The sequence below is a fragment of the Oncorhynchus mykiss genome, chromosome 19 (assembly GCF_057628025.1).
Source record: "Oncorhynchus mykiss isolate SJ-2025 chromosome 19, ASM5762802v1, whole genome shotgun sequence".
Classification (NCBI taxonomy): domain Eukaryota; kingdom Metazoa; phylum Chordata; class Actinopteri; order Salmoniformes; family Salmonidae; genus Oncorhynchus; species Oncorhynchus mykiss.
Window position 1 is genome coordinate 30,305,731 of NC_143040.1, and position 288,358 is coordinate 30,594,088.

At 42.3% G+C, this 288,358-nt stretch overlaps 8 protein-coding genes and 1 pseudogene across 39 annotated transcripts; 5 read left to right on the forward strand and 4 right to left on the reverse strand.

Moving 5' to 3' along the window:
• Nucleotides 1-887: 887 nt before the first annotated feature.
• On the reverse strand, nucleotides 888-34,355 carry LOC110497506 (meiotic nuclear division protein 1 homolog). 16 transcript variants are annotated; one of them, XR_005037679.2, is made up of 8 exons: nucleotides 34,221-34,320; nucleotides 33,374-33,439; nucleotides 29,705-29,762; nucleotides 25,108-25,256; nucleotides 22,759-22,833; nucleotides 20,726-20,840; nucleotides 2,843-3,874; nucleotides 888-2,741 (listed from the first exon to the last, which is right to left on the reverse strand). XR_005037679.2 is itself a non-coding variant. In XM_036954453.2 (8 exons), the coding sequence occupies exons 1-8, from the start codon at nucleotides 34,221-34,223 to the stop codon at nucleotides 2,690-2,692; spliced, it is 543 nt and encodes a 180-aa protein (XP_036810348.2). In that variant the 5' UTR covers nucleotides 34,224-34,355; the 3' UTR covers nucleotides 888-2,689. The 16 variants fall into 16 exon arrangements, 12 of the variants coding, with proteins under 12 accessions (XP_036810348.2, XP_021429317.3, XP_036810347.2 ...); XR_016488872.1 differs by lacking the exon at nucleotides 34,221-34,320 and adding an exon at nucleotides 33,729-33,811; XM_036954453.2 differs by having other exon boundaries at nucleotides 888-2,721; nucleotides 3,830-3,874; nucleotides 34,221-34,355.
• A 1,353-nt stretch (nucleotides 34,356-35,708) lies between these two features.
• On the reverse strand, nucleotides 35,709-63,235 carry LOC110498675 (tripartite motif-containing protein 2-like; annotated as a pseudogene). Its single transcript, XR_016488875.1, has 10 exons — nucleotides 62,763-63,235; nucleotides 59,037-59,218; nucleotides 58,346-58,577; nucleotides 57,178-57,890; nucleotides 55,458-55,572; nucleotides 48,566-48,717; nucleotides 47,886-48,054; nucleotides 38,766-38,836; nucleotides 36,162-36,302; nucleotides 35,709-35,949 (listed from the first exon to the last, which is right to left on the reverse strand). The product of XR_016488875.1 is annotated as a tripartite motif-containing protein 2-like (transcript).
• Nucleotides 63,236-68,614: 5,379 nt separating this feature from the next.
• Nucleotides 68,615-89,744, forward strand: LOC110497505 (dnaJ homolog subfamily A member 1). 7 transcript variants are annotated; one of them, XR_016488879.1, is made up of 10 exons: nucleotides 68,615-68,866; nucleotides 71,332-71,479; nucleotides 72,022-72,199; nucleotides 72,345-72,449; nucleotides 72,875-73,096; nucleotides 73,188-73,313; nucleotides 76,675-76,789; nucleotides 77,588-77,703; nucleotides 86,135-86,235; nucleotides 88,768-89,744. XR_016488879.1 is itself a non-coding variant. In XM_036954456.2 (9 exons), the coding sequence occupies exons 2-9, from the start codon at nucleotides 71,348-71,350 to the stop codon at nucleotides 88,993-88,995; spliced, it is 1,197 nt and encodes a 398-aa protein (XP_036810351.2). In that variant the 5' UTR covers nucleotides 68,615-68,866; nucleotides 71,332-71,347; the 3' UTR covers nucleotides 88,996-89,744. The 7 variants fall into 7 exon arrangements, 4 of the variants coding, with proteins under 4 accessions (XP_036810351.2, XP_021429315.2, XP_036810350.2 ...); XR_016488877.1 differs by having other exon boundaries at nucleotides 68,615-68,713; XR_016488878.1 differs by having other exon boundaries at nucleotides 68,615-68,665.
• A 5,989-nt stretch (nucleotides 89,745-95,733) lies between these two features.
• Nucleotides 95,734-99,155, reverse strand: LOC100135859 (S6 ribosomal protein). The gene is given in 6 exon segments (NM_001124244.1): nucleotides 95,734-95,864; nucleotides 96,135-96,292; nucleotides 96,893-97,039; nucleotides 97,579-97,789; nucleotides 98,250-98,381; nucleotides 99,147-99,155. Coding segments are annotated over 6 exon segments (750 nt in total). The 5' UTR covers nucleotides 99,153-99,155; the 3' UTR covers nucleotides 95,734-95,768.
• Nucleotides 99,156-103,068: 3,913 nt separating this feature from the next.
• On the forward strand, nucleotides 103,069-139,406 carry LOC110497504 (tetraspanin-5). Of its 8 annotated transcripts, none has more exons than XR_016488880.1 (11): nucleotides 103,091-103,696; nucleotides 112,675-112,725; nucleotides 117,434-117,580; nucleotides 121,041-121,211; nucleotides 125,356-125,481; nucleotides 126,355-126,402; nucleotides 132,610-132,640; nucleotides 132,837-134,836; nucleotides 137,765-137,826; nucleotides 138,264-138,309; nucleotides 138,599-139,406. XR_016488880.1 is itself a non-coding variant. In XM_021573638.3 (10 exons), exons 1-9 carry the CDS (start codon nucleotides 103,613-103,615, stop codon nucleotides 138,274-138,276), a joined length of 819 nt encoding a protein of 272 aa, XP_021429313.1. In that variant the 5' UTR covers nucleotides 103,069-103,612; the 3' UTR covers nucleotides 138,277-138,309; nucleotides 138,599-139,406. The 8 variants fall into 8 exon arrangements, 5 of the variants coding, with proteins under 5 accessions (XP_021429313.1, XP_090066893.1, XP_021429314.1 ...); XR_016488883.1 differs by lacking the exon at nucleotides 103,091-103,696 and adding an exon at nucleotides 104,175-105,380; XM_021573638.3 differs by lacking the exon at nucleotides 132,610-132,640 and having other exon boundaries at nucleotides 103,069-103,696; nucleotides 134,720-134,836.
• Nucleotides 139,407-167,232: 27,826 nt separating this feature from the next.
• mttp (microsomal triglyceride transfer protein) lies at nucleotides 167,233-203,378 on the forward strand. 3 transcript variants are annotated; one of them, XM_036954457.2, is made up of 18 exons: nucleotides 167,290-167,401; nucleotides 167,580-168,020; nucleotides 169,836-170,026; nucleotides 171,179-171,322; nucleotides 173,846-173,953; nucleotides 176,216-176,472; nucleotides 176,795-176,945; nucleotides 177,372-177,529; nucleotides 177,911-178,079; nucleotides 179,595-179,702; nucleotides 180,475-180,687; nucleotides 184,185-184,396; nucleotides 193,294-193,391; nucleotides 194,682-194,803; nucleotides 198,803-199,030; nucleotides 199,369-199,493; nucleotides 201,697-201,867; nucleotides 202,011-203,378. In XM_036954457.2, the coding sequence occupies exons 2-18, from the start codon at nucleotides 167,960-167,962 to the stop codon at nucleotides 202,156-202,158; spliced, it is 2,664 nt and encodes an 887-aa protein (XP_036810352.2). In that variant the 5' UTR covers nucleotides 167,290-167,401; nucleotides 167,580-167,959; the 3' UTR covers nucleotides 202,159-203,378. The 3 variants fall into 3 exon arrangements, with proteins under 3 accessions (XP_021429310.3, XP_090066896.1, XP_036810352.2); XM_021573635.3 differs by having other exon boundaries at nucleotides 167,233-168,020; XM_090210770.1 differs by lacking the exon at nucleotides 167,580-168,020 and having other exon boundaries at nucleotides 167,280-167,401.
• Nucleotides 203,379-212,087: 8,709 nt separating this feature from the next.
• On the reverse strand, nucleotides 212,088-237,916 carry LOC110497500 (uncharacterized protein C4orf54-like). The gene is made up of 2 exons (XM_021573632.3): nucleotides 232,864-237,916; nucleotides 212,088-212,225 (listed from the first exon to the last, which is right to left on the reverse strand). Exon 1 carries the CDS (start codon nucleotides 237,510-237,512, stop codon nucleotides 232,884-232,886), a length of 4,629 nt encoding a protein of 1,542 aa, XP_021429307.3. The 5' UTR covers nucleotides 237,513-237,916; the 3' UTR covers nucleotides 212,088-212,225; nucleotides 232,864-232,883.
• A 7,327-nt stretch (nucleotides 237,917-245,243) lies between these two features.
• On the forward strand, nucleotides 245,244-261,191 carry LOC110497502 (ATP-dependent RNA helicase DHX15). Its single transcript, XM_021573633.3, has 14 exons — nucleotides 245,244-245,482; nucleotides 246,745-247,081; nucleotides 247,782-247,975; nucleotides 248,580-248,739; nucleotides 249,874-250,092; nucleotides 250,337-250,504; nucleotides 250,797-250,883; nucleotides 256,856-257,005; nucleotides 257,280-257,388; nucleotides 257,617-257,808; nucleotides 259,489-259,611; nucleotides 259,970-260,160; nucleotides 260,318-260,487; nucleotides 260,692-261,191. The coding sequence occupies exons 1-14, from the start codon at nucleotides 245,421-245,423 to the stop codon at nucleotides 260,807-260,809; spliced, it is 2,280 nt and encodes a 759-aa protein (XP_021429308.1). The 5' UTR covers nucleotides 245,244-245,420; the 3' UTR covers nucleotides 260,810-261,191.
• A 12,558-nt stretch (nucleotides 261,192-273,749) lies between these two features.
• LOC110497499 (storkhead-box protein 1) lies at nucleotides 273,750-280,104 on the forward strand. The gene is made up of 2 exons (XM_021573631.3): nucleotides 273,750-275,132; nucleotides 279,080-280,104. The coding sequence occupies exons 1-2, from the start codon at nucleotides 274,811-274,813 to the stop codon at nucleotides 279,085-279,087; spliced, it is 330 nt and encodes a 109-aa protein (XP_021429306.2). The 5' UTR covers nucleotides 273,750-274,810; the 3' UTR covers nucleotides 279,088-280,104.
• Nucleotides 280,105-288,358: the final 8,254 nt, after the last annotated feature.

Sequence of the window (288,358 nt, forward strand, 5' to 3'; positions counted from 1 at the left end):
CACAACTGCTCCAAGGGTGAACAGTTTTTTTTGGTGCAGACTTCAAAGTTGGCACATTCAGGTCAACCTCATGAATCAGAATGGACAGGCTAAGCAGGTTCACACACAAATATCACACATACTCTCCGTGGTGGGTGTCATTGTTCAAACGTTTAGGCTTAACATGTTTAGACTAGGTATGTTATGCTTGAAATATTATCTGCCCACTGGGTTCAGGTAAAGTATACTGAACAAAAGTAAATGGAACATGCAATAATTTTCCTGAGTTAGTTCATTTAAGGAAACAGTCAATTGAAATAGTCACAAGGCACCTAATCTATGGATTTCACATGACTTGGGCAGGTGTGCAGCAATGGGTGAGCGTAGGCGCGCATAGGCCCACCCAATCTAAATTATTTTTTCTCCACAAAAGGGCTTTATTACATACAGAAATACTCCTGTTTCATCAGTTGTCCGGTTGGCTGGTCTCAGACGATCCCCCGGGTGGAGGTCCTGGGCTGGCGTGGTTCCACATGGTCTGCGGTTGTGAGGTCGGTTGGACGTACTGCCAAATTATCTAATGCGACATTGGAGGCAGCTTATGGTAGAGATATGAACATTAAATTCACTGGCAACAGCTCTGGTGGACATTCTCGCAGTCAGCATTGCCAATTGCACGCTCCCTCAAAACACGAGACATCTGTGGCATTGTGTTGTGTGACAAAACTACACATTTTAGAGTGCCATTTTATTGTCCCCAGCACAAGGTGTACTTTTGCAATGATCATGCTGTTTAATCAGCTTCTTGATATGCCACACCTGTCAGGTGGATGGATTATCTTATCAAAGGAGAAATGTACACAGAGGGATGTAAACAAATGTATGCACAAAATTGGAGGGAAATAAGCTTTTTATGTGTATGGAACATTTCTGGGATCTTTTATTTCAGCTCATGTAAGTAACACTTTACATGTTGCGTTTATATTTTTGTTCATTAAAGTATTAGTATATTTGTAGCAGCAGGTCCTACTGGGCGGCAGGAGCCTGGCTGGTAATCGAAAGGTTGCTGGATCAAATCTCAAGAGCCGCCATGGTAACAATCTACCGTTCTGCCCCTGAGCACGGCAATTAACCTCCCACAACAACTGCTCCCCAGGCACTGATTACATGGATGTCAATAAAGCCATCCCCTACACGCCGCTGATTCAGAGGTATTTGGTTAAATGCGGAAGACAGTTTTCAGAAGAATGTATTCAGTTTTACAACTGACTAGATGGCCCCCTTTCCCTATGTACAATAATGCTGAATCTGCTGTAATGGGAGCATGGAATTAGGAATACATTGAACATTTTGAAGATGTACAAGGTTACAGCAGTAAATAATTGCAGTGACAATCCATGTACAGTTTGAACAACGTGAAGAGGTGGGTAGGATCTGTGTGGATACTTTAATCTTGAACAAATGGGTTGACATTTCACCCCTAATAGTATAATGGCATCTGGAGTCAACGCCATGAGCACAGCAATTCTACCCATTGTTTGTGCAGTTTGACAAAAACAGTCAAAACTTCAAGTCAGCAAAAGCACAAAAATAATTCTGAACCGATCACAACTACAATACCCCTTCTGCTCTTAACACGTTGGAATAAATCCCGGAGTACAATAGAAAAGTGCTGCCCTTTATGTTTGAGAGGTTTTTGCCACATTCCAGTTGACAGAAAATGAAAGGTGATGCATTCACCCTGTTGCTTGGAAATTCAAGGCATATGAAATCAATTAAGGTACATGTAGGCCTGTGGAAAGACAACAGTTATGAAAATATAACACAAAGACTTTGAAATGTTACTGTTCATTCACCTCTCCATTCAAACAAATCATCCATCATGTTTTCAACAACAAAACCTGAAATCCTGTCGAGTCTACAGAGCCACAAAACTATAAAGCACATTTACAGGGAATTATAATTTATGGCTCTTCTAAATGGTGAATTCTAAACATATCTCCACTGTAAAGCCTCCTCAACGATATTTCAGTGGCACTCCTATTTGTGTTTCGGTGCTCCTTGCTTTCCACTGCATTGTCAATCACCAAGCACGTTATGTCCACAATGACCCTCTCCCTCTTTTGATTTAAAACAGGAGATAAGGAAAATCCAGTCAGTCCTGGTGCCACAGTGGCAGATGCTTATTTTGTCAAAGTAAACTACAAAAAGAGAGATGGGGAGAGCAAAAACAACATGAGTTTTTGATGGAAATGACTGTTTTAATTTCCATCTGTTTAAATCAGGTAAGATCAGATTTTTAACATCGATGGGAGTTCGATGTGCCGCTTCTTTTTCTGTGTGTGGTGGGGGGGTGCTGGACAAAACAAATTTCCGTCAACGACTCTGGGCTCTTGATTTTCATGCAAAAAGGTGGCCAAAAGGTTAGCACAGCGCCTTCTCAAGTGCCACAGAAGCAGCATTTGCACCTGCGAGGGCCATGAGCGAGCGTCAAAATGGCAGCTGCTCCAAGTCAACTACGAAAAGCACAAGGCTGTTTTTTTTGAGGGGCTTGCCTGAGTGGATTTAAGTAACATGTCTGACTTGCGTTGCAATGTGTGCAATGGCTGTCACTCAATTAACAAAAACAATTAATAGAAATTACAGATCATGCAGTCAGTCCATGTAATCGAAGTCTTCAGGTATCCCGAAGGCTTTATCGATGCGTCCATCATCGAAACCAAACTTCCTCTTGGCCCACGACTTGATGGCAAAGACGTTATCTGGAGATTAAATGATTAGAAAACTACTTTATTAAACAACTCATGTTTCTTACTGATCTCATTCGTTCAAAACTGACTGAAATTAAATTAATTTGACTCACATGTCAAATTAGAACAATTGGATCACCGCATATTGTTGTGTTCTCACTCCGATGCGTCTCATTATTCATCAAACAGAACAAAAAATAATTTAAGTCACATTTAAACAATTCTGACGTCAATGTTGCCAAATAGAGATTTGTTGTGAGTAAAAGTTGATCCTTTATGAGAAGGTTAGCAGAGCACTTTCACTCCATGGGATCAATGGATAGGTCTAATTGCACCTTTAAGTGACTTGTCAGGCTTAACAATAAACCCAGGCCGGATAACATTCACTCGCTAACGTCATGCAATGACACTATTTACAGAGTGGGTGGTGGTGTGATCCCTGGGGTGTGTGTGTGTGCATGAAAGGCTGTGTGTGATAGTGAGAGGGAAAGCCTGTGTGTTCACCCAGTGTGAAAGGCCGTAAATTAAAGGTGAGTTATCCACTGCAACACGATAATTGGTATGTAAATAATAACCCTGCTCCTCACTAAACTCCACCTAGTAGCCCCTAACTCCCTGTAGTCCCTCCACATGACCATAATCACCCTGAGGTCACTGGTCACCCCAGGTTACTGCCAGGGGTCACGTAGTGCACAGGGAGCCTGTGCAGGGTATGCTGGGAGTTTACACGGGCCACAATGGGGAGTGCTTAGGGCTGCAGTTAGTTAGTTAGTTAGTTAGTTAGTTAGTTAGTTAGTAGGTACTGCGTTTTCAGTGAAGGCAAAAAAAAAAAAGCTTTGTCATCACAGAATGGGATTCCCAGAGAAATACCACTTTGTAATGGATGTGCCTTTTCCTACACGACTCAAAAAAAATGGTCAGGGGAAGAAAACGTGTGTGTGTGTGTGTGTGTGTGTGTGTGTGTGAAAATGGCCAGTAATGGTGAATGTGTGGGGCCTTTGCTTACACCATGTTGAATCACCCAACCCAGTGTAATGTCCACACAGTCTGGTGGCCTGTTCGTGTGTGTGTTAGTCAGGTTTGTCTTTCAGTTGACTTACCTGTCCATCTGGACACTGCCTCTTTAGCTGTGACATTGAACTTTCCTGCAAGACACAAACCTACCATCAACACATAGTTACTGTACTTATGCAACTGTCTGCAAATGTTAGACAAAGACCAAAAACAAAATCAGACATTGATGGCCCGTATCCCTGACCCAGTGCCTAGTCCTGGCCTTAATGGCAAATGTATCTGGAAAGGGCTTTGAGCATGCATTTTAGTCCTGGAGTAATCTGGGTCTGAGAACCAGCCTCAGTCTTTCATCAGAAATAGTTGATGCATTTAGTAGAACATTTGTACATATCACTTGACTACAGGAAACAAAAAAGGTACGTTTATACACTACTACATAACCACTACAGTGCCAGGTTTACATCGAGTCCTTTACCTCGACAGTACATTATGCTTTGGAGTGCGTTTCTTTTTCAATGCTCTGACCAGAGAAATCACAGTCCGACACCCCAGCCCCGACGCCGCTTTACAAGCCCAAACCATCACGTTGAGCGCACACCAACCACTTTCAATTCCAAAGTGAGAGTTACCCTGTGTGCGCCATCCGTTACAGCCTTTTGTGAATAGCCGCGGCGGAGATGGCAGGTCAATCTGCTATGTCAGTGTAACATGCTACCTAGCGTTGAGGAGAGAGTGCAGCGCTGGGGCCCTAATTTCTTGGCAGAGGGGCACGGGAGCACCAGCCAAGGGGGAGGTGGGCCGCATAAGCTTGGCCAAAGCCGCATTCGTCGCTGGAAGCCAAGTAACACCTCCGTCTCCAGGGAAAAGATGCCCTCAAAGGAGCGGTTCCTGGAGCAGATTTTCGACACCGGTGATGATACACAGTGGTTATTAGATGAAAGGAAATCTTGCTTCGGATCAGCAAGTAGAGGCAGAGGGTAACTTGATTTGTAGCTATTGCTGTAGAAACAAAACGCAAAAGAGTCATCTGAATTAAATAAAATGTCATTTGTGGCCTTTTTTGTTTTGTCACGCACAGGCCTATGTCCACAAAGAAGAACTCAATACAGCTCAATCAGGAAAAATTATAGAGCTATACCGTTTGACTCTCTTAAAACTACAACTAATTAACCAAACCCATTGAGACCAAAGAATACATAACAGTAACTATGTCCAAGTCAACGTACTTACACAGATTTAATCACAAAGGCTGTGTGGGAAATGGTAAAATGAGTAACAATAAGTGATTCTCGTGTAAGAGAGAGAGGATACAAAAATAAAAACTGGTTTTGGGGAACAAACTTGACATTTCAGAGGCCGCACTTTGAATTGCAAATTCCACTTCCCCTCTTGCTTGCTCAGCTGGATTTCACTGGCAACTCATGTACAAGAAAAAGTTGTGTAAAGAAATAAAAGCTTGAAATGATCAAGTGTTTAAGTAAGCAAGCATAAGTCAAGGTTTATGTCCACACAGTTTTGATGCTGGTCTAGGATTTTTGTTTAAACATTTTACATAAGAAATCCGATTGAAGCTGAAAGACAAGGGCCAACTTTAACTGAACTCTATTCTTTACAAAGCACCACGCTATCATAGCTCTTAGACACCAAACAAAGCACTCATGTCAGTCTTAACACTAAACCCTGAATTTATAACCAAGATTAAACATCCATTGCGGACTTACAGTATATCCATAGCGCCTGTGTGTAAATGTTGTCCCTGGCAATAACGACAAGAGTTGCTGTGCTTTAGAAGGGAGTTGTTTACCGATCCTTGATGTCTCCGATGCTGCTAAAAGGATGGCAAGTTAAGACAAGCAGCAGTGTAGATCAATTTAAAACTGCTGAAGCTAGTTGAGCTTAAAAAAAACTGAAATTCAGGTTAAAAATGGACAAGTGTTGACTGACAGGCTTTTAAAAGTAAATCTGCTCGGAGTTTCACCTACACTGAACAAAACGATAAAACGCAACAATCAAAGATATTACAGACTTACAATTCATATCAGACAATTTAAATAAATGGTCTCTAACCTATGGATTTCACATGCCTGGGAATACAGATATGCATCTGTTGGTCACAGATACCTAAAAAAAAAAAAACTGACTGAAATATAGGGGTGTGGATCAGAAAACCAGTCAGTATCTGGTGTGACCACCATTTGCCTCATGCAGCACGACATCTCCTTCGCATAGAGTTGAGCAGGCTGTTGATTGTGGTCTGTGGAATGTTGTGCCACTGCTCCTCAATGACGGTGCGAAGTTGCTGGATATTGGCGGGAACTGGAACACGCTGTCGTACACTGCAATCCAGAGCATCCCAAACATGCTCACATGGGTGACATGTCTGGTGAGTATGCAGGCCATGGAAGTACTGGGACATTTTCAGCTTCCAGGAACTGTGTACAGATCTTTTCAAAATGGGGCATTATCATGCTGAAACATGCGGTGATGGTGGCGGATGAATAGCACAACAATGAGCCTCAGGATCTTGGTCTGCCCGGTAAAGTTGAAACGCTGAAGAGAACACTTCTTCAGCATGCCAGTGAGCATTTGCCCACACATACACACAGTGAGCATTTGCCCACTCAAGTTTGTTACTACGCCAAATTGCAGTCAGGTCAAGACTCTGGTGAGGACGACAAGCACGCAGGTGAGCTTCCCAAGACGATTTCTGACACTTTATTCCAGAAATGATTTGGTTGTGCAAACCCATAGCTTCATCAGCTGTCTGGGTGGCTGGTCTCGGACAATCCCCCAGGTGAAGAAGCCGCATGTGAAGGTCCTGGGCTGGCGTGGTTACATGTGGTCTGCGGCTGTGAGGCTGGTTGGACGTACTGCCAAATTCTCTAAAACAATGTTGGAGGAGGCTTAAGGTAGAGAAATTAACAAAATTCTGGCAACAGCTCTGGTGGACATTCCTGCAGTCAGCCTGCCAATTGCACGCTCCCTCAACTTGAAGTATCTGTGGCATTGTATTGTGTGACAAAGATGCACATTTTAGAGTGGCCTTTTATTGCCCCCAGCACAATGTGTAGTGAACATGCTGTTGTGGATGGAATATCTTGGCATAGGAGAAATGCTCACTAACAGGGATGTAAAACAAATTTGTGCACAAAAGGAGAGAAATCAGCTTTTTGTGCTTATGGAAAATGTCTGGACCAACACTTTACATGTTGCGTTTATCTTTTTGTTTATTATAATACAATAAAACTCAGTGCTTTTCTGAGTCATGTTGCCTTTGACAGCAAAGGGTCCATTTTTGGGTCAATTGAAGAACCACATGCAGGACATAAGTTTTGGACTCCCGTGTGGTGCAGCGGTCTAAGGCACTGCATCTCAGTGCTAGAGGCATCACTACAGACCCTGGTTCGATCCCGGGCTGTATCACAACCGGCCGTGATTGGGAATCCCAAAGGGTGGCGCACAATTGGCCCAGCATCGTCTGGGTTAGGGGAGGGTTTGGCCGTCATTGTAAAATAAGAATTTGTTCTTAACTTACTTGCCTAGTTAAGTAAAAGGTTAAATAAAACATTTTAATAAAATAAGTTAGTCTCACTCTGGAAGTTACACTGTGTGTACTCAACTAGTATATTTTTTGCCATAATTTTCAATGACGAATATGCTAGGCCCACTCCTCAACCAAAGGGACACGCCTCATGCTTTTTTGGCGGAGCAATCTGTCCGCCTGAACTTAAAATAACCGCACTGCAGCCATTCACATATAGAAGCCTTTATCTTCCTGGTTTGACAGGAAGTCCCTAACTAAACAGAACTGTCACAGACAAAGAGACATGTATTAGGACAGCAGTAAAGACATTCTGGTTGAATCGGAAGGCCATAGGTAGTACATGGAGATGGCAAGGTCTGAGAGTATCTATGACAACAAAGACAGCATTGACAGGGGTGAAGCAGAGAAGAGTAAATATGAATACATACAGAAGCATCTTGTCAATGTCTACAACAGTGCAGGCACCCTCAGGTGTCATGATCCCAGCAATGAGACAAAAGGGCAACACCCCAAAGAGCCGAGCAGAAGATCAGCAGTCCAGACCGTACGAAGTTGCTGCAGTGTGTCTGGGGCTGTTGTCCTGCTGGCTGAGATCATAGGCCTGAGTGTACACTATAATAAAGTGATTGTCAGTCTACAAGAAAAGCTCTCTGGGCTAGAGAAACTGGGATGGAGACATTTTAGCTCCAGTTTGTACTTCATCTCTACGGAGACTAAATCCTGGCAGGAAAGCAGACCTGGTGATCATAAACATGGGCGGATGACACACCTCTGTCTACAGGGAGGAGAGAGGAGGAGAACCTGAGTTCTCATGGCAGACTGCAGAGTGATGGACCCATTTTTCTACCCGAGAGGAGAATGCAGTGAACTGCACTTTTGGATCTGTGAGATGGTAGCCAACCCATACACAAAAGTTCCAGGTTGGCTTCTCAAAATATGAGGGCATCCATGCTAGTGGCTAACTCAAAGCAGACTTACCTGTAGGAACCATGCCAGCAATGTCTGGCTCAGCTGCACTTCTTAACTGTTGAGTGCCGTTAATGAGAGCAAACCTCTCAAAAGGGATGGAGATATTTAAGCTCCAGTTTCTACTACCTCTCATGACAGTGAGTGTAGTGTTTATACTAAATCCTGGGAGGAATGCAAACAGGACCATTAAGAAGAGGAACAGACCTGGTGATCACAAAACAGCAGAGAGGAATAGGTCCATCCATTAATACGTCGACAGGGGATTCTGGATTGGTCTAACTGACCGAGATGAAGAAGGAACCCCTCAATGGGTGGACGGCACCCCATTGACCACAGGGTACTGGGTGCAAGGGGAGCCTAACAGTCTCCCAGTCCCTTCCGCTGAAAAGCATCCCCATAGCATGATGCTGCCACCACCATGCTTCACAGTAGGGATGGTGTTAGATGGGTGATGAGCTGTGCCTGGTTTTCTCCAGACATAGCGCTTTTCATTCAGGCCAAAGAGCTAAATTTGTGTCTCAGACCACAGAATCTTTTACCTTATGATCAATATCTTTCTCTTGCCATTTTGCAAACTCCAAGCATGCCGTCGTGCCTTCCGTTTGGCCACTCTCCCAGAAAGCCCAGATTGGTGAAGTGCTGTAGAGACTGTTGTCCTTCTGGCAGGTTCTCCCATCTCAGCCAAGGAACTCTGTAGTTCTGTCAGAGTGGTCATTGGGTTCTTCACCTCCATGACCAAGATCCTTCTTACCCAGTTGCTCAGTTTGGTCAGAGGGCCAGCCGTAGGTAGAGTCTGGGTAGTTCCATATTTCCCAATGATGGAGACTAGTGTGCTCTTGGAAACTTTGAACACTATAAAAATAGTTGTCTACCCTTCCTCAGATATGCCTCATTACAATTCTGTTGGAGACTTACAGACAATTCCTTGGACTTCATGGTACGGTTTCTGTTCTGACATGCTTGGTCAACTGTGGGACTTTCTATAGACAGGTGTGTTTTCTTTCTAAATCATGTCCAACAAATTAATTGGCCACAGGTGTAATCCAATCAAGTTGTAGTGACATCTCAAAGATGATCAAAGGAAATTGGATGCACCTGAGCTCAATTTGGAGTGTCATAGCAAAGGGGTGTGAATACTTATTTATGCATTTCATTCTCAATACTTTTAACATTTCTAAAAACTGGAAACTGTTACTTTCCATTACATTACTGGTTTCTCAATCAATGTCAGCAGTCAAGTTAGTCAGCTAGCAAGCTACACTCCCAAGTTGCCTCACCACTTAAAGGTAAAACTACTTTAATTCAATCATTTAGGCACATGTGTGAGTAAAATGATCGCACTGTACAGCCCTGAAAGTGAGCTCACATTCTATTAGGAAGTCACAGGCATATTGGAATATGATTGAATAGAATGAGCTTTTAAGAATGAGTTTGTTATTTTGATCAATGTGGAAAAACTTTAAAAAACTCTGCTCAAGCCCGAGTTTGTATCGAAAGTCAAAATGCCATTGCAGAGAAGTGTTTCACTTAGCCGACGACACACTGATGACCTTTTTCAAAAGAGCTAGTTCTTTTTTGCCATTGTTTTCAAAGGTCAAAGCTCTTTTTTGCAAGTCTGTCTTCCTATCATAGCATCCTGTTTACTGAGGGAGATAGGTAATACAGCATGTAACTGGCCAGTATTGTCACAGAACTTCTGTATTCTAAGGTATTACTGCACTGTTGGAGATAAGAACGTAAGCATTTTGGTACACCCATGATAACATCTGCAAAATGTGTACGCGAGCAATAAAATTCTATTTGATTTGAGCAGAGACCCATGCAAGAGTATAGTGCAGACATGTGTTTTTTGGGGGTAACTGACATAAGTAGTGGAGAAGTCTGAGTATCTATGGACACCACTGACAGTGGTGAGGCAGAGGAAAAGATCATGGAGCTCTATGTTAATACAGACACCCTCAGGGGTCATGGTCCTAGCATCAAGAATGAGGGCCAACACCCCAAGGAGCCAACCAGGAGATCTGATGCAAGATGAGATGATCTTCAGCTCTCTGTTAAAGAGCAATATTCTAGATGGAACCATTTCAGCTCCAGTGTGTACTACATCTCTACTGAGACTAAATCCTGTGGGCAAAGCCGACAAAACTGTCTAAGGAGAGGCGCATACCTAGCGATCATAAACAGCAGAGGCCTGGCCTATCCATAACTCAAACTCAAAGCAAGCTTCTCCAACTACGAGGATATCATTGCTACTGGCTAATTGTTAACTCAAAGCAGACTCACCTGTAGGCGCCAACACAGCAAAGTATAGCTCAGCTGCATAATATTTACAGTAATAATGTTCATCCCCCCCCCCCCCCCGTGATGGTTTTGTATTATTTGTTATACAAATGCCCTTTGAGGTTTGAAGTCTATTTGCTTTTAATTATTTAATTGTTTCCCTTGACTGAGTCCTTCAATGGGGCGGCAGGGTAGCCTAGTGGTTAGAGTGAGTTGGACTAGTAACCGGAAGGTTGCAAGTTCAAGCCCCCGTGCTGACAAGGTGTTATTATCTGTCGTTCTGCCCCTGAACAGGCAGTTAACCCACTGTTCCTAGGCCGTCATTGAAAATAAGAATTTGTTCTTAACTGACTTGCCTAGTTAAATAAAGGTAAAACATTTGATTAATTCAGTCCTACTCAGTTTTATCAAGTGTCAAAATCTCTTGATAGTAAGTCTAATAGTAGGTTCTTAATGAACCTACTTCTGCTAGACCAGAACCAGACTCTAGGGATGCTTGGCCTTAGCACACTCTGCAGGCTGAATCCACACCTCATTTGAACCTAGAACACGGTGTCCTATAACCTCACAAGAATCACAAGCAGCTTTGGAAATACAATTAGCGCTTCACGGGGGTAACATGGAGACGATTATGTGAAAATGTGTGCAGGACTGAACGTCCAGCCTTGCGGAGCCCCTCCGGCAACGAGACAGCTGCGGGGGACAGATACAGGGAGGGGGAAAAAAGTATTTGATCCCCTGCTGATTTTGTACGTTTGCCCACTGACAAAGAAATGTTCATTCATTTTAATGGTAGGTTTATTTGAACAGTGAGAGACAGAATAACAACAACAAAAAATCCAGAAAAACGCATGTCAAAAATGTTATAAATTGATTTGCATTTTAATGAGGGAAATAAGTATTTGACCCCCTCTCAATCAGAAAGATTTCTGGCTCCCAGGTGTCTTTTATGCAGGTAACGAGCTGAGATTAGGAGCACACTCTTAAAGGGAGTGCTCCTAATCTTAGCTTGTTACCTGTATAAAAGACACCTGTCCACAGAAGCAATCAATCAATCAGATTCCAAACTCTCCACCATGGCCAAGACCAAAGAGCTCTCCAAGGATGTCAGGGACAAGATTGTAGACCTACACAAGGCTGGAATGGGCTACAAGACCATCGCCAAGCAGCTTGATGAGGAGGTGACAACAGTTGGTGCGATTATTCACAAATGGAAGAAACACAAAATAACTGTCAATCTCCCTCGGCCTGGGGCTCCATGCAAGATCTCACCTCGTGGAGTTGCAATGATCATGAGAACGGTGAGGAATCAGCCCAGAACTACACGGGAGGATCTTGTCAATGATATCAAGGCAGCTGGGACCATAGTCACCAAGAAAACAATTGGTAACACACTACGCCGTGAAGGACTGAAATCCTGCAGTGCCCGCAAGGTCCCCCTGCCCGTCTGAAGTTTGCCAATGAACATCTGAATGATTCAGAGGACAACTGGGTGAAAGTATTGTGGCCAGATGAGACCAAAATGGAGCTCTTTGGCATCAACTCAACTCGCCGTGTTTGGAGGAGGAGGAATCCTGCCTATGACCCCAAGAACACCATCAAACATGGAGGTGGAAACATTATGCTTTGGGGATGTTTTTCTGCTAAGGGGACAGGACAACTTCACCGCATCAAAGGGACGATGGACGGGGCCATGTACCGTCAAGTCTTGGGTGAGAACCTCCTTCCCTCAGCCAGGGCATTAAATGGGTCGTGGATGGGTATTCCATCATGACAATGACCCAAAACACATGGCCAAGGCAACAAAGGATTGGCTCAAGAAGAAGCACATTAAGGTCCTGGAGTGGCCTAGCCAGTCTACAGACCTTAATCCCATAGAAAATCTGTGGAGGGAGCTGAAGGTACAAGTTACCAAACGTCAGCCTCGAAACCTTAATGACTTGGAGAAGATCTGCAAAGAGGAGTGGGACAAAATCCCTTCTGAGATGTGTGCAAACCTGGTGGCCAACTACAAGAAATGTCTGACCTCTGTGATTGCCAACAAGGGTTTTGCCACCAAGTACTGTTTTGCAGAGGGTCAAATACTTATTTCCCTCATTAAAATGCAAATCAATTTATAACATTTTTGACATGTTTTTCTGGATTTTTTTGTTGTTATTCTGTCTCTCACTGTTCAAATAAACCTACCATTAAAATTCTAGACTGATCATTTCTTTGTCAGTCGGCAACGTACAAAATCAGCAGGGGATCAAATACTTTTTTCCCTCACTGTAGATGGTGGTGAAAAAGAGAGAAGGGCGAAGCGGTAGGGGCGGAGACCTCCTTGGCATCCGCCTGCGCCAGGGTATTCGGTTCACACTGCCGACAACGGTGTCACCAGAATCAATCAGTTCCTGAAGGATATGTGGGTAAACCCACTAGCAGGGTGAACCAGAATAGGGGAGGTCCCTCCCCCTCCCTCCCTCCAGCCTTCCATCTGGGAGTGCCATGCATCTGTAGGATATGGATCACGTTATTCGACTTTCACTCCTCATCATTCAGGCTTAAGCAGAATACACACACGGGGTGAGGGTTTGACAGTTTGCCGTGTCCTCGTCTTTCAGAGCTCAGGGGACGGGCTGTAGGGGCTAGGGTGAGGAGGAGCGGTGGGCATCCACTTTCACCAGGGATCCACAGTAGATGGGCCACAATTAGAAAACGTCTTTTTTTGGGGTGGGGGGTTCAGATACCAGTCAAGACAAATGAGTGATGGGGGATGCCTTCAGTGGTTGCAATGCACACGAACGTGCACTTGCTCACACATACATTCATGCCACACACACACACACACACACACTATGATTGCGAAATACTGCACAATTTTAACAGTTCCCCAATCCCCCCTTACCCAAAACAAGTGTAAATATTAAATTGTGCCTTCCTGTATTACAATGCCTTCAGAAAGTATTCACACCCCTGGACTTTTTACACATTGTGTTGTGTTGCAGCCCAAATTTAAAATTGATAAAATTGAGATTTTGGGGTACTGGTCTACACACAATACTCCATGTCAAAGTGGAATTATGTTTTGACATTTTTACAAATTAATTAAAAATGAAAAGCTGAAATATCTTGAGTCAATAAGTATTCAACCCCTTTGTTATAGAGCCCCATAGTGGAGGTGTCATAATACCCATAAAACCTAGTGGTCAAAACAGGGAAATGGTTCCAATAGTTTCTCCACCTTTCATTTTTCCCATAGGGGATTTTAGGAACACTTAAAACAAGTGCTGTGTTTCGTGTAGGTTTAACCTGTCGTGATGTTTTGATAACCATGTAAATCTCTCGGACAAAGTGACTTAATATATTCAGCTCTATTCACTCTGATTCAACAATGCTAATTAGCCTGAATGTAGACATCATGCAAGACTACAAAGCCCTGCAAGCAGGTCACCTTTAGCTGACACCTTTGTTAACAGGTATTGTGTCAGTGGAGGCTGCTGAGGGAAGGACGGCTCATAAGAAAAGCTGAAATGTGGAACCAGATGGTTGATACCATTCCATTGACTCCATTCGAGACATTATTATGAGCCATCCTCCCCTCATCAACTCCACAGAATTGTCATGTGCAGACCAGCTGGCTGTTGTGTTCTCTGACATTTTCAATCTCTACCTAGCTCAGGCCTCTATACCCACCTGCTTCAAGATTTCTACCATCATCCCTGTTGCCCATGAAAGTGAAAGTAACTGAACTGAAAGACTAAAGACCAGTAGCACTCACTTCCGTCATCATGAAATGCTTCAAGGCTAGTCAAAGACCATATCACCTCCTCCCTCCCCAACTCTCTCCAATTCGCCTACCGCCCTGACAGATCCATGGACGACGCATTCGCCTTTGCACTGCCCTTACCCACCTGGACAAAAGGAATATATGTGTGATGTATATAGAAGGATGCTGTTCATCGACGACAAAGCTCACAGCTCTGGGTCTGAACTCCTCCCTATGCAACGTAGTCCTGGACTTCCTGACATGCCGAGCCCAGGTGGTGAAGGGAGGCAACATTACCTCGACACTGATCCTCAACACGAGGGCCCCACAAGGGTGCATCCTCAGTCCCCTCCTGCATTCTCTGCATACCCACGACTGCATGGGTAGTTCCAACTCCATCATCAAGTTCGCTGAAGACAACAACGAAGATCAACATCACCAACAACGAAGAGCCAGCCTACAGGGAGGAGGTAGGCACTCGGACGGCATGGTGCCAGGTAAACGTCTCCCTCAACGTTAGCAAAACAAAGGAGCTGATTGTGGACTTCAAGAAGAACCATGTTGGACACGCTCCCATCCTCATGAACGGGGCCATCGTTGAGGTGGTCAATAATTTCAAATTCCTCTGCGTACACATGTCAGATAAGCTGAAATGGTCTAACCCCACAGACACCGTAGTGAAGGCACGACAGCAACTCTTCAACCTCAGGATGCTGAAGAAATTGGTCCTGTCCCCGAGGGCCCTCAGTGTTCAACAGGAGCACCATCTAGAGCATACGGTCAGGCTGCATCACAGCCTGGTACAGCAACTCCACCACGGACCGCAAGGCTCTTCAGAGGGTGATACGTGCAGCTGAATGCACCATTGGGTGTACACTGCCTGCCCTACAGGACACAGACAACACCAGGTGTCACAGGAAGGCCAAGAGGATCATCATACCCCAGCCACGCCATGTTCTCCCCGCATCATTCACTCAGACGAAAGCAGCGCAGGAGCATCATGGCAAAAACTGAAAGACTGGCCAATAGTTTCTACCCTCAGACCATCAGGCTGCTGAATAGCCACCACTAGTCAGTTGTCCCCCCTCTTACTGCCCCTATGGACATTCCCGCCCACATTGAATATCCCTTTCAGCATGGGGCTGTTCTTAATTACACTTTGGATGGTGTATCAATACACCCAGTCACTACAAAGATACAGGTGTCCTTCCTAACTCAGTTGCCGAGAGGAAGGATACCACTCAGGGATTTCACCGTGAGGCCAATGGTGACTTTAAAACAGTTAGAGTTTAATGGCTGTGATAAGGAACTTAGGATGGATCAACATTGTAGTTACTCCACAATACTAACCTGATTGACAGAGTGAAAAGGAGGAAGACTTTACAGAATAAAAAATATATCCTGTTTGCAACAAGTAATAATGCAAAAAATGTGGCAAAGAAATTATGAATACAAAGTGTTATCTTTGGGGCGTTGAGTTCACCTTTCAGCAGGACTATAACCTAAAACACAAGGCCAAATCTACACTGGAGTTACTTACCAAGAAGATGGTGACTGTTCCCGAGTGGCCAAGTTAGATTTTCAAGCAGATTTAAGTGAAAATCTATGGCAAAACCTGAAAATGGTTGAATAAATAAATGGGCATATGGTGCACAATCCAGGTATGGAAAGCTCTTAGAGACTTACCCAGAAAGACTCATAGCTGTAATCGCTGCCAAAAGGTGATTCTAACATGTATTGACTCAGGGGTTTAAATACTTATCTAAAATCAAGACATTATGCATTTTATTTTTCATATTTCTTTTTACAAATGTTAATAGTTGAGTTGTGTGTAGATCATTGACAAAACATTACAACACAACCATTTGAATCCCACTTTGTAACAAAATGTGGGGGAAAAATCAAGGGGTCAATCAAATGTATTTATAAAGCCCTTTTTACATCAGATGTCACAAAGTGCTTATACAGAAACCCAGCCTAAAACCCCAAAGAGCAAACAAGCAATCCAGATGTAGAAGCAAGGTGGCTAGGAAAAACTCCCTAGAAAGGGAACCTAGGAACACAGCCATTAAGGCCAGATCGTTAAAGGGGGTGAATACTTTCAGAAGGCACTCATGCTAAAATGTTTATTCTATTCTAGTGAGCCTTTTACCTTGTCCGTATTCTTTGTTATTGTTGTTGCATTGTCAAAAAGGAACCTGCATGTAAGCATTTCGTTGGACAGTATATGTCCCGTATCCCGTACATACCACTAATAGAAACTTAAACACACACCTGCAAGGGCCTTCACTGGTGCGCTTGAGCCTATTATTTTGATGTGCAGAGCAATTGCACAGGCAAAATGGATTGAACCCGTTCAACCCATAAAAGAACAGACTAAAAGTGTTCCCTGTCGCGGGAGCCACACAGCTGTTGTAGTGGTTTAGCCGTGTGAGTACAGCATTGGGAAATGGGCTGTTTTTTCAAGGGGACTTCGTAATGGACATGAGGCCAGATGTTTCCCCAACATTCTGAGCACAGTCCGTGTTTTAAGTCACTCTGGACTGTAATGGCTTCTTCAGTGACACTAGCGGAGCCGTGGAGTGCAGTGTTGGGGCTATAAAAATGACAGGCCTCGCTATTGACAACTCAATAGCGAGGCCTCATAGCATTGAGGGAGAGAGGATGACAAGATGAATCAAGTCACAAATTAGAGTCACATGGGTACGCAAAGTCGCTTGGACTAAAAACGGGCACTCTGCTTGTCCATGCATTGGGCCGACGGAGATAAACACCTCTCTAGGAAAAGGAAGGGCGGGAATGTATGCTTTAGGATTAACGACTCATGATGTAATCATAACATACAGGAACTCAAGTCCTTCTGCTCACCCGATCTAGAACTACTTACAATCAAGTGCTGGCCATTTTACCTACCAAGACAATTCTCGTCAGTTATAGTCACAGCTGTGTACATTCCCCCTCAAGCAGACACCAAGACAGCCATCAAGGAACTTCACTCGACTATATGCAAACTGGAAACCATATATCCTGAGGCTGCATTTACTGTAGCTGGGGATTTTAGCAAAGTAAATTTGAGAACATGTCTACCCTAAATTCTTCCAGCACATTGATTGAGCTACGCGCATGCGCAATACCCTCGACCACTGCTACTCCAACTTCCGCGATGCATACAAAGCCCTCCCCCGCCCTCCCGTCGACAAATCCGACCACGACGCCATCTTGCTCCTTCCGTCTTATTGGCAGAAACTCAAACAGGATGAACCAGTGACGAGAGCCATTCAACGCTGGTCCGACCAATCGGAAGCCACGCTTCAAGATTGTTTTGATCACGCGGACGGAAATATGTTCCGGTCAACATCAACCTACATGCTGACTTGGAGACGTTGTACCCACTGACTATTAAAACGGGAAGCGGGAACCACCACATTTACCATGGAAAGAGGTCTGGGAATATAAACAGCGCAGCTATTCCCGCCACAAGGCAAACAAGCAAAATGCCTTCTTTGACTGCTTTGAGGATAATACAGTGCCACCGTCACGGCCCGCTAACTAGGACTCTCTCCTTCTCCTTGGCTGACATGAGTAAAACATTTAAACGTGTTAACCCTCGCAAGACTGCTGGCCCAGACGGCATCCCTAGCCGAATCCTCCAAGCGTGCGCACCCCAGCTGGCTGGTGTGTTTACGGACAGATTCAATCGCTCCCTATCCCAATCTGTTGTCCTCACATGCGTCAAGAAGGCAAAGATAACTGAACTGAGTACCTCCCCGTAGCACTCACTTCTATCATCATGAAGTGCTTCGAGAGACTAGTCAAGGAACATATCACCTCCACCTTTAACGTCCACCCAAGACCCACTTCAGTTCACATACCACCACAACAGGTCCACAATCGCCGTCACACGACACAATCCCATCTGGACAAAAGGAATACCTATGTAAAAATGCTGTTCATTGAATACAACTCAGCATTCAACACCATAGTACCCTCCAAGCTCATCATCAAATTGGAGGCCCTGGGTCTCAACCCCACCCTGTGACAACGTCACGGCCCGCTAACAAGGACTTGCGCCCCCCCCCCCCCCCCCCTCTCTCCCCTTCTCCGAGTTAACCCTCGCAAGGGTTAAGGGTGGGGCTACAGCTCAATCATCAAGTTTGCAGACGACTCGACAGTGGTGGGCTTGATTACCAACAACAACAACGAGACAGCCTACAGGGAGGTGGTGAGGGCACTCGGAGTGTGGTGTCAAGAAAACAACCTCTCACTCAATGGCAACAAAACAAAGGAGATGATCATGGACTTCAGGAAACAGCAGAGGGAGCACCACCCTATCCACGTCAAAGGGACAGCAGTGGAGAAGGTGAAAAGTTAAGTTCCTCGGCGTACACATCAGACAAACTGAAATGGTCCACCCACAGAAACAGTGTAGTGAAGAAGGCGCAACAGCGCCTCTTCAACCTCAGGAGGCTGAAGAAATGTGGCTTGTCACGTAAAACCCTAACAAACTTTTACAGATGCACAATCGAGAGCATCCTGTCAGGCTGTATCACAGCCTGGTATGGCAACTGCACCACCCTCAACCGCAAGGCCCTCCAGAGGGTGGTGCGGTCTGCACAACGCATCACCGGGGGCAAACTACCTGCCCTCCATGACACCTACAGCACCCAATGTCACAGGAAGGCTAAAAAGATCATCAAGGACAACAACCACCCGAGCCACTGCCTGTTCACACAGCTACCACCCAGAACCCGAGGTCAGTACAGGTGCATCAAAGCTGGGACCGAGAGACTGAAAAACAGCTTCTATCTCAAGGCCATCAGACTGTTAACAGCAATCATTAACTCTGAGAGGCTGCTGCCTACATTGAGACCAAATTACAGGCCACTAATAAATGGATCACTAGTCATTTTATGCAATGCACTCTAAATAATGCCACATATGTTTACATTATTCATATCACATGTACTGTATATACTGTATTTTATACCATCTATTGCACCTTCGCTCATCCATATATTTACATGTACATATTCTCATTCACCCCTTTAGATTTGTGTGTATTAGGTAGTTGTTTGGGAATTGTTAGATATATCACTGTCAGAACTAGAAGCACAAGCATTTCGCTACACTCGCATTAACATCTGCTAACCATGTGTATGTGACAAATAAAATTTGATTGGACACACACACACACACACACACACACACACAAAGCCACTACAACGATTCCTTTTTAGGCTCCAAATAGCCAATCGCTTGTCGTGCCTATACCAGTTGAGAGGTGTGTAAAAATAAACTGTCTATAAAATCAGGACACGGGCAGACCGTTAAAAGCTGTCAATCCCGACCGGTTAAGTTTTGTGCAGGCCCAAGAGGTCAGCCATGTTGTGTATGCAATAACAACTATGGGCTTAGTTGGAGTTCCTGATTTAAGAGATGGGTTAAACTGAGCAAGTTGTGAAACCAGAGAAGTCCCTCGACTTCTCTGGTTTCACAACTTGCTCAGTTTAACCCATCTCTTAGGGGAAGGCACTGAACTAGAACAGCTGGGAAGCTTAGATTTAGAGAGGGATAGAACGGGCATTCCGATTTAAAGCCATGTTCAGTAGCGGTGGACCGACAGTTGTTTAAATTTGCTATATTTGGAATGCTCGATGACTAGATTCTCAGTGCATCATTTCTTTGCCTTTTTTACGTGCTTCACGCAACTGCAAGGTGCACAAATCTGATGGCGTCACCATTTTGGATGAGCCATAACTAATCATGAGGAGTGTCTGTTCTATGGATCCTATTTCATTGTGATAGACTGGGTCCATGTCCAATCTATCCATTCTATTTCTACCCACTGGAGCTTTTATGAGGCTGCTTGATTGCTTTCTCTCTTGGATGCTGTCCAGGCTTCCACCTGCCTGATGGACAGCTGTGGATTGAGCCATCTGTCCAGACTAGGCACCTGATGTTTCATTGGATTCCCTCCTTTTATTAATTAGATCCAAACTGAATTTGAATGGGGAGGCTTCAACAATGGCAAAAGTTTGAAGATAGACAAAATGAGGGCAAGGTTCAAAATTCAGTCAAATTATCTTGTGGTTGAAGCAGGACTCATTGTTGATATGACATATCAAATACTAAATAGCCTCTTTCTCGAGAACCAGAAGGAGTACGGATAAAAAAAAGTTTTGGAGGGACATCTGGGTGTATTTCCAGGTGTATCCCAATGATTCCCCTAATCCTTGTTCCTGAAGTGTGCACTTGTTCACTTCCCTTCATGGAATTGACTGGTAGAAGAAAATGGTGTTAACTCCCTCTGGCTCATTCCTACACCAATCCAATGCTTGTAAATTTGTGGTGAGTAGTGAACGAGTGCACACTTCAGGAAAAAGGTCAGATTATTGAGACGCAGCCTCCATGTTTTTCAGAGGCTGGTTACAGGGTACTCACTCATCTCCTCGATCACTTCCGGGTCACACTCCCTGTACTTCTCCAGCTTTGCCTTCAGATGACTCCTCTTCTCCCTCAGAGCCTGCAGTTTCTTTAGAAGAGTGGCCCGCTCCTCCTTTATAGGTGGACACACACACACAGAGGTGAAAACCCAAAAGACAGACACACACACTAAGTGTGCAAACACATTAGGGCAGGGAATTGCCAGGGATCTCCCGATACGATATTATCACCATACTTAGATGCCGATATGATACAGATTGCAATTCGATACTGATTTTATTGCGATTTGATGTTCCAAACATACTGCTCACCATGTCTGCTACAGAGAGACAAAATAAAAGTATATTTGATCAGTCAGGGAAATGTGTTGAAAACAAAATTGGCTCCCCATTTAAAAAGATTGAGAACAAGCTATGAAGGAAGGAGTTTGTGCAGGTACAGCCAACTACCGCAAAAATAATATTGCGATAGTCAAAACAATACATTGTCAAAAATAATATCCCAAAATGTAACTATTGATCCCCCCTCATCACTAATACCCTGCCTACACCGCTCGCGTTGGGTGCGCTCGCGTCGTAAAATAAATTCGGAAATCTATATTATTCATTTATTGCACCCACACTGCTCGTGCGTGTCAACAAGCGTCTGCGTTGTCAAGGACAAAAAAATAATCTGACAAAGATCGCGGTGCGTCTTGCCTCTCCCATCTCCTCGTTGGTTTATAGAAGCATGTACCCACGTGCCATCTCCTCATTGGTTATACCCACGTGGGTGATTGTAAGACGAACTGTGTTGTCAATCACCATATAAGTTCAAAGAAGAAAATGCCTGGAAGGAGGAGAGATTACTTTTTCGTAGAGCTCCGAGACAGGATTGTGTCTAGGCACAGATCTGGGGAAGGGTACCAAAACATTTCTACAGCATTGAAGGTTCCGAAGAACACAGTGGCCTCCATCATTCTTAAATGGAAGAAGTTTAGAACCACCAAGACTCTTCCTAGAGCTGGCCGCCCGGCCAAACTGAGCAATCGGGGGAGAAGGGTCTTGGTCAGGGAGGTGACCAAGAACCCGATGGTCACTGACAGAGCTCCAGAGTTCCTCTGTGGAGATGGGAGAACCTTCCAGAAGGACAACCGTCTCTGCAGCACTCCACCAGTAAAAAAAGGCACATGACAGCCCGCTTGGAGTTTTCCAAAAGGCACCTAAAGACTCTCAGAGCATGAGAAACAAGATTCTCTGGTCTGATGAAACAAAGAATGAACTCTTTGTTCTGAATGCCAAGCGTCACGTCTGGAGGAAACCGGAAACCATCCCTACTGTGAAACCTGGTGGTGTCAGCATCATGCTGTGGGGATGTTTTTCAGCGGCTGGGACTGGGAGACTAGTCAGGATCGAGGGAAAGATGAACGGAGCAAAGTACAGAGAGATCCTTGATGAAAACCTGCTCCAGTCGCTCAGGACCTCATACTGGGGCGAAGGTTCACCTTCCAACAGGACAACGACCCTAAGCACACAGCCAAGACAACGCAGGAGTGGCTTCGGGACAAGTCTCAGAATGTCCTTCAGTGGCCCAGCCAGAGCACGGGCTTGAACATCTCTGGAGAGACCTGAAAATAGCTGTGCAGCAACGCTCCCTATCCATTTTTTATTCTTAATAAATTAGCAAACATTTCTAAAAACCTGTTTTTGCTTTGTCCTTTTATTGGTATTGAATGTAGATTTATGAGGGGGGACAACATTTTAATAAATTTTAGAATAAGGCTGCCATGTAAATGTGGAAAAAGTCAAGGGGTCTGAATACTTTCCAAATGCACTGTATATGCAACAAAATACACACCCCAACCCCCCTTAGAGGTGTGTATTCTAGTCCTTATATCTTACAATAGAAAAACAATTTCTCGAAATTATTGCAGATAAACAAATCACTCATCATTAAGTCTTGCTGTGAGACAGTGATAAATTCAGTGATAAAATGAAGGACAATAAAATGGCCTGCCTTTAAGGCTGGCATGTGTGCGTAAATGTACTTACGGTTTCTTCACGTCCTACTTTTGATTTGTCGACAGCCTGCTGCAGAGACATCTTCCTTTGTTTCTCCACGGTATGCTATGGTGAGAAAATACATTTCGAATTAACACATTTCATTTTCACATCAATGTTGTGGGCTTGAACTTCAATTTCACACATGTAACTATGCATGACACACACATAAATATGAACGAAATAATCATGCACCTATAACTAAATCATACACAGCACATTATCAAATTCTTAAATCGTGTGTGCATGAAACAGCTGCCATTAGGCGGTATACCGTTTATAATGTATATCAAAGTATTTTGAAATACCAACGGTATGATTTTCAATAACTGCGGGGGTGCGTACTACTCAGTTAAGTAGAACTATAAGAAACCTAAGATATGTCAAATAAATGATATCGAGCTCAGTGCTCCAGCTTGCATTTGGTTTGTTAACTAAGAGGCTAGATGTCAAGATCAAGCTTCTTGGTTACAGCAGCGACATTCAATCCCATCCTGGATCAAAATACCTGTTGCCAAGAATTGTTTTGTGCAGTCAAAATAAATAGTGCCCTGTGTGTGCACTTCCGGTAATACCGTAGACACCGGTATGAAAATGGTCATCCCCATGGTAACAGAAGGCAAGAGGCAGGCAGCTATAATATTTCTCACTCAATCAAGTCATGGAACTATGAGCCAAAATTATTCTGCACTGGTTAGTATTCTTACACATTGGCTCTGTCCCCCTATGGGTCCTGGTCAAAAATAGTGCACTACACAGGGAATAGGGTGTCATTTAATTTACATCTCTCTATACATCATAACTCGCATTAAACGGTTTGTATTCAAAAGTTCAGACAGTGACAAACCAATAACTCAAATACAATTTTAATAAAACTTTGACTGTAAAACAAAGAAACACTCCCCTTCCTTGTACACTGTTTATAGAATGAGAACGGGAGGGTTCCCATATAAATATGTCACCGATAACAGACCACATATTCACGCCACTGTGTTTAATATCCAACTAGGCGAACGCCGCATTAGTTGCACCACTGGCGACTAGAAGCAGTTTATTCACCGCCCAGTACACGCCTTCATACTGTCTGGTCTGTGGCGTGGGGAACTTGGTAATCACGAGGATGAAATGCTAACGAGAGGTCCACCAACTGTTTAAGTGACACCGCCACCACCTTCAGTGCTGCTACTGATAACGAGTCCCTACCCACAACTCTGCAATGAGATTATTAGGTCTTAGACGTAGGCTACTTTGGTTCTGAACCTAGAGCTTCCTCGTGATCATGATCAAATGAGACACTGAGTTGACAATGTACTCCTTACGTATGTTATTTTTGTTGGGGATAGAGATAGTGAGAGAAAGACAGGGAAGATGGGAGATAAGATTGTGCCAGTAGGGTGTGGGCTGGATTTCCAACACATGCCGACATGGTAGGCTGTGTGTGCTATGAAGACAGCGGTCTTAACCGCTCCCCTCAAACTCAACTCTGGACCTCAAAGCCAGTCTAGGTACATTTTAATTTTGTCTTCAGTCATTATTTTGAAGATATGTAAAGTGCCATTTGATTAACAAAATTAAATACTGATCACACAACATGAACAGTTCGAGTTTTGTGCAAACATTAAATTATTTTTCGTAAGTCATCACGTTTGAGTGTTGTAGTAATTCCTTTACCTCCCACTTACAGTGAAAGCATATGCTTTACTGCAAACAAGTGTGCCTGCTTGGTGTGCTAGCTACAGAAATCAGAGTACAGTTAAGAACAGATAACGCATTTGGGACAGGAAATGTGCTGGTCTGTCTGTGGGCTTGAGACTATGCAGATAAGGGCAGCATCCCAAATGCCCCCCCCCCATTCTCTATGTAGTGCAATACTTACCATACGTGCCCTGGTAAAAAGTATTGCACTACATAGAGAATCGGGGGCCATTTGGGACAACCTAGGTGGTGAGGTCTATAGGCCTGCGATGTTCTGTAATAAGAACCACGTGAATCGCCAGCGTGAACTCAATAAAGAACCTAGCAAGCTGTTAAAACTTTAGGAGCGGAGAGGCCAGTAGACCCCCAGCATTAGCTTAAGGTTAGAGGTCAGATGGGGGGGATGACAGTGTACTTTGCCCTATTGAAAACCAAAATATCCCCCCCCTGCAGTGTCAGAGAAGCTCACACAATTGAGGGGGATGTCCCAAACACATATTTTGTGTTTATTGGATAGGATAAATAGACGACAGGGGATAGAGAATTTCTGTAGCATTGGGTCAGATTCTAACCCCTGCTGCAGCGGTATGCTTTGGAGGCATTGGCTTAGACCGCCATAGGCTACAATACACCTGTTAAAATCACCTGCTTGTCCAGCTCCTCCAACCTGCGCTTGCGGGCATGCAGGGCCTTGCTGGGGAAGGCCCAATAGTAGTTTGAGGTGCCCACTCTCTCACAGTCCACCATGTTGTCATCCACCAGACTCTGGAGAACCTCCTTCACTGACATGGGTGCTGCAGACAGGAGAGAGGCAAGGGCTCATTCTCAGTTAACCTTTCCTGGGTTTGTCGCATCCCCTCTCCTCACCTTCTCAAAACCCATTACAAAAAAGGTCAGAGTGGAGGGACCTTGGACTATCGCCTCCAATATGATTGAAAAGGATGTGAGGAATCACGTAAAAGGTGAATTGATGTAAAGCCTCCTAGAGATGAATGTACTTTGGTGCGAAAAGTGCAAATCAATCCCAGAACAACAGCAAAGGACCTTGTGAAGATGCTGAAGGAAACATGTACAAAGTATCTATATCCACAGTAAAACGAGTCCTATGTCGACATAACCCGAAAGGCCGCTCAGCAAGGAAGAAGCCACTGCTCAAAAACCGCCATAAAAAAGCCAGACTACAGTTTGCAACTGCACATGGGGACAAAGATCGTACTTTTTGGAGAAAAGTCCTCTGGTCTGATTAAATAAAAATAGAACTGTTTGGCCATTATGTTTGGAGGAAAAGGGGGGAAGTTTGCAATCTGAAGAACACCATACCAACCGTGAATCACGGGGGTGGCAGCATCATGTTGTGGGGGTACTTTGCTGCAGGAGGGTCTGGGCCACTTCACAAAATAGATGGCATCATGAGGAGGAAATATTGTGTATATATTGAAGCAACATTTCAAGACATCAGTCAGTCAAAGCTTGGTCGCAAATGGGTCTTCCAAATGGACCCCAAGCATACTTCCAAACTTGTGGCAAAATGGCTTAAGGCCATTCCAGTACCTTGACTTTGTTGTCCATCACAAAGCCCTGACCGCAATCCTATAGAAAATGTATGGGCAGAACTGAAAAGGCGTGTGCGAGCAAGGAGGCCTACAAACCTGACTCAGTTACACCAGCTCTGTCAGGAGGAATGGCCCAAATTCACCCAACTTATTGTGGGAAGCTTGTGGAAGGCTACCTGACATGTTAGACATAAGTTAAACAATTTAAAGGCATCACTACCAAATACTAATTGAGTGTATGTAAACGTCTGACCTACGGACTGTGATGAAAGAAATAAAAGCTGAAATAAATCACTCTATTATTCTGACATTTCACATTCTTAAATAAGGTAGTGATTCTAACTGACCTAAGATGTCAGGAATTGTGAAAAACTGAGTTTAAATGTATTTGGCTAAGGTGTATGTGAACTTCCGACTTAAACTGTATACACCTGTTCTGAAAGGCCAAAGTGTCTGCAACACCACTGAGTAAGGGGCACCATGAAGATCAAGGAGCTCTCCAAACAGGTGAGGGATAAAGTTGTGGAAAAGTACAGATCAGGGTTGGGTTATAAAAAAATATCAGAAACTTTGAACATCCCACGGAGCACCATTAAATCCATTATTAAAATGTTTTAAGAATATGACACCACAAACCTGCCAAAAGAGGGCCGCCCACCAAAACTGACAGATCAGGCAAGGAGGGCATTAATCAGAGAGGCAACAAAGAGACCAAAAATAACCCTGAAGGAGCTGCAAAGCTCCACAGCGGAGATTGGAGTATCTGCCCATAGGACCACACTCCACAGAGCTGTGCTTTATGGAAGAGTGGCCAGAAAAAGCCATTGCTTAAAAGAAAAAAAATAAGCAAACCCGTTTGGTGTTCGCCAAAGGGCATGTGGGAGACTCCCCAAACATATGGAAGAAGGTACTCGGGTCAGATGAGACTAAAATTGAGCGTTTTGCCTATCAAGGAAAACACTGTCTGGCGCAAACCCAAAACCTCCCCTCACCCCGAAAACACCATCCCCACAGTGAAGCATGGTGGTGGCAGCATCATGCTCTGGGGATGTTTTTCCACCGGCAGGGACTGGGACACTGGTCAAAATTTAAGGAATGATGGATGGGGTAAATACAGGGAAAGTCTTGAGGGAAACTTGTTACAGTCTTCCAGAAATTTGAGACTGGGACAGAGGTTCACCTTCCAGCAGGACAATAATCCGAAGTATACTGCTAAAGCAACACTCAAGTGGTTGAAGGGGAAACATTTAAATGTCTTGGAATGGCCTAGTCAAAGCCCAGACCTCAATTCAATTGATCATCTGTGGTATGACTTAAAGATTTCTGTACACCAGCGGAACCCATCCAACTTGAAGGAGTTGGAGCAGTTTTGGGCAAAAATCCCAGTGGCTAGACGTGCCAAGCTTATAGAGACATACCCCAAGAGACTTGCAGCTGTAATTGCTGCAAAAGGTGGCTCTACAAAGTATTGACTTTGGGGTGGTGAATAGTTATGCACGCTCAAGTTCTGTTTTTTTGTCTTATTGGTTTGTTTCACAAAAAATATATTTTGCATCTTGAAAGTGGTAGGCATGTTGTGTAAATCAAATGATACAAACCCCCCCAAAATATATTTAATTCCAGGTTGTAAGGCAACAAAATAGGAAAAATGCCAAGGGGGTGAATACTTTCGCAAGCCACTGTACATTCACATAGCAAAACAACTGGATTTGTTTCAAATCATCATATTACCGAGTAAAGCCCATTATACTATCCAGGCTCATATAGCTTCAATCTTCCAACTCTGTGGTCCAGATGTACCGAGAGCAGAATCAATTTGCATCCCATTTGGCATCCTATTCCCTATATAGTGCACTACTTTAGACCAAAGTGCTAAATGGGCCCTGGTTAAAAGTAGTACACTATATAAGGAACAGGGTGCCATTTAGGAAGCAGCCCTAGCCCACTCATCTGCCACGTAATCGCTTTACATTTATTACAGTGATTAGGGAAAACGTTGATTTAAATTTGCAGAGTCCAGGGCTCTCCTGTGTATTCCTCCCCTCTCTTAATTGATCCCAAATCAGCTGAGAATAATAGAGGGCTTACGAAGTTACCCCTAGAAACTGATTCTGTGTCAGTTTAGCATTTTTCCCACAATGGTTAAGGATAGATTGGGGAAGGCAAGCTGGTCCTAGATCTCTACCTAGGGGAAACTTTACCACCAAGCGTAATAGAATGTTCTAACATCTGGAACGAGGACGGCTGGTGAAATGTGATAGTCCCACATCATGCACTGTTCTGTTCCTCTGCCGTAGCACTAATAAAGTTGATCTGGTGTGTTTTGGAACGAGCTGCGTTATAGAGAAAATTCAGTATTTTACAACTTAAAATGTAGATGGCACCACATACTGAAAGTAGTATATGGCCAGGAGAAACTGTAATCCATTGTTTTGTTTTCTCTAAACAGCCACTACAAACTTTAGCAATATACTGTGTACAGTATATGTAAAACACTGAACTTCCCCTTTAAGTACTGGGAGGATGTTGGGCAGCAGGGAGAATCAAGCTAATGGGCCCTGTTTAAGCAAACTCTGGAACAAGTATTTCAGGGGCCTCATTTATCAAACATGCTTAAATTTCTCGATAGTCTGGCACATCTGGACTTGCTAGTTTCTAGTCTTGGTCTTGCTCGTTTGCCTCACCGCCTTTCTCTCTTCCATCGCTCACTCACTATTTCTCTCCTGAGACCTTTTGAAAATCACTGATATAACATAGCTGGATTGGTGGAAAGCGATGTAGTTGAATCATTGGTTTTGCTTATCCAATGATTTGAAATCAGTGATCAGGCTACATCAAGGAAAAGAATGGATGCATATTCAAAGTATTCAAAGAGGGCTCCTGATCTCACTCTGTCCCCCTCTCATTCTCTCCCTCCTTCCCTCTCTGCTGTGTGTGATAAGTGACTGTTATACACAGCAGTTTACAGACCCCCTCTCCCCTCCAGCCCCCGTAACTACATCACGATGCCAGAGCATGGCCTTTAAAAAACATGTGATTCTAATAATTTGCGGGCAGCCCGATCAAGTTTCCCCAAATGAATATAACGTCCACTGTAAAAAGAGAAAAGGAAAATAAAGTCCCGTTTGGGTACGTACCAAAACAGTACAGCTCTGTTTCTCTATGGGGCCAGCACTTAAAACATGTGCTTTTCCCTATTGTTTTTCTCCCTGTACACACACACACACGTTAGTGTCTTTATGCAGTAGTGTCGTCCCACTCCATACTACAGGCTAAATATGGGATGAATCAAAGTGGTTTGGGCTAGACTCGGTTTCCAAGACGATGATGTTGGGACTATTTTACCATTATGTTGTTATGGGTGCATGAGGGCAACTTTCAGTGTTGACACAGACCGCACATTTATGGGAAGAAAATGACACGGAACTACTTCAGGCATACGCAAAGTGCTCGCCCCAAAAACATGGACACACTTAACTTCACGAGGTGAAATTAAGACCTCTGGAAATTTTAGTACGCTGGTCTTAGATTTGGGATCCATATGCCTTCACTGAATAGAAAATGCACCTTGGCACCGCAGGGCCATTTTTTAATTTAATGCTGAGTTTTATTTTATATAGAAAATAAATCGTGAGTCCCAGGTTTCACTTGTAAAACGATCCATCTGGTTCATCTCAATCATTACTCACTTATTCCTTTAGTCTTGGGGGCGATTTTCTCTATGTCCTTCAGCTGAAACACTTCTTTCTGGTGAGAGAGACAAAAAAACAACTCCATAGTAATATATATATATATATATATATTTTTTTTTTTTTAAATGTATGAGCAAAGTAATTACAATTTAGCAATTAACACTGGAGTGATAGATGTGCAGATGAGGATGTGCAAGTAGAAATACTGGTGTGCAAAAGAGTAGGAAAAAAACGAAAACAAATATGGGGATGAGGTAGGTAATTGGTTGGATGGGCTATTTACAGATGGGCTGTATACAGCTGCAGCGATCGGTAAGCTGCTCTGACAGCCGATGCTTGAAGATAGTGAGGCAGATATAAGTCTCCAACTTCAGTGATTTTTGCAATTCGTTCCAGTCATTGGCAGCAGAGAACTGGAAGGAAATGCGGCCAAAGGAGGTGTTGACTTTGGGGATGACCAGTGAAATATACCTGCTGAAGCACGTGCTACGGGTGGGTGCTCCTATGGTGACCAGTGTGCTGAGATAAGGTGGGGCTTTACCTAGCAAAGACTTATAGATGACCTGGAGCCAGTGGGTTTGGCAACGAAAATGTAGCGAGGACCAGCCAACAATAGCATACAGGTCGCAATGGTGGGTAGTATATGGGGCTTTGGTGACAAAACAGATGGCACTGTGATAGACTGCATCCAATTTGCTGAGTAGAGTGTTGGAGGCTACTTTGTAAATGACATCGCCAAAGTTGAGGATCGGTAGGATAGTCAGTTTTACAAGGGTATGTTTAGCAGCATGAGTGAAGGAGGCTTTGTTCCGAAATAGGAAGGCGACTCTAGTTTTAACTTTGGATTGGAGATGCTTAATATGAGTCTGGAAGGAGGGTTTACAGTCTAGCCAGACACCTAGGTATTTGTAGTTGTTCACATATTCTAAGTCAGAACCGTCCAGAGCAGTGATGCTAGGCGGGTGGGTGGGTACGGGTAGCGTTCGGTTGAAGAGCATGCATTTAGTTTTCCTAGTGCTTAAGAGCAGTTGGAGGCCACAAAAGGAGTGTTGTATGGCATTGAAGCTCGTTTGGAGGTTTGTTAACCCAGTGTCCAAAGAAAGGCCAGATGTATACAGAATGGTGTCGTCTGCGTAGAGGTGGATTAAAGAATCACCCGCAGCAAGAGCGACAGCATTGATATATACAGAGAAAAGAGTCGGCCCGAGAATTGAACCCTGTGGCACCCCCATAGAGACTGTCAGATGTCCGTACAACAGGCAATCCGATTTGACACACTGGACTCTGTCAGGGAAGTAGTTAGTGAACCAGGCGAGGCATTCATTAGAGAAACCATGGCTGTTGAGTGTGTCGATAAGAATACGGTGATTTACAGAGTTGAAAGCCTTGGCCAGGTCGATGAAGAAGGCTTCACAGTACTGTTTTTATTTTTTTAATCGATGGTGGTTATGATATCGTTTAGGACCTTGAGCGTGGCTGAGGTGCACCCGTGACCAGCTCAGAAACCGGAGAAGGTTTGGTGGGATTCGAAATGGTCGGTGATCTATTTGTTCACTTGGCTTTCGAAGACTTTAGAAAGGCAGGGCAGGATGGATATAGGTCTAACAGTTTGAGTCTAGAATGTCTCCCCATTTGAAGATGGGGTTGACCGCGGCCGCTTTCCAATCTTTAGGAATCTCAGACGATACGAGAGGTTGAACAGACTAGTAATAGGGGTTGCGACAATGGTGGTGGATAATTTTAGGAAGAGAAGGTCCAGATTGTCTAGCCCAACTGATTTGTAGGATCCAGATTTTGAAGCTCTTTCAGAACATCAGCTGTCTGGATTTGGGTGAAGGAGAAGCAGGGGAAGGGCTTGGGCCAGTTGCTGCGGGGGGTGCAGAGCTGTTGGCTGGGTTTGGGGTAGCCAGGTGGAAAGCATGGCCAGCCGTGGAGATGCACTTATTGAAATTCTCGATTATAGTGGATTTATCGGTGGTGACAGTGTTTCCTAGCCTCAGTGCAGTGGGCAGCTGAGAGGAGGTGCTCTTATTCGCCATGGACTTTAGTGTCCCAAAACGTTTTGGAATTAGTGCTGCAGGATGCAAATTTCTTTTAGGAAAGCAAAGGCTAGCTTTTTCAAACTGACTGTGTATATTTATTCCTGACTTCCCTGAAAAGTTTCATATCGCGGGGACTATTCGAAGCTAGTAGAGTGCCACAGTATGTTTTGTGCTGGTCAGGGTAGTCAGGTCTGGAGTGAACCAAGGCCTGTATCTGTTCTTAGTTCAAAATTTTTTGAAAAGGGGCATGCTTATTTAAGATGGTGAGGAAGGCACTTTTAAAGAACAACCAGGCATCCTCTACTGACGGGATGAGGTCAATATCCTTCCAGGATACCTGGGCCAAGTCGATTAGGAAGGCCTGGTCGCTGAAGTGTTTTAGGGAGCGTTTGACAGGTCGTTTGACAGCGGACCCATAACGGACGCAGGCAATGATCCTGAGAGATCCTGGTTGAAAACAGCAGAGGTGTATTTAGAGGGCAATTTGGTCAGGATGATATCTATCAGGGTGCCCATGTTTACGGATTTGGGGTTGTACCTGGTAGGTTCCTTGATCATTTGTGTGAGATTGAGGGCATCTAGCTTAGATTGTTGTTTGTGGTTTCTTGGAAAGACAATGAAAACTGACATTTATTGGTTTTGCTTCAAATCAAAGAGGGCATGGAAAACGTTAAAGGATATCAAAAACCGGTATAGGCCTATAACTCATGATCAAACGTGATTAAGTATGCTTTACACCTAGAAATTGATTGTATTTCTATGGTTTTAAACCTTTAAGCGAGCAGTAAGAGTGCGACTTGTCAAACTGCAGACTTCCGGTTTCTAGCAGTTATTTATCCAGGGAAAAAGGAGTTGGTTTGGGTGGGAAATCGCAGTAACCCAGGTCCCGCTATGCAAACCCCCAACTTAAGTCTGAATCAGCAATACAGCATGCATCACCCTGAAAACCTCTTCTACTGGTTAACCCCAGCTTAGAAACCAAGTTCCCTGCCCCAACATGTCTGAGGTTGTTTCACACTAGAGGGAGAGCCAGTGTGTGTGTGTGTGTGTGTGTGTGTGTGTGTGTGAGAGAGAGAGAGAGATGGAAGCACGCTCAAGGTGCTATGTTTGGTCTGTTTACTTTAGCTCAGGTGTCATAGCCAATCCTGGCATCCGCGGCAGCTTTCTAACTGCGACACGGACACGGAACCAGTCCTCGTTTTCAACAACTGACTCAAAACTCCCACAATCTTGCTACTCTTCATGGACACTCTTGGACCTCCATACACAGCTTGAAGTGAAACGGCATTTGTGTTATGAAATACACTTAAGTGTCAAATTATTAAAGGGAGAGTTCACCAAAGTTACATTGGTTTCCTTACCCTGCAAGCCAGCAATTTTGCCGTAACACTACACAACTAATTCAAATGATCAAAGATTGATGATTGGTTGATTATTTTAATCAGCTATGTAGCGCTAGGGCAAAACAGAAACGTTTTAGCAATTCATGCTTTGGTTTAGTTTCCCTGGTACTGTTTCCACATGCTAACATTTAAGAATTTGTGGCACAAATCCCATTCACATTATGGAACCGATTAGCAAAGACACCAATATGTCATTTTGGTGAACTACCCTTTTAACTCACTGTCTCGAAGAAAATCTCCATCATGCGAGTCCTCTTCTCCTCAAGACTGAGACCTTTTTTTTTGGACTGCAAGACAAAAATACAGAAGAAACAAAATAAGTCAATTATAATGTGGCAATCTGTAATTGGTACATACATTGACTTTCAAAATTCATACATTGATTCTTGAAGAATTTAACTTGTAAAATGCCTCTTGATCTAAGTTCAACTGTCATACCCCATCATAACCACAAATATAACTGTACAAATAATATGTCTAGCCTTTAAACATGGATAAAACTATGTTTATCTCATGAATGGTCAGTCCTTGCATCCGACGTCTGAAGCGGCAATTCAGCATTTAGTGAGATGCTACCTATGCAGACTTCAGGATTTTCATTCTTCTTGCGCTTAGCGGAGCCGAGCTATTGCACAGGAAGTTGTTAAGGAAGTGAGTTTGGTTTATACTGGACCTCCGGTCCCCACCTACAGTTAACCAATCATGTCAATTCGGAGCCCTACACAGTATAACAACATTTTAGAGGTACACGGCGATGTGGTACAGAGCTTGATTTGCCCTCTTCAAGCCTCCACAAATTGCGTCATACCTTCCATACGAAGCATCCGACCACAATTTCGGATCAAACATAAATAATCTCTCCATCTCCATCCCTCAGCTATTTACCAAAACAGAGATGGGGTTGACATTGACATATGTGCTAGTTCGAGTTAGGTAAGTGTGCTAGCAAGTTATACTTAGCTAGAGTTCAACCAAAGCTTCTTCAACGGGCTATCTAGCTATGCCATTTAGCCAGTAAGCAAGACTGGGAGCAAGGGTGTTGACTGTAAAAAGGTCTAACTAACTTACCATTTTGCAATGTAAATAACTTTCACGGACTGAGTTTCTCCGGCTTCAGTGATACAGTGCAAGCAATGAGTTTCCCGCGGTAGTTCAAGGGTTGTCAACAAGGGAAGGGGGAACGGGATATTAAACTCACCTCTCATACCCTGGCACCATCTGTTGTCAGTTTAGGAGAGCTACACGCACTATTTTGCATTGAGCAACAATACCTAGCCTGTTATTATTGTGGAAGAGAAGAAGTGTAAAAACCACTGGACTAGAGGAGATAAGATACTATATCATACATTGAGCAGTATGTGAATTCCTTATTGTTAATATATGTAAATATCAAGTGGTGGTGTGTAGATTGAAAAAAGCACTCCCACGAAGAACTATCTCCTAAGCAGAATGTAACAATTGAGCAGTGTCACAAAATGTGTCATCTGATACCAAACTTAGATAGCTTCCTGCAGATGTCTGCAATCTTTGACAAACAGATGTTGGTGAATGATTTACAAATGTTTGTGGAAAGGTTTTTGGATAGCGTTGCATGCACTTGTTATAAATACCATGCTTTAAAAATACCCTGATATATTTTAGGTCCTATATGTATGAAATTGAACAGGTGAGGTGGGTAGAGAACTCATTTTCACTGAGAACATTTGACTAGAAGCTACTTTAGCCGGAGATTACTTTGTGGTGATCATTGATGCCAAATAATAATCATGGGATGCCAAGAAAGTGAAACAATCTAATTCATTAAAATTGGGGAATGATTGGGGATATTTTTGTCCGGGCACTTTATTTTATATTTTTACTTCCTTTCAATCTCACTTCCATACACATTGACTGTCGACTAATATTAGCAACAACCTCCATACTTGCATGATAAACCTTCATTTCCAGTTTTATATCAAGTGCCACGTCACAACAATAAATAACGAAAGGAAGAATTGGTCCAACCTAACCATGATACGCAGTTATCATTTCTCATCGTCCCAACAAGGGACATTTTAACAAAAGGGATGTGTATATCAGCTCTAGGGTGAAGTTTCCCCTAAGTTCATATCTAGGATCAGCTTCCACTCCACCAATCCTAAACTAAACTATTGGTGGGCAAAATGCTAAACTGACCCAAGACCAGCATCTAGGGGCAACTTCACCTTACTACTTCTGTATATCACATTAGGGGCAGGGACAGAAACTAGTCAAATAAATCTCCATCCTCCAATCCACGGAGATCTCAATCATAGTCCCTCCCTCCCACCTACATCACATCACCAATTCTCCTTCTCTTCTTCCTCTTCCCCATGGCCTACAGTCGAAAAGGTTTCTGAGGAAATACAGGGTTGCTCTTGTGAACTCCAGCGTGTCAGTGGAGGAAAAGCTTAAAGGTCAGAGGTCACGAAGGAGGCTACAGAGGCACACATCAGGGTGAAAGGTTAGAGAGAGTGCCATTCTGTATGGCACGGTGATGGATGGCGGGATTGAATTAGTGGGGGAAGTGGATGAGTGCAAATCTACCCATTTACTCCGTACTGAGGATGGTGTGTGTGTGCAAGTCTTTGTGTGTGTGTGTGTGTGTACACTAAGTGTGCGAGGGCTACTGCAGGTAACGCTAGACTTTGAAGCAGTGGTTCCCAGAGTCAGCCACCACCACGTAGCCATTGGAGGTGAGGGCCAGGCCCTGGGGACCGTAGAGAGGGTCTGCCGATGTGTTGATGTAGGAGAGGAATGAACCACTGCCATCAAACACCTGAGAGAGAGAGATTAGTGGTATTCCAAATTTAACTGACTACTCTAGATGCAAATATAATACATCTAATCAAAATATTTGATAATAAAATTATACTTTAAAGTGCATTCTAGAGGACAGTATTTTTTTTCTTATTTACAGTTTAGTTAACACCTAAACAACGTCTCCCACTTCCCTGACCTTGGTCTCACTTCCATGCTATTTGGCCTCACCTGTATCCTGCTATTGCCCCAGTCTGCCACGATGATGTTGCCATTGACGTCTACCTCTACCCCCGTAGGGGCGTTGAACTGGCCGTTCCCCTCCCCGTTGGAACCAAACTTCAGAAGAAACTCCCCCTCAGGGTTGAACACCTGCAGAAAGGTACACATCCTTTTTTCAGAAGGGTACACAATCCCTTTTTATATAAAGAAAAGGTACATATCATCATTTGGTTCGGTGAGTGACAATTTGCTGTGAGGTCGCCTAGGCAGAGAGCTCCTGCACATTTTGTAAATATTTAATTCATACATGTTTTTTTGTTGGAATATTTTTTCATTATTTTTGGTTTTGAATAGCCAAATGTTTAGATTATATCTGTATTAAGTCTATTTGTTTCCTGCCCATGAATTCATTGCAAATCAGCGGTCTCATGATAGCTAACAATGTTACCAGGCTAGCTAGCTAACATTAGTGTATTTAGATTTGAAAACTCCCAACCAATTTTTGTTGTTGTTATTTCTACGGTCTTTTGACCCAATGAGGAAGACTAATGCATGACGAACTAGCAGTGACGTCATCTCGGGAGGTTTCCTCCTAAGTTATGAGCGGCCTGTCATCATAATATCTTTAGTGAATGGAGACTGGAGAGCTCAAAAACAAACTTCTTCTCTTTCTACACTACAAGACCAGAGAGTCAACAGCTACGGAGAGGGGGGGGGGGGGGGGGGGGGACAAGGCGCCAGTGAGATGCCTTCAATGGAGAGTGAACTGTGCTGTCAGGACCTGCTCATCTCCCCCCATTGACCTCCTTTCTCTGTTCAAGCCATGTGGTTCCATCTTGATTGTCACTCCACCTGTTGGAGGCTTGAAACACTCAACTTTCAACGCTGTCTGAAAATTATTGTTCCATATCTACTCTATCCTATAGCTGTTTTATTTTATTTTTTTGTAGCCTTGTCGGTTGAATTTGATATGTTGAACAATGCATAAAACAATGTTGAATTGAGCTTAACCAACTTTAGATTTTCTCCCCCCAAGACAATGGGTCGTACAAATGGCTCGACATCTAGGGGTGATACCATGTGACCTAGCAGGACTATAAAAGTTCTGCTCCCCTATCTCTTACCCTCTTCTCTTTGGACCTCCATCACCAGCAGGCTGACCATAGCTCCTGGACCTTTGCCTTTAATGGCCAGAACTGGTAACTGATCATTTAGGGGAAAAGTATATTTTAGAGAATAATACCTGTAATCCAGTACAGACATTGGGAAGGAAGTGCCCACACACTAAATAGGCTTAGAAGAAGAGTTAGTCTCGGAAGAAAACACAAGACTTAAAAGAGCTAGCGTAGCCTAAACGGTACACGTAAGCTAACAGTAAGCAACCCCTCTGAATCGGAGAGGTGCGTGGGGCTGCCATAATCAACATCCACGTCTTCGACACCCGGGGAACAGTGGGTTAACTGCCTTGCTCAAGGGCAGAACGCCAGATTTGAAGGAGAAGACAATTAGAGCACAGTGTCTGCAACTCAAGCAAGGAGCCAACAGAGAAGAGCAACAAGCATAAGGACACCAACTCAGGACCAAAGGAGCAACCTGGTGGAGGAACCCCAATTCAGCAAGACTGGACACACAGCCATCTTCTTTCTTTGTTCTCCTCCATGCAGCCTGAACCATCAAGAAGCCACAACAGAATTTGATCACTGACAGAGTACAACATCATTTAATGTTCAGGATCTCAATGTCTTCACTTGTTGTCTTAAAAATCTATTTCCTACCTTTTCATGATCATTCTCATTATGTTTAAATATTTTGATTAGTATTATTAAATGTTGATTGTATAAAGAAATTGTGTTTGTCTTGGTTTTCTGGTAAAGAACTGTTGTGACGTGACTACCATTAATGTGATGATTATTTTATCAAATCAATTAACTATGTTTAATTATTACGATGAATAAATTAATCATGTAACAATTAACTCATTAGCAGTCTTGGGGCACCACGGAAAAAGTTTAATGACTTTTCGTTTCCCGAATTAACTCAAGAATATCAGAATATATCATTATCATCTTAGTCACCCATTCATAATTTTTACCTCATATCAGTCTCATTTTGAACGTTGCATAATCCGTTAAATTTGCACGAACCCTGGTCTACATGATGACTCAGTGATACACAAATTGGCTTAATTATTTATTTAATAACTAACTAAATAATCACACAGAATTACATACACACAGGATAGATTATACATTGACTATTACTCTTTCTGGTAGAGTCTAACCGTTTTACACGTGTAGCCACAGCCCCACGCTTTCTGGCCTAGTAGTTTTAAACCATTTGTGACGTCCGGCTTACTGTCTGTATACTGGTCCAATGTAAATTTCATTAAGAGTTTTTTTTAAAGTGTTCCTTCCATTCTTTTTGCCTGACGGTAAAACTTTACATGAAAACAATCCTCATTTAGAATGCTAAAATCACATTTCAGCTTCACACAGATAGGATCATATTTAATCATATAAGTTTTTCAGAAAGGTACACAAACATTTTATGGGAAAATATACATACTTTTTTCACAAGGGTACAAATAATTTGTAATTGATGAGATGGTCTTACCTTCACAGAATGATTATGGAAGTCTGTAACAATTATCTCATTGTTATGGTTGACTGCTGCAAAGTGAGGATCTGGATCAAACAGAGAGATAGGAGCACGGTTAAATGCATGTACTATGGCAATGTAAACAACAAAACAGAGGAAAGTAGAGATGGCTTGAGGTGATGGCAGAGACATGAGCATTGTCATAGCCCACTCGGTACTATTGATGAGTAGTCAGCTTTTTGGCACCAGGGATTCACCCAAGTGGGTGCTACTTGTTTGTATGGAGGAATGGCTACAAAAGTAAAGCGGCTACGCTACGGACATCGGGGACGTCGCGGTGCGCTGCTAAACTGCTCCGGACCTGTCTGGGCCTGACCCACATCCCTGTGATGCTGCCTCCCACCACTCAAGATACAATCAAGACCAACTGCTTCAGCTCCCATCCTGACTTCCTGATTTACTGTTTTTGTTTCCTTGTTTAATTACATTTGTGCTGTATACATAATTCAGCTTTAAGCTGGCATACCACAGCCTACATGTAAATGTAATAAAACTACTACTAAAGACACTGCTGACAAAGTTGAAAATGGCTTGCTTTAAAACAATGTATCATTTGATGTGATATGTTTATGAAAGACATGCCAAAACACATGTAGAAACTGATTCCACTGTTTGTATTTTATTATGTTAAACTAAACAAATATCATAATAAACTACAATCATTAACACAATTTTAAATGAAAAGACATGTATTTAACTGAAATGGAAAGCTATAGGAAAGAGTGGGGTAAATTGAGCAAAAGGGGTAAGTTGAGCCACCCTTGTTTCTAGGAAACCATAAACAACATTCATAATTTGACCAAATATTTAAGAAGGATTATCATTTCATGGAGTCTGTAAAGGAAGAAACCATATGGAAAAAGTGGTCACATTTTTTATTTGTGTAACGCTCCGGGTGTCGTGGGTGTGGAGTCAGACGCAGGAAACAGAGAGTTCACTACTGTGCTATTTAATGCACTCACGAAACACTTGGTGCTCAAAAACAAATGCCCCAAACACGGGGGACGAAAACAGTACAGCAGAATACACGACCAGGAACAAACACGTTTGTCTACTACATACACGAACGTTACAATAATTAATCCCGCACAAAGAAACAGGCGGGCCGGCTGTCTAATAACGCCCAACTAATTACTAACATACAGGTGCTAACAATAAACATACAAGGAGGGGGAGGAAAAGAAAATCAGTGGCAGCTAATAGGCCGGCGACGACGACCACCGAGCGCCACCTGAACGGGAAGGGGAGCCACCCTCGGTCGAACTCGTGACAATTTGTATTAATTATTTTACAAAAAAGCGATCGTAGTTGTGTTGAATTGTGTTTGGGAAATAAAGAGACATGGTTTTAAAAAGGTAATTGTAATATGTGACCCATTTCAGGAAACTAGGCCTATGTTGCGAGTCACTGCTGCACACGGGAGCCATTTGAATGGATTTTTAAAAACTTTTATCTAAATGCAGGTTTTTTTGCCTTCTGGGACATGTGAACTTTCATGTGCCTTAATAACAAACTTGTATGCCATCTGTAAATACAAATAAAATTGTTAAAATGACGAGTCTAGTTGGTTTAGCCACAGAAAAAGCTAGCAACCTTCCTGCTAGCCATGATTGGCTAAGATAATGAGTGGGCTGGACATGCCGAGAGATTCGTTTGGATTGGTCTGCCATATATAGCAAGCTTCTGTCTATTTGATCTGGTTAGAATGTGTAGGTATGTGGCTTTTAAAAATCGTTTTATTTTTTATTTTACTAGGCAAGTCAGTTAAGAACAAATTCTTATTTTCAATGATGGCCCAGGATCAGTGGGTTAACTGCCTTGTTCAGGGGCAGAACAACAGATTTGTACCTTGTCAGCCCATGCGATTCGTTCTTGCAACATTTCGGTTACTAGTCCAACGCTCTAACCACTAGACTACGCTGCCGCCCCAATATATTATATTGTTTAGAACTGCATAAGTGTTGATCTCCACTTTATGGAGGACTGAGTTTTGAAATCAGTGGAATTAGAGTATGATAGCTAAGGAGATGGAGAAAACACCTGTCTCCGGATTACATCTTCAAACTATGAGCAACCATGGCATCCGTGACGGAAAAGTGTCCAACCATGATGTAAAATAGGTAAAATAGTCTAGCTAGCTAAATTTTCATATATTACATGTTACTAATTTTAACAAAGTCGTTTTCATTTCAAGTTAGTGTACTGTTAAATTGTTGAAAAAAGCCTAACCAGCTCTCCTAAGGCGAGTAAAATGGTCAGAGTAGGGTGTTCTCATTTGTGTCTGGAAGTAGCTAGCAAGCTTGACAATGTTAGCCAGTTAGCTTGGATGCTTGACTGCCGTTGTGAGGTCCGAACACTCAGATCAACCCTTCTCATCGGCCAGTGTGCGCTCTGAATGCTCCGAGAGCCAAACGCTCTGAATTTAAGAATGAACAATCTGACAGAACAGTTGCAGTCACCAACTCTCTGGATAACATAAAAACAGCTTTAACCAGCTCTGCTAGGGCGAGTAATGTTCAGTGAGCTGTTCTCTCATTTTGAAGTAGCTAGCAAGTTAGCCAGTTAGCTTGGGTGCTTGACTGCTGTTGTTAGTACAGAACGCTCGGTTCAACCCTTAAAGAGATGGGTCGGGCTATAGCTTAAGAGGGTATGAACGATGCTGAATGGGTGTAGACAAAGGGTGTACCAAAACATTCAAAGGCAATCAACATTAAAAGCAGAATTACTTTCCAATTGTTCCTCAAATGTAGTGTATGATATACCATTTTTTAGCTCTGTCTCTGCTTTTATCCAATGTAAAAATGAAAATAAAACATTTAAATTTTGCTACATGAGACTGAATGAATCAAGGCGGTCCGTCACATATTTCATTCAGTAGAGAAAATGTGTAGGCGTCTTAACTTACCCTGTCCCGCGGCTCAACAAGTGCCAAGAGACTACTTTTCAAAACTGTAATGTTTACTTTAATTCTGATTATTTCCAGGGATACACAACATCCTGAAATATATGTTGGTATGATGATAAATATAAAAAACCTAATCAAATCAAATTGTATTTGTCACATGCGCCGAATAATTCACCTTAAAGTGAAATGCTGACTTACAAGCCCTTAAGCAACAATGCAGTTTTAAGAAAAATACTAAAAAATAAAAAAATTAAGTAACAATTAAAGAGGATCAGTAAAATAACAATAGCGAGGCTATATACAGGGGGTACCGGCTCAATTTACCCCACTCTCCCCTATTGGATGTTTTGACAGGTTATTTGCTATTTACGTGTATGCTTAGGCCCACAGTGCTTTTTGTTTGTTTGTTTTTTTTATTCATTTGTTTTTTATTTAATTTACATTTTATTATGTAAATCATGAATTCTGATTTTGATGCAATAAAGAAAGTATTGTATAGATTATATTTGATAGTCCCAGTTGGTACTAGAACATCAAGGCCTCCAGCGGGGAAAACAACCTGTGGTTACCCCCATTGGCTCACAGCTCACACCTTTTTCAAACGCAATGTTCTTGTTGTCTGCTTGTTTTAGCAATTACAAAACTACATGGAAGAAAAGTACAACACGCCTAAAGATTACTTTTCAACACTGCCAGCTCCTGAATGTTCTGTCTACTTACAAAAACGTAATGTTGTAGGGCTTCCCTCATGATGGTGCAAGCTAGCTACCGACAAGAACATGAATAAATCCTGTTAAAGAGGCTGCGAATTTTTGCAGATTTTTGTTAAAAATCGTGCAACATTTCAACGTCCTGCTACTCATGCCAGGAATATAGTATATGCATATGATTAGTATGTGTGGATAGAAAACACTCTGAAGTTTATAAAACTTGTTAAATCTTGTCTGTGACTATAACAGAACGTGTTTAGCAGGAAAAATCCCAAGGAAAACTGTTCACAAAAACCCCCCCAAAATAGATAGGGCCCAGTTTACAATGCCTACAGCTTCCACACGATGTCGCCAGTACTGTCAATTGATTTTAAATTTATCCTTGGTAAAATGAGGAATAGGCACTTCCTGTCGTCAAGTACACCAGAGGAAGTTATGAAAGAGAGAATGTGGACCATGATTTCAAAACGTGCTGCTATTGAATACAGATCGCCCCGTGATCAATTTGATCGATTATTAATGTTTACTAATACCTAAAGTTGGATTACAAAAGTAGTTTGAAGTGTTTTGTCAAAGTTTATAGGTAACTTTTTAAATTTTAAAAAATGACGGTGCGTTTTGGAACGGTGCTTTTTCATGGATCAGACGGGCTTCATAAATTGACATTTTGGGTATACATGGATGGATTTAATCGAAAAGAAAAGACCCAATTGTGATGTTTATGGGACATATAGGAGTGCCAACAAAGAAGCTCGTCAAAGGTAATGAATGTTTTATATTTTATTTCTGCGTTTTGTGTAGCGCCGGCTACGCAAATTATTTTGTTTTACGTCCCTTTTGGGTATTTCGGGGGTTGCATGCTATCAGATAATAGCTTCTCATGCTTTCGCCGAAAAGCATTTTAAAAATCTGACATGTTGGCTAGATTCACAACGAGTGTAGCTTTAATTGAGTACCCTGCATGTGTGTTTTAATGAAAGTTTGAGTTGTATCGAGTACTATTAGTTGTCACTCTGAAATTTCCGCTGATGTTGATCCCTGTACAGGGACAGCAGCCGTAAAAGGTTTGCTAGCCAAGACCAACAACACAAACAAACGGACTACACTGCTACATGTAGTGAGTGGAGTTACTAACGGACTAAATAAGTTTAATGTCATACCTGTGATTAAATGTTTTCTACACACAACTACGTGTAGCCTACTTGGACACTGGGATACCACATTTTTCACTCTCCCACGCTGAATAGCCTGAAGCCACAGGGCTCTTCTCGCAGGTTCTATTCCCCTACGTTAGGTTGGGATTTTTTTAAACCGCTTTTTCTCCCAAATTTCGTGATATCCAATTGGTAGTTACAATCTTGTCCCATCACCACAACTCCCGTACGGACTCGGGAGAGGCGAAGGTCGAGAGCCATGCGTTCTCCAAAACGAGACTCTGCCAAGCCATATTGCTTCTTAACACACTGTTCGCTTAACCCGGAAGCCAGACGCACCACTGTGTCAGGGGAAATGCAGTACAACTGGTGACCGAATTCAAGGTGCATGCACCCAGCCCGCGACAAGGAATCGCTAGAGCGCGATGGGATAAGGATATCCCCGGCCGGCCAAACCCTCTCGTAACCCAGACGACGATGGGCAGAATGTGCGCCCCCTCAGGGCCTGCTGCGACAGCCTGGGATGGAACCCGGGACGGGAGTGATTACTCTGCGATGCAGTGCCTTAGACTGCTGCGTGACTCAGGAAGCCGTGGGTTGGGATTTTTTACCTGGGTACATTGAAAAACATTGCAGCTTTTCGGCATGTTTTGTTATTTCAGTACAACAAAAAAAATCTATGAAGTTGGCTCTTTTACAATGGGTGTCAATGGGAAATCATTTTTATTTTCTCCAATTTGTGGGCGTGGTTGAGGGGAATTCCTTATGGCGCGAATATCGACTTGGAGTATCAAACATGACTTACGTTATGACATAACAAACGAGGACATTCCGGGGTTTCCAGAACCTGAGATTCTTTCATTTTCCAGTCACTGTTATCTTGAGCAACGATCAGTCAACAGCCAAAGCATAAACTTTTCAATATCTTTTTTTTTCTCCAAGCTTTACATCATCAGCAGCAGCAGGATTTGCCAGCAAACCAATGTGGACAACACAAGAATGTATGCCCTGTCATACATGGCTCCCAATGGGCCCAGAAACCCCAGTGCCTCCCCTTTCCATTGGTGATCTTCATTTTGAGGTTACTGACGCTGTTTTGTATTGCAAGTTTAGGCCTTTCAGGGTATACACTCTATCCAGGTCATTAGGGACCAAATCACCCATTATTCAATGACAAGCACATAGGTCAACTTTCTTAGCCCAGCCAATACAGAGCGTGCCCTGGACACGAGCAACTTTGAAAGCATCCATGTAAAACTTATGCGGATCATGTGGTCTCAGCGTGACCCATCCTTGAGAAAGAGCAGAGAGGGAATACTTTTGTGAAGAACCTGGACAAGACCATCTGCCTTCAGACATTGTGTCCAGTAAGCTGGTTTGTGACGAGAATAGGCAGTCTAAAGGCTATGCCTTCGTCCAAGGAGACTTCTGAAAGAGCTATAACAAAATTAAACGGAATGCTGCTAGTGTAGCACAGTGTAGCGCTTACTCTTCAGCCTAAAGTGTCCCCACTTGCGCCACAGAATAGTTCGCTTTTTGCATGGGACAGACTGGTAAGATGCTGCAGTAGGGTGGCCATGTGTGCTAGCAAGGCAGAGGTCATTTGTGGACACCAAGCCAATATATGTGGCCCCAGCACAAGGCTCAGCGTGTCAAGTTCCTCACGAACCAAAACAAGGAGAGGATGGACCGCTACAAGGAGAAGACCAACCCTAACCTGGTGATCATCTCCAACCAGCCTGCTGCTCCAACTGGGTATTTCATGGCTGCCACTAAGGTAAATCCAAATGATTGGATTTCATGTGGACAATATTTCGACATTTACATTTTTGTCGTGTGAATTAAGAATAGTACATTATATAGGACAATTACATCAGGAGAAGAAAACAAATGAAGCAACATCAATAAAGCATTTCTTTAAAAAAAAAAACATCAAATCACATTTTATTTGTCACATACACATGGTTAGCAGATGGTAATGTGTAGCGAAATGCTTGAGCTTCTAATATCTAACAAGTAATCTAACAATTCCCCAACAACTACCTAATACATACAAATCTAAAGGGGTGAATCAGAATATGTACATGTAAGTAGGGTTGCAAAGGGTTGTAAACTTTCTGGTAAACTTTTGGGAATTTTGCTTACATTTTTTTTTTCATTTTTTTAAGTTAGCTTTTTTTGTGGAATACACAAGGCAGGCAATTCTAGGTCTTGTGACATATTTTGGTTAAACTATTCAATGGAATTGCAACCCTCTGCATGCACAGTACACATGTACAGCTGATTCTTAAGATCTTGCACACTAATGAGATGCTATTGAACTCACACTACTACACTGTATGAGCCAAGGACTACATGCTTTCTGGTAAGTTTTGATTACAATACTGGGCGGGGTGAATATATTTTATGACATACATTATTTTTTGTTAACTAGTAAATAGTAGCCTACAGCAAAGTGTGTTTAAATAATTTCCAATTTAACAATTTCTGCATGTTAGTTTTTGCTACCATGTGGGTTTTAGCTTGCTTGAGCCTGCTAACTGAGGACTGTTAATTCACCTGTTTCCATACATGTTTAATTTGAAAACATTTACCTTACAAAGGAGTTGTTTATTCTAACTGCTTAACTATTTATCTGTACATGGAATTGTATTTTGTTATTTTTTTACTCAGTTGTTTCTAATCTTTACAGGAAAATGCCACAGGCACCATCTGATGTGTAGAGACAAGTCCCTGCAGCTAATGTAGAAGTAAAAGCTGTGTACATTTGCAAATACTGTGCCAAATCATATGTAAAGAATGCAACAATGATACACCCCTCCAACCAGACATGCTTTATCTACTCATTTGCTGGATGCAGAGTTCATCAGAGTTCAAGTGAAGGTCAAGCAAATCATAGAGAAAGCAGACTGTATTGCAATCATCTCTGATGGGTGGTCAAATATTCGTGGACTAGGAATAAATAACTACATAATCTCTACCCCTCAACCAGTATTCTTGAAGAGCACAGGCACAGTCATCAATGACCTCGGACCACAGAAGGTATTTGCACTGGTGACAGACAATGCTGCAAACATGAAGGCTGCTTGGTCTCAAGTGGAGTAGTCCTACCCTCACATCACACCAATTGGCTGTGCTGCACATGCATTGAATCTGAAAAATTGACGGCCATCCGGGCAAATTTGAGCCTGACAACGAGCCATCATCCACAAGGTTGGACAGTGAAGATGAGGCCTCAGAGTCTGATGTTCAGAAGTGGCCATTGAGGAGGTCCAGGGCGAAGACATGGAAGCCTGAGAGGAAGACAACCAAAGCTAGACTATCATTTTACAGATGTATGTTGAAAACGTTTTTGGGAGATGCGGTGGATCATTTGGGATCATTCAATATTCCCTTTCGGTTTCTCCATATGATATGGTAAATATATCCAATGCAAAAACATCTATATTTAAATGGTATTTATATTCATTTGCATATATTTCCGTTAATTCACATATATTCCCGTTAATTCCCATGGAAAGATTACACCTCTGAATATTCCCCAAAATGTGCAACCCTACATAGGCAATGTGCAAGAGATGGTATAAAATACAGTATATTCATGTGATATGAGTAATGTAAGATAGGTAAACATTATGAAAGTGGCATTATTTAGAGTGCATTGTATAAAGTGACAAGTGATCCAGTGGACACTTTCACGTCTAGGTAAGGTTAACCCATACCTTTTAAAGCAGCAATCAGCAGTTGAAACAATGACAAAGCGTACTCCCCACCACTGTTTCTGTAAAAAGAGGGGGGATGCAGCAGAAGAAAAGTAACCACTCAAATTCAACATGTATAGATTTAATCATGTTTTGAGGCTATACAGTGTTTGTTTACATTTACTGTGGTTACAAACATTGGAGTTAAACAAGCTATATTTTGGGTTCTGATTGGGTATATCTGTTGAAGTAAGCTGATGAGGCAAAAGTTACATTCTTCAGGAATCAATGGGTACATATCATTAAGTACAAAAATGGATGTCACAACTGCTGATTGCCCCTTTAAGATAAGGTTGGGTTAATTTAAAATTGAAACATTGAATTGAAACACACACACACAAACACACATGACTGACAAAAGCAATTGGCTTCGAGACAGTAGGAAGAGCATAAGGGAAGTCCCCCTTGATCAAATAAAAGGTCAAAGGTCACGGTCACGTTCTAAAGGTCACTCACCTGGGGGAGTCCTCATTCCGCATGCAGTTGGTGAGAGCATAAGAGAGGGAGCTCAGAGGGGAGTGCAACACCATTACCATTGAGTGTACCTGCAAACTGCAGGTCGCCGTTTCCACGGTTACCAAACTTGGTGACCAGCTTTCCGTTGGGCTGGAAGATGAAGGCGCAACACGCCTTGTTGTCCATGATGATGACGTGGCCGTTCCTGTCCACCGACACGCCTTTGGGGCCCATCAGCTTGCCCAAGCCAATCTTATTCTGAGATAGAGGGACAGTAGATAATACCCCAGTATTGCTGTTGGTTATTTTATATAAAGAAATAACAAACAGGTTATCGCAAGTTAATGTTTCAGGCTAACGTCAAAGTCTCATAGTGGCATGGGAACATATTTTTCAGGTGCTGCTGGGTAGAAAAAGACTAATCAAGTCAGAAAGCATACCCACATTGAGCTATCCATTATCAGTAAGCATCAGCCATCCAAAGCATCACTTAGGATAAAGCAATTCTGACAGCAGCTATTAGTTGATATGACGGAAAAGACTGGAATCCAAACTGAATAGCCCTCCATTTCAATATATTTTCACGTCAATGATGAAGTCTGGACCTGCTCCAACAGAGAGGCACTCGGACCGACAATTGGGGCAGCTAGAAAGCAGCATAACGGATTTCAATGAAGGCAGGTCCAGACTGAATCAGTACGGTGGAACAGAGTGATATCTAGTGTCGATTCCAGGATAAATGACAGCATTGTATAAACTTTGAACTCACCTTGAACTTCCCATCACTGGAGAAGATGCTAACCCACTTGTTGTTGTAGTCGGCTGGGGTGGACCGCCACTCCTGTGGGCCGCTGCAGTTGCCCTGGAGACCGTCCACGCACCCCAAAGCGGCTCATGAACAGACCGTTGTTAGAGAAAAATCTGCGAAAGAAACACGGGGCCGAATCTCATGACTGAAGATGATCTGATTGTCAAAATGCTTTGAAATATAACACTTAAATCAATGGATAGTCAGGGCTCTTTTTTATTCAAATCAAATTGTATTTGTCACATACACATGGTTAGCAAATGTTAATGCGAGTGTAGTGAAATGCTTGTGCTTCTTGTTCCGACAGTGCAGTAATAGCTAACAAGTAATCTAACAATTCCTCAACAACTACCTAATACACACAAATATAAAAGGGTGAATGAGAATATGTACATGTAAGCATATGGATGAGCGATGGCCGAGCGGCATAGGCAAGGTGCAATAGATGGTATAAAATACAGTATATGCACCTGATATGAATAATGTAAGATATGTAAACATTACGAAAGTGGCATTATTTAGAGTGCATTGTATAAAGTGACTAGTGATCCATTTATTCAAGCGGCAGTGATTGAGACCCAATGTAGGCTGCGGACTCTCTGAGTTAGTGGTTGCTGTTTAGCAGTCTGATGGCCTTGAGATATAAGCTGTTTTTCAGCATCTCAGTCCCAGCTTTGATGCACCTGTACTGACCTCGCCTTCTGGATGGTAGCGTTGTGAACAGGCAGTGGCTCAGGTGGTTGATGTCCTTGATGATCTTTTTGGCCTTCCGCAGTCCTTGTTAGCGGGCCGCAACGGTGGCACTGTATTATCCTCAAAGCGGGCAAAGAAGGTGTTTGTCTGGAAGCGTGACGTTGGTGTCCGTGATGTGGCTGGATTTCATTTTGTAGTCCGTGATTTCCTGTAGACCCTGCCACATACGTCTCGTGTCTGAGCCGTTGAATTGCGGCTCCACCTTGTCCCTATAGTAGCATTTCGCTTGTTTGATTGCTTTGCATAGGGAATAACTACACTGTTTATATTCAGTCATATTCCCAGACCTTTTTCCATGGTTAAATGCGGTGGATCGCGCTTTCAGTTTTGGCAAATGCCGCCATCCATCCACGGTTTCTGGTTAGAGTAGGTTTTAATAGTCACAGTGGGTACAACATCTCCAATGCACTTATTTATAAACACACTTACAGAGTCAGCATATAGGTCGATGTTGTTCTCTGAGGCTGTCCGGAACATATTCCAGTCCGTGTGATCAAAACAATCTTGAAGCGTGGCTTCCGATTGGTCGGACCAGCTTTGGATGTTTCTCGTCACTGGTACATCCTGTTTGAGTTTCTGCCTATAAGACGGTAGGAGCAAGATGGCGTCGTGGTCGGATTTTCCAAAGGGAGGGCGGGGGAGGGCTTTGTATGCATCGTGGAAGTTAGAGTAGCAGTGGTCGAGGGTATTGCGCATGTGTGTAGCACAATCAATATGCTGGTAGAATTTAATTTGCTTTGTTAAAATCCCCAGCTACAATAAATGCAGCCTCAGGATATATGATTTCCAGTTTGCATATTGTCGAGTGAAGTTCCTTGATGGCCATCTTAGTGTCTGCTTGAGGGGGAATGTACACAGCTGTGACTATAACTGACGAGAATTCTCTTGGTAGGTAAAATGGCCGGAATTTGATTGTACGGAATTCTAGGTCGGTGAGCAGAAGGAGTTGAGTTCCTGTATGTTGTTAAGATTACACCATGAGTCGTTAATCATGAAGCATACACCCCCGCCCTTCCTCTTCCCAGAGAGGTGTTTATCTCTGTCGGCGCAATGCATGGAGAAGCCCGGTAGCTGAACCGATTCCCGCCATCATATCCCGAGAGAGACATATTTCCGGGAAACAGAGAATGTTACAATCTCAGATGTCTCTCTGGAAGGCAACCCTTGCTCAAATTTTGTCTACCTTGTTGTCAAGACTGGACATTGGCTAGTAGTATACTCAGGAGAGTTGGGCGATGTGCACGTCTACGGAGCCTGACCAGGTGGTCGCTTCGTCTGCCCCTTCCTCTGTTTTGGGTCGACTACTGGAATTAGATCCATTGTCCTGGGTGGTGGTCCAAACAGAGGGTCCGCTTCGGGAAAGTCGTATTCCTGGTCATAATGTTGGTAAGTTGACGTTGCTTTTAAATCCAATAGTTCTTCCCAGCTGTATGTAATAAGACTTAATATGTCCTGGGGTAACAATGAAATAAACAATACATACAAAAACAAAATACTGCATAGTTTCCTAAGAACTCCAAGCGAGATGACCATCTCGGTCAGTGCCATCATGCTGAATGGTCCTTTAAGGAAATAATTAGAAAATCCTCTTTGATATGATAAATTACACTTTTCAATTATTATGAACTGGAATTGTTATTGCCCTAATACCAATTTAGAGTTGGTATGTTTGCCATACTTGCAAATTTGCAAAAGTACCATGATATACAGCAAATCAATACAAACCATCTGAGCAGTCAGAGCTCCTAACCAAGTCTTGTTATCACCCAGTCTACATCAGAAGACTATTCTTCAGACACACCTCAAAGAGCTCTGGTGAGAACTCACAGTCAAAAGATAACACGGTGACTAAGTCAAGGCAGAACGACTTCAAAGAGATGAGCTAGATGCAGGGCTGTTCAATTCCATTCCTGGAGGGCCAAAACACTTATGTTTTTCATCCTCTCATTTGGGACTAATTCAAACCTGGGACACCAGGTGAGTGCAATTAACTACCAGGTAGAAAAAAACAACAAATGTTTTGGCCCTCCTCCAGGTCTGGAATTGAACAGCCCTGAGCTAGATTCTAACTACCACTCATAGGTTGTGATGGCGCCGAAGGGGATGGCTGACGTTTTATTGGCTCTTGACCAACCAAGCTATTGTGTTTGTTTTTTCGCATTGTTTGTAACCTATTTTGTACATAATGTTGCTCTCTTATGCCCAAAAAGAGCTTCTGGACATCAGAACAGCGATTACTCAGCTCGAATTGAACGAATAATTTTTCTTTAATTAATCGGACGGGAAGGATATACTCAACACCCGTACAGGCCCTCATCCCCGTCATTCGCTGGAGAAAGAAACTGAGATTTCTGGGAAATAGGATCAGGCGACGATTGGCTAATCTGCCTTTGCCATCCGTACTGTTAGCTAACGTTCAATCGCTGGAAAATAAACGGTACAAACTGAAAGCACGTATATCCTACCAACGGGACATTAAAAACGAATATCTTAGGTTTCACCGAGTCGTGGCTGAACGACGATATTAATAAAATACAGCTGGTGGGTTATACACTGTATCGGTAGGATAGAACAGCAGCCTCTGTTAAGACAAGGGGCAGGGGCCTATGCATATTTGTAAACAACAGCCGGTGATAAGGAAGTCTCTAGGTTTGCTCGCCTGAGGTAGAGTATCTCATGATAAGTTGTAGACCACACTATCTACCAAGAGTTTTTATCTGTATTCTTCATAGCTGTCTACATACCACCACAGACCGATGCTGGCACTAAAACTGCACTCAATGAGCTGTATACCGCCATAAGCAAAAAGGAAAACGCTCATCCAGAGATGGCGCTCCTAGTAGCCGGAGACTTTAATGCAGGGAAACTTAAATCAGTTTTACCTCGTTTCTATCAGCATGTTAAATGTGCAACCAGAGGAGGAAAAAACTTGAGACCACCTTTACTCCACACACAGAGATGCGTACAAAGCTCACCCTCCATTTGGCAAATCTGACCATAATTCTATCCTCTCGATTCCTGCTGACAAGCAAAAATTAAAACCGGAAGCTCCAGCGACTCGGTCTATAGAAAAAAAGAGGTCAGATGAAGCAGATGCTAAACTACAGGACTGTTTTGCCAGCACAGATTAGAATATGTTCCGGGATTCTTCCATTGGCATTGAGGAGTACACCACATCAGTCACTGGCTTCATCAATAGGTCCATCAATGACGTCGTCCCCACAGTGACTGTACGTACATACCCCAACCAGAAGCCATGGATTACAGGAAACATTTGCACTGGGCTAATGAGTAGAGCTGCCGCTTTCAAGGAGCGGGACTCTAAGCCGGAAGCTTATAGGAAATCCCACTATGCCCTCCGACGAACCATCAAACAGGCAAAGTGTCAATACAGGACTACATCGAATTGTACTATACCGGCTCCGACGCTCGTCGGATGTGGCAGGGCTTGCAAACTATTACAGACTACAAAGGGAAGCACAGCCGAGAGCTGCCCAGTGACACGAGCCTACCAGACAAGCTAAATAACTTCTATGCTCGCTTTGAGGCAAGTAACACTGAAACATGTATGAGAGCATCAGCTGTTCCGGGCGACTGTGTGATAACGCTCTCCGCAGCCAATGTGAGTAAGACCTTTAAACAGGTCAACATTCACAAGGCCGCAGGGTCAGACGGATTACCAGGACGTGTACTCCGAGCATGCGCTGACCAACTGGAAAGTGTCTTCACTGACATTTTCAACCTATCCCTGTCTGAGTCTGTAATACCAACATGTTTCAAGCAGACCACCATAGTCCCTGTGCCCAAGAACACTAAGGTAACCTGCCTAAATGACTAACACTGACGTGAGTAACACTGACGTCTGTAGCCATGAAATGCTTTGAAAGGCTGGTCATGGCTCACACCATTAACACAGAAACCTTAGACCCACTCCAATTTGAAAACCGCCCCAACAGATCCACAGATGATGCCCTTTCACACCTGAGCTAAGGACCCTGGGACTAAACACCTCCCTATGCAACTGAATCCTGGACTTTCTGACAGGCCACCCCCAGGTGGTAAGGGTAGGTAACAGCACATCCGCCACGCTGATCCTCAACACGGGCTCCCCTCAGGGGTGCGTGCTCAGCCCCTTCCCGTACTCCCTGTTCACTCATGACTGCACAGCCAGGCATGACTCCAATACCATCATTAAGTCTGCCGATGACACAACAGTGATAGGCCTGATCACCGACAGCATATAGGGAGGAGGTCAGACCCCTGACCGTGTGGTGCAAGGACATCAACCTCTCCCTCAACATGATCAAGACAAAGGAGATGATTGTGGACTGCAGGAAAAAGAGGACCGAGCATGCCCCCATTCTCATCGACGGGGCTGTAGTAGAGCAGGTTGAGAGCATCAAGTTCCTTGGTGTCCACATCACCAACAAACTAACATGGTCCGAGCACACCAAGACAGTCGCGAAGAGGGCAAGATAACACCTATTCCCCCTCAGGAGACTGAAAAGACTTGGCATGGGTCCTCAGATCCTCAAAAGGTTTTACAGGTGCACCTTCAGATCCTCAAAAGGTTTTACAGCTGCACCATCAAGAGCATCCTGATGCGGTTCATCACTGTCTGGTATAGCAACTGCTCGGCCTCCGACTGCAAGGCACTACAGAGGGTAGTGCGTACGGCCCAGTACATCACCGGGCCAAGCTTCCTGCCAGCAGAAGTAACTCTGGGTCTTCCTTTCCTGTGGCGGTCCTCATGAGAGCCAGTTTCATCATAGCGCTTAATGGTTTTTGTGACTGCACTTGAAGAAACTTTCAAAGTTCTTGACATTTTACGCATTGACTGACCTTCATGTCTTAAAGTAATGACGGACTGTCGTTTCTCTTTGCTTATTTGAGCTGTTCTTGCCATAATATGGACTTGGTCTTTTACCAAATAGGGCTATCTTCTGTATACCATCCGTACAACAAAACTGATTGGCTCAAACGCATTAAGAAGGAAAGAAATTTCACAAATTAACTTTAACAAGGCACACCTTTTAATTGAAATGATTTCCAGGTGACTACTTCAAGAAGCTGGTTGAGAGAATGCCAAGTGTGTGCAAAGCTGTCATTAAGGCAAAGGGTGGCTACTTTGAAGAATCTCAAATATATTTTGATTTGTTTAACATTGTTTTTGGTTACTACATGATTCCATGTGTTATTTCATAGTTTTGATGTCTTCACTATTATTCTACAATGTTTAAAATAGTAAAAAATAAAGAAAAACCCTGCAATGAGAAGGTGTGTCTCAACTTTTAACTGGTACTGTAAATGGGATAAAATATTAGAATGAAAGAGTAACTACAGTAGAAAAGTATTTTACCATGCCTAACTTGTATTACATGAAATAAGAAATGATGTGCTCACTCAAAATGAATGTGTGCTGTAGTAAATTAATTAATTAAAACCTTTGTCAATTTCTATTATTCATCTGGTATTCAAGCCATGCAAATCCACATATCAACATCGCAAATCTACAAAAGAAAATCAAGACACAAGTGCCTGTATGTTCATTTGATGGAACATATTCTCAGCCCTTTTCAACTCAAATGCATTAAAGGGAGGACGGACAGCTGATGTTTGGTCTCCATGATGATGACAAAGTTCAATAGCGATGATGAGTCATTGTCCTCAGCCTACCAGCATCCCACAATTCCTTCAGATATTTCCCTCAGGCCAAGAGAAGAAGCGTAATGTGTTTGTTGATCCTACCCTGAACAACTGGTATCATCCGAATATAAGACATTCTACTGTACATTGTTAACCACTTTGAGATGTAAACTCAATCTATTATTGCAATCCATTATATGACCGCTAGTTATCTTTTGAAGCCAAATTATTTTAGTGAGGTAGGTGGCTGAACTACATTTGTGTGACAAGTAACCTTGCCTTGAGACCTCTGTTAGCTCTAACAGTAAAGCATTAGCTTAACAGGCCTTGGTCAAAAGCAGTGCACTAAGGAATAGGGTGCTATTTGGGATTCAGACATGGTCTTGAGTCGCGTCAATAACATGGGTTTAATTAATGATCTGTGAAATGAAGCTAGAGATGGCATTCTCCAGACAGTTCCCTTACCTGAACACACTGGTTATTGCTGTCTGCTATCAACACCTTGCCTACTGAGGAGGCAGCCACACCCTATAGATTGGTAAATTCCCCTTTGTTTCTTTGCTTTGTACCTGGAAGGCATGAAATTAACAAGTGTCAAATTCCCCCGTAATGCTTATTCATCATATGAGTGTAGATTAAGTTTCCAAAGTGAAAACATTTTGACATGTGATTTTTTTTAAGGTGAACTGTATTATTCTTACATTGGTCAGTACCCGGAGAAACTTTTTTCCAATTCCACCCATGTATAACTTTGACAAGTAACTCATAACATATTAGTGTTGTCATGATACTAGAATTTTGACTTCGATACCAATACCAGGTTTAGTATCATGATACCCAATACCATCACAATAATCTACACCAAAATCATACCACAGCAAAAAAAAAGGTATATTAGCCAAAGTCACTGAATGGCACTTGATCCAGACAGAGAAACTCAGCTACTGCTCTGTTCAATCATTTGGCATCTTTTGAGGTTTTTTTTTATATCAAAATGTTTGAATCAATTATACAGTCATGAAATCAATTTGACTTTGTTTTTACCAATCTAAACTACATAACACAAATGGTAATAATTCATTTAAATGGTAAATCTCTATTGATAAAATTAGGCCCCGTGTACCTCAGTTGGTAGAGCATGGCGCTTACAATGCCAGGGTTGTGGGTTTGGTTCCAAAACGTATGTACTCACTCTGTAAGTCGCTCTGGATAAGAGCATCTGCTAAATTACTCAAATGTAATTGTAGCCTAGGCCTATTCACAATACAGGTGAATGCATAATAAATAGGAGACCAATAAAGTGAATGAATATAGTTTTGGTGGCAATCCGTTTTGAAATCAGTACATTTTGCATTATAGTTTCCATATTCAATCACAAACAAAGTACTATGGTAGTAAATTGATGTTTGCTTCCATTGTAAACTAGCAAAGTTAGCCTACAAAGCTTGATGCTACCTGTATCTTCTTGCATTTTAAAGTGTTCAGCCTGTATGGACATTGTTTTGAGAACAGTAATTAACAGTTTCAACATTTCAACATGCCGTTTCGCATTATTCAAGTGTGTTAACTTCTGTGCAGAGTGGGGAGCTAACATGATGCAGTCCAGATTCCCAATGCAGGCTAGCAATGAGTAAGTGTAGCACCTCACACTATAACGGGACATCGCTGAGCTGATAGAGTTGATCCGTGAGATACATTTTGACAGAAGTACTGAACATCACGAAAATTCAAGTACCAAACCAATTTTCATGTTCTAGTATCGAAAAAGTACTGATGTTTTGGTATACCGCAGTGGTGGAAAAAGTACCCAATAGTCATACTTGAGTAAAAGTGACGATATCTTCATAGAAAGTTACTCAAGTCAAAGTGTTAGTCACCCAGTAAAATACTACCTGAGTAAAAGTTTAAAAGTATTAAAAGTTACTAAAATATGCTTAAGTATCGAAAGTAGAAGTAAAAGTATAAATAATTTCGAATTCCTTATAATAAGCAAAGCAGACGGCACCATTTTCTTGTTTTAAAAATGTACGGATAGGCAGGGGCACACTCCAACACTCACACATTATTTACAAAAGATGCATTTGTGTTTAGTGAGTCCGCCAGACCATAAGTGAACTATCCTTTTAAATGTTTTAGGTGAACTGTTCCTTTTAAATGTGTTAAACACCAATTACCGATCCTGAAAATTTGGTCATCTTCGATGGGGTTCTCTTTCCTCTTCCCCGTGCTGTACATACTGGCTGGCCTCTTGATGGCCTTCTGCTTGATGTGGCTACTCCCGGGCGACTTCAGCCTCTTCTTAGCGCTCTCCGTACTGGGCGACACATCCGCCGACTTTGTCGCTTCAATCTTAAATGGACTCCCCTTAATATGCTGGTCGTACAGACGCAGCAACAGCGTCAAACTACCCTCTTTCGGCACCTTGTACAGATACTCGTACGTCCCGTTCTTGTTGTCCAGTATCTCGCCGTTGCCCACGCTACCGTCCGGCGTGGCGATCTCCGCCGTGATGTTGGCTTTCCCCATCTTACACAGCTCACCGTCCTTGTCCTTGGTCGTGATGGTGACAGAGGTGGGCAGGCCCGCTACGCACTGCCTCAGGCCCTCGCCTGTGGCCACCGTCTCGGACGCCACGGCATTTGTGGTAACTATAGCACCCAGGTTGTGGATGGACTTCTTGAGGCCCTCTGACTCCACCAGGAAGTACAGCTGGTCATTCTCCCTAGAGGGGGAGCCCTTGGCTGGCCAGCTCACTGAGCCGCTCGCTCATCTGCTTCTTGACGAGCAGGACCTCGGCGCCGTGGCTCATGGCCTGCTCGGTGAAGTTGCAGCTGCTGTTGATGCCATCCTGGCCCTGGAATAACGAGTCCAACTGGGCTTGGAGCACCTGAGAGAAACACGATGTAGAGAGAGGGGTGGGATAGTAGAGAGGGTGAGGGTGTATAAGGGTGTCAGGTGGGTGTGAATGGAGATGCACATGTGGACATGCAAGCTTTGAAGCATGTCATTATCACCACTTAAGAGTTCAGTGCCAATGTGGTAGTGCCCCGTGCCAGTATCCCATAAAAATAAACCTGTTGCTATGGTGACGAGCTAAAGCGATAAGCAAGAAAGTTGAATGTCATGGAATCTCCTGCTGAGGTGCCACAGACATGTCTAGACTGTTAAATGCCATCGATCACCCTCCCCCCGACCATCACTGTAATTTCAATAAGGTGACCGATCGGTAGAATAATTTACTCCTGCAATAACGTTATATGGACACTGATGGATGGACATTATTAGGTGTGTGTGTGTGTGTGTGAGAGCGAGAGAGAGAGTCTGTCTGTCGTTATATCCTACGTGGTTGGGGCAAGAGAGCGGTTGTCCCGTGGCCATAGAGTTGATGGTCTCCAACACTGCGCTCTCCTGGCTGCAGCTGTCGCTGGGGGGCCGGTGCAGCACATCCATCAGGTTGGTTATGAAGAAGTTGCTCTGCAGCGCCGCCATGCCTTTCTCCGGCAGGATAGATGTCTGACGGCACACGGGGCACGACAGCGTCAGGCTGTGGGCGGGGATGTAGTTCTGCAGGCACCTGGATAGGGGAGAGGGAGGGTAGAAGGGTGGAGTCAAATGTCTGAGATGTGGATATACTTACTAGTGTTTCTAGACTATTTTTATACCGCCACAGCCCTAATACATGTCATGACAGAAAATACAGGCTACATGCCTGCATCCCAACTGGCACCAATTGGAACTGGTCACTGTTCCCTGTGGAATTCAACTGACAAGGTGTCCCCCTTTCCTTAAATATGACCTAACCGAAATGTGACTTTCACATTTAATTTCACATTTAATTTAATCACATTTAATCTCAAAGACAATCAAGCTCACGCACTCTCCCAAACTGGACATAAAGAACAAAATGAGACAGGCAGGGAGCACGCACACACACGCACACACGCACGCACGCACGCACGCACACACACACACACACACACACACACACACACACACACACACACACACACACACACACACACACACAACTCACCTCTCACAGAGGGTATGGAGGCAGGGCAACACTTTGGGGTTGTTGTAGCGGTCCAGGCATAAGCTGCAGATCAGGAACTGCTGGTCGATCTGTCGCACCACAGGGCTGGAGATGCTACTGGAGCCTTCACTGGCCATCCTAATATTCTGTCATAAAGTTCTCTCTTCCTCTCACCCTGTGCCCTACAGAGAGAGACAGAGAGAGGGGGTTTAGAGGGGTTCACACACACATATAAAAGGCAGTACCTGAACTGATCACTGTAACTTTTTTGCAGTTACTGCAAACATGACCCCCCCCCCCCCCCATTTCCTCCATAACACTATACAATGGAGGCATGATATTTGTCCACATGATAAAGCATGTACTTAACAGGATCGGTGTCCCTAAACCGGGATGGTTGTTGCTCAATATGCGATAATGTGACTAGAAAACATTTCCAGGACATAGACATGTCATATATGGGCAGAAAGCTTTAAAATTCTTGTTAATCTAACTGCAGTGTCCAATTTACAGTAGCTATTACATAAAAAAAAATACCATGCTATTGTTTGAGGATAGTGCACAACAACAAAACACCATCACGGCAACTGGTTTGATACATTCACCTCTAAAGGTAACTAATGTATAACATTCAGTAATCTTGCTCTAATTTGTCGTCCTGAGGGTCCCAGAGATAAAATGTAGTGTAGTTTTGTTTGAAAAAATAATTCAAATGTAGGAACTGGGTTCTACAGTTTGACCCCACTGCTGTCTCTGGCTCCACACCCATCCCACTCTGCCATCTAGATGTGTCTTTTCTGTAGGGAAGCTAATGATCCATCATGTATGACATTCCTGGGAGTGTGTAAACTTAAATTTGTATTACCATAGCATTTTTGAATGTTCTCTATAGTTATGGTGCAAAATGTTGTGTAGTGAGGTAATTCTTACTGGATCAGTCTGAAACTTTGCACACACACTGCTGCCAACTTGCAGACAAAATCGAGATGACATCAAGGCTCCTATGTTAATGTATCGCTGTTCTCTTGCCTTTCAAAAAAATATATATAGAAAACGCATGTATTGTGTCTGTATTATCTTTTACCAGATCTAATGTGTTATATTCTCCAACATTAATTTCACATTTCCACAAACTCCAAAGTGTTTCCTTTCAAATGGTATCAAGAATATGCATATCCTTGCTTCAGGTCCTGAGCTACAGGGAGTTAGATTTGGGTATGTAATTTTAGACGAACATTTTAGAAAGGGTCAGATCCTTAAAAATATTTATTAATGGATAGAAGATGTCAACCTATTTTTTGACCAAATGTGGAGTTACTGCTATTTTGCTTGTTATGGCAGTATTATAGACTCATTGACCAGTTTATTAGGCGTACCCCCCCGTTAACAAAAATGGTTCGCTCCTACAGACAGTGAGTCACATGCCCGTGGCTTTCTCTATAAAGCAAGCAGGCAGGCATTGAGACATTCAGTTACTGTTCGACAACATAAGAATGGGCAAAACGAGTGACCGTAGCAACCTTGAACGTGGTATGATCATCGATTTGGTGTAAGCAGCATGAGTCCATGGCCCCGTCCTGCCTGGTGTCAACGGTACAGGTTGGTGGCGTAATGGAGTGGGAAATGTTTTCCTGGCACACATTATGTCTCTTAATAGCATTTGAGCAACGTTCTCATGCCCCGAAGAATCCAGGATGTTCTGGAGGCAAAGGGGGGTCTGACCTAGTACTAGATAAACTGGCCACTGAGTGTATGCATGCTTTAATTTGACATGCTCCTATGAACTTCACATGTTGGTGTTCATGGGTCCTTTTCGAAGGAAATACCCTACTGTATTATATGCATGTATATGTTGTTGCTGTTTTTTGAAGAATCCAATTTCTTCCTTTATGAATAAAGTTTATTAAATTAAATTAAATGAATGTAATGCAGCTACCACCACCATAGGACTTTACATTTTTAACGTGCAGTTTGTCATTTTCTCTTAGACTGTCATCATGAATCATCAGATTCATATGTGCCAGTCATAAGGATAGTAGTTTCTTACCACAGTCAGTAAAAGCATAATTTTTCTGACATGTTGCAAGGCTGGCTAGAGGATAGGGGACACTTGTCAGACAAGACTGTGTGAGCAGAGTAAGCAAAGCATGTGTGTCAGCTAGCTAGCGGTCTCAGGATGTATTTAAGACAGGCAAAGAAACAGGATGCCTCTGCCCGCTTGTAGAAAAAGGCCCTGAGGGACTCTCCTTCCCTTGCAGATGTCTCGTATAGTATGTGCCAGAAAATAGCTTGACAGGAAAAATACCATTGCCATAGCTACCAGGATGGAGACCCTTGGTTTAACCATTTACGTATAGTTTGTTTAAATCTTAAATGCTAACTACTCGACAGTACACAGCAGGGGTCAAGTCATTCATAGTGTCTGTCGCTAGTTTATCTAACTTACAATATTTACATAACTTTGGTTGTGCGGCCCTTGAAGCTTAGTGGGTTTCAGCCAAATTGGTGGATTGATGTAAAAAATATTTTTTAAATTTACAAAAAAAAAAGATTTGCGGTCAAATCAAGCTAGATTTATCTGGAAAGACATCATTACACAATCCTTTTCACTTCCTGGGTCAACTAAGGGTTAACGCTCCACATGTGGGCACTGGGGACCTTTCAGAGAATGACAATCTGGTTCATGGTGTATTGAGATACCACCGAATATTTATGACACCATAACACTCAAACATAAAGAAAGAAAGTTGCACACTCTTATATGCTCCCAACAATTGAATGGGTAAACCTAATAACCAATGTTTTGGCAACGCAGTGCCTTCTTCAGGGTTGCATAATGAATGCTTGAACCAGGTTATGAAGGAATATTTTTGGGTGTGCGTCAGCTTATGCTTTTTATCATAACACTCAATATCTCTCGAAAGCCTCGTCAATCAAATAGATGATTTGATTAATCAAAATCCAGCTCCTTCACTGATTTATCAATTCCCATGAAATGTAGCTGCATATCTAGGTGGATTTGCAGCGCATGAATGTGTCTATGAAACTATTCCACAAATCCTTCTCTCAGACACAGACACAGCACAGCCATAACAGACACACACAGACACAACAAGGGCACAATAAGTCAGACACAACAGTCAAAGGACACAACGAAAACAACACCAAACAACATACAGAACACATACAAAACTCCTGTCGTCTCAGAAAGGGAGGTCTCGCTGTTACATAATCTTTATGTAAGGCAGCTTGAAATGCAACTAAATAAATCTTGCTTGATTAATCCATCAACATACCACGAGCAGAGTCTCATGGGCAAAAGATGACTGATGACAGATGACAAAGGTACATTACTGTTGAAGATGTCAAATTATCTTGACCAATCAGAGAAGCCGAGTGCAACTTACATGAACAAACATATTTGTTAAAAGTCCTTAAGTTCTGTAGATATCAGCATTAACAATGACCCTATTTGAAAATGCCCAATATTAATCAATCAAGTCAATAAACAAAACCACAAATCCATTACTCAAACATATACAGTGCATCCCCCCGACTATATGACGATATTGCAAAGACACTATATGAATCACTCTAAAATCCCTATCCCAAACACAGTCACAGCATCTGTGAAACAATCAACAAGCTGATATAGTCAGTGACACTGTCACCCACCCAGTGCTACCCTTGCCAACATAAGACTGTGCCACCATGCCATTTACCCACCACGTTCTGTAGGAGCCCTACCATCGCTGAGTCATCCTCTGAGTAAAACGCAGCGCATGCTTCTGCCCCCTAAAGACGCTCCTGTCCAGGTAGCAGAGAAATTATGAGCTGCTTAAGAGCTGCTAAACTTGAAAAGAGATGACGGCACATATCAAGAGGAGAGAGAGTGAGAGAGCAGGATTAATTGCAAGAGCCAACAGTGTGGACCTATGTCTGGACTCGTAGCCAATCAATTTCTTACATCTCTTCCCCTCTTCCTCCCTCCTTCTGTTGCTTTCCTCCCTCCCTCTTACTGTCGCTTTTCCTTTTTCCCCTCACCCTCTTTCTGTCTCCCTCCCCTGTTTCCCACTCACCCTCTACCCCTCTTTTCCCCCTCACACTCCCCCTCTCCTCATCCATCCCTCCCTCTCTCTCTCTCTCTCTCTCTCTCTCTCTCTCTCTCTCTCTCTCTCTCAAGTTAATGCTGGCTCACTGCAGAAGAGCTAGCAAGGGATCCTGGGAAAGGGATGCAGCAGCGTCAGTAAGCCGCAGGGTGCGGATTGGCTGGCATCTTGAAGAGCGACCAATGAGACAGGGAGTAGCTGGCGTGGGTCAGCTCGGCAACCAATGAGGCAGAAACTAACATGATCAAAGGGAGCAGCAGTGTGCGTGTGTATACACATATTGCTGACTAATGAGAGTAATGCTAGGGCAAAAAACAAAACTTTCACCCCTTGGGGTCCTGAGGACCGAGTTTGGGAAATACTGGACAAGAGAGAGAGAGACGGAGAAGAAGTGTGCTGCCAGTCGGCCTAGATCAAAAAGGCAGCCTCAATGGCACAATGCATGCACATACAAATAGACACACACACATAGATAAACACGCACACAGACTGTGACTCGCAGACACAGCTGGACACACACACACACACACACATGCATGCAAATGTCAACATTAAACAGCGACAGAAGGGAATTAAGGTCAACGGCAACTCGCTACGTAGTACGATCATTAGAAGACATCACAAGACACTTCATCTGATCACAAAAAAACTAAGATATGTCAAAGCTGATGGCTTCTGCCTAGATAACATAGCCTATAACTACAGTGAAGAGCTATAAAATATTGAAAGGGCATCCAGAAAAATGACAGTATGCACGTGACAATTCAAGCCTTCTGCATAGACTTGGGCTGCATCCCATTCTCTATTATAGTCCCTGGTTCCTGTTCAAAAGGAGTGCACTACTGTATGTAGAGAATAGGATGCCATTTGGGACAAACCACCCTCTTTGCTCTTGCGTAATGAAATACCAGGTTTCATCCCACTCTCCACTTAATTCATTATTAGGGTGACACTGTCACCTCATTGAGCAGGTCCTTAAGTACTATGATTAAAAAGGAAAGTGGAATTCCTTGTCATGCCAAGGAGTGGCATGATGGAACAAACAGACTGGTACTCAGGCAAGAATTTCCCTCTTATCTTTAGTATGTTTAGATAGCATGAAACCGATAGGGAGATTAAAAAAAGGAGACACAGGAGGAAGAGTGTAGATCGAGATTGAAGCCTGGTCTCCAGTGAGGAGGCATGTACTGGCCAGGAGTGTTACTCACTTGACCACGGCTCTGGACAGTACTGCATGACTACCAGGATGCTTGGGAGGCTAGTAGACATCTAGAGGAATTAGAATCAGGTCATGTGTGATGGATGGATGGACAGACTGGGAAGGCTTTTATAGAAGTTAATTGCGTGAGCTGTACCAATAAGGGCAATTGTACAAGCGTAGATTGAATTCATTGCCCGCAAATTTCAAGTTGAGATGCCTCACACCAAGAAACACAGTCTTCTTTTCAAAAAGTGCAGATACCGTGGGGCAAAAAATTATTTAGTCAGCCACCAATTGGGCAAGTTCTCCCACTTAAAAAGATGAGAGAGGCCTGTAATTTTCATCATAGGTACACTTCAACTATGACAGACAAAATGAGAAAAAAAAATCAAAAAAATCACATTGTAGGATTTTTAATGAATTTATTTGCAAATTATGGTGGAAAATAAGTATTTGGTCACCTACAAACAAGCAAGATTTCTGGCTCTCACAGACCTGTAACTTCTTCTTTAAGAGGCTCTTCTGTCCTCCACTCGTTACCTGTATTAATGGCACCTGTTTGAACTTGTTATCGGTATAAAAGACACCTGTCCACAACCTCAAACAGTCACACTCCAAACTCCACTATGGCCAAGACCAAAGAGCTGTCAAAGGACACCAGAAACAAAATTGTAGACCTGCACCAGTCTGGGAAGACTGAATCTGCAATAGGTAAGCAGCTTGGTTTGAAGAAATCAACTGTAGGAGCAATTATTAGGAAATCGAAGACATACAAGACCACTGATAATCTCCCTCGATCTGGGGCTCCACGCAAGATCTCACCTCGTGGGGTCAAAATGATCACAAGAACGATAAGCAAAAATCCCAGAACCACACGGGGGGACCTAGTGAATGACCTGCAGAGAGCTGGGACCAAAGTAACAAAGCCTACCATCAGTAACACACTACGCCGCCAGTGACTCAAATCCTGCAGTGCCAGACGTGTCCCCCTGCTTAAGCCAGTACATGTCCAGGCCCGCCTGAAGTTTGCTAGAGAGTATTTGGATGATCCATAATGTCAAGGGACATTATGGACTTAATGACTGACAATAAAGTCCTCCCACGATATATTGTGCATCCCAAATGGCACCCTATTCCCTACATAGTGTAATACCTTAAACCAGGGCTCATAGGGTCAAAAGGAGTACAACCATAGGAAGTTGGGTGTCATTTGTGACGCAGATATAGTGTTGGGTTAAATAACAGCCATTTCTGTGAGTATTCATTTGATTTGAGATTAGTCTTTGTTAACTGGGGAATACAAGTCTTGTTCAATGGAAGGCAACAACGCTAAATTATAGCATTGGTCTATAATTAAATGGACAATGAAAATGACAACAGTCCATGAAGACCACAACAACAGTCTTGCAGAACTGTTGAATCTAGATGATAGGAACACTGTGGACAATATTCAGCAAGTTAAAACCATGAAAAACAGAAATAAACACTTTTCCATAAACAAGGTCTAAATCATGTTTGATACACTCTAAGTAATTATTTTTGCAGTGCTGTTTGAACTAGATGATAGGAACACTGTGGACAATTTTCAGCAAGTTGAAACCATGAAAAACAGAAATAAACACTTTTCCATAAACATGGTCTGAATCATGTTTGATGCACCCTGTAAGTATTATTATTTTTTTTTTTGCAGTACTGTTTGAACTAGATGATACTAACACTGTGGACAATTTTCAGCAAGCTAAAACCATGAAATACAAAAATAAACACTTTTCCATAAACAAGGTCTAAATCATGTTTGATGCACTCTGTAAGTAAAACTTTTTGCAGTACAGTTTAAACTAGATGATAGGAACACAGTGGACAATTTTCAGCAAGTTGAAACCATGAAATACAGAAATAAACACTTTTTAATAAACAAGTTCTAAATCATGTTTGATGCACTCTGTAAGTAAAATTGTTTGCAGAACTGGTTGAACTAGATGATAGGAACACTGTGGACAATTTTCAGCAAGTTGCAACATTGAAATACAGAAAAAACACTTTTTCATAAACAAGGTCTAAATCATTTTTGATGCACTCTTTAAGTAAAATTGTTTGCAGAACTGTCAAACAAGGAACGTAACTCTCGACCCACTCCACTACAGCCCCGTCAATGTTAATGGAGGCCTGTTCGGCCCTCCTTTTCCTGTTGTCCACGATCAGCTCACATTGAGGGAGAGGTTGTTGTCCTGGCACCACACAGCCAGGTATCTCACCTCCCTATAGGCTGTCTCATCGTGCGAAAGGGCAGTGTGGAGTACGATTGAGATTGTATAATATTTATTTTTTATTGAACCTTTATTTAAAACTGCGACCTGGCCAAGATAGAGCAAAGCAGTGTGACACCAACACAGTTACACATGGGATATACAAATGTACAGTCAATAACACAACGTCTATATACAGTGTGTGCAAATGTAAGATTAGGGGATAAAGCAATAAATAGGCCATAGTGGTGAAATAATTACAATTTAGCAATTAAACACTGGAGTGATAGATGTGCAGAAGATGAATGTGAGTTGAGATACTGGGGTGCAAAGGAGCAAAAAAAATAACAATATGGGGATGAGGTTGAGGGTGAGCTAGTTACAGATGGGCTATGTACAGGTGTAATGATCGGTAAGCTGCTCTGACAGCTGATGCTTAAAGTTAGTGAGGGAAATATAAGTCTCCAGCTTCAGTGATTTAAAAAAAAATTGTTCCAGTCATTGGCAGCAGACAACTGGAAGGAAAGGCGTCCAAAGGAGGAGTTGGCTTTGGGGTGACCAGTGAAATATACCTGCTGGAGCGCATGCTACGGGTTGGTGCTGCTATGGTGACCAGTGAGCTGAGATAAGGCAGGGCTTTACCTAGCAAAGACTTATAGATGACCTGGAGCCAGTGGGTTTGTCGACGAATATGAAGCGAGGGCCAGCCAACGAGAGCATACAGGTTGCAGTAGTGGGTAGTATATGGGGCTTTGGTGACAAAACGGATGGCACTGTGATAGACTACATCCAATTTGCTGAGTAGAGTGTTGGAGGCTATTTTGTAAATTACATCGCCAAAGTCAAAGATCGGTAGGATAGTCCATTTTTTGAGGGTATGTTTGGCAGCATGAGTGAAGGATGCTTTGTTGCAAAATAGGAAGCCGATTCTAGATGCTTAATGTGAGTCTGGAAGGAGAGTTTACATTCTAACCAGACATCTAGGTATTTGTAGTTGTCCACATATTCTAAGTCAGAACCGTCCAGAGTAGTGATGCTAGGCAAGGGGGCAGGTGCGGGCAGCGATGGGTTGAAAACCATGCATTTAGTTTTACTTGCATTTAAGAGCAGTTGGAGGCATCTGACATATTGAACTCTATCTGATAAGTAGTTTGTGAACCAGGTGAGGCAGTCATTTGAGAAACCAAGGTTGTTGAGTCTGCTGATAAGAATGCGGCGATTGACAGTGTCGAAAGCCTTGGCCAGGTCGATGAATACGGCTGCACAGTATTGTCTTTTATCGATGGCGGTTATGATTCTAAATGGTCGGTGATGTGTTTGTTAACTTAGCTTTCGAAAGACTTTAGAAAGGCAGGGTAGGTTGGTCACCCATGTGGGTATAACCAATGAAGAGAAGGCACGTGGGTACCTGCTTCTACAAACCAATGAGGAGATGGGAGAGGCAGGACTTGCAGCGTGATCTGCGTCAGAAATAGAACTGGTTTCTATTTTAGCCCTTGGTAACGAAGGCGCTCGTTGGCGCGTGCGAGCAGTGTGGTTGCAATAATTGAATAACATTGATTTCTAAATATATTTTGTACGTGACGCAACCGGTGTGGTCAGCCTATTACTCTTTTGGTCCAGCCAGCATCAGATAGATGGCCTACACATAGAGACAGCGGGGCTCTGTTTCACCCGCTCGGATGCTTTTTCTGGTGATATACATTCAGCCTCTTATGAAATTAAGGAAAATTATGAAACACAATTTTTTTTTTTTTTTATTAAAAATCCTTGGTCAATTTTTTTGTGAGGCCTGGCTTCCCTTGGAAATCAAAACAACTGGGAACTCTGAACTGGGAAATCTCCGACTTTAGTGGGTTACAGGCAACTGGGAACTCTGGACAAAAAAAACGAGCTCCGACTGGAAAAAAACTGGGGCATCTTTCTATAGCTCCGACTTTCCGCCCTGAAGATTACCGACATCATGGTTTGACCTCGTTTTTTCCCGAGTTGTCTTGAAAGCAGCATCAAAGTAGGCGGCGCAAGTCGAAGGTTCTGGAAGTTCATCGCCAGGACGAGAGGGGGGGGGTCTAAGTAAAAATAATAATAATAATTTCTCTCTACAGACGTCTTTTGTAACAGGTAGCTAATCGCAATATAATGGTGTTTTCTTTCTGCAAAAAAAGTAGTGTTCCTAATTGGTAACAAACTACTAGCTAAGCTACTACTATCACTCTCAGCTAGGTCTGGGATTGCTAGGCAGCTAACGTTAGCCTAGCTAGCTATCAAACCTAGGTAAGTTACCTAGCTAGCTAACTTAATGTTATATTGGATACTGGAAACTAGCTAGATTGGTCTCTTGTCCTTTAAGCGTTTTGTAAAATAATGTAGCTTGCCAGCGTTAGCTAACGTTATTGTAGCTAACGCTCGACGCTAGCTAGCGCTTCTAGAGTATTGGCAAAGACAGTAACGTTACAGTATGAAGATTGGCAGAAACTGCTTCTCCAATACGAGAGATCACCTCCTAGCCCTTGATCACGACACAGTTCCCTTCCATTACTACTAGCCCTTGATTATGACAGTTCCAATACACATACAAGAGTAATTGGAAGAATGCGTCTTCTGTACAGGGATGTTTTGTTAAGCCCCAATGCCCTTTCTGAACATTAACACGCATCGCTTGCGGTACGGTTTTGGAAGCATGAGGATTTTGTATTTGATATCAGAGAGAAGTAATAGCGCTTTTGTTTACGGACACAAGTCAGTGGACTGACTACCTGTTCTAATTACTTAGCTATCTTCGTCTCTGAACACCTAACGTGTTACCTGTGAGTAAACTGAAGACAAACGCCACATTTAAAAAAACGTTATTTATTTAACCTTTAATTTAACTAGGCAACATCTTATTTACAATGACGGCCAATTGTGCGCCGCCCTATGGGACTCCCAATCACGGCTGGGTGTGATACGGCCTGGATTCGAACCAAGGACCGTAGTGACGCCTCTTGCACTGAGATGCAGTGCCTTAGACCGATGTGCCTCTCGGGGCCCCAAATGTGTCACTGAAAATACTGTCCTCTGCAATTGTGTTAAAAGTGTACAGTAATTGTTTTTAGCATTTGTGAAATTATTTTGTTAATATGAAAGTAAAGCTATTTATATTTCTAGAACCATACCGCAATTGAGAATCGATTCACGTTTAAATGGCACATTTGGCTGTTTTGGCTGAAAGAGCCAATTCGCCCTTTAAACAGAACATTTAATATCCTTTATTTAAGGAGTAGTGTTAGGCTCCTTTAGTCCAATATTGGGCTACCATAGCTGTATGGATCTGTGCATAACTGCTACAGTAAGTGTATCTCTTTATTTAAAGATTATTTCTTGCTGATGAACGCCATATGTTTTGAAAGCCGTTTCCCAAGGGATGATTATTGATGTTCAAACACAGCGTCAGGATTGTAGTTCACATGAACAAGTCCTGGGCGAAGCTGACGGCTGAAAACTGTAGGGAAAAATCAAATGTTTGTGTTAAAAAAAGAGTAATGTTAAAATCACATTGCACATTTAGCAAAGACAGAATGCATTTTAAACTTCACACACAGTAATATTTTTGTTTGACAATACAATTATTTGATCGATAGGAGAGGGGGGAATATACTTGTTGTGCTTTGAAAAGTGCAAGACAGCATTAATGGTAAGAAAATAATAATAAAGACGGCACTTCTATTTTACACCATAGCCTGCCAAATTTGCAAGATAATTTTTCCCATTTTGATTTCGGCACAAATGAATGTGGCATGGACTTGCCCATGGATTTTTTCAGCATAGTCTCAATGAAGAGTTCAGTGTTTTGACTAGCCATGTGCACTTACAAGCCTGCTAGAGTTAGTGGCAGGTGGACGAGCAATAAATACTTTTGTAGGACGGATGAAGGTGGAATGTGAAGCTAACCGAAGCTGGTTGGCTTTAGAAAACCCTGAGTAGATCTAGCTTGCTTTGTAGGACACCCCTCTGACCTGTTTCACAAGCGTTCTCAGAAGTCTCACCATGTTGCGCTTCTGGGTTCAGAAACTCTTGTGGTATTGGTTAGATCAGATGTTAAGAGCTAACCCCTCATGTTGAAATACATGTTGCTATTCACCAACTTTGGTTTCTAATGCTATCTGATTGGAGATTTCTATTGTCAAATTGCTGTGGTGGGGGAGGAAATTGTCATACCAAGAAGTGGTTACAAATGCAAATAATGTCATTAGTTCTGAGTGATTAACCAAAATGTTGTTTTTTTTAAGCAACTAATTGTCTAAGTTCGGTTCAATTATTTGATTTCCATTTTGGGTTTTTTTCTGTGAGAGTGCAATCTGCAGTTTTTCTTGATCAGATCAAGCCCAAACTGTGCAATGTTTCCAACAGGCCAATATTCTACATAGTTTAGAACAAAACAGGTGGTAATTAACTGCAATGAACATAACCAATTGCGCGCCTACTTGTCCGGTAAGAGACGGAGAGAAGAGACAAGAACGCACGATCGAAAGGGATAGAGATTGATAGTTGGTATTCAGCAGTCGTAAAAGTATGCCAAATTTACTTTGAACTACTAAATAGTGATTTCATAAGACTGCGTAAGACCCCCCCCCCCCCCCCCACATTTTTTAATCGAGCCATAACTGAACCGACCTCAAAAAGTACAATGGCTCAGCACTATATGTCATACAGGAAGAGAAACGGACACTTGTGTGAACAGCATTTTTCCCCCTCTGCAGTCTGTAACAAACAACAATGGTGAAGGAAACCGGCTTTTATGATATGTTGGGTGTTAAGCCCAATGCCACTCCAGATGAGCTGAAAAAGGCTTATCGTAAGCTGGCCTTGAAGTACCACCCTGACAAGAACCCTACGGAGGGGGAGAAAGTGAGTGGATTTATTCAGAAAACCACTTTGCATCCACCATAGTCACAGAGTACATTTTTCCATACCACCTTTAACTTTTCTGAGCTGTGTATGTTATAAACAATGTGAGACTGCTTCTGTGAATAGGTTCTGATTTATTACCAGTGGTTGAGTGGAGAAAAGTTATGCATGCCAGTGTAGCGGTATTAAGAACTTACAGTAAACTCACTCCACAGCCAGCTTGAAATGTCGCAGACGGGGCTATCCAATTGGTACATTTTGTATAGCTCAAACGGTTTGCACATTATTGAGCGGGTGGTCACGTGTGTTGGCAAGGTAGAGGACCCTGGTTCAAGCCCAGTCAGAGGCAAGTTCAGGGAGGCAGCTATATGCTAATCCAGCACACTGATACCAGTTGTGCAAGGTTAATTTAAGAGATGAATATGGAAAATACATACATTGTTTCTACAGTTCTGTGAGACATTAATATTTTTGAGTACTAGTTGAGATTTCTATTAGTAGTTTGTGCTCTGAGAATTGATAATTCTGTTTTTTGTTCCCAGTTTAAGCAGATCTCTCAGGCATATGAAGTGCTATCGGACTCCCAGAAGAGAGAGGTGTACGACCGGGGTGGGGAGAAAGCCATAAAAGGAGGGGGCAGTGGCGGGGGTTTTGGATCCCCCATGGACATCTTTGACATGTTCTTTGGAGGAGGTGGCCGAATGCACCGGGAGAGGAGAGGTAAAACAAAATAGTACAGAATAGTACAGAGACAAATATTACCTTCCACAGACGTCAGACTTCAAATTCTGGCCTTTGGTTTTCTGTGGTTCTTCTTAACATCTATAAAGCTAATGCTTTGCCCCAATGTGCTCTCCAAACCTAGGAAAGAATGTTGTTCATCAGCTCACTGTCTCTTTGGAAGACCTCTTCAATGGCGCCACGAGGAAACTTGCTGTCCAGAAGAATGTTATCTGCGAGCGATGTGAAGGTGCTACATTACTACACATGTTACATTGTTGGTTAACCTAGGTCTTGATCAGTCCCTTATTAAAAGGATGAAAATGACCAGTGTAGTGACCCTAAAGTCATCGGGTTCAATAGCCCTGTGTGATCGTGCATGGATTGGATGTCATTCTACTTTGTTGTAGTGATTTAAGGTTTTTACAAGATCACATTAAACAATTGACTGTTAGAGGGAGGTAAATGCCTCTGCTAGGATAAAACATTTCCAAGATCATTGTCATACGATGCCCAAACTGTATTGTTTGGTTCCATTGTTTTTGTTGCTCTGATTATAAAATGCATACATTTAAAATGCATACATGCATGCATAGTAAAAGGTGATGTAATAATAGAGTTATTGCTGCAAACAACCGGGGTGATATGGACTGACATGGCTGTGTTTTGGGGTAGGTCGCGGGGGAAGGAAGGGCGCGGTGGAGATGTGCATGTCCTGTCGGGGCACAGGCATACAGGTGCGCCTCCACCAGCTGGGCCCGGGCATGGTGCAGCAGGTGTCCACCGTGTGTGGGGGCTGCCAGGGTCAGCGCATCAGCCACAAGGACCGCTGCAAGGTCTGCAGTGGACGCAAGATCCTGCGGCAGAAGAAGATCCTGGAGGTCCACATTGATAAAGGTGAGGCGGTTGATTCGTTGTTGTCCATCAAGAGAAGCCTTTCCACAGCTTACAATTTACATATACTTATTTCAATGTATTTTTTGTTTAGCAATGGGGGGGGTTAAGCATGTTGACACGGGATGCACCATGGCCCTGGGCCCTGTTGACACCGTTAGTTGACAGACCAAGCTACCTGTGGATGGGAATGCTAGCAGAGTGACTGCCAATTTTCCAGGTAAAATTGTGAAGATTTTCTTACTCCATTTTGAGGATGTAGGAGGTTTTAGATGTTTGTCCATTTAACCAGAGTTTTGGATGTCTGTTATGTGATACAACCTACATTTTCTTCACTTCTGGTCCTGGAGAGCTACATGGCTTATACACCTGATTCTTGAAGTCAAAATCTTGATTATTAGTTGGATCAGTATGTCTCTGCCCAGGGCTAGAAAAAGGCATGCAACACACTGCAGTCTTCTAGGACCAGGAATGAAGAGCATTGTGATAAGATGACATAGGGAGTGACATATCAGTGCCTGATTTACACCATACAGGGCCAACAAAAACATACTGTGTGCTGGCTCACATATTTCCTTTTCACATTGTCCTTTCCAAAACGTTTCCAGGATCTGTGGCGGATCCTTAACCAGGCCAGCCCCGTACAGCTCAGTTTGACCCTATAGTGTAAAATGGCAGTCAATTGACAAAATGCTGGCTACATATCAACTTGTGTACAAAACATTAGGAACACCTTCCTAATATTGAGTTGCACCCCTTTTGCTCTCAGGACAGCCTTGAGGTGTCGAAAGGGGATGCTGGTCCATGTTGACTTCCCACAGTTGACAGTTTGGGTGGATGTCCTTGGGGTGGTGGATCATTCTTGATACACACGAAAACACACACGAAAACACACACGAAAAACCCAGCAGTATTGCAGTTATTGACACACTTAAACTGGTGCGCCTGGCGTACCCTGTCCAAAACCACTTAAATCTTTTGTTTTGCCTATTCACCTTTTGAATGGCAAACACACACACAATACATGTCTCGATTGTCTCAATGCTTAAAAAATCATTCTTAAACCTGTCTCATCCCCTTCATCTACACTGATTTGAAGTGGATTTAACAGGTGACGACATTTGGAAAGTATTCAGACCCCTTGACTTTTTTCACATTTTGTTACGTTACAGCCTTATTCTAAAATGTATTAAATTAAAATGTTTCCTCAATCTACAAATAATACCCCATAATGACAAAGCGAAAACATGTTTTTAGAAAGGTTTGTAAATGTATTTAAAAAATAAACAAAACCTTTATTTACACAAGTATTCAGACCCTTTCTATGTGACTCAATTGAGCTCAGGTGCATCCTGTTTCAATTGATCATCCTTGATGTTTCTGCAACTTGATTGGAGTCCATCTGTGGTAAATTCAATTGATTAGACATGATTTGGAAAGGCACACACCTGTCTATATAAGATCCCACAGTTGACAGTGTCAGACAAAACCAAACCATGTGGTCGAAGGAATTGCCTGCAGAGCTCCGAGACAGGATTGTGTCGAGGCACAGATCTGGGGAAGGGTGCCAAAAAATGTCTGCAGCATTGAAGGTCCCCAAGAACACAGAGGCCTCCATCATTCTTAAATGGAAGAAGTTTGGAACCACCAAGACTCTTCCTAGAGCTGGCCACCAGGCAAAACTGAGCAATTGGGGGAGACCTCCCTTGGTCAGGGAGGTGTCCAAGAACCCCATGGTCACTCTGACAGAGCTCCAGAGTTTCTCTGTGGAGATGAGAGAACCTTCCTGGAAGGACAACCCTTTCTGCAGCACTGCCAATCAGGCCTTTATGGTAGAGGCCAGACGGAAGCCGCTCCTCGGTAATGCAATGTTCCCCATCCAACATGACAGTGCAGATGCAGATGTGCCAAGCTTGTAGCGTCATACCCAAAAAGACTTGCCTGTAATCGCTGCTAAAGGTGCTTCAACAAAGTACTGTGTAAAGGGTCTGAATACTTATGTAAATAGATATTTCTATTTTTTTATATACATTCCCAAAAATGTAAACTGTTTTTGCTTTGGGGAATTGTGTGTTGGGGGAAAAAAACGATTTAATTCATTTTCAAATAAGACTGTAATGTAACAAAATGTGGAAAAGGTCAAGGGTTCTGAATACTTTCCTAATGCACTGTACGTTCACACACAGCTTAAAGGGTCACTTTTCAACCTCCCTTTTCATTTTTCTCCAGCACCATATCAGTGTCTACATACAGGTAACTTCCAAAATAAAGGAAACACTTGAGTAAATGAGGGATTCAAAGTGTATTGAAAGCAGGTGCTTCCACAGGGTGTGGTTCCTGAGTTAGACAATTAAAGCATCCCATCATGCTTAGGGTCATGTATAAAAATGCCCAGTTGCACATTATTTTTGCCTACCATGGCTAGCAAAGATCTGTGATTTTAAAAGATGGTTCTCAAAGGAGCATAGGGGGTTTAAAGTGTGTCAGTCACCAGATCTCAATCCAATTGAACACTTATTGGAGAATCTGGAGCGGTGCTTGAGACGGTGTTCCCACCACCATCAACAAATTATGGAATATCTTATGAAAGAATGGTCTGGAACTCCCTTGAGTTCCAGTCACTTGTAGAAGCTAGGCCAAGGTACATTGAAGCTGTTCTGGCGGCTTGGGTGGCCCAACGTCCTATTAAGACACTATGTTTGCATTTTCTTTTATTTTGGTAGTTACCTGTATGTGAAAATGGTGTTTCTATGATCTGTAGTTAAAAAGTAAAAATACATGTTTCTATAACATTGCAGGGTTTGATTAAAAGTAATTCAAACGTTAATTTTCAAAACCTGCAACAAGTTTATAGCCAGAAGGAGGGTATTTTCTTGCTCCCCACGAACCTGTTTGACAATCAATGTTAACTTTTGATGTCATCGGTAGAACTAACTTTTTTTTCTACCAAATGTAGAAATGTGCCGTTTTCACATGTAGTCACTGGTATTGTGCTGGAAATAATCAAAAGGGGTGGAATTGCCCTTTTAAGAAAGCTCATTCAGCAAGTTCACTTAGTGTATCCTTGAGTTGTGATACTAAAACCTTTTGTGAATTTATCCAATGGACAGCCATCGTGACATCCCTATACTGAAGCAAACTGTAGTGTGTACTGTGAATTCTGTTGTTGTTGGTTGTCCCCCTACTCTTTGGCGCTGGTTGTCCAAGGCAACAGTCAGGACTTTTTCACATATGAATTTGGTACCCTGGAGCATTTTTGAGAATTCAACTAAAGGTTTGCTTTGACAATAATGGAAATTTACAGGTTCCGGATATAATTTCTGTAACTAAGTTTCATGCGACAAGCACTACTGCATTACAGGGCCAGGTTTGGTTAGCACTTCCACATCTGCTTTATAGCGTGGATCTGGTTACCAAATGCTCCAGGATCCAAATCATCTAGGGATATGTGGAAGTGCCCTAAATGTTTCAAGGCATGGTTGCGTGTCAACGGCGTTTACCAGATAATTCTGATCCGTCTTCTCTTAATGAAGTTAAATATGGGCCAGTTGAGTTAAATAAATCGTACATTTTTGTTGCAGGTATGAAGGATGGACAGAAGCTAGTTTTCCATGGGGAGGGAGATCAGGAGCCAGAACTAGAGCCTGGTGACATCATTATTGTCCTGGATCAGAGAGTCCATCCTGTCTTCACCAGGTAAAAGATGAAACCACTCACGCTAGTCCTTATTCACTACCAGCCTCAACCCTATGTCTATATCACATTGTCTAATTGGACCAACAAATGTGTTTGTGCACAAATTTGGCAGTTCCATTGTTCTACTCAATACTTTTTATATTCTTCAGTATTGTATTGGTCTGTATTCTGTACTAGCCTATAGAACTCTTTCTGTGTTTGCAAACATTGCCGCATGAGGGAAGTTGGTGGCAAAACAAGGGGGAGTTCTTATAGAATGCCAGCAAAAAAGCCTCTATTTACATGTTGCTTATGAGTGCATTTCACACTACTCTTGGATTATAATAGGATTTACTTAAACACGTCAACCAGTAAAATGGCTCTCTGGCTAGCTTTTGCTTCAGCCTATATCAATGAGGGTTGGCATTCTAGCTAACAACTGTGGAAGTTATTTAGCAAAAATCACAACCAAATATAATCTTAGCAACTGTTCAAGCAAGGATCCAAACATCATTGTAAGCGAATTTGAACCCCAAAAATATATTTTGTTTAGCAGTAATAAAAACGTAAATCTAGGCTGTTGAATGGGCACAGATGGCGATGGCTTTCTTAATGCTCCAAGAGTCGCACGCATCTGTGTGACGTCAGTGTTTCGTGTACTGGAAAAAAGGTCTATGCATCCAGGCATGTAGCAAAATGAAAATTTGTCCAATTCAACAACAAAAAAATCCTCAATGAGAGCCAATAAGTTCTTGAATTTCACTTCCTGAATTGAAATGCAATCGATCGCAGCCCTATTGACTGTGCTCTATTCTCCAGGCAAGGGGAAAATCTGACCATGACTGTGGAGCTGCAGCTGGTGGAGGCCCTGTGTGGTTTCCAGAAGCCTGTTCAAACTCTGGACAACCGAAGCCTCCTCATCACCTGCCACCCAGGTACACTTCCTAGATTATTTCACTTAACAGAAACTGGGCAATTTCTTTTTATATAAATGTGCATTTTATTTTTGTTGTTGGATCGTATTGCACGTTATACCGGTACCATCGTAATATAACGGTACCAAAACGTCATGATACTTATACCAACATCACCTGCTTGTCTCTGTCCACTCTTCCTGCGCATCTCTATTCCTCCATCAGTTTACATTTTTTTATTTTTTATTTAATTTAATGGCGAGCGGGGACGCAGACCCTGATGACTCTTCTGTTACATTGGAGCAGAGCGAGCAAAGTCTAAGTAAACTATGCAATAGCAAGTTTGCGGTCATGCATTTGGTTAGAATTTCACAACCGTGTTGCGGGATGTTTCAAACTAATCATGGGTCGTTAATTATTGGTTTGATAACAAACAACGTTCTGTCAAGTTACCTAGCTAGCTAACAACCTGCTCACTTTACAGTAAGTCTAGGCAAATTCCCTAGGTGTAGGAAGAAAGGAAAATACTCTGCTACTCATGAGATGTGCTTCAAAGGTAGGATTCATATAGGCCTAATGTAAGCCTAAACGATATATAAAAAAATATATATTTCTGGTGCTCATTAACCTCAAATGTAAATAAATGGAATCCCCCAAAGTAATTATTTATCATGAAAGGGCCATAGACAATAACTAGTAATTCTGCATACTCCAAAACAAAGGTTAAAATCTAACCTTTCAGGTAAAAAATTACTATAAATTGCTTAGGTGTAGTCACTTGAGAACACAAGCTCAAGTACAGTACAAATGATAAAAGTATGAAAATATGAAATATTTCGACAACTCTATGAATAAGGCTTGAAATTACTTACATTTTTTTCTAAATATAGTATATTCAATTCATAAAACGACCAACTATAAGATTTCTCCTTCCTTACAACTGTAAAATACGTATTTGTATATTTAGTGTTAGTGTGCATATTTTCTAAAGGTCTCTCTTGATCAAAATGTCTGCCCCCATCGCTGTGAACATCTCCCATAGCTCTAGCTTCCTGAACTCGCCTTTCATCTCATATTAATCTTGTCTATGAGTGTTTTTTGTTTCAAATCTGAAGTATTTTTGATTACTGACTATAAATCTCTCTGAATGTGCTACAGCGATGAAACCACTCTCTCCTGTGTTACAATGTAAGGATTTCAGGCATATGGTGTTAGTGTTTAATGTTGTTAGTGGCTGTGACATAGAGTTCAGCCAGGAGTTGATGAACAGTCTGAAGAGTGAATGAAATGGTAGGAGGGACATCCCAGCTTCAAGTGATGTCAGATTTCACATCCTGCTTCACACAGGCAAGAGACATACTCCTTCCTGTGTCCTTAAGTACGCTCAATGCAAGCCATTTCGATCTATGGTGTCCACAGATCGATTTAAATGAAAATGTTGGTCGGAACCGGTACCAGAACCACACAGGTCCCCTAAACTGGGGACTTTACATCTTAAATTATGTTTGGTGCCTAATGTTTTTAAAGTTGGGAGCGCTGTGCGTAAGTGTTTGGGGGAGAGAGAGGGAAATGGAGGGAGGGAGAGTGTTAACTGAAGAGTAAAGGTTTCATGCAGTGTTTTCCCCTTACTGCCACAATGACATTATAATGGCACCGGAGGGGATGGCTGACGTTTTACGGGCCTCTAACCAACTGTGCTATTTTTTCCCCCCGCATTGTTTAACTTATTTTTCACAAAGTTTCTGCTACCGTCTCTCATGACCGAAAAGAGCTTCTGGACATCAGAACGACGATTACTCACCTTGTACCTGACAAAGTTGTTTTTATTTAATGATGCTGACGTGAAGGATATACTGCTCTCCGGAGTCCAGGCCCAAATCCCAGTCATTTGCGTGAAGAAAAGGTGTAGATACAGAGGGAGAAGGTTGGGATGCCTTGTTAGGATTCGTAGGCGAGTGAGTAAATCCCTATTACCATCGGTTCTATTGGCTGACGTGCAACATCATTGGGAAAAAAACTTGAGGATCTACGGTTGAGACTGTCCTACCAGCGGGACATTAACTGCGATATCGAGGCTGGACGACGACACGGTAATATAGAGCTGGCTGGATTTTCCGTGCATCGGCATCAGGTAAGACGAGGGGCGGGGTGTGTGTCTATTTGTCAACAACAGCAGGTGCGCGATGTCTCATATTAAAGAAGTCTCAAGGTATTGCTCGCCTTAGGTAGAGTACCTCATGATAAGCTGTAGACCACACTATCTACCAAGAGTTCTCATCTATGTTATCCGTAGCCACAAACCAATGCTGTATAAGGCCATAAGAAAACAGGAAAATGTTCATCCAGAAGCTGCCCTCCTAGTGGCTGGGGACTTTATTGCAGGCAAACGTAAATCCGTTTTACCTAATTTCTACCAACATTTCACGTGCAACCAGAAGGAAACGTGCACCTTTACTCCACACACAGAGATGCATACAAAGCTCTCCTTCGGCCTCCATTTGGCAAATCTGACCATAATTCGATCCTCCTGATTCCTGCTTACAAGCAAAAACTAAAGCAGGGACTACCAGTGACTCGCTCAATACGGAAGTGGTCCGACGATGTGGATGCTACTCTACAGGACTGTTTTGCTAGCACAGACTCCAGTACAGTTCCGTGATTCATCCAATGGCATTGAGTATACCACCTCAGTCACCGGCTTCATCAATAAGTGCATTGATGATGTTGTCCCCACAGTGACCGTATGTACAGTCGTGGGCAAAAGTTTTGAGAATGACACAAATAGACATTTTCACAAAGTCTGCTGCCTCAGTTAGTATGATGGCAATTTGCATAAATCCCAGAATGTTATGAAGAGTGATCAGATGAATTGCAATTAATTGCCATGAAAATGAACTGAATCCCAAAAAACATTTCCACTGCATTTCAGCCCTGCCACAAAAGGACCAGCTGACATCATGTCAGTGATTCTCTCGTTAACACAGGTGTGAGTGTTGACGAGGACAATGCTGGAGATCACTCTGTCATCCTTATTGAGTTCGAATAACAGACTGGAAGCTTCAAAAGGAGGTTGGTGCTTGGAATCATTGTTCTTCCTCTGTCAATCATGGTTACCTGCACGGAAACACGTGCCGTCATCATTGCTTTGCACAAAAAGGGCTTCACAGGCAAGGATATTGCTGCCAGTAAGATTGCACCTAAATCAACCATTTATCAGATCATCAAGAACTTCAAGGAGAGAGGTTCAATTGTTGTGAAGAAGGCTTCAGGGCGCCCATGAAAGTCCAGCAAGTGCCAGGACCGTCTCCTAAAGTTGATTCAGCTTTGGGATCGGGGCACTACCAGTACACAGAGCTTGCTCAGGGATGGCAGCAGGCAGGTGTGAGTGCAGCAAAGAAGCCACTTCTCTCGAGGAAAAACATCAGGGACAGACTGATATTCTGCAAAAGGTACAGGGTTTGGACTGCTGAGGACTGGGGTAAAGTCATTTCTCTGATGAATCCTCTTTCCGATGGTTTGGGGCATCCAGAAAAAAGTTTGTCCGGAGAAGACAAGGTGAGCGCTACCATCAGTCCTGTGTCATGCCAACAGTAAAGCATCCTGAGACCATTCATGTGTGGGGTTGCTTCTCAGCCAAGGGAGTGGGCTCACTCACAATTTTGCCTAAGAACACAGCCATGAATAAAGAATGGTACCAACACATCCTCCGAGAGCAACTATTCCCAACCATTCAGGAACAGTTTGGTGATGAACAATGCCTTTTCCAGCATGATGGTGCACCTTGCCCTAAGGCAAAAGTGATAACTAAGTGGCTTGGGAACAAAACATCGATATTTTGGGTCCATGGCCAGGAATCTCCCCAGACCTTAAACCCATTGAAAACTTGTGGTCATTCCTCAAGAAGCTGGTGGACAAACAAACAACTCACAAATTCTGACGAACTCCAAGCATTGATTATGCAAGAATGGACTGCCATCAGTGGCCCAGAAGTTAGTTGACAGCATGCCAGGGCGGATTGCAGAGGTCTTGAAAAAGAAGGGTCAACACTGCAAATATTGACTCTTTGCATCAACTTCATGTAATTGTCAATAAAAGCCTTTGACATCTTAAAAAATGCTTGTAATTATAAGATGGCGTAGCAGTGCAGACGTGTTTTGTTCGTCCTCTCGTGTACTTTTGTATTTTTTTTGGTATATATTTCAATTTTATTTTCAATCTCTTCTCCATTTTAGTTCATTTATACCTTCCAGTAACCTGCCTCACCCAATGTAATACGGAACCGCTATTGTCATTTTTAGACCTTATAGCAGGAACCACAGCCATCAGAAGCTAACCAGCTAATTAGCTACAAGCTATTTAGTCATTGTTAGCCACTGCTAGCGGCCTTTACCTTCTGCATAAGTACCAGCCCTTTTTTTATATATATATATATATTTTAGCCTGGATAATACTCGCCAGCCAACCAGTATCGGACTGTCTCTCCACTATAACGCCGGATTCCTGCCGTAATCCCTGGACTATTCTCCTGATCTTCACAGCTAGCTAGCACCCACCGAGTTACCCAGTACCGAAGCTATCCCTGAGGCCCACCTCCCGGCCTACTCAGTTGTTCACCCGGGCTCCACCGAAACACGGCTAGAACACACTACTCCACCGGATCCTTTCCGTAAGCTCTGGACCGTGGCACCGGATCACCCCTGCTACCGAGCGGAAGCTAGCACCAGTTAGCCGTGAGCCAGGCGCATCTCCCGGACAGAACTAAATTACTACAATACCTCTTTCGCCACCTGGCTTGGATCGTTAGTCGACACAGCGCCCTGCCGCACCACCACGACAGGTCTGCCGACGAATACTCCATCCGCTGTGCCTTCAACCAGCCTCCGTCGGAGCACACACTTCTACTAGCCCCGGGCTATTAACTTTAAACGCTGCGTCACCCGCTAGCGTAGTAACGAGTACTCCGCTCTGGCAGTCTCTATGAGGGTGCCACAGGGTTCAATTCTCGGGCCGACTCTTTTCTCTGTATATATCAATGATGTCGCTCTTGCTGCGGGCGATTCCCTGATCCACCTCTACGCAGACGACACCATTCTGCAAACTGGATGCAGTCTATCACACTGCCATCCGTTTTGTTACCAAATCACCTTATACCACCCACCACTGCGACCTGTATTCTCTAGTCGGCTGGCCCTCGCTACATATTTGTCGCCAGACCCATTGGCTCCAGGTCATCTATAGGTCTATGCTAGGTAAAGCTCCGCCTTATCTCAGTTCACTGGTCACGATAACAACACCCACCCGTAGCACACATTCCAGCAGGTATATCTCACTGATCATCCCCAAAGCCAACACCTCATTTGGCCGCCTTTCCTTACAGTTCTCTGCTGCCAGTGACTGGAACGAATTGCAAAAATCGCTGAAGTTGAAGACTTTTATTTCCCTCACCAACTTTAAACATCAACTATCTGAGCAGCTAACCGATCACTGCAGCTGTATATAGTCCATCTGTAAATAGCCCACCCAATCTACCTACCTCATCCCATACTGTTTTTATTTTATTTACTTTTCACACCAGTATCTCTACTTGCACATCATCATCTGCTCATTTATCACTCCAGTGTTAATCTGCTAAATTGTAATTATTTGCTCCTATGGCCTATTTATAGCCTACCTCCTCATGCCTTTTGCACATACTGTATATAGACTTTATTTTCGCTACTGTGTCATTGACTTGTTTGTGTTATTGGCTTGTTTATTGTTTACTCCATGTGTAACTCTGTTGTCTGTGTCACACTGCTTTGCTTTATCTTGGCCAGGTCACAGTTGCAAATGAGAACTTGTTCTCAACTAGCCTACCTTGTTAAATAAAGGTGAAATAAAATTTTAATGAAAAATACTTCAGTATTCCATAGTAACATCTGACAAAAATATCTATAGACACTGAAGCAGCAGACTTAATATTTGTGTCATTCTCAAAACTTTTGGCCACGACTTGTCATGGTAGGGGATTTTGCTATAGGACCGTTAAGGTACCCCCTGTCGAGAGTGATACAAGTCGTCTCACTCAAGTTCTTATGTCACCCGGCTAACAGGTGACTCACAGGCCCGCCGGACTGGCCTGGTTATGTATCCGGCACTTTTATTCAGAGATTAGCCTTATTTGGTGCCGTTAGGCGTGTTTCGGGATCTTAGATAATATCAATCAGACTTAGAGTACCTCTTCCCTGTGGTACCTTTACCAGGCATCTTTAGTTCTCAAAGAGTAGACTCTTCAACTCGCCATTGCTCTATAGGATTCCCAAACACTCTTTTGTATCTAGACAAACGATTTACGATGTAATGCCTATTTACCCTTTATAGAGTAGGCTCTTCAACTCGCCGTTGCTCTATAGGGTTCCCAATCACTCTAGTATCTAGACAAACAATTTACGATTTAATTCCTACACCCGTCGGTTAATACTGCTTGAATATTAATATAGAGTAACTTTGCTTTTTACAATATAAATGAGTTGGCTGTCCAATCCTTTAAATTGTCTTTTGTGTAGAAACTAGACTTGTTCCCCTAGAACGGCAGTGTCAGAGGCGTTCTCTCCCCTAGGGTTTTGGGTCTAGTTTCTACTTTTTATTCAATGTTTGCAAGTCACACAGTTCTACACGTTATTACAGTTTCTTCTTTGTCCTTAATTTATAACATCAACAATCATCAAAACACTTACATACATAAAGGCATTAATAGTAGTATTACAACAAGCGGTTAATTACCTTAGCGCAGGTTGACCTGGTTGGTCCCCAAAGAGTATGTTCTTCCACTCACAATTTTGAGTTTCCCTGGTAACAACATTTGAATAAATCTAACCTTCCCCTGACATCAATTAAAAGCTCAGAAGTGGGTTTGCCAAAACTTGACCTTTCATCACAAGTATAGAGTCATAACAAGATGAACGAGTCCAAGCATCTTCCGACAGGTGGCTGTTTTCATCAGGCCTGCGGTAGCCTTGTGTTCTCAGAAAACCAGTCCTATTCTCAGAACCTCAGATAGCCAGGTGGGGCCCAGATAGGAGGAGTATGAACGTACTGTAGACGGTTTCTGTCTTCTGATAGTGTCTGAAGGGCACAACACTCAAAACAGGTTTTAACACACACACACACACACACAGAGGTCTCCTGAAGAGGAGAGCTTACAGTTTATCATAACACAATTTCGCCCCCAAGTGGTGAGGGTAGGCAAAAACACATCTGCCGCACTGATCCTCAACACGGGGGCCCCTCGGGTGTGTGCTTAGTCCCCTCCTGTACTCCCTGTTCACCCACGACTGCATGGCCAAGCATCCAACACCATTAAGTTTGCTGACGACACAACAGTGGTAGGCCAACATATCCCTCAATGTGAGCAAGACAAAGGAGATGATCATGGACTTCAGGAAAAGGAGGGCCAAACAGGCCCCTCTTTAAATTCGACAGGGCTGGAGTGGAGTGGGTTGAGGGTTTCAAGTTCCTTGGTGTTCACATCACCAACAGACTATCATGGTCCAAACTCACCAAGACAGTCGTGAAGAGGGCCTTTTCCCCCTCAGGGGACTGAAAAGATTTGGCATGAGTCGCCAGGTCCTCAAAGTTCTACAGCTTGCGCCATGACCAGTTTCATCCCCGCCTGGTATGGCAACTGCTCGGCGTCCGTAAGGCGCTACAGAGGGTAGTGCGTACAGACCAATACATCACTGGGGACAAGCTTCCTGCCATCCAGGACCTATATACGAGGCGGGGTCAGAGTAATGCCCAAAGAATTATCAAAGACTCCAGTTACCCAAGTCGGACTGTTCTCTCTGCTACCGCATGGCAAGCTTATACCCCCAAACTATAAGATTGCTGAACAATTAAACAATTAACCTGGATCATTTACATTGGCCACCCCTTGTTTTTACACTACTGCTACTCACTGTTTATTATCTATGCATAGGCACTTTACCCCTACCCACATGTACAAACTACCGCGACTAACCTGTACCTCTGCACATTGACTCAGAACCGGTACCCCCTGTATATAGCCTCGTTATTGATATGTCATTTTATTGTTTATTTATTTTCTGTTTTATTTAGTAAAAAAATGTTAAACTCTATTTCTTGAACTGCATAATATTAGATTTTATTTGACATGCACATCATTATGCATGTACAGTATATTCCTTCGTCCCATTGCTCCAGCCAGATTAGATGTAAGCCTTTGCAAATATGAGATAATCAGACATTCTACGCAGCATTCTATTATGCAGTGAACAGTGTGAAGTTCATTCCTTATTGATTAGAAGTGTGAATATCAGTGACAGGGTTTTTGGGTAGCACATAATTTCCCCAATGGTATCGCTATACTACTCGGTTTAGTAAAATGTTGGTATTGTGACCGCACCAGTTGATGTTTTTATTTTAGAAACTAATCTAATTTTTACCTTTGCAGGGGAATTGATCAAACCTGGCGACAAGAAGTGTGTCCTGAATGAGGGGATGCCCATACACCGCCGGCCGTTTGAAAAGGGACGCCTCATTATCCTCTTTTCGGTAAAACACACCATTCAGGACTTGATACTGTAGATGTTGAACTATTTAGTATTTATTCTGAACAAAATATAAACATTAAAAGTGTTGGTCCCATGTTTCATGAGCTGAAATAAAAGTTCCCAGAAATGTTCCATACATACAAAGCTTGTTTCTCACAAATTTTGTGCACAAATTTGTTTACATTCCTGTTAGTGAACATTTCTCCTTTGCCATGATAATCTATCCACCTGACAAGTGTGGCATATCAAGAAGCATGATCTTTACACAGGTGCACCATGTGCTGGGGACAATATAAGCCCACTAAAATATGCAGTTGTCACCACACAATGCCACAGATGTCTCAAGTTTTGAGGGAGCGTGCAATTGGCATGGTGACTGCAGGAATGTCCACCAAAGCTGTTGCCAGAGAATTGAATGTTAATTTCTCTACCATAAGCCACCTCCAAAGTCATATTAGAGAATGTGGCAGTACTTCCAACTGGCCTTCACAACCGCAGGTGTAACCACTCCAGCCCAGGACCTTCACATGCGGGATTGTCTGAGACCAGCCACCCAGACAGCTGATGAAACTGGGTTAGCACAACTGAAGAATTTCTGCACAAACTGTCAGAAACGGTCTCAGGGAAGCTCATCCGCATGCTCATCATCCTCACCAGTGTGTGTATATAAACGTCCTCTCACTGTCAACTGCGTTTATTTTCAGCAAACTTAACATGTGTAAATATTTGTATGAACATAAGTTTCAACAACTGAGACATAAACTGAACAATTTCAGTGTGACTAACAGAAATGGAATAATGTGTCCCTGAACAAACGGGGGGTCAAAATCAAAAGTAACAGTCAGTATCTGGTGTGGCCACCAGCTGCATTAAATCTCCTCCTCATGGACTGCACCAGATAAGCCAGTTCTTGCTTTGAAATGTTACCCAACTCTTCCACCAAGGCACCTGCTAGTTCCCAGACATTTCTGGGGGGAATGGCACTAGCCCTCATCCTTCGATCCAACAGGTCCCAGAGGTGCTCAATGGGATTGAGATCCGGGCTCTAAACTGGCCATGGCAGAACACTGACATTTCTGTCACGCACAGAACGAGCAGTATGGCTGGTGGCATTGTCATGCTGGAGGGTCATGTCAGGATGAGCCTGCAGGAAGGGTACCACATGAGGCAGGAGGATGTCTTCCTTGTAACGCACAGAGTTGAGATTGCCTGTATGACAACAAGCTCAGTCCGATGATGCTGTGACACACCGCCCCAGACCATGACGGCCCCTCCACCTCCAAATCGATCCTGCTCCAGAGTACAGGCCTCGGTGTGACGCTAATACGTTCGACTATAAACGCAAATCCGACCATCACCCCTGGTGAGACAAAACCGCGACTCGTCAGTGAGGAGTACTTTTTGCCAGTCCTGTCTGGTCAAGCGGCGGTGGGTTTGTGCCCATAGGCGACGTTGTTGCCGGTGAGGACCTGCCTTGCAACAGGCCTACATGCCCTCTGTCCAGCCTCTCTCAGCCTATTGCGGCGAGTCTGAGCATTGATGGAGGGATTGTGCATTCCTGGTGTAACTCGGGCAGTTGTTGTTGCCATCCTGTACCGATCCTGTGCAGGTGTTGTTACACGTGGTCTGCCCATGCAAGGACGATCAGCTGTCCGTCCTGTCTCCCTGTAGCGCTATTTTAGGCATCTCACAGTAAGGACATTGTAATTTTTTGCCCTGGCCACATCTGCAATCCTCATGCCTCCTTGCAGCATGCACTTTCACACTGATGAGCAGGGACCCTGGGCATCTTTCTTTTGGTGTTTTTCAGAGTCAGGAGAAAGACCTCTTTTAGTGTCCTAAGTTTTCATAACTGTGACCGTGTCTTCATTAATTGTTCATGGTTCATTGAACAAGCATGGGAAACAGTGTTTAAACCCTTGAAGATCTGTTAACCCAATATAAATCCAAATAACTTATCTTATTGAAATGGCGTCCTAATTAAGCTGTGACACCCACAGGATGGCGCACAATTGGCCCAGCGCCGTCCAGGGTAGGGGAGGGTTTGGCCGGTGGGCTTTCCTTGGCTCATCGTGCTCTAGCCACTCCTTGTGACGGGCGCCTGCGATCTGACTCAGCTCGGTCGTCAATCGAATGGTGTTTCCTCCGACACATTGGTGTGGATGACATTCGGATCAAGCGAGCAGTGTGATAAGAAGTAGGCGGCCAGGCGGGACTTGTTTCGGAGGACGCATGACTCGACCTTCGCTTCTCCCGAGCCCATTGAGGACTTGCGCATTTATATATTAATTCACTCCCTCAGTTTTAAACTGCAACAGACAGTATTGTTGTTTTATTAAACCACTGGAAAACTACTGGCCAGTGGCCATTTTGTCGTAGCACTTTTATTTTGATTATGTAATTGACACTATAAAGTCTGCACTTTGTAACCGTTGCTTTGTGAATGTTTCAGTTGGTTCTTAATTTCATGACATTTAAAGAAAAAGTTATGGTGTAGAAATTAAAACAATTTTCCGTTTTGTTTTTTCCAAAGGTGGTATTCCCCACAGCCAACTTCCTCCCCAAGCACAAGCTGAAGGAGCTAGAGCACTACCTTCCTGCCAAGAGTGAGGCGGAGCAGCCCGAGAGTATGGACGACGACCTCTACATCTACGCCGACCTGGAAGACTGCGACCCGGCCAGAGTAAGACGCAGTCAATACCACTACATGGTGGAGGATGACTACCCGTCTGCTGGTGGGGTCCAGTGCCAGACCTCATAAGACCCCCTCACCTCACTCCAACCTCTAACCCCAGGCCCCTCCGGAAACTTCCACAATCTGCATCTTTAATTTTTTATTCTCTTAACTTACAATGCTAACTGTGGTGCTGAAGTGGTCCTTTGGGCCTGATACCTGGATCTACGTTCCAATGCGACTTGGCTGCCTTTTAGTTGGATCGTGTGCCTGAGTGGATGAAATAAATTTCTGGTTAAATTCCTTAGATTGAGATTTTGGAAGCGCTATGGATGCTGTCACTGACTTTTTTTTAAAGTGTTTGTATATTAGCAGGTTTTGAACACCCGCTGTCTTAACTTTTTTTTGCTTCCAAAGGTCACAAAATAAGATAGTTGGAAGCTATAATTCATGTTGCCTAATTTAATCCTCGCAGTGAAGAACCATATAGGCCTTTGTGCATATTGGTCCATTTTAGAATAATGAAATGTTTTTGTATTCCACATTAGCATAGTTGAAAGATACTTGCCAAATATTACACTATTTAGTTTTTATTCATTTTTAATAATGATGTAATGATGCATGTTTATCTCCATTTCATAAAATGCACATTGGCATTGTGGTTCTTTATCTGAATCATCCTATCTTCTGTAGTATGGCATACTTGTTTATGTTCAACTGACGATGGAAAAAGTTATTTACCCCATTTGTGCGATCTAGAGTTGTCTAATCTGTTTAATTCTACCACTCGTCATGGGAATTAGTCAAACTGTAAATAAACTTTCAATAGGCCTCAAGACGTTCTGCTATTGGTATCTATGTGCTGTGACTGTCACAATTATTTTAAGTGTCTTGGGTGTAAACTTAATGGCTAGTCATTCTTGAAGTCTCATACCTTTTACCTCAGTAAATGGCAGAGGTGGGACCAAGTCATTGTTTTACAAGTCAAGTAAAGTCTCAAGTCTTAGCACTCAAGTCCCAAGTCAAGACAGGCAATCCGAGTCAAGTCTGAAGTAAAGACCGACAAGTCAAGTTTCGAGTCCTAAAGAAGTCAATGTGCTCTTCACCAAATTGAATACCATTTCATATTTTTAACGAGTAAGTTAGTATATACAAATCATGAATGCTTTTCCATGGAAATACATGGGTAGCCATGAGAAAGACATCAATATAACAAAATATTGTAGTGCTTTCCCTCTCCAGATATAATCTAGGCACCTAAAACAATCCTGCCATACATTTATTAAAAGGTACATCAAAACAACTGCTACTGAACTTTGAGTAGGCCTACAATTTGAACACTGGCCTGAATGTCTGAGAGAAATACAGATCCCAAAGATGGGAGATAAAACCTGAACATGGAGACTACGTGTGTGTAATGCATAAACAGTTTCATTTTTTCCTCTTATCTCCGCGCCCTATGATGCATTGCATTTGCAAAAGATCAAATCGATAAAAGTCTGTCAGTCATTTGTGCACCATGGCTGCAGACACGCTCCACTGGAGAACTGGAGGCAGGCACTACCAAGACCCTGATGGCCACTCGGGACAGTGAAGAAAGAGCCTTCATGTTCATTCTGTCCTTCGCATATGTCAAGGTAGTGACTTAGCTGTAGTGCTGGGGTGGTCCCAACAGCTTTCTTCTGCCTCTTACAGTATGCTGCAAACAGCCCTTCTTGTCTAAGACTATGGTCCTCTCGCTCTTCCTCATCAACAAGAGGCACAGCTTGCTCAGTCCCTACAGCATCTTGCAGAATCGGTTCTGGAAAAACATGTAAAAGCAGAAACAAAAAGACCAGTGGGTTAAACTGAAAAAGTATTATTGTTTCAGTAAATTGGATTAAATTACGATAAAAAGTTACCTTTCACTCTTTGTGCCACCAGCTCCTTGACCAGCACATGGTGCTCCACTCATAGAGAAAAAGCCAAGGCAGCTTCTTTGAGGTAGACTGGATCTGAAAAGGAGCAGTGATTCCATCTTGTGTCCTGGCTATTTTCACATTGATGAAGATTCCAAGAAATGTCTTGTTCTGTTTTGTTTTAAAATGTTTTGTTCTGGAGACTTCTGAGCAGACCACTCAGGAAATTTACTTGAGGCTTCCGCTGCTCCAGGCAGTGATTCAGGGACAGGACAGGGGGAACAACAAAACTGATTGTGACTATCTTCTCCCCCTGTGTCAAATCTGTTGCTTCTCCAAATGGCTTCAGGATGCCCAACTCTTTCAACATATTCCACTCCTGTACTGTGAACAACAACTCCTTGTGCCCAGACTTTTCCAGAATATGACAGAGCTTTAGATGGTCTCATTGGATAACTGCCTTCACTTGTGTTGAGTTCCATCTTTTGTTGACAGCAGCAGGGGTGCCTCAAACACCTCTTTGAATGATGTGCTAGTATGCAGCAGTGAGCTGATTTTTGATAACTTTGAAAGAGTCGTCGTCATCACTTTTGTTTCTTTCAAGCCATCTCCCACCAACAGCTTGAAAGAGTCGTCGTCATCACAATGCAGCACATGCAACAATGTTGATGACAACAATGTTGTTTCCATTAAATATACATCCACAAGCGTTCTATAATTACAATGTTAGTTTTGTGTTTCTTACATCGGCAAACAGCTGGTTTGTATTTTCTTAGCAAGTTAATTAAGCTAAATCGTGTTAGCCACTAATGCTAATCGCTAGTTAGCTGGCTAGCTAATAACTCATCCATGGCATTTTCATTCATCATGTCAAACAACACTGTATTCAAAGTGCCCACTATTATTTATATTCTAACTATAGAGTTATAATAAACATCCTATTTCCATGATTCCAAAAGTTCACCCAAGTGTTTATTTTAATCGCAATTGCAACTTGGTTAAAAATAAGGCCTAGTATTTTTGGCCATATTGTGGCAGTGTAAGTTATCTCAAATGAGTGAAGGAAATGCAGAAATTGATGGAAATGCGGGAAATTATTTTAGTTTGAAGTTGAATTGAACAGTATAAACCAATCCAAATGGAGAAAGACCCATTGAAATAATTTTGAATATATGTGTTGCCACCAAGGGTCATGCACTACTCATAAAGCAAATGTAGAACTTTTAAATCAAAAACATAAAATACGTCAAATAAAAACATAAACATTTGAAAAATACCATATGATATGATATTTTGGCCACATCGCCCAGCCCTAATTCAGACCCTTTACTCAGTACTTTGTTGAAGCACCTTTGGCAGTGATTACAGCCTCGAGTCTTGTTGGATATGACCCTACAAGCTTGGCACACCTGTATTTGGGGAGTTTCTCCCATTCCTCTCAAGCTCTGTCAGGTTGGATGGGGTGCGTCGCTGAACAGCTATTTTCAGGTCTCTCCAGAGGAGTTTGATCGGGGCAACTCAAGGACATTCAGACACTTGTCCCGAAGCCACTCCTGCTTTTTCTTGGCTGTGTGCTTAGGGTTGTCCTGTTGGAAGGTGAAACTTAGCCCCAGTCTGAGGTCCTTTGAAAAACATCCCCACATCATGTTTCTGTCAACACCATGCTTCACAGTAAGGATGGTGCCAGGTTTCCTCTAGATGTGACGCTTGGCATTCAGGCCAAAGAGTTCAATCTTGGTTTCATCAGACCAGAGAATCTAGTTGCCTTTTGGCAAACTCCAAGCGGGCTGTCATGTGCCTTTTACTGAGGAGTCGCTTCCGCCTGGCCACTACCATAAAGGCCTGATTGGTGGAGAGTTGCAGAGATGGTTGTCCCTTCTGGAAGGTTCTCCCATCTCCACAGAGGAACTCTGGAGCTCTGACAGAGCTCCAATCGAGTTCTTGGTCACCACACTGAAAAAGGCCCTTCTCCCCTGATTGCTCAGTTTGGCCGGGGGGCCAGCTCTAGGAAGAGTCTTGGTGGTTCCAAACGCCTTCCATTTAAGAATAATGGAGGACACTGTGTTCTTGGGGACCTTCTGTGCTGCAGCAATGTTTGGGTACCCTTGCCCAGATCTGTGCCTAGGCACAATCCTGTCTCGGGGGCTCTATGGAAAATTCCTTCTACCGCACGGCTTGGTTTTTGCTCTGACATGCATTGTCAACTGTGGTACCTTTATATAGACAGGTGTGTGCCTTTCCAAATCATGTCTAATCAATTGAATTTACCACAGGTAGACTCCAAGAAAGTTGTAGAAACATCAAGGATGGTCAATTGAAATAGGATGCACCTGAGCTCAATTGAGTCTCACAGCAAAGGGTCTGAATACTTGTGTAAATATATATATATATTTTTTAATTTTATACATTTGCAAAAATACAAAAATTAACTGTTTGCTTTGTCATTTGAGGATTTTTATCTATTTTAGAATTAGGCTGTAACGTAACTAAATGTGTAAAAAGTCAAGGGGTCTGAAAACTTTCCAAATGCACAATCATGTAATCTTTTTTGGGGCTTGGGCTTGTTACATGTCATTAATGTAGGGCTTCTAAAATGTATTTTATATATGGCTCAGGTAGCATCAGGTTAGCATTTTCATGTTGATCAAAGCTCTAATCAAATCCAGACTTTTTTTTTGGCTCATCGCTGCATCTCACGCCCCTGACTCGGGAGAGGCAAAGGTCGAGAGCCGTGCGTCCTCCGAAACACAACTCAACCAAGCCCCACAGCCCCATCTTGACACTTAACCCAGGAGCCAGCTACACCAATGTGATGGCGGAAACACCGTACACCTGGCAACCGTGTCAGCGTGCACTGCGCCCGGCCCGCCACAGGAGTCGCTAGTGCGCGGTGCGACAAGGACATCCCCGCCGGCCAAACCCTCCCCTAACCTGGAAGACGCTGGGCCAATTGTGCGCCACCCCATGGGTCTCCCGGTCATGGCCAGCGGCGACAGAGCCTGGATTCGAACCCAGAATCTCTAGTGGCACAGCTAGCACTGCCTTGCGCCACTCGGGAGGCCCTCCAGACATATTTATATGCGTTATAATGCCTTTGAATGACATACCGGGTTACCCAGAAGAAAAGTGATTGATTCTCAGGATGGGACATATGTAAAATACCAGGAAAATATTCAATCCTGGTGTACGCAGCCATCTTGTCTATTTCAAATCTTCTCTTTGATCATGACATGCAGCACTTTGGGGTGGACCCACCCGTCTCAATGAGAGAAGATTTTATATAGACAAGATGGCAGCGTACAATTGTTGGATTACCCATTTTAAATAAACTCAGCATTTTCTAAATTCAAATGCCCCACCTGCAACTGGACACATTTTAGAAGATATGCTTGACCGAATCGAGAACGAAGATAGTATTGCCAAGTTAAGGTTGGTCAAATTCGCTGTCCTATACCAAACAGTAACTAACCTGTAACTCCCAGTTAAATCACATTGATGTAACAATCTGTATCAACTGCAGGCCTGGAGTTCAGCTGAACAGTCACAGCTCTCCGAGTATGCACTCATCATCAGAGGTGTATGAACGACTGATAAGCACTGGATTCGACAGTAGAAAGCATAAACAACTTTTGGGTGTCATGAAAATCAGAGTAGAAAGTTCATAAGTCTTTAGGAATGTAGCGAAGTAAAAGTTGTAAAAAATATAAATAGTAAGGTACAGATACCCCAAACTACTTTAAAGTATTTTTAATTATGTACTTTACACCAGTGGTGCAAATACACTGTCATGCAAAACTGTTTTGCATGATAAGGAGTGGAATGAGGTTATGTCAAAAGGTCTAGCCTGTTAACCAAGCCAGGCAAAATGATCAGTGCAGAAAAATCTGCATACAGGAGCAAAGCTCCACATTAACTGTCACATCCCAGTCTTGACTGATGCTTCAACACCAGTTACGTGTCTGTCCACGAGATTGAGATCAAACGAATGACAGGGCTAATTCCTGAAATTCCAAAACAACCAAGAATTCCTGTTTCTACGGTGAAAAGACTATATGCAGCCATGAGATCCTTCCTACAATACTGTGTACTACTTGACCTTTACCTCATTCAAATTAAATCATACTCTATTGGTATACAACACCAGCATGCAGCCATCAACCTGACACCCACAACATGAATGATCCAGAGTTGCCAACCTGTTCAATTCCTAATTTGACAGAATAAATTCATCCCGTTTCATTGTGGATGCCTCAGGACATCCTCAAATTTTCTACCAGAGCCTCTATGTAGTTTCTCCCTAGTCAGTATATCTGGGTAACTTTGTCTGCATTTACACAGACAGCCCAAGCTCGGATTGGTCAAAATACCAATTGAAAATGATCAGTATTAGACTGCTTGTCCACAAAACATCACCATTTTCAGATCCTCCGGTTCAGCAGACAGTGGAAGCGCAGGACTAATATTGACACACACCAAGGGAACAATTGAATTTAAGAAGAGAATCTGAAATGTAGTTATGTATATGCCAAAGTTCCACGTCAACACACAAACCGATTTTTCAGTCTGGCCCCAGCTTCAAGCACATCAATCACCATGACACTGTCATGCGATCTTTGTTCATTACCACAGCACCCAAAAGATGGCCACAGTTGAATGAGAATCCACTCCAGATCGTAGCAGTGGGTACCTACATTTATTTACGATTGCCCTTTGGTTTGCGGCAGTCATTAAAACCGATACCATCACAAGTCTTGTTCTCTACAGGCCTTTACAGATTAGATTTTAGCGTTAACCAATTATTTAGCAGTTTGAGCCATGGAGCCTCTTAGGGATGTGACTGATCACTAGAAATACAATCAGGATGTGTTTCAGGCATGGACATTCTTTTTGATCTACGAAACACTGAGTAAAGACACCAGAAGCAGAATTTCAGCAAAACATTTTTTAATTCAATTCCACATTTCACTTCTGGCTGGACTCAGATTTGGATGTGGAGGCCCTAAGGGAGGAAAGACGGCGCCTTTTGGCGATTTGTTCCTGGCGCTTCTCCTTAGCCTCCTACAAACAAACGAGATGTGTTAGTCTTCCTACGGACTAAAAGTTATTCAATGGCAATGTTGCTGACTTCATGGGTGATATTATACCTATGGACATTTCAATTGTAATATTTTAACCATTTTATGAATCAACTTGCAACCATATCAACTTGCTTGCAATTGTAGAAATAAAATGAATGGGATTCACAACATTCAGGGCAATTCATTACACATTAGAACAGATAACGACTAATATTACAGCTAAATGCCTTAGCGGTCTCCCTTTCCATACCTTCATCCTCTTGGCCAGCAGCTTGGCGTATTCGGAAGCCTCCTCCTTGTTCTTCTGGGTGCGCTGTTTTTTCAGGGCAATGCGGCGGCGCTTGTGCTGGAGCACACGGGGTGTCACCAGCCTCTGAATCCTGGGAGCCTTGGTCCTGGGTTTCTTACCTTCAAAAGGTGTGGGAGGAGAGGTGTTACCAGTGGAATTTACTACAAAGCATGAACAAGGGAAAAATAGTTATGGGTTTCAATGTTTATGAAATGTCTGTCCAGATTAGCGATTGAGAGTTGTAGCTGTTATTCAGTCTAGCCAGTATTCCCAAATGTTGAATAGTTTGGGAATGTTTGACCATTTTGTGTGTCAACTCATTTGGCCAACCAACGTTCATATATGACAGACAAAACGTCCCATTCATTTCCAATATGTCCCACACAAAATTATAAGTTAACTCAAATCAGATTTTAGACAATACACTTATTGAATAGCGACTTATTGGGAGAGCATTGCAGTTCAACCAGCCATGGTCAGAGGGTAAGGTTGCATCTAGCAAAGCAGCTCTGCAGTTTCTGTGGCACAACACTGTCCCCCCTTAGAGACTACAGACCAGCCAGAAAGGGTCTACTGGTGTGCCAGACAACTTTCGCACAATTTGGCAAGGAGAAATAATAGGAGTTAAAAATAAAAATCACAGTCAAGAGTTTATGAGCACCGATGAGTTGGCCGATCCATTCATTAACAGAACCACTTAGAAGCAGTGGTGGCCTCACCTTCTTTAGTCAGTGGTCTCCTCACAACGTACTGCCTGACATCGTCCTCCTTGGCCAGGTTGAAGAGCTTGCGGATCTTGCTGGCCCTCTTGGGTCCCAAGCGGCGGGGCACGGTGCTGTCGGTCAGGCCGGGGATGTCCTTCTCGCCTGGGAGATGGAGGAAAAAATGTGACGCCACTAGATTCAAAACAGTCTATACAGAGTCACCACCCAAATGGTTAACCACATCCAAGCGCTGGCAGCGGAAGCAGACCAGCACTGATGATGTTCAAGTAAGTTTCAATGGTAAATAGTCATGAAACATGCACATGTCGTTTTTCTTAATATGTTTTGTCTTTTTGTATAAGGTATATTTTATGTGTGATGCAGGACTCATCTGTAAAAAAAAATATGTTTTAATCAATAAAAATACAGGCCCTAGTCTCAGTAGGACTTCCCTGTCAAAATAAAGATTTAATAAAAAATGTAGAACCTTTAAAACAACCAACAGGGAAAGGCTAAACAGGGAAAGGCTTGGGAGAGCATTGCAGTTCAACCAGCCATGGTCAGAGGGTCAGGTTGCATCTGGTAAAGCAGCTCTGCAGTTTCTGTAGCACAACACTGTCCCCCCTTTGAGGCTAGACCAGCCAGAAAGGGTCTACTAAGGTGTGCCAGAGCAAGTGGTTACCATCATTATAACTCCATACCTTTCTTGATGATAACCAAGTTCAGCACACTGAGGTTGGCATCAACGATGCAGCCACGGACAGACTTGCGTTTGCGCTCTCCTGTCCTACGGGGGCGGTAACAGGAATGGCCCTTGGCAAGCAACAAGCGCACACGGCCGTGGGTCAGCACACCCTGCTTCATGGGGAAGCCCTGCTTGTCATTACCTCCGCTGATGCGCACCATGTAGCCCTGGGAGAGATGTGCCAAAATGAAGAAAAACTTGTTCTGTACAAGGATTTGTTTATCGCACAACAGTTAGACATTTGTTTAGTGGAATTTAATAGGCAAAGGCTTGGGAGAGCAATGCAGTTCAACCAGCCATGGTCAGAGGGTAAGGTTGCATCTGGTAAAGCAGCTCTGCAGTTTCTGTGGCACAACACTGTCCCCCCTTTGAGGCTAGACCAGCCAGAAAGGGTCTACTAAGGTGTGCAAGATCATGTTGAACATGGGCAGTATCAACATTCTGTTTCAAGACACTGGGATCCAAGGCATTAAGTTGACTATTCCAAAATTACCCAATGTTAGTCAATGAACTTGACATAAAGTGAAGATCACAATCACGAGCTTGGGACTAATTAATTGAACTATATTTAAATAACAACCAGAAGGATCTGAAAACTGAGTAGCTTTCTTAGGGTCCACAGCTTACCTTCCACTCATCTCCCAGGGGATCAGCAGCCACCTCTGTTGCCATACGCTTCTCATAGAAGGTTCGCAGCTTGCGCTCATCATCAACTTCAATGAGCTTCTGACAGCCAGTGGCAGGAAACGAGATATTCAGCTGAGAGACAGACATAGAGATCAGTGCTTGTAGATTGACCAGATGTAGCAAGCTTTCCTAGTTGAGGACATAGTAATGTACATCAGGCAGATTACCTGCTAGACGATCACCTTGCACCTAAGCTACCCATCCATAACAAATTTAGATGAGTCGAATAATTAACTACTACCTAACCACATGCCTGTATGGCGAGACCTCTGAATTGAGTTCAACATGATGCAGCTGTAAACGGGATGCGGGCAATTGGCAGATACTACTAGCATGTTGGCTAGTTAATGCAATTGGTTTAACTCTTGTTAGCTAGTTTCCTAGAAACAAGAATAGTCATACAGAAATTAACTCTGCAGCTACACTATTTGGAACGATCAAATGACACGCAGTTAAGTGATGTTGGAAGCTAGTTGGCTGGAAGTGGCCTTGAGGGTGACTATGTTGCAACGGATTCGCGAAATATGGACGTGAACAAACCCACATCAAGGATAATATTCGTATCCCCCCACCCAAGAACAGAATATACTTTGTTGCCGTTATATGAATGACGCCCGGCAAACATGCATGCACACGGACATATTTTCAGGTTCATGTACTAACGTTGTCAGCCATAGCTAGCTAGCTAGCAACAAAATCAATATGCATCCTAAAAGACGATGCAATATCTGACTAAACGAGATACGGATTTATAATATTTGAATGGACTACTTCAATTCGGCCTGGACATTAACAGGGAGAGATTTGTTATTTAGTACATGAGTTAACTTCTCTTACCTTCATTTTCTAAAACTGACTCGACGACAGCCTGCCACCGAAAAGAGACCGGATGTTCGCTTCGCAGTCTCACATAGGCAACATAGGCTATCGCGATAACACGTGATGAAGTTACAACGTTGCGTTTTTCTCATGTGAATCATTTTTTATTATTACTTTTATTTCACCTTTATTTAACCAGGTAGGCTAGTTGAGAATAAGTTCTCATTTACAACTGCGACCTGGCCAAGACAAAGCAAAGCAGTGCGACACAAACAACAACACAGAGTTACACATGGAATAAACAAGCCTACAATAATACAAAAATAAACAAATAAAGTCTATATACAGTGTGTGCAAATGGCGTGCGGAGGTAAGGCAATAACTAGGCCTTAGTAGCGAAGTAATTACAATTGAGCAAATTAACACTGGAGTGGTAGATGTGCAGATGATGATGTGCAAGTAGAAATACTGGTGTGCAAAAGAGCAGAAAAGTAAATAAAAACAATATGGGGATGAGGTAGGTTGATTGGATGGGCTATTTACAGATGGGCTATGTACAGCAGCAGCGATCGGTTAGCTGCTCAGATAGATGATGTTTAAAGTTAGTGAGGGAAATATAAGTCTCCAGCTTCAGTGATTTTTGCAATTCGTTCCAGTCATTGGCAGCAGAGAACTGGAAGGAAAGGCGTCCAAAGAAGTGTTGGTTTTGGGGATAACCAGTGAGATATACCTGCTAGAGCGCGTGCTTCGTGTGGGTGTTGTTATCGAGACCAGTGAGCTGAGATAAGACGGAGCTTTACCTAGCAAAGACTAAAAGATGATTCATCAGTATTTTAAACTGCATGCATAAATGTAATGGAAACATTCAGTTTAATACTCCTAAATGAAACATGTAAATATAAAACTAAATCCTCCATGAACCTGGTCTCTAATAATAACATTTTTTAACCAGGCAAGTCAGTTAAGAACAAATTCTTATTTACAATGACAGCCTTCCCCAGCCTTCTTTATTGTCAACTATAGGCTTTTCAATATACTGAAATTCACTTTTTTTGTCTGTCTGGAAAAGTATACTTCTGCATCATCATGCATGTGTTACAATTTGTTGCTGTATTCAAGAGTAGGCCTACCAGAGATTACACCACACTTCAGTGCCAGAAACATGGAGGGAAAGGTAGATTTATGGAGTAATGGGGTGGAAGAGCCAAGATTAAGTGAAATGCTAAGGAAATCTTCAAGGGATTAAATATTTAATTATGTATTCCATTTCCTTCAGGAGACGAGAATAATGGGTAGAATTTAGACATTCCCTGTCTCTGGTCAACACTCCAGTCCAGTTGGTGGCGGTAATGCACCTCGAAGTTGATTGCCAACTGCCATATAAAATCCACAGAGAAGAAGAAGAATTACAGCAAATTCCATTGTAGACCAGTTAGCAAAAAGAGCTTTGAAACAAGATATAATTTATATTAATGTTCCACTGGGTAGAGGTGAGGCCAAATGTTAGATCAGAGCCATTTGGATAGATGTGTGGCAGAAAAGATGGGACTCGGAGCCCAAGCGCCAGCATTTATATGCCCTCCAAAGAAAGGTTGTGGACCAAGATTCAAAGGTCAGATTAGGAAGGAAGAGGTGGTGTTTGCTCAATTGTGCAATTGACATTGCACATTGAACTCGTCATTACATCTGGTTAGCAAGCATGTGAATGGTTTGTGTCTGGACTGTATGGTCCATGAAACGGTGGAGCATGTTGTTATTAGTTGTTATATTGTTGTAAGTATGTTGAAGAGAGAGAAAGATCGAAGTGTAGTGTCATTGAGGTTGGACTGGGGTGGGGGGGATTTTAATGTGATTTGGGGATTGGGGAGGGTCTAGTTAGTTCTTTAAGGAGCAGATCTCTCTCTGTGGGTCTAACCCCAAGAAGTTCTGGAAAACAGTTAAAGACCTGGAGAATAAACCCTTCTCACAGCTGCCCATGTCACTTAATGTTGACGATGTGGTTGGTACTGACAAGAAGCACATGGCTGAGCTCTTTAATCACCACTTCATCAAGTCAGGATTCCTATTTGACTCAGCCATGCCTCCTTGCCCGTCCAACATTTCCTCATCTCCCAACCCTTCTCCCTCTTTTTCCCTTGCCCGCTACAAAGGCAGTCACTGAGTCTGTGCTAAAGGAGCTCCTGAAACTTGACCCCAAAAAACCATCTAGGTCAGATGTTTTAGACCCTTTCTTCTTTAAGGTTGCTGCCCCTATCATCTCCACACCTATCTCCAACCTTTTTAATCTGTTTCTCCTTTCTGGGGAGGTTCCCATTGCTTGGAAGGCAGCCACGGTTCGTCCTTTATTTAAAGGGGAAGATCAAGCTGATCCTAACTGTTATAGGCCTATTTCTATTTTACCCTGTTTATCAAAAGTGTTGGAAAAACTTGTCAATAATCAACTGACTGGCTTTCTTGATGTCTATAGTATTCTCTCTGGTATGCAATCTGGTTTCCGCTCAGGTTATGGATGTGTCACTGCAACCTTAAAGGTCCTCAATGATGTCACCATTGCCCTTGATTCTAAGCAATGTTGTGCTGCTATTTCTATTGACTTGGCCAAAGCTTTTGATATGGTAGACCATTCTATTCTTGTGGGCCGGCTAAGGAGTATTGGTGTCTTTGAGGGGTCTTTGGCCTGGTTTGCTAACTACCTTTGCAGTGTATAAAGTCAGAAAATATGCTGTCTCAGCCATTGCCTGTCACCAAGGGAGTACCCCAAGGCTCAATCCTAGACCCACGCTCTTCTCAATTTACATCAATAACATAGCTCATCCATTTATATGCAGATGATATAGTCTTATACTCAGCTGGCCCCTAGCCAGATTGTGTGTTGAATGCTCCACAACAAAGCTTTCTTAGTGTCCTACAAGCTTTCTCTACCCTTAACCTTGTTCTGAACACCTCCAAAACAAAGGCCATGTGGTTTGGTAAGAAGAATGTCCCTCTCCCCACAGGTGTGATTACTACCTCTGAGGGTTTAGAGCTTGAGGTAGTCACCTCATACAAGTACTTGGGAGTATGGCTAGGTGGTATACTGTCCTTCTCTCAGTACATATAAAGAACATCTAGCTGCTCGAGAGCACACTTACCTGCCGATCTATAAATTATGTCTCCGTAATCTAGCATGGGTAGGATGGGTTAGTTTGGCAGCTGGGGTGAAAGAGGAGCGATTAATGGGTAGGATGGCCATCTGAATCAAGATTAGTTTGGCAGCTGGGGTGAAAGAGGAGCGATTACGATAAAGGAAACCAAGTCTAGATTTAACTTTAATCTGCAGCTTTGATATGTGCTGAAAGAAGGACAGTGTACTATCTAGCCATACTCTCAAATACTTGTATGAGGTGACTACCTCAAGCTCTAAAACCTCAGAGGTAGTAATCAGAGGGCATTCTTCTTACCAAACCACATTGGAGGTGTTCAGAACAAGGTTAAGGGCAGAGAAAGCTTGTAGGACACTAAGAAAGCTTTGTTGTATAGTGTTTAACACAAAATCTGGGGATAAAATCCGAGCATAAATTTACAATTCCCCCCATTCACACGCACACACACACATGTCCCCAAACAACAATTTGACAATTGTCCAGATTACATAGTTTCTAAACAATTAAACTAATTTAGTCCAGGAAAAAGGGGAAAAAAAGAAGCGTTGATTAGAAGGAGTGCTAGGGCGAATCTAGTTTTGCATACGCGCACTTCACAGAGTAGGCGTTCTCTTACGTAAATATGCAAATACTGCTAGAACGCGCCAATAGGATCTCGCTAGATGGTGCTTGGCTCTGCCCCCCTCCTAATTGTTCTGCCAACTATGACTAATTTGTTCCCACTGGAAACGACAGGCTGTGATCTATCTTGGGTTAGTTATAAACATATTTGGTATAGATCTATTGCCTTGTTCAAAATAACTGGGAACTCGGGAAAATACGAGGTAAAATCATGACCTCAGTGAATTTCAGGTCGGAAAGTCGGAACTCGAGAAAAAGGAATTCAGAGTTGGATGACCGTTCAAATCGATTTTCCCAGTGTTTATGAACGCACTGAAGTCGGCAGTTGTAGATTTCCGAGTTCCCGGTTGTTTTGAACGTAGCATATATATATATATATATATATATAACTCTCGTTGGTCGGCGGACACGTCTATCAAATAACAGCCATGTCTAGATCATGGACTAGACTCGAATGACGAAAGGTTTTAATTTGGTCCGGTTTATATACTGTATGGTGGAAAAATATATTTAGGATACGACCTTCTGTATTTGTTTTGAAGCAGATAGTTTGTGACCCTACGCATGTCAAAGAGGAAGCAATATGTTGAACAATTGTCAGAGCATTTCTACTGGTTGAACCGTTAACTGTGGGTTTTACGAAAGGATCTGTCGAAAGCAAACCAGATTGGATATGATTTAACCCTATTCTGGTGGGCGACATTTGTAAATACGAGCCAAATGATGTCCGGAAAGCATTTCAAGGCTCATGAAGTCAGTTGCTGTATCAAATATTTCATATTTGGATTCAATATAATATTTTGGGTAAGTAAGTGTGCTAAATCACGTTTTCAGTGTCTATAATGGCTTTGTAGACTAGCCTACATCATATTGAAATGCTTTTTAACCTTGGCCTGCGTTTCATATATGGGGGCAAATGGGCAAGGAATTTGTGTCATGAATGTTTTTTATGTCTTACATCAAGGGATGCAATAAATAAGATAATTGAACGAATTGAAATCTGAATGCAGTGCACATTAGGTTATTGGTCGACCGTTATTAACGTTGAATAGGGGCTTTATCAGGAGACTAACGTACGGGACTCCAATAATAGCCGAATCGATGGTAGGTGCAGCAATGTTGAACTGAAATAGTATAATTATGGTTTATTTTGATAAACGCGGGGTCCGGACCTATACAGACAGCTTTCCCCCTGCTGCTTGTTGTCATTATAAGTATCCATATGTGATTACGTCATACTGATATTTGTTTGGTCATTAAATCTGTAGGTCCTACTGCTCATGGCATTCCTTAAATTAAATGCAAGCTAAAGCAGTTTACATCATATAACAATGAATTAGGGTTGCCAACTGTCTCGTATTAGCCAGGATGTCGTTTATACTGGGCGAAATTGGTTTGTCCTATATTCATCCAATCACAGTATAGCGTAAACGCGGCAATTCCTGCAAAGTAATGTCTGTTGTTGTTCGGTCGGTGTGGCATATCAAGGAAATATGGATAAACCTGCAAAAAATAAAAGCTGTAGCTACAGCTACTGCAGCTACAACAAACAATGGGAAGCAAAAAAGAGGTGGGTTTAGCCCGCGTTATTCCGTCTTGTATTCTCAATTGGCCATGGAGGGGAGAATGACCTAACTCAGCATGCAGCCACAGAAATGCACAAGAAGGCCACGCTAGCTAAAGGTGCTAGCAATATCGGTGCTAGCAATATGAGTATGAAGCTGCTGAGATTTATCTGTGCTTTCTCCACAACGTGGGGTGTGTTTTTGACCAACTCATAAAAAACCTGGAGGAATCAACGCTCTGCATCAGATGTTTACGAGGAAGTCTAAAAGTTCAAAATGAAGATGCTTCAGCGGAAACAGGACAGTTTTGTTTTTTTGGATCACAGACCAAGCAGCTGATGGACAAACAACTGTCAGCACAAAGTTCCAAGCAGCAACGGGAAGTTCTATGACACTGTCATTACATACATTGACAAGTGGTTTGATTTCTCACCAGAACATGTAATGGTGAAACTGAAACCAATCGTCCTCTATGAGGAGCTCTCCTTCACTGACCTGGAGCAGGTGGTGGTTGCCCTCAAAATGACAGAGACAGTCAGTATGGACCAACTCTGAAGAGTTTTGTGCTAGCTGGGAGGAAATACAGAAAGCCAGACAGGATACCAGAACATCCACCAGTGAGAAGTGGGTGGCAGTTTTCCAAAACCTAGGGAAAGGCAACTTGATCAACATGTTCAGGATTGTCTCAGTGTGCCAGGCTCAAATGCCTTTGTAGAGAGGATTTTTTTCTCTGATGACCATTAAATGGTCAGACTCAAGAAACAGGTGAGAGGCTCTTTGACAGAGCTGATCAAAAATGAACTTCAAATATCTGTGAACTGTGACTTGTCATGTAATGACTTCTCTCTGGCTATGCAAAGGGACAAAGGACTGCTTGAATCAGTCAAGAGCAGCAACAAATATCCATAGAAAAAGTAGACTTGGTGAGTGACACATGCCCTTTCTTCCTGTTTTGCATTTGAATTGTTAAAAGAAAATAGCTGTAAAGGTCCAAATTGTGATTTCTTTGATCATTTATTTTGAGGTTTATTCACATAAGTTTACATAATGATACAGTTTTAGTAAAGCTAAAGTAAATGGAATATAAAAATGCTTTGCCTTTCCAATTGAATAAGAATATGATATACACTGTATATTCATTCACACAACACCATACCCACACCGCCGTGGCACTGTGCACTGGCACGCCACATTTTGTCCCTTATTTGGTAGTGAGAAAGTTGGGCACGCCATCACCAACACTGGACAATTGAGGAGTGGGAAAAACATTGCATGGTCCTATGAGTCGTGGTTTCTGTTGCGTCATGCTGATGGCAGAGTCAGGATTTGGTGTAAGTAACATAATTCCATGGACCCATCCTGCCTGGTATCAACGGCACAGGCTGTGGAGGATGAATACGTTAGTAGTTGGACACTCTGAAGAACTTACTGTCACAGAGATAAAGATATTATTGGTGGTGGTGTACCGCTGTCCAATCTGCAGCAACTGCATGATGCCATCGTGTCAGCACGGACCAACATCTCTGTGGAATGTTTCCGACTTGTAGAATCCATGCCCAGAAGAATTCTGGCTGATCTGGAGGCAACGGGGGTCCAACCCAGTACTAGATGGGTGTACCTAATAAACTGGCAGGTCGGCTACAGCGCAACGTTTTTAACGTACATGTTTGCAACATGCAAAATTTCAAATGTAATGTTAACATGTAATTACTCAAGTTGTAGCCTAAGTAGTCTACTGTCACAATACTCTATCATATTCATATTTTTCTCTACAGTAATTTCATTGTGCCTGCCTACCATGGCGGCAGGTTGCCTAGATGGACCAGTAACTGGAATATTGCTGGTTCAAGCAAAAAAGTGGCAACTGAACTGGAAGTTGTAGTATCTGGGATCTACATCTGTTTATATTAGTTACTGTGCTGTTACTAAGCAGTAATGCATTACGTCAGTGTTACGTTACTACACCTAATAGGAAATGCACATGCGCACTGGGGTGCCGCGAACTGTAGAGCACGAGGGGTTTTGACTAAACGAAAACTAACTGTACTCCCCTCCCGTCTCCTGCCTGGTCATTTCTCCACAACACAAATATTACAGTGGCAACGAGGTGATTAAACTACATAAACGGACATTGTTTGAAGGGAAGAATGTTGCGTGAGTAATGAAACTCAAAATAATTATGTAATTCGTCAGTTATTTTTAATTTTTTTTCGCCAGTAGAGAAGTATAAGCACTGCTAGCACTGCTAGTACAGTATTCAGGAGCTGCCAAGTAGCAAGACTATTGGAGTCCAGAATAGCGACACTGCCCTCTGGTGGTTAAATAAAAAAACGGTCTCATTGAACCCATTGAAATTAGGCGATCTCAGTGGAGAAATATTGGCAAGAAGAAAAAGGAAGAAGGAACGTAACACGGTGTGTACATTATTACAAATGAGTGCAGTGAATTAAGTAATTGCAGAAACTTCTGAAGTGAAGAATTAGATGAAAATTCAGAAAATTAAGGAATATAAGGAAACTGAGCAATTAACTGTGAAAATGGTAATCATTGGTTGAGTACCAGAGTTTGATGCTACAAAAGAGGATTTTGATTCCTATTTGGAGCGTTTTGAGCGTTGGCTGGCTGCAAATGAAATCAAAGATGAAAAGAAAGCAGACGTATTTCTCAGTGTTTTGGGTCCAACTGACTATGGATTGCTGAAAGGTCTCGTTGAACCAATGAAAGCAGTGGAGTTGAACTATGCAGAACTGACTGAAACTCTTTCAAGGTATTTCAAGCATAAGCCAATTCTCATTGCAGAACATTTCAGATTTTACCAACGTCACCAGAGTCAAGGGGAAACCGTGGCTGACTACATCCTTGCTTTGTAAAGGCTGGCAAGTACATGTGAGTTTGCACGATTTCTTGATGATGCTCTCCGAGACAAGTTTGTATGTGGTCTCACAGGTGAAGCATATCACAGAAGGCTCCTGTCAGAGAAGGACCTGACCTTTAAGAAAGCCTGTGATATAGCACTTGGACTCGAGCTTGCCCACAGGGATACTATTGAGCTATCGGGACATGCAGAACGTCAGAAAGGTGTTCACAAGGTCAGTGATGCACGTGGTGGAAAAAGCTCACAAAAGTCACACTTTTTTCAGTCCCGTCCTCAAGGTTACACAAGAACAAAGCAGCCCACATCTCAAAGGTCTAAGCCAATTTGCTACAGATGTGGGGGAGATAATCATCAGCACAGTGAATGTCGATTCCAAAATGAAAAGTGCCACAATTGTGGAAAGGTTGGACATTTACAGAGAGTGTGTAAGGCCTCAAAACGCACAGCAAGAGCGCACAAAGTGTCAGACGCAGCACAAGACGAGGAAGGTACAACTGAAACAGTAGTGGAACTGTTCACAGTGTACACAGCTCAACAACTAAAAGATGGAATCTATCTCAATATGGAGTTAGCGGGAAAACAGGTTAAAATGCAGCTGGACACCGGAGCGTCTGTATCTCTGGTTCCAGAGAGACTCTACAAAGAAAAACTGAAAGAGTGCCCTCTACAGCCCGCGTCCATCTGCCTTTCTTCATACACTGGTGACACTATTCCTGTGTTAGGGCAGATCCAGGTACCAGTCAGGTATGAGGGGAAGGAGTGGACGCTACCGCTTGTCATTGTTAAAGGAGAAAAATCAGCCTTGCTAGGCAGAAACTGGCTACAAAAGATCAAGTTGAACTGGGGAGAAATCTTCAGTCTGAGAAATGACAAACCAGTGAGTCAGGCTACACTCACTAACATGCTGGAGAAGCACAAAGAACTTTTCAAAGATGGCTACGGTGAAATACAAGACTTCACAGCAAAAGTCAGAGTGCAAGAAGGAACCAAGCCTACCTTTCACAAACCACGTCCAGTTCCCTATGCTCTTAAGGAAGCAGTAGAGAAGGAACTGGACCGCCTACAGAAGAATAACATAATCACGAAAGTAGCGAGGAGCGACTGGGCCGCTCCGATTGTTGTAGTCCCAAAGAAAGACAAGACCGTCAGAATGTGCGGTGACTACAAGGTCACAGTAAATCGCTGCATACTACCAGAGGAATATCCACTACCAAACGCTGAAGATCTGTTTGCCACTCTAGCTGGTGGGAAGGTTTTCAGTAAGCTGGACCTGGCATTCGCTTATCAGCAACTGAATCTGGATCCGGAGTCAGAACAGTATCTGACCATCAATACACACAAGGGGCTATTCAGATTCAATCGCTTGGCCTATGGAATCTCGACAGCTCCAGCGATATTCCAACACACAATGGATCAGATCTTGGACGGTATAGACAATGTTGTGTGCTTCATGGACGACATCCTCGTGTCAGCACCAAACATTGCAGAGCACCTTGTAGTGCTGGACAAAGTGATGTCAAGACTGGAGAAATACGGAGTGAGAATGAAACGCAGCAAGTGTGAGTTCCTCCAGGACTCAGTGGAGTATCTCAGATACAAGATTGATGCACAAGGCCTGCACCCAACCAACAGCAAGGTGGAAGCAATCGTAAACGCACCAGCACCCACAAATATCTCATTTTTGGGGCTCCTGAACTACTACGGAAAGTTTGTGGCAAACTTGTCCACATTGTTGCATCCGCTTTAAGAACTGCTGCAGGCCGATACAAAGTGGAATTGGTCCCCACAATGCGAAGAAGCATTCAAGACTTGCAAACAGCATCTGCTAAAGAGCAAGTGGCTTGCCCACTACAACACAGAGATGAAGCTGAGACTTGCGTGTGATGCATCTCCATACGGAGTAGGAGCCATCATCTCACATGTTCTACCGTCAGGTGAAGAACACCCTATTGCATTTGCATCACGGACTCTGTCACCAAGTGAGAAAAATTATGCTCAAATTGAGAAGGAAGCACTGAGCATAATATTCGGAGTGAAGAAGTTTCACAAATACCTCTACGGAAGGAAGTTCCAACTGCTGACAGATCACAAGCCTCTGTTGGCCATCCTTGGACCAAAATCAGCTATACCAACCCTTGCTGCACTTCGAATGCAACGTTGGGCTCTGATATTGTTAGCCTACGACTACGAGATTGAGTACAGACGATCCAGTGATCACGCAAATGCCGATGCACTATCAAGACTACCATGCAATAGTGACTCCGACAGTGAAGATGATAGAGCAGTCTTCCAGATCTCTCTCATTGATGAACTGCCCATATCTGCTTCTGACATAGCAGAGGAAACAAGGAAAGACCCAGTGCTTTCCAAAGTCTTGGACTTAACATTAGGCGGTTAGCCAACCTTCGTAAATGACGATAACCTTCGTCCATTCATCGACAAGAAAGACCAGTTGTCCACTGATCAAGGGTGTGTTCTGTGGGGATCAAGGGTGGTGGTACCTCACAAATTCCAGAGGAGACTGCTATCTGACCTGCATGATGGACATCCAGGGATCACTCGAATGAAAGCACTCGCTCGCAGTTATCTGTGGTGGCCTGGACTGGATCAGGACATTCAACAGCATGTAGGCCACTGCTCACCTTGTGAAGCTGTTCGCAACAAGCCTGCTGCTGCGCCTCTTCATCCATGGTCCTGGGCTGCTACACCTTGGGAACGCATCCATGTGGATTACGACGAAATTGACAAGCAACATTTCCTTGTTGTCGTTGATGTCCATTCCAAGTGGATGGAAGTGTTCCCTACTCAACTGACCACAGCTGAGAAGACCATCAATCTTCTCAGACACCTGTTTGCATCCTTTGGACTAGTCAAGGAGCTCGTATCGGACAATGGCCCTCCTTTCACATCAAACGATTTTGAAATGTTTCTCAAGAACAATGGAGTAAGGCACATCCTGTCACCACCTTACCATCCGGCATCAAACGGAGCAGCGGAGAGAGCCGTGCAAACCTTTAAGAAGGCCTGGACTAGACTCGAGGTTCAGTTCAAAGAGGAAGAGAGGGTGATGGTACGTGATTTCAGACACCCAAAGCGCCTGTGGAACTCAGGTGTGATCTTGCAACGCAGAGGACCTTTGACTTACCAAGTCCAAATTGGTCATCGCCAGTTCAACGTTCATGTGGATCATCTGCTACGGTCCAACGCCCCAGCAGAGACATGCCGAGAGAACAAGAACAATAACAACCCCCAGGACTATTCTCCTGACTGTGGACGTACGGGAGAGACAGAGCCTGACCTTCCACCCGAACCTGGCCCACCACAGGAAGCCCAGGAGGAGCGGAGATATCCTATTTGACAGCGAAGGGCACCTCAAAAGCTTGATCTGTGAGTTGAGCTGGTTAAGGAGGTAACGGACAGTAAAACAAACACTTTAATATGTCCTAGATAATAGGAAAGAAAAAGGACATCACCTGGGTTAGTTATTAGGACACAAACTCCATCTTCGGAGCAGAATAATCCCCTGGATTTGTGCTGGGCTCTGAAAAGTCTGCTTCAACCCAGTAGTTGAAAAATGTTTAAGAATGCATTGTTCAGATATTGCATTAGTAGTTACCTAACATATTTACCTTGTTCTCTGGGAGTTAAACACTATGGGGGAGGAGTGTAGTATCTGGGATCTACATCTGTTTATATATTAGTTACTGTGCTGTTACTAAGCAGTAATGCATTACGGCAGTGTTACGTTACTACACCTAATAGGAAATGCACATGTGCACTGGGGTGCCGCGAACTGTAGAGCACGAGGGGTTTTGACTAAACAAAAACTAACTGTACTCCCGTCTCCTGCCTGGTCTTTTCTCCATAACACAAATATTACAGAAGTATACTGGCAGGTACCATCAACTGCATTTGTGCATCTGAGCTAGCCATTTACACTTAAACTGCTCTCCAGCTCTGTGGCTGACACTGCACCTCTCAACATGTGTGTATATATACAGTATATGGGGGCAGGTTGAAATATACAGTATACAAATTTCAGTTTCTTATGAAATGGACAATAGTGTATCTATTCTATTCAAATCTATCCTAAGGGACAATGTAATGTGGGACCCAAAATTCATGATTGCCAAGTGACAATAGGTTGAGTGGCACTAAAGGATAAGGGGGCATGAATTACATCTACAGTATATCTAAAGAGATAAGAGTATACATGTAAATACAAATGTATTGACGTTGTAACACATTATATCATTTTTACCATCAATACACTCCAAAAAGACCAGAAAGCAAATGCAGATATGGTGCATGCGACGTGTTTCGACTATGTCTTCTGAAGTGAACCATTATACATCGGATTGATTGTTTGAATCGTACAGTATGGTCTGTGATATCTGTTGACACAGTGCCTACCATTTGTTGCCATTGTAAGATGTTCCCGTGCTGATTGATAGGTTAGATTCTGCATTCAGTAGACTACTGACGGAATCCTTGTCTTTTCAAAAATAATACAAATCATTTTGGGCTAATTATTTATTTTCATGTACTGTAGATCCTCACATCTTGTACAGCATAACCTGACAGATGATGTGAACTTCAGGTTAAACGTACACTACAGCACTCTAATACACTGTGAGGCAAATCTATTTGTTACAGATGGATGTGCCCTATATTAATTCACTTATGTTTGACTTCTGCTGTAAGGATGTAGATCCATTGAAATAAAACCTATAGGCAGGTTCACTGGACACAATTAAGCATAGTCCTGGACTAAAAAGCGCTTTCTATTTGGAGATTCTGAGCCAGTTTCCTGAATATATGCCTCTTTGACTAAGAATAATTTTCAATGGACAATCTCAATTTGAACATGGTTTTTAGTCCAGCACTAGGCTTAATCTGTTTCAAGGAAACTGGCCCTTAGAGTGTTCTTTAGTCCAGAATTAGTCCAGGCCTAGTCGAGCCTGGTCTAAGATCTGTTTTCCCTCATCAATAGCTTTTAGGGGTGTTGGTAGTATGCATTGATGGAAATGCAGGAGGCTGTTGTTCTTTAATATTTTTGTTCACATTATTTCAGGGTTACACAATTTTGCATGTTAGTCCCACTCCATAGAGTTATGGCAGTTCTAAATTCCTGTCTGGAGAATTGCACGAATCCTCCTACATTTGAGAAATAATTGGTTGATGTTAACCTCAACAACATTCAGTACATTTCTCATATCTTGATGGTTAATTTAATGTTGGAATAATTTTCCTTAACCACAACTCAGTCGATAAGCCAGAGAGCATGTTTTTAGTTTTATATTAATAACTCATATCAAAAATACTTGTCTGTCTGTTCACAGTTACTTGGAGTGGCGTTCCTTGGCATAGGGCTTTGGGCATGGAGCGAGAAGGTGAGTCCAGCTGAGATCCCTGGGTGTCCTGTATCATTAGATAACTAATTGTTTATTTATTTTTTATCTGTCGGCCCCAGTCGCGAACTCAGGCTCTGTGTGTAGTTAATCCGACCCTCTGCCTAGTCATCTCCATTTTACCTGCTGTTGTTGTGTTAGCTGATTAGCTGTTGTTGTCTCACCTGTTGTTTTATCTAGCTCTCCCAATCAACACCTGCGATTACTTTATGCCTCGCTGTATGTCTCTCTCAAATGTCAATATGCCTTGTATGCTGTTGTTCAGGTTAGTTACCATTGTTTTAGTTTACAATGGAGCCCCTAGTTCCACTCTTCATACCTCTGATACCTCCTTAGTCCCACCTCCCACACTTGCGGTGACCTCACCCATTACAACCAGCAGGTCCAGAGATACAACCTCTCTAATCATCACCCAGTGCCTGGGCTTACCTCCGCTGTACCCACACCCCACCATACCCCTGTCTGCGCATTATGCCCTGAATATATTCTACCACGCCCAGAAATCTGCTCCTTTTGTCCCCAACGCTCTAGGCGACCAGTTTTGATAGCCTTTAGCCGCACCCTTATCCTACTCCTCCTCTGTTCCGCGGGTGATGTGGAGGTAAACCCAGGCCCTGCATGTCCCCAGGCACCCTCATTTGTTGACTTCTGTGATCGAAAAAGCCTTGGTTTCATGCATGTCAACATCAGAAGCCTCCTCCCTAAGTTTGTTTTACTCACTGCTTTAGAACACTCTGCCAACCCTGATGTCCTTGCCATGTCTGAATCCTGGCTTAGGAAGGTCACCAGAAATTCTGAGATTTCCATACCCAACTATAACATTTTCCGTCAAGATAGGACTGCCAAAGGGAGTTGCAGTCTACTGCAGAGATAGCCTGCAAAGTAATGTCATACTTTCCAGGTCCATACCCCAACAGTTCGAACTTCTAATTTTAAAAATGAATCTCTCCAGAAATAAGTCTCTCACTGTTGCCGCCTGCTGCCAACCCCCCTCAGCTCCCAGCTGTGCCCTGGACACCATTTGTGAATTGATCGCCCCCTATCTAGCTTCAGAGTTTGTTCTGCTAGGTGACCTAAACTGGGATATGCTTAACACCCCGGCAGTCCTACAATCTAAGCTAGATGCCCTTAATCTCACACAAATCATCAAGGAACCCACCAGGTACAACCCTAAATCTGTGAACAAGGGCACCCTCATAGACGTTATCCTGACCAACTGGCTCTCCAAATACACCTCTGCTGTCTTCAATCAGGATCTCAGCGATCACTGCCTCATTGCCTGTATCCGCTATGGGTCCGCAGTCAAACGACCACCCCTAATCACTGTCAAACGCTCCCTAAAACACTTCTGCGAGCAGGCCTTTCTAATCGACCTGGCCCGGGTATCCTGGAAGGATATTGATCCCGTCAATTGAGGATGCCTGGTCATTCTTTAAAAGTAACTTCCTTACCATCTTAGATAAGCATGCTCCGTTCAAAAAATGCAGAACTAAGAACAGATATAGCCCCTGGTTCACTCCAGACCTGGCAGTCCTCAACCAGCACAAAAACATCCTGTGGCGGACTGCAATAGCATCGAATAGTACCCGGGATATGCAACTGTTCAGGGAAGTCAGGAACCAATACACACAGTCAGTCAGGAAAGCAAAGGCCAGCTTTTTCAAGCAGAAATTTGCATCCTGTAGCTCTAACTCCAAAAAGTTCTGGGACACTGTAAAGTCCATGGAGAACAAGAGCACCTCCTCCCAGCTGCCCACTGCACTGAGTTTAGGTAACACGGTCACCACCGATAAATCCATGATAATCGAAAACTTCAATAAGCATTTCTCAACGGCTGGCCATGCCTTCCTCCTGGTCACTCCAACCTCGACCAACAGCTCCCCCCCCCCGCAGCTAATCGCCCAAGCCTCCCCAGCTTCTCCTTTACCCAAATCCAGATAGCAGATGTTCTGAAAGAGCTGCAAAACCTGGACCGGTACAAATCAGCTGGGCTTGACAATCTGCACCCTCTATTTCTGAAACTATCCGCCGCCATTGTCACAACCCCTATTACCAGCCTGTTCAACCTCTCTTTCCTATCATCTGAAATCTCCAAGGACTGGAAAGCTGCCGCGGTCATCCCCCTCTTCAAAGGGGGAGACACCCTGGACCCAAACTGTTACAGACCTATATCCATCCTGCCTTGCCTATCTAAGGTCTTCGAAAGCCAAGTCAACAAACAGATCACTGACCATCTCGAATCCCACTGTACCTTCTCCGCTGTGCAATCTTGTTTCCGAGCCGGTCACGGGTGCACCTCAGCCAAGCTCAAGGTACTAAACGATATCATAACCGCCATCGATAAAAGACAGTACTGTGCAGCCGTCTTCATCGACCTGGCCAAGGCTTTCGACTAAGTCAATCACCATATTCTTATCGGCAGACTCAGTAGCCTCGGTTTTTCTAATGACTGCCTTGCCTGGTTCACCAACTACTTTGCAGACAGAGTTCAGTGTGTCAAATCGGAGGGCATGTTGTCTGGTCCTCTGGCAGTCTCTATGGGGTGCCACAGGGTTCAATTCTCGGGCCGACTCTTTTCTCTGTATATATCAATGATGTTGCTCTTGCTGCGTGCGATTCCCTGATCCACCTCTACGCAGACGACACCATTCTGTATACTTCTGGCCCTTCCTTGGACACTGTGCTATCTAACCTCCAAACGAGCTTCAATGCCATACAACACTCCTTCCGTGGCCTCCAACTGCTCTTAAATGCTAGTAAAACCAAATGCATGCTTTTCAACTGTTCACTGCCTGCACCCGCACGCCCGACTATTATCACCACCCTGGATGGTTCCGACCTAGAATATGTGGACATCTATAAGTACCTAGGTGTCTGGCTAGACTGTAAACTCTCCTTCCAGACTCATATCAAACATCTCCAATCCAAAATCAAATCTAGAATAGGCTTTCTATTTCGCAACAAAGCCTCCTTCGCTTCACAAACTTACCCTAGTAAAACTGACTATCCTACCGATCCTCGACTTCGGCGATGTCATCTACAAAATTGCTTCCAATACTCTACTCAGCAAACTGGATGCAGTTTATCACAGTGCCATCCGTTTTGTTACTAAAGCACCTTATACCACCCACCACTGCGACCGGTATGCTCTAGTCGGCTGGCCCTCGCTACATATTCGTCGACAGACCCACTGTCTCCAAGTCATGTACAAGTCCATGCTAGGTAAATCTCCGCCTTATCTCAGTTCACTGGTCACGATGGCAACACCCACCCGTAGCACGCGCTCCAGCAGGTGTATCTCACTGATCATCCCTAAAGCCAACACCTTATTTGGCCACCTTTCCTTCCAGTTCTCTGCTGCCTGTGACTGGAACGAATTGCAAAAATCGCTGAAGTTGGAGACTTTTATCTCCCTCACCAACTTTAAACATCTGCTATCTGAGCAGCTAACCGATCGCTGCAGCTGTACATAGTCCATCGGTAAATAGCCCACCCAATTTACCTACCTCATCCCCATACTGTTTTTATTTATTTACTTTTCTGCTCTTTTGCACACCAGTATCTCTACCTACACATGACCATCTGATCATTTATCACTCCAGTGTTATTCTGCTAAATTGTAATTATTCGCCTACCTCCTCATGCCTTTTGCACACAATGTATATAGACTCTTTTTTTTTCTTTTTTCTACTGTGTTATTGACTTGTTTATTGTTTCCTCCATGTGTAACTCTGTGTTGTTGTCTGTTCACACTGTTATGCTTTATCTTGGCAAGGTCGTAGTTGTAAATGAGAACTTGTTCTCAACTAGCCTACCTGGTTAAATAAAGGCGGAAAAAAGATCTGCTAGCTGACTGCTCAAAGAATTTGTAACACTTTCAAGTGTCTGCAGGAATAGTGCATTATGATGCACTTATAATGCATTGTAAGACTTTTTGAGCATAATGTCTTATAATTATTTAATAGTGATCCACACTACATACCAGCCAATTTGAGTTAGTTGAAATGTTCATACATAGACTTTCGACATTATAAGCCTGTTTATAAGACATTATAAAGGCTCATATACATGCTTATAACAAGTTAGAAAGCATTATGCTTGCAGGCTTTAAGTAAAGTGTTACTGAAGAGATCCTAGTGTTCTTTATTACTTCTGTTCTACCAATAAAGAAGTATCATATGTCATATTAATAGATCACAGGTTTCTAAGTCTATGACGAGACTGACCCATGTTAAATAGTGTTCCACCCATCTGGAGTTTTCCAGTGGGAAGCATGACTTCACAATGACTCCTGAATGGATTGGACACATTCACAGGTTCATTTGTATTTTTTAGGGATCCCAATTTCTTCATTGTGTTTGCTCCTATTTTGGCTTATATTTCTAAGCTGTCATGAAGGCGGTGTGTATGTGCATGCATATATGTGTGTGTGTGTACATATCCGGGCGTGGATTTGTGCGTGCGTGCATGTGTGAGCCCTTGTACAATATACTGTATGCTTGTGTCTTTGTCATGAGAGTCCTAGAGTGGAATCATTTTAGTATGTCCAATAAGGTCTCCATTGCTCAAGCTTTGTGTTTCAAACTCTATAAAACAGTTGACATGATTGACTATGAATAAAAAAAACACAACTTATTGACTATTATATCTAGTGATCCCCCCCCCCCCTCTCTCTTTCCCCCCCCCCCAGGGTGTGCTCTCCAACATCTCATCCATCACAGACCTGGGGGGCTTTGACCCCGTCTGGCTCTTCCTGGTGGTGGGAGGAGTTATGTTTATCCTTGGCTTTGCTGGTTGTATCGGAGCACTGAGGGAGAACTCTTTCCTTCTCAAGTTTGTATGTTCTCCTTGTTATTCGAGAGCATTATATTTTACATTGATATGACATAACATTGGAAATATTTTTCATCCCCCTGTCAATACTTGACCCTACCCTACCAAGCAATTATAGGGCCACTCCAATGTGTGTACTAAACCACAGCTTTACGGAGCAAGTGTGTTTTTTGCTCACAATTATGTCTTAATGACTTCTTTATTACATTGTGATGTATTTTATGAAGTCATGGTTATGTCAGTATAAGGGCGTTTTGTTCACATCTTTAATAATAATAATGTCTTTATCAGGTTGTAATATCAACCAAAATATGACCTCTGTCCCATGACTTCTTGATGTCGTCATGAAAGAGACCTTGGGTAACAGAGACCATTTGGTTGTAATCTTTCCCATGACTTCTTGATGTCGTCATGAAAGAGACCTTGGGTAACAGAGACCATTTGGTTGTAATCTGGTTATATGATGACTTCTCAACCATAAAACCAGTTTAACAACCAGAAACATTTTTCCCCCTGGGGATTTGTGGGCCTTTGATAGAAATGAGGTACACTCTTAGAAAAAGGGTGTTATCTAGAACCTAAAAGGGTTATTCGGCTGTCCCCATAGGAGAACCCTTTGAAGAACCCTTTTTGGTTACAGGTAGAACCCTTTCCACAGAGGATCTTTACATGGAACTCAAAAGGCTTCTACCTGAAACTAAAAATGTTTATCCTATGGGGACAGCCGAAGAACCCTTTCGGAAGTATTTTTTCAAAGAGTGTAGAGGAAAGGGTTTTTTTTAGGTTTATGACAAAAAGCTTTATATTGAGTCTTATAAACCAAGTCAACATCTTAGAAGAGCTCTATTATAAAATGTCAATGGAATGTTGAATGGATTGGCAATGAATTGTTAGAGGTCCAGAATGGATTCATTCTCTCTCTTGAACTGGGTGATGGAGGGGGTAGCTGAAAGTAGAACGCTTGAAAACAACAAGTGATTACTAATGTGTTTGCATAATATATTTGGCTGGCAGTGTTGATTAGTTCAGTTTTTTTAAAGTTAATTTGCTTTATCTACAAATATGTAGCGTTTGTTCATGTTTCATATACTGTGATATGCTTTGATCCAGTAGGAAACATTTGGAATGCTAAATAATGACTTCATGTCCTGGCTGTAAACTGTTTTGCTGGTTGTAGAAATCACATCATTTTTTTCACGATGACATATCCAAGTCAGATAACAACCAGTTAAAGGACATGTTTTTCTGGTTGCTAAAAAGATGTTTAGCACTGTTTGGAGATTTGGAAAGCCATATTGAAATCAGTCAACAATATAATACTTTTATTAGAAATATTCATATTTAACTTACAATCTGTAGATACTATGCGATTTAGAAAGGTTCAGAATTTATGTGAAACAGCAGAGTTGAAAAATATATGGCACATGGAAATCATAAAGGGGTGGTTTACGGAGATAGGTGGGATGGGCTGTGGGGTGGGTTTAAAAGCTCATATTCTATAATAGTTATGACTGAAAACACGATATTTAATGTTTACCGAATGTGTTTAAGTACTATCTATCCAGATATAATGTACAGTTGAAGTCGGAAGTTTACATACACTGAGGTTGGAGTCATTGAAACTCGTTTTTCAACCACTCCACAAATTTCTTGTTAATTAACAAACTATAGTTTTGGCAAGTCAGATAGGACTTTGTGCATGACACAAGTAATCTTTCCAGCAATTGTTTACAGACAGATTATTTCACGTATAATTCACTGTATCACAATTCCAGTGGGTCAGAAGTTTACACACACTAAGTTGACTGTGCCTTTAAACAGCTTGAAAATTCCAGAAAATTATGTCATGGCTTTAGAAGCTTCTGATAGGCTAATTTACATAATTTGAGTCAATTGGAGGTGTACCAGTGAATGTATTTCAAGGCCTACTTTCAAACTCAGTGCCTCTTTACTTGACATCATGGGAAAATCTAAAGAAATCAGCCCAAGACCTCAGATATATATTTTTTTGTAGACCTCCACAAGTTTGGTTCATCTTTGGGAGCAATTTCCAAATGCCTGAAGGTACCACGTTTTACTGTACAAACAATAGTATGCACGTATAAACACCATGGGACCATGCAGCCGTCATACCGCTCAGGATGGAGACACGTTCTGTCTCTTAGAGACTAACGTACTTTGGTGCGAAAAGTGCAAATCAATCCCAGAGCAACAGCAAAGGATCTTGTGAAGATGCTGGAGGAAACAGGTACAAAAGTATCTATATCCACAGTAAAACGAGTCCTATATCGACATAACTGAAAGGCCGCTCAGCAAGGAAGAAGCCACTGCTCCAAAACTGCCATAAAAAATCCAGACTATGGGGACAAAGATCGTACTTTTTAGAGAAATGTCCTCTGGTCTGATGAAACAAAAATAGAACTGTTTGGCCATAATGACCATTGTTATGTTTGGAGGAAAAGGGTGGAGATATTGCAAGCCGAAGATCACCATCCCAACCGCGAACACGGGAGTGGCAGCATCATGTTGTGAGGGTGCTTCGCTGCAGGAAGGACTGGTGCACTTCACAAAATAGATGGCATCATGAGAGAGGAAAATTGTGGATATATTGAAGCAACATTTCAAGACATCAGTCAGGAAGTTAAAGCTTGATCACAAATGGATCTTCCAAATGGACAATGACCCCAAGCATACTTCCAAAGTTGTGGCAAAATGGCTTAAGGACAACAAAGTCAAGTTATTGGAGTGGCCATCACAAAGCCCTGACCTCAATCCCATAGATAATTTCTGGGCAGAACTGAAAAAGTGTGTGCGAGCAAGGAAGCCTACAAACCTGACTCAGTTACACCAGCTCTGTCAGAAGGAATGGGCCAAAATTCACCCAACTTATTGTGGAAGGCTACCCGACTCGTTTGACTCAAGTTAAACATTTTTTAAAGGCAATGCTACCAAATACTAATTGAGTGTATGTAAACTTCTGACCCACTGGGAATGTGATGAAATAAATAAAAATTGAAATATCATTCTCTCTACTATTATTCGGACATTTCAAATTCTTAAAATAAAGTGGTGATCCTAACTGACCTAAGACAGGGAATTGTTACTAGGATTAAATGTCAGGAATTGTGAAAAACTGAGTTTAAATGTATTTGGCTAAGGTGTATGTAAACTTTCGACTTCAACTATATATCAAATAACTATATTATTGCTATGTAACTAGTGTGAAAAAAGTGCCATATACGTAAACCTGTGTAGAATGTACATGTAACAAAAAAAAGAATGTTATTTTTGTCCTCCGAAGAGGGGGGATGGGCCACAAACATTTTTAAATAGAAAATAATAAAAAATACATTTACAAAACGTCCTATCGCAAAACAGTATACCACCTGATCATAAGTAATTTGAGCCAATTTTTCTGGCTGGGTATCCCATATTAAGTGTTGGCCAACATTGCTCTGTTCCAGTTCTCCGTGTTCCTGGGGATCATCTTCTTCCTGGAATTGACAGCTGGAGTCTTGGCCTTCGTCTTCAAGGACTGGATCAAGGACCAGCTCAACTTCTTCATCAACAACAACATCCGGGCGTACCGGGATGACATTGACCTGCAGAATCTCATAGATTTCACCCAAGAATACGTAAGAGCAGTTATCTTTTCAGAACTGTCTTTCTGTGTGATAAGATTAATGATTTACTGGTGCACCCAGTGGTGTAGTGAGGGCTATACGCAGGTACAGTGCCTTCTGAAAGTATTCAGAACCCTTGACTTTTTCCACATTTTGTTACGTTTTGCCTCTGTTTTGCCTCTTTCTAAAATAGTTTTTTTTTTAAATGATCATTCCCTCATCAATCTACACACAATACCCCATAATAACAAAGCAAAAACAGTTTTTGCTAATTTATAAAAAATAAAATACTGAAATATCACATTTACATAAGTATTCAGACCTTTTACTCAGTAGTTTGTTGAAGCACCATTGGCAGCGGTTACAGATGAGTCTTTTTGGGTATGACGCTACAAGTTTGGCACACCTGTATTTGGGGAGTTTCTCCCATTCTTCTCTGCAGATCCTCTCAAGCTCTGTCAGGTTGGATGGGGAGCGTCACTGCACAGCTATTTTCAGGTCTCTCCAGAGATGTTCGATCGCATTCAAGTCCGGGCTCTGGCTGGGCCACTCAAGAACATTCAGAGACTTGTCCCAAAGCCACTCCTGCGTTGATTGGCTGTGTGCTTAGGGTCTTTGCCCCCAGTCTGAGGTCCTGAGCGCTCTGGAACAGGTTTTCATCAAGGATCTCTGTACTTTGCTCTGTTCATCTTTCAATCGATCCTGACTAGTCTCCCAGGGCCTGCTGCTGAAAATCATCCCAACAGCATGATGCTGCCACCACCATTCTTCATTGTAGCGATGGTGCCAGGTTTCCTTCAGACGTGATGCTTGGCATTCAGGCCAAAGATTTCAATCTTGGTTTCATCAGACCAGAGAATCTTGTTTCTCATGGTCCTAGTACTTTAGCGGGCTGTCATGTGCCTTTTTACAGAGGAGTGACTTCCGTTGGGCGACTCGACCATAAAGGCTTGATTGTTGGAGTGCTGCAGAGCCTTCCCCAGATCTGTGCCTCGACACAATCCTGTCTCGGACCTCTACGGACAATTCTTTCGACCTCATGGCTTGTTTTTTTTCTCTGACATGCACTGTCAACTCTGGGACCTTTAAATAGACAGATATGTGCCTTTCCAAATCATGTCCAGTTAATTGAATTTAACACAGGTGGACTCCAGTCAAGTTGTAGAAACATCTCAAGGATGATCAATGGAAACAGGATGCACCTGAGCTCAATTTTGAGTCTCATAGCAAAAGGTCTGAATACTTGTGTAAATAAGGTACTTGAGTGTTTTATTTAATACATTTGAAAACATTTCTAAAAACCTGTTTTTGCTTTGTCATTATGGTGTATTGTGTGTAAATTGATGAGAAAGAAAATAGTTGTATCTGTAAACTCCTGACCCACTGGGAATGTGATGAAAGAAATAAAAGCTTAAATAAATTATTCTTTCTACTATTATTCTGACATTTCACATTCTTAAAATAAAGTGGTGACCCTAAATGACCTAAAACAGGGAATTTTTACTTGGATTAAATGTCAGGAATTGTGAAACTGAGTTTAAATGTATTTGGCTAACGTGTATGTAAACTTCCGACTTCAACTGTATATATGGAGACTGTTTAGTGCCAAAAATAAGGTATAAAATACATGTAAACATTTAATAAAAAATGTCTCTCAGATATAGGACAGACACTTCAGAACAAACTTCCTTTAGATTTTTTGGGGGGTCTGTTGTTCCATTTGGGGAATCTGTTATTCAATGCGTTTGTATAGCAGTAAGGCCAAATAAAAAATGTTAATTAAATCTTTCTTTTTTTATATATGTTTTTGATACTTCAAGGCAGAATGATATCATGTTGATTTGTATCAATCGGGAGGGCATTTGTTTCACAAACTGTGGGCAGCGGCGGCCTGCTTATTGGCTGAATATCCGTGGCGCAAGGTAGTTGTCAACAAAGCAGCATGACAGAAACATGATGCAAAGTTTAACTACCGTTATTTTCTTAGAAAATATATACTGTATGAAGTGATCTGTGCATTTGAACAACAGTATAAATATACCTATTTCACTTTTGTATGTCAGAAACCGAATGACCACTGCTGCACATGCTGCCGCTTTTTTTGAACCGATTAGATTGTACTATTTAGAACGAACAGCCAGCTCACCAACGAAGAAGTGCACCAGGGAGAATGCAAAAAGCATGCAGATGCAATTAGTGAAAACACATTATGTAACTAATAGCTAACAATGTCACAAAGCATGATTCGCTAGCCAGTTAACTTTCATATTAGTTTAGAAAGACTTGAAATTGGCATGGGAGCTAGCTAGCTAGCTGCTTTTTATAGGTAGATAACTGGTTAATTTGACAAAAACATCAAACTGTTTCTGAAAATTACTGTAGCTGGCTAATTGATCATGCTTTGTGATACACCCGGTGCTTTGTAATACAATCCGGGGTAGTTTCCCATCATAGCAAATAGCTGGCAAAACAATCCAAGCAATGCTCGCACAGTCTATGCGCCCACAGAGGCGAAGCTGCTGCTGCTGGCAGTCACTGAGGTGCAGAGTAGCTCAACAGCTTGTTTTGAACATTTACCACACTTTTATGAGAATTTAAAACATAATCTATGAATTATATAATACACTATTTTTATTGAAAAATATAACTTTTTTTTAATCACCAGTTTTTTTGGGGTGCGGGGGAGGCAATCAAAAGAGGGGCGCAGCCCTAATTCCCTAACGGGCAAGCTGCCACAGACTGGGTCTACATTCAAATCAAATTTTATTTGTCACATGCATCGAATACAGGTGTACAGGTGTAAACCTTACTGTGAAAGGCTTACTTAACCAACAATGCAGTTCTAGAAATAAGAGTTAAGAAAATATTTACTAAATTAACTAAAGTCAAAAAATATAATAAAGTCAAAAGTAACACAAAAAAATTACATAACAATAGCGAGGCTATATACAGGGGGTACCGGTACCGAGTCAATGTGCGGGGGTACAGGTTAGTTGAGGTAATTTGTTAGGTGACTATGCATAGATAATAAACAGCGAGTAGCAACAGTGTAAAAACAGAGGGGAACTTGGCACTCCAGTACTGCTTGCTGTGTGGTGGCAGAGAGAACAGTCTATGACTTGGGTGACGAGTCTTTAAAAAAAAAAAAAGCTTGGCCCCAGTGATATACTGGGCCATACGCACTACCCTCTGTAGCGCATTATGGTCAGATGCCGAGCAGTTGCCATACCAGACGGTGATGCAACTGGTCTGAATGCTCTCGATGGTGCAGCTATAGAACCTTTTGAGGATCTGGGGACCCATGCCAAATCTTTTTCAGTCTCTTGACCTCTACACAGCTGCCTTGGTGTGTTTCGGCCATGAAAGTTAGTAGGTGATGTGGACACCAAGGAACTTGAAACTCTCGACCCGCTCCACTACAGCCCCATCGATGTTAATGGGGGCCTGTTCGGCCCTCCTTTTCCTATAGTCCACCATCAGCTCCTAACATTGTTATAGGCCTCCAATACAGAAACACCACTAGCCAAATTATCAGTTGCTCAGTGTTCAGTTGAATTAAAGGGCAACTGCACCCTCCAAAAAAATAGGTTTTTATAGATTATTATATTATAGATCCAAAAATGGTCTCCTGATATGGTTTAAGCATTGTTGTGGACTTAGAACAATTTTTGTTATATAAAAAAAATAAAAAGTGTGATTTTGAGAGTGAAAACCTAGAAAAAACTACAGTGCCTTTAAAACGTATTCACACTCCTTGACCTTTTACACATTTTTCTGTGTTACAGCTTGAATTTAAAATGGATTCAATTGATATTGTGTTACACAGGCCTACGCACAATACCCCATAATGTCAAAGTGAAATTATGTTTTTAGAAATTTGTACAAATGAATACAAAATGAAAAGCTGAAATACCTAAATAAGTTCAGGACTAAAAATTTGCTGAACAAGTCACATAATATTATCTGTAAGGTCCCTCAGTCGAGCAGTGAATTTCAAACACAGATTCAACTGCAAAGACCAGGGAGGTTTTCCAATGCCTTTCAAAGAGATCACCTAATGGTAGATGGGTAAAAATAAAAAAAGACACTGAATATCCCTTTGAAGAGGTTAGTGATGTCTGAATGGGATGTTGTTCTGTCTCTTTGGCCTTTCCAGTGGGAGTGTTGTGGAGCCTTTGGGGCAGATGACTGGAACTTGAACATCTACTTCAACTGCACTGATTCCAACCCAAGTCGCGAGAAGTGCGGAGTGCCCTTTTCATGCTGCACCAAAGACCCGGCAGTACGTGTTCTCTCACCACTCTCACTTCACTGAACTATACCCAGTATCCTCTGAAGTACAGACCGCTTTTATTGGAGTTGATCAGTCAGTACATCACTAGTGCAAAAAAACTAATTTGGAGGAGTTATCAAAATGCTCCATTCTAATGTCCAGCCACCAGCGTATTGCATTAGTCCATACCAATACACTTGAAATAGTAAAGTGGCCTGCAAACACACTTAGCAGAGTCTGTAGCTTAAAGCTCAATACCTTCCTAGTTGTTTCTCTGTGACTAGTCAGAAGCCATGTCGTAATCTCTCTCTGTCAAAAGCACTGGCTAGATGGCAGTGTTCCTATTTTAGCTCAAATCCCTTTTTTAAGGGGCTAACGTTTCACAGTTACTAACTTCACATCACCATAAATCATACTCATACAACACACACAAGGAGGGACACAACTAGCCTGTGCCGCACAGAATTCACTCATAGTACAGCCAAACGGCATACAAATAGGCTACATAACCCTAGCTGAGCCTTATTTGAAGATGTTTATGATGAAATCTCTTTTTTTTTTTGCATGCAACAAGACCAGATGGCATGTAGCTTCAAATTACAGTTCTTTGCCTACATGCACATACAAAATATAAGTCCTTGACATTGACATTATCCATGATATTTAAAAAATAACTAATGGTTTGGCTCACTATACAGGTCAATATACATATGCCTATATCAAGCTCATTAATAACCCCCGTTTTAAACCATCCTCTCACTTAGCAGGCCCTGCATCCATTTCTATCTACTGTTTGCAAACTTGTCGCAGGTTTGGTATTGAGTCAGTTAGGCGAATGCTGTGAATATACTGTTTATAAATATCCTCTCTTTCGTATTGTAGGAGGATGTCATTAACACCCAGTGTGGCTACGACATTCGAGCTAAAGCGGTGAGTTGAATCGTTCTTATTGCAGAAAATGTTATTTAAGATTCCTGGAAATGCTGTGAAGTACTTTGTCAAAGAGTCTGCACCAATATTCTAATTTGAAAGTTGCTGTTATTTGTGTTGAGCTGACACACTGAGGCCAGTGCAATGCCTTAGTATTAGAGGGGAAAACGTTGTTCAGAGACCTGCTGTCTTGACTCTTAGATCAAAAGGAATAATATTACATGTGTTCATTTCTAAATGAACTTATTTAAACTCACAGACAATTAGTAAACTGTTCCTTCTCTCTTAATGTGACCTGACCTCGACACCCTTCCTCACTAATCCACACCTATTCACCCTTATCAGTGCCTGCGAACATATGATCGTCTTCCCTGCACTCAGTACATTCCAAGCTTAATTGCCTCTACCATATACATTCCTCCTACAGATAACCATTAACTTCTAGTGTAGACCCTCTAGACCATAGCACTCAATATTTCAATTGGATACCTGATAATTAACACTATTCCGAGTTTAGGAGTCAGAATCCATCACGTGGAAAGGGGGGACTTTATACTAGAATAGCACTCCTACTCTGAGACACTTGATACAAACAGACCCAGAATCCATCATTATGGCAGCCTGTTCACTTGGAAGCAAGCTTCCAGAGTTTTTTCCACAGCATGGGGATGGGCTGTTACATCAAAAGGCAGTCCTCAAAATAAAACAGTGGAATTGCGAAATAGGAATTGTGGAAAACTGTTTCCCATTAGGGGAGGCAGTTAGCCTAATGGTTAGAGCGTTGTGCCAGTAACCGAAAGGTTGCTGGATCGATCCCCAGAGCTGACAAGGTACAAATGCCTTGTTCTATCTCTGAACAAGGCAGTTGTTCCCCGGTAGGCCACTGTTCCCCGGTAGGCTGTCATTGTAAATAAGAATTTGTTCTTAAACTGACTTTCCTAGTTGAATGAAGGTTCAATTTCAACAAAAAAAAATGTCATTGGCAGGTTGGTTGAGCTAGATGAGGTCATTCTTACTGCACCCCACCCAAGTCTAAGTCACAACACTGGTCTCACAGTCCATCACCACTCTCCCAGCCCCCATTTGACAACAGCTGGTTCCCTCAGTACTATGGGTTGCCTGGAATTACTCATGATGGAGAAATGTGCTTTTGGCCAAGTACCATGGGAGAGGGTAATGTAAGGAAGGGGTGTATTTATTTTCCAAGCATTACCCTCAAACTGAGAAAAGCATAATGTAGAAGCTGTTTTGACAAGATTCAGTTCAGGGAAATTAGAGGTATTTCAACAAAAGGACACAGGGAACTACAGGATGTTAATGGAATGGCCATTTGGTGAGAGAGTGAGCTCCAAAAGTATTGGGACAGTGACAAATGTTTTGTTGTTTTGGCTCTGTACTCCAGCACTTTGGATTTGAAATGATACAAAGAAAACTAGGTTAAAGTGCATACTGTCAGCTTTAATTTTAGGGGGACCAAGAGTATTGTGACTAGGGCTGTTACCGTGACTGTATTACCGCTACACCGGCGGTCACGAGTCAAATTCCACGTGAACGTTTGTGTCACAGTAATTAGGCTTCTCCAAGCTCGGATGCTGTTGATGGTCTTCAGTAGCCTACCAAACTTGCAAACTACCTGGTACTCAGCACTATATTGTCCCTCTAATCACTCTGACATCAATGCAAATATGATCGAAAAGCTAATCAAACACTTCATGAGATCGCAACATTTCTATAGGTTATGCAATTAATTGCGTGAGAAAACGTGATGGCCTCTTGAAAAGAGCAGGATCCCATCAGCTTTCTATAAGCTATGCCTACTATATTTATTTCTCAACTTTTCTAATACACCTGCAAGCAATGCAGGTGTAGATGCACGGTGGCTAGGAAAAACTCCCTAGGAAGGAACCTAGAGGAGCCAGGCTATGAGGGGTGGCCAGTCCTCTTCTGGCTGTGGCGATTATAACAGAACATGGCCAAGATGTTCAAATGTTCATAAATGACCAGCATGGTCAATAATAGTAATCACAGTGGTTGTCGAGGGTGCAACAGGTCAGCACGGCCAGGTGGACTGAGGACAGCAAGGAGTCATCATGCCAAGTAGTCCTGAGGCATGGTTCTAGGGCTCAGGTCCTCCGAGAGAGAAAAAGAAAGAGAGAGCATACTTAAATTCACACAGGACACTGGATAAGACAGGAGAAATACTCCAGATATAACAGACTAACCCTAACCCCCCGACACATAAACTACTGCAGCATAAATACTGGAGGCTGAGACAGGAGGGGTCAGGAGACACTGTGGCCCCATCCGATGATACCCCAGGACAGGGCCAAACAGGCAGGATATAACCCCACCCACTTTTCCAAAGCACAGCCCCCACACCACTAGAGGGATATCTTCAACCACCAACTTACCATCCTGAGACAAGGCCGAGTATATCCCACAAAGATCTCCGCCACAGCACAACCTAAGGGGGGGGGGGGGGGGGGGGGGGGGGGGCGCCAATCCAGACAGGAAGACCATGTCAGTGACTCAACCCACTCAAGTGACTCAGCCCCTGGGGGTTAGAGGCAGAGAATCACAGTGGAGAGAGGGGAACCGGCCAGGCAGGGTGGTTCGTTGCTCCAGTGCCTTTCCGTTCACCTTCACACTCCTGGGCCATACTACACTCAATCATAGGACCTACTGAAGAGATGAGTCTTCAATAAAGACTTAAAGGTTGAGACCGAGTCTGCATCTCTCACATGGGTAGGCAGACCATTCCATAAATATGTAGCTCTTTTGGAGAAAGCCCTGCCTCCAGCTGTTTGCTTAGAAATTCTAAGGACAATTAGGAGGCCTGCGTCTTGTGACCGTAGCATACGTGTAGGTATGTAAAGCAAGACAAAATCGGAAAGATAGGTAGGAGCAAGCCCATGTAATGCTTTGTAGGTTAGCAGTCAAACCTTGAAATCAGCCCTTGCCTTAACAGGAAGCCAGTATAGGGAGGCTAGCACTGGAGTAATATGATCAAATTCTTTGGTTCTAGTCAGGATTCTAGCAGCCGTATTTAGCACTAACTGAAGTTTATTTAGTGCTTTATCCAGATGGCCGGAGTAGAGCCATTGCAGAAGTCTAACCTAGAAATGACAAAAGCATGGATACATTTTTCTGCATCATTTTTGGACAGAAAATGTCAGATTTTTGCAATGTTACGTAGATGGAAAAAAGCTGTCCTTGAAACAGTCTTGATATGTTCGTCAAAAGAGAGATCAGGGTCCAGAGTAATGCCGAGATCCTTCACAGTTTTATTTGAGACGACTGTACAACCATCGAGATTAATTGTCAGAAGATCTCTTTGTTTATTGGGACCTAGAACAAGCATCTCTTTTTTGTCCGAGTTTAAAGGTAGCAAGTTTGCAGCCATCCACTTCCTTATGTCTGAAACACAGGCTGTCAGTGAGGGCAATTTTGGGGATTCACCATGTTTCATAGAAATGTACAGCTGTGTCATCCGCATAGCAGTGAAAGTTAACATGATGTTTCCGAATGCCATCACCAAGAGGTAAAATATATAGTGAACAATAGTGGTCCTAAAACGGAACCTTGAGGAACACCGAAATGTACAGTTGATTTGTCAGAGGACAAACCATCCACAGAGACCAACTGATATGTTTCCGACAGATAAGATCCTGACAGGCCAGAACTTGTCCGTGTTGACCAATTTGGTTTTCCAATCTCTCCAAAAGAATGTGGTGATCGATGGTATCAAAAGCAGCACTAAGGTCTAGGAGCACGAGGACAGATGCAGAGCCTCGGTCTGACACGATTTAAAAGGTATATTACCACCTTCACAAGTGCAGTCTCAGAGCTACGATGGGGTCTAAAACCAGACTGAAGCATTTTGTATACATTGTTTGTCTTCAGGAAGGCAGTGAGTTGCTGTGCAACAACTTTTTCTAAAATGTTTGCGAGGAATGGGAGATTTGATATAGGCCGATAGTTTTTTATATTTTCTGGGTCAAGGTTTGGCTTTTTCAAGAGAGGCTTTATTACTGCCACTTTTAGTGAGTTTGGTACACAGCCGGTGGATAGAGAGCCCTTTATTATGTTCAACATAGGAGGGCCAAGCACAGGAAGCAGCTCTTTCAGTGGTTTAGTTGGAATAGGAGGGCCAAGCACAGGAAGCAGCTCTTTCAGTGGTTTAGTTGGAATAGGAGGGCCAGCACAGGAAGCAGCTCTTTCAGTAGTTTAGTTGGAATAGGGTCCAGTAAGCAGCTTGAAGTTTTAGAGGCCATGATTATTTTCATCATTGTGTCACGAGATATAGTACTAAAACACTTGAGTGTCTCCCTTGATCCTCGGTCCTGGCAGAGTTGTGCAGACTCAGGACAACTGAGCTTTGGAGGAATACTCAGATTTAAAGAGGAGTCCGTAATTTGCTTTCTAATGATCGTGATCCTTTTTCTCAAAGAAGTTCATTAATTTATTACTGCTGAAGTGAAAGCCATCCTCTCTTGGGGAATACTGCTTTTTAGTTAGCTTTGCAACAGTATCAAAAATACATTTTACATCTTATTTTCCTCAATTAAGTTGGAAAAATAGGATGATTGAGCAGCAGTGAGGGCTCTTTGATACTGCACGGTACTGTCTATTTAAGTGCATAGATTACATATACTTTTGCCCCTGCTTCGAGACATGATAATTGTCCATTCTAAATAAATAAAATTCACACATATACTAAATAATATATGTAAAGACAAGATTAAAACAAGAATAGTCTGATGGTTGACCATATTAGCCTGTGAATTATATATTTGCTGCCGGAAAATTCGAGACATAATCAAGGGCTTGTCAAATTGTGAATGAGAGACTGATGAAGTGTGTACAGCCTGCACAAAAAAAAACAAAGCAGAGCTCATGCCTTTCATGCACCATAAAAATACACTTTTATAATATAAGCATTACATGCATAATCGCATTTGCAGTCACTTTTGATAATGGTATTTTCCCGCTCATGGAACATTTGTGCTTATAGCCTGCTGCATTGTGCACATTGCTGAGCTTTGAATGTGAAGAAATATTCTAATAGTTTATCAACATTTGAAGCTAAATGTTCTGTTCTGTTGCTTCAGCATCATTACTTAAAGTTTTTTTGATGCTAGTGGTTGTATTAATTTGGGATCTATCACATCCCACAACTGTTCCAGACGATGTTTGAAATATTTATTTCTCGCACAGAATAGGTCAACTTTTGTTCTATGGGGGATAGTAGATTGACATAGGCTAGTGCTTTTGCTGTTCGTTCGGCCTACTTCTCTTGTTGACTGACAAAATGTAAATGTGGACAGTTCTTCCAGTATCTTCAATTTGCGCCTCGGAATCAGATAAGGACAGTTGCGTCCCCGACGTGTCTGTCTTCACTTGTAGCCATGTGAGTGAGCGGTGCTTCCTAAAATTGATTCAGCTGCGGGATCGGGGCACCACCAGTACAGAGCTTGCTCAGGAATGGCAGCAGGCATGCACTCACAGTGAGGCGAAGACTTTTGGAGGATGGCCTGGTGTCAAGAAGAGCAGCAAAGAAGCCACTTCTCTCCAGGAAAAACATCAGGGACAGACTGATATTCTGCAAAAGGTACAGGGATTGGACTGCTGAGGACTGGGGTAAAGTCATTTTCTCTGAGTCCCCTTTCCGATTGTTTGGGGCAAAAGAAGACAGAGAAGACAAGGTGAGCGCTACCATCAGTCATGTGTCATGCCATCAGTAAAGCATCCTGAGACCATTCATGTGTGGGGTTGTGTCACACGAATTTTCAATCCCAATGATAATAACTAACAATCAATAGCTTTGACCAGTCCCCAAGGTTTGTAAGACCATGGGTTTAATAATAATTAGGCAAAGACTCAGCTTATGCAAAAGGTTAGTACAGTTTCACGAGAACGTTCTGAAGTCCATTATACAAAGACATCCATTTTATACCATGCTCCTTACTTCCGCACATACTTCCACACAAACAGTAGATATCCTACGCACATACATACACACGAACAGTAGGTGAGTTGTGTCCTTCTCCAGAGTTCTCACCACTGTGTATCATTACCCAGCCGACAGTTCCATTCCCCCGAGATTAGAGAAACCTTGAGAAGTACTCCATGTCCTATCATGCATTTCTCAGAGTTCTAGCCAGGTCGGGTCAAACACAGTTGAAATTGTTCTCTGTATTTTCTTAGGCACACACTGTCTCGCCTATACTTCGAAATGGTAAGTCTTAACTTGTCCTATGCACACACAATCATAACAATTATAGTCTTATGATTCCATTACATTTCACTCCATTATACAGTGACAGGGTGGAATACTTTCTCATTACCTTAACATTACCTTTAACATATAAGTAATTGTCATTATCTTACCATTACCTTAAACATATAAATCATATGAATTTCTCTTATATCAGGTTGCTTCTTAGCCAAGGGAGTGGGCTCACTCACAATTTTGCCTAAGAACACAGCCATGAATAAAGAATGGAACCAACGCATCCTCCGAGAGCAACTTCTCCCAACCATCCAGGAACAGTTTGGTGACGAACAATGCCTTTTCCAGCATGATGGAGCACCTTGCCATAAGGCAAAAGTGGCTCGGGGAACAAAACATCGATATTTTGGGTCCATGGCCAGGAAACTCCCCAGACCTTAACCCCATTGAGAACTTGTGGTCAATCCTCAAGAGGCGGGTTGTCACGATCGTCGTAGTGAGGAGACCAAAGCGCAGTGTGGTGTGAATACAGACTTTTAATGTTAGACGAATGAACACGAAGAACACTAAACAAACAAACAAAATAATAAGACGACCGTGACCGCTATCACTACTGTATGCAAACATGCAACATCACATAGACAATAACCCACCAACCACAATACAAAACAGGCTGCCTAAATATGGTTCCCAATCAGAGACAACGACAAACACCTGAACCTGATTGAGAACCATATCAGGCCAAAACACATAGAAACAGACTAACTAGACATGCAACATAGAATGCCCACTCATATCACACCCTGATCAAACAAAACATAGAAACAATCAACGCAAATAATGGTCAGTGTGACACAGGTGGACAAACAAAAACCCACAAATTCTGATAAACTCCAAGCATTGATTATGCAAGAATGGGCTGCCATCAGTCAGGGTGTGGCCCAGAAGTTAATTGACAGCATGCCAGGGTGGATTGCAGAAGTCTTGAAAAAGATGGGTCAACACTGCAAATATTGACTCTTTGCATCATCTTCATGTAATTGTCAATAAATACCTTTGACACTTATGAAATGCTTGTAATTATACTTCAGTATTCCATAGTAACGCTTGACAAAAATATCTAAAGACACTGAAGCAGCAAACTTTGTGGAAATGAATATTTGTGTCATTCTCAAAACTTGGCCACGACTGTACAGCCTGTGCAAAAAACAAAAGAGAGCTCATGCCTTTCAAATCATCATTGGAGTCGCATCATGCAGCCTTAGAATGTTTCTTTAGACCTGTCTAAAATAAATAATGGATTTATTGTGATGGTGTAGGCTATATTACATGGATTAATTAGACTTTTAAAAAAAGTGTAGATGTTCCTCTGGTCTGCATCAGTGGCTTGTAGGCTATGTGTGGATTCCAGTAGATACTTAATGTGTTCGTTAATTAACGGTCAATTACCGTGAGACAGACAGTTATTTACTTGACAATCACCTGCAGCCAAGCTGTAATTGTGACATGTTTAAAGTAGTCAAAGTGTAATATTTGGTCCCCTATGATTCAGAACAACAAAAAATGTGTCACTGTCCTAATACCTTTGGAGCTCACTGTATATGGCATGCAGGTCAGGGTGAAGTTGCCCCTACACGCTGATCTTTGGTCTGTTTTGCGTTCAGGATTGGGGGAGGGGAAGCTGATCCTAGATCTATACCTAGGAGAAACTTCACCCCTTAGTGCCCCGCGAAAACACTTGAGGTGACTCATATGGTGGCTAACAAAAGCTGACCTTTAACATCTAGGCTACTGAAGCGTGATTAACCTGGTGTACAGTTCACATAATAATATAACGATACTAGAAAGTAGCTGTGCCATTTAGCAGACCCAGTTATCCAAAGCGACTTCTAGTATAGTAACTGTTTTTTATATATATATGTAACCCCAGCAGGAATCTAACCCACGACCGTGGTGGTGGTAGCGCCATTCTCTAACCAACTGAGCTACACTTGATGACAGAGTAAACACCAATTCAATTATAGACTGTAAGAGAAAAGGGTTAGCATTAAAGGTCATTGTTTTGTGTCGTCTCTGCTGTGTTAGGTCTCGGAGCAGAGGACCTTTATCTACATCAAAGGCTGTGTGCCTCAGTTTGAGAAGTGGCTTCAAGACAACCTGACAGTGGTGGCGGGGATCTTCATAGGAATCGCTTTACTACAGGTTGGGAACACTTGTCTGATGCATAAGCCCCAAATACACCGGTGTATGAACCCTGGTTTTACCTGGGTCTCCTTTCATTGCATTTGGGTCACAACTGTCTGTCTTCACCATAATCCAAAATATAAGGGACGGAATTCAATCTGAAACTGCGTTATGGGGCACGTGACATATTAAGATCATTTCCAATTGAGACGACATCTGCCATGTTTACTTTGAATGCGATCTTCATGTATGTGGTAACATTGGCTTTAAAAGGCACATTGTCGACAGCGAAAAAGGGTTCTACATGGGATAAATCGACCCCAAGGTTGAATCCCCTCCAAGGTTTCATTATTCCATTGTTTACAAACAAGAATAATGTGAACAAACGACATAGAGTTGAAGTCGGAAGTTTACATACACCTTAGCCAAATACATTTAAACTCAGTTTTTCACAATTCCTGACATTTTATCCTTGTAGAAATTCCCTGTCTTAGGTCAGTTAGGATCACCTCTTTATTTTAAGAATGTGAAATGTCCGAATAATAGTAGAGTGATTTAGTTCAGCTTTTATTTATTTCGTCACATTCCCAGTGGGTCAAAGGTTTACATACACTCGATTAGTAGCAAATTGTTTAACTTGGGTTAAACGTTTCGGGTAGCCTTCCACAAGCTTCCCACAATAATTTGGGTGAATTTTGGCCCATTCCTCCTGACAGAGCTGGTGTAACTGAGTCAGGTTTGTAGGCCTCCTTGCTCGCACACGCTTTTTCAGTTTAGCTCACAAGTGTTCTATAGGATTGAGGTCAGGGCTTTGTGATGGCCACTCCAATACCTTGACTTTGTTGTCCTTAAGCCATTTTGCCACAACTTTGGAAGTATACTTGGGGTCGTTGTCCATTTGGAAGACCCATTTGCGACCAAGCTTTATCTTCCTGGCTGATGTCTTGAAATGTTGCTTCAATTTATCCACATAATTTTCCATCTTCATGATGCCATCTATTTTGTGAAGTGCACCAGTCCCTCCTGCAGCAAAGCACCCCCACAACATGTTGCTGCCACCCCCGTGCTTCACAGTTGGGATGGTGTTCTTCGCCTTGCAAGCATCCCGCTTTTTCCTCCAAACATATCGATGGTCATTATGGCCAAACAGTTCTATTTTTGTTTCATTAGACCAGAACATCAGATCAGGACATTTCTCCAAAAAGTATGATCTTTGTCCCCATGTGCAGTTGCAAACCATAGTCTGGCTTTTTTATGGCAGTTTTAGAGCAGTGGCTTCTTCCTTGCTGAGTGGCCTTTCAGGTTATGTTGATATAGGACTCGTTTTACTGTGGATATAGATACTTTTGTACCGGTTTCCTCCAGCATCTTCAAAAGGCTCTTTGCTGTTGTTCTTGGATTGGTGAGAAAAGTGCAAATCAAAGTACGTTCATCTCTAGGAGACAGAACGCGTCTCCTTCCTGAGCGGTGTGGCAGCTGCGTTGTTCCATGGTGTTTATACTTGCGTTCTATTGTTTGTACAGATGAACGTGGTACCTTCAGACGTTTGGACATTGCTACCAAGGATGAACCAGACTTGTGGAGTTCCACAATTTTTTTTCTGAGGTCTTGACTGATTTATTTAGATTTTTTCCGATGATGTCATGCAAAGAGGCACTGAGTTTGAAGGTAGGCCTTGAAATACTGTCACGATTGTCGTAAGGAACGGACCAAAATGCAGCGTGGTATGTGTTCATGATGAAGTTTTTAATTAAAGAATGCACTGAACACTGAATACAAACTATACAAAACAATAACCGAATAACGACCGTGAAGTTATAATGAGAACTGTGCTGACACAAGCAACTAACATAGACAATCACCCACAAACAAACAGTGAAACCCAGGCTACCTAAGTATAATTCTCAATCAGAGACAACTAATGACACCTGCCTCTGATTGAGAACCATACTAGGCCGAAATCCCAAAATCATAGAAATCCCAAAATCATAGAAAAACAAACATAGACTGCCCACCCCAACTCACGCCCTGACCATACTAAATAACGACAAAACAAAGGAAATAAAGGGCAGAACGTGACAAATACATCCACAGGTAAACCTCCAATTGACTCAAATTATGTCAATTAGCCTATTAGAAGCTTCTAAAGCCATTACATAATTTTCTGGAATTTTCCAAGCTGTTTAAAGGCACAGTCAACTTTGTGTATTTAAACTGGAATTGTGATATAGTGAAATAATCTGTCTGTAAACAATTGTTGGAAAAATGACTTGTGTCATGCACAAAGTAGATGTCCTAACCGACTTGACAAAACTATAGTTTGTTTACGAGAAATTTGTGGAGTGGTTGAAAAACAAGTTTTAATGACTCCCAACATAAGTGTATGTAAACTTCCGACTTCAATTGTTTTTTGGTTGAAATTATCATGTAGATGTATTCGACTGTCAAACCTTGCATTTAGAGTCCTGTCTATGAATTTGAGAGGGGTTATATTTCCCGAGCCCCATCCCTCAGATGTATAACCAAACAAATAGCAGGCACCCCCCTTTGTTGTAATTTTTCTAATCCCAGAATGTAGCTTTAAGGGGCTGTACTTTCAACATTATGTTTCTTCTGACTTGTCGTCGGAATGGAATGTACTTGAAATAGCCAGGTTTTCTTCATTATTTGAGAGTGGTGTCAATGCTCAATTTCTTAAGATGTCTTGAAACATTGTTTATCTGCTTTTTGTGTTCATAGCTGGCTATGCTGGTGAATGTGGTTGTGAACTTTACTTGCTACTAAATGATGACTTAGGTTATTGTCTGAGAATAGAATGTAGACATTAAACAAACTGTATTGCTGATCATAAAACTGACCATGAAACACTGAAATCAACTAGATCTATCACCACAGTAGCCGTTCAAAAGTAGAGATGTCCCGCCTGATCTTTGTGCCCTTTTTCAGATTTTTGGGATCTGTTTAGCACAGAATCTAGTGAGCGACATTGAAGTAGTGAGAGAGAGCTGGTAAGAACCACAATTGATCATTGAAAAAAAACCTGTATTTTTTTACCTCCATGTAGTAAAGGAAAACTCTTTTACAACCCAAAAACTACTTTTTGGCATTTGTTTCAATCAAGTTTTCAAGATATGTAACTTTCAAAATACAGAAATCTGGTCCCTATGATGATGCATTTTGAATCATATGATGCTGCAGAGTTCTGTATTTTGAAAGTTACATATTTTGGGGTGGAGTTTTCCTTTAAACAAACAAAAAAATGGTGGTTTCAGTATAATATATTTATGCCACCTGGTGGTCATAACTGATACTACAGGATGAACTACTGTTGATGTTTTGTTGACTGCATAGAGATTATCTATTGAAAAAAAACATTTTAAATATAAACCCAAGGTTTGGTGAGTGCTCTTTTAATTTATTTTCACTTCCCCCCGTCACACATCAGTTTGTTTACCTGAAACATCTCAAGCAAACTAAAGGTTGTAACGAAGGTAAGCCCCTTTATTCTTGTTCTACAATCGTTCTAGACTCCGGAATCTTTTTAATCTCATCTATTAAAGACAAATATGTCTGGAGAACCAATAAAACTATAGTGAATAAATAAAGGTGAAATAGTCCTCCCCGCTACCGTTGTATTCTCTTGATTTGGGTCTTAGTTTAGTGTCCTTAAGACATTATATTTGATCATGCTCAGATTAACTACCATACTTTGACCCACATCTTTCATCCATATGTGACATTTCAATGAAATATTGATTTGATTTCGTATCTCCCATGCAGATCTCTTCAGTTTTGCCACCTTCTAAAGGGAGAAGATCAGGACACTTGGGAAATGTACAAAACGAAGAGTCTCGCTGCTTCCTTTATGCTCTGTATATAATACTTTTGTAAGAGTTAATTTTTTATATACATATGGCTTTGAAGGGTCGTGTACAAAGCCACATGTATGTATATATGGGAGCCAAACATATGTGTCGATATGGCTCTGGTCATGTACAGTATAGAGCTGAGGTGGTTCTGGAAATGCACTGCATGCCTATTCATAGGGCATTGGTTCTCCTACCTGTATTCTTTAATGTTATGATGTCTGATGTATTGTACATTATACATCAGATTACCAGTAAGGAGTGAATTGGCTGGGTAGCACTTCGTACACTGTTATAAAGTAACAGTAACATGTATTGTAATGTCATGCCATACTGTGTGAAGTGTCAGTTTCTAAAGAGAATTTGTGTTGCTAATACCAGCCTATTGACTAGCAATAACCATGAACTAACTCTATTTCAGACACAAGTGTTGCATTTCATTGTCATGTTCAATTTATACCAATACCATTCCATATACTCCATTCCAGCCATTATTATGAGCTGTATATTTTGCAAATGCTGAGTGATTTTTTGGGGGACTGCATGTAGGTCTGTACTTTTCACTGCGCCATCTCACAACTCAAAAACAAACATTTCCCCTGTGCCATAGGTGTGATCATGATGTTCTGTACTTTCATTTCATATGTGTTTGAAATTATGTAAATAACTGGATAGTAAGAAGTTTTAAATATGTCAAAATAAATGTATGCTGCTTTGTTTTAGTGGGTCTGAGAGGTGATTCATTCATGTATTTGTGTAAAAGGTAACATGTTTGTTGACCATGAACCACCGCCCAATTCATAATTATTATTCTTTTTTCTTCTTCTGGCAATGTAAGAAGGGCCTGGACGTCTGCCTATAAGACTGTCAAATGGCATGTTAGGCTAGTATTAAGAGGCTAACAGATTGATTCAGCCTACTGTTGTGCTGCTTTGAAACTTTATTTGAACAAGATCTGTCAAACCGTGTCATCTCAGATATCATTAGCCGTTTCCTGCTAAATGTCTCCACCTGCAGGTGAAAACGGCAAAAAGTTCTATCCACCCCATGGCAAAATGCGTAGAATTGCTGAACATTTGTTTTAAAGGTCCAATGGGGCCCAAGAAAACCTGGGACATTTTCAGCTTCCAGGAATTGTGTACAGATAGATCATTGCAACATGGAGCCGCGCATTATCACGCTGAAACATGAGGTGATGGAGGCGGATGAATGGCATGAAAATGGGCCTCGGGATCTTGTCATGGTATCCCTGTGCATTCAAATTGCCATTGACAAAATGCAAATGTGTTCATTGTCCGTTGCTTATGTCTGCCTATACCAGGGGTGGGCAACTCCAGCCCTCGGGGGCCTGATTGGGGTCACACTTTTTCTCCATCCCTAGCAAATAAGGCTGATTAATCCAATTGAATACTAAACTGAAGTTCATGATTAGGTGATTATTGGAGTCAGGTGTGTTAGCAGGGGAAAAACTGTAACACCAATTAGGCCCTCGAGGACTGGAATTTCCCACCCCTGGCCTATGCCATAACAACCCCACCACCACCACAGGGCACTCTGTTCACATCAGCAAACCTCTTGCCCACTCGACCACATACATGCTGCCTGCCATCTGCCATGTACAGTTGAAATTGGGAGTAATCTGTGAAAAACACACTTTCTCCAGCGTGCCACTAGCCATCGAAGGTGAGCATTTGTCCATTGCAGTCAGAATTCCAATTGCACGCTCCCTCATTTTGTGACATCTGTGGCATTGTGTTGTTTGACTAAACTGAAAATTTTAGAGTGGCCTTTTATAGTCCCCAGCACCAGGCACACCTGTGTAATGGCAGCATTCGCTCAAAACTGAAAGCGCGAACCATCGTATTTAACCATGGCAAGGTGACTGGGAATATGGCTGAATACAAACTGTAGTTATGGAGGGAATAAGGCAATTAAACAGGCAAAACATCAGTATAGAGACGAAGTGGAATCGCAATTCAACGGCTCAGACACGAGACGTGTGTGAAAGGGTCTACAGACAATCACGAACTACAAAGCAAAAACCAGCTACGTCGCTGACACCGACGTCTTGCTTCCGAACAAGCTAAACACCTTTATCCACTTTGAGGATAACACAGGGCCCAGACGGCATCCCTAGCCGTGTCCTCGAGCATGCGCAGACCAGCTGGCTGGAGTGTTTACGGACCTAAGTCTACTACTGTCCCCACATGCTTCAAGATATCCACCATTGTTCCTGTACCCAAGAAAGCAAAGGTAACTGAACTAAATGACAATCAACCCGTAGCACTCACTTCTGTCATCATGTGCTAGTCAAGGATCTGCACAATGCCCTCTCTCATCTGGACAAGAGGAAAACCTTTGTAAGAATGCTGTTCATGGACTATAGCTCAGAATTTTTTGTACCTTTATTTAACTAGGCAAGTGAGTTCTTATTTTCAATGACAGCCTAGGAACAGTGGGTTAACTGCCTGTTCAGGGGCAGAACGACAGATTTGTACATTGTCAGCTCAGGGGTTTGAACTCGCAACCTTCCGGTTACTAGTCCAATACTCTAACCACTAGGCTACCCTGCTGCCCCAAGCATTCATCACCAACGTACCCTCCAAGCTCATCATTAAGCTTGAGGCTCTGGGTCTGAACCCTGCCCTGTGCAACTGGGTCCTGGATTTTCTGACGGGCCGCCCCCAGGTGGTAAAGGTAGGAAAAACACTCAACACTGGGGCCCCTCAAGGATGCATGCTCAGCCCCCTCCCGTAGTCCCTGTTCACCCATGACTGCGTGGCCATGCATGCCTCTAACTCAATCATCAAGTTTGCAGATGACACAACCGTATTAGGCCTTATTACTAACAATGATGAGACAGCCTACAGGGAGGTGGTGAGGGCCAGGAAAATAATCTCTCATCCAACATCAACGGGACAAAGGAGCTGATCTTTGACTTCAGGAAACACCACCTATTCACATTGACGGGACCACAGTGGAGAAGGTGGAAAGCTTCAAGTTCCTCGTTGTACCCTTCGGTGACAAACTGAAATGGTCCAACCACACAGACAGTGTAGTGAAGGCAGCACAGAGCCTCTTCAACCTGAGGAGGCAGAAGAAATTTGGCGTGGCACCTAACACCCTCACAAACTTTTACAGATGCACAATTGAGAGCATCCTGTTGGGCTGTATCACCGTCTGGTACGGCAACTGCACCGCCCGCAACGGCAGGGATCTCCAGAGGGTGGTGCGGTCTGCCCAACGCAAAACTGGTGGCAAACTACCTGCCCTCCAGGACACCTACAGCACCCGATGTCACAGGAAGACCAAAAAGATCAAAGACAACAACCACGCGAGCCACTGCCTGTTCACCCCACTATCATCCAAAAGGCGAGGTCAGTTCAGGTGCATCAAAGCTGGGACTGAGAGACATAAAAACAGTTTCTATCTCAAGGCCTTCAGACTGTTAAATAGTCATCAATAGGGCTGCTGCCCTATCACAATGCGGTTAGCCTTTACGACTGGGACTGCAAGTTTGTGTTACTTTTTTGTGCGTGGAATCCGCAAATGCTAACTGGCTGTACTACAGACACCTGTCGTCGTCATGGGAAAGACTCATTGTTATCTTTTCGTAAAATAACTAGTTGCAGTATAGGGCCAATCAGGATACCAAGGAGATCCTGAGGGAAATCGACGAGTACCAACAGCTTTACGCTACGGAGGAACAACATACTCCTTCGTGGAAAGAGCCGACCACCTTTACAAAATAAAGATAAACAGATTAATCTACAGACACGGACGATTTACTTACCATTGAGGTAGAGGCTAGTGCTCTGGCTGGAATCCATGCAACAATGGAAAAGTTGTGTGAGTAGGTAGCAGGGCTGAGGGGGAGTTTGGAGTTCAGCCAGAGTGAAATTCTCAAGCTCCAAAGAGAAAACAAGACACTCACAGACAAGGTAAAAATACACGATTCCAACATGGATTGTCTACTCAGGGAAAACAGGGTGATGAAGGAGACCCTACTAGACATACAAAGTCGTAGCATGCGTGAATTTTTTTTATTTTCTGGTATTCCTGAGGACGCATCCAATAATCCAGAGAGCGCGATCAGAGAATTCATGCAATCCGTCTTTAAACTTCCTATAGAGACTGTAAACAAGGTGGCTTTCCACCGAGTACACAGACTTTGTCACGATTCTTCAAAGTCGAACCCAGAATCAGACCAGGACAAGGAGAGTAGAAAAAAGGTGAGTATTTATTTACAAGTGAATGGGTAGATATATCCAGGTGGTGTAGCGGGTAGCGGTGATGAGTTGATGGGAGTAAATAGGTGGATCCAATGGGGAAGCGGAATCTTCTGACGACCAGGCGGGAATGAGGTAAATGATCCGGGTGAGTAACTGAAGACAGAACAAACAGAGGTAAGTTCAAGGCAAGCAATACGTAACAAACAACAAAACAACTTCTATCCAACTTGAGGCTGATACTCTGGCACAACATACTGTTCATGGCTAACGATCCGGCAGGGAATGGATGTCAGGTCCGGGCTTATGAAGAGGAGAGATGATCAGGACCAGGTGTGCAGATAGCTGATGGGATACAGGTGCGGGTAATCAGAAACCCCAACTGGCTACATTGCCCGGCAACCAGACAGGGTGCGTTCCAGGACGCCGGAAAAACTCTCCAGGACAGAACATAGGTAAAAAACAGACTCAGGAAACGGGATTCGTGACAGACTTGGAGCTCAGCGCGACAAGACCAAGGGTCCCTGACCGATCATCGCAAAATTTGAACACTACCAACAAAAGGAGCTGATCAAAAGCAGAGGAAGGGAGCTTAAAGGGACCAAATTCGGTCTCAATGACCAATTTCCAAAGGAGATAAACGAACGTTGTAAGAGGCTATATCAGGTAATAAGACCACAAAGGAAGGATGGTAGGCGTGCCTTTATCATTGTGGTCAAACTCTTTATAGATGGACAGCTATTCCGAGACAGCTCCATAACACCGTGGCTGTACTAAATTCTACAGGGAAGGTATGGGAACTGTTTAAAACATCTGAACATTATGAAGTGGATATGAACACACATGTACTGAACTACATGCTTACTTACACATACGGACTTATACACACACACACACACACACACACCTGATCTCGCTCTCTTCTCTTCTTTCCCTTTCTATTGTCGAGAACTGTTTTATAATTGAATGTGTTTGTCTATTTTTTTTTATGTATTTGTCTACACGTTTATATATGTTTACAACAAGCAAGGGGAAGATATCAGAATAGGGGCATTGGGGAATAATAACATATTGTACGGAATACATTTGTACTGAAGTGAAGCCGTCTCTAGAGTAATGCAAGGTCTCTTTCATGATCATGTGAAATGTCAATTGCTATGGAAATGCTGGGGTGTGTTTTTTAATTATGTTAAATGTAATTATGATGCAACTATGATAGTGATACGATATGGATTACAATTATGAATATTAAGGCTATACGCACTACATGTTACACACATAGACACTCATACCTGCAAATTGGCAGAGTTATTATTTATTTGGACATCACACATTATAGTCTTACCCTTACATACACACTCATTATATCATATCCAATATCATACACATCAACATACTCAGATTTGTTAGACACATAATTTGTCTCAATTTTCTAACATCTGTGGCATTGGCTCACAGGCAAACAGGCAAGGGAATAAAACAAATATTGCCAGAACCTATTTCTTGAATTCTAAATATCCGACATTTGAAAGCTCTAGTTTTGACCTTCATAATATCTCTGATGGCAGTAACTTTACAAGCACTAATTATGGTCAATTTAGCCTGAGAATAGTATCTAGTTATGGTAAGGGTTGAAATAAGTATAGCTAGTTATAATTGTAACGGTTTGGCAGATTATAAAAAAAGAAGATTTTACATGGCGAAAAGAAAAGGAATATAACATATACTGTTTACAGGAAACTTACTCAACATCCTTAGATGATGTTGCGTGGAAAAATGAATGGGGTGGTGAAATAATTTCCTGTCATGGACAAAGGAACTCAAAGGGTGTGATGGAGGGTTCGGGTTTCTCAAGGTTCGGGTTTCTCACTATCATGCACACGCACCCTCACACATAAGGATGGCTCTGTTGTGGAAAGACTGATACATGTTTGAGTGTCTTGATGCTGTATTGTTTGTCCTTGTTCTAATACTTTAATGTTAACCCTTCCTTGTGTTTCTTGTAATAAATAATACATTTAAAAAAATAATAATAATAAATAAATAACAAACAAAAAATTATAATAAAAAACCTTTTTTTTCTAAACATATTTTGCATTACTCATCTCATATATATATAGTGTATTCTATCCTATTCTACTGTATTTTAGTCTTTGCCGCTCACCCAAGTATTTATATATTCAGGGTAGCCTAGTGTTTAGAGTGTTGGACTAATAGCTGAAAGGTTGCAAGTTCATATCCCCGAGCTGACAAGGTACAAATCTGTCGTTCTGCCCCTGAACAGGCAGTTAACCCACTGTTCCTAGGCCGTCATTGAAAATAAGAATTTGTTCTTAACTGACTTGCCTAGTTAAATAAATGTAAAATAAACATTTTCTTATTTCCATTCCTTTACTTTAGATTTGTGTGTATTGTTGTGAAATTGGTAGATACTATTGTTAGATATTACTGCACTGTTAGAGCTAGAAACACAAGCATTTCGCTACACCCGCAATAACATCTGCTAAACATGTGTATGTGACAAATATAATATAATTTGGATTTGATTTAATGATCATGCTGTTTAAACATCTTCTTGATATGCCACACCTGTCAGGTGTATGGATTATCTTGGCAAATCAGAAATGCTCACTAAGAGGGATGTAAACAAATTTGTGCAGAACATTTGAGAGAAATACGCTTTTTGTGCATATGGAACATTTCTGGGATCTTTTATTTCAGCTCTTGAAACATGGGACCAACACTTTACATGTTATGTTCATATATTTTTTCACTATAATTTACCCGAGTGGAAAAGTATAGTGGCGCAGTGGTCTAAGGCACTGCATCTCAGTGCAAGAGGTGTCACTACCGTCCCTGGTTTGAATCCAGGCTGTATCACATCTGGCGTGATTGGGTGGCGCACAATTGGCCCTGCATCATCTGGGGTTGGCTGTTATTGTAAATAAGAATTTGTTCTTAACTGACTTGCCTAGTTAAATAAAGGTTACATGTTAGGTTTCTTTTAACCCATAGTTTTCTACTACATATAATAATGAAATGATATCTTTACATTAAAAACCAAAGTCTATCAGAATTTCAGCCATTTCAATACATGTTATACTCCTTGATCTTCAAGAGTAGGACTTGGAAATATGGAAGTATAGATTGGCCAAATTGTTTTACCTGCGCATGACCCCACAACGAAGGACTTATTAGCCAGCCCTACTCTGTTGTTTATGAATGGGCTCATTGATTTGAGTTGAAAAATAAATGCTGTGCTCAAGGAATGGCAGATTTGAGCACAAGTGAAAAGTTCTATTTACATGTGAAAAATGAATGCCATATGCTGCATTAGCTATAGGCCTATTGTTTACCTTTTTGTTGGTGACACTTTGTCATCTTGATAATATGCAGCTGTTTTAAGGGCAAATCCACAAATGAAACAATAACAAAACGGTCGCCCTGCCTCTGTTTTGGTAAATAACTGAGGGATGGGCCTGGAGAAATGTAACCACTTTCAGATTAATAGACAGAGCTATGGATGCAAGTACTGACCGTCCATGATATCACATTATTGTTTTAACCATGTTTTGAGGCTATACAGTGTTTGTTTAAATGTACAATGTTTACAAACATTGGAGAATAACAAGCTTATATTTTGGGCTCTCATGGAGTGTGACAGTTGAACTAAGCTCATGAGGCATTTATAAGTTATATTCTTTAAGAATCAATGGATACCGTACCAGTTTAGACACCTTTATACACCTACTCATTCCAGGGTTTTTCATTGTAAAATAGTAGTGAAGACATCAACACTATGAAATAACACATGTGGAATCATCTAGTAACCAAAAAAGTGTTAAACAAATCAAAATATATTTTAGATTTTAGATTCTTCTAAGTAGCCACCCTTTACCTTGCTGACAGCTTTGCACACTCTTGGCATTCTCTCAACCAGCTTCACCTGGAATGCTTTTCAAACAGTCTTGAAGGAGTTCCCACATGTGCTGAGCGTTTGTTGGCTGCTTTTCCTTCACTCTGTGGTCCAACTCATCCCAAACCAACTCAATTCGGTTGAGGTCAGATGATTGAGCAATAAAGGCCCCACTTTTATTCCATAGGCTGGGATCCGCACTGTGCAGCTGTTGCAAGAGCGCATTTTTTTGTGCCAAATATATATTTTTTGTAAACCTCCTTTCTGAATTTAAAAGTAATACTCAAAGTAATCATCTAGTTTTTTTAAAGTATCTGTAATCTGACTGATTAAAATATTTTTGTTAGCAACGTATTGCAGTTACCATTTTTTGTAATCCCTTACTCCCCAACCCTGCCAACCAGTAGCTGATCTATGCTGCTATACAGGCTATGGGGCTCTGGCAAAGACCTCCACTCCAGCATCACCAATGATCATTGATAGGAAGAACAGAATTAGGTAGGTTTAGTCTGACCTGTTCAAACTGCAACGTACTATATGTTTGTGTGTCAGATATATTTGTTTTATTTAAGCTTTATTTAAATAGGTAAGTCAGTTACAATCAAATTCTTATTTACAATGACAGCCTACCCGGCCAAACCCTAACCCAGACAACGCTGGGCCAATTGTGCACCGCCCTATGGGACTTCCAATCACAGCCGGTTGTGATATAGCCTGGAATTGAACAAGGGTCTGTAGTGACAACTCAAGCACTGATATGCAGTGCCTTAAAACGCTGTGCCACTCGGGAGCCTGTCCTGACTGCCATTGGTAATACAACAGTTACTATGTGTGTATTGGTTCACAGAAATGTGTATGAAGCAAGTTTTTTATTTTTTATTGAACCTTTATTTAACTTGCAAGCACATGGAGACTTGCAAAATGATGTGATGAAGTCCAGAATGACAGATGGGCTTGAAACTGATATCTCTGAATGGAGAGAGACCTGGCACTCAACATTAAAATTGCACTAGACTAATTTTAGTTTTATTGTCTTTTTGTTAAATTATTGAATGGTATCAGTCAATATGGGGGGTGAAAACCCCTGTGTATTCTGCAACAAGATCAGGGAACTCCTGTTGTATACCGGACACCACACAGGAAGGTATGACCACTCTGACATGTTTGCCAAGGTAACCCCATTAGCACCAGACAAAATGCCTATTGGCACGGTATCTGTATGAAACCAACTAATGTTTGGCTTCTGTCATGGCTGCCAGCAATCCTTGAGGAGCCATTAAACAAGGTCAAATCAGCAGGTGGAGTTCCCCTTTAATTAGGGCGCATGAACCGCTAGGCCGACACCTACAACAACATACAGTGAAATTGCAGAGCGCGAAATTCATCAGAATATTAAACATGAAAATACAAGTGTCTTAAATAATTTTAAAGCTTAACTTCTTGTTCATCCAAACGCGTTGTCAGATTTCATAAAGGTTTTACGGCAAAAGCATACCATGCGATTATCTGAGGACAGCGCCCCACATCAAAATAAATAAATCACTTACCTTTGAAGATCTTCCTCTGTTTGCAATCCCAAGGGTTCCAGCTACACAATGAATGGTTGTTTTGTTTGATAAAGCTTTATATCTTAAAAAAAAGCATGTTTAGTTGGCACCATTGACTTCACTAATCCACTCGTTCAACGTGCTTGCAAACACATCCAAAAAGTTACTGGTAAAGTTTGTCCAAACAAGTCAAACGATGTTTCTAATTAATCCTCAGGTACTCTAATATCTAAATAAATGCTAAAATTTAAGATGGAGAATAGTATGTTCAATAGGGAAGATAAATAACGAAGAGCGCGCACCTCATTCACGCGTGCATCAAGACTACTTTTCTAATGATGTACACCTTGGAAAAACTACAACTACTTGCTAATTTTTCAATAAACAAGCCTGAAACATTTTTATAAAGACTGTTGACCTCCAGTGGAAGCCATAGGTACTGCAATCTGGGTCCTTTTTGGTTGGAAATTCAATAGGCCAACATAGGAATGGCCGGGAGCAAAATTAATTTAAAAAAGGATTTTGCCTGTTATAGTCACAGACATTATTTTAACATTTTTAGAAACTTCAGAGTGTTTTCTATCCCATGCTAATTATAAGGAGCTTGTGGACCTGAGTAACAGGCAGATTTATTTTGGGCACATCATTCATCCAAATTTCCTAACACTGCCCACAGAAGACTTAAACCCCATCCACAAACAGTCTAGTAGGTAGCCACACTTACCTAGTATGGCTACATTTACATTATTTATCAGATGTGCTGACTTATAGTAGTAAGTGCATATATTTCCATATTGGTTTATACTGTTCCCACATGGGAAATGAACCCGTAAGGCACATGCTCTAACAAATGAGCCATATAGGACACAAGTTCTCGCTTGCATAAATGAGGATGACTGGCGAATGGTTGAAATGTCAGGAGTTGGTGGGGACTTTTCTACAGTGACGATAACTGCAACGATTTGTAGCAGACAAATCTAAGTTGTTTGCATCATATTTGGAACTCTGGCTGTAACGAGTTTGTCGCAACTGGCCAAAAGGTGTTCATCTATCTCTGGTACAGTACCTTTCTATCTGCCATATTGGGAATACAGTATGTTACATTTTGCATTATGACTTTGAACTACCTTGTCATTTGGAATAAGACCACAGTGAGTAATGAATACCGGTAGAAGTATTTAAAGAGCCACAGAAAAAGCTGATTGGCACGTGTGTTTTTCTGTTGCTCATCAGAAAAACTAGTTTTCAGTCTCGGAGGTGTGTTTCCTGACCAATTATGTATGAGACACTTCCTCAAAATCCCCAGAATAAATCTAAGATAACTCAAGAAATCTGTAATGAATTTTGACGTTTTTGCCGAGGATGTTTTAGTTGTGATATTTTACATCTAAGTAAGGTGTTTGGTACAGTATTTCTCAAGTAAAAAAATGCATCACATGTTGTTGTTTTCTTATGTTAATAATAATCGGAACTGCTGGACAGGTCGGTCTCACTGTCTATGCTATTGGATAGAAATTAATCACCGCAGTTGTTCATCCCATGTTAGTGGGTAAATAGACATTGTCAAATCAAAACCCAACCTTCATTTATTTACCCGTTGACACATGGATTTTCCAAACTCCGTTTTAGACTAGACCGACTTTATGACCAAAATTCTCCTTTTTACACTTTGTAGTCAGTTTTGACACTAACATAACTGTTTCTGACTTATATCGATGACAAATAGTCAGTTTTCAAAGGGATTCATTGCTTTTGAAAGGCAGTCGCTGTTTATTCAAAGTATATTATGTCTTGAACTGGTGGCCAGCGCTGGTGCTTTTTGAAATAGGGGTGAGTTGACTCTAGGCCCTTGGATAGGTTCATTATTGTTATGGAGTTCTGAACGGTTTGCGTGTGTAATGATATGACAGTGATGTCAAAGTGACGCTTTGTAATAGTATTCAATTCAATTAAACTGTACTGCAGTATCATAAACTTTTTTTTTCTCCAGAAGTCAAATTAAATTTAAAGTGTTCATTAAGCCACACTACTGCTTTTTATCAAAACAATGTAACTTCCGAACAAGAGAGCTGAAGGCTTGAGGGTCTGTTTTCAAATGCTACCTGGCCTGGGTAAGGTTGCGGGTAGGGTTGAGATTAAACCTCCAAGTCATCGAATTTGCTAGATCATTTGCAAGCTAAAGTTTGTGACAGTCTCTGCAGTCCTAAATATTCTATGATAGATGGTCCCTTATTCAGAGAATCTCTCATGCTATACAATAATTCGATTTTACTATAGGCTATGGCAGTTTTTCATAGATGTAGTCAACCCAATTTAAAAGTGCACATTCCAAAACATTTTTTTTTACTATTGTGTAAGATCAACATATACACAATAATACATTAATAAATAATCAAATAAATTAAATATCCTGTCTTGTAAGGTTAGCTAACGTTAGCAGTGTTTTAGAGATGGGCTGACGTTAAAATGGAATAGCATGCATACAGTGACAGCTGGGTGCAGCCCAGCGTGAGAGAGGACTCTGATACAGCAGATCTGTTCAACGTCATCAAGTCTTTATTAACATCAAGTCTTTATTTCGCGCGCGTCACGTTTCCATGGCGTCAATTCCAATGGAGCCAATGTAGTCCAAGGATTTATGGAGCACTCCACATCTGAAGAGCGGAAGTAGATGGAACATTCCTTTGACTTCGAAAAGGTATTTTCACTGATGAATTACGTAAATTACCTATTACACACGTATAAAACAATGGGGATACTGATTAATTAGGTTATGATGGGTTATATTTTGTGATCGAGTTGCATTGGGGCTGTAGGTTGTCAATGTGTGCTGGCTTTACACAATACATATTGTCAGCTAGGCCACATTAATAAGGCACAAAGGTAAGTGCAAGTGAGCCCCGCTTGTTGCATGTAGTGGCTTTTTCTTTGATTGTGATTGTCATCTTAAAGGCTATAGGCTCAATGTGAGAATTTCTGTTGAAACTCATTTAGACAATATTTTTATACTTCCCATTAGATCTTTTGATTCTTCAAAATGTCAGAGAGACCATTTTTCGAACCTTTCAGGGAAAATACGTGAGTCTTCTGTTTATCTGTCATTCATATAACCTACTGGATTTTTACTGACCTACTTTAAAATTTTTATTTTTCCTCCCAACATTTTGTTACTTTTAGCTTTTTAAGGCTCATGGTTGTTATGAATATTTAAAACGTGATCTCATGGCCACTTTACAGTAACACATGGTAGGCCTACCATGTTTGCATACTAAGTTGGTAAAAAACAATAACCCACCTCTTTTGTTGCTTTACTGCCCATTTAATCAGTCAATCCCATCAGTTATCAGTAGCCTATATAACACATTTTGTATTAAAGTATCACGAGCAGCAAAACAGTCAACAGACATTCCCGTTCAGCTTCTGTGAAAAGTTTGGCCTGTGTGTGATGCCCATTGAATGGAAGATGTCTGTGACTGTAGGAAGTCTGTTTAGGAATCACCAAGTTATTACAATAGACTTCTTATTGTGTCTCCTTTATCATTCAAAAAACAAACGGCACCTTCCACTTTCATCTGTTGGACCTAACTGTCAAATCGTGGGAATTCCGATCGCTGTCCTTGGTGCTGAATCCGCTTGTAGCCTAGGCTATTTTCCTATTCGTTTGTTTACCTTTTACGTGGCAAAGTCACTAACAGGCCATATCAGGCGATGATGGTAGGCTAACCTTATTATAACGTTTGGGCAATGTCCAATTATCCATGGGTTGAACATGCAGTGCATTTCCGAAATGCAAATGCAGTGTGTGCCTCCTTCCAAAGAGCCCTTAGGCTTAGTGTGCGCACATTGCCTCATGCTCATGGAACAATATCATGCTTCTGACCAGATCCAATTTACAAATATTGTTGTTTGTTTAAAAAAAAACAGATGTATGGTGTTTCGTTTAATTTGATTAAAAATCAAACGTATTAGAAAGATTCACGATCCATGGGTTTACGGCAGTGGCGTGTATTCATAAGGCTTCCATGCTTTCCCCCCAAAATTGACCAATGGTTTTTTTTTTTAAATAACATAAAATAATGTATATTTTGTCTCTCTTTGTTTTATCATTTTCCTTCAATTCACAAGAGGCTGAATGTACTGTATCTCACCGGAGAAAGCATCAGCGCCCCTCTGTCTCTGTATGTGTAGGCCATTTATCTGATGCAGTCTGTTCCAAAAGAGTATGACGTTGTTGCCGCCCGTAGCATTCAAGTTAATACACTGATCTACTCTATGGGTGATGAAGCCGAGGATATATTGAATGCTTCAACGTTGACCGAGGAAGAGAAACTTAACTACAGTGCCGTTAAAGACTGTTTAGAAACGCATTTTGTAGGGAGACACAATATTATTTTTTGAGCGCGCTAGGTTTAATTTGCGCAAACAGGAGCAGGGTGAAACCACCGACAGTTTTATCACAGCTGTTCACAAACTAGCAGAACATTGTCAGTTTGGCGCGCTCAGGGAAGAGCTGATCCGAGATCGGATTGTAAATCGGAATAAGAAATATATCACTTTCTGAAAAGTTACAGTTGGATTCCCAGCTTACCTTGTCCAAAGCTGTAAACCAGGTTAGGCAGAGTGAGACAGTGAAAAGACAGCAGACGATTCTGCGCGACAGCAGCTCCTTGCAGAACGAAGAGAGTGGGGAAATACATGCATTTTCATACAGAGCTAAAAAAAAAACGGAGGGGAACACAGAATAGACGTGGAGAAAACAATCACAGACAGCACCAGTAGCTAGTTCAAGTGTTTGTCGCAAATGTGGGACATCCCCTTTCCAAAGGATGCGAAATGCAGGAAATGTCACAGGAGAGGACACTTTTCAGCTCTGTCGATTAAAGCAAATGCATGAGGTTTCAGAGGAGGTACAGCAGGACAGCATCTTTCTGGGAGAAGTAAAGGAAAACAATGCTGGCTGGCAATCAGACATTAAACTCAATGGGGAGGTTGTGTCATTTAAACTAGACACTGGGGCAGCAGTGACAGCTATCCCAACTAGGCTGTATAGCTATAGCAGAGATGGCCCTTTGCTCTCTACAAACAAAAAACTGTACGGGCCCAGTAATAACATTTTACCAGTGGTAGGGCACTTGGTGATTAAACTGGAGAGTAAAGACAAAAGTGCCATCCAGCCTGTCTTCGTCATTGACTCTCTAGCCAGACCGTTGCTGGGGCTGCCAGCAATTGAAGCATTGCAACTCATTGAGAGAGTGAGCGAACTGGAGGACCCAGGTGAGGTTTTCAAAAATAAATTCCCCAAAGTGTTTTCTGGTCTAGGAAGGATAGAAGGTGACTATAAAATCCGCCTGAAAGAGGATGCTGTCCCCTATGCCCTTACCCTGCCGGGTACCTATTATTGGCCAGAGTAAAGGAAGAGTTGGGGAGTTGGGGAGGATGGAAGAAATTGGGGCGGTGTCTAAAATAGAGAGTCCCACAGACTGGTGTGCAGGGATGGTAGTGGTCCCAAAAGCCAATGGGGAAATAAGGATCTGTGTGGACATGACTAAATTGAATGAGGCACTCTGCAGTGAGAGACACATCTTACCATCCATCAGTTGAGCAGTCACTGGCTCAGTTGGATGGCTCACAAGTCTTCACAAAGCTGGATGCCCGCTCAGGTTTCTGGCAGATACCGCTGTCATCAGAGAGTAGGGCACTCACAACGTTTATAACACCGTTTGGCCGTTTATTGTTGTAATGTTTTGCCATTTGGAATCGCTTCCGGTCCTGAGCATTTCCAAAGACGCATATCCCAGCGTGGCGTCATAGTCCACGCGGACGATGTGCTCGTGTGCGGAAGGGACAGAGCAGAACATGATGTAAGGCTCACAGCAGTTCTGACCCGACTCCAGGAGACTGGCCTGACACACAATGAAAAATGCACTTTTGCACAATCAGAGGTCTTGTTCTTGGGAAACAAAATCAGTGCAGCTGGAATAGAGCTGGACCCAGACTAGGGGTCTGGGCTAGGGGTGGTCCTCACACAGATGCAGGACAACATGGAGTGGCATCCAATAGCATACATCTCCCGAAGCTTATCCGACACAGAGCAAAGATATGCTCAAGTGGAGAAGGAGGCGTTGGCTATCACATGGGCATGTGAAAGGCTCAGCCAATACCTTATTGGCATGCAGTTTACAGCAGAGACTGATCACAAACCACTGTTGGCTCTGTTAGGGACAAAAGCACTGGACGACTTGCCTCCCAGAGTTCTGCGCTTCCGCCTCAGATTACTGAGGATCACCTATAAGATGGTGTATGTGCCAGGGAAGGCACTGATCACAGCAGATGCACTCTCCAGGGCCCCAATTAAACATCCATTATCCGAGGAGGAGCAATGTCTAGAGGGTGAGGTACAGGTGTCCAATAATGCAATAAGGGACAGTCTACCTGCATCTCAGAGCAAACTGCAGCAGATTGCAGAGGAGCAACAACGAGACCACAGATAGTGCAGCAGTGCAAAAAGGGATGTGAAGCCACCAGAGTGGCTGAAAGACTATGTTACGTGAAGAGAAAACATACTGTTGGGGACCATACCCAGCAAAAAGAGACTGTACCTAAGTTAATGTACATACTCTGTGATTTAATGCTTTCATACTGTTTCAGGATGGGAAGTAGCATGTTAGAGAATAATACTGGTTTCCAAATTGCATGTCAGTTATGCTTCAGTGGTTATGCATGTTAAGTTCTTGTTCATGGGAGAGAGGAAGATGTAGTAGGATGTCCCTTGGGGGTACCCGTACCTATGTAGGACATGTGAGGGCTAGAACCTCATTGTTGCGCGTCCTTATTTTAGATCATACTACAGACAGTGAGCTGTGAAAATATAACACTGTGCAGACATGCACGCAACATTCTGCATACAGTGGAATTCACTATTTGATGCAAGACTGATACCCTCTATAAGAAAAGTGCTAAAGGCCATCTTGTACAGTCTAAATGTGATTTTAATGGTAAAATTATCTTAACATTAATGAATAACTTAAAGCCTGTCCTGGGACATAGTGGACCTTAAATAGTTTTTTATCCGTTTTAGCTTACTGAAAGCTCTCTCGCCACGAGCAACAGTCAGTGCAGTGTGCAAAATATAGTAAAGCAATGCACACTTCTCCAAAAATGCTTTGCAACTGTATCTTACAAACTGCATTCAGGAGACCAAGAGGGCAGCATATACAGTGTTCAGGTGGAACACTTCATGATCAGTGGTTGGCACACAGAAGGGACTTTATCCTCACTAATCTGCCCAACTTTCAGAACAGCAGAAAATTCTCATACAATGTTTACAGTGGTGTGGAACCTAGTGTCCTTATGATGCTGTCCATAGCAGTAGAAAACACTTCAGATGGGAGTAGGGCTGGTTTAGAGGTATGGGGAGACCGGGCTGCGGAGCCTGAAGCTGCATCTGTTGGCCTTGGCACCAGGCAGGTTCAGGGACAACTGATTTAGTATGAATAGCTTGCTAAAAGTTTGCCTGCATTGATTAAGATCGATTAAGATATTAAGTAACTAATGCTAGGGGAGCAAAAGTAGCCTATTTCACTATGTCCTAAGCTAACAGGTTCATTTCCACCACTCGCGGACTACACCCACCTTTCTTTGTGAAAAATTGGGTGACATACTGTCGCCTTTTCTTTTCTTTCTGATCATTTTGGAAGCCAGATTTTGCTTTAGGACGCTGAGACATGATGCTCCACCAGCACTCCTCACTCGCAATTCACTGCTAGCAAGTACTGTTCGCGCCTTTTTAGGGGGCAGGACCGAACCATTTCACTGTAAATAGGAGGGGGGCGCCCCTGGGGCAACCAGCGAGCATTTGGCCTCCCTTGATAAAAAAAAGTATAAAATAATAGCCAATCAGCGTTAAGCTAAACTGAGTGAGCTCAACTGTGAATGGTAAAAAAATAAAATCCAATTTGGATTTGGCATCACTCCTATCAAATCAAATTGAGAGTATACTTAATTGACAGAAACAACTTGAATTTTCGCATCTTGTTGTGTTGTTGTCCTCCGGTGGCTAGCTAGCTAAAACTGGCACTTTCCTAAATTAGCCATTGATGGAGAAAGGGATTTGGACTTGTGGTTTTACTTAATTCTCCGTACCGGCCAATGATTATCAAGGTGATCCAACCATTAATTTATACATTGTGCCTCTAGCCTGAGAAGATAGAAGTTCAATATTTATCTAGATGTAGAACGCTCATGTTAACTAGCTAACGTTGCCCATGAAAGGAATTTAGGCTAGCGAGCAAACATTTTAGCCAGGTAGCCTAGGACACACACACACATACACTGCTAGCCTACCTTACCACTACACCTTAACTGTGAGACCTTTCTACCAGGCCAGAGCCCAGTGTGTCCAGCCATCCCCACACCTCGCCCTTCTCCCTGGGTAATCGTGAGCTCACCACTGTGTCCCTGAAAGTGGCAGAGGATAGCCCGCTATGCCACAAGCCCAGAGTGATCCACAGCAGTGCCCGCTTCGGAGTGCCCAGCCACAGCCCTTTCTTCTGTAGGAACAACCCCCACCCACAGAGGGTCAGGCACATCAAGGGTTAGTTTGATACACCCAGAGACACAAAGAGGCATGCACATTTGTACACATGCAAACAAACACACACGCACGCACGCAAGCACACACACAGTGTCTATTCATTTACTAATAGTTGAGTCACATTCCCACCTAGCAGATGATGAGTAGCATTGGTACAGTGCCTCAATATTATTGAATTAACAGATAATTCAACAATGCCTCCATCCTTCATATAACACATTTTTAATCCATGTCTGTTGTTTGCACAGGTATCAATGACAAACAAATCTGTGCTGTCAATGATGTCACCTTTGGCCAGTTTCCCCAGTACTGCTTGGGCAGGGTCTTGACCCTCGAGAAGAATCTGGTGTTGCAGTCAAACATACCGACAGCGGCCATCGGCACCAACAGCACCTACCTCCCTATTGACGTCCTCACAGGCCTCCAGTTCTTCCCCCTGAAGCAGACGGATTCCCCCTCTCTGAGGTTATGTACGTTCAGACAGTCTGGCAGTCTGGCCCCAGATCTGTTTGTGTCATGTCAATGGCCATAGGAGTTGGCAAGACTCCTTCAATACAGCAAGTCTCTGTAAATAGGAACCTTTCTCTCTTTTTTTATGGTGATGTCATTTATGTACAAAACCAGCCCTATTGATCCTGTGATATGGTGTTGTAACAAAGTAGTTCTCTTGTCAAATGGATGTGCTTTGGTTCTTGCCCTGCTGCATCCAGCTGTATTTCCGTGGAGTAGCCTATTGTACATTATTTTGTGTTTACAACTATGATGTACCTACGTACTGGTAAACAAAGTTACGATGGCGTTATTTTGATCTTGTATTTTAGCTGCATGTTATGCCTTGGATATTATAGTGTTTCTGAAAGTAAAAACAGGCATGTAGAGTGAGAATGGGACAGCAGGGTAGCCTAGTGGTTAGAGCATTGGGCTAGTAACCGGAAGTAACCGGAAGGTTGCAAGTTCAAATCCCCGAGCTGACAAGGTACAAATCTGTCGTTCTGCCCCTGAACAGAACCCACTGTTCCTAGTCCGTCATTGAAAATAAGAATTTGTTCTTAACTGACTTGCCTGGTTAAATAAAGGTAAAATAAATTAAATAAAATGAAACTCTAGCCCCTACTAGACTCTAGGGCATTCTGCTACAGGTAACCAGATATCAGTGTGGCGGTTAAGCACTTCATTGTATCCATCTACCCTATCATGTTACAACTGCTGCACAAAGCAGCTCATTCAATACAAATGATAAAATGGTAGGGACGATGAATGGAAAACAACAAATATTTAAAACTATGTTCATGATGGTGCCCTAAAGACACTCAAAATGTATGTATGTATTTGTGTGTGTGTGTGCATGTGTTGTTATCGACATTGTATTTGGGAAATTAAGTTGCATGAGGAAAATAATTGTACAGGAAAAAATACAAAATAATCACAGTAACTGTACAGTGTAAACATCGAAATCACATGTTTGTCAGTTTGTCAGTTCTTGAATAAGGCTTATTGCTTATGAACATGAGCATCTCCTGTCCTCAGTGCTAGCAGAGAATTCATTTGCTGCTTTTTTGTTCTCTTCCAAGTGACCGAGGCCTGGCGTGAGGAGTTGCGAGAGTTGACAGAGAGGGCAGGGCTTTTGGGACCAGGTGGAAGAGGTGAGATGGAATATAATTTTTTCAGAAGATGAAATGTTATTATTATATACTGCCCAGCCAGGTCTAGGTAAATTCCACTTCAACTCCACCACAAGAAAGGCTGAATCCTAACTAGAGATCTCTTAACTCCAGATGTTGCCATCGATGAGAGAAAGATGGAGTGGGATTGAATTGAAATTGTATTGACCCCAACCCCAACTGCTGCATACTGCTGCAAAATATAAAATGTTGTTTAATAATGTAATCGTAACACTTAAGAGGAAACCATCTCAGTCAAAATCATTTTGGGGCTTCCCGAGTGGCGCAGCGGTCTAAGGCAAAGCATTGCAGTGCTAAAGGCATCACTGCAGACCTGGCTTTGATCCTGGGCTGTATCACAACCGGCCGTGATCGGGAGTCCCTTTGGGCGGCGCACAATTGGCCCAGTATCGTCCAGGTTAATCTCAGGTTAATCCAGAATCTCCGGAGCCCAGAATCAATAACCCGCCGTGTTACTCTGGGGAGCCCACTGAATGCCGCTCGTTCCTCACCCAGTGTGATATTGTGTTTTCTCTCCAGCCCAACACTTACGCCAGGAGCACTGCTCGTGTCGCCTACGTCATATCTCTCCTTACTGGACGGGCTCGTGAGTGGGGCACGGCAATCTGGGAGGCAAGGGCTGAGTGTACTAACCAGTATCAGGACTTTAAGGAGGAGATGATACGGGTTTTTGATCGATCTGTTTTTGGGGAGGAGGCTTCCAGGGCCCTGTCTTCCCTATGTCAAGGCAATCGATCCATAACAGACTACTCTATTGAGTTTCGCACTCTTGCTGCCTCCAGTGGCTGGAACGAGCCGGCTTTGCTCGCTCGTCTTCTGGAGGGTCTCCGCGCAGAGGTAAAGGATGAGATTCTCTCCCGGGAGGTTCCTTCCAGCGTGGATTCCTTGATTGAACTCGCTATTCGCATTGAGCGACGGGTTGATCTTCGTCACCGAGCTCGTGGAAAGGAGCTCGCGTTCTCCGTTGCCCCCCTCTCCGCATCACTACCATCTTCCTCTGCCGGCTCGGGAGCTGAGCCTATGCAGCTGGGAGGTATCCGCATCTCGACTAAGGAGAGGGAACGGAGAATCACCAACCGCCTCTGTCTCTATTGCGGTTCTGCTGGTCATTTTGTCACTTCATGTCCAGTAAAAGCCAGAGCTCATCAGTAAGCGGAGGGCTACTGGTGAGCGCTACTACTCCTGTCTCTCCTTCAAGATCCTGCACTACCTTGTCGGTCCATCTACGCTGGACCGGTTCGTCAGCTTCCTGCAGTGCCTTAATAGACTCTGGGGCGGAGGGCTGTTTTATGGACGAGACCTGGGCTCGGGAACATGACATTCCTCTCAGACAGTTAAGGGAGTCCACGGCCTTGTTCGCCCTGGATGGTAGTCCTCTCCCCAGGATTCAGCGTGAGACGCTACCTTTAACCCTCACTGTTTCTGGTAATCATAGCGAAACCATTTCTTTTTTAATTTTTCGTTCACCTTTTACACCTGTTGTTTTGGGCCATCCCTGGCTAGTTTGTCATAATCCTTCCATTAATTGGTCTAGTAATTCTATCCTCTCCTGGAACGTCTCTTGTCATGTGAAATGTTTAATGTCTGCTATCCCTCCTGTTTCCTCTGTCTCTTCTTCACAGGAGGAGCCTGGTGATTTGACAGGGGTGCCGGAGGAATATCACGATCTGCGCACGGTGTTCAGTCGGTCCAGGGCCACCTCTCTTCCTCCACACCGGTCGTATGATTGTAGTATTGATCTCCTTCCGGGAACCACTCCCCCCCGGGGTAGACTATACTCTCTGTCGGCTCCCGAACGTAAGGCTCTCGAGGATTATTTGTCTGTAGCTCTTGACGCCGGTACCATAGTCCCCTCCTCCTCTCCCGCCGGAGCGGGGTTTTTTTTTGTCAAGAAGAAGGACGGGTCTCTGCGCCCCTGCATAGATTATCGAGGGCTGAATGACATAACAGTGAAGAATCGTTATCCGCTTCCTCTTATGTCTTCAGCCTTCGAGATCCTGCAGGGAGCCAGGTTTTTCACTAAGTTGGACCTTCGTAACGCTTACCATCTCGTGCGCATCAGGGAGGGGGACGAGTGGAAGACGGCGTTTAACACTCCGTTAGGGCACTTTGAATACCGGGTTCTTCCTTTCGGCCTCGCTAACGCTCCAGCTGTCTTTCAGGCATTAGTCAATGATGTCCTGAGAGACATGCTGAACATCTTTGTTTTCGTTTACCTTGACGATATCCTGATTTTTTCACCGTCACTCCAGATTCATGTTCAGCACGTTCGACGTGTCCTCCAGCGCCTTTTAGAGAATTGTCTTTTTGTGAAGGCTGAGAAGTGCACTTTTCATGCCTCCTCCGTCACATTTCTCGGTTCTGTTATTTCCGCTGAAGGCATTAAGATGGATCCCGCTAAGGTCCAAGCTGTCATTGATTGGCCCGCCCCTAAGTCACGCGTCGAGCTGCAGCGCTTTCTCGGCTTCGCGAACTTCTATCGTCGTTTCATCCGTAATTTCGGTCAGGTGGCAGCTCCTCTCACAGCCCTTACTTCTGTCAAGACGTGCTTTAAGTGGTCCGTTTCCGCCCAGGGAGCTTTTGATCTCCTCAAGAATCGTTTTACATCCGCTCCTATCCTTGTTACACCTGACGTCTCTAGACAGTTCGTTGTCGAGGTTGACGCGTCAGAGGTGGGCGTGGGAGCCATTCTTTCTCAGCGCTCCCTCTCTGACGACAAGGTCCACCCATGCGCGTATTTTTCTCATCGCCTGTCGCCGTCGGAACGTATCTATGATGTGGGAAACCGCGAACTGCTCGCCATCCGGTTAGCCCTAGGCGAATGGCGACAGTGGTTGGAGGGGGCGACCGTTCCTTTTGTCGTTTGGACTGACCATAGGAACCTTGAGTACATCCGTTCTGCCAAACGACTTAATGCGCGTCAGGCGCGTTGGGCGCTGTTTTTCGCTCGTTTCGAGTTCGTGATTTCTTATCGTCCGGGCTCTAAGAACACCAAGCCTGATGCTTTATCTCGTCTCTTCAGTTCTTCAGTAGCCTCCACTGACCCCGAGGGGATTCTCCCTGAGGGGCGTGTTGCTCACTCACTCTCCGTCGCCGCGCGCTTGTCCTAGGAACCTTCTTTTCGTTCCCGTTCCTACTCGTCTGGCCGTTCTTCAGTGGGCTCACTCTGCCAAGTTAGCCGGCCACCCTGGCGTTCGGGGTACGCTTGCTTCCATTCGCCAGCGTTTTTGGTGGCCCACCCGGGAGCATGACACGCGTCGTTTCGTGGCTGCTTGTTCGGTCTGCGTGCAGACTAAGTCCGGTAACTCCCCTCCTGCCGGCCGTCTCAGGCCGCTTCCCATTCCCTCTCGACCGTGGTCTCACATCGCCTTAGATTTTGTCACCGGACTGCCTTCGTCAGCGGGGAAGACTGTTATTCTTACGGTTGTCGATAGGTTCTCTAAGGCGGCTCATTTCATTCCCCTTGCTAAGCTTCCTTCTGCTAAAGAGACGGCACAAATCATCATCGAGAATGTTTTCAGAATTCATGGCCTTCCGTCAGACGTCGTTTCGGACAGAGGTCCGCAATTCACGTCTCAATTTTGGAGGGAGTTTTGCCGTTTGATTGGGGCTTCCGTCAGTCTCTCTTCCGGCTTTCACCCCCAGTCTAACGGTCAAGCAGAACGGGCCAATCAGACTATTGGTCGCATCTTACGCAGTCTTTCTTTTCGCAACCCTGCGTCTTGGTCAGAACAGCTCCCCTGGGCAGAATACGCCCACAACTCGCTTCCTTCGTCTGCGACCGGGCTATCTCCTTTTCAGAGTAGCCTCGGGTACCAGCCTCCGCTGTTCTCATCTCAGTTCGCCGAGTCCAGCGTCCCCTCCGCTCAGGCTTTTGTCCAACGTTGCGAGCGCACCTGGAAGAGGGTCAGGTCTGCACTTTGCCGTTATAGGACGCAGACTGTGAGGGCTGCTAATAAGCGTAGAACTAAGAGTCCTAGATATTGTCGCGGTCAGAGAGTTTGGCTCTCCACTCAGAACCTTCCCCTTAAGACGGCTTCTCGCAAGTTGACCCCGCGGTTCATTGGTCCGTTCCGTATTTCTCGGGTCATTAATCCTGTCGCAGTTCGACTTCTTCTTCCGCGATACCTTCGTCGCGTCCACCCGGTCTTCCATGTCTCCTGTATCAAGCCCGTTCTTCGCGCCCCCGCTCGTCTCCCCCCCCCCCCCCCCCCCCCATCCTTGTCGAGGGCGCACCCATCTACAGGGTCCGTAGGATTTTGGACATGCGTCCTCGGGGCCGTGGTCACCAGTACCTCGTAGATTGGGAGGGGTACGGTCCTGAGGAGAGGAGTTGGGTTCCCTCTCGGGACGTGCTGGACCGTGCGCTGATCGAGGATTTCCTCCGTTGCCGCCAGGTTTCCTCCTCGAGTGCGCCAGGAGGCGCTCGGTGAGTGGGGGGGTACTGTCATGTATTGTCATGTTGTGTCTTTCTGTCCTTTCCTTTCACCCTGTCTCCCTCTGCTGGTCGTACTAGGTTACCGTTTCTGTCCCTCTTTTCCCCAGCTGTTCCTTGTCTTCTCTGACTACCTCATTCACCCCTTTTCCCACCTGTTCCCTTTTTCCCTCTGATTAGGTCCCTATATCTCTCTCTGTTTCTGCTCCTGTCTTTGTCGGATTCTTGTTTGTGTGTCTCATGCCTGAACCAGACTATCATCGTGTTTGCTGCAACCTTGTCCTGTCCTGTCGGAATCTACCTGTCCATCTGAGCCCACGTGTGTTCATCATTAAAGAAACTCTGTTTGTTAATTCGCTTTTGGGTCCTCATTCACGCTCCTGACAACATTATTAAAAAAAAAAAATTATAACATTTGTAAGTATTGTTATAGATGTACATTCTCTGTCTGGTGAAAAACATTTTTGGTTTGAGGGTTAGGTTTAGGTAAGAGTTAGGGTTAATATTAGAATTAGGGTTGTTGGTTGTAACCCCATTGCCCTCTGACCTCCAGGCAGTGGTGTCCCCTTCTTTCCCCAGTCCAGCTGTGTGTCAGCCCTCGGGGGGTCTAGAGATGACAGAGAGGGGAACCTTAAACTACAGCTGATGGTGAGCACAAGTGATATTCATGTTTGAAAAAAAATTCCAAGGCACTTCCCACTGGGTAACGACATCAATTTAACGTCTATTCCATCTTGGTTCAACATCATTTCATTGACAAGACATGGAAAGAACGTTTACACAACCAGTGTGTGCCCAGTGGGTTGTCAGATAGAGTAAATTACAATTTGAATGTCTTTATTACATTGGCATACTGTATAACATACTGCAAGGAATGTTAAAAATAATTGCAACTTGCATGTTTCAGTTATAGGTTGCCTTCATGATGGCCTTCGAGTTACAGCTTGTAACACGTTATGACATAGTTTGAAAACTCTTATATGTTGTAGGTGATTGATATGTTGTGTCAGATACTGCAAACTGAGTCTATCGGAGATGTCCAGCAATGGATTCTGACAGCTGGTCAAAGAGGTAAGTGCACTGGACTGCACATATACACCAATCCATTTAGCATGCTGTCACTGTTATCTAGAGCCCTTTTCTAGTTGTTGAAATCCAGCTGCAGAGCATAGAGAGGGAAAGACAAGATTAGATAGATAAGATAGCTCTTTATTCATAGCTCTTTATTCATACCCCAAAGGACATTTGATAGCACCATCCAAATGAACAGTAACAAAAGGGTACATTACCAAGAAACATTTTTATCACAACATTAAAGTGAGACTCAGCAATTAGCATTGCCACAGGCAGAATGAACCAATAATATTGCAGAGGAGTGAGATGCAAGACACCCTCACACAAAGTATATGATACACTCACACAAAGACTTTAAATGTCCCCAAAATAGTGTTATTCGGGACCATAATCCCAAGTCCCTACTACGATCCATCAGGATGTAAACATTGATCTGTCATGGCGTTAACCTGTGGTGGTATTTACTTTTGTCCAGAAAAGGACCAGATTCTAAGTCTGCTGTCTTCCGCCCTGGCAAAGGACCCTGTCTCAGCCTATGAGGCTCCGGGAAGAGAGCAGCTGACAGTGAAGGAGGTTCAAAACCTCCCTCCTGCCTCCAGAATGGCTTTGATCAGTGAGGAGGATACCACCAGGTTAGTGTTTCCAACCAGAAATTGACGGCATTGTAAGACACCTATGCCAAATGTTGTCTACTGGGAGGATCGATTGTTGAAACATTTTGGTTGTTTTGGGGTCAATGGAAGATGGCAAAAGCTTTTAGTGGATCACAGCAAAAAAATGATGTTTTGGAATCACTGCACATTGGAAGTTGGCTGCACACTTCACAGTATACAGCCCCAGAACCAAATGCAGCCTAAAAAGTAATTGATGATGTGGGGGGAGGAAATCCTAGTTCTTAAGGAAATCTATTTGAAATTGGATGAATGATGATGCCATGGAGCATGAAATTGCCATGCTGCCATGAAATAGTACATCCCGCTATAGCGATCTTTTGGCCACTTGAATCATGTCAATATCTGGCTGCCACTTCCCCCCTGGACAAAAACTGGAAGTTGTGCACCCCTGCACTAGGTGCTGTATAGAAATACTGCTACCCACTGGCCAATACATTTAACCTGTTCAAAAAGGACAGCCTGTAATGTATTTACAAAATATATTATGTTTACTCTTCACAGAGATCATTCCCTAGAAATTATGCCAAACTGTGACTCAGGTGAGTCTCCAAGGTTAAGTCCTGACAAATAATATAATTTGTTGACCTAGTAATTAATATGTTGATTGATTCACTCAATTTCTGGAGGTCTGTCTGTCTGTCTATTTATGATACACCATTCCCAGGTAAACTGGAGGATGCAGGCACAGAGAGGGCAGAGTCCAAGACCCACAGGCAGAGACACATTGCCAGACCCCTGAGTACCCAGAGGACCCTGTGTAGCCCCACCGTGTGCCACCTCAACCAAAAGGTGGTCCTACGTTACACCAAGCGGGCCCTGATGCCTCACACACCACCTGAAGTGTTCCAGGCCGAATGGCCCAACTATACCCAGCAGGCACCTGGCTCACTCGTGACATAAAACACAACTCTGGCAATACACCTGGGGCTGGTTCAGGAAGTTGCAACGTTACTGAACGTTCAGATAGAAATGTATGATGTAGAATAGATACCATTGTCTGTCATGTTGAATAGGTTATTGTATCAGCTCTAGTGATTCTATTCATATCTGCAACACGTTGTGCCCTAATGAATGAACCCCTCCTGTGCATCTCAATAGACCTCTTATTCAGCAATCGGTCATTTTGGTAGTCATTTTGTTCTGATTTGGTTTGAATTAGATTTTGAATTAGTGTTTCATTGAGGTGGAAAGGGAGTTAAAATGGGATTTGAGTGTAATCATTAGTTACAACAATACTTTTTACACTGTAATGACATAAGTAGTTACACAGTAATAATGGCAATGTAACGTAAGTGTTACCACGCAAAACACCAGTCTCAACATCAACAGTGAAGAGGCGACTCCGGGGATGCTGGCCTTCTAGGCTGAGTTGCAAAGAAAAATACATATCTCAGACTGGCCAATAAAAATAAAATATTAAGATGGACAAAAGAACACAGACACTGGACAGAGGAACTCTGCCTTGAAGGCCAGCATCCCGGAGTCGCCTCTTCACTGTTGATGTTGAGACTGGTGTTTTGCGGGTACTATTTAATGAATCTGCCAGTTGAGGACTTGTGAGGCATCTGTTTCTCAAGCTAGACACTCTAATGTACTTGTCCTCTTGCTCAGTTGTGCACCGGGGCTTCCCACTACTCTTTCTACGTTACTCGCTCTGAGACCTTGAAGTAGTGGTTCCCCTTGCTCTGCAAGGGGCCGTGGCTTTTGTGGAGCAATGGGTAACGATGCTTTGAGGGTGACTGTTGACGTGTGCAGAGCGTCCCTGGTTCGCGCCCAGGTCGGGGCGAGGGGACGGACTTAAAGTCTATACAGTTACACTAACATAATTGCAAAAGGGTTTTGTAATGATCAATTAGTCTTTTAAAATGATACATTTGAATTAGCTAACACAACGTGCCATTGAAACACAGGAGTGATGGTTGCTGATAATGGGCCTGTGTACGCCTTTGTAGATATTCCATAAAATAAATCAGCCGTTTCCAGCCACAATAGTCATTTACAACATTAACAATGTCTACACTGTATTTCTGATCAATTTGATGTTATTTTAATGGACAGAAAATGTGCTTTTCTTTCAAAAACAAGGACATTTCTAAGTGACCCCAAACCTTTGAACTGAAGTGTATATAAATAGGATTCACCAATAAAGACTATGAGAAAAAACGACTTCAATGTCAAGGAAATTACTTCACTGCTTGATAAATTCTAGAACTTTCCCTCGCAATGTAGTCAAAGAGAAGAATCATCCATAATGTAATGTAAATGTAATTCTTGATGCAGATAGGGGTCACAGGTCAAGGACTAGTCAGCGTCCCCTCCCACAAATCCCCACATCCATCCTTACCATTAGAGTGGGAAACGCAAAACTGACCTCAAATCGGTGCTTATAAATTCCTCCACACAAACACTGCAGAACGCCAAGCACCTACCATTGGCTCATATGCTGTCTGTTATAGAGTGACGTATATATTCCGTTTCCTTCAACGGTGTGTGCAACAATGTCAGTGTTTATTGCTAAATTAGGTGAAAGGTTCAATCTCAAAATGACGTCGTCTCACTACCGAGGGGTAAATGTCACCATTGTTTTCAACCTTTTAGTCGTACGTTGAAAATGTTAAGAGTATTTTATTGTTTTGAACTTGTTGCTGAAAGTTGGGCAGAATTCGGCAGTATCGCTACAGCTGTGAAACTAACGTTACTGTTTTATCCTATATGTAATTGTCTCACTGATTTTTATCATGATAGGCTACTACTTGAGGACGAAACCTCGATGTCAATTCGCACTTGTGCATGCGCTGTTGATAAGGCTATCGTCCTCTTCTCATCCGATTGATCGTCATGACCATTAGGTATGTCGTAACATAAATGAACTGATCGCGTACAAAGTATCATCTCCCGCCAACAGTGGGCATTGCGAAGGGATTGTCAAATCTCAGCTCTACAAGTTAATGATTTGCTCTTTACCTCGTACTTAGTACTTGAGCGTGGAGTTTGGATTCTGCCCTCCACGCCGATGACCATAATTCGAATAGTTTCGTGTAGCGGAGCCTTTCTTTCTGGCCTGTGAGCGCCGATCCAGTCAACGTTTACCTGCGGCCACCTTCTTGCTCCTAATAGATTTCAAAATGTTAGCTCTCTTTGTGCTTTTGCTCTGCATAACATCTTCATTTTCTGCTTCTACTAGAGGTGAGTTATTGTTTTTGTTTTTTTACATGTACGGATATGTGTGATGAATGTTATTGTATATTGTGTTGGTGTGTGATTTGCTTAGAGAGTATGTTAGCAGTTGGGCTCTATGCTTACAGTCCGTGACCTTGGAACTTCTGTCAACCTTTTGAATGGTCTTGCAACAACCAACAAATCACTTTCACTGGAGATTCATCATTTCATAGCACATGTTTGTTCCTAAATTCATCAGTCAAATAGTTTCCTGGCGATGTAAGGTGGGCTCCCGAGTGGTACAGCGGTCTAAGGCGCTGCACTCTGGTTTGATTCCAGGTTGTATCACACCCGGCCGTGATTGGGAGTCCCATAGGGCAGTGCACAATTGGCCCAGCGTCGTTAGGGTTGGCCTGGGGTAGGCCATCCTTGTAAATAAGAATTTGTTCTGAACTGACTTGCCTAGTTAAATTAAAAATAATAATAAAGCACACTACCAATAGTAATTACTCCCCTGAACATTTAGGCAACCTGCAGGGTAGATATTGTGGATATTACTGTAGCTTGTGGTAAAGTTGTTTTTTGGGTGTCAATTCTATGAATCATAGGTGATATGAATGAAATGATTTCCTGTTCAACTTGGTCAGTAGAAGCTAAGGCAGTTGACAAACTGGTTGAATACAGCTGTCTGTGGCAGATTTTGTATGTTTGATTCAGCACTTTGTGATTGGTGATGCAACCCGAAAGTGACACGTCAGTCTTGACTCATGACCTAATGTCAATTATTTTGTAATGCTACACTGTATTAGAGCAATCAAGGACTTTAATAGTCCACCCACAACGTTCTTTCTCCAGTGTTGATTGTGTCCATCAGAAACGTAGACCAGAGTAGGTTTAGCTTACAAGGGTTCTCGTAATAATGACACATTATTACAAGTTGCAATTGGACCACGATGAAGGGCTCACCTTCTGAATCCAGGATGCCTGACAGTATGAATGTATAAATATTACTGTCTGTTTTTAAATCATCTGCTACAGAGGATAAGATGTTTGGAAGTATTTTGCATAAAGCTACACATGGTTTTACAAGTGTCAGTCTCATCCACCTGCCTGATCTTTCTCTGTCGAACCAGTAGCAATTAGCCAGGGGACCAGGTAACGTGTGTAATGTTGAAACAATTAATTGTTGCCTAGCCAAAACATTACAAATCTAACAGAGTAATAAATGAATCCAATCTGAACTCAAGCCTTTTTGTTATGATTGACATACAAAGGGGAAGTATTTGACTGCCGTAAAGCAGATGATTTGAGGGAAATACCTTAATTCAATCACTGCTTAATGGTATATACCAACTATTTTGTTTAGGATATGTTTTGACAGACATCTCACTCAGCAGTGAGGGCCATTTGGTGTTAACCAGCTTGTTGACATTGTTCTGATCTTGATATTTATATAGAGAAACACGGGTCTAAGTGAATCCCAACCATTTGTGAGTTGTCAGGGTCTCAGTAGCCATGTTCAAACTGCGCGTAGCCCAGTGCAAACACCCTTGGTTGTCACCCAATTGACTCCAGAAAAGTGACACGGGAATATTTTACTCCAGAAAAGTGACAGTTGGTTCCAATTAGCCAGGGTTAACAAATGCTTGTGTAAAAGGACAAACTGGCCCGGGGCTAATTTCAACCCAGGGTTAAAGATAGCCCTGGGCTAAGAGAATGCAGTTTGAAAAGGCCTAGCGGGGCTCAGCAAGAGAACTGATTTGAGAACCCCTGCTCTAAGTCACTCATCACTGTAACGTTTGATCTCACTCTGCGATTCCTGCATGCCCCCTCTTGTTTCAGGTGCTGGTGCTGCTGGACCCAGGCTGAACAATGACCAGTTGTACAAATTCAGCTACACCACCGAGGTGCTGGTGGACAGGGCCAAGGGGTCAAAGGATGGCAGTGTTGGCTATAGGATCTCCAGTGACGTGGATGTCAACTTAGTGTGGAGAGACCCCAACAGCAAGGACGACCAGCTCATCCAACTGGTGGTAAGTAATCCCACAGCACCACCTCCTCACCCTGACTTTGCCGATAGTAAGTACATTTTTCCTCAATAAATGTAGCTATGGCTGTGATATGTGGTCGTCCCACCTAGCTATCTTAAGATGAATGCACTAACTGTAAGTCGCTCTGGATAAGAGTGTCTGCTAATTGACTCAAATTTAAATGTGTGTTGGCTGGATGTACCTGAATCCCGAACCCCAGCCCCAAGACCCCTATGCTCTTCTGTAGGTCTGAGAGGATTGGATAGGTGTAACTGTTTTATGGCAATAACCCTACCTCGCCATATGATAGCCTAGTTGGAATTTTTGCCATATCGCTTAGACCTATCCAGTCTTTTCAGATCTACACAAATGCAGGGGGTAGGGGTTGATTTAGGATTCATTCAGGGACAGACTGAGAGTTTTTTTTTTGTCAAACCTGGTTACATGTTTCCCTGGGATATTGAATAAAAAATAATAAAAAACACTTGTTTTGGAAGGATACATGTTGGAGTTTATACATGCAAAATATTGTGTATTTATATTTATTATGGATCCCCAGTAGCTGCTGCTCTTCCAAAATTAAGGCAGTTTATACCATTTTAAAAACATTACCATACATTCAGATTGTGTGCCCTCAGGCCCCTGCTCCACCACTACCACATATACAGTACAAAATCCATGTGTACGTGTGTATGCTGTCTTTACAATGTGAAAGGAAACTCAACCACATATTGATATGATCCTGGGAAAGAGGTTCTTAATGTCTCCTGTAATTGGAAAGAATAGAAAAATAAGCATGGTCTGATTGTGTAAAAATAGTACTTAACTCCCTGAGGGGCCTGTCTAAGAATTTTTTTTAAATTGTATTTAAAAAGGCCTGGGTTCAAATAGTATTTGAATTCTGTTAACTACTTAAGTTGTGCTTAATTGTGTGTGCCTGGCCCAAAAGCAGTCATCTCAAAAGTGCCAACATGCCTGCCTGGAATTCCAGACAGGCTAAACCAAACACTGATGGTTTTTGAATAGGTTCAAATAGTATTTGAAATCATTCAAAGTCTATAACTTCCACTCTGGTTGTATTCTATGGAGAATATTGATATTGAGCTGCTTGAAATGTCCTAATCATCTAACAAGCTCTTCCATTCCCATCCGCAGATCTCAAACGTGAAGATAAAAAGTGTGGCCCAACGCTCAGCCAAGAAGAACATATTCCAGGGCGCCACAACGCAAAGCCTTCTCGGAGAGAATAAGCTGGCAGCACTGGAAAGGCCGTTCATGGTGCACCTGAAAAACGGAAAGGTAAGAGCTGTGGATGTTGGTTTGTTTCTATTGTAAGACATTATTAAGGGGCCCATTCAAACTCATAACAGGTCTTACAAATAATTACTGCATCATTATGCATTATACTTGCGGCTAAGTAAAGTGTTACTGTATGTTTTTATTGATGCATAATGCAAAATTATTGCTTTAACTTAAGGCAGTTACTAGGAACATGAATGTGCTTTGGGTATACTGTAGTGGAGATTATCTGCCATAGGTAGATGTCGTAGGAAGTTTAATTGTTACCAGAAGTATACTAAATATACTACAAGTAGTTATTTTTCTATCATTCTAGAGTACTATTGCTGTTATATCTTCATGGGTCAATAGTCATAAAAGTATTGTGCAATTGTGCATTTATATCAACCATCAATTTTACTACAATCAGTTAAGATAAAAAAAAATAAAAAAATACTAACTCTAGTATGGGAGCCATTTCTGGAGCATCATTGATGACATCTGTATTGCTGGGGACTATTAATGGAACCGTAATTGGTTTGGTGACGCTGGAAGGGGAAATACCAGACAGATGGTGAGTACAGGGCAAGGGTCAATCCTTCAGATTGCTGGCCGGACGGTTATCAGATCTCACGGGAGAAGTGCGGGGGCATCGGCGTGGCAAAGGGGTGCCGTTCCTGGATGACACAGACAGGGTGAGGTGAATAGGTGAACCAGTTGATCAGTGAATGTCCTGTTGAATGCATTGTGATCAGCTAAATCTGTTATGAAAATATTGCGAATTTAGCACGGGACTCTATATATTGAAACTAAATGTATCTCATAGTATTACGAACTATAATAAGTGACTACATACACTCACTGGCCAGTTTTATTAGGTACACCCATCTACTATCGGGTCGGATGCCCCTTTGCGTTCAACAGGAATGTTCCACAGGGATGTTGGTCCATGCTGACGTGATGGCATCACGCAGTTGATGCAGATTGAACGCCTGTTACCCTGCATGATTCTTGCCATTCTCCTTGGACTTCTCTCATCAACAGCTGTTTTCGCCCACAGGACGGCCGTTGACTGGATGTTTGTGTTTGTCGCACCATTATCGATAAACCCTAGACACAGTCGTGCGTGGAAAAACCCAGGATTCCATGCTCAAAGTTGTTTAGGTCACTTGTGTTGCCCATTCTAACGTTCAATCGAACAGTAACTGATTGCCTTGATGCCTTTTCTGCCTGCTTTAAATTACAAGCCACTGCCATGTGACTCACTGTCTGTAGGAGCGATCCATTTTCATGAACAGGGTTGTGTACCTAATAAACTGGCCGGTGAGTGTAAGATAATGAGAGTGACATGATTTTGAAACTTTTGTGATAATAGTGACCTCAGGGTGACTGTTTGTTTTTACTACAATGTGATTTATTGTCTGCAACCTTTGTACCTCTGTATTGTATTTTTTAGTTTTTATGCTGTAGTCTCTGTTAGACATGGTTTTTAATAAGGTTGAAGAATGATTGTCTTCAACAAATATAATAACTAAAACCTAATAAATCTAGTGGTTTAATCTAAACCTCAAAGTGTGATTTTACAGTGTGATGCCCTGAGTTGAGTGGAATACGCTGTGAAGGTGAATAAGACATTTGTTTGATAGTGTCTGACTGCAGAATGTGTCTTGGGTTGCCATGGGCATTCCTTGCCAAGAAAATGACTCTTATTGGCCCCTGTGCCACGCCATGGCCATACTGTCAGGTTTCAGGTAAGACCCAGATGCAGACCGTGTCGAAGAAACCTAAATGTATTTCTAGTACAGGGGCAGGCAAACAACAGGTCAGTAATCCAGAGAGGGTACAAGGGGGTCAGGGCAGGCAGGGGTCAATAATCCAGTGACGTGGGGCAAGTCAGTTAAGAACAAATTCTTATTTTCAATGATGGCATAACTGCCTTGTTCAGGGGCAGAACGACAGATTGCCATGGGCATTCCTTGCAAAGAGAATGACTCTTATTGGCCCCTGTGCCAACCTTGTCAGCTTGGTGGATTTGATCTTGCAACCTTTTGGTTATTAGTCCAACTCTCTAACCACTAGGCCATGCTGCTGCCCCAAGGTATAGAACGGCAGGCAGACTCCGGGTCAGGGCAGGCAGAATGGTCAAAACTGGGACGGACTAGAAAGCAGGAACAGGGGAACAAACGCTGCTAGGTTTCACAAAACAAAAATGAATTGGCAATAGAGAACAAAGGTATAAATACACAGGATAATGAGGAAGATGACACCTGGAGGGGGATGGAGACAAGCACATAGACAGCTGAAACAGATCAGGGTCTGACACATACCTTGCCAAGAGAAAAGGAACTCCCTCAAGATGCATTTCACAGTCAGACCCTACGTAGTCAGACCCTTTTCCATTTGTTGACATCTCATCATTATCTGAGGCACTTTGATAATATTAATCGGAGAGAAGTACTGCTAATTTTGCTGTTCTGTCACTTGACTCTAGTGCACTGTTTCGTATCATATTGACTTGTTTGTTGTTCCATGCCTCTGTTTCAGGTGAGCAGCTTTTACTGCTATAAGGCGGAGCCTGCTTCCATTAAGAACTTGAAAAGGGGTGTGGCTAGCTTGCTGCAGGTGCAATCCAGATCTGGGAAGGTCATAGAGGTAAATGAGACCCAATGCATATACAGTTACAGGAAATTGTGGAAACATTTAATCTGCAGTCCTATTTTAGTAGGCACTTACTAAGAGATGTGGTAACAATGAGTACTTTTGATACACTAACTCAATTGGTAACCACTGCCGTGTACCAAATTGTTTCTTATATATATACATACATACATACATACATACATACATACAGTGCCTTGCGAAAGTATTCGGCCCCCTTGAACTTTGCAACCTTTTGCCACATTTCAGGCTTCAAACATAAAGATATAAAACTGTATTTTTTTTGTGAAGAATCAACAACAAGTGGGACACAATCATGAAGTGGAATGACATTTATTGGATATTTCAAACTTTTTTAACAAATCAAAAACTGAAAAATTGGGCGTGCAAAATTATTCAGCCCCCTTCAGTTAATACTTTGTAGCGCCACCTTTTGCTGCGATTACAGCTGTAAGTCGCTTGGGGTATGTCTCTATCAGTTTTGCACATCGAGAGACTTTTTTTCGAGAGACATTTTTTCCCATTCCTCCTTGCAAAACAGCTCGAGCTCAGTGAGGTTGGATGGAGAGCATTTGTGAACAGCAGTTTTCAGTTCATTCCACAGATTCTCGATTGGATTCAGGTCTGGACTTTGACTTTGCCATTCTAACACCTGGATATGTTTATTTTTGAACCATTCCATTGTAGATTTTGCTTTATGTTTTGGATCATTGTCTTGTTGGAAGACAAATCTCCATCCCAGTCTCAGGTCTTTTGCAGACTCCATCAGGTTTTCTTCCAGAATGGTCCTGTATTTGGCTCCATCCATCTTCCCATCAATTTTAACCATCTTCCCTGTCCCTGCTGAAGAAAAGCAGGCCCAAACCATGATGCTGCCACCACCATGTTTGACAGTGGGGATGGTGTGTTCAGCTGTGTTTTTTCAGTTTTTGATTTGTCAAAAAAGTTTGAAATATCCAATAAATGTCGTTCCACTTCATGATTGTGTCCCACTTGTTGTTGATTCTTCACAAAAAAAATACAGTTTTATATCTTTGTTTGAAGCCTGAAATGTGGCAAAAGGTCGCAAAGTTCAAGGGGGCCGAATACTTTCGCAAGACACTGTACATACATACATATACAAACACTCTACTGGTCAAAAGTTTTAGAGCACCTACTCATTCAACAAGGGTTTTTCTTTATTTTTACTATTTTATACATTGTAGAATAATAGTGAAGACATCAAAACTATGAAATAACACACATAATCATGTAGTAACCAAAAAAGTATTAAACAAATCCAATTCGATTCTTCAAATAGCCACCCTTTGCCTTGATGACAGCTTTGAACACTCATGGCATTCTCTCAAGCAGCTTCATGAGGTAATCACCCCACCTGACATTAGCCAGGTGGAAATGTGTCCTTTCATCTGATGAGTCCAAATTTTAGATTTTGGGTTCCAAACTTTGTGAGACGCGTTGCTGGTGAACGGATGATCTCCGCATCTGTATTTCCCACCGTGAAGCATGGAGGAGGAAGTGTGATGGTGTAGAGGTGCGTTGCTGGTGACCCTGTCTGTGATTTATTTAGAATTCAAGGCACACTTAACCAGCATGGCTGCCACAGCATTCTGCAGCGATACACCATCCCATCTGGTTTGCTCTATCATTTGTATTTAAACAGGACAATGACCCAACACACCTCCGGGCTGTGTAAGGGCTATTTAACCAAGAAGGAGAGTGATGGAGTGCTGCTTCAGATGACCTGGCCTCCACAATCACCTGACCTCAACCCAGTTGAGATGGTTTGGGATGAGTTGAACCGCAGAGTGAAGGGAAAGCAGCCAACAAGTGGTCAGCATATGTTTGAACTCCTGTTGGAAAAGCATTCCAGGTGAAGCTGGTTGAGAGAATACCATGAGTGTGCAAAGCTGTCAGCCACCCTTTGCCTTGATATTTGAAGAATCTCAAATTTAAAATGTATTTTGATTTAACACTTTTGGTTACTCCATGATTCCATGTGTTATTTCATAGTTTTGATGTCTTTACTATTATTCTAAAATGTAAAAATAAGAAAAACCCTTGAATGAGCAGGTGTCATGTCATCAAAAAAAATAAAAAAATAATAATGCACTGTAAAATAACATTTTACCATAAACACAGTTGTAAGTTTGCAATGAATTCTCAATGTAAATTATTTGAACAAATGCTTAACTGTTTTTCTATGGTTTTCTGTGTGAGTACTTTTGGTTGGCTGACTGATCTTTCTGGGAACAGAATGATGTGTCAGGGAGGTGTACGGTAGAGTACAAGGCTACCCAAGGCCAGGTGACAAGGACCAAGGCTTTGGAGACCTGCAAGACCGCAGAGACCGGCTTCACCACCTACATTCAGGTCCTGGGCGTGAGTGGGGAGTCCAGCTCTGTCACTGTTTTCACCCTGGAGGATGGCTTCATTAAGTCAGCCACAGCCAAGGAGACTCACATCTTAGCAGTCAACGCACGCCGCACCACCGCCGCTAAAATAGTGTCCAGGTAAGGTGTGACACAAATCACATTTTATTTGTCACATGCGCCAAATACAACAGGAATGCTTACTTACAAGCCCTTAACCAACAATGCGGCTTTAAGAAAAATATGACACACGGGGAGTCAAATGGAATTTTAATGGTGAATTTCTGCTGTAAACATTGAGGCAATAGTTGTATTTCTTCTTTTTGTTTACTACATTAATCCAACACATGCGTAAAAGTAATGTTCTTTTTTCACTTACTGATTTGAGTAGGCTTTCTGAGAGCATCAATTGCATGGAACAGAAACTGATTGATTTGGATTTGTTAATTTATGTTGTCCTCAGGCAAAACTTGACGCTGGTAACAATTGAGACTGGGCCATTTGAGGCTGCGGGGAAGAATGTCGCCAGTGTTGTCAAATCACTTGATGAGAAATTGTATGCTGTTGGTGTGACAGCTGAGAAGGTCAAATCCCAATGCAAGGGCTGTCAATCGGTGAGTGGTTGTGAGAAGCAATAAAGTAAAAAAGTGCTTCACGTTGTTTTCAACCTTGGACACTGACTTTTTCCTCTGAAAGATGCCAATATAACCTTCAATATAACCTTCAATTCAGCTTTTACATTGACGGTATTGACTCCCAAACTAAATGCTTCAAAAATGACTCTTTGCTATAGAATAATTAAAAAGGGCAGAGGAAAACTGTATGATGCTGGCCTGGTTGATTGCTGGAATGGTGCTAGAATGAAATAATCAGAACTAACACAGTACAGGGTGTTACAATAGTGTGAAAAGCCCTTGTGAAGTCTGAATTTACCAACGCTATACCACACTATCGATGCATGTCCTTGCTGACCAAACATGTAATTAAGAAATTAGCATTTTTTTCCCCTTTCTTTTCCTCTTCTCTGCTCATCCCGCTAGCTGTTTGAGCACTGGCAAGAGGTCAAGAAGCAGTTTGAACCAGATAGCTTGTCAAAAGCCATCGCTCCCCGACGCTTCCTGGCTCTCATCCAGAGCATAAGGAAAGCCTCCAAGGACGAGATCCTCCAAGTGCTGAAGAGCTCCACCAAGACTGCCCTGTAAGGCCTAGCACTTACCCACCTCTCTCTCTCTCTCTCTCTCTCCCTTTCTCTTTGTCTGCCTCTTTCTCTCACTCCTCTTTTTTTCTCTTTTTGTCTTTCCTGTTTCACTCCTTCTCTCTAATTTCACTTCTCTTCTATCGCTCTCTTCTCAATCTCTTGTTTTCTCCTCTTTTTTTATGTATGTTTGTGTTTTTCTCTCTCTCTCAGGCTGTGATGCTTTCTTATGAGATGTAGTGACTCGTCACCCCATTTCCTTGCTGTTTGTCTCTCGCCCCGTGGGTCTTTTGGCCAGAGCCACATAGTTAACTATATAGGGAATATTGCGACGTTTTAGACTTCTGACTCACTGCCTCTCTCCAACTCTGTCGGGGTCTGCAGACCTCAGGTGGTGGACGCCGTGACCTCGTCCCAGACGCCCGCCTCCCTGGACGCCATGCTGCAGTTCCTCAACTTTGCCGACCCCAAAGGCCTGGTTCTGCAGGAAAGGTTCCTGTACGCCTGCGGCTTCGCCTCGCACCCCAACGAAAGAATGCTCCAGGCTTTGGTGGTGAGTGGCCAATGGCTGCCACTTGCTTAAACTCTACAAACCAAAATGAATGAAATGCATGTCCAACACAGCGGGATGGGGAGAAATGATTCGGTATAAGTCCGTTCAACGTTTTCAGTTGGTTAGACAGATGTGTTGCGGTGCCTGTCAGAAGTCACAATGACATAACACTAGACCCTCCCCCAATGCTCTGCTCCCAGTGAAAATCATTGAATTACTTAGGTAAAAAAACTATCTGTTTTTTCTGGTTTGAAAGTACCCTTATGCTCATCATCAGGGCAAACATCCATACAATTAGCTCCGGTTAGAGGAGATGGAGGAGACTGAAACGAAAACATATCCTTAACGTACTTTGCTTCCTCTTTCAAATATAATTTGGTGAATCATAGGTGACTTTGTCATTTGCAACCAGTTTCATTAAATTATTTTTTTTAGCCTTTTTTTTTCCCCATTTTCCATCCAGTTTGCTTCATTAATATAGTATATTACACTGGATCTTTCTTGAATAAGTTCCTCCATTTCTTTTTGTTTTTCCTCTAACTTATTCTGTGCCTCTATGGTACAGGTTTTATTGCTATCTAACTGTACTGTTAGTCCTTCAATTTCCTTTGTTAATATGGACTCTTTTGATCTAAATTGCTTTTGTTTTAGAGATGAGTACTGAATTGCATGACCTCTAAAGGCACATTTTAAGTGTCCTGTACAATAAGCGGATTTGCTGTACCTATGTCCCCTATCAACACTTTTTTTCACTTTCGGTGCCAACCAGACTGACATAAGAAAGAAGTCAAGACGACTAACTTGATTAAGCCTCCGCCATGTATATCTCACTAGGTCAGGATATTTAAGCCTCCATATATCCACTAGTTCCAATATATCCATGATATTTGTGATTTCCTTAAGAGCATGAGTGTGATTTCCTTTACGGTCCATTGAGGTATTTAAAACCGTATTATAATCTCCCACCATGATAATATTGTATTGCTTGCAGGGTTGATACTTTATTATATATATATTTTCAAAGAAGCGTGGATCATCATTATTTGGTCCGTAAAGGTTAATGAGCCATATCTGTTTATGGTCCAATAACATATTTAAAATCATCCATCTACCTTGTGGGTCTGTTTGGACAATTTGCTCATTCGGATCAAAATTACTGCTAATATCATCATCCCTTTTGAGTTTCTTTGCCCACGGGAGAAGTATTTTTCAACCACAGTCCATTTTCTACTCACCTTCATCTAAAATTGTTGATTGAGTTTCCTGTAAACAATAATTAATAATTAATTAATTAATGGCATATCTACATAGGCGTACAGAGGCCCATTATGAGCAACCATTACTCCTGTGTTCCAATGGCACGTTGTGTTAGCTAATCCAAGTTCACCTGCAAATTATTTTTTTTGCACCTACGACTTTCAAAATTACAATTATATTTAAAATGGTGTTTTTTTTTTGTGTGTACTGTATGATAAAACATATGGCGATTTTTAATTACACGCATTGTTTTTTCAGGACATTTCAAAGGGCAAGATTGTCAGTAATGACATCAAAGAGTCGGTGGTGATCATCATGGGTGCCCTTGTGCACAAGCTCTGTCAGAAAGGGGGTTGTGAGCTACCAGTGAGTATCGAATATGTTTGACCCGATGTCTGTAATGAGGGGAGATGTACAAAACTCGTTCTTAAAGGGATTCACACATTCTGTTTACTTAATATTCATCTCCAGCACCACCCCAACATCAACATATGTGAAAATGGTGTGTTTCATAGTTCAAAAGATGGAGGAAGATAACTGTTTCTGATAACATCATCTGTTGTGCATCATGTAATTTTAACCAACTATGAGTAGGCATTGTCTCGATGAATGTGAAGTAGAAATTAGTTTAAATGTCCCTTTTAAGCAATTGAATAATCTTCAACCAAGAGAATACTGATTGGACTTTTTTAACTGAACCAAGTACAACTATTGGAATGCCAGACTGGAATATAGTCGTGATACAATAGTGAGACGTAGCTGTGTCTGATGGTTCGAAAAGATACAGAAATTATCCCTTTGATGGATTTGGGCTCTGAGTGGCACAGCGGTCTAAGGCATTGCATCTCTGTGCTAGAGGCATCACTACAGACCCTGGTTCAATTCCAGGCTGTATCACAACTGTCCATGATTGGGAGTCCCATAGGGTTGCGCAAAATTGGCCCAGCGTCATCCGGGTTAGGGTTTGGCCGGGGTAGGCTGTCATTGTAAATAAGAATTTGTTTTTAACTGACTTGCCTAGTTAAATAAAATAAATATGATCCTGTTGTGAAATGCACCAAAGAAAGTCACAATTTCTTAAAAGGAACTATACAATGGCTGACTTATTGTGTGTGTTTTTGTCTCATGTACAACCCAGACTGTGGTTGAGGTGAAGAAGATGATTCTGGAAGGTCCCGACAGTACGCAGGTGGAGTCAGACGTTCAGATGTACCTGCTAGCGCTGAAGAACTCCCTGCTGCCTGAGGCCATTCCCCTGTTTTCCAAATATGCTGAGTCGGAGGTCGGAGCCTACTGCACCATCTCCCTCACAGCCCTGCAGAGATACGACGTCGCCCTCATCACAGACGAGGTGAGGCCATTTGACGTCTAAATTCACAGGGGAAGTGCCGGATGCGGGAAGCTGGATTGCCATTCCCAGAGCCATATATTTAGATGCATACTAAGGGTATATCGAAATAAGATAAATGTATGTGGACACCTGCTGTAAAGTAACAAAACGTGGAAAAAGTCAAGGGGTCTGAATACTTTCCAAGTGCACTGTATATTCTGTTGTATGTACAGTGCATTCTGGAAGTATTCAGACCCCTTGACTTTTTCCACGTTTTGTTACTTGACAGCCTTATTCTAAAATTAATTCAATTGTTTTTCCCCCTTACCAATCTACACACAATACCTCATGATGACAAAGCAAAAACAGGTTTTTAGAAATGTTAGCTAATTTATTTATTTTTTAAATATCACATTTGTGTAAGTATTCAGACCCTTTACTCAGTACTTTGTTGAAGCACCTTTTGCAGTGATTACAGCCTTGAGACTTCTTGGGTGTGACGCTACAAGCTTGGCACACCTGTATTTGGAGAGTTTCTCCCATTCTTCTCTGCAGATCCTCTCAAGCTCTGTCAGCTTGGATGGGGAGCGTCATTGCACGGCTATTTTCAGGTCTCCAGAGATGTTCAAGTCCGAGCTCTGGCAGGGCCACTCAAGGACATTCAGAGACTTATCCTGAAGCCACTCCAGCGTTGTCTTAGCTGTGTGCTTAGGGTGGTTGTCCTGTTGGAAGGTGAACATTCACCGCCAGTCTGAGTTCCTGAGTGCTCTGGAGCAGGTTTTCACCAAGGATCTCTCTGTACTTTGCTCCATTCATCTTTACCTCTATCCTGATTAGTCTCCCAGTCCCTGCCGCTGAAAAACATCCCCACAGCATGATGCTGCAACCACCATGCTTCATGTTAGGGGTGGTGTTAGATGGGTGATGAGCTGTGCCTGGTTGTCTCCAGATGTGACGCTTGGCATTCAGGCCAAAGAGTTCATTCTTGGTTTCATCAGACCAGAGAGTCCTTTAGGTGCCTATTTTCAAACTACAAGCGGGCTGTCGTGTGCCTTTTACTGAGGATTGGCTTCCGTCTGGCCACTACCATAAAGGCCTGATTGGCGGAGAGTTGCAGAGATGGTTGTCCTCCTGGAAGGTTCTCCCATCTCCACAGAGGAACTCTAGAGCTATGTCAGAGTGACCATCGAGTTCTTGGTCACCTCCCTGACCAAGGCCCTTCTCCCCCGATTGATCAGTTTGGCCAGGCAACCAGCTCTAGGAAGAGTCTTGGTGGTTCCAATCTTCTTCCATTTAAGAATGATGGAGGCCACTGGGTTCTTGGGGACCTTCAATGCTGCAGACATTTTTTGGTACCCTTCCCCAGATCTGTGTCTCGACACAATCCTGTCTCGGAGCTCTATGGACAATTCCTTTATCCACATGGCTAGGTTTTTGCTCTGACATGCACTGTCAACTGTGGGCCCTTATATAGACAGGTGTGTGCCTTTCCAAATCATGTCCAATCAACTGAATTTACCACAGGTGGACTCTAATAAAGTTGTAGAAACATCTCAACTGTGTGTGTTTCTCTAACATGGAAATCAATGGAAACAGGATGCAAACAGGATGCACCTGAGCTCAATTTCGTGTCTCATACCAAAGGGTCTGAATACTTAAGGTAAATAAGGTATTTCTGGTTTTTAATAAATGTGCAAACATTTCGAAAAACCTGTTTTCACTTTGTCATTATGGGGTATTTTGTGTAGATGTATTTGTTTGTTTTTTTTAATCATTTTAGAATAAGGCTGTAACGTAACAAAATGTGGAAAAGTCAAGGGGTCTGAATACTTTCTGTGTGTGTGTTGTCCATGTATTTCGATGTTAGAGAAACACACACAGTTGAAGTCTAGTTTAGACACCTTAGCCGAATACATTTAAACTCAGTTTTTCACAATTCCTGACATTTAATCTTAGTAAAAATTCCCTGTTTAGGTAAGTTAGGATCACCACTTTAAGAATGTGTAATGTCAGAGTAATAGTAGAGTGATTTATTTAAACTTTTTTATTTCTTTCATCACATTCCCTGTGGGTCAGAAGTTAACATACACTCAGTTAGTATTTGGTAGCGGTGCCTTTAAATTGTTTCACTTGGGTCAAACGTTTCGGGTAGCCTTCCACAAGCCACCCACAATAAGTTGGGTGAATGTTGGCCCATTCCTCCTGACAGAGCTGGTGTAACTGAGTCAGGTTTGTAGGCCTCCTTGCTCGCACACGCATTTTCAGTTCTGCCCACATATTATCTATAGGATTGAGGTCAGGGCTTTGTGATGGCCACTCCAATACCTTGACTTTGTTGTCCTTAAGCCATTTTTCCACAACTTTGGAAGTATGCTTGGGGTCATTGTCCATTTGGAAGACACATTTGCGACCAAGCTTTAACTTCCTGACTGATGTCTTGAGATGTTGCTTCAATATATCCACATAATTTTCCTCCCTCATGATACCACCTATTTTGTGAAGAGCACCAGTCCCTCCTGCAACAAAGCACCTTCACAACATGTTGCTGCCACCCCCGTGATTCACATTTGGGATGATGTTCTTCGGCTTGCAAGCCTCGCCCTTTTTCATCCAAACATAACAATGGTCATAATGGCCAAACAGTTCTATTTTTGTTTCATCAGACCAAAGGACATTTTCTCCAAAAAGTATGATATTTGTCCCCATGTGCAGTTGCAAACTGTAGTCTGTCTTTTTTATGGCAGTTTTGGAGCAGTGGCTACTTCCTTGCTGAGCGGCCTTTCAGGTTATGTCGATATAGGAGTCGTTTGACTGTGGATATAGATACTTTTGTACGTGTTTCCTCCAGCAGCATCTTCACAAGGTCCTTTGCTGTTGTTCTGGGATTGATTTGCACTTTTCACACATACGTTCATCTCTAGGAGACAGAACACGTCTCCTTCCTGAGCGATTTGACGGCAGCGTGGTCCCATGGTGTTTATACTTGCGTACTATTGTTTGTACAGATGAACGTGGTACCTTCAGGCATTTGGAAATTGCTCGCAAGGATGAACCAGACTTGTGGAGGTCTACATTATTATTTTTTTTGAGGTCTTGGCTGAATTCTTTTGATTTTTCCCATGAATTTGATTTTCCCATGCGTTTGAAGGTAGGCCTTGAAATACATCCACAGGTACACCTCCAATTGACTCAAATTATGTCAATTAGCCTATCAGAACCTTCTAAAGCCATGGCATCATTCTCTGGAATTTTCCAAGCTGTTTACAGGCACAGTCAATGTGTGTGTGTAAACTTCTGACCCACTGGAATTGTGATACAGTGAATTATAAGTAAAAAAATCTGTCTGTACACAATTGCTTGAAAAATGTATTGTGTCACGCACAAAGTAGGTGTCCTAACCGACTTGCCGAAACACGAAAAATAAGACATTTGTGGAGTGGTTGAAAAAAAGAGTTTTAATGACTCCAACCTATGTGTATGTAAACTTCTGACTTCAACTGTGTATACATATATTTCAGGTGAAGCAGACGGTGAACCGAGTGTACCACCAGAACCGCCGGGTCTATGAGAAGAATGTGAGGGCAGCAGCTGCGGATGTGGTCTTCAGCAGCAACCCCTCTTACATGGAGGTGAAGAACATGCTCCTGTCCATCGGAAACCTGCCCAGAGAGTTGAACAAGTACATGCTTTCCAAGGTCAATGACATCCTCCACTTTGAAATGCCTGCCAGGTGGGTGATGGGATTTACATTTTGATTTGTAATTTCTTTGGTGTTTTCATTTTATTCAGACAGAAACAGCACTAAATGAGTGGGAGACTAGAGGTGGGGCTGGGATTTGTACCCACACTGGGGTGGTGTATATGTGGTGCAGGCAGTGGCGTTACCTGCTAGACCAGCAGGCACTGCTGTGCCAACCTAAATTGAAGGCAGACGTTACTTAAAGTGAGCTCCAAAAGTATTGGGACAGTGACACATTTTGTTGAAGTTTTGGCTCGGTACTCCAGCACTTTTGGATTTGAAATTATACATGAGGTAAAAGTGCAGACTGTCAGCTTTAATTTAAGGGTATTTCCATCCGTATCAGTTGAACCGTTTTAGAAATTACAGCAATGTTTGTAGTCCCCACATTTTAGGGGACCTGTATACCAAACATCAAGAATAGCCTCCCCGCCCCCGCCCCCATTTCACCCTCAGAATAGCCTTAATTCGTTGGGGCATTGTCTTCATAAGGTGTCAAAAGCGTCCCACTGGGTTGCTGGCCCATGTTGGACTCCAATGCTTCCCACAGTTGCTTCAAGTTGGCTGGATGTCCTTTGAGTGGTGGACCATTCTTGATACACATGGGAAACTGTTGAGTGTGAAAAACCCAGCAGCGTTGCAGTTCTTGACACAAACCAGTGCGCCTGGCACCTACTAACAGTCCGGTCTCGAGGCCACATATTGAGTGTCTCGGTCTTGTGTCGGATACATTTGTACTTGGTCTTGACTCTGTCTCAGACAGTGAGGACTTGTAAATTCTTGCCGAAACCAGCAGAGTAAAAAAACTCATTATTATCAGCTTTAATGTAGCCAGCGCATGAAACAGCTTTCTTGTAACATTATCTTAACAGCCTTTATATCTATTATAGACATGTTTGCGCAGTGGTGAACATACAGGCCTTAAGTGTGTGACAAGTTTGTTATTCTGAAAGGACCGCAACCGTAATACCAGCTCGCTCATATAGGAGTGCACTTTTTGTAAAACTCAAAGGGCAAGTGGTGTATCCCTACTTCTGAATCCCTACTGATGCGTATCAAAGTAGTGTAGTGGAGGTATACGATTGATCAATTATGTAGTACAATCGAGAAATCATGCACAAAGGAGCTTCTGTGATGGTCCGGAGGGTGATGCGGGCTGCCCAACGCATCACCGGGGGCACACCTACAACACCCAATATCACAGGAAGGCCAAAAAGATAATCAAGGACATCAACCACCCGAGCCACGGCCTGTTCACCACGCTATCATCCAGAAGGCGAGGTCAGTTCAGGTGCATTAAAGCTGGGACCGAGAGACTGAAAAACAGCTTCTATCTCAAGGCCATCAGACTGTTAAACAGCCATCACTAGCCGGCTACCACCCGGTTACTCAACCCTGCACCTTAGAGGCTGATGCCCTATATACACTACCGTTCAAAAGTTTGGGGTCACTTACAAATGTTGTTGTTTTTGAAAGAAAACCACTTTTTTTTGTGTCCATTACAATAACATCAAATTGATCAGAAATGCAGTGTAGACATTGTTAATGTTGAAAAGGACTATTGTAGCTGGAAAGATTTTGAATGGAATATCTACATGGGCGTACAGAGGCCCATTATCAGCAACCATCACTCCTGTGTTCCAATGGCATGTTGTGTTAGATAATCCAAGTTTATCATTTTAAAAGACTAATTGATCATTAGAAAACCCTTTTGCAATTATGTTAGCACAGCTAAAAACGGTTGTGCTGATTTTTAAAGAATCAATAAAACTCGCCTTCTTTAGACTAGTTGAGTATCTGGAGCATCAGCATTTGTGGGTTCGACTTACAAGCTCAAAATGGCCAGAAACAAAGCACTTTCTTCTGAAACTCGTCAGTCTATTCTTGCTCTGAGAAATGAAGGCTATTCCATGTGAGAAATTGCCAAGAAACTGAAGATCTCGGACACAGCTGTGTTCTACTCCCTTCACAGAACAGCACAAACTGGCTGAATAGAAAGAGGAGTGGGAGGCCCTGGTGTACAACTGAGCAAGGGGACAAGTACATTAGTGTCTAGTTTGAGAAACAGATGCCTCACAAGTCCTCAACTTGCAACTTCATTAAATAGTACCCGCAAAACACCTGTCTCAACGTCAACAGTGAAGAGGCGACTCCGGGATGCTGGCCTTCTAGGCAGAGTTGCAAAGAAAAAGCCATATCTCAGACTGGCCAATAAAAAGTAAAAATGTAAGATTGGCCAAAGAACAGACACTGGACAGAGGAACTCTGCCTTGAAGGCACTCATATAATTTTTGGGGTGGCTATACACAGCTAGAGATGCAGGTGTTATTTGCTTAGCTTGCAAGAACTTAGCCAACTTTAGCCAGTTAGGTTGGTTGGGACAAGCATGCATTGGCAGCCAAGCTGCAGAAGGACGAGGATGCTATAATTCCCCATTGTTTATCAGTGCAATTTTGATGGCCAACTAGCTGAAAAAGTTTGAGAGGGTTTATTTAATGTTGCTTTCGTTAGATTTGAGATCTTTTAGATCTTGTTCTCGCTAGTATTAGTTGTTGATGTTGTTGATATGCATAACTGAGAGAGAGAGCCTTCCATTTCATGGTTGTTTGATCAATAGGACTGTGAAGTTTCTAAATGTACGAGGACTCCCGTGGTGTTTAAATATTTGCAGAAGTCTATTCCGGTGTATTTTGTGGCTTTTGGCGAATGCATTCCAATGATCTAAACTTGCGCTGTTGCAACTGCCTGTAAACACAGAAAGTGAATGATGGCAGGCCGGTGTGGTAAATTACTTGTTTGTATAAAGGTATATGTACAGTTGAAGTCGGAAGTTTACATACACTTAGGTTGGTGTCATTAAAACTCGTTTTTCAACCACTCCGCAAATTTCTTGTTAACAAACTATAGTTTTGGCAAGTCAGTAGTACATCTACTTTGTGCATGACACACGTCATTTTTCCAACAATTGTTAAGACAGATTATTTCACTTTTAATTCACTGTATCACAATTCCAGTGGGTCAGAAGTTTACACACACTAAGATGACTGTGCCTTTTTAAACAGCTTTGGAAATTCCAGAAAATTGTGATAGCCTATCAGAAGCTTCTAAAGCCAATTGACATAATTTGAGGCAATTGGAGGTGTACCTGTGGATGTATTTCAAGGCCTACCTTCAAACTTCAAGCTTGCAAGCCGAAGAACACCATCCCAACCGTGAATCATGGGGGTGACAGCATCATGTTGTGGGGGTGCTTTGCTGCAGGAGGGACTGGTGCAATTCTCAAAATAGATGGCATCATGAGGTAGGAAAATTATGTGGATATATTGAAGCAACATCTCAAGACATCAGTCAGGAAGTTAAAGCTTGGTCGCAAATGGGTCTTCCAAATGGACAATGACCCCAAGCATACTTCCAAAGTTGTGGCACAATGGCTTAAGGACAACAAAGTCAAGGTATTGGAGTGGCCATCACAAAGCCCTGACCTCAATCCTATAGAACATTTGTGGGCAGAACTGAAAAAGCGTGTGTGAGCAAGGAGGCCTGCAAACCTGACTCCGTTACACCAGCTCTGTCAGGAGGAATGGGCCAAAATTCACCCAACTTATTGTGGGTAGCTTGTGGAAGGCTACCTGAAACGTTTGACCCAAGTGAAACAATTTAAAGGCAATGCCACCAAATACTAATTGAGTGTATGTAAACTTCTGACCCACTGGGAACGTGATGAAATAAATAAAAGCTGAAATAAATCATTCTCTACTATTATTTCACATTGTTAAAATAAAAGTTGTGATCTTAACTGACCTAAGACAGGGAATTTTTACAAGGATTAAATGTCAGGAATTGTGAAACTGAGTTTAAATGTATTTGGCTAAGGTGTTTGTAAACTTCTGACTTCAACTATAGATCTTTTTAAACATTTATTTAACTAGGAAAGTCAGATAATAACAAATTATTTACAATGAAGGCCTCCTGCGGGGACGGGGGCTGGGATGAATTACATATTTTTTTTAATAAAATATAAATATAGGACAACACACGTCACGACAAGAGAGACAACACAACACTACTTAGAGAGACCTAAGACCACAACATAGCATGCCAGCAACACATGACAACAGAATGGTAGCCACACAACATGGTAGCAGAACAAAATATTTCGGCACAGACAACAGCACAAAGGGCAAGAAGGTAGAGACAACAAAACATCACACAAAGCAGCCACCACTGTCAATAAGAGTGTCCATGATTGAGTCAGCTCTGATTTGGCTATAGCGCAATGGTCTGTGTAGACCCTGGTCCTGGACAACACTGATGTTTTAGTTACTGCAGTGTCTTAATTGTCCTAACCCACGGCCATTTTCCCACTCTAGTTTGCTATAGAATTTTCACAAATACCTTATGTTCTAAGAATTTATGAGAACGTGAAAAGGACCATATCTAAGTGGCTGCTTGTCAGAAAATGTCAAACTAAAAGTTTAATTATTCCTGGGGGTGTATATAAACATATTTTTATAAGATTTCATGTTGCTCAAATGCTGTCAGTTCCATTTTTAAATGCAACAATGTTTCATTCACACAAGTTATTTTCGAACTGCAAGTGTGCTTCAATAAAACTCTCACCATATGATGATAATTTGAAATGTCTTGTTCTTGATAAAGGAGAAGCTGTAAGGGTCCTGTGTGTAGCTGGTGTAGAGAGTCAGGCGCAGAACAGCAAATATGAGTAATCAAGGTACTTTTACTCAAAATGACAAATGTACAAAGTAACATCGCGAGCACAGCGACGTGTGCGATGAGGAACTTGAAACTTTCCACCTTCTCTACTGCGGTCCCATCGACGTGGGTTCGGGCGTGCTCCCTCTGCTGTTTCCTGAAGTCCACGATCAGCTCTTTCGTTTTGTTGACGTTCAGGAGAGGTTATTTTCCTGGCACCACTCCGCCAGGGCCCGCACCTCCTCCCTGTAGGCTGTCTCGGCAATGATGGTAATCAGGCCTACTACTGTTGTGTCGTCTGCAAACTTGATGATTGAGTTGGAGGCGTGCGTGGCCACGCAGTCATGGGTGAACAAGGAGTACAGGAGGGAGCTGAGCATGCACCCTTGTGTATTGAGGATCAGCAAGGTGGAGTTGTTTCCTACCTTCACCACCTGGGGGATGGCCTGTCAGGAGGTCCAGGACCCAGTTGCACAGGGTGGGGTTCAGACCCAGGGACCCGAGCTTAATGATGAGCTTGGAGGGTACTCTGGTGTTGAATGCTGAGCTATAGTCAATGAACAGCATTCTGACGTAAGTATTAGTCTTGTCCAGATGGGATAGGGCAGTGTGATGGTGATTTGCGTCTGTGGATCTATTGGAGCGCTAAGCAAATTGAAGTTGCTCAAGGGTGTCTGGTACGGTAGAGGTGATATGATCCCTCTAGCCTCTCAAAGAACTTCATGATGACAGAAGTGAGTGCTACAGGGCGATAGTCATTTATTTTTAGTTACCTTTGCGTTCTTGGGTACAGGAACAATGGTGGAAATCGTGAAGCAAGTGTGGACAGCAGACTGGGATAGGGAGATAAAATATGTCCGTAAACACTCCAGCCAGCTGGTCTGCACATGCTCTGAGGACGTGGCTAGGGATGCCGTCTGGGCCGGCAGCCTTGCGAGGGTTAAAACGCTTAAATGTCTTACTCACGGCGGCCACGGATAACAAGAGCCCACCGTCCACAGCCCACCGTCCTGCGTCAGTGGCACTGTATTATCCTCAAAACAGCGAAGAGTGTGTTTAGCTTGTCTGGGAGCATGACGTCGGGGTGTCTGCGACATGGCTGGTTTTCCCTTTGTAATCCGTGATTGTCTGTAGACCCTGCCACATACGTCTCGTGTCTGAGCCGTTGAATTGCGACTCCACTTTGTCTCTGTACTGACGTTTTGCCTGTTTGATTGCCTTAGGGAGGGAATAACTACACTTTTTGTTTTCAACCATATTCCCAGTCACCGTGCCATGGTTAAATGTGGTGGTTTGCGCTTTCAGTTTTGTGCTAATGCTGCCATTTATCCTTGGTTTCTGGTTTTAATAGACACCGTGGGAACAACATCCCCTATACACTTCCTGATGAACTCAGTCACTGTGTCTGTGTAAACGTCAATGTTATTCTCTGAGGTTACCCGGAACATATCCCAGTCCGCGTGATCAAAACAATCTTGATGAATGGATTCCGATTGGTCAGACCTGCGTTTTTCTGCCTATAGGAAGGTAGGAGCAAAACGGAGTCGTGATCTGATTTGGCGGGGGAGGGCCTTGTAGGCACCTCAAAAGCGAGTAGCCTTTGCTCTTTTTTTTTCTAAGCGAGTACTACAGTCAATTTGAAGATAGAACTTCGATAGCATTTTCCTCATTTGAATTGTTAAAATCCTCAGCAACAATAAATGCGGCTTCAGGAAATGTGGTTACCTTGCCATGGTTAAATGTTTGCAGTTTGCATAAAGTCCAGTGTAATTCCTTGAGAGCCATCGTGGTATCGGCTTGAGGGGGAATACACACGGCTGTGACTAACCTAAAATAATTTATTTGGAAGATGATAGTACCCAGAATCAAACTCATAAACTTGGGATAGGGTTAATTATCAGGTATCCTATTGAAATATTGAGTGCTTAGGTTTAGTGGGTCTACACCAGAAGTTAAGTTAATTAATCTGTAGGAGGAAAGTAAATAGTGTGTGCAATTAAGCTTGGAATGTGCTGAGTGCAGGGAAAGCAATCACGTGGCAGGCATTGATAAGGGGAGAGAGACATGGATTACTGATGAAGAGAGTTGAGGTCACATTAAGTTGGAAATAATATTTTTTTGACGTATTACTTTGTATCTTTACTGCTAGGCAGGAAACTATGTTTGTTCAGATGTGTTGGAGGAGACTCCGCCTCGGATAAAGGGTTAAATATCAGCGCTTGTGTGAACAGTGTCTTTGTCTAATGCAGCTGTATTCATCCTCTGAGAAGAATAAACTTGGTTTAAGCTTTCATAATGTCCGTTGAGTTTTTACTCTGAAAATTACAAGTAATACAGTCAGTATTTGCTTGTGAGGTATTCTAGGTCGGGTGAATGAAGGACTTGCTGTATGTTATCACACCATGAGTAGTTAATCATGAAACATACACCCCTGCCATTCTTCTTCCTGGAGAGTTCTTTATTCCTGTCTGCGCGATGAACTGAGAATCCTGTTGGCTGTATGGACGGGGACAGTATATCCCGAGAGAGGCATGATTCCATGAAACCGAGTATGTTACAGTCCCTGATGTCTCTCTGGAAGGAGATCCTCACCCTGAGCTTGTCTACTTTTTTGTCCCGAGACTGAACATTAGCAAGTAATATACTTGGAAAGGCTGGCGGCGTCTTGGAGCGGACTCTGGGATAAGTTCAATAGCCCTGGGGGGTACAAAAAAGGATCCAATTCTTCTGATGGCATAGCCAATGGCTGACTTAGCTAGCTAGCGTTATCTCCCTAGAGACCAGCAAAAATACTGATTGGGTCTGTTTTTCTCTTCAGTGTTGACCCTTTCTAACAAAAACTGAAAACATTAAATCAGAACATCATTGAAAATAATATAATTATCGTTATTATATTATTATAATCATTCTTTTAAAATCCTTAGCCCTTCTCTGAAGGCATAGAAGGCCTATTGTTCCCCACAGTGTTTGGTTTAGTAATAATTTGTAGAGTGGCTCTATTTTCCCTCAGCATGCATTTTTCCACTATTCTGAATGTCTAAAGAATCCATATGTTGTTCTGAAATAGGAACACACAAATACTGGACATTTTGAACCCTTATGGTGGTGATTTGACAAAATTACAATCATGGTCTTGACCTTGTCTCAGACCCCTTGTCCCTCTCTCGGTATTGTCTGTCTCCCCCCGGTCTTGACTCGGACTCAATTTGCCCCGGAATTGGTCTTGAATCATTCTCGCTTTAGGTGGTCTCGAATACAACACTGCCTACCATACCCCGTTCAAAGACACTTAAATAATTTGCCTATTCACCCTCTGAATGACACATATACACAATCCATGCCTCAAGGCTTAAACAAATATTATTTAACCTGTCTCCTCCCCTTCATCTACACCGATTTTTTTTTAAAGTGGATTTAACAAGTGACATCAATAAAGGATCATAGCTTTACCCTGGATTCACCTGGTCCGTCTGTCATGAAAAGAGCAGGTGTTCATCATGTTTTGTAGACTCTGTATATGTGTATTGAAGCTGTCAAAAGTTGAGTATTTGGTCCTGTATTCCTAGCACGAATGGTCCACCACCCAAAGGACATCCAGCCAACTTGACACAACTATGGGAGGCATTGGAGTCAACATGGCCAGTATTTGGTCCCATATTCCTAGCACACAATGATTTCATCAAGGTTATGACTCTACAAACATGTAGGATGCAGTTGCTGTTTGTTTTGGTTGTGTTTCATATTATTTTGTGCCTAATAGAAATTATTGGTAAATAATATATTTTGTCATTTTGAAGTCACTTTTAAATAAGAATAGAATATGTTTCTAAACAGGTCTACATGAATGTAGATTTATAGCGTGATTATGGATAATCCTGACTGAATCATGAATATGATGAGTGAGTTAGAAAGTTATAGACACCTATCATACCCCCAAGACAACCTCTCACCATTACAATAACAGGGGAGGTTAGCATTTTGAGAGGGTATGATATTTATGCCTCTAACTTTCTCACTCATTACAATTCATTCAAAATTATCCGTAATCATGGTAGCATCCACATTAATGTAGAAGTGTTTTAAAAACATTAAATTCTTATTTACAATAAAAGTGACTCCAAATTGAAATACTTCATTATTTACCATTTGTTTCTATTGGTCGCTACAATTTCCAGCAAAATTCTACGGCAAGCCATGAAGGACATGATCTCCCACAACTATGACCGCTTCTCCAAGGTTGGGTCATCCTCTGCTTTCTCTGGCTTCATGGCACGTAAGTAGCCCCCCCCCCCACATTTCTCCTGTTCAATTTAAATGAAAAACTATTTCCACATTAAGGAATTTGAGTACATTTGAAAGAATAATTGATACAGCTACAGCGGTTGCTCCACTAAAAGTTTTGCGATTATGCTGCGGTACTTAGAGGTAATTTGTGGTTTAGTACGCTACCCTGTGCCACCACTTCATTACTCCAGACCAGCGCAAGGGAGAGTTAGAACACTGATTATGCTTTTGGGTCCTACTGTGTCCCTGACAATGAATGGGCGACATAAACCTAAATAGAAGGTTCAAGGCACGAGGACAGGGGGGCAAGGAATGTGCCTGCAGAGCTGTGCACAGAAGACGGACCTAGCCCATGGGGAAGGAGGAGTGGGGGTGGACCCCCACTCCACCACACTGGGTAGCACAGAGCAACACTTTAAGGGGCATTGCACTAATAATGGCGCTGACTAGGGAAACGTTCCCACTGTTCATAGTGCCAGTCTGCACGTTCAAACTAAAACGATGTAACTAATAATGGCATATTTATGCTTCCAGCTTGGAAAATTTCATGGCTTTAGAAGCTTCTGATGGGCATAATTTGAGTCAATTGGAGGTGGCCAGAAGAGAATGACACAAATATTAATTTTCACAAAGTCTGCTGCCTCAGTTTGTATGATGGCAATTTGCATATACTCCAGAATGTTATGAAGAGTGATCAGATGAATTGCAATTAATTGCAAAGTCCCTCTATGCCATGCAAATTAACTATTAACTTTCTGAAGGCACTGTAAATATAATATACTTTGTGGATGGGGGCTCCGGAGTGGATGGGTACTCCCACAGTGCAAAAAGCCTTGATGCAGGTTTGAAACCTGTGCCAGCTGCTACCGGGAGACCCATGATGTGGCTTTGGTTTAAATTTAGACTCTTCAAATCCTCTATATGTAATTATTGGCGGAGAGTCACATCATATTTTTCGATATGCTGTAGGCCTACCGTAGGCGACATGAGTCTCACTAGTGTTGATTAATGTGCTGTTAAAAGTGGTGTAGGTCTTGTTTTTTTAAGAGCATATTGAAGTTAGAAGCAATAGGATTTGAAGCAATAGCCTACAACTATTTTAGCACGCTGTGCTGCAGTACGCAGCAACTTTTAAAGGAGGACCCACTGTATGTCATATAATCAGAGATGGATGAAATTCATTCTCTTGTTGATTAGTCATTGCTGCCATGAGGCACCGTCACAGGCTCTGTTTTAATTACTGTATAATTATGTTTATAACTAAATCAACTTCCTGCAGGTACCGCTGATGCCACTACCACCTACAGTCTGGACATTCTGTACTCTGGCTCGGGGGTCCTCAGGAGGAGCAACATGAACATCTACGCAGCCAGTAACGGCGCCATGCTACATGGCCTCCAGGTAAAGAGAATTAATTGGTGAATTGATAATGAAGAAATTATATTTACAGTGCCTTCAGAAAGTATTCTAGGGTTCGCACAAGATGCTTGAGGAGCTTAAAGTACTTGAATTTGGCACTCTGTAATTCAAGTACTGGAATACCTTAAATCAGACATTTTCTCAAGTTGCTAGTTGAAAATACTTGAATTAAAATGAGACGAGAACAGAAAATGATCAAATATGTCAATATGAAAAATATTAGGAAAATGTGATCTAATTTCAAGGCAAATTTTATTTCCTCATGTATTTCGCGCTCTGTTTGCCAGGCAAGCTCACTCATTCCACCCACACTGGCGCAGGTACAGAACTGACTGATTAGGCGCCGCCAAACGTCAATTTGATAGCTAAAATGCCAGGCAAATGTAGATTTAATCCTTCCTGGCAGGATATTGATGTTGATATTGGGGTTTGCCAGACCCAACCAGGGATGTAGTAGAGAGTAAACGCAATTTACGCACCTTTTAATTTGTGAAATTGCGTTTACCCACTTATCATTGCGTTCCAAGCATTGATCAACGCTCAGGAGACTTCTTGATCTGAGTTCTAATCACGCCTACCTCTACGAACGAGTGGAATCTTGAGTAATTCATGTATTCTCGTTATGTTCGCCTGCTCCCCCGGAATTGGCTTGTTAGCAGCGCATTCATTCACTACTCTGTCCAACGGGAAACTCCGCCTATGACCTAGAAAGGTGAAACGAACTAGCTCAGTAGAGACCTACAGTAGCAAGTGGCAGAGAGACACCGCTGACAGTGGGATTTTTTTTATCATCCCTTGACTCCTGCCGTGTCAACAGACATCCCCCAAACAAAAACCACCTAACGCTTTGAGAATGAGTGTAGAACTGGCAAATAGTCACAGATATTTCAGTAAGCTAGGTATCTCAAGGGCTGGATATTAGCCAGGTAGCTAGCTATAACTATACTGAAGAAAAATATAAACGCAACAATTTCAACAATTTTACTGAGTTACAGTTCGTATAAGGAAATCAGTCAATTGAAATGCATTCCTTAGGGTCTAATCTAGATTTCACATGAGTGTTTAGGTGCACAGCCAATAAGAATGTTTTTTTTCCCAGTAAATGGCTTTATTACAGACAGAAATGTGGAGGTCCTGGGATGGCGTGGTTAATTGTGGTATTACCCTGGTATTCACACCCCTTGACTTTTTCCAAATGTTTTGTTACTAAGTGGGATTAATATTGATTTAATCTTGTCTTTTTTTTTGTCAACGATCTACACAAAATACTCTGTCAAAGTGGGAACAAAAATTCTAGCATATATATATTCCCGATAAACATATATAATGTTTAATGTCTACTTTTACATTCGGTGTTTTAGGTTATTGTCCAGCTGAAAGGTGAATTTATCTTCATCTGTCTGGTGGAAATCAGACTGAACCAAGTTTTCCTCTAGGATTTCACATGCCACCACTATGCTTGAAAATATAACACATAACACTTTGTATTCAGAACCAAAAGGGTTCTGTATTGCTTTAGTGCCTTGTTTCAAACCATATGCATGTTTTGTAATATTTTATTCTGTACAGGCTCCTTCTTGTCAATTAGGTTAGTATTATGGAGTAACTACAATGTTGGTGATCCATCCACAGTTTTCTCCTATCACAGCTATTTAATCTTTGCAACCGTTTTAAAGTCACTGTTGGCCTCATGGTGAAATCCCTGAGCGGTTTCTTTCCTCTCTGGCAACATAGTTAGGAAGGACTCCTGTATATTTGTAGTGACTGGGTGTATTGCTACACCATCTAAAGTGTAAATAATAACTTCACTACATTCTCAAAGGGATATTTAATGTCTACTTCTACCAATAGGTGCTCTACTCTGTGAGGCATTGGAAAATCTCCAAACCTCCCTGGTCTTTGTGGTTTAATCTGTGTTTGAAATGCACTGCTCAACTGAGGGACCTTACAATTATCTGTATGTGTGGGGTACAGAGATGAGGTAGTCATTCAAAAATCATGTTTAACACTATTATTGCGCTCAGGGTAGATCCATATAACTTATTATGACTTGTTAAACACATTTTTACTCCTGAACTTATTTAGGCCCACCATAACAAAGGGATTGAATACTTATTGACTGATATTTCTGCTTTTAATTTGTAAAAAAATATATTTGTTTTTTAAATCAGGATTTAACACAACAAAATGTGGAAAAAGTCAAGAGGTGTGAATACTTTGAAGGCACTATGTCACTATCATTGTGTTATTATATTCCATGTCATTTATCAGAAACTTTTATCCAAAGCGATTTTCTGTTATAGGGTTTTACCGCGATCATTTTAATATTATACAGTGGGTATCAAAAGTATTCTAATTTTGTTGCGTTACAAGGTGGTATTTTTTTTGTCATTGACCTAAGTTAAATACTCTGTCGAAGGCAAAATAATGTTATCTTTTTATTATTATAAAAATGTAATAACGAACATATAGTCGTTGCATAAGTATTCACCCACTTTGTTGATACAAGCCTAAATTAGCTCTCGAGTCAAATTTGTCTTAACAAATCACAAAAAGTTACATTGAATCACTTGACATTTTTACAGCACCTGTAAGGTCCTTCAGTCAAGTATTGAATTTCAAGCACAGATTCAACTACAAAGACCAGGGAGCTTTTCGAAAGCCTAATAAACAAGGGCAGTGATCGGTAGAGGAGTAACAATGTCAAATCAGACATTTAATATCTCTTTAAGCATGGTCAAGTTAATATGATTATGCTGTGGATGATGTATTAAACCACCCAGACATATCAGAGATACAGTAATCCTTCTGAACTGATAGGAAGGAAACTGCTCAGCGGTGTCACCATGAAGCCATTGGCGATTTTAGAATAGCTACGGAGTTCAATGAATGTGATGGGGGAAAAAATGTAGGATGGATCAACAACATTGAAGTGACTCCACAATAATGACCTAAATGAATGAAAAGAAGATTAAAAAGATACAGAATAAAAATATTCCCAAACATGCATCCTGTATGCAGCAAGGCACTAAAGTAATACTGAAAGGAAAAATGCAAAGGGATACACTTTTTGGCCTAAATGCAAAGCTATAATGTATGGGGAAAATCCAACACAACACATCACTGAGTAACTGCCTCCTTATTTTCAAGCACGGTGGTGGCTGCATCATGGTATGCTTGACATTGGCAAAGACTGGGGAATTTTTCAGGATAAAATGAAAAGAGAGAGAGCCAAGGACAGGCTAAAGCCTAGAGGAAAACCTGCTTCAGTCTGCTTTACACCAGACACTGCATAAGGAATTTGCCTTTCAGCAGGACAATAACCTACAAGGCCAAATCTACATTGGAGTTGCTTACCAAGAAGACAGTGAATGTTCCTGAGTGGCCAAGTTAGTTTTGACTTGAATCTGCTTGAAGATCTTTGGCAAGACTTGAAAATTGCTGTCTAGCCATGATCCCCAACATCTTGACAGAGCATGAATAATTGTTAAAAGAATAATGGGCGAATATTGGTGTACAAAGCTCTTAGAGACTCACAGCTGTCATTGCTGTCAAAGGAGTGATTTATAACATGTATTGACTTGGGGGTGAATCTTTTTTCTAATCATGGAACATAAGTGTTTTAATTTTCAAATAATCGGTAACACATGTTACTGTTTTCTGTAGATCATTGATCAAAAATGACAATGAAATCCTTTGTAACACAATAAAATGTGAAGAAATCCAAGGGGGGTGAATACTTATGATACCCACTGTATATGTAGTCATGTAGAAGAGCAGAAGCGAAGATCTTGCATGCTCTTGGGTTAAGTTTGCCCTAGGTACAGTTTATTTTATTGGGAAAAATGCCAAACTCAGTGTTTAGGGGCAACTTCACCTTACACTACTTGCTGCACTCAACTAAGGAAGGTGGACCAACCAACAGTGCCGACTTGTTGACACTTAGATTCTGATTGCCATATTTTATCTCTCGCTGTCCAGGTGGCGATTGAGGCGCAAGGCATGGAGTCCCTGATTGCGGCCAAGCCGGACGAAGGCGAGGAGGACCTGGAGTCTTTCGCTGGGATGTCGGCCCTACTCTTCGACGTCCAGCTGCGGCCTGTGACCTTCTTCAAGGGTTACAGTGACCTCATGTCCAAGATGTTCTCCATGTCCGGCGAGCCCATGAACGTGGTAAAGGGCCTGATCCTGCTCACTGACCACTCCCAGGTTGGCACTCTTAAATCAATGAATCAGTCAGTCAATCCATCAAACAATCAGTCAATCAAACTTTATTTCAAATGTACTTTAATAAATCACAACACACAAATTAACTTTCATTCAACTTGTTCTTCTGTATCATATAAAGTGATACACTGATACCTCCTGACATTTTTTAAATGTCTAGACTATTATAGGTGTCGGTATCCGCCTAGGCCACATTTTAGTTGTCTGCCTTGTTCAGCCACTTGGTTTCAAACCTCTGACACTAGCACTCACTGGCCCGGATGGGCAAGCGGCTATTGTGTTTTCACTCCTGTTTTCTCTCTTCTCCTACATCATTTCAGGTCATTCAGCTTCAGTCTGGGCTGAAGGCCAATGCCGAGTTCCAGGGTGGTTTGGCCATCGACATCTCAGGAGGCATGGAGGTCAGCCTGTGGTACAGGGAGTCAAAGACCAGCGTCAACAACAAGTAGGGAACCTGGGTTCAATAGTGATGGGCAGAATGCAAACAAAAACACTTTTTCAGTTGGAGCATTCTTCTCATATGTTGCCAACTGAATGTACTTAGTCATGCTTATTGTTGGATAATTTGGAATAATCATCTTTTGGTGGGCTCAGATTAGAGAAAAAGGCCAAGATTCAATCTAATGCGTTTTTATGGAATAGGTCACTATACTTGACTTTTAAAGTGATGTTATGCTTAAGTCTACATGTGCAGCATTTACAAACTCAATTGGTAATACATGATTGACAGATTGACGTTAACTGCACCATCTAAAAATGACACCTGATTCATTTTATCCACTGATTCATAGAGCAAGCTCGCGAGTGGCTACGTGACTATTCTTGTCTCCATCAGATATATGTGAAGGTGACATCATTTCATTCAGCACTAGGTTAGAGTAGTTGACTGACTGACGCTTGCTGTCAATGCAAACACAATGGCCAGAAAACATCATCGGTCCAGTAGATAAATATATGACATAATCCAGTGATGGAACTGTAAAGCGCCTATCTAGATTCTAAGACTTTACAGGAATCAGGGACCGTATTCATAAGGGGCCCGATTTCAGATTTAGTACATACACGCCTTTCCTACGCGCGCCTCAGAAGTTTGTATTCAGACTTACCTTATGCAGGTGCGTAGCGGGCTTTGCAGGCGTGGTTCCCTTTTGAGCTCTGAATACATTTCAATTCAACTGCTGAAAACCCTCCCACTTGCTGGCCAACAGATTTTCTCAAGGTTTTCAGTACATGTATCTAAATCCATCCCTTTAAATTTGGGGTACCTTTTTTTTTATTAGTATTTTCTCTACAGACTCAGTAGAATGTATGGAGACAACGGTTCAGAATATTAAGGATCAATGAAATATAAATTGACTCTAAGTTTGGAGCTATACTGTCATTTGCGCAGAAGCCTTCAAGTTTAAGCCCAGCATTTCATCAACTTCACTGTGGAAAAGGTGATATGTTGGTATACTTCAGTTTGCTGCCATATGACTTGTTTTGTATTTGTCTCCAGCTTTCATAAGGTAAAATAGATCTAAAACTATTGTGATTGATTGATTGATATTTACAATTCCCTTATCCATAAGGTTTACTCATTTACCTTTACCTATTTACCTCACTTACCATTTTTTGTAAATTACAGTGCATAGAGAATGGTGTTACTACTTTTGTTTTTAAAAAACAAAGTAGATGTTCCACATGGAACCGACAGATTCCTGGACCTTATTCATCATTTCATTGCGCATAAAGGTGGTGGAATTATGAGGGAGTGAAGGTCAGAATACAGTGTATCTGTAGACACGCCTCCACCACACCATCTTAATTTCTTTGATCTCCACCCCAAATGAAAGGCGGGTGAATAGCATGCTATTCCCCCAAAGCGTCTCAGACTAGGATCAGGTTTCCCCTGTCCATGCTGTAATCTTATTCAAAAAGGCAAAAAGCAATCCTACTATGAGACATTTAATTCCAGTGCTTGTATCACCTATTTGAGGCTAGTGGTCTTGACAATGTCAAGTTGTTTTGTCTTGTCAAAAATGTTATCCAAGAAGTGATTTGGTTGGTCTGATCTTAGTGCCATTGGGATTGTTCCTCCAAATATACTAGTTGAAGAAATGAAATTTGCTCGATTCATGACTTCCTAGAGTTGGAACGCTGATCTGGATACTGTAGATAGACTTTCTTGGTCTTTGTTTCGCGATGGTGTTTTAGGTGGCATTCTGTGTTGGCTCAAAGTCAACAAGGGGAATGGCAGAGGCAGGTGTATGGATCCTCTCCTCTGATAATAGACCAGCAGGCTATCTATAGGAGCAGAACAAACCCAAGTGAGCAGAACAAACCCATGTGACATCTAGGCCAAAGGCATGCTTCCACAGACAGACATACAGGTTTTTCAGATGGCTTGGCAGTGGCCATTTTGAGATTTCAAGCAGAGAAATATGACGATAGCAGTTTCATATTCAGACATTCTCAAGTTTGTAAGAGATTTTTGTCACACCTCTGTGTCCACCACCAGTCACCACCTGTTAATTGTCTGTTGAGTTAAAAGGCATTTTACTAGTCAAAGGCTAGCCAAATGCAAATTAATCTTTATTTGAGAAAAAACACAAATTATTCTCATCTACCCATTTTTATTTGTCATCTGTAATTGTGTCTATTTGCAGGGGAGCCATGGTGGTGACCGGGAATGTGACCGTGGACTTGGACTTTGTGCGCACTGGGATGGAAGTGAGCTTTGAGACAGAGGCGTCTCTAGACTTTATCACCACGGTCCAGTTCTCGGAGTACCCCTTCCTGGTGTGCATGCAGATGGACAAGACCACCTTCCCCTTCAGGTATGCCGGGGCTAAAACCAATTGCAGCCTAGTGAATTCTACATTGTATTTTCAGTGAATTAGGAATGAGAAAATGGCGCATAATTCCACCTGTACAGTCTCTGATTACATAGCTCATGAATTGACATTGTCCATTATTGCAGTGAGTCCCTAACAAAATACGAGAGCCTGCCATCAGGGAAGAGCTACGTGTCGCGCAGGGGCCACAAGCAGCTGTTGCCTGGCTCGGAGTTCCCTCTCCACCAGGAGAACTCCAACATGTGCAAGAGGGTGTTTGACTCAGACTGGTAGTCTTCTGCGTGTTTATCCATCGGTAAGAAGATGGAAGATATTTTGCAGAGTGTAGAGAGTTATGGCCCAACAATCCTATTTTGTTATTACGTCATAGTGTAAACAGTGTGTTGTATGAGGTGGATAAATGGATGCTAGCTAGCTAAGATATGAACTTTTGTAAAATGGCAAAAGTGAACTGTCTTGTGCCTTTTTTTTGTTGATCTGATTGGAAATTGCATGCATGTATTTAATCGCTTACATCAGAGTTCTGTTTACTGCAAAATCGCTAACTAGCGGCTAACTTGCTAGCTGTTTACTACTATTTATCTCCCTTTCGATCTCCACAATGCATTATTTACAGTGTGACAATAGTGTAATAGGGTTATTCTTCCAATGAGTCCTACTTGACATTCTAGCTGAAGAGTTATTTATTATTATTATTATTTTTTAAATGTTAAAGCTTTCCAGGAACACCTACTGTATCACACCACATGCATGTTTACATTCTTAATTCAACGTTTTATTTCAAATCAGGAATTTCTGTGGTGCCTTTTTATGAATTTGTTTGCATATCTATTTATATGGGTATATGAGTGTCATATACTCAATATAGCTAAGTGATACAACACAATATTCACCTATGTAAATATGGTACATATCATTGGGTGAGCTGATGCTATGGTTGAATTTACTGGCATTTACATAAATGCTCACATTACACAGTTTCTAGATTGTTTGTTTAATTGAAGACATGGATGTGGTTTCCAAGACTGCAAAGATTGAATTACAGTTAAGTCATTGCGTAACTATATAAAATTATGTTTGCGGTACTTGATTCACTCTGTAGCTAGCTTGAAGGAGCTGTTACATGAGACCAGATAACGCAGGGTTAATTTATTGAATTCATTTCTATGATTTTAACTTCTGGATGTTAAACATGTATATCAATAGGAAAGTGTCTGATTAATTTATTTACACATTTGTAATTTATTTACACATTTGTAATTGATCCTATTTAGATAATTGTGTCCCATATGAAATGTGACTTGATATTATAATTATTACATTAAGCCTTTGATATATTTTTTTGTACCATAGTTTGAGATCAGTTTGTTAGGGTTTGTACTTGACCAACAACAAAGAGTGTACTGGAACCACTATGCTCCATTGCAGTGCTTTTCTGGCATTACACTAGTGTGCATGTGTAAGATTATTTTCAATAAAGCTATGAAATACAATTTCCATTCTGGTTGTCTTTTGACCTTTCCCACTAACATTACTGACCTGTACATGGCCATTCTGCCTACTTGGTTAAGCTATCAGAACACTGGTTTACCTGAAATTTCTTTAACTGATGATAATAATAATAGATTTCTTGTGTGGCTTGTTAATTTTGACCATTTTAACGCATGTCAATCATAGTAGAAAGGTATGGGAAGAAGTACAGTACATACAGTGCCTTGCGAAAGTATTCGGCCCCCTTGAACTTTGCGACCTTTTGCCACATTTCAGGCTTCAAACATAAAGATATAAAACTGTATTTTTTTGTGAAGAATCAACAACAAGTGGGACACAATCATGAAGTGGAACGACATTTATTGGATATTTCAAACTTTTTTAACAAATCAAAAACTGAAAAATTGGGCGTGCAAAATTATTCAGCCCCCTTAAGTTAATACTTTGTAGCGCCACCTTTTGCTGCGATTACAGCTGTAAGTCGCTTGGGGTATGTCTCTATCAGTTTTGCACATCGAGAGACTGACATTTTTCCCATTCCTCCTTGCAAAACAGCTCGAGCTCAGTGAGGTTGGATGGAGAGCATTTGTGAACAGCAGTTTTCAGTTCTTTCCACAGATTCTCATTTGGATTCAGGTCTGGACTTTGACTTGGCCATTCTAACACCTGGATATGTTTATTTTTGAACCATTCCATTGTAGATTTTGCTTTATGTTTTGGATCATTGTCTTGTTGGAAGACAAATCTCCGTCCCAGTCTCAGGTCTTTTGCAGACTCCATCAGGTTTTCTTCCAGAACGGTCCTGTATTTGGCTCCATCCATCTTCCCATCAATTTGAACCATCTTCCCTGTCCCTGATGAAGAAAAGCAGGCCCAAACCATGATGCTGCCACCACCATGTTTGACAGTGGGGATGGTGTGTTCAGGGTGTTGCTTTTACGCCAAACATAACGTTTTGCATTGTTGCCAAAAAGTTCAATTTTGGTTTCATCTGACCAGAGCACCTTCTTCTACATGTTTGGTGTGTCTCCCAGGTGGCTTGTGGCAAACTTTAAACTACACTTTTTATGGATATCTTTAAGAAATGGCTTTCTTCTTGCCACTCTTCCATAAAGGCCAGATTTGTGCAATATACGACTGATTGTTGTCCTATGGACAGAGTCTCCCACCTCAGCTGTAGATCTCTGCAGTTCATCCAGAGTGATCATGGGCCTCTTGGCTGCATCTCTGATCAGTCTTCTCCTTGTATGAGCTGAAAGTTTAGAGGGACGGCCAGGTCTTGGTAGATTTGCAGTGGTCTGATACTCCTTCCATTTCAATATTATCGCTTGCACAGTGCTCCTTGGGATGTTTAAAGCTTGGGAAATCTTTTTGTATCCAAATCCGGCTTTAAACTTCTTCACAACAGTATCTCGGACCTGCCTGGTGTGTTCCTTGTTCTTCATGATGCTCTCTGTGCTTTTAACGGACCTCTGAGTCTATCACAGTGCAGGTGCATTTATACGGAGACTTGATTACACACAGGTGGATTGTTATCATCATTAGTCATTTAGGTCAACATTGGATCATTCAGAGATCCTCACTGAACTTCTGGAGAGAGTTTGCTGCACTGAAAGTAAAGGGGCTGAATAATTTTGCACGGCCAATTTTTCAGTTTTTGATTTGTTAAAAAAGTTTGAAATATCCAATAAATGTCGTTCCACTTCATGATTGTGTCCCACTTGTTGTTGATTCTTCACAAAAAAATACAGTTTTATATCTTTATGTTTGAAGCCTGAAATGTGTCAAACGGTCGCAAAGTTCAAGGGGGCCGAATACTTTCGCAAGGCACTGTATAAGGGATATTTACAGATAGTGCCTTCAGAAAGTATTCATACCCCTAGATTTATTCCACATTTTGTTGTGTTACAGCCTGAATTAAGAATAGATTAAATAATTTGTTACCTCAACCATCTACAGACAATACCCCATAATGACAAAGTGAAAACATGTTTACATTTTTTTTTGCAAATGTATTGAAAATTAAATTCAGGATTATTTATGTATGTATTCATTTCCCTTTGTTATAACACTTCAAATTGAGCTCAGGTGCATCCAATTTCCTTTGATCATCCTTGATATGACTCCACAACTTAATTGGAGCCCACCTTTGGCCAATTCAGTTGTTTGGACATTATTTAGAAAGAAACACATCTGTCTATAACAATTGACAGTGCATGTCAGAGCAGAAACCGTACCATGAAGTCCAAGGAACTGTCTGTAGATCTGCAAGATGATAGAATTGTGATGAGGCACATAGCTGGGGTAGAAAACCATTTCTAGAGGTTCCAAAAGCACAGTGGTCTCCGTCATTGGAAAATTGAAAAAGTATGGAACTACCCAGACTCTGCCTTGAGCTGGCCGTCCGACCAAGCTGAGCAACCGGGCAAGAAGGACCTTGGTCAGGGAGGTGACCAAGAACCCTATGACCACTCTGACAGAACTACGGAGTTCCTTGGCTGAGATGGGAGAACCTGCCAGAAGGACAACAGTCTCTACAGCACTTCACCAATCTGGTCTTTATGGGAGAGTGGCCAGACGGAAGCCACTCCTGTGAAAAAGGAATATGACAACACACCTGGAGTTTGCAAAAAGGCAAGTGAAAGACTCCGAGCATAAGGCAAAAGATTCTGTGTTCCGATGAGACAAATTTTACTCTGAAGCCTGAATGCAAAGCACTATTTCTGGAGAAAACCAGGCACAGCTCATCGCCCATCTAACACCATCCCTAACGTGAAGCATGGTGGTGGCAGCATCATGCTATGGGGATGCTTTTCATTGGCAGAGATTGGTAAGGTTAGAGGGAACAATTAATGGAGCCAATGGAGGCAAATCCTTAATGAGAACCTGCTTCAGAGTGCAAAGGAAGATTTACATTCCAACAGGACAATGACCCCAAGCACATAGAAAAAGCATTGCTGGAATGGCTTCAGAACAAGAATGTGAAAGTCCTTGAGTGGCCCAGCCAGTGCCCAGACTTGATTCCCATTGGAAAGATTTTAAAATTGCTGTTCACCTCCGCTCCCCTTCTAACAGAACTTGAGAAATCTGCAAGGAAGAATGGGAGAAATTCAGGCTTTAACACAACAAAATGTGGAATAAGTTAAGGGGTATGAATACCTTCTGAAAGCAATGTATATTTACAGGATATGGTTACAAATATAGGGGAGAGCATTGATTCTGAATCCCAAATTGACCCCTAACCCCTAAACTGCATGCGGTCCTGTTGATCTGAGATATCAGCGTCATGGAAATCGCTTCATCTTGCCTTATGATTGGCTGTGTGGAAATGTTACCATATCCACCTATCCAATCCTCTCAGATCTACGGAGTGGCTAGGGATTAAGGGCCATGGGTTGATTTGGAATTCAGCATGACATGAGAGTGAGTAAGTGTGTGTGTGACGGATCACTGAGTGAGTCGTGCACCCATTTGCTGACCCGGGTGAGGCAATAAATCGTGTCTGGCCTTGTGTCGCAGTTGTGACATCAGAGCCCCCGGTTGGCATCCAAGCACAACAACTGGGGCTTAATGGAGATTCTTTAGGAAGTGCAGAGAGCAGCTGGGTGCAAAGGGCTGTCTGCCAGTCTCACTGCATCCATGGCAACAATGTAAACACACCAGCAAACTGTCATGTTGAACTTAAGCCCGGGCCGGGTGAGGTTTCAGGGTCGTCAGAAAGCTAACCTTGCACCCTTCAGCAGACAACAAACATTTTTATGTGTCTCTCTGAAGAAAATCTATTTGCTCTTCTTGTTTTTTATTTATTTAATTTACCTTTATTTAACTAGGCAAGTCAGTTAAGAACAAATTCTGAATTTCAATGACGGCATAGGAACAGTGGGTTAACTGCCTTGTTCAGGGGCAGAACGACAGATTTTACCTTGTCAGCTCGGGGATTCAATCTTGCAACCTTTCGGTTACTAGTCCAACGCTCAAACCACTAGGCTACCTGCCGCCCCAGGGCAGGATAAATTTTTTCTAGGAGCAGAAAGCTCATGTTGCTCATTCAGTGGAGCAGAAAGTTGCTGGAAAGGATTGTGGGGGGGGGGAAATCATATTACCAGCAACAGAAATTATACAAATTGACCAGAAAAACACTAGTTGGGACACCACTTTGTGTGTTTAAAGATAGCTGTGATTCCCAATGTTTTGATCACTGTCAATATGTTATGGAAGTAACTTAGCAAAGAAAATGGGCACAAGCAAGACACCCATGATGAGCAACATACGCAACGGACAATGTTAATTAGCTTGCAATTTGATTTATTCCAAACACTTGTAGGCTTTTGGGCCTGCAGTGCATTTTTTTCACCTCAGTCAACTTGTCATATTTCATCACTGTCACCTTGCAAGTGCAAACACGGCACTGCTTCATCTAACAAACAAACTCTGCATTGACCTCCCGGTCTCGTGCTCCTTCTTAGGCCGCCATTTTAAGTCCATAAAGCACAATATACAAAATGTCTCTTTTGTGTGACTGTCTTGCAGACTCCAAGGCTAATGTAGCCAATCTTCAATCTTAATAGCACCATTCTTTCTCTCTCGTTCGTTCACGTACATTGCGCCCATCTCAACATTACTTCCCCATCCATCTTTCAACATCTTTCAAAAAGCAAGCATATATACTGAATGTTTCTTTCATTGGGCATCAGGGAACCCGAAAGCCGTTAGATTCATGGGCTTGGGGAGGGATATTGTGCTTAGGTGAAGTTGTAAACTGAGATTGCTTATTCAATTACTCATAATTTATGCTACAGTGTGACTGGGTAGCTCTTTACTAAATGATGTCATCACTTTGACTAAGCTTTATTAGTCCACATAATGATATCATACACTTAACATATATAATGTCAAATCATGACTCTTCATGTTAGTGACAAATTATAACTCAGTAAGTTCTGAAATTCTAACATCCGCTAAGTTGAGCTACTGACAGGTTGTCATTTTTCAGAATTGGAAATACAATGAACAGACTTAAATGTTGACATGTTAATGACACTGTTACACATATTTCTGTTGTAGTCAGCTAGACAAGAACATCTAACATTTCAAAATGAAATACACATATTTACACAGTGCCTCTTAACAGCCGGAATACAAAATGTATTCAATAAATAAAAAATTCTCACCCATCTACACACGATACCACATAATGACAAAGTGAAAACATGTTTTCGAAATGTTTGCTAACTTATTGAAAATTAAATACAGAAATGTCTCATTCACATAAGTATTCACACCCCTGAGTAAATACTTTGTAGAAACCCTTTTGGTGGCGATTACAGCTGTGAGTCTTTCTATTTAAGTCTCTAAGAGCTTTCCACATCTGGATTGTGCAACATTTTCCCATTATTCTTACAAAAATTATTCAAGCTCTGTCAAATTGGTTGTTAAGCATTGCTAGACAACCATTTTGAGGACTTTGCCATAGATTTTCAAGTAGATTTAAGTCAAAACGTAACTTGGCCACTCAGGAACATTCACTGTCTTCTTGGTAAGCAACTCCAGTGTAGATATGGCTTTATGTTTTAGGTTATTGTCCTGCTGAAAGGTGAATTCATCTGCCAGTGTCTGGTGGAAAGCAGATCGAACCTCTAGGATTTTGCCTGTGCTTAGCTCAGTTCCATTTCTTTTTTATCCTAAAAAACTCCCCAGTCCTTAACAATTACAAGCATACCCATAACATGATGCAGCCACCACTATGCTTGAAAATATGGAAAGTGGTACTTAGTAATGTGTTGTATTGGATTTGCCCCAAACATAACACTTTGTATTCAGGACAAAAAGGGCATTGCTTTGCCACATTTTTTGCCGTATTACTTTAGTGCCTTGTTGGAAAAGTTGTATTTTGTACTGGCTTCCTTCTTTTCACTCTTGTCAATTAGGTTAGTATTGTGGAGTAACTACAATGTTGTTTATCTGTCGTCAGTTTTCTCCTATCACAGCCATTAAACTCTGTAACTGTTTTAAAGTCACCATTGGCCTAATGGTGAAATCAACATAGTTACGAAGGAAGGACGCCTGTATCTTTGTAGTGACTTAGTGTATTGATACACCATCCAAAGTGTAATTAATAACTTCACCATGCTCAAAGGGATATTCAATGTCTGCTTTTTTTTTTTTTTACCCATCTACCAATAGGTGCCCTTCTTTGAGAGGCATTGAAAAAACTCCATGGTCTGTGTTTGAAATTCACTGCTCGATTGAGGGACCTTAAAGATAATTGTATGTGTGGGGTACAGAGAGGATGTAGTCATTCAAACAATCATGTTAAACACTATTATTGCACACAGAGTGAGCCATGTAATTGACAATAATAAAATAAAAAAATAACATTTCTAAAAACACAATTCCACTTTGACATTATGAGCTATTGTGTGTGACACAAAACCTCAAATTAATCTATTTTAAATGCAGGCTGTAACACAACAAACCTTTTGGAAAAGTCCATTCTTTCTGAAGGCACTGTAAGTAGTGTGAATGTACTGTTCAGTAGAATGTGCTACTTTGTGTCAGGATTCAATTAGACTTCATTCTACTATTCAATAATTCATCAGGATTAATGCGTAACAAATTTCCTTTTGAAGGACAAGAAACATCATCAACCAATCTTCAACTGTTACAGTGTGCACTGCTTTTGGTTGGTGAATAAAATAATGTATCTAGCCTGCCAAGTGCACTAATGTGCCCAACAGCAATTACACACCCTTAAGAAGGAAATTCAGTTTACATACCACAGTATATGAACCATTTCATAAAAACCAACAACACAAGAAATGATATGTAAAATAAAAATACAAATAAATTGTCTTCTCTGGTTTGACATTTTGAAAGTTATCATGTTTGACGTTTGAATCCAAATGTTTGCATGATAAAGGTGAAATACCGTTAGTCAATTTAATCCACCCTTTTGTAACAGGTGAACATTTTTTTAATGTTATAGATCCATGGCCCAGTGGGTTGTACTGTGACTATACTTTCTTCCACAGTGGAATCAACTCACAGGTTACTTTTTTATACAGTGCGTTGTCACAGACAGAAAACTCAAATATATTTTTCAGGTTCAAAGACTGACCAGCAGCTGAAAATACCTTTTAATGCATTTTCTAATGTGTAAAACAAGAAAAACAGCAACCTACAATATGCATATTCAAACATGGAACTTAAAAAATTAAATAAAAACTGAAGAAAGCACCATTGCTCTAAGCGTGAGTGTCTATTGTTGCACTGCAAAATTGTTCAAAAGGAAAGAAAGAGATTAGTATATTTTTTTAAATTTGGAGTCAATTTCATGTTAGCTCATTCATCCCTGGTGTGAGCTGAAATTGTATTAATAAATGTAAAAGTCCACATACCAATTTGTTTTAATAATGAGCAATTTTCAATGAATTAATTTGATTTCAAATCATAACCTGAAATGACTGAATTCAAATTTGAATTCACCCCAACCCTGGTCCTGATTGAATATGAATATAAGCATTTTTTACAATTGGTATTCAGAATGGGCATGAAATAGCAGTATCCACTATTTTTTAAACAATTGCCATTTAAGAAAAGGATCAAAGGGAAAGACAATTCCTTTCCCGTTCCTGTTCCTGTTCCTGTCTACAAGTAGGTAACCACCCAAAACATTGTGAAATCTTAAATAAAAAATGCTTATGTATGAATGAATGATCGACTGATGCATTTCTAATTTATCTGAGTTCTTCTGTAACACGCTAGCCTGTTGTCTGTTCACATAATGCATAATACCTCACAATTACTAAACACATACAGTACATACACACACTAACCCTAACCCATGTCATTGTCCTTTTACACGTGAGTGTAAAAGTTAGCCAAAACCTATAGAGGAGGTTATCCCATAAAATGTCTCAACTATAGCTGGCTCCCCTAAGCCTACAGTAAAGCAACTTGGGAAACATTTGCCCCAAATATACTATATAGCCAACCTCTGACTCTAAACAACCACTAAATATGTGGCAGGTCCCAGGGCTCCAGCTTTTCTCAGCAACACACTTAGTGTGTTTCTCTTAAGTCTATCATCATAGTATTTGCATACAAGGAGAGTGCCATACGAATGTCATGTAAAAGCACATCAAATCATACAATCCAATAACTGTGTGGCTATTAGCTGCAAAAGGAGGAAACAAAGGGTGCAGCTAGAAGTGTGATCTTGTTACTACTTCTCCAGGTCACCAAAGAGCCAAGAGAAAAAGGAAACGCCTCAGTTTAGAGAATAAAAAACTCCCTCATTAAAAATAATTCCTGGATTGGATTTTCAATCTATATGATGCATTGAATTAGAATTAACCCCCCTGCAAATGCAAATGTTTCCCAATGTATGGTGTAATAGGGTCTATTGTACGTCTACTGATTAAATATTTTTGTTGGGACAATCACACTCGCGCACGCACACGCGCACGTGTGTAACTTTTATAGAATCTTAATTGGAAAACAGTCTACATTATTTCCTTTTGAATCACAATATTGCAGTGCCTGAATCCAATTGCTTTTGAACAAAATGAATGTTCTGTAATCTAAATACAGATCTGAAAGCACTTTTACAAAGCAATTAGCTACCTTACAAACAAGTGGTAGGCATGAAGCATAGCTTTACAGATACAGACGTGCTGCAAAGACCACCGGCAGGATAGGGTTGGATGGGGCGGTGATGGTGGCAGGTGGTTGGGCTTGGAAACATTGTGGGTTCAGGTGGAATTTGGTGGACTGGGTGCGAAGAAGGGTGTGAGAAGATTACCATGAAACATCTACTTATCACAGGACAGGCTCCTCAAGAAGCACTCCTGTGTAGAAAAACAACAAAGGATGGGGGTCAGGACACATGCAATAAAACTTAATCATGATAAGGGTTCATTTGAAAAGGCTTGAATTTGTTTTTATTTTCTTGGCGAACCTCACACCCAATATTTTGACCACATCCACTTTTGCAACAATGGTGCAGTAAATTAAACACTCACATTAACTATTATACCTGTGTGATACTAATTACTCAATAAATTGTGTTCAGAGGCTAATTCAGTGGCCTTGTGTTTAGAGTGTCTTCCCTGACATTGGAAGGTTGGGGGTTCAATCCCAGTGATTCATAGCAAAGACTCAAAAAATGGGACCCGATGCTTGGCACTCGGCATTAAGTAGATGGATTGGGGGTGAGGCCCGGTGATATACTGGCATCCTGTCCAGGTGTACACCAAGCTACCTCACGCTACAGAAACAGGAGATAGGCTCCTGTCCTATGGGCTTTTCTGGCTTGGACAAGGTTCATTATTTAATTGTATTGATAAAGAGATAGGACACCACTATGTTAGCTTTAGGGATGCCCTTTATGAAGTCACGCCCTGGTCTTAGTATTTTGTGTTTTCTTTATTATTTTGGTCAGGCCAGGGTGTGACATGGTTATTTATGTGGTGTGTTTTGTCTAGGCTTTTTTTGTAGGTTATGGGATTGTGGTATAGTATAGTAGTCTAGGAAAGTCTATGGTTGCCTGGAGTGGTTCTCAATCAGAGGCAGGTGTTTATCGTTGTCTCTGATTGGGAACCATATTTATGCAGCCATATTCTTTGAGTGTTTCGTGGGTGATTGTTCCTGTCTCTGTGTTTGTTTGCACCAGATAGGGCTGTTTTGGTTTTTCACGGTACGTTTTGTATTGTTCGTTATTATCTTTATTAAAGATGTATTGAGATAACCACGCTGCATTTTGGTCCTCCTCTCCTTCGACGGAAGAAAACCTTAACAGGTACTAGGACCCCTGGGGGTATTTGGCCTAACCACAGGGGGTACTTGAGAAGACTCAGGAGACCATAGGCCTACTGGTCAAATGCACAAGAGGGGGTACTTCTAGGGTACTCCCGGCAGAGCAAAATTAAGTTAGTGGTACAGTAACTGAAAAAGGTTGGGATCCACTTCTGTTGTACATCATGCTACAGCAATGACATCGTACTAGCATGCTGTTATTTAAGTGATAATGCCCTCGAAGCCAGTGTTTGGAGGATATATTGGCACGGGTGTTGTTAGGCCCGAGACAAAGTCTTTGTGGGAATTATCACTTTTAATCAACAGGTTACCAACATATTCAAAACATTTATTTACATATTTTCATTTTAAAAGTTATTTTAATTATTTTAAATCATACTATTTCATCCTTCCACAAGATATTGTGCTGACACATATCTAGGGTTGATTCCCAAGCGGGCTGGTCGTTTTTCTATCAGTTCGGTTGCCGGAGACACGACCCAGTCATTAAGTATTTTTGTTCTGTAACTATAGACGCGACCCAGTCGTTCTATTGCCATACTGGCTGGCAACGTTCTTATTATTTTCTTGCTAGCTAGCCAACTACAGCTGACTTACAGTCATGTCAAACAGTGTGGCCAGAATAACAAGGTAGCTGCATTTGTTTAAGCTGTTTTCTAGTGACATTTGTTTGGATACATCCATAACAATGGGCTAATGATGCACGATTTCACTTGGCATAGAAAAAAATGCTCTCTCGTCAGGACACTGTTCAGAGGAGCTAGCCAACAACACAGCAAGCACAATCACTTCGGTTCGCTGAAAAGACTGCAAACTAGCTACACTTCATTTCGTTTGACCTGTTTTCTATTGACTGTTCTTTGTATATATCCATAAAAATGATACTGATTCATGATTTCGACTGGCTGAGAAAAGCTGCCTGCCTGTCTGTCTCGTCACGACAAGTTCATTACTATGGGACAGCTGGAGATCGAATTTGAATTTTGATATGTTGCAAATGTCAAAGACAGCAAGTTTTATACAAATTTGTTCTTAACTGACTTGCCTAGTTAAATAAAGGTTAAATAAAAGATGGAAGAGGCATTTTAACGTCATAGATTTAGCTGGTGGTAACTTGTGGAATAGACACTGGCTGGAATGTAGTTTTAACCAATCAGCATTCAGGATTAGACCCACCCATATGAAAGTTATTTAGTAGTTGCCTTCTGATAGCAAGTTCAGCAACTTTTGTCATTCATTATCAATAGTCATTTAACTTCATAACCATGCAATTACAAAGCAACTACTATATTAACTTATAATATAAGATAACACAACGTTATTACTTGAGTAATTACATCGTTATTAAATAGGTCTAACATTTCATATAAAGTGTTAACCTTTAATTCACAGCGCCATCATTGCGAAAGTGGACATGGTCAAAATATTGGGTGTGAGGTTCAGTGTGGTGTTATTATACAGGAATAAGAGCAACAATGTAAAGTGGGACCCTTAAAAGATAGAGTGAAACGTAGTAAAAGTATGTAACCCCTTTACGTAAGAGCTGGAGGTCAGGTCCACCTCCTCCACTTTTAGGAGAGAGGGGCGACCTATAAAAAGTTGAACCTGCTGCAGCCTCGCTCACCAATCTACCCCCCCCCCCCCCTCCAGCATCTGATCTCTCCCAGCAGCTGTCCCCCTCCTGCATCAGCACAACAAATACTTTACATTGCCTGACCTTTTCTCTCCCGTCGCTATCCCAGCCGTGCCCAATGCTACCACTCAACCCCATCTGACTCCCTAGTCATTGACCCAGCTGACATGTATCCCTCATGCAATCGTCCCAGTACACAGACACGTGTGTGTGTGTGTGTGTGTGTGTGTGTGTGTGTGTGTGTGTGTGTGTGTGTGTGTGTGTGTGTGTGTGTGTGTGTGTGTGTGTGTGTGTGTGTGTGAAAGAGAGGATGAGGACAGAAGGGGTAGGGGAGGGTGCGTAGGGAAGAATTGATTTTGAGTTTCAATATATCCACAAAAGTCAATACACAAAGGACAGTGCCAATGGAAATCTCCCTTCACATGTATGATACATTTAGTATTGAGGAACCCCAATTTGAGTATATTTCCCCCACGAAAATGTAATTAAGTTAAATGTAGATGTAAGTGATAAAATTGTCTGAAATACATTTTCAACATTTAAGCTGTATTTTGTCACAATAACCAGGTTTCCATCCAACCTTTTTATACACGTAAAGTACATGCCAGATAAAAAAAATGTATGACAGGCCTGATGGAAACAGCAAATTTGTCATAAACTTTCCAAATGTCGACAAAACAAAATACGCTAGACAAGGTGGGATCTTTTTGTGTCTGTAAAATTCATTATGAAAACGCTCTTATGTGCAAATATTGATATAATAACCATCATATCGAAGTAAACTTGGAGTCACACGATGACATGTTGTGTGGTCTTCCGACTACGACTCGGGGAATGTTTATTAGGCTACAGATTAAATAAATGATGATGAACTTCACAGGGTGGTGAAAGTGCAAGGTGATGATCTTGATGCTCCTTTCCAATAAATATCGAGGATCTTATTCGACCAGTTCTCTGCTGCCAATGACTGGAACAAATTTCAAAAATCACTGAAGCTGGAGACTTATATCTTCCTCTCTAACTTTAAGCATCTGCTGTCAGAGCAGCTTACCGATCTCTGTACCTGTTACACAGCCAATCTGTAAATAGCACACCCAACTACCTCATCCCCATATTGTTTTTTATCTTCTTGCTCTTTTGTATCTCTACTTGCACATCATCATCTGCACATCCATCACTCCAGTGTTAATGCTAAATTGTAATTATTTCGCCTCTATGGCCTTACCTCCCTAATCTTCTACATTTGCACACACTGTACATACATTTTTCTATTGTGTTATTGACTGTATGTTTGTTTATGTGTAACTCTGTTTTGTTGTTTTTATCTTGGCCAGGTCGGAGTTGTAAATGAGAACTTGTTCTCAAATGGCCTACCTGGTTAAATAATGGTGAAATAAAATAAAATGTAAAAAAAAAAAATTGATGCTTGGCTGCTGTTTGACAAATGAAAATAATCTCACTCTTTTCATTACAGACAGAATCTCAAAACGCTTGTTAAGCAAAATAAACGAGCAATTTAAAAATAATTATACAACAGTAGCTAGATCAAGTCTGTTTGAGTGCTTCTTGAAGCCTTCAGAAGATGGACAGCCGCAGTCATGAGAGGATCTGATGATCTGGAAGGATCCGATGATCTGATAGTCAGCGGAGGTGGGGACCGGAGTTGTTGGCAGGGCGTCTCAGCCTTTTTGCAGCTCTTCTTTACTGGGACTCTGTGATGAGCTCCTCACAGAGTACAGCCCACTCCTTACTTCAGAAGTACCCCCTAAGCAATGAAAAAGCTGGCCCCCTGTCAACTCTGCATGCATAGCCTCCTCTTGGGTCACCATTGTTGAAAAACAACCCAAAGGTGTTGTAATGGAACATACACCTGCGAGCTAGCATTAGCTAGCTTATTGGCCTTGCTGATTTTCATCAAGATACAGGCAGGATTCCAATTCATGATATCAAGACTTGACCTGCATGCTTTTAGCTGTTGAAAAATGAAGTTTGTAAAAAGTATTTACATAAAAACAATTAAATATGTACAAAATTTACATGAGCTCTTTGCCTAGGCTGCCACTAGGTGCCATGGCAATTATAGAACTGTGACTTTCATTAGTGGATTGTATGTGGACATACAGTGTGTTCCAAAATGATTGACACAATTGATAAAGATGACTTTATAAAATAAATAATTCAAACGAAATGTTATTTGTGCCAAATACAACTGGTGTAGACTTTACCGTTAAATTGCAAGATCGCAATTTCAAGATTTCAATTTCAAGATCGCAAGATCGAATCCCCGAGCTGAAAAGGTACAAATCTGTCATTCTGCCCCTGAACAAGGCAGTTAACCCACTGTTCCTAGGCCGTCATTGAAAATAAGAATTTGTTCTTAACTGACATGCCTAGTTAAAGGTTTAAAAAAAAAAGAAGCTTTCTTACGAGCCCTTCTCAATGACGCACAGTTGAAAAATAATTATTCAAATAGTATTTTAATTCAAACACGAGGAATAACAGTAAAATACTTAAGAATGGAGCTAAAAACAGGGAGTACCAGTACCAGATCAATGTGCAGAGGAACGAGGTATTTGAGGTAGATACGTACATGAAGGCAGGGTAAAGCGACTCAGGATAGATAATAATAAGAGTAAAATAAAGAACAGAGTAGCAGCAGCAAATGATGACTTTAAAAGTGTGTGTGTAATGTGTATGTATGTGTGTTTGTGTTGTGTTATGTGTGTGTGCGTAGTCTATTTGAATGTGTGTTGGCTTTAAGTGGGAGTGTCAAAATAGTGAGTGTGCGTAGGGTCAGTGCAAGATATTTTATTTTATTTCACCTTTATTTAACCAGGTAGGCTAGTTGAGAACAAGTTCTCATTTGCAACTGCGACCTGGCCAAGATAAAGCGTAGCAATTCGACACATACAACAACACAGAGTTACACATGGACCAAACAAAATATGCAGTCAATAATACAGTAGAACAAAAGAAAAATAATTAAATTAAACAATTAAACACTGGAATGGTAGATCGGCAGAAGATGAATGTGCAGGTAGAGATACTGAGGTGCAAAGGAGCAAAATAAATAAATAAATACCAGTATGGGGATGAGGTAGATAGATAGATGGGCTGTTTACAGATAGGCTAAGTACAGGTGCAGTGATCTGTAAAATGCTCTGACAGCTGGTGCTTAAAGCTAGTGAGGGAGATGTGAGTCTCCAGCTTCAGAGATTTTTGCAATTCGTTCCAGTCATGGGCAGCAGAGAACTGGAAGGAAAGACGACCAAAGGAGGAATTGGCTTTGGGGGTGACCAGTGAGATATACCTGCTGGAGCGCATGCTACGAGTGGGTGCTGCTATGGTGACCAGTGAGCTGAGATAAGGCGGGGCTTTACCTAGCAGAGACTTGTGGATAACCTGTAGCCAGTGGGTTTGGCGACGAGTATGAAGCGAGGGCCAACCAACGAGAGTGTACAGGTCGCAATGGTGGGAAGTGTATGGGGCTTTGGTGACAAAACGGACGGCACTGTGATAGACTGCATCCAGTTTGTTGAGTAGAGTGTTGGAGGATATTTTATAGATGACATCACCGAAGTCGAGGATCGGTAGGATGGTCAGTTTTACGAGGGTATGTTTGGCAGCATGAGTGAAGGATGCTTTGTTGCGATATAGGAAGCCAATTCTAGATTTCATTTTGGATTGGAGATGCTTAATGTGAGTCTGGAAGGAGAGTTTACAGTCTAACCAGACACCCAGGTATTTGTAGTTGTCCACGTATTCTAAGTCAGAGCCGTCCAGAGTAGTGATGCTGGACGGAGGAGCAGGTGCGGGCAGCGATCGATTGAAAAGCATGCATTTAGTTTTACTTGCATTTTAGATCAGTTGGAGGCCATGGAAGGAGAGTTGTATGGCATTGAAGCTCGTCTGGAGGTTAGTTAACACAGTGTCCAGGGAGGGGCCAGAAGTATACAGAATGGTGTCGTCTGCGTAGAGGTGGATCAGAGAATCACCAGCAGCAAGAGCAACATCATTGATGTATACAGAAAAGAGAGTCGGCCCGAGAATTGAACCCTATGGCACACCCATAGAGACTGTCAGAGGTCCAGACAACAGGCCCTCCGATTTGACACACTGAACTCTATCAGAGAAGTAGTTGGTAAACCAGGCGAGGCAATCATTTGAGAAACCAAGGCTGTCGAGTCTGCCAATAAGATTGTTGTGATTGACAGAGTCGAAAGCCTTGGCCAGGTCGATGAATACGGCTGCACAGTAATGTCTCTTATCGATGGCGGTTATGATGACGTTTAGAACCTTGAGCGTGGCTGAGGTGCACCCATGACCAGCTCTGAAACCAGATTGCATAGCGGAGAAGGTATGGTGGGATTCGAAATGGTCAGTAATCTGTTAACTTGGCTTTCGAAGACCTTAGAAAGACAGGGTAGGATAGATATAGGTCTGTAGCAGTTTGGGTCTAGAGTGTCACCCCCTTTGAAGAGGGGGATGACCGCAGCAGCTTTCCAATCTTTGGGAATCTCAGACGATACGAAAGAGAGGTTGAACAGGCTAGTAATAGGGGTTGCAAAAATTTCTGCAGATAATTTTGGAAAGAGAGGGTCCAGATTGTCTAGCCCGGCTAATTTGTAGGGGTCCAGATTTGCAGCTCTTTCAGAACATTGGCTATCTGGATTTGGGTAAAGGGGAAATGGTGGGGGCTTTGGCGGGTTGCTGTGGAGGGTGCCGGGCAGTTGACCGGGGTAGGGGTAGCGATGTGGAAAGCATGGCCAGTCGTAGAGAAATGCTTGTTGAAATTCTCAATTATAGCGGATTTATCGGTGGTGACAATGTTTCCTAGCCTCAGAGCAGTGGGCAGCTGGGAGGAGGTGCTCTTATTCTCCATGGACTTTACAGTGTCCCAGAACTTTTTTGAGTTAGTACTACAGGATGCACATTTCTGTTTGAAAAAGCTTGCCTTAGCTTTTCTAACTGCCTGTGTATATTTGTTCCCAACTTCCCTGAAAAGTTGCATATCACGGGGGCTATTCGATGCTAATGCAGAATGCCACAGGATGTTTTTGTGCTGGTCAAGGGCAGACAGGTCTGGCGTGAACCAAGGACTATATCTATTCCTAGTTCTAAATTTTTTGAGAGGGGCAATCTTATTTAAGATGGTGAGGAAGGCACTTTTAAAGAATAGCCAGGCATCATCTACTGACGGGATGAGGTCACTGTCATTCCAGGATACCCCGGCCAGGTCGATTAGAAAGGCTTGCTCGCAGAAGTGTTTCAGGGAGCGTTTGACAGTGATGAGGGGTGGTGGTTTGGTCGCAGACTCATTACGGATGCAGAGATCTTGATTGAAAACAGCAGAGGTGTATTTGGAGGGCGAATTAGTTAGGATGACATCTATGAGGGTGCCCGTGTTCACTGATTTGGGGTTGTACCTGGTAGGTTCATTGATAATTTGTGTGAGATTGAGGGCATCAAGCTTAGTTTGTAGGATGGCTGGGGTGTTAAGCATGTCCCAGTTTAGGTCACCTAGTAGCACGAGCTCAGAAGATAGATGGGGGGAAATCAGTTCACATATAGTATCGAGGGCACAGCTGGGGGCAGAGGGAGGTCTATAGCAAGCGGCAACAGTGAGAGACTTGTTTCTGGAAAGGTGAATTTTTAGAAGCAGAAGCTCAAATTGTTTGGGTACAGACTTAGAAAGTAATACAGAACTCTGCAGGCTATCTTTGCAGTAAATTGCAACACCGCCCCTTTTGGCAGTTCTATCTTGGCGGAAAACGTTATAGTTAGCAATGGAGATTTCAGGTTTTTTGGTGGTTTTCCTAAGCCAGGATTCGGACACGGCTAAGACATCTGGGTTGGCAGAGTGTGCTAAAGCAGTGAGTAAAACAAACTTGGGGAGTAGGCTTCTAATGTTAACATGCATGAAACCAAGGCTTTTACGTTTACAAAAGTCAACAAATGAGAGCACCTGGGGGGTGGGAGTGGAGCTAGGCATTGCAGGACCTGGATTAACCTCCACATCACCAGAGGAACAGAGAAGTAGGATAAGGGTACGGCTAAAGACTATACGAACTGGCCCTCTAGCGTTCAGAACAGAGAGTAAAAGGAGCAGGTTTCTGGGCACGATAGCATAGATTCAAGGCATAGTGTACAGACAAAGGTAAGGTAGGATATGAGTACATTGTAGGTAAACCTAGGCATTGAGTAATGAAGAGAGAGACATAGTCTCTAGAGATGTTTAAACCAGGTGATGTCATCGCATATGTAGGAGGTGGAACAACATGGTTGGTTAAGACATATTCAGCAGGGTTAGAGGCTCTACAGTGAAATAAGACAGTAATCACTAACCAGGACAGTAATGGACAAGGCATATTGATATTAGAGAGAGGCATGCGTAGCCAAGTGAACATATGGATCCAGTGAGTGGTTGGGCTGGCTGGGGCTAACAAGCTAACAGTTAGTAGGCCGGAGCTAAACAAAGTAGCAGCTAGTAGACCAGGGCAAGCTAGCAGTTAGAAGGCTGGGTTAGCAAGCAAGCAGTTAGCATGGGCTAGCAGTTAGTAGACCAGGGCAAGCTAGCAGTTAACAGACCGGGTTAGCAAGCAGGCAGTTTGCAAGAGTTAGCAGTTAGCAGACCGGGCAGGCAAGCTAGCAGTTAGCAGACCGGGTTAGCAAGCAAGCAGTTAGCAAGGACTAGCAGTTAGCTAGTCAGTGGAGATAGAGTCTGTGGAGATAGTTTGGGTACCATTCATTGACTATTCATTGACTATTTAGCAATCTGGCTATTCATATACTTATTATTAAATAAATACTATTCAGATACTGAGCTATAAAGTATGCTTAATATTTGGGAAATTATATTATTTTATACGAATACAATTGCTCAGAGAAAGAGATTGATTAACAAGTACAATTTTTTTTTTGTATTAAAAAATATATAACATTTTAAAAAAAGATTAGGGGGTGCTGCAGTACCCTCAGCACCCCTACTGTACTTCATGTGGCTTAGGGTTATTGTATTGCTGGAAGATCCACTTGCGGCCAAGTTTCAGCCTCCTGGCAGAGGCAACCAGGTTTTTGGCTAAAATGTCCTGGTACTGGGTAAAGTGCATGATGCCATTGACCTTAACAAGTGCCCCAGAACTAGTGGAAGCAAAATAGCCCCATAACATCAAAGAACCACCACCATATTTTACAGTAGGAATGGGTTATTTTCTGCTCATGCAGTCTCATTTTGATGCCAAACCCATCACTGGGATGCATGGCCAAAATATTTATTTCCATGTAATCAAACAAATGTAAACACCTGGGGCCTCATTTATCAAAGGTGTGTGCTCACAAAAAAATACTCTAAATCAAATTAAATCAAATCAAATTGCATCAAATTGTATTAGTCACATGCGCTGAATACAACAGAACTTACAGTGAAATTCTTACTTACAAGCCCATAACCAACAATGCAGTTTAAAAAATACGAATAAGAATAAGAAATAAAAGGAACAAGAAATTAAAGAGCAGCAGTAAAATAACAATAGCGAGACTATATACAAGGGGTACCGGTACAGAGTCAATGTGTGGGGGCACCGGTTAGTCGAGGTAATTGAGGTAATATATACATGTAGGTAGAGTTATTAAAGTGACTATGCATAGGTAATAACAGAGAGTAGCAGCGGCGTAAAAGAGGGGGTGGGGCAATGCAAATAGTCTGGGTAGCCATTTGATTAGATGTTTAGGAGTCTTGGGGGTAGAAGCTGTTTAGAAGCCTCTTGGACCTAGACTTGGCACTCCGATACCGCTTGCCTTGCGGTAGCAGAGAGAACAGTCTATGACTAGGGTGGCTGGAGTCTGACAATTTTTAGGGCCTTCCTCTGACACCGCCTGGTATAGAAGTCCTGGATGGCAGGAAGCTTGGACCCAGTGATGTACTGGGCCGTACGCATTACCCTCTGTAGTGCCTTGCGGTCGGAGGTTGAGCAGTTGCCATACCAGGCAGTGATGCAACCAGTGGTGCAGCTGTAGAACCTTTGAGGATCTGAGGACTCATGCCAAATCTTTTCAGTCTCCTGAGGGGGAATAGGTTTTGTCATGCCCTCTTCACGACTGTCTTGGTGTACTTGGACCTTGCGTGCGCCTAGTATTCCCGCAAAATTTAATATGGCTCTGATTTATCAATGAAAACATGGGTATATGTTGCGTGCGACAGTTTGATACATCCCAATAGAAAAAGGCTCAGTGTCATTAACCTCACAAGGTGAGGTATTGAAAGGCATTGAAAACAGGGGTGTCAATCATTTTTACCCCTACCTTTTTGAGATAAAAAGTATTACGTGTTAAACAAAATCTTGTTCTCTGAGAAATTGTATTAGTATAAAATAATATAATTGTAACATTTTTTGGAGTATACAGTGCCTTGCGAAAGTATTCGGCCCCCTTGAACTTTGCGACCTTTTGCCACATTTCAGGCTTCAAACATAAAGATATAAAACTGTATTTTTTTGTGAAGAATCAACAACAAGTGGGACACAATCATGAAGTGGAACGACATTTATTGGATATTTCAAACTTTTTTAACAAATCAAAAACTGAAAAATTGGGCGTGCAAAATTATTCAGCCGCTTTACTTTCAGTGCAGCAAACTCTCTCCAGAAGTTCAGTGAGGATCTCTGAATGATCCAATGTTGACCTAAATGACTAATGATGATAAATACAATCCACCTGTGTGTAATCAAGTCTCCGTATAAATGCACCTGCACTGTGATAGTCTCAGAGGTCCGTTAAAAGCGCAGAGAGCATCATGAAGAACAAGGAACACACCAGGCAGGTCCGAGATACTGTTGTGAAGAAGTTTAAAGCCGTATTTGGATACAAAAAGATTTCCCAAGCTTTAAACATCCCAAGGAGCACTGTGCAAGCGATAATATTGAAATGGAAGGAGTATCAGACCACTGCAAATCTACCAAGACCTGGCCGTCCCTCTAAACTTTCAGCTCATACAAGGAGAAGACTGATCAGAGATGCAGCCAAGAAGCCCATGATCACTCTGGATGAACTGCAGAGATCTACAGCTGAGGTGGGAGACTCTGTCCATAGGACAACAATCAGTCGTATATTGCACAAATCTGGCCTTTATGGAAGAGTGGCAAGAAGAAAGCCATTTCTTAAAGATATCCATAAAAAGTGTTGTTTAAAGTTTGCCACAAGCCACCTGGGAGACACACCAAACATGTGGAAGAAGGTGCTCTGGTCAGATGAAACCAAAATTGAACTTTTTGGCAACAATGCAAAACGTTATGTTTGGCGTAAAAGCAACACAGCTGAACACACCATCCCCACTGTCAAACATGATGGTGGAAGCATCATGGTTTGGGCCTGCTTTTCTTCAGCAGGGACAGGGAAGATGGTTAAAATTGATGGGAAGATGGATGGAGCCAAATACAGGACCATTCTGGAAGAAAACCTGATGGAGTCTGCAAAAGACCTGAGACTGGGACGGAGATTTGTCTTCCAACAAGACAATGATCCAAAACATAAAGCAAAATCTACAATGGAATGGTTCAAAAATAAACATATCCAGGTGTTAGAATGGCCAAGTCAAAGTCCAGACCTGAATCCAATCGAGAATTGTGGAAAGAACTGAAAACTGCTGTTCACAAATGCTCTCCATCCAACCTCACTGAGCTCGAGCTGTTTTGCAAGGAGGAATGGGAAAAAATGTCAGTCTCTCGATGTGCAAAACTGATAGAGACATACCCCAAGTGACTTACAGCTGTAATCGCAGCAAAAGGTGGCGCTACAAAGTATTAACTCAAGGGGGCTGAATAATTTTGCACGCCCAATTTTTCAGTTTTTGATTTGTTAAAAAAGTTTGAAATATCCAATAAATGTCGTTCCACTTCATGATTGTGTCCCACTTGTTGTTGATTCTTCACAAAACAATACAGTTTTATATCTTTATGTTTGAAGCCTGAAATGTGGCAAAAGGTCGCAAAGTTCAAGGGGGCCGAATACTTTCGCAAGGCACTGTACCATAATTTAATTATGTATTTTATACAGTCAATTTTGCTCATATTTATCAAGGGTGCCAATAATTTCGGGCCAACACTGGACATACAATGTGCTATCCTGTATGATTATTTATCAGTTCAGTTTCTGTTGAAACAGTTGAAACTATATGTAACTTAATTGAGTTCCACAATACATTTTTTAATACTTGATTGGATATGAAGAGCGAAAATGATAATATGATATTATTGACTTGCATTGGATTTGGGCCACAAATGCATTTTGCATTTGAAACAGTGATCAGGTAAACAAAACCAAAGCATGGTCATGCCTTGTCCATAGAGTGCTTACATGGTAAGGAAACCAATATGTAATTTTGTAATTTGGGTGAACTATCCCTTTAGGAATCTCTGTTATCACTCATTACCTACCATCAACGAGACAGTAGTAAGGCACTGTATCTAACGGTACAGACAGTGGCCTTTTTTCACAATGTGTCTCAGAGTAGGAGTGCTGATCTAGGATCAGGTCCTCCCAGTCAATGTAATTTTTAAACATTTTGATCTAAATTAGAAACTGATTGTACATCAGCACTCCTACTCTGAGATGCTTTCTGAATATGTTACTTCGAAAGTATAGGGCAAACTGAAAACATTACACAGAAATACATTTTTTCTTTCTTTAGAATTCACTAAAACAAGCAACATCAAGTAGGCCTTCCAATTGTGTATACTTATTTAAAGTACCAGAAAGTATTGTTACTACATAATCTTCTAGTAAACACTAGGTAACTACTGGAAATACTACCATAAAGTACAGTCTGTGACTGATTACTTAGAAGCACTGATAAACTATAATACCAGATAACTCATTTGGGGCCTGATTCAGACTTACTGTAGGAAATGTACACCTTCCCTACGCACACCATTCCTATGTACTTCTTAGTAGTTGGTATTCAGACTTACCCTATGTAGGTGAGTAACAGGCTTTGCATGCGTGGTTCCCCTGCGCTTGCTGAATAAATGTAATTCAACTGCTGAAAACCCTCCCGCTTGCTGGTCAACAGATTTTCTCGTGGAGTATTCATTCAGTATTATTATTATACCTTTATTTCAACAAGGAACACAGACTGAGACCAAGGTCTCTTTTACAGCTGGGCCCTGTGTATACATGTTTACACATTTTTTACACACTAAACAACACAAACAAAACGATCACAGATAACACAAAAGGTATTACCCTAACAGCACAAGAACTTGCATTACACGAAACCGTTACAAGCAATACCACAATAACAATCCTCCAATAAATATTTAAAATGGGCAAGGGGGACAAGAGTCTCAAGTTTAAGTTTAGTCTGCAAGCTATTCCATAGGCAAGGAGCTTAACAGGAAAAGGCAGCCATACCCAACTCTGTGGAAATCGCATGGGCCTCAAGTGTAATCCATGCTTGAGACCTGGTTTTATGAATTCTAATTCTAATATTGATGAGTGATGATAAATAAGAAGGTAGTTTATTCAGAAGTGCTTTATAGACAAACACGAGAGCATGTTGTTCTCGTCTCACGGACAGCGAAGTCCAACCCACATTTTGATATAAAACACAGTGGTGAGTTCTGTAGCTAGCACCCGTAATAAACCTAAGTGCGTAATGATAAGTAGCATCCAGAGATTTAAGTGTTGATGCCGTAGCATGCATGTAAATAATATCCCCATAATCTATAACAGACATAAAAGTAGCTTGCACAATTTGTCTTCTATTTGTAGAGGACAAACGGCATGTTTGTTTCTATAGAGGAATTCTAGTTTGATTTTTAGCCGTTTACAAAGTTCATCAACAAGCATTTTAAAAGACAGTTTATCATCCAAACATGTCCCTAAGTATTTATATGCAGAGACCTGATTAATTCGAGAACCATCTAAGCTCGTAAGTGCTAGTGTATTTTCAACCAACATTTTGAACCTATAGGGTTTTCAGTACATTTATCTAAAGCCATCCCTTTAAATTTGGTGTGCCTTTAATTATAATTTTCTCCGCGGACGATACTACAATATATGGAGAAAACGGTTCAGAATATTAGGGATCCCAAGTGGCGCAGCAGTCTAAAGCACTAGGCAAGGATCATATCACCGCCACCCTAGACCCACTTCAGTTTGCATACCGCCCCAACAGGTCCAAAGATGACGCAATCGCCATCAAACTGCACACTGCCCTATCCCATCTGGACAAAAACTAATGCTTATGTAATGCTGTTCATTGACTACAGCTCAGCATTCAACATCATAGTACCATCCAAGGTCATCATCAAGCTGGAGGCCCTGGGTCTCAACCCTGCCCTGTGCAACTGGGTCCTGGACTTTCTGATGAGCCGCCCCCAGGTGATGAAGGTAGAAAATAACAATTCCACTTCGCTGACCCTCAACATTGGGTCCCCACAAGAGTGTGTGCTCAGCCCTCTCCCGTACTCCCTGTTCACCCACGACTGCGTGGACATGCACACCTCCAACTCAATCATCAAGTTTGCAGACGACACAACAGTAGTGGGCTTGATCACCAACAACAACGAGACAGCCTACAGGGAGGAGGTGAGGGCATTCGGAGTGGGGTGTCAGGAAAACAACCTCTCACTCAACGTCAACAAAACAAAGGAGATGATCGTGGACTTCAGGAAACAGCAGAGGGAGCACTCCCCTATTCACATCGAAGGGACAGTAGTGGAGAAGGTGGAAAGTTTTAAGTTCCTGGACATACACATCACAGATGTACTGAAATGGTCCACCCACACAGACAGTGTGGTGAAGAAGGCGCAACAGCGCCTCTTCGGTTGAAGGAGCCTGAAGAAATTTGGCTTGTCACCCAAAACCCTGACAAACTTTTACAGATTCACAATCGAGAGCATCCTGTCAGGCTGTATCACAGCCTGGTACAGCAACTGCTCCGCCCACAACCGTAAGGCTCTCCAGAGGGTAGTGAAGTCTGCACAACGCATCACCGGGGGCAAACTACCTGCCCTCCAGGACACATACAGCATCCGATGTCACAGGAAGGCCAAAAAGATCATCAAAGACAACAACCACCTGAGCCACTGCCTGTTCACACCGCTATCATCCAGAAGGCGAGGTCAGTACAGGTCCATCGAAGCTGGGACAGAGAGACTGAAAAACAGCTTCTATTTCAAGGCCATCAGACTGCTAAACAGTAATCACTAACTCAGAGAGGCTGCTGCCTACATTGAGACCCAATCACTGGACACTTTAAATAATGTCACTAATATGTTTTACATATCTTACATTACTCATATCACATGTATATACTGTATTTTATACCATCTACTGCACCGTGCCTATGCCGCTCGGCCATCTCGCTCATCCATATATTTATATGTACATATTCTCATTCACCTCTTTAGATATGTGTGTATTAGGTAGTTCTTGGGGAATTGTTAGATTACTTGTTAGATATTACTGCACTGTAGGAACTAGAAGCACAAGCATTTCGCTACACTCGCATTAACAACATCTGCTAACCATGTGTATGTGACCAATCAAATTTGATTTGTATCACAACTGGCCGTGAATGGGAGTCCCATAGGGTGACGCAGCGTCGTCCGGGTTTGGCCGGGGTAGGCCGTCATTGTAAATAAGAATTTGTTCTTAATTAACTGACTTGCCTAGTTAAATAAAGGTTAAATAAATAATAAATCAAATCAATGAAAGAAAGCCATGTAGGCCTAAATACATGCATATTCGTCTATTTTTCTGCACCAATTGGTAGATTTAAAAATACTCTGATATTGTATATTATTTATTTAGCGTTAGGAAAATATTCATGAATAATAATAAAAAACAGGTTTGGAAAGCCTTTATGCACTAATAATACCCTAATAATACCCACTAATCATGGAACTGTGATGACAACGGTCCAGTCGTCATGAACTGTGCGCAGGCTGGCTACAAGTTTAAACTGCTACATATGTGAGCTACAAGTCCTAAATGACTGCACAACTTGTAATACATTAGACTAACATGAGCCACTATTGCGGGTGATCCTCAGTTCCTGGTTGTTCCAACCACACAAATGTGACAGAGGAAAGAAAAGTAAACTAAGTATGTAATGGAATGATGCAAAATGTAAGGAAATGAGCACTAAAGTGACAGTTATAAATATACAGTATGTGGGTATAACTGATGGTGGCTACCGAAAATGGCTAATTGTTTAGCCTGATACCGTTTTTTTAAAATACAGTAAAAAGCCCAGGGATATAATTAAAACATACTAGAAATCATAAATCAACTCGGTAGGTTTGCCCCTTTAATATAATTTGCGCGTGGCTACAGAAGCCTATAGTTTAGGTCTCCAAATGTCAGTAATAAACCCAGCATTTCATAAACTTCACTGTGGAAAAGTTGAAATGTTGATATGCTTCAATTAGCTACCATATGGCTGGCTACACATTTGTCTCCAGCGATCCTAGGGTCAAATATATCCAAAACAATTGACATTTCCTCACCTGTCTGTGTCTTATTTCAATAAACAAACTCGATAACTTGAAAGGCCTGATTGGAGACAGCAACGTAAAATCAAAATACAATTCAGGGGACTTGTATCATTAGAAAAGTGTAAAAAAGGTTAATAAGATCGTCATTCATCACAAGGGAACAGGATGCTCCTTGTGCCAAGTCAATCTGGTCTCCTCATTCATTATACTATTTCTAACATTCCTCATTCATCTTACATTTCCAAGTAGATGGGAGGGGGTGAGGGGGGACGTGGCACTTTTAATACTAATGCAATAATGGAGCATTAATTAAATTCTTTATGAAAGGCTTTATGAAAATTGTCGCAAACCCACTTACCAATTTTTTAAATTACAATTTAAATGTAAAAAAATAACCCCCCCCCCCCCCCCCCCCCCCGAATTACAATTCGTATAATATGTTACAAATGTGTAAGTGCTTAATATTTCGTTCAATCTCTTTAATCCACTTGTTGGTAATTGTAAATTGGCTCATATTGAAAGTTATGAATTTTCTTCATTTCACAACATACATCTCAAACCAAATCTTAACCATTATTTCTCAGGTGGTCTATAAAAAAAATACAAATCTCATAGGGCCTGATTCCGACCCGAGTTAAGTGCGCATAAATGTACCGTAATTCCGTTTTTATGCACTTTTCTCTCTATGCATATTCTGAACTTGAATTTAAGCATGAGTATAGAATGCTATTCACCTGATATTCGTTCGGGGTGGAGATCTAAGAAATGGAGGTGTTGCGGAGCTGTGTCTACAGATACATCGTATTTTGTCCTTGACTTAATTCTCTCATAATTACACCACCTTTACGCGCACGGAAACCATGAATAAGGTCGAGCGAATGTGATGGTTCCAAGTGTAAATAGCATCTGCTAGATTTTTTCCCAATAGAAATAACAGCATTCTCCATGCACTGTAATTTACAACTTGATATAGCTTGGTAAATAAGTAATCCGTTTGAATAAGGGAATTGTAAATATAAATTACACTTGTTTTAGATCTATTTTAACTTATAATCGCTGGAGACAAATGTGACACCAGTCATAAGGCAGCAAATTGAATCATATAAACATATCAACTTTCTCACAGAAAGGTTTATGAAATGCTGGGCCATTATGCAGAATTTAAATTTGACAGCCTTTTAACTTTCAGGGATGGGCACTCATGAATGTCTAAATTATAGGCTACCTTGACTGTCTCTGTTTCCTATTTCTATCATGTTAAATATTTAGCCACTGTCAGTATCAACCATCAGTAGGCCTAATAACCACACATATTCAACTGCCAATTTACCGTTAGTTCCCTTCAGTTGGTAAAGCCTACGTTATCATTCCATTTAATTACATTGTTTGGTTTATCTTCATTCGCCATGGCGGGGTGGTTGTTAGTCACAGTTCATAATGTAAAAAAAAAAGACATGTAGGCTAATTAAAATACTATGGTATGGAGCACAGACCAAGCCGTAACAGTTTGAACACAAGTATTGCGCAATACTTGTGTCACGTGTGCTCCCTCTCCGGCCTCTAGGTCACCAGGCTGCTCCTTATGGCGCACACCTGTCACCATCGTAACGCGCACCACCGCGTCATCAGACTCACCTGGACTCCATCACTTCCCTGATTACATTCCCTATATATGTCACTCCCTTTGGTTCCTTCCCCAGGTGTTATTGTTTCTGTTTCATCTCTGTGTGCTGTGTGTTTCTTGTTTTGTATTATTTTCCGTTTATTTTATTAAAACACTCACTGAACTTGCTTCTCGACTCTCAGCGCACTCGTTATAACTTGGCCGTGCCATTGCACAGTTCCATGGTTACTGCAGGCAATAGCCTACTATTGTACACTATTCTCCCTATTATAATTCTATGTACACTAATATTTCAACATTATCATGGGTTGAAAAACTGAATGTGGCAATTTTTAGAATTAAAGCTGCAATGTGTAACTTTTTGGGCAACCTGACCAAATTCACATAAACAGGTGTGTTATTGATCTGTCATTCTCATTGAAAGCAAGTCTAAGAAGTGGTACATGTTCTATGTGTGCTATTTCTTATGCTTACAGTTCATAAGTTTTGTTTTTGTGTCTTTTTCTTTCGGTTTTGTACACCCGTTTCAAAGAGCTGAAAATACAATATTTTTGGTTATGGAAAATATATTTTAAAGTGGTTTAAATGGTACAATGATTCTCTACACTATGTCACATAAACTTAAATTAGCCAAATTATTAGAATTTTAACAACCAGGTAATGCAACTTGGTCTCAGAGCATTTCATATGATATGTATGATATGTAATGTTTCATATGGTATGTATTCATTTGTGGATGTCCATCACCCATTCCATATGATATGTTGCAAATTACAATTTGTATTATATGTGACGAATTGCAAAACGTACAATATCTTACGACTTTGCACAACGAATGATAGGGTTAGCTAAAAATGTTAGGGGTTAGGTGAAGGGTTAGATAAAAGGGTTAAGATTAGGGTTTAGGTAAGGTAATTAGTTGCAAGGTAGCTAAAAAGTAGTAAGTAGTTAAAAATTCTAAAGTTGTCCTTTGGGTTGCTAAACATTCGAGTTATACGCCCACCCATCCACCCCGACCAACAACCCTACTTTAGTTTTTGCCTAAACTAACCATCTATCTTACGCAACCATACCAAAGTTAACATATCATACTGAATGGAGTGTCTCGGATTTACATACAGAATAATACGCAATGCTCTGAGAAATGCTCTGAGAAGTTGGGAAATGGCAGAGCATGTTTAATCGTTTTCTTTATTTCGTGAGTAAAGAATCTCCAAGCCTTTTATGATTCATAAATACTTTCCTAAATCTAAATCATCTAAAGATCAGAGTATTTTTTTAATCTACCAATTGGTGCTGAAACTGAGACTAAATACACATAGCCTATTTAGATGGTGTTCTTTCATTTATCCGTAATATTCTGAACCCGTAATCTCTAGATATTCTATTGAGTGTCGACAAAATTCGAACTACAAGGAACACCGTATTTAAAGGGACGGTTTAAGATAAATGACCTGAAAGCCCTACTGAATGAAAACTCCAAGAGAAAATCTGTTGGCCAGCAAGTCGGAGGGTTTTCAGCGGTTGAATTACATTTATTCAGCATGCGCAAGGGAACCACAACTGCAAAGCACGTTACGATAAAGTAAATCTGAATACCAACTACTGAGAAGTACGTAGGAAAGGCATGCGTAAGAAAGGCTTAATTTCCTAAATCGGAATCAGGGCCATACAGAGATAATACTCACCTGCTGTATATGCTGTCAAAAAGGGGATTTTAAAGGGGCTGTAGATTGTAAACAAAGACACTATGTAAACATGTTAATGGCATGCTTGGTGGTATTCCAATACAGATTGGGGTCTTTGCATGTTGTCAATATTTATACAATTAATTTAAGGTTGTATTCCAGCCACAGACTGTACAGCTTAGATATGGTACAAGCATGAGTGAGAAGGAAACACTCAAGGTGACTCACTGTGTATATTCCCTTGGTGGTTACCGATGCTCCACCACAAAGCTCATGGTCGTCCCATCGAAGGAGGGTGGTGCAATGATTCTCGGGCGTTGCTGGGACGTGATGCTGATGACCGGTGGTTTCCCTTCTGACAAGGCCGCACTCCCCCGGGTGGTGACGTGGTGGCCCAAGGTGACGGGCACTGATGCTGGCACTGACCCTCCAGTAGCACTGTAGTAGGGGCTCTCTGCCCCCGGCATGTTACCCTCCTGTCCCCCCCCACGCACCAGGGTGTATTTCCTGTGAGCAGTATTCCCGCTCTCGTCGTCCAATTGGGATGCCACGCAGGATGCGACCTGGGGTGTCATCACTGTCTGTGCAGGAAGTATGGGTGAGAGGAACCCCGGGTAGATCATGTAGTTGGGTGAGTACACCCCTCCCGTGTTCAGTGCCAGGGGGGACACCGACATGGGGGTCACTGGCTGCAGCTGTGGCATAGGCATAGGCATGGGCACGTCCACATACTGGCCCGTCTCAGGGTCGAAGAGACGCCGGGTGACTGGCTCACTCGGAGTGTCCACCAGGTAGTACTGTCCGGTGGTGGGATCAAAGAGCATCTTCCTCTGGGTAGGCTGGAAGGGGTTTCCCCCCGAAGGGGTTGTGGGCAAGGGGGCAATGGACGGGGAGAAGCAGAACACCTGCGGCTGGGGGGCTCCTTGCTTGACCACTGGTAGAGAGTGGTGGTAGATGGTGGCGGTAGTGGGGATGGTGGGGGTATCCGGGGGCCGCGTCTCCATGACAACAGGGGACCGTTTGAGAAACTGGATAGAATTATGCTCGGATCTCTTGGTGTCGGTGATGCCAGGTTGACTGGCAGCAGGGCTGCTTGGGAATATCTGCTCTTGAATGGGCAGTTTCACTTGACCGACACACCGGCCTTCTACAGGTATTGTTAAGTAGTTTTCAGAGTCTGGGTTGCCAGATTTGATGGGCTGTGGTGTTGTCTCTGTGGTGGAGCTGCTTTTGAACCTTCCCCTGTCCTCCAGCGCTCGTTTTGAGGGGCATATTTTCAATGAGAGTGGAGCTTTCGGGGTCTTAGTGCTAATGCTTTTCACCATAGAGGTTGCATGTGATGGAGAACAGGGTTGTGGCCCATTCCTACTAGCAAAGCTGCTGCTACTGACAGCTGTCTTAATGCTGTTCCCCAAATGAAACACACTTTTGTTGCTAAACATTTTACTTTGTTGTGACTGGGTTTTAAATGTGTTCTTTGTGAATGGGACATGGATTATTCTTAGACAACCTTTCTCTTCTTGAATGTTGCATGTTTCTGGCAACCTGTCTGTGTTTGTCTCTGTAATAAGCCTCTCTCTGTCACCTGCTGAACCTAGCTCCTCCGGGCCACCATGCTCCTCTTTAGCAATGAGTGACAGAACATGACTGTCTGTAATAGGCCAGGGAGCCTGGCTCTTGCGCTTCCATTCATTTCTGTCAAAAACATAAAGCTGTTCCATTGTTTTAACGGCCGCCTTTAGTTTCTCTAACGCCACCTGTTTTGGTATTTTCGACTCCGGTTTGCGTTCACCTGCCTCGACCATTTTTTCCTGCTTCTGTTTAGCCTCGGACTGATCTGTGTTGGGGTGTTTAGCGAAGCCAATTGGAGGTCTGCCCGTCGCCCTGTGCAGCGACGTGGGTTCATTTTTGGCACAGTCTGGAGATGGTTTTGGGGATGACCTATCGTTCTCAATTTGTCTCTGCTTTGGAGCCTCGGTTACAAGCACACCTTGTTTAGTACTGCTATTTGTATTTACAGACTGACATTTTATTACAATTGAAGAGGGAGGCGATTTTTTACCGGGTAGTTTCTTAGAAGCTTTATTATCTTCGCGTAATGAGGCAGTTGCAGGGGCGACTGCGCCTTTACTCTCGCTGTTATCCACTGAGACTAAACGATATGAACTCTTGACCAATTTACGTACGTCTCTTACCTGATGAATTGGCGTCTGAAACTTGCACTTATTGTCTCTTATATCCCTAACCGTAAAGTGTGGCACTCTGTCTGACGCTGGCAGCACCTGACATTTGGAGTCACCTGCTGACTTTATTGGATAACTTATATTAGGGGTTAACAAGTTGTCAATATTTAGCGGATTGCATTTGTTTTCTTTTACGCTCCTCAGGCGTATTTTTATCTCGGGTGCCTTTGACCCTTTCACGATTCCTGCATTGTTGTCAGGTCTAAACGTTCTCTCTCTGTCCCCCTGTTGCTCTTTTTGCGCACCGAGTAAAGTACTGTCTGACACCTGTTCTTTAAATTCCGTATCTTTAGGGAGACGATGGGAACTTGGAACAAACAAGTGTGACAATTTAGTTAGCTTGCTACTTACAGACCTGGTGTCTAACTCCCTTTCCCCCGTGTTATCTGTTGTGGAGTGTGTCCCATCTAAAACGGTACGAATTTCATGTTCATCTTGGGGCTCACCATCCCTCCATGATTTGAATGCGCTGTTTTGGCTATGGCTCAGGGATCCTCTTGTGGGCTCGCATGCATCCCTTTGAGAATCTAGTCTTGCCTCATTTATGGGCTGAAAGCTTGCTAATGTTCTTGTACGCTCTTCCTTGGGGTCACAAGAATTAGGTCTACTGTCCACAGCCCCTTGTTCATCCGAAGAATTGCTTGTGTATCCCGAACCCGATTTTGTGGATTGACTATGCACGCCTCTCTCTGTATCCCTCTCCCTTATCCCATCATGATCCTTGCATTGAAAGCATGGGGAGTGCGTGGGATGCGTGTCCCGTATCTCCCCCCTCTCCATCTTACGCTCCTGTTCAAATTGCATTTTTTTGGAAATTACATTTTTTAAGAGACTTGATGCGAAACTTGCATTCTTATGTGTGCCTTCCATGCTTTCACCCGCGTCACTGTGTTGGTAGCTCACTTCATATCCTGGCTTGGCTGGCAAGGTGCCGGTAACTTCATCCATGGAACGTGCTCCTGACACATTTTCTGAATATTTGGGAGACTTCCCGGGTTCAGGTGACCCCGCTTCAACATTACAGCGAAAATTCAATGTCTTTGTCAAAGTGATAACCTCACTGCCTGGTTCAAATGGGCCTGTAAGCTCTACGTTTTGGGTAGAGGAAGATGCATGTTGTGGACTAGATATTTTTGTATTCAAAGAAAACATCTTGGTTTGGGGTACTTTCTTGTTGCTTATGGCAATACCATGTATACTCTTATAGTCTGCGTTCTTGTTCATTTCAAAAGTTGCAGTTGCACTCTTATGGGCGATTAGATTTTGCTCTCTGCCATGTGACATATTACCATATTTAAGGTCAACGAAAGCTGACCACTTGTTTAAGCCAAGCCCATTTTCTGACATTGAAGACTCACTTGAAGTGCTCAAATTTATAGCATCGAAATAGGGACATGCTAAACTCCTAAATGATTTGGCGGTTAAATTACGCACTTCTTTATCAGCGTCGTCCAGTTCACTAATCGAACTTGACGCACCGCTGGAATATTCGTTAACATCTTTCCCTCTTAATTTAGTTGCAAAGTGTTGACGTCCCGGGGCTGGGATAAAATATTGGGATCTATCGCACAAGGCTTCAGCTCTGGCGTCAGTGCTTGTAAAAAAGAAGTGACTCCTGTTTCCCATGTGCTTGGTATTATAACAAATGTTTTCATTCTCAATGATATTGTTAGAGTCGTTTATTGCTCTTGATGACGTCTTGATTGACAGTTGAATTTGCCCCGCCGAATTCCCACAACTGTTTTGTTTTTTACAAATGCTTTCATCTGAGCTGGGGCATTTGTCAGAGTCACAAAACTCACTCTCAGTGCTGACAACTGCACAACCAGAAACACGTTGGTGCACATTACATTGCGCCTTGCTGCTTTTTACTTTCGCCTGGCTCCTACCATCCACTAGGCCTATCAAAGTTTCCTCCGTTGTTTCATCGCTTTCAAAAGAGGCATAATCCACAAATGAATAAACCAGATTATCGTCCTCAATATCCCAACAGTTTCCCCGTCCAAAATCATAATCGACATCATGGTCAAGCTCTGTCAGTTGGATTTCGTGCGTTGTAATGTAGTGCGATTCGTCTATCACCGTATCAGGCGCACAATGGTCTGACAATACTACGCTCTCACCGTCGTCCGATTCGGTTTTACTGTTCAAATACATGTCTGTGTATTGTAACTCCTCACACTCGCTAGGGACATTATAATCACGAGGCACAATTTCGCTCTGGGATTCTGTCGTATTGTCATTCCCCAAGTCCACATTTCTGTTAAATTCTGTCAAATAAGTGTCCATGGGGGGGTCTTCCAAGACAGGCCTATCTGCCCACCTGTCCTTCGATGTTTCCTCATAGATTTGATCCACATTGTCATCAATCTCGCGAACCCCGGGGCTCCTCTCTCCGGACGTTTCACTGTTGCATTTGAAAACTGCAAGCTGGTTACCGTCACCGGTGAAAGTCACTTGAACAGTTTTTGTGCACTCTGAATTCATATCAAGTAAATCATCCAAATCAACATAATTGGATTCGTCACTTTTTGCCTTAGTGTTGCACTGGTTTTTGTCTTCATTTCCAGGAAGCAGCTTTCTATAAGGTCCGGTGTCGTCTCGGTAAGTGAGAGTTTTCTCAACTGCTTCCATTTGTGCGGTTTCTTACTGCCAGAAATGCTCTTTGTTAGCGATGTTATCCTGTCACAGGACGGAAAACTTTGCGCGAGGGAGAGACTGGAATGAGGGAGGGAGAGTGAGAGGGGGTCCGTCTAGTCGCCCTCGAAATCCCCAGTGCACTCTCTGTTGTATATTCCGACGTCCGTAATCAGCACATGGAGTTGTTGCTCTTCACCGCTTCACTCGACGACAGTTGTCTGTTTAACGCTCGAGTGACATTTCGGATGACATGTCAGCTACATTGGCAAAGGCTGGGGTCAAACCTTCGTCACAGAGTGCGATTTTAGGTCTACATGCTAATCTACTTGATGCTACTCTCTTTGATAACGTAGCGGTGCACAATCAATTGCGCGGTTGAGAGAGAGAGAGCGAGTGAGTGAGAGAGAGAGAGAGAGAGAGAGAGAGAGAGAGAGACGAATGACTATGTGGATTTATCGACCCTCATGGAATGCGCGTGAACAGGATCTATCTTGTGCCAAATTACAATAAATTACGCACAGCGATTTACTTACGCACAACGTGTTACTGTATTTTCTAGTAAATATTTGATGCGCCCATGCAGTCTATTAGATACTAAAACGTAAAAATCAAACTCTATAGTGTTGCCTTAAACACTTGCATATGTAACAAATAGGAAATAAAAGATAACGGAATGGAAGACGCCTATTTTTATCAGCCGTGCACGGGACTAAACCTCAGTGCCGCACAGCACAGGCACTCGATGACTGCATAGTACTCTTTTGGAACAATATTAGGTCCTAATTTAACTCCTAATTAAAAAACTATTTTAGAAGTATGTTAAAGTGGTTCAACGCTAGCTGCCTCGTATTTTCAAGAGAATTGTCGCATCAGCTACTGTAGCTTCCGAAATGCAGTTAAGGACATGGAATGTGCGTCACCTTTCCTAGAACAACAGCTCATTTTCCTAGAAAACAGCGAAAACTTCTATCCAGATCTTTCTTTCTTTCGTTCTATACTTTCTAAATAAATACCTAATAAATAAATAAATACATTTCGGAAGGAAAGATTTTCTAAAGAAAGGGAAGATGTGCATTTGTTAATTCATGGGCAAGGTAGCTGATTTAAATCAGAAATGCATAGCATCAATGTCTCTAACAAATTAACATAATTGCTAGGCTACTAGAAGCCGAAACAGCTACATGCTGCTTGATAAATACCACTCCCGAATAGTTCAATATCTTTCTGCTCTTATTTTCAGACAATATGATTGATTGGAAAGGAGCATGAAATAGATCAGTTGGCCCCAAACCAAACCGGCCTTATGTGGTAGCTGCAAATACATTGGACTTAAAATATTTTTTGACAGCTGAATGTTATCAATGCTCCACCCACGATTTCCAACAGCTGCAAACTCTTAATAGAGAGAACCAGGAAGGTTGTCCGATAGGTTCTATCGTGGAACTCACTGCAAGGACTGAGACTCACCCAAATCCAATGCGTCAACAATGGTATATGTTTTTCTCATCTTATACAGTATGTATGGACAAAAAACATTATCTGGGACAGTGGACATCAAACACACATTTCTGCAGAATAACCATTATTCAAATATAAAACATTGATGTTCACTGGCACGATTTCTGAATGGATGCTTTACTGTTGTAGCTCCTTTGTTGATCTGTCTTCCTCTGACTTTTCAATCATTGACTGGTGCCCAGAGCTCAGTAATGAATCAGTAGGCCTAATGGAGAAATAAGACATTAATGATGCTTTTTAATTAATGTTATATAGCCATTGATTCTTGAAGAATACAGCTTATAAATGTCTCATGACTTTAGTTCAACTGTCTACCCTATTATGTAAGCTTGTTTTACACCATTGTTTGTAAACAATGTAGGCCTAATTGCAATCAAGTACTGTTTAACTTTTTTTTTAAAAGGATGAAACTATCATTTGGATCTCAGGATGGTCGATGCTTGCATCCATAGCCCTGTCTATGAAATTGAGAGTGGCTGCATTTCTACAGCCCCATCCCTCAGCTGTTTTCCAAAACAAGATTTCTGAGGCATTTATGTAGTGCTTATAAAGATGCTAAGAATGCCCTGTTAAGAATTTGTGAACACACACACACACACACCTCTTATTTTTCCGAAACCACTGTCGTGTCTGTGACTATCATTAAATGTGAAGACTTATTTATATCAAATCAGTTCTCTAGGTTTAATTATTACATTAAACTAATCATGTAAACATTGATTAATTAGGAAGTCGGGGCACCACGGAAAACGCTGAGATTACAAAGTTATACTTTTTTTATATCTGATCAATTAGTGTTCTATGAATGAATTATTATTATTACCTCAATGTGCATTACTGAACGTCGCAAACCCTTGGATATCTGCACAAACCCTAGCCAAAATCATGAATCAGCGATATACAAATTGGCTTAATTATTCATTTACTAACTAACTAAATAATCACACAGAATTACAGAACAAACAAACAGTAGATATTGGTTACTAACAATGATAGAAAAGTCCCTAGTGGGCTAAGCCAATATGACGGCTTGATAAACAAAGGAAAGGGGTGGGGAAAGACAAAATGGATTCACTACACACAGTCTATAATGATATTCATTGAATGCTAATCCTTTGCACATGAACGGCCGCTCATTCGAGAATAAATTGCAATGTACATATTTACGCCTGTATGTCATTGTTGTCTCTCCGTTAAACACTCGATCGTCTTGTAGAGTTCATCAGAGTCTCTAGTTAACTTTCTCAGAAGTCACAATGTCTTTCGTGATTGTTGGTGGTTAGAATGGATACTTCAGAGTACCATTTGGAAATGTTGTCACAGAATAGATGCTTCAGCGGTTGTCTGTTTTCTCACTCTAGATTTACGTCATTTCTATCTGCAGACTCCTTGCTCTTAGTGATCAATAGTCTCAGAGTTTAACCATTTCCAGCCGTGTAGCCAAAACTACAGCTGTATAGAATTGTAGCCATTCCAACGTGGGGACGATGTCCCAGCTTTTTCTGAGTTCTTAACCAATCGAGAAACCCGGCTTACCATGGGTCTCTTTGGCATGAAATGTAAATTTGGTCACGGGGGATCTTATACTCTGGAGTAGAAAAGGGAGGTTCCATGACGCCGATTTAATGTCTATGCTCATGTGGGCATGGCCATTGATTTGGTTAACTTTATATGAAAACCCATACTCTCATTTAGAAGGTTAACATCACATTACATCTTTTCACAAATAGTTTAATTTTTAATCACATACGTTTCACAATATTTAGATGTAAACCTGACAGCTGGGAAATGTACACTTTAAGTGATACAGTTATGTGTGTTTCCTGTCCTCCATGAGATCACCAAATGAAACACACTTGTCATAACTGTCCCTTAAGTGTCCCCGGACCATTCCCACATTCTCAAAAATATAAATATTGTTTAGTTCTCCCATTTTGAGGATATAGGAGTTTTGAACAAAATAAGGAATTTGTTGTCGTTCTCCCTAAATACTGCATGGCAGTTTCTACCAGGTATTTATGACCTGTCGTAAAGTCATAAAACTGTGGCGAGAGAGGGGGAGGGGGCTATGATCCTCCCCCCAGGTTACGTCATGACACCACAATAAATGAAAGTAAACAGGATATGCAGATGAGGCACAGGCACAGCCTCGTAACAAGGAATGACTGTCCCCCTGGTGCCTCTAACTTGACATCAAACTGAGGGGCATGGGGTTATAGAAACAGGCCTCATTCCATTCCAAACTATGCCCACTCCCCTCTGCTCTCGTTCACTTGTCATCACAACCTTGATACAGCTAGGTGGGTGTTATGCAATAGCACCACCTAGTTTCCGCCATATTGCTTTGGTTTCACCTATACTGTCTGGTCAGTTCTGTGAAGGGGGAAAGCAAAAGGAAGGCAGACGCCAGTGCATGCAACTGCCGACTGACTGATCTACAAATCACCTTACATCATAACTAACAACTCATTATTATTTGTAGATCAGTCAGTCACAATTTACCCATGATACATCACGGTTTTGATGCTCTCGAACACGGCCAAATTCTGCATGTGGGAGCACAACAGCTCCTGTTACTCATAGGGTATATTTAAAATCTTGACACCCGCCTCCTTTCCCTCTAGCTTTGATAACATGAGGGAGAGGTGTAGGGGCTTGACTGAGTTTGTCTCTATGGTGTTGTCACGGATTAGTATGTGTATATATGTGCCCTCTGTTCCCCATTGTCCTTGTCGGTTATTGTTAGCATGTCCGTTGGTCGTGTGAGCACCTGTGCTGTTGTATGGGCTTCCATGCTACGTGTTATTGTGTACTTGTTTTACGGGTCTCGTCCCGTGTATTATTGAGAGGTTTACACCTCGCTCTTTTGTTTGGGTGGAGAGAATAAAAGCCCGTATTACGTATTCCTGCGCTTGTCTCCTATCATTTTACAGCGTGACAGAATAACCAACCTACTAAATGGAGACAGCAGGAAAGACTGAGCTGTCGACCATCGTAGAGACTGTCCAGCATCAAGAGTGACTGTCTCTCCAGACTCGGCAGTGCCATGGACAGTGTGCTGGCAACCATTCTGCGTTTGGAGGAGAATGTGCAGTCCCTCCAGTCTCCAGCACCGGTTCCGGCACCAGTCCCCACACCACTACCAACCTCCGTCCCACCTGAGCCGGTCCGCGGAATACCCCTGTCCCTTTGACGGCGCACCAGCGAGATGCAAGGGCTTCTTTCTGCACTGTGACCTGTACCTCACTAGCTACGCCGAGGCTGCCTCCAGGAGAGACAGGGTTGCCATCTCGGCACTGACCAGACGGGCCCTGGACTGGGGTGCTGCGTTCTGGGAAACAGGCGGACCCGAGGTCGAGTCCTAGTTCGCTTTGGTCGGAGTTCGCTTTGGAGTTCTGGACGATCGAGGCCTCCACCGGATGAAACGAGTCAGCTCTGGTTACCGTGTTCCGCAGCGGACTGCAGGAGGAGGTACAGATGGAGCAAGCCTGCCGTGATGACAACCTGTCACTCAATCAGCTCATCAGCGATGTGATTTGTTTGGACAACCTCCTGCCGTCCTGTCGAAGACCTGCGTGAAATCCGGAGCCCATGGCTACACCTGCTACGTGGCCAGAGCCGATGGAGGTGGGCTCTGCACATTTGCCCAAGGCGTAGGAGAAGGAGGAATCTGGGCCTCTGCTCTTATTGTGGAGAAAGGGGTAATTTCTCCCCGACCTGCCCTCTATCCATTAACCTGCCATCTACTGGCAAACATCTAAATTGCACCTGGGCTGGAATAATACATTATGGTCTTTCTCTTGCATTTCAAAGATGATGATACAAAAAAATATTTAAAAAAAAACGTTTTTGTTCTTTGTATGATCTTTTACCAGATCTATTGTGTTATATTCTCCTGCATTCCTTTCACATTTCCACAAATTGAAAACAAATTCCACAAATTGAAAAAAAGGGACGGATCCTTTTTTCAATTTTCGCCTAAAATGACATATCCAAATCTATGCCTGTAGCAAGGATATGCATATTCTTGGTACCATTTGAAAGGTAACATTGAAGTTTGTGGAAATGTGGGTACTATTTAATGGTACTTCCAGTTGAGGACTTGTGCGGCGTCTGTTTCTCAAACTAGACACTCTAATGTACTTGTTCTCTTGCTCAATTGTGCACCGGGGCCTCCCACTCCTCTTTGTATTCTGGTTTGAGCTGTTCTGTGAAGGGAGTAGTACACAGCGTTGTACGAGATCTTCAGTTTTTTGGAAATTTCTCAGAACAAGAATAGACTGATGAGTTTCAGAAAAAAGTGCTTTGTTTCTGGCCATTTTGAGCCTGTAATAGAACCCACAAATGCTGATGCTCCAGATGCTCAACTAATCTAAAGAAGGACAGTTTTATTGCTTTTTTAATCAGGACAACAGTTTTCAGCTGTGCTAACATATTTGCAAAAGGGTTTTCAAATGATCAATTAGCCTTTTAAAATGCTAAACTTGGATTAGCTAACACAACGTGCTATTGGAACACAGGAGTGATGGTTGCTGATAATGGGCCTGTGTACGCCTATGTAGATATTCCATAAAACATCTGCCGTTTCCAGCTACAATAGTCCTTTTCAACATTAACAATGTCTAAACTGTATTTCTGATCAATTTTATGTTGTTTTAATTGACAAAAAAGGATTTCTTTCAAAAACAAGGACATTTCTAAGTGACCCCAAAGTTTTGAATGGTAGTGTATATAAAACTCAGCAAAAAAGAAATATCCTCTCACTGTCAGCTGCGTTTAATTTCAGCAAACTTAACATGTGTAAATATTTGTATGAACATACGATTCAACAACTGAAACATAAACTGAACAAGTTCTACAGACATGTGACTAACAGAAGTAGAATAATGTGTCCCTGAACAAAGGGGGAATCAAAAGTAACAGTCAGTATCTGGTGTGGCCACCAGCTGCATTAAGTACTGCAGTGCATCTCCTCCTCATGGACTGCACCAGATTTGCCAGTTCTTGCTGTGAGATGTTACCCTACTCTTCCACCAAGGCACCTGCAAGTTCCCGGATATTTCTGGGGGGAATAGCCCTAGCCCTCACCCTCCAATCCAACAGGTCCCAGACGTGCTCAATGGGATTAAGATCCGGGCTTTTCGCTGGCCATGGCAGAACACTGACATTCCTGTCTTGCAGGAAATCACGCAAAGAATGAGCAGTATGGCTGGTGGCATTGACATGCTGGAGGGCTATGTCAGGATGAGCCTGTGTAACAGTATAACTTTAGACCGTCCCCTCGCCCATACCCGGGCGCGATCCAGGGACCCTCTGCACACATCAACAACAGTCACCCTCGAAGCATCGTTATCCATCGCTCCACAAAAGCCGCGGCCCTTGCAGAGCAAGGGGAACAACTACTTCAAGGTCTCAGAGCAAGTGACGTCACCGATTGAAACGCTATTTAGCGTACACCACCGCTGACTAGCTAGCCGTTTCACATCCGTTACACCTGCAGGAAGGGTACCACATGAGGGAGGAAGATGTCTTCCCTGTAACGCACAGCGTTGAGATTGCAGGCACCAAAAGAAAAGTACTATCCAGTGAAACACTTCTGTTTTCGTTGTGCTATGGTTTTTGGTTCGTTAACTTCACCATGTATTTTTCTAAGCTGTGCTCGCATTCTACACATAGTGCATTTCCTTATCATTTTTTGTATGAGGGGGTAGGCGCGCTCGACATGGCCTTCCATGATGCAATCAAAGGTACTAGATCTAAGTAAGAGGACTCTTAGTCCTTACTCAATGCCAGTTTTTGCCAGAGACTGTTAAGGTTTTTGTCAATTATGTACTCCATTTTTGTTTTTCCAATCTATAAGATGATGATGTACTTGGTTTTGGTGGCTTTTAGTCTTGCAGCATGCCTACTTTGCATTTGCCTGTTTTTTTGTTGTGATATTGACAGCTTATTTTCCAGGATCTGTATTCTCTTATTAAAGTAACATCTGTATGAGATTAACTAACTCTGATTGTTCTAGATTATAGTTTTGGAAACAGAAAACTGTATGGAGATCAAATGTTTAATTTATGAGAAAATTTGCAGAATGTCAGCCAAAATCCATTTAGCTCAATCTTCTCCCACTGCCGGCTATTGGGATTCCTCTCACTACCAAATATGGTAGTGAGAGGAAACGCCAACCGGATGTCTCACATTTATACATCCAGTGAAATATTTGTGTCATCTATCTGTGGATTTACCCTCAGCAGAACCATAACCAGCGAGCTAAAACAAACTGCTTCCGGGTTACCCGAATTTGCTTCCTCGCGCGGATCACCGTAGCTAGCCGGTTGTAAGGAAAGTAGCTAAATATACCCTTATTTTTTTAATCTATGTTTATTCATCATGTCTAAAAGACACCGTTTAGATTTAGGCGATGACTACTCAAATAAAAAGAGATCTGATGGGTAAGCTTCTCGTTTCATGCATCTACTCTCTTTCGGGTAGCAAGTTGCTGCTAGCGAACGGCTAGCTTGTTTTGTTTAGCTAGCTATCAACCGGCTAATGTTTCTTCTTGCTAGTTATCATTTATTAGCTGACTACTTTGTGGCGATGATGAACGATTAGCTACATATCCGCGAGCTTCCTATGTTAATCAGCTTGTGACGCTCGTGTAGTCATGTTGATAAGACACGTGTTGATGTTCTGCGGCCTAGCGCTGACGTTATACAGAGTAAACTGGCTAGCTAAGTAACGTTAACTCGATTCGACGATGTCTTTACATCAAGGAAGTTGAGTGGGCGGACTGGAGCTCCGACGTTATATAAAATCGAGTTTTTATAAAAAACCATGGTACCCCAAAAATAGCCCTTAATTGGGCTCCCAAGTGGCGCAGCGGTCTAAGGCACCCAATTTCAATGCTAGAGGCGCCACTACAGACACTGGTTCGATTCCAGTCTGTATCACAACCGGCTGTGATTGGGAGTCCTATAGGGCGGCGCACAATTGTCCCAGCGGTTAAGGGTTTGGCTTGAGTAGGTCGTCATTGTAAATAAGAATTTGTTCTTAACTGACTTTGACTTGTCGAGTTAAATAGAAATATGCGACACATTGTCATTGGAGCTCCAGTCAGCCCACGTCCCCGCTCAACTCCGTTTATGTACACGAGCTGGGTGGCAGGTAAAACGAATGGTTGCCAGTTTGAATCCCTGAACCGACAAGGTGAAAATCTGCCGTTCTGCCCTTGAGCAAGGCAATTAATCACCCACAACAACAGGTGCCCAATGTGGCAGCCCCCTGCACTTCTCTGATTCAGAGGGGTTGAGTTTCGGTTTAATCATGGAGTTGGGTTTTATTTGCCAATTAATTGGCCAGCCTATCTCAATTTCAGGAACTAGCCTCTCAGCTGCAATATAGCCAAATAACAAACACTTGCGTTTTCTAATATTGCATCAAACTTGCATTATCACTTAATCTACATACAATAGTATTTTGGTGACCAGGAGAAACACTTAAATATTTGGATTTCTAATGTCCTGCTGTAGAATGGTCAATGAATAATATAAATCCACTGATTCTTGAGTAATAGTTCTTATAGACATAACCTGAAATATGACTGAATTTGTTTTTGTCATTATGCACATGTTGTAAATGTCCCACTACATTAAAGTGTACTTTATTTCAAGTAATATACAATCGTTGACTTATGTATATTCATATTTTTTTTTAGGAAAGACCGAGATCGCGACAGGGACCGTGACGAACGCTCTAAAGACAGGGACCGCGACAGAGATCGGGACCGGGACCGAGATAGGGATGTGAAGCCCTCTGTCCAGCCCCCCAACACCATGATGGCCGGGGGAGGCATGCTGCCTCTCAAGCAGACAGCCATGCAGCAGCAGATCAACCCATTCACAAACCTGCCCCACACGCCGCGCTACTATGAGATCCTGAAGAAGAGGCTGCAGCTGCCTGTGTGGGAGTACAAGGAGCGCTTCAACGACATCCTGGCACGCCACCAGAGCTTCGTGCTTGTCGGAGAGACGGGTTCCGGGAAAACCACACAGGTACAGTTCTGTTTGAAGGTCCTTAAACAGGGATTGACATTAAGAGCTAAAAGGCTCTTGCCCATTGGGTAAGACAGGAGTATTTTTGGGGGGTTGGCCGAAAGATTACGATCACTTGCCCCTGAAAATATGAAGTTATTTTCACCTACACATGGGAGGAATCAGAAAGACTAAACTACTAGAATTCTTAGCATTTTGGTTATCGGTTAAAAAACTATCTTCTGCACATTGGGGAAACTGGCGTGACTGCTCAGGTCACCTGTCCTGGGAAATAGGGAAACCCTTAATGTCAACCCCAGCCTTAAATTTTTCTGTGTTTCTACTTTGCAAAAGTGCTTAGTTTGCATTTTTGCATTGGCAAATCTTCACGCTTGAAACTGAAAACGCAGTTTGGGTTGACTTTTAGTTTGATCTCCTGTTCCCTCTGTTTGTTTTCTGATGGAATCAGATAGGTGTACAGTAAGCAATACCCCCCCTCCCTCCACATGCCATTGAAGGCCAAGTGATTACATCACTGTGTTTACACCTACTTTGTTCCCTCAGATCTGCAAACACAGAAGAGGTAGCGTATAGGGGTGATTTGTAATTTGGCATTCCAGTCAATTCTCCCCATCCCCTCCAAACCAATGCACCTTGGAATATGTTTGTTGTTTCAGCAGACAGAACCATCCATAACATGCCCTCCCTTTCCCCTCCTCAGATCCCCCAGTGGTGTGTGGACATGGTGAAGGGCTTGGGTGGCCCCAAAAAGGCAGTGGCCTGTACCCAGCCCAGGAGGGTGGCAGCCATGAGCGTGGCCCAGAGGGTGGCCGACGAGATGGACGTCATGCTGGGCCAAGAGGTGGGATACTCCATACGATTTGAGGACTGCAGCTCCGCCAAGACCATACTGAAGTAAGCAACTGCTTGTCTGGTTAGTAGAGGCTACATCAGGGTTATTCAATTCCAGGCCTAAACACTCCGGTTTTCATTCTCGCCTACTACCAGGATCATCATTTTTAGGGCACACCTGTAGCAAAGCGCTGCAAGACGTTATTCAACGGAATTAGAAAATGAGCATTTGTTATTGGAGAACTTCAGATGGTACCAATTGCCGTTTCACTCAGTTCAAGAGTTTTCTCCTGTTTTGTGCCTACTGGACACAACATAGGTAAAACAAAAACGCAGCATTTTGGCCCTTCAGAACTGTAATTGAATACCCCCACAATACACGATCCAAGCATTTGGGTTATAGCCAGTTAATTCAATTCAACACACACAGCTTCAGTCAAATTTCTTTGGACATGCTTTAATAAGAATGAAGTTATTTTAGACTACTGTGGTCAAAAAGTATTTGGTATAGTGTTACAGCTGCAGACTAAAAGGGAGCAAAGGTTGTTTGTTTATGTATTCATTTTGAGGAGGCGTAAGATCAATGAACACAGATTTTGGAGTTCAAGCCATCACTAGGTCAGCATCTGCTATGTTTCAAACCATGTGTATCCTTTCCCCTTTTAAGGTATATGACAGACGGTATGTTGCTTCGGGAAGCCATGAACGACCCCCTGCTGGAGCGGTATGGCGTGATCATCCTGGATGAGGCCCACGAGAGAACTCTGGCCACAGACATCCTAATGGGAGTCCTGAAGGAGGTGGTCCGACAGAGGTCAGACCTCAAGGTACAGCCTCTGAGTCCGGGGGGGGGGGGTGTCTCTCAAGTCTTTCATCGATTCCTCATGTCCTTGATTTGAATCTTCTGTGTTTTGAGAAAGCGGTGGGGAATTAAGGAAAGACAAATGAGAAAGAGGGCATATACCAAGGTTGATATCTTTATCATTTGCATTTAGTCAATTCTGGAGATTAATTTGATTCATTAGTTTAATCTAAATTTGCTTGTGTTTGGATGCAGTTAAAATGGTATTGAACATAAAATATCACATGTGAATTATAAATGTTGCTTTACCGCTAACTATTTCCAAGTCCAAAAATAACCCCTGGTGTAGCCCAGTCCCCATGAATGTACAAAAAGGCCTTAAAGAGCCACTGAATATGAGGATTGGCACATGTGTTTTTCTGTTGCTCATTAGAAAAAATGAGATTTCTGTCTTGGTGTTTCCTGACAGATTCTGCGTTTTGGTTAATGTTTGTCGCCTATGAGACACTATAGACACTGAAGCCTATTTAATATCCGCAAAATCCCCAGAATGACTCTAAGATACCGTAACTCAAGAAATCTGTTCATTCATTGTCTTTTTTTGCAGAGGATCCTTCAGTTGTGCAATTTTACATCTAACTAAGGTGTTTGTGCTGTAATTGTCAATTAAAAAAATTTACACCGTGTTCTATGTAAACAACATCAGAGCTGTTGGGTATGTCTGTCTCACTGTCTATACTATTGGATCAAGAGCAATCACCACAGCTATTCACCCCATGTTAGTGGGCAAAGGGACATTGTCAAATCAAAACCCAACCTTCGTTTACCCATTGATGCACGGATTATCCAAACTGTTTTAGACAACACTAGAATAACTGTTTCTGACTCATATCGATGTCACAGGCTATTTTCAAAGGGGTTTATTTGCTTTTTAAAGGCATTCGCTCTTTAAGGGTTATGTTTTTGGATTGCTTTTCACTTACCTTAGTTAGTCCCAATGTCATTTAGCCTAGTTATTTGCTCATCCATCTTAGATCCCTATTCAAATGTAGATGTGTCCCTCTTTGGGTCCCATAGTCATGATTTCACTATTGTACACAAAGTGGCATTGCAACAATTCTTAACCACAAAGCATTAACAAGAATATGTTTTTTGCCAGGTGATTGTGATGAGCGCTACGTTAGACGCCGGGAAGTTCCAAGTGTACTTTGACAGCTGTCCACTGCTGACTATTCCCGGACGCACACACCCCGTGGAGATCTTCTACACCCCTGAGCCGGAGCGGGACTACCTGGAAGCCGCCATCCGCACGGTCGTTCAGATCCACATGTGTGAGGAAGAGGAGGGGGACTGTCTGCTCTTCCTCACTGGACAAGAGGTATACTTCCACCCCTTCTCAAATGCAATCCAGATAGTTTGAGTTGGTTCACTGGACACTAGTCAAGGGCTATATCTCTACCCCTTCTCAAATGCAGTCAAGACGGTTCAGTTCAGTGTTGAAGTGTGATGCTGACAACACCAAGGTTGTCACCTGAATATAAGTTGAATGGTTGGGGGAGGTTTAACTTTCAGGGTACCTGTCTGCTGCTCAACATGAATATTGTCTGACTCTGAACTATCAGGAAATTGACGAGGCCTGTAAACGGATCAAACGGGAGATCGACGACTTGGGACCTGAAGTCGGAGACATCAAAGTCATTCCACTATATTCCACACTGCCTCCCCAGCAGCAACAAAGAATCTTTGAGGCCGCACCCCCCAGGAAGCCCAGCGGTGCGATAGGAAGAAAGGTACTGACCAGCAGAACATGCCCGGACTATAAAAACAGGGTTGTGTTCAGTAGGAAGAAAAAGTTTTGAAACAGTGAAATGGGAAGGTACTTCCTGAACTTGTACAATCAGAACACAGATTTTAGTTTTTCGTTTCAAAATGTTTTGGTATGGGGTGCCCTACTGAATACAACCCAGATTCCATACATTGGTGCTCATTTATCACCAAAGATTTCCAATGGCTTATGATGTAAGTTTGTATAGAAAGTATTTCAGTTGTCTGCTAGTGCTAACCCCAATGCATGTTCCCTAGGTTGTGGTTTCTACAAACATTGCTGAGACATCCCTTACCATTGACGGAGTGGTGTTTGTGATTGATCCCGGTTTTGCCAAGCAAAAGGTAGGCTGCTTACTCCTCTCCCTCTATAATTGTTTTACCTTACCTCGTATTCCCTCAAACCCAGAGGGAATACCTGGCACCAGTACTAAAAACTTGTACTTTTTTCAATAAGTAACACTTGAACTTTCTGTAGTCCACAATCTAAGCACAATGCAGATAGAAAAATGATAGTAGTAACCAGGTTTTCATCCAACCATTCAATGCGGATTAATTACCTGACGCTTCAAACAACTCATGACAGACCTCCGAGAAACAGAATGAGAAACAGAATCAGTAAAGTTTCCCAATGTCAACAAAACAAAATACGCAAGACAAGATGGGATCTTTTTTTTTACTGAAATAGATTTCAAAACAATTGCAGTGGAAATACTTTTATGTGCAAATATTGATTTAAAAACATCATGCTTTTGGCCATGAAGTGTATGTGGACACCCCATTCAGCCACACCCGTGTTTAAAATCGAGCACACAGCAATGCACTCTCCATAGACAAACATTGGCAGTAGAATGGCCCGTACTGAAGCGCTCACTGACTTTTAACGTGGCACCGTCATAGCTTTCCAACAACTCAGTTCGTAAAATGTCTGCCCTGCTAGAGCTGCCCTGGTCAACTGTAAGTGTTGTTATTATGAAGTGGAAAAGTCTAGGAATGACAACGGGACTGCCGAGTGCTAATAGCGTTTCAATCGGTGACGTCACTCGCTCTGAGACCTTCAAGTAGTTGTTTCCCTTGCTCTGCAAGGGCTGCGGCTTTTGTGGAGTGATGGGTAAAGGAGAGGGACGGAACCAATACTGTTACACTCTGTTGCAACACTTACGATCGTGTTCCAAACTGCCTCTGGAAGCAACGTCAGCATAAGAACTGTTTGTCCAGAACTGTTTGTCGGGAGCTTCATTAAGTGGGTTACCGTGGACGAGCAGCTGCTCACAAGCCTAAGATCACCATGCGCAATGCCAAGTGTCGGCTGGAGGGGTGTAAAGCTCGCTGCCATTGGACTCTGTAGCAGTGGAAATGTGTTCTCTGGAATCACGCTTCACGATCTGGCAGTCCGGCGGACAAATCTGGGTTTGTCGACGGCCAGAACGCTACCTGCCCGACTGCATAGTGCTAACTGTAAAGTTTGGTGGAGGAGGAATAATGGTCTAGGGCTATTTTAATGGTTCGGGCTAGGCCGCTTAGTACAAGTGAAGGGAAATATAAACACTACAATATACACTGACATTCTAGACAATTCCGTTTTTTCATCTTTGTGGAAACGGTTTGGGGAAGGCCCTTTCGTGTTTCAGCATGACAATGCCCCCGTGCACAAAGCGAGGTCCATACAGAAATGGTATGTCGAGATTGGTGTGGAAGAACTTGACTGGCCTGCACAGAGCCCTGACCTCAACTCCATCAAACACCTTTTGGATGAATTGGATCGCATTATGAAGTTATGATTAACGTATGCAAATTTCCACTAAATATCAAGGATATGCTATCATTTGAATAATGCTGGTGACATGATGACCGGTTTGCTTGGCTGCCAATTATCAAATAAAAATTCTGGCTTTAGCATATAACCTACCTGTCCAATTTCAGCAAACTGTTTGTAGAGCATGGCCCAAACCATATTGGGCAAGTTTTCTGTATTATCCAGTCCCTCCAGGATTCTGCTATTGGTTGATTTTTGCATTGAATTTCGCAATTGGCGCATATTATGCGAGAGCTCGCAATTTGGACCAATCCCCGCACTCTTAGCGCATAAAATGGTCCAAAGAAAGGGGGGTTCGTAATTAATACCAATTAATGCACTGTTACTGTGGAAAATGGTCCAATCCAACCACAAGCCAACTGGCCTGTCAGCGTTTTCACGTGCGAAGTTGATGGCAGGTTGCTGGCAGGCAGGCAGTACAATGAACATAGATCAATCTCTTTTGCCAACAAAAACAACAGCTAAAGACCATGCGAAACAATTTCCAAATGTTTTACATGAAAGTGGGGGGAAATTGTTTTGCACTCCATGCGACGTTGTTCTGGAACACGAGAAAGTCGAAAATCAACAGTCACTTCAAATCAGCAAAGCATATGAGAATGTTAGAACAGTTCCCACAGCAGCGGCAGATCACCATGACTGAAGTGGTAGCAGGGAAGACTGGCAAGCGCTGAAAGAATCAAGGTGAGTGGCGTTTCCCTCAAACTTTTACTCCGCTAACCTTGGCTTTAGTAGAGTGGTCGGCACTCTGCTCTCCCTAGTCTGTCAATGGAGGGCGCTGCTCAAGGCGCTGAGTGCAATTTGAACTTAATACGGATCACGAAAGCACAATCTTTAAAAATTTTTTTTTTAGAAATGGTAATACTGTTTTAAAAGTACATATCAACCACTACTCTGTTTACGTTTTCTGTTCTTTATCGCCCTTTTATGATCCTTTCAGAAAAAAAATCGCACTTAAATATTTTGAAGACAATTCATGCTAAAGAAATATCGTTCCTCGAAATTTAAAGCGATTGATCAGTAAACGTTGTTAAACTGAAACCTTTTGAGTTAACATTGGTAGCAGAGGAGGGCTAATAACTAACGTTCAAATGCGCCACCATGCTTCGGCGAGAAGAGGTCATTAAAGTTGGGAAAATGAACTTCTAATCTGGACGTGAAAAAGCAAGCACTTGCGGTTGTAGCGAGAGACACCGCACTGGAAATATCCGTTGAGGATTTGAACAAGGATGACGGTATGATAACTTTGATCAGAGCACTGGGTTCTGTGTTTCCTAAAGAAGAGAAAGACCGTGACAACGAGGCATATTCAAACTTTGACAGTTGTTACCAGAGACAGAGGTACAATAGGATGCGCAAGTACGATATGGTTCTCCCAGATGCAGTGTTAGCTTTCAAGTTGCTAGATACTGCCTGTATGGGTGGTAGGGAGAAACAGTTGGCTTTACTGTGCCTACAGTGCTTTTGCGTCAGTGAAGTCAGCACTAAAGTCTGTCCGGCCAATAACAGATGGAATGTAAGTGAGTGACGCGGCGTATTACACCGTGCAGCAGAGAAAAGGCGCCAACATATCACGTTCTCAAGACGACCAGAAGAGGGCGCCATAGCCTGGCACAAATACACTGGACAAATATGGAAGGAGATCAAAATGTGCTATTTGTCAAAGCACTTACCATTGGATTAAAGACTGTCCTCCATAGGTTTAAACTAGTTCATTCTTAACAGAGGAAAATGTAAACACAGAGATGGAGCAGTGTAACATTACACTGTTTTCAAATGAATCTGCTTCTGAGGTCATTATAGGTTGAATTCTTATGATCTGCTGTGATTTGATACTGCATGTACACGCACCGCTTGTGGCGCAAAATGGCTTGAATCGCTATGTCAGTGGACTAAATAATATGAAATAAGTACAAAATATGATTGACACACCAAGCAACGGAGCTTTCAAATTTGGAGATGGGAAGAGTCCATTCTACCAAGAGTCAAGATACCAGCAAAAATTGGTCAGACCCCAGTGTCACATTGAAACCGAGGTGGTCTCTGCAGATATCCCCTTATTATTAAGCAAAGCTTCCCTCAAGAAGGCAAGGGCTGTACTAGACATAAATGACAAGGCAGTAATGTTTAAACAACCAGTGACCCTTGAACTTACTACCTCAGGCCACTATTGTGTAAACATTTTAGACAAAGACATCACACAGAGTCCATGTAAAAATGAGATTCTGAATGACACAGAGAACATGACCACAGAGAAAAACACAAAGTATTGTTAAACCTTCACAAATAGTTTGGACATGCTACAGTTGACAGACTTCAAAAATGATTTGGCAGTTCTGGGAATAATGTTGATGAGAGTATTTCCATTCAATGGTAGATAGTTAACAGTTGTGAGACATGCTGCCCAGACCAGCTGTTGGTTTGTCAATGGCTTCCAAGTACAATGAAACGGTGGCTGTAGATCTACTTGAGCTAGGACCAAGTGTGTGGTACCTTCACATAATCGACCACTTCACACGCGTCAGTGCTGGAAGCATTGTGAATACAAAGAAACCCAGTGAAATCGTCAAGCACGTCATTCATTCCTGGATAAGTGTGCATGTCCCGCCCCAGAAATTGTACAGACAATGGAGGAGAATTCAATAATAATGAAATTCAACATGGAAGTAAAGACAACTGCTGTGTACAGTCCATGGAGAAATGGACTTCTGGAGAGACCTAATCAGACACTCATAGAGATTATGCTGCAAGTGAATCAAGACAATGGATGTGACTGGAAAACAGCCCTAGATTGGGCTTTTGATGGCAAAAAACTAAATGCACAATATTAATGGCTACAGCCCATGACAACTAGTGTTGGGGCAAAACCCGAATCTTCCCTCTGTACAGGTTGACAAGCCACCAGCACTAGAAGGGACCAGTTTGAGTGCATGGGTGGGACAGCACCTTTTCAGCACCACATGCAGCGACAAAAGCATTCACTGAAGCAGAGTTCAGATAGAATTCGTAGGGCTCTTTGTAAACAGCTTCGACCCACAGATGAGAAATACGAGACTGGAAACAAAGTGTACCACAAACGAGTTGCCTGTCAAGAGTAGAAAGGACCGGGAGTAGTCATTGGCCAAGATGGTGTGGCGATATTTGTGAGGCACAATCGTCAGGGTGCATCACTCAAGATTGCAGAATGTAAATGATCAACAAGCTCGAGGGGCTGTTGCTGAGAATCAGCCTCCTACTGAAAATGACAAAAAGGACACATTAACAGACCCAAACCTACCAGATGTCACATCCAATGATGTGAACACTGAAACTGACACAGGAAATGGAGCAGAGACCTTCAACCATGACACGGGTAATAATGTTGTGTTCAAATGAGGAAAACATTCAACAGCCACGTGTTAAGACAACATGGTTGTTCCAATCTGAAAACTGGGGAAACTGTTAAATACATGGACAGAGAAAGTGGTATTCCACACACAGCAACAGTCATAAGACGAGCAGGGAAAGCCAACAGAAAACACCAGAACTGGTACAAAAATGGGAGTACTCTGAACATGCTGGACTTTCTGGTACAACAGGGTCAGCTGACCTGGCACTTGTAGATAATCTCAGAATTGAACCAATAGAAAATTTAGAAAAACAGAATGACTTTCAATTATGATGTACTTGAAACAAAGGACGTGTCATTTGACAGCTAAACTAGATGAGCTCAGTAATTGGTGTGTTTGAGGAAGTCAAAGACATTGGCCAAAAATATGTCTCATCAAGGAATCCTTAGATGGAATAGTGCCTAAAGCACGTCTAGTGGCTAGAGGTTTTGAGGAGCTGGCTGCTAAAGAACTCCCAAAAGACTCACGACATGCGCCTCAGTCACTCAGATTGCTGCTGACAGTGATCTGCCAGAAAAAATGGAAACTTCATTCCATAGACATCAAATCTGCATTTTTGCAGGGAAACAGCTGTCAAGGGACATTCACATCTGACCTCCGCCTGAAGCTAAGAGCGAACTGTGATTCCACACCTCAAAGCTGTTTTCCCGGTCTGCCACAAAGGAACTGCTTGCTGACTGTCTAACTAAAAAGGGAGCATCCGGTCTTGTGTTCCTAAAGGCACTCTGTAATGGAAAGTGGCAGCTTGCATAATAAAAATAAAAACTTTGTCAAACAATCCATTTGTAATGGGGAACTTAAATACTACTTATGACTTTTTTGGGAGATTTAAAAGGTGGGAGATTTAAAACATGAGCTTAACGGTGTCCCTATATTTCTGTTATTACGGTCCTATCACTGTTATTAGTACGCCTGCGCAGTAGTCTCACTGGAGATGGACCTGGCTTCAGTGTGATGGTGACTATGTACTGTGGTCATACGGTGAAGTAAACGTTGTTAAACTGGAACCTAGTTGTCATTTTGAGTTAACATTAACCAACGTGGAATCCACATCCACCAATTTGAATAAAATAAGACTTGAGTGAGAATGTTGTCTACTCTGTAACCCACAGGTGTACAACCCTCGTATCAGGGTGGAGTCTCTCCTGGTCACGGCAATCAGCAAAGCCTCGGCGCAACAGAGGGCGGGCCGCGCTGGCAGGACACGGCCAGGGAAGACTTTCCGTCTATACACTGAGAAAGCCTACAAGACCGAGATGCAGGTGAACTGTCCTGGATTGTAGAAATGTTGGAGCAAAGTACATGGTTGAATGGACTATTGAATAAATTGTTATCTTATGGGTAATGTTGAGGACAATGGATTTATTAAGGAAATGTTTATAGTCTAAAGTATCGTGTGGTGCTGGGCATTTTACAGAAGCCTGTTTTGGCCAATACGCTCAGCTCTTGTTAAACACATGTTACACAACGGATGATATGATACCAGTAGAATGGCTTCATGTTCTACAGATCTGACTGTTTTTCATTCCACTACAGGACAACACGTATCCCGAGATTCTCCGGTCCAACTTGGGTTCTGTCGTGTTGCAGTTGAAGAAGCTGGGTATCGATGACCTGGTGCACTTTGACTTCATGGACCCACCAGGTGGGGAGCCAAGTGTTGGCTGGAATACCTGCCTGTTGGAAGTGCTACTTTAGTTTGAAACTGTTTCTATTGAAACTGACTGGCAGCCTTCTTTCTTGATTTACCTCTTGACCAACCAGGTTATCATAAAATATAATTTGTTGATTGATTGTTTAACAGACAGAAAAGTAAAAGTGACATGCGGTACTGATCACTTGCTCCTCTTGCTTCCTCCCTTGTGCTCTCAAGCCCCGGAGACCCTGATGCGGGCGCTGGAGCTGCTCAACTACTTGGCGGCGCTCAACGACGACGGCGACCTGACAGAGCTGGGCTCCATGATGGCAGAGTTCCCATTGGACCCCCAGCTGGCCAAGATGGTGATCGCCAGCTGCGAGTTCAACTGCTCCAACGAGATCCTCTCCATCACCGCCATGCTGTCAGGTAATGGCCCAGGGCCGGGATGGCTGGCATCCAAAGTCGCCCAGTGCCCTCCCTTGGCACCAGTTGACACCCTCTTAACACTGTGGGTTCCAATTTAATGCAAGATGGAGATCTCTAGATTTATCGTCTCCTCAGTGCTTTGTTAATGATATTTGTTAATTCCTAATGGTAGACGAGTTAATTCTTTTTTTTGTTGAAAAGTAAAGATGTGGCCCCCAGTTAAGGGGGCTTGCAGGTCTAGTTAGCAAAGATGCTAGAAATTATTTGATTTATATGGAGGGATCAAGTTAAGGAGTATTTCTCAAATCAAAATTTGAGATGACAAAAAGCCAATGGTGGGAAACTTCTGCCTTAGCGGTCCCCAGGGAAAAATACACTCTTTTTGGGGTCTACACAAAGGATTTGGATGGCTTACTGGTTAGATCCTTGATTGATAATGACCATTAGCAATTTAATGGTTGATGGGGAAAGTTAACTGAAAACCAATTGTATTCCGTATCAAATTGAAAAGTTGACTAGGTTTCTTCCAACTGCTTGAAATCTGGGAGTGTTTATCCTTAGTGCAATTGTGCAGGGCAGCCACCTCAATGTTGTGTTCTCAGATGGGTCTAAAACATTGCCTCTTTGCATTTGTTTAGTGGTTTGTCTATGGCTGCTTTAATGGTGTCTCTTTGATGTATTATTGGCCCAATTGCACCGGCAGTACACGATGCAATGTTATTTTTTATCGTCAAGATGTTGTCATGCTCTTACTCGTCAAAATAATTTTTCATCAAGGCCTGGTTTTTATTTTTGTTTTAAGTGAGGTTTCACATTTTACAGGATTATTTGTTATCTGCATGTGGGTGGTTGATTAGGCTATATTTAAGCTTTCTTGGCCAGTGTTGGTTTTGGTTTTACTACTGGGGGGGAAACTATTTGCGTTCAATATGGCAAGATTTCTGTTTTTGTCATATAGAATGTTCATTGTTTGGACTTTTCACAGTATTTCAAATTGGCATTCCCCCTCGTGCTTTACTCATACATATTTGTGATTTGGTTGTGATCAATTCAATATCAATTTAGGAGATTCATAGAAATCCCAGTTCAATACAAAGGCCATACATTTTTTGATTCTTGTAATGTTTCCTGAAATTCCTGTTGAATTTGGTCTGTGAATGTGAAATGACGACTTTGAATGTCAAATACACATTTTAAACATGTATGAACAATGATTCAAAAACTCCCAATTTGGACGTATTGATGTTCCTCTTCCACGTAAATCTGTATGTCGGTAGTGACATCATATAAGGACATCTATTTCCCTTTTATAATGTCAAGGCAGTTTTATGTAGCCATTGACTTGAATGTGAAATGGACTTGGATTCTCTTGAATGTTTTATATATACAGTACACTGTTCTCAAATTCAATGCTCTTTTAACGCTCTGCAGGTGTGTGAAACCTCTTTTGTTTTGCAGATGTGGTTAGGTGTTGACCCCCTTGACAAGCTAGTAGCCAGTCATCATGCAGTCGGAAGAGCCCCCCCCCCCCCCCCCCCCTCATAAACACACCACTTGGTCCTGCCCCCCTATGCTCTCTGTGAAGTTGTCTAGCTACAATAGGCCTTGTTCCTCTGTTCTGTGAATGCTTGACTTATCCCTATGGGCGTCTGTGTTGGGGCCCATACCAACCTTGTCTAGTCCCGCAGTGTTTCGTCCGCCCCACCGAGGCTAAGAAGGCGGCGGACGAGTCCAAGATGCGGTTCGCCCACATTGACGGAGACCACCTGACGCTCCTCAACGTCTACCACGCCTTCAAACAAAGTAAGCATGGGTGCCACAAACATTTTATTTTAATAGGGTTAAAAAAAATCAAGGGGACAGATTAGACTCCAAAATCAAGGTTTGTCATATGTTTCAGACCTCAAAAGTGAGTCCACATCCTACGCCATGGGTTGTGTTGACCAACCCTAATGAATAAAAGTCTAAAGATAAGCACCACAAATCTGGAAATAACATGGCGCAAATATGGGTAATCGGATATGGCCATGGACTTCTCAACAGAAGGCTCACTTTTGAATTGTGATTTTTAAGTGCAATGTCCCTTTAAGTCACTTTGTGAAACATGAGGCTTACTTGCCGTTGCCTGTAACTTTGGTTGATCGGTGTTGTCGTTTCTCAGACCACGAGTCTACACAGTGGTGCTACGACAACTTTGTGAACTACCGTTCGCTGATGTCGGCCGACAACGTGCGCTCGCAGCTGTCCCGGATCATGGACCGCTTCAACCTGCCCCGGCGCAGCACCGAATTCACCAGCAGAGACTACTACATCAACATCCGCCGAGCGCTCGTCACAGGCTTTTTCATGCAGGTCAGTCTGTGCAGGGCAGGTTCCATTTCAATTAACTCTCTGAATTGAAATGGAATTGAGCCTAACCCTGATATTCATCGTTAAGTGAACAAATGCGATTTATCTCACATTGTGTGCGTGTTTTCTGAAATGATATAATATTTTCTTGTTTGCTTAGGTGGCTCATTTGGAGCGCACGGGCCATTACCTCACAGTCAAGGACAACCAGGTGGTCCAGCTACACCCGTCTACCGTCCTGGACCACAAGCCAGAGTGGGTGCTCTACAATGAGTTTGTCCTCACCACCAAGAACTACATTCGCACCTGCTCGGATATCAAACCGGAATGGTACGTTTGTGGTCATGAAGTCTTAACTCAAATGTCCACACAAACAAAACGATTAGCGAATAACAAGGGTTTTTGATAAGCGTCAAAGTTTCAATACTCATGTCTTATGACTTACTCGTTAACACTTAGGCTTTTAATTAATGCTTTTATTGGATATTTTGATTGTATTATGCGACTTTGATGTAATTGATCTCGTCTCCCCAGGCTGGTGAAGGTTGCTCCTCAGTACTACGAAATGGGCAACTTCCCACAGTGTGAAGCCAAGAGGCAGTTGGAGCGAATTGTTGCCAAACTCCAGACCAAGGAGTATTCCCAGTACTGATTAACAGCGACTGGAGAGAGGAAGACATCCTTGAAAGAGCTTGGCACAATTCATACTTTAAAGTTTGTATCCTATCTTAATGTTTCTCTCGATTCAAGATATGATTTTTCTAACTTTTTGTTGTTTTTCTGTCCATTCAATAGCAATGTGTATAACTGTAAGCATTTATGAAATTGATATCAATGGTGAAATATTAGACTATTCTGATTAGAGATTTTCAAAAGGAATACAGTTAACATGTTAAGCATGAGCATTCATGTGGATATTGTTGATGTTCCTCTAGGAAATTGTGAACCCTGAGAAAAAAAGTGTACTTGCCTAGGTTGTCCTTGTTTCTTCAATAAAGGAGCTTCGACTTGAATAAAATAATGAATAATAAATAGCTCATGGTCGTTGACAATGTCTTTGATTGTCTAAAATATTTGTTTGTTAACTATAAATGAATAACCTGTAAATAACATTATGTATACCCAGGGGTGAAAGTGGATCACTTCAGAAGACTCTCCTGTTGGCTACCCGTATACCTTTGTCCACTCACTAAATAATAATAATAATAATAATAATAATAATAATAATAATAATAATAATAATAATAATAATAATAATAACCACCATCCAAACAGTGCACTGTGCACCCGCAATTTGATGAATGGAAATTGGCATCTGTTAGTAAAACATTAACGTGCATTGATATTCAGTGATTTGTCATTAGGCTCACTACACTTACAGCATGAATTGATGCGTCCACTTCTCTGTCTGGGCCACATGTCTCCATATCTCCTTTGGTAACACTTCAGTGTTCTCGTAGAACCACCATGCAATTGGGAGAGTTTATCGCACGTTTTGAAATAGATTTGCTCATTTTCATGCAGCTGACATGCGGTAATGTTAAATAATGTCGCAATTGACTATAGTTTTCTCAACATTTTGTTTTAATTATTGTGATAGGCTTATATTTTACTGGTATGGTGTACCCCCACTATTTATTCCGCCGGGACACCGGACCATACCACCTAAATTTCACTCCTGAGTATACCTTACATTAGCATTACTGAACATGACATTTTAATCCTAAACTTGTACATTGATGCTCCCTGTGTATAAAAAAAGGTTCTAGCTTCGGCATGTTTACTTAGTTTAGTCTGTGCATGTTATAACTACTACATCTTCCCCCCTCCGATGAACAAGAAGTCAACATTTATAACATTGAAAAATAACTTCAATGCAATTTGAAAACAAGTGTTTAACAATGCTACTTCATGTCCAGAAACTGTATGAAAGCATGAAATTACAGTTTGAACTCTTGTATAGTCTTTATTTTTGCTGGGTATAGGCCCCCCCCCCCCCCCCCCCTACAGTATATTCTATTCACGTGGCTCTGAGCATTCTCTCTCCTTCCCCCTCTGTGTTGGCTGAGTCTGGAAGGGCTCAGAGGTGTGTCTAGTTCCTCCGCTGAGCCTGTGTCCACCACATGGAAGTGTGGTGCATCTGCTTTCTGCAGCACTGGTGCTCGTGTCTTTGAGGTTGTAATCCACACACGTTGACCTTCTCGCAGCCTGGTGTCTCCGATTAAAGTCTACAGTTTGTTGGTTTCAGCTGTTTGACCCTCTTAGCGAAGGCCTTCCAGTTAGGCCATTAGGGTTTGAGCTGAGCTGGCGAGACAGGCAATAGGGAGCTCGGCAGGCAATGTCCCATGATGCAGTGCTGTGACCCTGTAAGCTAACAGCCCTGTACGGATCCTTGTTCTTTTTCAACAGTCCCTTGACTGTTTTTCACTGCCCTCTTGGCCTCAATGATGCTTTGTGTGTGGTATTGGCTACTGATCACGTGTGAAGTCATTCTGCGGCAAATGGATCTTGCGGAGAACTGGGGAGTGTTCTCTTTAACCAGGACCTCAACGCCCACTTGCAAAAATGTACTGTAATCCATTGATGTGGTTATGGGTGTCTTTGCTATTTCAATGTATCTTGAATAGTAACCTACAACTAGCGGAGAAGTAATTTTTTCCAATAAAACATATATGCCGCTACCTTTTTCCATGGCTATGTGTCCCTCATCTGCTCTCTGTCTAGCGTTTCCCGTTGTTGAGTGTCTGGGATTACGAAACGTTGTACTGTCATGAGAAGGTCCATTACAGTGGACGTCACTGTGATGAACCCAATAGGGCTTCAGCAGCTGATGATATAGTACTTTATTAATCCCCCAGGGGGGAAATGTAATTGTACCAGCCAATACATAATTACCAGTAAATACACCATAAAACACAGACATTAAAAGTAGCACATCATCAATGGATATTTAAAAAAACTAGGTGTTTGTGTTAAAAAGCCTCATGGCATATGGTAATAAGGATCTGTATAAATATTCTGTTTTAGCCTTGGGTAAAATAAATCTGCCTGCCATCGCACTGCGATGTTCCAGCCAGTTACTGTGGAGGGGGTGGCTAGTGTTGGCCTCTATACTTCTAAGCTTTTTGAGGATCCGCTTCTCCAGCATGGGCTCTAGTTTGTCCTGGTTGGTCCTGATGGTAGATCCAGCCTTCTTGATGATTTTGTTTAGCCTGTTTGCATCCTCTCTAGTGTTTAACCCCCCCCCCCCCCCCCAGCAGATTACACAATAAAACAGTACACTAGCCACAACACTATTAAAATACATTTTGACAATTTTTGAGCAGACATCAAAGGAGCTTCCTTAAAAATAATAGCCTGTGTGGAGCCTTTTTAAAAACCATTGGGGGGTTCTCTTTCCACTGGGAACAGGCACAATGCAGTATTGTATTTCCACGGTGTAGGTACGCTAGAGGTGATGAACTGGCTCCCAAGTGACGCAGTGGTCTATGGCACTACATCTCAGTGCTAGAGGTGTCACTACAGACCCTGGTTCGATTCCAGGCTGTATCACAACTGGCCGTGATTGGGAGTCCCTTTTCCTAGGCCGTCATTGTAAATAAGAATTTGTTCTTAACTGACTTGCCTAGTTAAATAAAGGTGAAAAAAAAAAATAATAATAATAATAATTGGCAGGGACTGGGAAACTGGTCAGAATTGAAGGAATGGTGGATGGCTCTAAATACAGGGAAATTCTTGAGGGAAACGTGTTTGTCTTCCAGAGATTTGAGACTGGGACAGAGGTTCACCTTCCAGCAGGACAATGACCCTAAGAATACTGCTAAAGCAACACTTGAGTGGTTCAATTTCTTGGCCCAGACCCCAATCCAATTGAGAATCTGTGGTATGACTTAAAGATTGCTGTACACCAGCAGAACCCATCCAATTTGAAGGGGCTGGAGCAGTTTTGCCTTGAAGAATGGGAAAAAATCCCAGTGGCTAGATGTGACAAGCTTGTAGAGACATACCCCAAGAGACTTGCAACTGTAATTGCTGAAAAAGGTGGCTCTACAAAGTGTTGACTTCGGGGCGGTGAAGAGTTATGCTAAAGTTCTGTTTTTTTGTCTTATTTCTTGTTTGTTTCACAATAAAAAAATATTTTGCAACTTCAAAGTGGTAGGCATGTTGTGCAAATCAAATGATACAACCCCCCCAAAATCCATTTTAATTCCAGGTTGTAAGGCAACAAAATGGGAAAAATGCCAAGGGAGGGTGAATACTGTCGCAAGCCAATGTACATACATACATATAAATAAATACATGTACATACATATATTTAAAAATATATATTTTCCTTTATTACTTTTTAACCCTACCACCCCTCCCCTAATTGAAGTAAACTAGTGAACAACAACACTTAGGCCTCTTACTTCCAGCTTATACATACTGTATACATTTTATGGTCACAGTCTATTTTACAATAGTTCTATTATGTTTGTTTTTACTCCTGTCCTTCCTCTACCCTCAACCTCTCCCATCTATTTCTGATGTCCATCCGGTTTGATTTCTATTTGCCATATCTTTCAAACTGTGTTCTTTCACAAAAGTTCTTAACCTATATTTAGTTTTAAATTGAACCTTTATTTAACCGGGTAGGCAAGTTGAGAACAAGTTCTCATTTACAATTGCGATCTGGCCAAGATAAAGCAAAGCAGTTTGACGCATACAACAACACAGAGTTACACATGGAGTAAAACAAACATACAGTCAATAATACAGTAGAAAAATAAGTCTATATACAATGTGAGCAAATGAGGTGAGATAAGGGAGGTAAAGGCAAAAAAAGGCCATGGTGGCGAAGTAAATACAATATAGTAAGTAAAACACTGGAATGTTAAATTTGCAGTGGAAGAATGTGCAAAGTAGAAATATAATTAATGGGGTGCAAAGGAGCAAAATAACTAATTACAGTAGGGGAAGAGGTAGTTGTTTGGGCTAAATTATAGATGGGCTATGTACAGGTGCAGTCATCTGTAAGCTGCTCTGACAGCTGGTGCTTAAAGCTAGTGAGGGAGATGTGTTTCCAGTTTCAGAGAGTTTTGTAGTTTGTTCCAGTCATTGGCAGCAGAGAACTGGAAGGAGAGGCAGCCAAAGTAGGAATTGGCTTTGGGGGTGACCAGAGAGAAAAACATCCCCACAGCATGATGCTGCCACCACCATGCTTCACTGTGGGGATGGCGCTCTCGGGTTGATGAGAGGTGTTGGGTTTGTGTCAGACATAGCGTTTTCCTTGATGGCCAAAAAGCTCAATTTTAGTCTCATCTGACCAGAGTACCTTCTTCCATATGTTTGGGGAGTCTCCCACATGCCTTTTGGCAAACACCAAACGTGTTTGCTTATTTTCCTCTTGAAGCAATGGCTTTTTTTCTGGCCACTCTTCTGTAAAGCCCAGCTCTGTGGTGTGTACGGCTTAAAGTGGTCCTATGGACAGATACTCCAATCTCCGCGGTGGAGCTTTACAGTTCCTTCAGGATTGTCTTTGGTCTCTTTGTTGCCTCTGATTAATGCCCACCTTGCCTGGTCCATGAGTTTTGATGGGTGGCCCTCTCTTGGCAGGTTTGTTGTGGTGCCATATTCGTTCGATTTTTAAAAATTATGGATTTGATGGTGCTCTATGGGATGTTCAAAGTTTCAGATATTTTTTTATGACCCAACCCGAATCTGTACTTCTCCACAACTTTTACCCTGACCTGTTTGGAGAGCTCCTTGGTCTTCATGGTGCCGCTTGATTGGTGGTGCCGCTTGATTGGTGGTTCCCCTTGCTTAGTGGTGTTGCAGACTCTGGGGCCTTTCAGAACAGGTATTAATGTACTGAGATCATGTGACAGATCATGTGACACTTAGATTGCACAAAGGTGGATTTTATTTAACTAATTATGTGACTTCTGAAGGTAATTGGTTGCACCAGATCTTATTTGGGGGCTTCATAGCAAAGGGGGTGAATGCATATGCACGCACCACTTTTCCGGTGTATTTTTTGTTGAATTTAACGAAACAAGTTATTTTTTTCATTTCACTTCACCAATTTTGACTATTTTGTGTATGTCCATTACGTGAAATCTGAACCAAATTCAATTTAAGTTACAGGTTGTAATGCAACAAAATAGGAAAAACGCCAAGGGGGACAAATACTTTTGCAAGGCACTGTATGTATGTACATGTATGTACAGTTGAAGTCGGACGTTTGTACAGATGAACGTGGTACCTTCAGGCTTTTGGAAATTGCTCCCAAGGATGAACCAGACTTGTGGAGGTCTACATTTTTTTTTCTGAGGTCTTGGCTGATTTCCTTTGATTTTCCCATGATGTCAAGCAAAAAGGCACTGAGTTTGAAGGTTGGCCTTGAAATACATCCACAGGTACACCTCCAATTGACTGAAATTATGTAAATTAGCCTATCAGAAGCTTCTAAAGCCATGACATCATTTTCTGGAATTTTCCAAGCTGTTTAAAGGCACAGTCAAGTTAGTGTATGTAATCTTCTGACCCACTGGAATTGTGAATGATAAGTGAAATAATCTGTCTGTAAATAATTGTTGGGAAAATGAATTGTGTCATGCACAAAGTAGATGTCCTAACCCGACTTGCCAAAACTATAGTTTGTTAACAAGAAATTTGTGGAGTGGTTGAAAAATGAGTTTTAATGACTCCAACCGATGTGTACGTAAACTTCCGACTTCAACTGTATGTATGTATACAGTATGTACAGTGTAATATATACACTGCTCAAAAAAATAAAGGGAACACTTAAACAACACAATGTAACTCCAAGTCAATCACACTTCAAACTATCCACTTAGGAAGCAACACTGATTGACAATACATTTCACATGCTGTTGTGCAAATGGAATAGACAACAGGTGGAAATTATAGGCATTTAGCAAGACCCCCAATAAAGGAGTGGTTCTGCAGGTGGGGACCACAGACCACTTCTCAGTTCCTATGCTTCCTGGCTGATGTTTTGGTCACTTTTGAATGCTGGCGGTGCTTTCGCTCTAGTGGTAGCACACTGCCAGCACTAGAATGCTGGCGGTGCTTTCACTCTAGTGGCTCAGGTAGTGCAGCTCATCCAGGAGGGCACATCAATGCGAGATGTGGCAAGAAGGTTTGCTGTGTCTGTCAGTGTAGTGTCCAGAGCATGGAGGTGTTACCAGGAGACAGGCCAGTACATCAGGAGACGTGGAGGAGGCCGTAGGAGGGCAACAACCCAGCAGCAGGACCGCTACCTCCGCCTTTGTGCAAGGAGGAGCAGGAGGAGCACTGCCAGAGCCCTGCAAAATGACCTCCAGCAGGTGGCCTGCTGGAGGTCATTTTGCACAGGTGGGGGTTGTGCTTACAGCCCAACACCGTGCAGGACGTTTGGCATTTGCCAGAGAACACCATGTGCATGTGTCTGCTCAAACGGTCAGAAACAGACTCCATGAGGGCCCGACGTCCACAGGTGGGGGTTGTGCTTACAGCCCAACACCGTGCAGGACGTTTGGCATTTGCCAGAGAACACCAAGATTGGCAAATTCGCCACTGGCGCTCTGTGCTCTTCACAGATGAAAGCAGGTTCACACTGAGCACATGTGACAGACGTGACAGTCTGGAGACGCCGTGGAGAACGTTCTGCTGCCTGCAACATCCTCCAGCATGACCGGTTTGGCGGTGGGTCAGTCATGGTGTGGGGTGGAATTTCTTTGGGAGGCCGCACAGCCCTCCATGTGCTCGCCAGAGGTAGCCTGACTGCCATTAGGTACCGAGATGAGATCCTCAGACCCCTTGTGAGACCATATGCTGGTGTGGTTGGCCCTGGGTTCCTCCTAATGCAAGACAATGCTAGACCTCATGTGGGTGGAGTGTGTCAGCAGTTCCTGCAAGAGGAAGGCATTGATGCTATGGACTGGCCCGCCCGTTCCCCAGACCTGAATCCAATTGAGCACATCTGGGACATCATGTCTCGCTCCATCCACCAACACCACGTTGCACCACAGACTGTCCAGGAGTTGGAGGATGCTTTAGTCCAGGTCTGGGAGGAGATCCCTCAGGAGACCATCCGCCACCTCATGAGGAGCATGCCCAGGCTTTGTAGAGAAGTCATACAGGCACGTGGAGGCCACACACACTACTGAGCCTCATTTTGACTTGTTTTAAGGACATTACATCAAAGTTGGATCAGCCTGTAGTGTGGTTTTCCACTTTAATTTAGAGTGTGACTCAAAATCCAGACCTCCATGGGTTGATAAATTTGATTTCCACTGATAATTTTTGTGTGATTTTGTTGTCAGCACATTCAACTATGTAAAGAAAAAGTATTTAATAAGAATATTTCATTCATTCAGATCTAGGATGTGTTATTTTAGTGTTCCCTTTATTTTTTTGAGCAGTGTATATATACAGTGCCTTGCGAAAGTATTCGGCCCCCTTGAACTTTGCGACCTTTTGCCACATTTCAGGCTTCAAACATAAAGATATAAAACTGTATTTTTTTGTGAAGAATCAACAACAAGTGGGACACAATCATGAAGTGGAACGACATTTATTGGATATTTCAAACTTTTTTAACAAATCAAAAACTGAAAAATTGGGCGTGCAAAATTATTCAGCCCCCTTAAGTTAATACTTTGTAGCGCCACCTTTTGCTGCGATTACAGCTGTAAGTCGCTTGGGGTATGTCTCTATCAGTTTTGCACATCGAGAGACTGACATTTTTTCCCATTCCTCCTTGCAAAACAGCTCGAGCTCAGTGAGGTTGGATGGAGAGCATTTGTGTGCAGTTTTCAGTTCTTTCCACCGATTCTCGATTGGATTCAGGTCTGGACTTTGACTTGGCCATTCTAACACCTGGATATGTTTATTTTTGAACCATTCCATTGTAGATTTTGCTTTATGTTTTGGATCATTGTCTTGTTGGAAGACAAATCTCCGTCCCAGTCTCAGGTCTTTTGCAGACTCCATCAGGTTTTCTTCCAGAATGGTCCTATATTTGGCTCCATCCATCTTCCCATCAATTTTAACCATCTTCCCTGTCCCTGCTGAAGAAAAGCAGGCCCAAACCATGATGCTGACACCACCATGTTTGACAGTGGGGATGGTGTGTTCAGCTGTGTTGCTTTTACGCCAAACATAACGTTTTGCATTGTTGCCAAACAGTTCAATTTTGGTTTCATCTGACCAGAGCACCTTATTCCACATGTTTGGTGTGTCTCCCAGGTGGCTTGTGGCAAACTTTAAACAACACTTTTTATGGATATCTTTAAGAAATGGCTTTCTTCTTGCCACTCTTCCATAAAGGCCAGATTTGAGCAATATACGACTGATTGTTGTCCTATGGACAGAGTCTCCCACCTCAGCTGTAGATCTCTGCAGTTCATCCAGAGTGATCATGGGCCTCTTGGCTGCATCTCTGATCAGTCTACTCCTTGTATGAGCTGAAAGTTTAGAGGGACGGCCGGGTCTTGGTAGATTTGCAGTGGTCTGATACTCCTTCCATTTCAATATTATCGCTTGTACAGTGCTCCTTGGGATGTTTAAAGCTTGGGAAATATTTTTGTATCCAAATCCGGCTTTAAACTTCTTCACAACAGTATCTCGGACCTGCCTGGTGTGTTCCTTGTTCTTCATGATGCTCTCTGCACTTTTAACGGACCTCTGAGACTATCACAGTGCAGTTGCATTTATACGGAGACTTGATTACACACAGGTGGATTGTATTTATCAACATTAGTCATTTAGGTCAACATTGGATCATTCAGAGATCCTCACTGAACTTCTGGAGAGAGTTTGCTGCACTGAAAGTAAAGGGGCTGAATAATTTTGAACGCCCAATTTTTCAGTTTTTGATTTGTTAAAAAGTTTGAAATATCCAATAAATGTTGTTCCACTTCATGATTGTGTCCCACTTGTTGTTGATTCTTCACAAAAAATACAGTTTTATATCTTTATGTTTGAAGCCTGAAATGTGGCAAAAGGTCGCAAAGTTCAAGGGGGCCGAATACTTTCGCAAGGCACTGTATTTGCCAAAAAATAAATGGTGGATTAGAAGTGATGCAGACAATTACATTGATGGAAGCTACAATATATCTGCAATATTAAAACTAATCTAACATTAAAAAATAATAGTAAAAAAAAGGTCCATCAAGGGAGAAACATTCCACAGCTTTATTCAGAGGTAACTTGATCCTACTGTTCACTGAGTGTATATCATACCTGACAAATCATTATTCCCTCCTCAAATCTTGTTTCAAAACAGCACACATTACCAATTGTTAGATGAATTATGTTAGATCAGATAATAACAACAGTTATGAATGTTTAGTTACAGTATGTCTGATTTAAAATCTGGGGCAGACCTACTGACCATCAACGTAAAAAACTAAACAAAGGAAGATGAACACTCTATATCAGTGTTCCCCCAACAGTACATGTTTTTGTTGTGGCCCCAAAAAAGGAGCACTCTGAAAAGGAACACGATCAGGTTCCACACTACTATAAACAAACAAAACACTGAACAACTGATATTCTCTATTTCCTTTTGAGGACACAATGACATTCCTGCTTTGAATGAGAGTCCCCTTCTTTTTTGCTTCTTTTTGGCAGTGAAAGTAGCACTCGTCACATGTCTTTGTTTTGTTTATTGGATAGGATAGATATAGAGAGGAAAGGTAGAGGAGAGAGTGTGTGTTCTGGATGCAGTGGCTTAGACTATTAGACCACCGTTAGACCACCGTTAGACCACCGTTAGACCGCCGTTAGACCACCGTTAGACCGCCGTTAGACCGCCGTTAGACCACCGTTAGACCGCCGTTAGACCACCGTTAGACCACCCTTAGACCGCCGTTAGACCACCGTTAGACCGCCGTTAGACCGCCGTTAGACCACCGTTAGACCACCCTTAGACCGCCGTTAGACCACCGTTAGACCGCCGTTAGACCACCGTTAGACCACCGTTAGACCGCCGTTAGACTGCCGTTAGACCACCGTTAGATCGCTTTTAGACCACCGTTAGACCGCCGTTAGACTGCGTTAGACCGCCGTTAGACCGCCGTTAGACCGCCGTTAGACCGCTTTTAGACCGCTTTTAGACCGCCGTTAGACCGCCGTTAGACCGCTTTTAGACCGCCGTTAGACCACCGTTAGACCGCCGTTAGACCGCCGTTAGACCGCCGTTAGACTGCGTTAGACCGCCGTTAGACCGCCGTTAGACCGCCGTTAGACCGCTTTTAGACCGCCGTTAGACCGCCGTTAGACCGCTTTTAGACCGCCGTTAGACCACCGTTAGACCGCCGTTAGACCACCGTTAGACCGCCGTTAGACCGCCGTTAGACTGCCGTTAGATCGCTGTTAGACCACCGTTAGACCACCGTTAGACCGCCGTTAGACCACTGTTAGACCACCCTTAGACCGCCGTTAGACCACCGTTAGACCGCCGTTAGACCACCGTTAGACCGCCGTTAGACTGCAGTTAGATCGCTGTTAGACCACCGTTAGACCGCCGTTAGACCGCCGTTAGACCACCGTTAGACCGCCGTTAGACCGCCGTTAGACTGCCGTTAGATCGCCGTTAGACCACCGTTAGACCGCTACACTACGAGAGTCCCTCTCTTACAATAATAAAAGGTTTGGAACTTAGTGAAAAGTGATATATAAATGCAATGCAATCCAATTGTATAATCTATGAGTTTCACCTAAATACATAAACATTATTATACAGTATATTGCTATTGTATTGTTGATTTTCAAGTTATAATAAGCTGTTGTGGTCACAGTATTGTCGAAACACAATGTGAGACATAACATTTCTTAGGCTTGGGATGTGTGAACACACCTAACATAAAAAAGTTAGAACGAAGTGATACATTTTGGACAAAGTGACACTTTCCTTCTTTTTCAACCCTAACTCATTAAAAACGTATCTGGTGACCTGAGGCTACTTCATGCATTTGTAAGAATTATCCCTTTTTAAATATGCCGTCTGTAAGATACTGTATTAAATACTCTCAACTATTGAAATAAAGCCTACCCCTTGAATACTTTTTTAATACTTTCTACCTGAATGCCAGTGGCAAGTACTTCTTTCTAACTTTGGTCATGATGTGAAATATTGTTATATTGTTTAGAATTTCTAGGACAATAACCAATAGAGAATCAGGAATAAGCAGTTGCTTGAATGGAGAGTGTCTGGGTTGGCGTGGACTCTGACAGTAAATTTTATTTTACCTTTATTTAAATAAGGAACTTTACTTTCAAACACCATTTTCATGTTCCATTTTTCAATATTTTCTCTCAAGGAATTAAATTCCTTCACGTACAAAGGCATTAATTCTGTAGTGCTGCAGATATTTCAGCATTTTAGCTTGACCTTTTTTTCTTTAGACCAGATAGATGGAATTGCTATTAATTATGGCCGGCCACTACTAATATTGATCAATTTGCTCAGTTGAGTAATTGCTTTTTAATTGCATAATTGAGTTGTGTTTTGTAATTCCACAAGAGGAATATGCCTACTATTCCTTAGTTCACTTGTGTAGCCCTACAAAACTGCTCAAATATGCAAGCAATTACTAAGTCTACAGTAGCCTGGCCTACAGTAGCCTAGCCTACTAAGTAAACATCATCACCAGCCTACCGTAGCCTAGTCTACTAAGTAAACATCATCACTAGCCTACAGTAGCCTAGCCTACTAAGTAAACATCATCACTAGCCTACATAGCTTACACCAACATGGAATCAGAGCATTTCATATGATTCTGTATGTAAATCCGAGACACTCCATTTTGTATTAATTGTGGATGTCCATCATCCATTTCATATGATATGATATACATTTCATATGATCGCAAAACGTATGATATGTTACGAATTCCAATTTGTTGTGGCTAACGTTAGATAGGTGGCTAGGTCACTAACGTTAACTAGCTGGCTAACATTAGCTCTAGGGGTTAAGGTTAAGGTTAGGGTTAGCAGCTAAAAGGGCTAAGGTTAGGGAGTGAGTAACAGGTGCGCTCTCTCGCTTTAATAGCTGGGCGCTCTGCCATATATGACAATAACTTAAAATGAAATCCCAAGTTCAAGAAACGAAATCCCAAGTTCAAGAAATGACAAAAAGATGTTCCCTCATTTCACCTTTTTATTTTCGGCCATATAGGCTAACACATTTGGTCAGTTATGACCTCATCAGAGCAACGGATTTTTCACCAGATGTATAAATGTGAATCATCTGGTTGGCATTTCCACTCACTACCAAATATGGAGATGAGAGGAAACCCAGTGGCCAGCAGTGGGAGAAGATGGAGCAAAATGGATTTTGGCTAACATTCTGCCATTTATTTTGTTTTATAGATTAAACATTTGATATCCAAACAATTTAATGTTTCCAGTACTAGAATCTGTATCAAACAGAGGATACCGCGTTTTGGTTTTGTAGACTTTACCCTTTGCCAAAGTATCTAAAAAAGGCATTGTTTAGAAGGAGTGCAAGGGCGAATTGTGCACGTGCACATTTCACAGAGTAGGCGTTCCCTAATGGAAATTCGCAAATAAAGACTAGAACGCATTCATAGGATCTCACTAGCTCGTGCTTGGCTCTACCCACCTCCTTGCTTGTTCTTCCCACTATGATTAATTTACTCCCATTGGAAATGACAGGATCTGGTCTATCTTGGGTTAGTTATAAAAATATTTTGTATTTTATGTAACCATACCTACGGTAACATATCACATTTACATTTACTATGTTACGTCTAGTCTATGAGACCAGTCTGCCTACACAGCTAGTCTATACTTCCATCGCCTGTCATTTGACTGTCAAATATTTTTATGTTCACCTGTTGCAATACCCCGGTATGGAGCTCATCATGTTCAGAGGGTTGGCTGTAGGTGGAGTTACGGTCAAATATTTGGTGGTCCTGTTCCTCTTCGAATTGGCTTCTATCTTCTCAAAGAACCGAGGGGTTGAATGAGAATGGTATACACTAGGCTATGTGTCAGGCGTTTTACACAGAACAGAAGAAAGTGTAACCCAGTTTGGATTATTTATTCCTTTTTGGATGAATGCGGAGACGCGGTGCGCCCTCGTTGAATGGGAGGGAGGCTGCCTTTACGCACCAAATGAAGTCATGAACGGCAGAACGATGAAGTCATCGCCTGCACTTGCAGCTATAATCTCTGTGCACTGATCGATCGATGTACACACACAGATGAGGGGTTCTCACCGTTTTGGGAAGTGGGTCATGGAATAATCGGTTCACCTATTTTCTTTGAAAGGCCATATGTGAAAGCTTGGGTTTGAGAGTTAATTTGTCTGTTCAATTGGTATGCTACTGTCGCCTGATAAAAACGTTTGACATGTTGAGATTCGTTTTTGGACACAGATAGTGACAACATTTATTGTAAGAATAGGCTATAGCCTACATTTCCATTTTGCGTGATGCAGATCAAATGTGTGCTGTCAGGTTTGTGTGGTAACCTACAGTTTTCAATAGACCTAAATCAAGATTGAAACATCAGAAAGATGTGCTCGTTTTGGAAATATATCAAAGTACGGAATAAAACATACTGTAAAACATGTTGCTCTGAGAAATTGGACGTTGTTGTCATTCATGGTGTAGCGGAGAACGAAGCAATTTGAGACATGGATAAATTTCTGCAGATCGCGCCTCACTCCCTGGGCATAGTGCTGTCTCGGGTTGGCGCCGAGGAGTCGCCCGCGGTAACTGACAAGCTCCAGCAACATCACACGGGCTACGAGATATTTGCCGATTTCAAAGCCGTCAACATGCAGCACTTCTGGAATAAGAAAGTGACCGATGCGATATCGGAGACTTTCTTCCTAGGCTGGATTGACCAGGATGTCCTGCTAATCCAAGGGAAGGAACACCACCTCGAGGGGCTCAGAGATGGATGGACGAGGCGGGCCCTCAAACCGCCCGGAGGGTTCGAGATCAAGTGCATCGGTAAGACTGTACTTAATGAATCTTAAAGGCTACCAGTGATTATCATCATAATATCCATCCAGGCAGGTTGTCACTTGTTTGTTTGGTTTATTGAGTAGCTAAAGGTACATTTCAGGTCATCTGAACACTGTGGTGATCCACTCTGCACAATAGGATAGTGCGGCTCAACTTTAATGGATAACAGTAGGCCTTTGTGACTGGGCACACACTGGTTGAATCAACGTTGTTTCCACGTAATTGTAGAATAAGGGTCGAATTGACATCTGTGCCCATTGGGATGTGATCAAATGGAATGTGCAAGACTCATGGCGCCTATGAGGGGTGACAGAACCAACAGAAGAGTAAAAATACATTTGAATATATAGCCCTCCCTGTGGTTTGCTTAATTCCCACTTTCCTCACCATTGTTCAGCTAGTATGGGAAATATGTGTGATGGGACTTTGGAGTTTGTCTTGAAATTAGTGAGATATGTTTGTATTTCAGTTAAACAATCAGAGCAGTAGATATGCACAGTGGTGTGTGTGTGTATATGATGACGTTTGGGGACATGTGAAGTTCAAGGTTGTGTCTAGTCGCTCACTCATAAATGCTTTGAAAGTCTGAACAAAATCTGCTTTTAGGGAGAGTAAGACTATTTGTGTGTGTGTTTTTTTATGCACTGTAAGCAAGAAAACAAATACCTATCGGGAAACACCATTGCTTTGTCACAATTGCTCCTAACTCAAATCAGGATTTGGGAAGAGACAAAGTTCAGGACCATGTAAACATATCTCTCTCTCTTACTCACTCTCTCGACCACATCAACAATTTCAAAGGGATGGGAAAGTTGCCAAACAGTCAAATATTGATTGAGAAAAAGTGGGATATTCTGTGCTTATTTGTCCATGGATGGGGATACCATGCCCTCCCTGACCTTACCATCGAAGCAGCAAGCACTGTTAAGCTTTGGAATGTTTCCCTGATAGCTAATAAATATCCACAGACAAATACAGTCTCTAATCTAATGAGGTCTCTATATTAATGCTCATGCAAGTTGCTAGTGCTAATAGTCTTGCTTGGCCGGCGCAGTGCTGAACATACTACGGATGGGGAAGACTGTGTGCTGACACACCTTTCATCTGACAAAACACAGTCATACTGTATCAGGTTCATGTCTTACTGAGTGCTGGAAGTTGAATTCATATTCACAACAGTCAATAATCACACGCACATTGACTTGACTTAAAGGTGAGGAAATAGAGCTTTTGAAATGGAAAACAATGGTTGGCTTTGGATAGCAAAGTTCAGAGTCACAAGTTGGTCTAACCTATTAAGTTCGTTTGGTTGGAGTAAGCTGGTCTAATACTCCCATGTCTGGAGAAACTAAGATGGGGTTTATAATCACTGACAGATTACAGAATTTTACAAATATTTCTAATTCCAATGGTAAGTCATTCTATTTTGTATGTGGCTCTGTTGGACATTTTCTGATAGTGTTGTGTGTGTGGGCTGTACTTCAGCCCACAATACGTATCACATTTAGTACTTTATTCTGCATAAACCTCTCCCATAGATGTGTGGGATGGCCATGGTTACTTAGACTAGTTAGAAGTCTAGGAAAGTTGTTTCTGTTTACTTGGGATACAGTGGGGCAAAAAAGTATTTAGTCAGCCACCAATTGTGCAAGTTCTCCCACTTAAAAGGATGAGAGAGGCCTGTCATTTTCATCATAGGTACACTTCAACTATGACAGACAAAATTAGAAAAAAAATCCAGAAAATCACATTGTAGGATTTTTAATGAATTTATTTGCAAATTATGGTGGAAAATAAGTATTTGGTCACCTACAAACAAGCAAGATTTCAGGCTCTCACATACCTGTAACTTCTTCTTTAAGAGGCTCCTCTGTCCTCCACTCATTACCTGTATTAATGGCACCTGTTTGAATTTGTTATCAGTATAAAAGACACCTGTCCACAACCTCAAACAGTCACACTCCAAACTCCACTATGGCCAAGACCAAAGAGCTGTCAAAGGACACGAGAAACAAAATTGTAGACCTGCACCAGGCTGGGAAGACTGAATCTGCAATAGGTAAGCAGCTTGGTTTGAAGAAATCCACTGTGAGAGCAATTATTAGGAAATGGAAGACATACAAGACCACTGATAATCTCCCTCGATCTGGGGCTCCACGCAAGATCTCACCCCGTGGGGTCAAAATGATCACAAGAACGGAAATCCCAGAACCACACGGGGGGACCTAGTGAATGACCTGCAGAAAGCTGGGACCAAAGTAACAAAGCCTACCATCAGTAACACACTACGCCGCCAGGGACTCAAATCCTGCAGTGCCAGACGTGTCCCCCTGCTTAAGCCAGTACATGTCCAGGCCCGTCTGAAGTTTGCTAGAGAGCATTTGGATGATCCAGAAAAGATTGGGAGAATGTCATATGGTCAGATGAAACCAAAATATAACTTTTTAGTAAAAACTCAACCCGTCGTGTTTGGAGGACAAAGAATGCTGAGTTGCATCCAAAGAACACCATACCTACTGTGCAGCGTGGGGGTGGAAACATCATGCTTTGGGGCTGTTTTTCTGCAAAGGGACCAGGACGACTGATCCGTGTAAAGGAAAGAATGAATGGGGCCATGTATCGTGAGATTTTGAGTGAAAACCTCCTTCCATCAGCAAGGGCATTGAAGATGAAACGTGGCTGGGTCTTTCAGCATGACAATGATCCCAAACACACCGCCCGGGCAACGAAGGAGTGGCTTCGTAAGAAGCATTTCAAGGTCCTGGAGTGGCCTAGCCAGTCTCCAGATCTCAACCCCATAGAAAATCTTTGGAGGGAGTTGAAAGTCCGTGTTGCCCAGCAACAGCCCCAAAACATCACTGCTCAAGAGGAGATCTGCATGGAGGAATGGGCAAAAATACCAGCAACATTGTGTGAAAAAAGATCAATTGTCCTACCGGTGATGTGATTAGATGTCCATGCACTCGACATTTGAAGGCCTGAAAATCAAAGGGTTTAAGTTGATGTGGGGTTTAAGCCATGTGGGGTGGGCTTGCCATTTGTAGAAGATCGAAAATCACATCAATTATTGTTTTTACATTTTCGCTTTAACCAGACAAAACTTGAAATGTATATTTGATGCCAATTGTTTGTCATATGGTATTCGGCTGATTTATAAATTGCTGTAGGGTTGAGATGTCGTCAGTCCTGAACCATGTCTGGAATTGGTAAGCTACTGAACAACTAAATACCACCCAAGAGGACATTGTGTTTCTTTGAATGTCAAAGCTCTTGCATGTAATCTGATTTGTCGATTGCAGCATCCGGCAGCAACTGTTTTTTGCTATTATGTGTGTGCATCTGTTGACATGTCATTGTGGTAGTCACTGAGTAACGAGGAGCGTAGTTGACGCAGCTGCTCCATGTGCATACCCGCTGGGTACAGATGTAAATTCAACGTCTATTCCACATTGGTTCAACGTAATTTCATTGAAATTACTTGGAAACAACATTGATTCAACCAGTGTGTGCCCAGTGGGTAGGTACCCTTCGTTTCCGACTCTATTTATCTGTCCCAATTTGACAGAGATAGTGGAAGAATGTTGTCATTGGTTTTCTCAAGGTTAAAACCCACACACAACCGTTGAATTGAGGAAGGAAAGGTGCGTCCCACCTCAGCAGGAAACCCCAATAGAAGCTGTGACTGTGGGCCCTATTCGATTAAACCTTTTAACTGGTTTCCAGGTCAAGTCAAAAAACAACATCCAAAACAAAATGTGCATTCCTGTACTCAAAGAAACAATGTTTTCAGATTGAAACCAAAAGAAAACTATTGTTAGTGGATTGAAACATGCTTTTTCTCGCTGTGTGGAAAGCCTGTTGTTTTTCAACATTTCAACTGGAAATCTGGTTACAAGTTTAATTGAATGAAAGCCCTTTGTTTCCATTTGCAGGCTTCTAACAGAGGGGCTACGAGAAGTGTCCCATGCAGGAAGGAAAGTCGAGTGTCTGTTCAGGAAAGGAACCATGCTAAACACTGAAGCACTCTCCCCGATGGAAGGAAGAGGAGGGGCCTGGAAGAGAGAATTGGGGGAAACGATAGACATCACAGAAATTATTCTGGCAGTATATCCCAAGTGGTAACAGGAATGACTCTGGCTGTATTTCCAAAAGGGTGACAGGAATTAGTCTGACAGATTTTCCCAAGAGGTGGGTTGGAGCCCCACTGATGCGTTGAGAGGAATTCCTCTCTAGGGTTGCAACTTAAGACTGGGTACCGTCCAGAAACATGCTTAATTATTTTTATTTTTTATTTCACCTTTATTTAGCCAGGTAGGCTAGTTGAGAACAAGTTCTCATTTACAACTGCGACCTGGCCAAGATAAAGCAAAGCAGTTCGACACATACAACACAGAGTTACACATGGGATAAACAAACATACAGTCAATAATACAGTAGAAAAAGCCTATATACAGTGTGCAAATGAGGTAGGATAAGGGACGTAAAGGCAATAAATAGGCCATGGTGACGAAGTAATTACAATATAGCAATTAAACACTGGAATAGTAGATGTGCAGAAGATGAATGTGCAGGTAGAGATACTGGGGTGCAAAGGAGCAAGATAAATAAATACATACAGTATGGGGATGAGGTAGTTGGATGGTGTCACGCCCTGGCCATAGAGAGGCTTTTTATTCTCTATTTTGGTTAGGCCAGGTTGTGACTAGGGTGGGAGTTCTATGTTCTTTTTTCTATGTTTTTGTATTTCTTTGTTTTTGTCCGGGTATGGATCTCAATCAGGGACAGCTGTCTGTCGTTGTCTCTGATTGAGAACCATACTTAGGCAGCCTGTTTTCCCACTATGGGTTGTGGGTAGTAGTTTTCTGTTTTTGTGTCTGCACCAGACAGAACTGTTTCGGTCATTATCTTTGTTATTTTGTTTTGTGTTCAGTTTAAATAAAAATAACATGAACACTTACCACGCTGTGCTTTGGTCCACACCTTCTTCATACGACGACCGTTACAGATGGACTATGTACAGGTGCAGTGATCTGTGAGCTGCTCTGACAGCTGGTGCTTAAAGCTAGTGAGGGAGATATGAGTCTCCAGCTTCAGTGATTTTTGCAATTCGTTCCAGTCATTGGCAGCAGAGAACTGTAAGGAAAGGCGGCCAAAAGAAGAATTGGCTTTGGGGGTGACCAGTGAGATATACCTGCTTGGAGAGCATGCTACGGGTGGGTGCTGCTATGGTGACCAGTGAGCTGAGATAAGGCAGGGCTTTACCTAGCAGAGACTTGTAGATGGCCTGGAGTCAGTGGGATTGGTGACGAGTATGAAGCGAGGGCCAGCCAACGAGAGCGTACAGGTCGCAGTGGTGGGTAGTATATGGGGCTTTGGTGACAAAAAGCATGTCACTGTGATAGACTGCATCCAATTTGTTGAGTAGAGTGTTGGAGGCTATTTTGTAAATGACATCGCCAAAGTCGATGATTGGTAGGATGGTCAGTTTTACGAGGGTATGTTTGGCAGCATGAGTGAAGGATGCTTTGTTGCGAAGTAGGAAGCTGATTCTTCTAGATTTAATTTTGGATTGGAGATGCTTAATGTATGTCTGGAAGGTGAGTTTACAGTCTAGCCAGACACCTAAGTATTTGTAGTTGTCCACATATTCTAAGTCAGAACCGTCCAGAGTAGTGATGCTGGACGTGCGGGCAGGTGCGGCCAGCGATCGGTTGAAGAGTATGCATTTAGTTTTACTTGCATTTAAGAGCAGTTGGAGGTCACAGAAGGAGAGTTGTATGGCATTGAAGCTCGTCTGGAGGTTAGTTAGCACAGTGTCCAAAGAAGGGCCAGAGGTATACAGAATGGTGTCGTCTGCATTATTGATGTATACAGAGAAGAGAGTCGGCCCGAGAATTGAACCCTGTGGCACCCCCATAGAGACTGCCAGAGGTCCGGACAACTGTTCCTTCGATTTGACACACTGAACTCTATCAGAGAAGTAGTTGGTGAACCAGGCGAGGCAATCATTTGAGAAACCAAGGCTCTTGAGTCTGCCAATATGAATGTGGTGATTGACAGAGTCGAAAGCCTTGGCCAGGTCGATGAATACGGCTGCACTCTTATCAATGGCGGTTATGATATCGTTTAGGACCTTGAGGGTGGCTGAGGTGCACCCATGAACAGCTCGGAAACCAGATTGCATAGCGGAGAAGGTACAGTGGGATTCGAAATGGTCGGTAATCTGTTTGTTAACCTGGCTTTTGAAGACCTTAGAAAGGCAGGGTAGGATAGATATAGGTCTGTAGCAGTTTGGGTCTAGAGTGTCTCCCCCTTTGAAGAGGGGATGACCGCGGCAGCTTTCCAATCTTTGGGAATCTCAGACGATACGAAAGAGAGGTTCAACAGGCTAGTAATAGGGGTTGCAACAATTTCTTCAGATAATTTTAGAAAGAGAGGGTCCAAATTGTCTAGCCCGGCTGATTTGTAGGGGTCCAGATTTTGCAGCTCTTTCAGAACATCAGCTATCTGTATTTGGGGGAAGGAGAAATGGGGGAGGCTTGGTCGAGTTGCTGTGGGGGGTGCAGGGCTGTTGACCGGGGTAGGGGTAGCCAGGTGTAAATCATGGCCAGCTGTAGAAGAATGCTTATTGAAATTCTCTATTATAGTGGATTTATCGTGGTGACAGTGTTTCCTTGCCTCAGTGCAGTGGGCAGCTGGGAGGAGATGCTCTTATTCTCAATGGACTTTACAGTGTCCCAGAATGTTTTTGAGTTTGTACTACAGGATGCAAATTTCTGCTTGAAAAAGCTAGCCTTAGCTTTCCTAACTGCCTGTGTATATTGGTTCCTAACTTCCCTGAAAAGTTGCATATCACGGGGGCTATTCACTGCTAATGCAGAACGCCACAGGATGTTTTTGTGCTGGTCAAGGGCAGTCAGGTCTGGAGAGAACCAAGGGCTATTTCTGTTCCTGGTTCTATTTTTTTTTTGTTGAATGGGGCATGCTTATTTAAGATGGTGATGAAGTCACTTTTAAAGAATAACCAGGCATCCTCTACTGACGAGATGAGGTCAATATCCTTCCATGATACCCGGGCCAGGTCGATTAGAAAAGCCTGCTCGCTGAAGTGTTTTAGGGAGCGTTTGACAGTGATGAGGGGTGGTCGTTTGACCGCAGACCCATTACGGATGCAGGCAATGAGGCAGTGATCGCTGAGATCTTGGTTGAAAACAGCAGAGGTGTATTTGGAGAGCAGGTTGGTTAGGCTATCTATGAGGGTGCCCGTGTTTACAGATTTGGGGTTGTACCTGGTGGGTTTATTGATAATTTGTGTGAGATTGATAGCATCAAGCTTAGATTGTAGGATGGCCGGGGTGTTAAGCATGTCCCGGTTTAGGTCACTTAGCAGCATGAGCTCAGAAGATAGATGGGGGGCAATCAGTTCACATATGGTGTCCCGGGCACAGCTGAGAGCAGAGGGTGGTCTATTGCAAGCGGCAACGGTGAGAGACTTGTTTCTGGAAAGGTGGATTTTTAAAAGTAGAAGCTCGATTGTTTGGGTACAGACCTGAATAGTAAGACAGAACTCTGCAGGCTATCTCAGCAGTAGATTGCAACACTGCCCCCTTTGGTAGTTCTTTCTTGTCGGAAAATGTGATAGTTAGGGATGGAAATTTCAGGGTTTTTGGTGTTCTTCCTAAGCCAGGATTCAGACACGGCTAGGACATCTGGATTGGCAGATTGTGCTAAAGCAGTGAATAAAACAAACTTAGGGAGGAGGCTTCTAATTTTAACATGCATGAAACCAAGGATTTTACGGTTACAGAATTCAACAAATGCAAGCACCTGGGGCGTAGGAGTGGAGCTAGACACTGCAGGGCCTGGATTAACCTCTACATCAGCAGAGGATCAGAGGAGGAGTAGGATAAGGGTATAGCTAAAGGCTATCAGAACTGGTCGTCTAGTACGTTCGGAACAGAGAGTTAAAGGAGCAGGTTTCTGGGCACCATAGAATAGATTCAAGGCATAATGTACAGCCAAAGGTATGGTAGGATGTGAGACACATTGGAGGTAAATCTAGGCATTGAGTATTGATGAGAGAGATATTGTCTCTAAAGATGTTTAAACCAGGTGATGTCACCGCATATGTGGGAGGTGGAACTAACTGATTGGTTAAGGCATATTGAGCAGGGTTAAGGCATATTGAGCAGGGCTACAGGCTCTACAGTGAAATAAGACAATAATCACTAACCAGGACAGTAATAGACAAGGCATATTGATATTAGAGAGAGGCATGTGTAGCCGAGTGATCATAGGGGTCCAGTGAGTGGTTGGGCTGGCTGGAGACACGGCGGTTCAGACAGCTGGCAGGCCGGGGCTAGCAAGCTATGACGAGGGCCTTAGAGGGGCGTCGCGACGGAGGAAAGTCTGTTTTAGCCTCCGCGTGTGGTGACGTTGATAGACCAGTCATGATGGATTAGTAGGGTTCCGAGTAGCAGAGGGGTCCAAGTCCAATTGGAAAAATAGAAATAGTGGCCCAAGAAATTGGCCGATGGATCTATTTAGCTAACAGTCTAATATGCTCTAGACAGCTAGCGGGCCGCGGCTAGCAGGCTAGCGGATGGGCATTCAGGGGACGTCGCGACCTAGGAGCCAGTTGAGTACCCCCTCCAGCAGATTGCGTCGGTAGTCTAGTCGTGAAGGATCAGCGGGGTTCTGTGCCCCGTACCGGCAGTAGAAGGGATCGGGTATTGTTGCCCAGGAGTGGCTGATGGGCCTCTTCAGCTAGCCGGGAGATGGGCCTAGCATCGGCTAGCTTCAGGCTAATTGGTGCTTGCTTCGGGACAGAGACATTAGCCAGGAGTAGTCACTCAGATTGCAGCTAGCTAGCGGTAGGAACCCGGGGATATGGAGAGAAAATAGGTCCGGTATGATTTGGTTTGAATCGCGTTGTACAAACTGGCGAGAGCTTTCCGAGCTAAAGGTGATGACCACTAGCAGTGGTTAGCTGACTACTAGCTAGTAGCTAGTGAGCTGGCTAGCTTCTGTTGGGGGATTCCGGTTCCGTGGTAAATAAAAATAGTTTAGAAAAAAAACTATCCACACCACATTGGGTGAGGCGGGTTGCAGGAGAGCATTTTGAAGTTGAGGTTTAGAAAAATATAAAAAAGATATGCGAAGAAAAATATATAAAAAGATATATACATGGGACACGACAAGACGAGGATGAAGATGTCCGACTGCTACGCCATCTTGGATACTACTTGGTGGTCATGATGGGGGAAAAAAACGTTGAAATATACAGTATATTTTATGTAGGAAACTTTATTTAGCACTGTCTATTTCTACGGATGTGTGTTTACTTGGTGGATCACAATTCTATAACAAAAGCTTTGGATGGGTCACACAATGCCAAGCTTTTTGTCGCCTGCTGCTCATTGCTCTATCATTTGTATTTGTATTTATTAGGGATCCCCGTTAGCTGCTGCCAGCACCTTAAAACACTTACATTACACATAAAACAAAAGATAAAACACTAGATCATATAATTAATTGGACCCATTTCCTGCTTAGCATTCAAAATGTAACGAGTACTTTTGGGTGTCAGGGAAAATGTATGGAGTAAAAAGTACACTATTTTCTTTAGAAATGTAGTGAAGTAAAAGTTGTCAAAAATATAAATAGTAAAGTACAGATACCCCAAAAAACAACTTAAGTAGTACTTTTTAAGTAGTACTCACTTTTAACTTAAGTACTTTACACCACTGGTATTTTTTTACCTGTTTTTCTAAATCTGATTCTACTGCTTGCATCAGTTACCTGATGTGGAATAGAGTTCAATGTAGTCATGTCTCTATGTAGTACTGTGCACCTGTTCTGGACTTGGGGATTGTGAAGAGACCTCTGGTGGCATGTCTTGTGGGGTATGCATCATTGCTTTCCTGGCTGTAAATACATTAGACATCACTCCCAGATCCCTTAGTTACCTCACAAGGGCAACAATCATAACCACATAACTTCATCTAGTTACTTTGAAATGATTTGTGCATGCAAAAAATGGTATAATATTCTTAAATTGTGTTTTAAAACAGACATTTAAAGTAAATTGAACACTTGGGTTGAACAAAGGATTTGGAGAAAGTACTCAACAAAAAATACAGAGGTTAATTTATTTTTCACAGCTTTAATCCATTGTTATGATGAGCAGGTTACAGATGACTGAAGTTTCGATGTCAAGCTGATGTCTTCCTCAGAGTGACCCAACACTTGCACTCAACTCGTATTTAGAGCCTAGTGCCCTATTGAGACACAACTATGTGAAAATAAACATAAGGTTTGGAGAAAATGTGGGCAATTTTACCCTGCGAGGGGCCAATGTGGGTGCAGGCTCCACCTGATTCCACTAAATCTAAGTTTTAATGGAAGACGATGAGCCTTCATGGAAGACGATGATTCATTGGATGATTCATAGAATCAGGTGTGTTACTGCTGGCTAGACCAAAAACCTTCACCCACAGATTGCCCACACCAAATCTATAGCGATCTATACAGTAGTGATGTGTGACATCTTGGAGCAAACGTAGTTTCTCAGAGATGTAGTACCTTATGCCTCATGACATGTCGGCTTGGAGCAAGGTCAATGTGGAAACTGAGAATTATTTTGAAAATAAAGGTGTTGGAATTATGCTTTTAATTCGTAAGGCCTTCTCAACCCCTAACTTGTTTCTACTTGAACGTTCTAGTTTTGTAGTTTTGAAAGACAACATTACAGACCTGTAAATAATAGTCTACACCCTGGATGTCTCTGATGTGGAATGGAAAGGGTTCTGTATTTACCCTCATTAGAACACTTCCTTCACTATGATAATGCCAGCAAATGGGGATACTCTGAAAACTAGAAGTACTGCATTTGGAAATGTTTTTTAGTACATGTTTTAAAAAAAAAAATGTGTGTGGATGTTTGTTTGGAATAAAAACTGGCAAAAGTTTATTCGCTTGTCATGGCAACAAAATGTGTTGAATTGTAATTGTTTTCTGCCCAGGCAACCCACATTGACAAAGCCATAGAGGGAAGTTGATGCTGCAGCTGCACTGACCTCATTGGCTGATATCAAGTAGCAGTAGCTCTTCAGGTGTGGTTGCACATTGAATTAAGCATAATAAATAGTATTTTGTTTTCTCACACACATACTCTTTTTAATTTCGGCCCAACAGTACATTGGTCCCTAGCCTAATGCTTACCATATTTTGACCTATAGTGTATGTTTCATAGAAGTCTAGATATTCTCCATTGAACATGCTTCGCTGTCCAGGACAAGGCTTAATCTGTGTCCTGTAAACTGGACAGATTAAGCCTAGTTCAGGACTGAAAAGCATTCTGAATGGAGAATCTCTGTCTGGAAAACAGGCCCCCTAGGCTATTCATTTAGCAGTGTGAGATTGCTAGTATTGCATTTTGTTGCTGTACTCACCTTGCTTAAAACCTGAAGATGATTATCAAGGCCAAGTGTACAATGTTTCTTTTAAGACCTCGTTTAACACTGTACATGTACTTCTGATTCACCAGCTAAGGGGATGACTCAACTAAGGGGATCCCTGCCAGGGTCATGTTCATTATTAGGGCATAGCCCTGCAATGGAAAATGAATTTTTTTGATGATTTTTTTTACTGTATTTTTATTTAACTAGGCAAGTCAATATTGGAGAGATTCAGGTAGTAACTTCCTGTTTCACAGTTTTTCCCACTGTTTTGTGCCTACTGAACACCACCCGGGATGTATTTATTCACTAGGAATCAAACGGAAGCCGAAATGGGGAGGGACATAGCTGAATTTGTTCATTAAGAAACACATTTTTCTTGCAAAACGTTTTGCTACGGTTTGCTACAGTGTGCACTAATGTATTCACACCTTTGGGTTTGGTCAGCAGCCACCAGGGGGCTCAATACTTGGTTGCATATGAACAGTGGCCCATCTTTTGAGTTCTGTGTGACCAGATGCATATTTAAGTGAAAATACTAGGCACACTGTAAGGTGGACCAACTATCAAAGAGTGGGCCTGACCACCAATCAAAATGTAAACATTGCAAATGCGTCACACTACATTTTCACTTGCAAATAGGGCCCGATCTGTGCTCAATGAATGCCATTTCATAGAAATATAACTTTTTGTTGTGATTTAATAGTCATCATCTGTTTGCAAACTGTTCAAGTGCTGTAAGACAACAAAAACATAAATAACTTTGGTTATCACCAGGTAAGAGAGTTGTATTAATTTATTAATTCATATTCTTTAAACAACTCTAGAGGTTTACAGTGTTTCCTCAATTTAAATTACGTGAAATTTTACAGACTTTGGCTTTAACACACACGCCAATAGAAAGAGATCCCAAATGCTTGCAAAGTATGTATTTAATAGAATATTGTATGAAAGTACATTCCATATACACAACAAATGCTGTTTCAAATGAGTCATTACATGTAATTCAAATACAGCACATGTGTATTTGATCCATAGCTGGCTCACTGGTATGAAACTGAATTGATCTGAACATTGTTGTACTCTACAATGCCTGTGTTCTGCAGAACTCTACATATTTCCCATACAGCAGCTTCTAAGTGTCAGTTTTTGTATTGCTTTTCATGTGAGTCTGCTGTGTGCCTGGCTCTGTCTGTGGTCTGTTCCGTGTCTATAGCTCCAACAACAACTCTTGGCTCTTTTTAAGGGATGGCACTCGGTAGCAGCTATGAGATCATCGGACTGGGTTGTCATGGCTACGGGGGCTGTTGCAGCGCGATTGAGAAATAAGATGGCTAGCTTGTTGTGTCTCCCACCTCCTCTCTTCCTCTCCTCTTTTCTCTTTGGTATGAATGAACTTCAGCAAACTTGACACTGTCCCCTCTATCCCCCTCCCTCCCTCATCTCCTCCTTCATTTCTCCCTCCATCTATACTCATGAGTCAGCAGGCTCTGCAGCAAGCAATGGCCGCCATGCTATAGAGACAATGACTGGGGGCTCCATTGTGAGCTGGGGTTTGCGTTCACACTCAAAAGAGCCCTTTGAGGGTTTTCAACAAAAACAAACATGCTTTAAGGAAGGCTCCGTTTCTGGAGTGGTTGGCTGATCAATGCACAGTCGCAGTGTCAGTCTGTGGAAACTTATTGTCGTTGGCCGTACAGAGGTATGATCTTACTTTGAGACAGTTTGCTACAGCAGGAAAATAATCCTGAA

Coding starts and splice junctions, on each gene's coding strand:
- LOC110497506 (XM_021573642.3), bottom strand. Junction 29,763..33,373: donor TGGAGATTTTCTTCGAGACA/GTGAGTTAAAAG, acceptor CTCTCTCACCAG/AAAGAAGTGTTTCAGCTGAA. Junction 22,834..25,107: donor TGGAGGAGCTGGACAAGCAG/GTGATTTTAACA, acceptor TTCTCACCATAG/CATACCGTGGAGAAACAAAG.
- LOC110497505 (XM_036954456.2), top strand. CDS start 71,348: ATGGTGAAGGAAACCGGCTTTTATGATATGTTGGGTGTTAAGCCCAAT. Junction 72,200..72,344: donor AATGCACCGGGAGAGGAGAG/GTAAAACAAAAT, acceptor CTCCAAACCTAG/GAAAGAATGTTGTTCATCAG. Junction 86,236..88,767: donor GCCTCATTATCCTCTTTTCG/GTAAAACACACC, acceptor TTTTTTCCAAAG/GTGGTATTCCCCACAGCCAA.
- LOC110497504 (XM_021573638.3), top strand. CDS start 103,613: ATGATGTCCGGAAAGCATTTCAAGGCTCATGAAGTCAGTTGCTGTATC. Junction 121,212..125,355: donor TAGATTTCACCCAAGAATAC/GTAAGAGCAGTT, acceptor TGGCCTTTCCAG/TGGGAGTGTTGTGGAGCCTT. Junction 134,837..137,764: donor TAGGAATCGCTTTACTACAG/GTTGGGAACACT, acceptor GCCCTTTTTCAG/ATTTTTGGGATCTGTTTAGC.
- mttp (XM_021573635.3), top strand. CDS start 167,960: ATGTTAGCTCTCTTTGTGCTTTTGCTCTGCATAACATCTTCATTTTCT. Junction 176,473..176,794: donor GCCGCTAAAATAGTGTCCAG/GTAAGGTGTGAC, acceptor TGTTGTCCTCAG/GCAAAACTTGACGCTGGTAA. Junction 193,392..194,681: donor TTTCTCTGGCTTCATGGCAC/GTAAGTAGCCCC, acceptor AACTTCCTGCAG/GTACCGCTGATGCCACTACC.
- LOC110497500 (XM_021573632.3), bottom strand. CDS start 237,512: ATGGAAGCAGTTGAGAAAACTCTCACTTACCGAGACGACACCGGACCT.
- LOC110497502 (XM_021573633.3), top strand. CDS start 245,421: ATGTCTAAAAGACACCGTTTAGATTTAGGCGATGACTACTCAAATAAA. Junction 245,483..246,744: donor AATAAAAAGAGATCTGATGG/GTAAGCTTCTCG, acceptor ATTTTTTTTTAG/GAAAGACCGAGATCGCGACA. Junction 250,884..256,855: donor CCGGTTTTGCCAAGCAAAAG/GTAGGCTGCTTA, acceptor TGTAACCCACAG/GTGTACAACCCTCGTATCAG.
- LOC110497499 (XM_021573631.3), top strand. CDS start 274,811: ATGGATAAATTTCTGCAGATCGCGCCTCACTCCCTGGGCATAGTGCTG.